We start from the raw sequence: 246,738 nt of genomic DNA on the forward strand, positions 1-246,738 counted from the left end.
ATTTGGTCTAAAAGCATCAAACAGACTTAAAGACCATATAGTGTAAATATGCTTTGGTTTCTACCTCTGCCTTATGGTTTCGAGGCCCAAGCTAAACTTATGACGCTTCTCAGTCTGCACACTGGAGAGCTAGAAGTGCTTTCTAAATAGAAATCATGATTTGTATGTAAACACATGAACTAGAACAGAGGCCTTAGGAAGCAAAAACAACTTTTCTAAGAATCATGAGATCAAAAATGCTAGTTTTAGCATTTTTTCCACTTCCTAGAAAACCAAACAGCCTAAAAGTGCAGTATCACAGACCTTTTTCTGAAGTTCCCCAAATCCCTCTGTCCCCAGATCCTTTACTGCATTTCATTGCTTCAGTTATTTGTTTTGGTACAACAGTCTGCTGGGGCCTGGTTATAAATTAGTGCACTGACAAAGGAGGTGTTAAAAATAAGATTTTTTTTTCAGTATTATTTTTAATACAGATATCTCTGATAAGTTTTTGACATGACAGAGGCCTTTGAGGCACCTTCTGCTTTTTCTAGTAGTCAGTTTAAACTGGATCAACTTCATCACTGACTTTTGTGCAAAAAAAAAAAAAAAGATCTAGTGTTATCTTCTGGTGCAGAAAAGAGAATCCCTAGAAGGAAGGAGAGAAAGAAGCAACACAACAGAGAAAACAGATGGTATTTACTTTAAAATTTTAATTATCTCAGACAAAGGAGTGATTAACAAACAGCTTCAATATTTACCAGCTCCAGATATTAAAACGCCAGAATGCAAGCAGACAGTAACCAAGTCAAGTTTTCACATTATTATGTACCAGACCCAGTAACACTGGGTCTTAAAACAGCTTTTTTTTTTTTTTTTGTACATATAGGCTAAATGAACCTGTACAAATTTGTTCATGCCACAGGAGCAAATATAGCTAGTCAGGTTCAGACTAATTTACATGAAATTAGAGATTAAAGAAGAATATGAATGGAGGGCTTGAATGCTCTTATCTACCATGACCTGCATGGGGCTTCCCCGACAAGCTCCGATGATGCTCATTACCAGAAGGGATACAGCTCTCAAGAATGCCTACAAGGCTAACTCATGTGACTAAAACTGTGACGTCTGCTAAGTGATCTGGGGTCCAAATCTAATTTTCTTCTTTACATTCTCCTGTGGAGCCATTAGCAAATCTCTTACAAAAAGTGCTGGGGGAGCGTGGAGAGAGAGCTCTCCCTTTTCTCCAGTACAGAAGTTACGACAACACACTTCCTTCACAAGGGTACTTGAGACTTAATTAATTGCTTTTCCTACAGCTATTTGAGAGTAGCTGCTTTTCATTTCAAATTAATTCAGGAAGCTACATTTTAAATAGTCCTCAAGCTGGACCCGTCAGGACTTGCCTGTGTCACGGTGGCAGCAGTGACTTCGCTCCCACCCAGAGAGCTGATGCCAGCTGTCCCAGGCCCTGGTACCTGCAAGGCTGTGGCAGGTCAGATCTCATATGAGCTGAAACTCCTCGTGTCGAAACACACTCTTCTCCTGAACGACTGACAGCACTTCCAGAATTATCTTTGGTATCCCAAACAGGTGAAGGAAAGACCCTTCTCTAAAAGATTCTCTACATTGTCAAGTGTATTGGGTGTTTACCTGAAAGAGGTGTTTAATCACAAATTTTAATTTTGCTCAATAAAAGACACATTAGGAAAACAAATGGGAACCTTTCAGCTGTTACTTGCCTGGACTGCAGAGCCCCTCTGCTTCCACAGCTGGACACCCACATAGCCGCCTTGCAGCTGATCTCTCATACCTCTGCTCAACCACAAAGTCTTGTGGAGCTGCTGGTGGGGAAGATATTTACTGATTTTTGACCAACCTCACTCTCTGTTTCCCACATCAGCACAGTTCTCTCTCCTGCTTGCAATAAACAGTTTCCTACGTAAAATATTTCCAGAAGTTTTTGTACAGTTCAGATTACAATTCCTGAAATAATGGGATTTCCAGTTCTTCCTCTGTGTGATGACACCCCACTCTCAAAAACGTCATTATGAAAAAATGTGTTTCCTGACAGCCCACCTACATATTCTTCTACTGGATAGACTTCAGTACACCATGGAAATAATGTGTTTCCTGATCTTGCAGCCCAAGGCAAAAGGCTGTCTAATACCATGAATATTAAAACCACAGAACTGAATCCAAATCACAATGTTTTAGTAAAGATTTTGAAAAATAGTTTTCCTCCAGCATGTTCCACAGCATTTCACATATTAGCAAGTCAGACTTCCTACATAACACCTAACAGAAGATTTAGAAATCTTGTTTTTCTTTATTTTTTGTTTACATAGTTCACATTCTTTTAGCTTATTAACTTACCGTTTTTCAGGCAACTAACTTGCCTTTCCCAAACATGTTTTTCTTTAGATAAGAGATTACTTTTAACAGGAACTACCGTATTCCATTCAAAACTTTGGAGGACTGAAGGGTGTAAGTCCACAAAAAAATCAATTTAAGCTGGTTTAAATAGCATCACAGAATGGATGCTATGTGGATGCAAAGAGTAGCAACCACAGACAGGCTGAGGTTGGAAGGGACCTCTAGAGACCATCTAGTCCAACCCCCTGCTCCAGCAGGGACACCCAGAGCACATGGCACAGGGTGGCATCCAGGCGGGTTTGGGAGATCTCCAGAGAAGGAGACTCCACAGCCTCTCTGGGCAGCCTGTTCCAGGGCTCTGTCACCCTCACAGGAAAGAAGTTCTTCCTCATGTTCAGACAGGATATCCTGTGCTTCAGTTTGTGCCTTTTTGCTTCTCATCCTATCACTGGGCATCACTGAAAAGAGTCAATGACAAGGTAACTTGTTTATAATGAGATCCTAATCTCTGCCATATTTCTTCACATGCTCCTTAATAAAAAATATAGAATTAATAAAGCTTACTTGCAATTGATACAGGTTAGAAAAAGAGCTTTTGCACAGACTAAAGTTATCTTTGTGCATTTAGGTAGCCTATATCAGCTTTCACATAGTACAATGAATTGTTACCTAAATCATGAGAATATGAATAAATAATAAAATAGGAAAAGCAAAGACATTAATCATCCCTGGCAAATGGTTCTTCTGGAGGTATTGCTGCCTTCAAACTTATCTGTGCAGCCATTTGACCAATTGAGTGGAGACTCAGTGTGCCAGAATTTAAAACTTAAGACACAAAAGGTTGTCTTCTAGAGATCAAGCATAAGCTATGGATGCTGTAGGAGTCATGCTTCTTTATACCTGATTGCAAGGTTACTCTCTCTCTCCAAAATAATTTACCACTCTGGACAGTGCTCAGCTCAGGTGCTTTATTACATAACAAAATAATTTATGTGGAAAAATGCTTCTACAGCTCTCCAGTCCAAAGGCCTCTTAAAGCAGGCACAACTGGATCACACTGGTGTCTTGTTAAGCTCCGACTGTCTCCAAGAATGGAGATCTCAGAGTCTTTCTGTGCCAATTTTTTTCTTTCATATATCTAATTAATATTTCCCTTACAGTGACTAGTAACTAGTGACCAATGCCACTTGTCTTCCCTCTGTTCATCTCAGGTTGTATCTTCTCTGTGGCTCAACATTAGGTGCTTGAATACAACCATTAGTTCCCTGTTTAGCTCTTTACTCTACAAGCTAACTAAACTGAGCTTTCTTAGCCTTTTCATGCCTCATGATTACTCAGGCACCATCTGGATTGTACCTGGAGAACATGTACATATAGCACATGGTAACAGGTAACAGAGCACATATTAGTACATTAGCAGAGTAAATAAGTATCTTAACAGAGGTGAAAGAATGATGTTTGCCATTTGCCATTCTGTGATCAGACCACCTGGCCACCTAAGTCCTACTATGGCACATTAGCAGAGAGAACTAGGATAACAGAACATGGCTTCTTACTTATCACGAATATCTATTTAGAAAGATGCCTAGATAGATTCCACCTACCTTTAAAAAGTAGTGCATATATATTATCTTTTTATCTCTGTAAGACCATAGATGGGCAGGAAGCATCGCCTTCCTTTGGATTTAATTAGCAAACAAAAAAAATTGTTTCTTTGCTTTTTGTTTAAAGATACTGGTATTTTCCGTGGTGCATCCTGACCCAACCTGCTTCCATTTTCAGGTGTAAAAAAAAAAAAAAGTCAGGAGAGGCTCAATGCAAGTTCCTCAGGCATATCTGTCAGCTTACTTCAGCAGAGCTGTTTAACTGGAGGCCATTTAACTCTGGCTGGTATTTACATCAAGAAAAGTTGATACACAGAGATGTTACTACAGTGGTCCTTTCTGAGGTCCTTCCTCTATCAATGCCTGCTTTCCAGGCACTTCTTAGCATAGGAGAACCAGCTCTCAAGGGCCAAAGAGATACTAATGGAGAAGTGCTTTTCTCCTATGCTACACACAAGCCAAAATGATGAGGAGCAGACTGTCTTAAGCTATGTGTAACTTCTTAGGCATCCTGACACAGAGAACAGTGAATGGATATTGTGGCAGAAACTGGTGAGCTACTCAGCAAAGCTTTGAGTAGGATCCAATCTTGCCTAGACAGAATAAAAAGTAATATAATCCAGCCTGCCCTTATAGCACAGAAAATAGAGCCAACACGCAGACTCTTGGCATGTCCGCTGTGCTCTGTATACAAAGGAGAGCTTTCCTTCCAAGCAGAAGAACAGTGTTGTGGTGGATACACCAGATAGCACTCAAGTTCCCCTAATGTCTCAGGCTGTCACATGCTTCTCCACCAAGAGCTCTGGATGCAGTTTTGCAAACTCTTTTCAAAGCAGGCACATGCCCGCACACACACACACCAACACCCCTGTTCACATTCCTGCCTCCCTCTGCACTGGTAGTATGGCTTTAACCATTCTCGCTGATGAGATGGAAAATCAGTCTTGGGTTTGGAGGGTATTTTTGTTTTCAGCTACATTTCAGCAAGTAACCAACCCAGACCTGTGAGGAATCAGGAGAGCAAGACTTCCCTTTGTGACAGGAGCTCAGCCAAGCAGGAAGCTTCATCAGAGATGATTGCTGCTGCTACAGTGCTGTCCCTTCCCTTGCTGCAAGTTTCCTCCCTTGGCAAAGGGTCCAGCAAAAGCTAGAGATGGCAGAAGGGAAATGCTGGGAATGCACACATAGGGCAGGAGGCACAGCAGGACTGTGGCAGCCACACCGTGAACAGGCCTGAGGCGTCTAACACTGACTCATTGAAGTAGCTGAGTGCAGGTTACTTAAAATAAAAAACAGAGTTACTGCCTTAGGGTAATGGTTTGCCAGAGTGCTCAGCAGTCTTAAAGACTAGCTCCATAGCAAGAAGCAAACTGTGGGGTAAGGCTTGGAGCTCAGGTCTACATAAGCTGATTTGGCTACCAAAGTCAGTGCCTGTTAAAGCCACATTTCAATTTCCTTTCCAACCAAAAATGACACTGAAATGGCAGAGGCAGTTCCCAACTCTGGACTAAGAAGTCAAGTAGTTGAGATGGGTAATTATTAAATACTTAGGGCAAGATAATTTTTCTGTATGTTAACGAGAGAGTAAAACTAGTAGGATAATGGAAGGGTAGAAGAACTAGATGGTGTACCATCTAGCAGGCAGGCTGCATCCTGGGAAAGCACACAGCCATCAATACCACCATTGTGTAGCTACAGTATTTTAAGTATTGTATTAATTTGTGGCACATTACTATAATTATAGTCTTTTACTCAGTGGTAATACAGTGGTAATACTTGGATAGTTTGTCCTGCAATTAAATATCTTCTCATATTTTCTCATCACAATGAAGAGGGATGATTCAGCGCGGTGTTTACTCAGGGGATGAAGCTAGCCCGAGATGCTCCTGCTTCCCCATTCCTCCTGCCTTGCTGCTGGTCTATCGAGGCCCTCCCGCGCTCCAGGCTGCACTGTGCAACTGCCTGCAGGGCTGTGCCAGGCTTCCCAAGTTCCCTAGGTTAAGCATTAACCACTTTTTCTATTTGAAAGGGTTGATTTGAGACCCAGATGGTTTCAGAAGCGCAGCCTACCCTTGCATGAGGAAGGGTGACGCAGCAGGCAGGAGAGAGCCACGAGGGTTGGAGGGTGGCCACCCCTCTTTGTCGTTGGTGGAAAGGTACCGTGAACTCACATTCTTGTTTGATTAACAAGGCAATGTTTAACCAGAGTCATCCATAGAAAGCATGGTAAGTGTTACTATTTGGGACCATAGAAACTGACTGATCTCCCTATCTGTTTATGAGTCCACGTGTTGCCTTGCTGCTGAGGTGTCTGAGTGCCATGCCACCTGACAAGCTGTGCCTAAGTAAGTTTCACCTCTCCAGAATTAAAGGGTGGGACTCAAGAGCCATTATGTCCCTCAGAAGCCACTCCAGCTGTGCCTAGCAGATATAAAACTGATTCAGCTACTAGGAATGTCTTTTGTGGGGTAATTCCCTAGGTGAGGTGTGGCCACCCACACACTGTGCCTCGTGAGGCACATATACAGTACAGACAATAAATACTAACAAAAAAAAAATCATTTCTTTCTCACCTTTGTCTCAAGAGAGGGGGAAGCATTATCATATGACTGCCTGGTCAACTTAAGAAAAAATAGCTCCCAGTGTTAGGACATGGTACATTTGAACTGCACCAATTTTTGGCAGCTGCTGAAGACACATTATTCTGTTGCACTGCTCCTCTTTCCCCTTCCTCTGTGCATGCTGCTGTTCTTTCACTAATATTGGTGCTTGTCTAACCAGCTTGATCACGCACATCTAAGCTGGCAGAAAATGAGCCCCACCAAAAAATAAGTGAACAATTTTATCCTAGATTGGTTTCCCATATTGACTCACCTCACTCACTTGAAACCTGAAATTTGATCCCAAGTGTTAGGAAGTCATGACAGCAATTCTCCATCTCAAATATCAGAAAATGTCACTATTAGTTTAAATGTATGTAACCCAGCAAGCATTAATTTGATTTATATGATTTTAAGTAGGAGACTTCTGCTTGCCAGCATTCGATTTGACAGTAAGATTTTTAAAAATAACTATGCAACACTGGGCAAATGCTTTGATGCACTGGCACAAAACTTGAGAGGAAAGAAAGGCCTGAAAAGACATCTCATACAGAGGAGTTCGGAGAAACTTACTCAGCAATTTCTGCATCAAGCCTTCACCTTCTTTAAGCATTTTGTACTTCTTTTAAGCAAGTTTCTAGTTCTGGGGAAAGTAAAGAGTGTCAGGGCAAGTGAGATTTCCAGACATTAATTGACTTTATTGTTAAAAATTCATGTCTTACATCCTATCTGAATTTGATTAGCTTTACTTCTAGCCAGTGTATCTTGTTACACTCCTGGTCCCTTGACACTGGTTTCTGCTCTAAGTAGTTATGGGAAACACAGCATTAAAAGAAGCATTTTGCAATAGCGTTATTTTCCCATCACTCCCAGATACTACTTATAAGATGTAAAAAAAGGTTAAAAGTACATTCTGAGGAATTCTCGGACTTGCTTTGGTGGTAGTGAAAGTCATGGTAGTGAAAGTCATGGAGCAAGTCATTTTGAAGCCCTGGGCATATAAAGTCAGTAATGGCAGAAGTAAGTATAGGTTGGCCCAGGGTAAGTCATGCTGGACCCAGCTAGTTGCCTTCTGTGATAAAACAACTGTGGTGAGGAAGGAACGTCATTAACTTGACCAAGGCTTTCAACTCTCCCACAATGTTCTTGTATCCAAACTGGGATGCTATGCCCTGGGCAGGTGGACCACCAGTAGGTAAATACCTGGCTGGGTGGTCTGGCTCAGATGATGGTGGTGAATGGACCGTATCTTCCATGGTGGCTGGTGACAACAGGGCTTCCCCGAGGTACACCCAAGGACTTGTCCTGTTCAACATTTCACCAGCTAGAGCTAGAGCTAGAGCTAGAGGAGGGGATAAGCACACTGCCATTAAGTCACCAAGTTATGGGGACCAGTCAATACAGGGGAGGGCTGAGCTGTTGTCCCAAGGACCCTGGGAAGGTAAAAGCGGCTGACAGGACCCGCCAAGGCATCCAGCATCCACCCGGCCCTGGGACAGTGTGACCAGAGCAAGGACACAAGCACCTGTGCTCAGCCGAGTCACATCGACATGCCAGTGTTTCTGTGTTAAAGATATGTTCAGAGGAGGCTTTTAACTATATTTTGCTCCTGAGTATTGGTTGATGGAGATTTAACCCTGGTGCAATATTAGACCTCTCTACAGCCACCTCATCACAGTTATCGTTACCAATTCCTATGATATTCCATGACACACATTTATAATAATTTTATGATCATTTATAGTGGTGACAATGCTTTCAGAGATGTATCACGCATAATTTAATACAATAAATTGAGATTTCAGATTCACTTATGTGGTTACTTTTCTACCATTTTGACTATTATATTGTCTAGAAGCTGTTTTTTCCTTCCTTAAGACAATGATCCCCCAAAACACTTCCTTGCTGGGCATGTTTCCCAAGGCTAGTCAGGGCCAACTCCTGATCAAAGGTTTTCAATGGGGCTGCTCATAAACTGTAGTGACATCTTGCAGATGTAGAGAGACAAAATAGTGTCTACAAAAACAGTATTCTATTAAAATAGTAATAAGCTTAACATACATATACTAGTGAATAAGTAATCCACGACCTTTCACTAATAATGCTCCCTATTTCAATATTTTTGCATAGTGTCACTTTCCTATATTACGTCCAACCTAAATTGCAAATGGTCGAGGACAGGTTCTTTATGAGTTCATTTAGACGACAGATAAAGTAATACAGAACTAGACACAAAAACAGAGGTGGAGCTTCTTGTCACCAAGTTTCATACAGCTAAGCACTGAGTAGGAGTGGATTTTGGCAGACCAAGGCAAAAAACAAACTGGCTTATCTGTGTTCCGCATTATGATGAATATTCCACACAGCCAAAATGTCATCTCAAGACATGGGATTTCTAGACTGTTTTGCAGATGCAAATATTAGGTGAAAGGTGAATCTACAGCACAAATCACTAGGAGCTGAGTCTGTAACACAAGGTGTGTTGTAATCTTAAAAATACTTTTATCTCCCAAACATATTCAGCTCTCTGAACATCTTGCATAAAATCCTGAGTCTGACTGAGAAAGATATGCTTTGATTACAAGCATGTTTGGATCCAAGACCTGCTGTTTTATCAGGTGCATGTGCACAACCCAGCACAATGGTGTCCCTGTTTGCACTAGATTTTTGAACTACTGTAATACTGTAATATTGTAATATCCAACTGAAAAAAAAAAAGAAAACAAATTGCTTAGTATAAAACTAGACAAAATATATTCAAATACCTATCTAGATATCGAAATATCTATAAGGAAGAGGCAATGGCGTCACTGACTTATTTTTATGGGTGTTTTTTATCTTTGCTTTGTCTGACTTTAGTGTCTTTAATATCCTTTGCAGCTATGGACATAACTACTCATGAAAAAAAAAAGTTAACATAGGCAAGATGATGTAAAAGTGTGGGGGGAACATAACCATCAGAAGCATCACTAAATTGTATTTTGCTTTGTTTCTCTCACTTTAATTAGTGAAAATATAAAGGAAGTATTATTAGGTTTGTTTCTCTGTATATTTATAAATATAAATTTGCTCTTTGCACCTTTGTTTTTCAGGAGTTTTCTTGCATAGTAATTCTCTGTTTGTGTCACTCTGCTCAGCCAGTGGAAGGAGCATTGACTGGATTGCAACCTCAGCTGGATTTCCCAGGCTACCAAGAGGCATTTTAACAGGCTTACCTTAATTTTACACAATCACAGAAATGCCACATTACATAATAAAAGGCATCATTGGCTTCATGGGTATTCTGGCAATTCCAAAACTTCTGGCTGATGTGTTAAGGTGAGACATCCACACTGTGATGTGACATATTGAGGTTGCAGCAGATAGATGTGTCAGTCTTACGCATCCTTACCTGCCCTCCCTGCAGTCCTAATCAAACATGCAACCACGTTGTGAAGATGTACCAGCTGTGTGATGCAAAGCCCTTCTTGCACAGCTTTCTCATTCTTGCCCCGTCACTGTACATTGCAAAACAGGCACTGCATCTTCCTCCAATAATTTGTTAATTGTGTAATTTACTGGGACACCAGTACAAGCACACTCAACATGACACATGAAAATGCCAGGAAGGTGATGACAGAATGGGATTAGTCGGCATATTATGACTGAAGAGCCTTGATAGTTCTGTAATCACAGGTCAGAAAGATGGTGTTTGAATTTTAAACTTAGTCTTTTATAAAGTTGACGTTTCAGGCCTTCTTTAAAAAATAGTGTGAGTCTTTGTAGATTAAGCAGGCCCAGGAAGGCTATATGGGAGGTAGTTGCAGGTAGTTGCAGGTAGTTGCAGGTAGAACTAACCAAAGCTGCTCTTTTGATTTTGGTCAACTGAAAACTGACTCAGCTCCTCCAGTGGCAGGGCAGGACCCTCCCAGAGGAAATGGGCATGCTACTCACAGAGACCTGGAGGCAAGGAATGAAGAGGACATCAAAAGTCACTTGAAAGGCAAGTGACTAGAGCTCCATCTCAGTTTGGTGGCCATCCCCGCCACCAGATGAGGAGCCATGACTAAACGGACACAAGGAGTGGGGACTGAACCGTGTTGCCAGTGCATGCTGGTGAAGCAGAAGCCATTTTTGCTTTTCACTGCAGATGCAATGCAGCAGCACTGGGGACAGCTTTTGCAAGCTATCAAAACCTCCTGACCAGGAATAATGTGTGTTCACTGCAGGAGAAAATCCTGGCAATCTCAGGTGCATTATCTGGATTCCATAGTCCTCTTCCTACCTCTGTTACCCCATGGTAAATATGCTTGGAGGTGTCAATGTACGAAGAAATTTGCTTAAATGCAGTCATTAGCAGAAACCTGACTTAATAACACTTTGCAACGATTACGACATTTCTCATCCGTGATCCTGAAAGTTTAAGTGATGAAACAGCTTACTCAAAGTCAAGTTCCAGGCCAGCGTTAAGGACTGCCATCAGAAGTGACAAAACAGCAGTTAGCAGATAAACGAAACAACTTATATGTTCTTAGCTTGAACAAACAACGTCCTCAGAACTGGTGCTCCTCCAGAGTACATTAGGCAGCGTGCACCACTATAAGCCTGTGTGTGCTATAGTAACACACCTACCAGTAAAATCCATTCCACCTGCTCCTCAAAGCCATCTAGACATTTCGGCATGCTGTGAAGTATTTATAGAATCCATTTCCTCTGGGTTTGTTTTGTTTTTTTAACAATTCAAACCTTTGTCATTAGGTTTTACAGACCAATATACCCTAAAGTCACTAGTGGCCACCGGAGTTTTTGTAAGGATCATAATGTGGGCTGTGTTCCGCTTACAGCATGTACAGTTTCAGTGATACCAGCTTCAGCAAACAGAGGAGAGTAGACTTTCAGTGGTTTCCTGGTGCTTCAATGCCAGTCCAAACAAAGCCTCCCTCTGAGCTCCTTCAGGTGTGGAAACTGAAATCAAACAGATGACTAAGTGAAGTCTGAAGAAAGGTAGTGTGAAAATGCCTGGATACTCACAGATATTTTGAAATATGAGACGTAGCCTCTTAGAATAAAGCACGATACAGCCCAGCTAGTCTCATGGCTCCTCCATGAGCTCCTTCCCAGGCCTTCTGAGGAAGGCAATGACCAGGTGATGTCCTGGCTGGTCTGGGAACAGCTAATGATAGGTGAAGGGCAAAGGGAAGAGGAACAGCCTGTCATTACCTGTCTGTGTGAGGCTTTCTAACCACACGCCGACTTTCACCTCCAGACGTTGTTGGTGCTGAGAAGTGCAGCAGGTACAGCTCTGGCACAGGCTTAAAGCTTGGTGTGGACATCTCCTGAGCTTAGGTGAGCTCTGATCCGCGTGCCAATATTATGTCTAGTGGTAAGGACAGAACTCACCACTGCTACTGCAGGGCTTGGAGACATTTAATTGCAGAGCTTTACTTATTATAGCTCCGTGAAAGTCACATCTTACAAGGGCTTGCTCCTTGATGGCCCTTCCCTAACCAGACATCGTGGTTCCGGAGTGCACTCCAAACAGCCATTAGGATGCTATCAGGTGTATTATATCATAGGCATTGCAAAAGGCTGCAATTATTTTGGATTATAATGTCCAGGAGAGACTATCAAAAGCTCATCATTCTGGAAGCAGTTCAGCAGCCCAGAAGGAGGCTGTCACTGCTGTTGTTGCTTTGTCCTCAGATTCAAAACCCCATCACCTTGAGTGTCCCTGGCATTGTCTGACGAGTCAAGTACTGCTGCAGTTGTTTCTGACAAGCAAATGAAAAGTGTGTCCTGAGTTTCTTCATTTTTTTCCTTCATCTATACAGATATGACAAAAAAATGTCATTTTTTTCCCTCAAAAGAATGCTATTCCCTTGGTCTTAGTCACCAAACACCATCTAATGTGAATAAAAATGTCTTATCGAAAAATGTATATTGAAGTAAGGAGGAGAAAATAGAAAACATAGCCTCAAGGATTACACTGCATCTTTTAACGTTTCCGTAAACTCCAAATGTGTGAGGATGCTTCAGACACTAAAATGGAAGATAGAATTTGTCTATCCCTCATCATGCTAGAAATATTTGTCTGTGACAAGCAAACTGACAAATCAGTGGAAAGCAATGCCACTGCAATTGCAAGGACTAGCTAGAAGCCTAACTGATTTTTCTATCAGACCTCCAAATGGACACAAATTCAAGATCAGGAAATAACTGTGTGAGTCACAGTATATCCTAATACACAAGCAATTTCAAATGGTAGTGTTCCATTTTACAGATAGCTTTATGGCAACTGATATTTTGGCTGGGACATAGTTTAAGATGTGCAGAATTTAAAAAATGCTCCCTTAAAAAGATGGTATTTATTACACTAAGTCCTCGTAAACTACTGTTTTGTTCAGTTTTCTCCCTATGTGGCCCTTCATTTAAACAGGATCAAAAGAGGAGTGCTATGGGAAATTCTTTTTCAAACTTGAATGTTAAGAACACACCTCAAACTGATAAAAAAGGTGACAAGAGTGAATATTCTCTGCTTGAGACACTAAGTCTTGTGCAGCAGCTCCAGCATAGGAATGTGTTGCATCACAAGAGAAAAAAAAATCCTGAAATTAAAGCTCATCTCTTTCCGAAGACCACATATATCCTACCATTTAATAACTTCGTTTTCTAAGCTTTGTAGCACCCCTGCAAGCTCTGAGATAGAGAACCGTACCCATGTCAGCTCCACATTCTTCAAGGGGATGGCCCCACAGGCCATCATGAGAAGACTATAAAGCAATCATGATGGTGCCTGTGCCAGCCGCTTTCACACCACATCTTCATTGCAACAGCCTTAAGAACTGCTTCTTTGCTCTAAGACTGGCACTGATAATAGCACTTTCAGTGTGCACTGAGCAAATACAGAAGGAGAATGAAATTAAATGGAGGCAACCAAGACCAGTGAAGGCAGAGCATAAAAGCATGTATCACTGACAACAGTTAATTAAAAAATAGGATGCATTAAAAGGCTATGAAATAGCAACCAGACTGAAGAGAAAGTATCAGTTTATATGGTGATTTTTGAACCTTGGGAGAAGTATCACCGATGTTTTGTTTAGTGATTCACAGCCAGATTAAACAACAAACTTAAGTTTTTAATCAATAGCCCTCATTATCTGCAAATTTTGAATTTAATTTGCATCTCCCTCACCCTTGAGAACTTCAAATTAGCCGTTCTGCCTGTAGTTTTTCACTGAAAGCACGCCGATGTCTCAGTTAGCCAAAACACAAATATTCTCCAAATTAGTGCCTTGTATGTTTTCACCAAGTTTCTGTAACTACCATAATTGTGGCATGCTATAATACCTTATTGTTCTACCACAGAATGTCTTAGTTCTATTTGTAAAATGAATCATAATAAAATTGCAGTCTTAAGGAAACCATTGAGGAAAAAAAAAGAAATAAAAAGTTTCTTTACCTCTTTAAAGCTCTGGTGTGACTGCAAGAAGCTTTGAGGCTAGCGCATCTTCATAGGATTAGTTACGTTAAATGGGTCTCCTCATCATGCAAATGTCTCAGGATTAGAGTCATCTTCTACTGTCACCCTGATTCCTGTTTTATGTGGTATAAAATGAAGTTTGCAAATGTACTTCAACAAGCATTCTTAGTATTAGGTTGGCAGTGCTCGGTTCCCGTGGCAATAAAATTATATAGGTTTCATTAGCATTGGTTTCTTTTTTACTTCGAAAGCAAGTAAATCGAACTGCAAAGAAAATGCATCAAAACTTCGTGAAAGCACTTCACTCATTGCAGGGAATATAACCCAAGCTAATTCCCCTTTGGAGCCTCCTCTCTCCTGACCGAGGAGATGTTGTCTTAGGCCACTAGGAAGACCCCTCATCTGGGCAGATATGTGGAGACCTGAAACTCTTTCATCTTCCAGGCCCTGCGAGACTCTTCCACATCCCTGCTGCTCTTGTAACTGGAGGCTGTTTACCTAGATGTGTGGCAATGACAGCCCCTAGCGGATCACAGCTACGTGCACAGCAGCTCTGCATAAAACCCCTTCTGCACTGCAGGATTCCTGGTACTTGGATGAATATTCTGTTATAAATTCTGGTGGTGAATGAAGCTCCCTCATGCTTCACGCACTCTAAGTAGATACTACCTGTGTGCTCTGGTTCATCGAGCTGTTTATGTTTTTCAAAAATAGCCTGTAGCTTTTCATTAGCTAACCTTTCCCTATTATTTCTAGACTTACCAAGTACATTTTATGCTTTTCAGGGGAGACAAACTGAAATGAGTACTTCGTTTTATTGTTTTATCATTATTCTGATTCATAAGTAAAAATATTTTGATTTGGCATTTGTTCTCACTTGAGGTGGCACAGCATTGTACCAAGCTTGTACCATTCTTTTTATGAAGAACAAGCTATCTGCTAATACCTCAAAACTCCCTGACATTAAGCAGGAATTTTACTTTGATATAAAGGTTATTATTATCTTTGTCATTAAGGAACTTGGCAATTCTCGTTTTAGATGTTCTGACAAAACGACGTCTTTTAGTGACCAAACGATCAAATGGATGATAATATCACTCTTGATAAAATCTAATCCAAACTACTTATTAAAAACACCAAAATATTATTTTAGGTGCAGACACTGTTGCAAAACAAACGCCCATTTACCAGGCCATAACAAATTTTAAAAAGGAGAATATGATTACTTTTGAGATAAGCTTAATCTGATCAACCCGTATTTCTTCATACTGAGGCATCAATGTAAGAGGTGCATTACATAGCTTTAGCAACTAGAGCAACTGAGGAATGGTTTGATTTTCAAAATCACTGTTCTGTTTTCCAGCTCTACAAAATAATGAAGTTGGCTTCTCAAAACCAAGCACTTACTCAGTAGGGAAGTGACAATATCTCATTGTGTACAAACTGGATCACCAACATGCGTATTTAATTTCAGTCATAATGAACCATTTTTTATGCCTTCATATCAAATGATATAACCCTCACTGGCTAAAATATATGTGGTCCAGAACTAAGTTGGTAAGATCAACCCTCTGCATTGCTGCCTCAACAATCTACACTTGAAAGGAGAATGCCATAAGCATTACGGATAATATATAATGCCACAAATTATCCTAGAATAAATGAGAATAATATGATGCAGACTGTGCAGCATGCCTTTTGTGAAGAACAGACCACTACTTGTTTTCTGTCTACCTTTTAATCTAATTGTAAATAAACATGAAAAGCAGAGAACGCATATGGAAATGCAGGCACCTTTCAGTGATGGCTCCTTTATCATTACACTATGTCTGATCAGATGCTTCTGTCTCTTCTGCTTCTTTAAGTCAAAAACGAAACCAGGGAAAGGAACTAAATTAGATCTTTTCTATCTTCTCTTCCCTCCCCTCCTCTTTCCTCCTGTTTCTTTATCCCCCTTACCCTTTCCTCCCTTCCTCTTTCCTTCCCTTCCTTTCCCTTATATCTTTCCCTGATAGTGCTACTTGGTGTTCACGTTAATGAATTTCTCAGCCTCCTTCATGAGCCAGCCATTTAAGGTGACGCATGCAGTTTTTCAAGTGAAACATGATTGCCAAGTGGGTACCAAAGCTACAACATGTTTGTTTGAGTGGCTGCTGACCTGAGGCATGAAGAACTACCTAATCTGCTCTGCTGTTGTTCCTGTTCTCACCTTAGTCAGGTACTTCCAAAGCCTTTACTACCTGGAGGGACTTCTCCGCAGTGGCCTCTTTTCAATTACCCGTTTCTCTGTAAAAGACAATCAAGACAACTTATAAATTCGCCTCAAACAAAATAAAATGAATTATTAAGAATAAACAAAAATAAATTTAAGTAATTTTAAACAAAATAAATTTGCTTCAGATTATAATTTTCAAAGCCTCCAGAGGCTGCCTGTGATGCCAGAATTCTTGCTTTAACAGTACAGCTTCTACTTCGGCATATTCACAGGCTGACAAACATCTGCAGAATGCCTCTGTTTGGAAACACTATTATAAGGGCTAAATATATCTTCACAGGAAAAAAAAAAAAAAAAGGAAAAAATAGCAGTTTTGTGGTGGTAAAAATAGCGTGTGCTCATTTTTTAAATTAAGTTCTTCACCCAGTGAAGTATTCATGGAACTTTTAAACAAGAGTGAAAAGTATCACTTTATTTTCCACAATGGTATCTATCCTCATATGGGTTCTAGTATTTAGTTTGAAATTGAGCTTTAGCAACCTTCAAAGAGTTCTTGGCTTTCCCAGAATCCTGGGAACATCATACCAATATGCCAAATGCATCTGCTGCAGTATGAGCATGAACATCTGCACCTGGGACGCTCCCTCCATGGATGTCCATGCAAGGTGCAAGGAGGAACGTTTGTTCAATACTGCGGCTTGTGGTGATAAACAGGGAAGGAGGGAGCCATCCCAGCCTGCCAAAAACTGTATTTGGAGCCAAACTGCCAGCTGCAACCTATGTAAAAGCAACCAGGGCTGGGAGGAGAGGAATTCTTGCACCTAGCTGCCATCTTTGCTATCTGTCCAGGGATTAGTCAGTGCCTGAACGCAGGCTGAAATTTAATGCTTAAACTGACTGTTCAGCAAGATGTCAGTCTGCACACTACTGGCACAAGCTAGGCAGCCAAAAACAAATCTGTACCAAGAAGTGCAGAGTTTGTTGTGCAAAATGGCATTTCCTATTTTTGAGCACATGAAAAGCAAGCATTTCTGGATATTAAATTCTATCTCTCATTACTGTTTCTGTTCACCAGAACAGTGAGGTTGGGAAAAGCACAAGTCTAAGGTACCCTTACTTCGAAAGTCAACCATCTCTCTCAGTCGTTTTAACCACCACACCCGGAGTGATTTTATCTCAATACAAAGGGGACCATGGGGTGACATTTGTTTTACATGTGCCACCCCTTGAATGGATCAACTAGTGTAAATGTTTCTTTGATCAACTGTGTAAATGTTCTAAATGTGCAAATTTTTCTCCCACAGATGGTCAGGCCAGCCTGAGTATAAAACCTGAGCAAATAAAAGAATTACACGGGCTTGCGCTGGCTTCCGCTCCCATGTTCCTTACCTGCAACGGAAAACACTCATGAGGGTGCATGCGTTGTAGGGGCTGCCAACAGGGACCACACTGGTACTGCAGTTGATCCATACTCTGCATGGGTACACTACATGCAACTGGTACTGTAATTTCAATATACTGCTGTTATTGCTCAGCTAAACCTAATAATAATGTCAAATAACTCTAAGTGGTATGTCTGTGAAAGGACCTGATCAGAGACCAATGAATTCTTGGCAGTTGTTTTTTCCTCCCATAGAAGATGCTCCTGTTGGATTAAAGGCCAAAGTCACAGGTTTCATTACTTAATATAGTGCTGTATTTATTGCTTTAAAAGTATTCTTATTTCTCCTTTCCAACTATCAAAGATGTTTCCGGGTCTTCTCTCCTGGAACACTGATCACACCTCCCCCTTTTGGAGATCAGCCGTAACGCGCTCCGGACGCCCCGGCGGCGCTGCCCAGAAGGGCAAGGCCGCCGGCCTAAGGCGCACGCAGGACCCGCCGCCAGAGGCGCCTCACGGGGCCCGCGGGGCGGGGCCCGCCGACACGCGCCGCCGCGCACGTAGGCGCCGCCGCCGCAGCGACCGTTGCGGGCCGGGGCGGGGCTTCCCCGCCCGCCGCGCGACCGTTGGGCGCTGCGCGCGCCACGGGGCGGCAGCCAATGGGAAGCCGCGTGGCGCCGCCCGCGCGGGGAGGGGCAGGCGGGAGGGGCGGGCCGCGGCGGCGCAGCTGCCGTTGTGGCGCGCGGGCGGCCTCGCGGCGCCGTGAGGGAGGAGGCCGTTGTGGCAGCGTTCCCGTGTCAGCTGGAGTTACCCGCCGGCTCCTGGCACGGTGCTTCCTCCAGGCTGCGGAAACGCTCTGAGAAACAGCCCAGGCTGTGTATTTCGTCTGCTTTAAAAAAGCAGCGCTCCTAAGAGCTTTTGGAAAACGAAACAGTGTACTCCTACGTAGTGCTGTTCTTATTTTTTTATGTTTTAATGAACATTTCAAGGTACATGGCTCTGCAGAGACAAATGTTGCTCCCGTACCTATTTAAAGTGGAAAGTGTAAACTGTCTCTAGGGGAGGTGGTTATGGTATTTATTGATGTGACACACCTCTGATATGCTAGGAGTGTTTTTATGTGCCTAATAAAGACACCATTCCTACTAGGAGTATTCATTTTGCCACTGACACACTGCTAACTTGTAATGCTGTTCACTTTCCCCTTGCTCTTTAGTGTTAAGGTACAAGACTCTTCTAAAAAGCTGCCCGTTTCTCACCCCACCTTCTCTTGGGTGTAGAGGGGGAGAGCAGGGGGCTGTAGGAGGGGACAGAGTACCTGCAGGCAGGTACACCCCTATGCTAGCAAGGCACCCTCTTTTCCAACTGTTTTTATCTTTTTTTTTTCCTAAACTCGTAAGAGCATCACTTCTTTATGTTTTTTTTTTGTTCCTCCACCCAGACTCTTCCCAAATAAACAAGGAGACCCTGATGGCTTTTTAGGCCTTGGTCCCAGTTCTGTTACGTTTGTAACCAAATTTAGTGTCTTCCTAATTGTTACCCAAGCAATTTCGGCCCCATATGTACTGTGGTATCTGATACTGATAGCTGCAGTACCAGATGCAGCACTTTGAGTCCCGAGAGTCCCTGCTCACCCCATCCTTTCATGCAGTAACACTATGTTTTATTTATATCATATAGTTTCAGACAAAATCTTCTTCCTTTAGCTTTGATTCTCATACTTGTCGTAATTAACCACAAAGAGTGTCTTACCTTATGCATACCAGGGCAGGAATATAACATATTTAGTGCATATTTCCTATCTCTGTCATGGAATAGATCCCATCACAGGGACTTTGTTTAGAGGCCTGCAGTTACAGCAGGGCCTCTTGCTCCCAAGCAGCCTGTATGATCCCCACTTTCTTCTAAAACCAAGACAAATTTTAAAAAATCCCCTCTTTTCACATGAGCCAGTACAAAGATAATGCTGTAGATAAACTGCTGCTGTTAAACTAGAACCTTTTAAATTAATGAGTTCGAGTGTTGTAATTACATTTTAAGACTCTCATAGTTCAGGAACATATGCTTTATATGCTTACATTCACTTAATGTTTAGATTATTTTTTCCATGAAACTAACTGTGACAGTAAGAGAAAATCCCTCCCCGCCCCCCAAAAAACCCCAACTCACTTAGATTTAAATCAACCGCCCATGGTCTGTAATTCATCTGTTACATTCTTCCGAAATAAGAGTATTAAATGAAAGCATTTAGTAGGGAAGCATTATTATAAGGGAAATACCTTCCAGAATGCTAACAGAATTTACAAAGTTATTACTGGTGAATTAGAATTTCTCTTTGATCATTTTTGTATAATGCAGGGAAGGGGGAAATAACCTGTATTTTATTTTTAGACAAAATCTGTGATTTTATACAAATGAAGTCTTAAATACATCACAAAACAAGAAAGATGATGTTTGCAGCTTTTAAGTATCACTCAACAGACTACTTATATGAGGTATGGTTTTATTATCTTTATTAATCTCATTCTACAAGACATGGCAATAAATAAATAAAATTTGGTACACATTACAGATACAGAGAATGGTAATTTCTTTGGATTTACTGTATTTTTTTCTGCAAATAACCTAATTCTTTTAATGACAGAGAAATTATATATTTGCTTTATTACAAAAATGGAGTACGGTTTAGCCAAATCTGAAGAGCATCAATTTTTTTTTTTTGCTTTTCTGTTGAGGAATCATGTTTCATAGCTGGTTTCTTGTTCAGTGGGGAGGACGTTGTGGCTTATAAAGTATAGAAGTCAATTTATAATCTTTTCTGGAAAATGAATCTAATATTCTAGCACCTTTAATATCCAGCAGACCAAGGGTGCCAAACACTTTATTTGCTATAGATGATACAGAGCAGTATCCTCTGTAACACCTTCATAAGGTGTTAGTAATTCAAATTTCATGCAGTTCAGTGCAGATGTTTTTTGACATGTACAAGGAATATCTGGGTTTTACAGATACTGTTTTGTTAAGACATAACAACCCTATGTACTCCTGGTTCCTTTTTTGTCTACCTTTGTGTGGTGTGTTGGTGTAAATTGCTTATCACTGGAGCACGCTACCTTTGCTATTTAAGCTTTTATATATTTAAATTTTCAGCAAGAAAGCATAAGCCAAAGTAATAAACTTGTCCGACACAGTGGTGCTTTGCCCAGAGCAGCTGTTTTTGGTGTAGAAGAGTGAGATACTGAGATGTGAAGCCTTCAGGAGTTCAGTGTGCAAACACATGTGGGAGTGCTCATGCTATGTAGTCGAAAGAGATTCAGCCTGGGACTTGCTGGGTGATAATATGTGGTGATAACCAAGATCCATGGCATCAAACACCTGGTCTGCTTCTCTTCCTTTGGAGGGAATAAATTATTCCCTGTAGCACGCTTGTATAATGTCATAGTATTTTATTGAGTTAAAACAGCAGAAACTTAATCCTGTAGACATTCCATTCTATAATGTATATAATCCAACAGTGCACAAGATAGCATTCAGTGTTTGTGTGAAAAGTTCACAGTAGTTGCATGACATTTGGTCTCCTGGTGTTTCTCTAGTATCTGTGACTAAAAACTAAAGTGCATGGACAAAACATGCAAGAGGCTATAGTGGAAAAAAAACTTGGGGGCTTTTTGAGGAGCAGAGCAGTATTGGCCAGAATGCAGTGGGAAAAGCACAAACACGTAGAAATGTCTGTGCTGAAAGGCTGCTGTGTGTTGGGATAATGTAAGCAGTGCTCTCATATGAGCTGTGCCGGGTCGTGCTCTCTTTCCACCAGAAGGGGTCAATAGATGCGATCATGTAACAAGCAGTAATCTGTCTGCGCAAGCAATAGGCTCCTCCGTAACTACAGCATCTTCTTCCGCCCTTGTTTCTTTTATTTTGCAGACTGACAATATATATAAGTCCTATGGAACTGTACGAAACTGCTCTGTTTAGAAGTTTCGACATAAACTGCAGCAGGTCTTGTGACTGCAGAGTGTGCTGGAAGAGTGTTGCACTGCAGTCCTTACAGCTTGTTTTAATAAGGGCAGGTTATTGCTGACTCTTTTTTTCTGTTTCTTTGATTTCTGAACTTTTTTCACTATCTGTATTTTACTGCAAATAGATTTTGCAAGAATTGCTTCGTAGGCTACTTAGTAGTAAGTCAGTAACAGGTAGCAGCTCTAGATCTAGTTGTCATTTTTAGTTGTAGAGAATCAGTAGGGAAGGAGATCGTATGGGAACCGTCATGCAGAAGTTACATAAGGCTAAAAACATAGCTCCAACAAGTGTTAAACTTGTATCCTAATTTGACGGTGTCAGTTTTTGAAAAAATAAAGCTTAAATATGCAATACAAGGAGCAAAACCTTAAAGACAGTGGGACTGTTTAAACAGGTAGAGCACAAAAAATAAGAATGGAAGTATACCTGTCAAAATTTTATCACATACCTTTTTCTTTGTACAGAGCATTGCAAGGCAGAAGTTTTTAATCTGTAGATTATCCCTTTGCTTTCCACCCTGTTTACATCAAGATGAAAAGTGTCATCTCACTGGACTCTTTGCTGATGATCAGTATAGGAGGCCGTGGACTAGAAGTAGGTTACACAGTCCTATATAGTTTAGATTCACTGTGAATTAAAGGAAAAGCTGATGTTTGGGCATAACATGCTGTATCTGGTAAAAAAAGACAGTATTTCCAATAATAGCAGTAAAGCAGTGTAGGCACTTGCAGATAGTATATGTTCATTACGAAAGCAGAAACAAATGGGTCATTGATATTTATTTATGTATAGCATCACAAATAAGGGTAATTCATTAGTTTATAAAAATCTCTGAAAATATACTGCTGATTTAATCAAATACATTACAGTGTGTGAGAGGTATGCAGTTGTGGAAGGAAAGGAAACAAGCAAAAGGAGATGAAAAGTGATAAAAGATGAGTAAAAGAGCATCTGTTTGGTGGGGAGATGTTTGAAAAATGATGCTGAGATTTTGAGGTACTCAAAAAATAGGGAATTTCCAAATGTAAAGGTCAAAAAAAATTTGCATCTTTCTGATGCCTTTTTAGTTATAGTTGATAATGGAAAATAAAAGCAGTTTTTATTCTGTACGTATAAGCCACAGTTTTGTTAATCTTTGCAATGTTTTTTCAATATATAAAATCTCGTTTTGTTTGATTTTACTTTTGCCTCTGTTTCAGCCTCTGTTATTTCAACACAGAACATGACAGATATTTCTGTACTGGATCTATGGAAGAAAAGTTTGTCTGTGGAGGATTTCCTAGAAAAGTCAGTAATCTTAAATTAAAAACATACACAAGTTCTTTGGTATCATTCAAGTACTTTGTAACTCTTAAGCTAATGATGTGAACAATATAGAAATGTTTTCTGTCAGTTGTAAGAATACATTGCATGAAACTGTATTAGCAAACAGCTTGAAGATGCTTTTTCACTAAAAATAGTACTATATTTTTATGAAGTTCTTTACTTTCTTACTGATTTTTTAAAATTGATTTTGCAATATATGTATGCCCTTAGAGAAGACCCCTGAAATCGCTGCACAATCCTAATAGTACACCACGAGAATATTTTTACTCCTGCCTTCCTTAAAAGAACAGTTACCTCACTAGAGCCTATTTTAGAAGGCTACTTCTAAACCTCTATAAACGTGTCACAGGAAGCTGGAAAAGTCAAATGTGCAAAACAATGATAGGTAGAAATTAAAAAGTAACGAGGGAAATGTATAATATGGCAATATGATATGAATATTGTGTTATCTTTGAAATACAAGTCTGCAACCTTTGTAGTTTGCATAGAACATTAAAATAAATGTTTCCATGAAGCTGGTAAATTATGTGAATTTCTGTTCTCAAGATTTTGTTAGTCTGGAAGAAATGGTGGAATTACATTTACAGTTTTACAGACTAGACTGAAACCTATGCTGTATCTGTAATTTCATTAACCTATTTTAATGAAGCAGAAAACTTGTGGTTGCAGTATTATGCAAGTATGTTTAGGATATGTCAATGCCATTCTTGCTAGTACCATACTGTGGCACTCTTCTATGATTTTCTTGTGATACTGTGTTTAGTTGCATCACTACATACTATTTTTTTTGTATACACTTCCCCTTATTCATGGAACACGAATGATCAGGTTCATGGAACCACATAGTGAATGAGGATATTGTCTAGAACATTATGCCTCTGTTGTAGCAATGGAAAGATGAATTGTTTGTATATGTGGTATGGTATCTTCAAAAAAATGTTGTTTAGGATATAATATAACTGGGAAAAAGGGGTATACATGGCAGGTATCTGGAAGAAAACCTTTTCCCTACAATTAAAAGGACTGATAACTCCCTTAATCTGTGCAACTCTTGGATGCTGAGTTAATGAAGATGAATTAGACTGTGGATAAGTTGTCTTTTATTGCTAGTATGCAACTCATAGGACTTGGTTAAGGAAGTTGATTGCTTCTTAGGGAATTATTTATATTTTTGGCTCTGTCAGAGCCAAGTCATAGAAATAGAGAAGCAGTAAACATTAAACATTATGTAATAAAGCAACAAGTTCGTGTTGTAAATGCTATGGTCTTGTAGATTTGGCATTGCAGTTGTTATCCTTTTGCTCAATTTTGTGCAGAGAAACTTTTTTTCTTGGACAAAAATAATTAAAAAAGACCATAGAGATGTTTCCAAACTTTTCCTGTGGAATAGTGATTATCAAAGTTCTTGGAGTATCTTTTTTTTTCAGTACAGTGGTTTCACTGAGGGGTCAGGGAAGTCAGCTTTATCTTACAGAAAGTATTCTTAGAATAATTTAAATATCAGATTTTTTTCCCTACTTTTTAGGAAACCTATCTCTTGTATAAAGTTCAATATTAATAATGAATTAATAGAAGTTATTCCAAGTTCAAATCCCTCTTCTCAGACTGATTTAGAAGCAGTTTATTTGCAAATGAAAAACATTTATAAAGAAGAATTAACTGAAGACAAATATTTAAAGACTGACTGTGCCATCGAACTTAAAGAACAATGTCAAGGTAAAGTGTATAATTTCCTGTTTTCTCTCTCTTTATGATGTTAGATCGATAACTTGCATAATTTTTAGTACAGTATCCATAGAAGTTGAAGAGATCATTTGGGTGATGGTGTGTTTTGCCATTTCAGTAGCTCTAAGCACTGAAGAGGGATTTAGTCTGTGGAGAAGCCAGGTTTGTCTGAACAGTACAAGATAGTTGCCAGTCAAAAGAAATTTCATGTTGATTAAACACGTGGCAGAATGTGTACAAAAAGAAGTACAATAATTACAGTAGACTCTGTGGGGCATTGATCAAAATGGTCATGACCTTTCTGTTCAGAAGAACAGATCTATCAAAATTAGATTCCTGTGCATGTTCTTTTACCATATAAAGGAGGGAAAGGATTAAGCAGAAAAAAAACAAAGGATTTTGGATTTGTAGCTGGGATAGAGGTAGTTGACATGGTAGTGTTCCTCTATGATTTCTGAAGTGTTCTGATCTGTAGGCCCTAAAGAATAGAATAAATTCTGAAATTCTGATCACAGAAACCAAAATGTTGAGGAAGTGCTTGATTCAACTATACTGAACCTTATTATTCCAGTCTTTTTTTTCTTCTTTTTCTTTTTTAATTAAGGATTTGGCAGGAGGGGTTCTGCATCTAAATGCATTAGTATAGGAAAGTAATTTAATTATTTACTAAGAACTTTGTTCCACGAGCACATAGGGGGAACAGCTGGTTCTTGACACAACATTGTACAAGATAACATTTACTAGAGACATAATATCAATAATGAAAGTAGTTAATGATTGAAAGACACTAATCTTAATTCATCAGAGTGTTTTCTGATGTTTTTCCTAAGGTAGGCCTATGACAGGGTAAGTGTTGTTCAAGGTCTCAATAACTGATTAAAGTTTTATATATAAGGTATCTTTACAAAGAGCATAAGAGGAATTCAGATCGTTTTTCATTTATTAATTTTTACTTTCTTGGAAACAACTTCTAAATTTTCATTCATAAGAGTCTCTGGAAGAAAAAAAATGAGCATGAAATTGATAACATATAAACAAAAGTAGCTAGGAAAGTTAAGAGACTAGATTTTCCTCTTTTAGGAGTGCATTAAGCTGTGCCCTACTTTGTTGACTCGTTTATTGAATTAACAAGTCTGCAAAAACCTATCAGTGTAATTAGCATATTAACTGTAAAAAAGTTGTAGCTTACTCTTGTATTCAAGAAGTAAAAAGTAAAAGTAAAGTAAAAAATAATTAAAGTAAAATTTAAATTTTGATGGAAGATTTATTATAACATTATGAAAAAGTACTGTTTTGAAAGATTTGTGAGTTATTTTGTATCTCCTGGCAGCTCAAAACCAAGTAGGTTTCAGGTAGACTACCAAGTAGGCTAATATAAGTTTAGTAGCCTCCATGAACCTGTGTTTCATTAAACACAGGTACATTGTAGCAACCATATACCTTTGAATTGATAAATATCCTTATGGGGAGCTATTTGTATTATGCTGCATAGAATATCCGAATAGTTTGAGGGCCCGTAAAGGCTGTGTATCGTTTTGTAGCCATTGGGAATGAAAGGAGCATCTTAGGAATGAAGGAGGTATGTGGGAATCAGGAGGCTTCCAAGCTAGGAAAAGAAAGGGGTCCTTCCATACCCTTGCAGTTTAAGTAATGGGTGGCAAGTAACTAATTCAGTGTCATAAGTGGCACTGAAACAAAATGAACATCAACAGCTTCTTTAGGATGATAGCTTGATAATGCAAACAAGGGATTGATAATAAATAAACTATCACTTTTAACAAGTATTACATGTAACAAAAAGGGAAGCAGGCAAGAACCAGAGCTAATTAAAGTAATAGTGGAAATCCAGGCTTAAATGGGAAAACATATGAAGTAAAAGCAATGCTATGTTACTAATATTTAAAGCATTTCAATGACTGTTCAACAATTCTAGTAATGTTTATTATTTTTATATGGTTTCCTAATGTATTTTATTTACTTTCAGATTTATATGTTGGAGATGAACTTGTTTTTGTTGATAATCTTGAAAATTATGGCAAAAAACTCCCTACTTTATATGCCCTTGTGGACAGGCTACAGTTCTTTTTAGTGAAAGATCCACTTGTAGATTCTGAAGGAAAGAATTTAACAGAAGAGACTATTTTCAGGTATATGCAAAATTGCTGTATATTATTTAGTATAAGCAATAGTCTCTGTGTAATACCATTAGCATTTTGAAATCTTTTGTTACATATTAAACAATTGTTTTATTTTTGCAAAGAGTAAAAACTTTAGCTTTTCTTCTTTGGTAAAAGTGAATAGGATGGAGTTTTTATATGCTATTAAAGAAAATTGAATAAATCAATATATTTTTACACTCTGCAACTGTCAAATGTGATCAAGATTTAGTTTAGGAGTGCTGAAAAATGTTTATCTTAAAGAGCCTTCATCAGGTTGACTAATGCCTTGTCAGTAAAATGCTACTAAATTTAACAAGGCCAGGAAATTATCCAAGTTTGTATGTTCCTTCTTCCTCTCCTATCATCTTTCAGTAGAGCCATGCTTTTACCGTGGTGAATTGTAGTCCTTCAGGTTCAAATTTTAATTGTTATTGTTAAATTGATTAAATTTGATTGAAATGTGCGCTTTATGTCAAGGGTTTAAGCAAACTGGTGCATTAAAACAGAAAAAAATATATCCAGAAAGTGTCTAATATTTTGTAATATATTCATCTGTGTATAACTTTTAACAAACTCCAGCTAAATTTTGTGCTGATTTATTCTATGCCTGGATGACCTATGTAATATCCTTTGTACTTGATAGGATTGCATGTCTCTCAAGCAAGGCAAAGCAGAATTTATATATAGTAAATAATCTCTACAGTAGTAGGAATGATGGGGATGGAGAGGATGGGATTTGTTTATGAGTCCTGATCTTGCAGTGCATGCCAGGCATAAGATATATGCACATGGTAGAGTATTTCCACAGCAATGCTGTGAACCACATTCTGCAATAACTTGAACAGTTGGTAGTTACAGGAGAAAAAAACACTAGTATGATCCTCTACGTAAATTGTACAGACTTTTTGCTAATCCTCTTCTCACTGGCAAAGCTACAAGCCTTTTTTAAATGAGGGTGGAACACAGAGACACAGGCAGATTCTTTAATCATCCAAATTTCTACTGAAAATAAATTTGGATGAGAATTCCGTGCCTTGACTTTGAACAATTTATGCTTTACGAGATCAAATATTCATCCAATAAAGTAGTGGTTCCAGAGATTTACAAGGTAAGTCTCCCGGTGAAAAGTGATTCTTTTAATAGTTCAGTAGTGTAATGGCCGTTGGAAACCGAATAGAGTTTCCAGTGGTTTCTGAAAAATCAGACCTGTCCAGCTGCTTGTATCTTAGTTTTCCAGGGCAAGAAATAGCCTGACTCAAAAATTTTACTTGTTGGTATTTAAAAGTTTAACCAGTGAAAATATTTTTCATTTTTAATTTAAGGGGCATACTCTGCCTTGTTTGATGCTGACTGATTTCTGGAAATGGAAAATTCACAAATGTTGAATGATATACATACTATAGATTATAGAAACTTCTTATATAGTTGAAAAAAACAGTCTTAGAAGAAAATACATTTCCTGATGCTTTTGTAGAAAGAGTCTCAATGTGATAGTGGGCTTAAATGTCAGACCAGTTAACAAGTTTAATACTCTTGTATTTTTCAAAGAGGAGTCCCAATCTTATGCCTATACAATTTTCTTGAAAATTTATTTTATTTATTAAGACAGCTTGTTGCAGTATTTCTTGGAATTGTTTTCCTAGGGAAACATGGGCTTAAAAGAAAGAATTTCCCCTATATATAGTTACGAAGATTATTGTTGGGACTTACATCTTACATCATCTTATAGATGATATAATAAAGAGAAGTCACTTGCTTCATTTTACTTCTTTTAAAGGAAATGTTTGACATTCCAAAATGAAATGATGCAAGAGAGTAAAGCAGAATTTCAGGGAATTAAGGAAAACTTCAGTCCGATGTCTTTAAAAGATGAAGAGGTATTACAAAATTGTCTCTTGTCAGTTATATTATTATGATGCACATTTTTTTTAACTGCAAGTCATTTTACTGAATTCTTTTCATACTCTCAAAATATTTGAAGCCTTCCAATTTCTCAGATAAAAAGTCTCTATTACTACACACATATTTAAAATTCCTGGATGTCTGTGTTATGAATTCTCACTTAAGACAGCTGTTTTTGGTGAGATCTGATGTACTGGCATTTTTGTGTAAGTACCATTACACTAACAGTAGGAATAAACCAGAATAAAAAGTCATGATATGTGCAAGAGAAAATGCAAATTCCTGCTACATGTTTTGGCACTTAGGAGGCTAGTCTGGCCACTTTTTGAATATAAGTGTTTTGTGATTTTTTTTCCATTTTTCAGTATTCCACATGAAAATATACATTGAGACACTTTATGTTGCTACAGTGTCAGCAATGTGGAGGAAAAATGGAGCTTAGAAACTTCTAGGATAAATTTTGATCATCAGAAATAGCTTCAGAGTATTTGTGATGGGTCTTTATTCACCATAACCAAAAAATAATCACAGTCATAGTCTCATACCACTGAGGAAATGTATTTTGGTGCCAGTAACAGTGCTGGTAATGGTGCTGTTGCATACCAGATTTTCAGTGAAATGAATGAGGATGTTACTGGATTCCTATCCAGCACTCCTGTCTGAACTTAAGTTCACACCTGCTCTTCTTATTCTACTGGTTCATTTTGAAATATTGTAACATTATTTTATTCTGTTTTTTAGGTGGTTTGTTTTTTTAACTTATCCTGAACTAAGCTTTGTTTGTTCTGTGCACAAGTCATATGACATTGTTATATCCTTTTAGATCCATTCAGAATTAAGCTATTTCAGGATTAAAAAAAAGATAAAATTTTAAGGTAGAATCAGGAGAAACCAAGAATTTACTTATTCATTTTTCAGTATTTGATGTTGCCTGTTGAGTTGGAAGGCTACAGTACGATTGGATCAGAAGTGAAGATTCCATCATACTTGAAACTGAAAGAGTTGTTAAAATTATCTCCAGAAACGATGGGTGATGAAGCTCCATGTGAAGAGTTGATCAAAGAAAGTGAGAGTTGGTTTCCTTATATGCTTAACCTGCTTTTACTCTCTTTGAAGAGACTTAACACAGTGTAGATTCTGTTTCAATTCACGTATAGTTTATGTCATAATATATAGTCTGACAAATAGGAATTTCTGTATATGAAACTACAAATTTTGCTGAACATTGATTTCAGGATATTAGAAATGTCACCTCAAATAGCCAAGAAGTGATCTATTTTTCTATGATGCTATTTGTCTTGGCCAGAGTTATGTTGTATTCTTGAAATCAAATGAGCCATAATTCCTAATGTCTGGTCCTCCATGTAGACAATAATTTCAATAATCAAGTTTAAATAAAATTAATTAATTAAATAGTCAAGTTTTTGTACCTGTGATTAAATTACTTCCAGAGATACACCGAAGAGGCTTATATATAATACAGTCATGCTGTATAAATAATTGTATGTAATGCAAATTGCTTTTAAATGGCTTCCAATGACTTATAATGGCAAAAGCTAAAGCAGATTTCTAGGGAAAAAAAAAAGTTAAAGATTTCCACGGATAAGCAAAGCATTCTGAATTACAGTAGTGATTTATTTAAAGGACTTAGGAAGTTACTAAATGCTATTATGTTACAGATAAGAAATACATCCTTAATGGCACTTATTGGCTATTGAATTGATATGTAAGTCGCTTTCTTTAGAGTTAAAAATTAAAGACATTCTCTTCAGTTTTACTTTTGACAGAAAAGGCACTTCTTTACTCAGGTGGACAGGCCAGTGTTGCTCAAAGAAGCGAGACTGGTACTTTTAAATACATACGTTTGAATTCAGCTTCTGCTAGGACAGCAGTTCTGGGTAATCCAGTCGCATATTAAACATAAGACAAAACTTTAAAAGAATGTTTATATTTGTCTGAGGAGTTCCATATACGTTCGTCTTCTACATTTAGTACCTGCATACCATGTTCCAGTACTAAATAAGCCAAATAAATACACCTCTGCTGCAGAGATCTGGAGATTTTGTATATAGACTTCAACTATTTCTTTTTGTTTTGTTTTTGTCATTTTAATAGAAAAATAAATGCATAGGCAAACTCTTAGTGAAATACCTGGAGACTACCAGCTTGTTCCAGAAGTCACATCACTGCAGTCATACATACTTTCAATAGGTCAGGTAGTGACCCAAAATACTTGTTTTAGCAAGACTATCCTATATTGCTTTTGTTTTCACATCCTGTCAAGGGACAAAACTGTGCACTGCTCTGGTCCTCTGGTAGCCTCTGTGGTATTAGTAGGGTTGCTAAATGCACCTGCAGTTCTTCATAGTGAGGAGTTCACAGAAATCCAGGAAAATTGAGATCCAGTGGAAAAAAAAATCCTGAAAAAACATTCTGGTAGGAAAAATAAATAAATGGCTGATTATAACATATTTTAAAATCTGTTTCCAGATCTCAATGCAGAAATTGCAAAGAAATCAGAAATTTCCAAATACTGTTCCAAACCAGAAGAGATTTATTACAGTAATAGAAGTGCATTGGATTTCTTTGAGTCAGGTAGGAAGACTGGATAAATCCAGTAATATTATTTAAAATAAATTTTTAAATTAGTTGTCCCTCTATCCTGTTTTGTGCCCTGTTTTGGGTATATGTGTGCCACATGTATTTAAGATCAGAGCATTTGCTTTTTGAAATCTACTATTTTGTGCTTATAATATAAAGAAAAATAAATACCATACTCCTTTCAAGAGTTATAAAAGTGAAGCACAGCTTTGCACTTGCTGTGTATTGCTTTTAGCTGCAAATACTGTCCATACTTTTTGTACTTCAATAGCTTTGCTATATATGTATATATATATATTTAATGTAACAGCCTTGCTACTGTTTAATCTAACAACCTTGGAAACAGAAAGTTAAGGCAAATTGATTCAGATTGTGGAAAGAACTCTGTTTAAAGTTAGCTGAGGTCCTATGTAAGCACTTTGAAAAGGAATGATTGAGGGCACAAGAAGTATTTAAGATTTCTCTGCTGGGCCCAGTTACAAACTCCTATAGTTACAGAAGTTCTAGAGTTACAAAATCTGGAGGAAACATTTTTGGTCCAGTATAGCTGTGTGATCAAGAAATAAAATCAAATAGTCACAGAGCTATTTTCCACTGGTGAAAACTGGAAGTGTTGAATTTTGCCTTGTGTGAGTTGAACCCTGCCTCCACGTATGTTCTATATATACACATTTAAGAGCTTGAAAAAATATCAGACAAACATGACATTAGCTTATAATACAACCTTCCAACCTCAACCATTCTGTGATTCTATGATTCTAGGCTAGACAGGTTTGGTGTCTGCTCAGGAAAACTATTTAATCAGTTTTTCAGATTCCAGATAATCTCTTAAGATAATGGATGTTCTCCTCATCCCTTGTGTTTTGTATCCTAAACGCTGGGTGTAGACTCAAAGAGGCAGTAAAATGATGTTCTACTGATATTTTTCAGCTTTAATTCCAAGCAGAAAACACAAGAAACTGACTAGTCTCAGGAGAAGCATATCAGTACATTGACCTGTGCACAGTAGCAAAATTGCAGTGTTAGCTCCCAATGCATGTTCATTTGGCGGTCCTTCTTCCAGAAGTTACTTCCAGAATCCCTGAGATACTCTCTTTTTCCTCCACAACAAGATCCCTCTTTAGCTTGGTTTGCATGTGGTTTTAACTGAGCTGTTTTCCTCTTCAGGCTAATTCCGTAATGCCCCTGATACTGTATTGCAGTGAAAATGGGCTTTTGGTGGAAGCTGTCACACCAGCTCAAAATGTCAGACAAAAAGGCTCAAGTCAAACCCAGAGAAAAAGACAAAGTCAGACTTAGGATCCATCTGGAGGCCATTGCCCGACATGAGTAACTTCATTCTGAACCCAGTGAGCCACCCGAGATGTCTGTCAGCTCATCTAGGGTAGTCTGTGTTCTTCAGTAGTCACCCTGCCCCGGCTCAAGTTGTTTTCAAATGAGTGTGACAACATTAACCTGTGTTACCGCCTTCCTGGCTTGGCTGTACCACTGGATCAGGCAAGGCTCATTCAGCAGGACTGGGGCAGCTTCCATGCCTTTTTTTTTCTTTAAAGGTACTCAGATCTTTAGGATGGAGACTTGCAAACCTTTATTTGCAAGTCTGTTTTTTCAGTGGAATTACCTGTATCAGGTGTTAAATTTAGCAGATATATCTTGTGGTCTTTTCCTGTCTTTAATTTTGCTATCTGTGAGATACAAGGAGTGAAATATATGGCCAAATACACAGAGGAAAATCAGTCACGTAAAAGTGGCATTTTTGACACTCATTTCACATTTTTGATATAAAACATTATTGCTCAAAGAAAAATGACTGCTGTTTTTAAATACGTTTTTGCTGTCCTGAGAGTGATTCCTTGTCCTTTTAAGAGAGAAGTGTTTATTTAGTTTCTCACCACAAAAAAACAGCCTGTGAAGGTGAAATTCAACTACTGATAAATCTTTCTCATTTCTAAGTAAATGGCAGGGAAATTATATTGATTGGAAGGTGATTTCTTGCTTGTATAAACACTTTTCTTTTTCAATGGCTGACAAAGAAATAGCATATTAAAACATGTGCTTTTCATTTATTTAGGAAGAAAGGTATGCAATAAGTGACTTGCATGGGAATTTTTTAACATCCCAGCCTTGTATGTGTGCTGTTTTAAAATAGAATCTTGTAATTAATCTCATCCCCGAAGTTCTAGATGTTCCATGCTACTCACAGAGTAATTGTGCGCTTAAATTTCTGAGGTTTATATTTCTGCGTTTCCCATTCATCTGTATTCGTTATTTTCAGGCCACTGCAAAATTACTTTACATACCACTCTTATCTAAGTAGTTCAATTTGTGTGTGAATGATCTACAACGACCATCAATGATCAACGATTAATACCAAAACCTTATCCATAATATTTGGTGATTTAATCATAATAATTACTTTATATGTGAATAGTTTGTGGCCAGATTCATATTACAGAGTGAGTGAAGAAGTGTGACCTATACATTTTTTTTCCCCAAAGCTGTTGAGAAATCAAAATGTGGAGTACATCACTCTGATTTTTACTGAATAATCAATTAATTGTCCTACAGATAGGTTTTATGTATTAATATAAAGTTTCACAATGTAATACAATTCACAGATATGTACATTTCAATTCAAGTATGTTGAATAACAACACATTTTTTGGCGGGTGGGGGTGGATTTTATGCAATTTCTAGCTGAATATGCTGCGTATCTGAAAGAGGAAATGGAAGTACCTTTAAGCCCTCCTTACAGACAACAAAGATCTCAGTTGAATTTTCTGAATACAGTACTCCAAGAGGAACCTCTTTCTGGTAACAGGTACTGAAAACTTTGTAGAAATAAATGTTATTTTAAAATACTCTTCAATTAGTGCAAACATAACTTTGTTGTATTACTTTGTGGTATTACTTTCTTTTACACAGTTGTATTTACTTTATGTTTTGCCTTAAAGAAAGGGAAGTGTTTTATAGAGAGACTGTACTCTCTATTTTTTTCACAAAAGGCACAATCCATGTCTGTGACTTCTTTGAAAAAGAAACCCAGCCTCGTGTTGTAGGACGGTCTTTCTCCTTGGAGGCTTACTAGCCTGAAAATTTAGTTTCACTGTTGGAGTAGACAATAAGTATTTGGGGAGCAGCAGCACCTACAAAATTTCCAGAAGACAAAGAAGACAATTGTATCTCATCTTGTTTGTGAAACTAGCCTTTCTCCTGTTGCCATAAGCAGGAAGGTTTAAATATCTTTCTGGGAAGGGATAGCAATCTACAGATAATTATCTTTCAATACTGTTCTAATTCATAAGTGATATGTCCAACGTTTGTGATTGTTCCTACACCTGATCACAGTGGTCTTGTTTGAAGACAGCTGAATATGTATATATGCACAGACACGCAAAAAAATCATGAATAGACAAATGATTCAGTGAATGAACAAATGAGAAGTTTAGGGATAAATCGTCTGACTTTACAGAGTAAATTTGTATAAATCAATTTGTTTGGTAATTCAACAGATGATGCTGTTAAACTTCATTCCTCCAAGTCTTGCTTTTAATGTTCTTCTTAGTGTTTTTATTACAGAACCCTTTAGGGAACACTTAGAATGTTTGGTTTGGCAGTCAGAAAAGTACTGGGATGATATGAAATCTCTTTTACTTAAAGGTAAGGTATAGATTTTCTAGTTGTTGTTGAAGACTTCCACGTACGTGGTGCTGATGTAGTAAAAAATAAAATGATGCATTACTGAGCATTTCTAGAGCAGGTGTTAAAAAACAAATTGTATCCAAAAAAAAAGAAACAACCCATGGACAGCATTCTGACAGCATCAGAATGCTCATCACCACTAGTTTTTATTTCATGTTGTTTACCTTTGTTTTACAGTCACTGGATTGAGTAAATGACCTGTTAGGTTGTTCAATTAATTTGTAAATTTGTCCAATAAGGGCTACTGAGTTGCTAATGAAAGTATAACCAGGGGATATATGTACTAGAAACAAGTACTTGGGGGCATTTGTTTTCAAAATGACACTGTCTTCATGTTTTTCAAATGTTAATAATATTTCTCTATATCTCTTTCTTCAGAGTGTCAGACTGTCAAGCTTACCTGTCAGCATCATTCGCTTGCAGAACTGAAAGAACTACTGTCTGCTGATATAGAAATACCAATGCTTAGCTCATTAGAAATGGACTGGTGGCTTCATATAGGATTAAGACCAGTCTCATTAGAGACTTTAGAGCAATTAAGTCTAGGTTCTAGTAGTACAAATATTTTTTTTCCTACAGAAGTAGAAACATTCTCCCCATTTACATCATATCAGCTAGAATGTAAGTATGTTTTGTTTTTTCTTCGCCCAAAGCTTTAGCGATAAAAAGGCAAGGATAAGTGCTTCAATAGCAAATTGCACAGTGATAGTCACATACTTTCTACGAGATAGATATGAAGACTGCTTATTCTTAGGAGCAAAATCTATTATATCGGTGTAAAATAGAAACACTACTGTGTTAAAATCTGCTTTTGGAAAGCTAGAGCAAATTAAAAGGACACAAAATTTGTATTTAACTACATACAAAGTTATCTTTTCTATTGCTATACACATACACAAACATATTCCACAGCCATATGTGTTAACAAAACAGTCTCATAAAAGAAGAGTTCTTAATGAATGGTAATTATATATTTAAATTGCATATTATTTTGATAACTGATCACACATTTTATCTTGATAAAGCCAATGTCCATGTTCTCTTAGCTGGTTAAAGATCAATGGTGAGAATATGCTATGGTGAAGATTATTTGATTATGATGTTATTCAGATTTTTTTTCTGGTTATAGTCTAAAGGAGTTGAAACACTGATACACTTCAAAATTTCTCATGGGCCACAATAGCTACTTACTGCCAACCTTCAAAAGAAAATCCTAAAAGATTGTTTAAACTTTATTACAATAACTGCAGCCTGACTGCATTGCACAAATCATGGCTGTAGAACACTGACAGATTCAGATTTCAGAAATATGGCATACAAGTAGGTGCTGCTCTCAGGGAAGAAAACTGCCACTTAAATGCTATTTCCATATTGCAAAGTGTTTAAATACCTATATACATAGATAATGTGGATATGCAGCAGCAACACAGAAGGCTACAGTTAGAGTTAGGTATATCTTCAGGGGCAGTAATTGCATTCCTCATTTCTTCTCTCTCTCTCTCTTTTTTTTTTTCTCCTTTCTGTTAAGCTTCTGTTAAGCATTTAATCATTGCTGCCCCATTCTTAGGAAGATATCACCAATATATACAAAAGGGATGGTGAAAATCTTTCAAAACGCTAGCGTGGTTCCCCTTTTGCTCAGTGCTGTAAATTTTGACATAGGAATGATCAGCTCAAATGTTCTAAATGCAGGTTCTAACAACGTGGGAAGGCAGAAAGAAGACATTTTTAAAATAATTGCTCTATAGTCAATCTGAAATAGTATATTCCAACCAAGAAAGGATAAGATACATGTTGCAATGCAGAAATTAAATTTTATTTTTTAGGGTGGCTTGAAGAGAATTCCATGGCAAACCTGGAATTGCTTTCTGCTGAAAAACATCAGTTGGACAAAAAAGATAATCTCACCATATTCCCTGAGACTAAAAGCCATCAGTTTTCCCTGCATGGGAGTGCTGCAACTTCTGTCCAAATACACAGTGCAAATGCATCTGTAGAAGAGCTTACTGGAGAAAATATGCAACTGAGTAAGGTAGAAAAGCCTATTTATTTCTTAAATGAAGAAAAGAAGATCCCCAAATCACTTGAATCAGTCAGCTGTAAAGATGTATCTTTTAAGCAAGACAATTCACCCAGGAGGCAAAAGCCATCATCTGTTGCCCTGACTACAACATGGGATGATGATGACTCTGATCTTCTGAGAACCTTTATCATGCTGAGATCTAAAAATACGTTCCCCCAAAGAGAGAAGGAAAATGACATAGATAGTCCTGAAAAGGGTAAGTGAACCAGTTTATTATGGTGTAATCCCAATTCTAATTCTGTTCTGTCACACCAATTAAAGTAGATATTAGTTTATCCTTGGAAAATCGTAGGTGTAAAAATTTCTTGAATGCAATGGTAACATTTTTATGCTCTTTTGTGCGGCCGAATTTTCTGCTAAGGCTCATACCTTTTGGTTCTTAAGGCTCTTTTTCCTTTGGATATTTTCATTAGTGTGCTTGTCTGTTCTAATAAAATGTGCATGTCCTGTTTTTAAAAGCACCTCTAAATAGTACTTTGTTAGTCCAGATCCTTTCTCTTCATATGTTCTGAATCAGATCTCCTGACTTTTCTGGAAAAACAGTAGTTGTCAATTGCTTACTTTACACTCCTGAAGCTGTAGAACCAGCATAGCCTAGGGAGTGAGCAAAGGTTACATTTCTTCTCTAAAAAGAACCGGTTTAGCCTTTTATTGTGGTGAAAACCCCATCAAATAGTAGGGGGGAACAAGTGCTAAAGAAAACCATTTTTTCTGCAAGGCTACTAACACTGATAGCAATGCTTATGAAGTATACCCAGGTTTCTCAGGATGAACATTGCAGGAGTGGAAAATATGGGTGAGGGAAAAGATATTTTAAAAGAACATTCTTCTTTATAGAAGAGTATTTGTTAAAACAAACAGGTATATTCACAGATTCACAGAATTATTGAAGATAGAAAGGGCCTTTGGAGATCTAGTCCAAACCCAATGCTCAGACAGGTTCCCATAGAGTTGCCCAGGATTGTGTCTAGACTGCTTTTAAGCATTCCACGGATGGAGGCTCCACAACCTCTCTGAGTAACCTGTTTAGTTACCCCCAGTAAAGGAGTTTTACCTCGTGTTCAGACTTCTTGTGTTTCAGTTTGTGCCCGTTGTTCCTCGTCCTAGACATCACTGTGTCCTAGACATCACATCAGACATCACTGAGAATGATCTGGCAGTGTCCTCTTTACAGCCTCTCCTCAGATACTTACCCACGTTGATAAGACCTGCCCAGAGTTGTCTTCTCCAGGCCAAGCAGGCCCAGCTCTCGGCTTTTCCTCATACGCGAGATGCTTCACAACCTTAATCACCTTAACAGCTCTTTGCTTGACTCGCTCCAGTAGCACCAAGTCTGTCCTGCACTGGGCAGCTCAAATCTGGACACATCTGGAGCCCAGGGACCTCTGCCGAGCTGCATAGAGGGGACTGACTCTCTGCCTTCCCCTGCTGGCAACGCTCTTCCTCCTGCAGCTCAGGATGTGGTTGGCCTCCTCAAGTCACACTGTTGGCTCATGGTCAGCTTGTTGCTCCCCAAGAACCCCCAGTTCCTGGGTCACCCCCGACATTCTCTATAGATAGAGTTGTACTAAAACAAATGGCGTGTTTTGCACCACATAAGCAGAAATCTTGACAAAAACTTTTATCTGGTTGAGATATTTGGTACATAAAAATGTCAGTAATAATTAGCTTATCTGTTTAACTGTATGTTTATGTAGTCTTATGTAAAAATTATTTTCTGAGTAAAATTCATCTGTTGCTGATGCTCATAGATATGAAAGAAAACTTTCATGGGTTCAGAAATTAACAATCCAGCAAAGAGCAAGATAACTGAAGTCTAATGTCACCATCTAGTGAATTTTGAGCAGAACTACATCTCCTAAAGTTACCAGCGTGTTAGAAGGCAAAGTATCTATGTTACATTTAGAAATGAAAGGCAAGGAGATTTGTGGAGGTTAAAGCAAGTTATATGTAGTACAAAAAGATATATTGTTTACAGGAGACCTCATTATTGCAGATCAGTAATGTCTGGTATATAGAGAACCCATTCAAATGTAAGGCTGCTAGCATAATGATATAGAAATCATGTAAATTATTTAATATTCTTTCAAATAATATTTCTTATTAAGGGTAGTTCTAAAATAGCTAAAGAAATAAAAAAAAAAAAAGCAAGACTGCTTCTAGGGCTGTTCTTTTTAGCTTATTTTTTAAATATAGCTTTCTGTACAATAGTTTAGAAAATGTGAGGGACGAATATTGACCCAATTTTGAACCCTATATAGTTTTTCAAAATCAGGAAGGTTTTTAAACTTAATCTAAAAAAAAAAAAAAGAAATGGCTTTCTATGTTTCTTCTGTCAGTTTGTTTACTGAGGAAACAGGAGTTCATAGCTAAAATTAATCAGTAATGTTTTGGAGCCATCAACACAGCCACAACTCCTCTCAGAAATAAAGAAGTAGAGCTGCCAAAGACATCTTTGTGGAAAGAAGCTGTAGCTCTTGAATGCATATTTTTAAGGAAGAAATGAGAAAGCTGTTGAGATATTAGAGAGTTGCAAAAGATAGCTGTAAGAAGTGATAACAGGCTCTTTGCAATATGCTTTTTCCTTCTGTTATCTTTTCTGCCATTTGCAGCTTCCATGTTGCATGATATCTAACATGTTCTGCCCATACCACAACATATTTTTCTTGGTTTGTTTGATCTTATTACAGTTAACAGCAGCTTGCTTGCTCTTGTGCATGTTTTCTCTATCTGTGTATGAAAACATATGAGCTTTACTGCAGGGTTACACTGCAGAGCCATAGTAACAGCTCAGCAACAGCTGTAAGGGGGCTGACAGCACCTGACTTCTTGGGGAACGTCATCTCTTCATGGTGGCCTTTCCAGAGTATATAGGCACGTGAGGACAGTAAAGAAGATCATGAAAAAAAATGTAACGTGCCACTGAAACAAATTCATTTGAAGTTTTTTTGCATACAGTCATATGTGAAATAATTTCTTATTAATTGAGATGGTCTTGTGATGCTTGTCTGTAAATATTCGCCTGTGATTTAATCATTTAGTGCTGCAGGTTGAAGAAGAGCCTTTGCATGTTCCCAAAGAGGACAGTTCTGTTTCCGAGACTGTAACAGTAGCAAAAACAGAGCAGAAAAATGAAAACAGCATCACAGTCAATATTCAAGCTTCAGGTATACAGTGTATCCAAAAATGTGTCTTAGCTAACATTGCAGTGTAATAGAGTTTTATTTTAAAGCATGTCCACTAATACAAAACAAATACGGAAATTGCAAAGTTTTTGCTTAGTGTTTGTTGGTTTTGACTCAAAACCTGAAAACAGGTGTATATTTTTTGAAACAGATCATATGCAGACTGAAAAGTACTGCCTTTAAGTCATGTCCAAACTAAGACACCAGATATGAAGTCTTTTCAAGCTAATATGTTCCTTCAAATTATTAATCTGCACTTTTTCTCTGACAGTTTTTATGAGGAAATTGGAGATGGAAGTAGAATAACAGTGATTTTGGTAGGAAATGTCTTTTAAAAAGTAACAATCTAATATGACTTTATCCAGAAGGTAACTACACTGTGAACTCTTGCTGTTATACTTTTCAAGGTATTATATCAAGACATGCACTCAGAATAGTTGTGGCTTTGGGCAACAGAAATGGTGGAGAAACACGTGCTTTGGTCTCTCTTCATAGTATTTTATAGCCCTAATGTAAGCACATCCAGTATAAGAGTGTTTTAGGCTTAGAATATTTTGGTTTTGCATGGAATTGCATTCAGATTACCCATTTGCTTAAGGAGATTCTCTGTCACAGATTCAGTAAAAGACATGAACAGTATTTTCATCTGTTTCCAGTTGTGAAATGGATTTATGAAATATAATGGCTGTGAACTTACTTTCAATGGCTGTTTATATGATTTTGGGAACAAGGCTTCTTTAATGCAACTGAAAAAAATCGTTTCAGCTGTCAATACAAAACTAATATTTTGCAAAGATACTATTTAATAGCCTTTAATGTCATAAAACAACCCATGATTTGGAGGTTACATCACAGCCTCGTACATGGAGAAATCTTTATCGAAAACAATTTACAGACAAAACAGTGGCTAGAAATATTTACAGAGTCACTTTTCCTAGTAGAAGAGTAGAGGATTCATGACTGGAAATATGCATTGAAAAGAAAATGCTATATTCATGTAGGAGTGCACAGCATCTGACCTAAATCCAGAAAGTCTGGATGTAGTGATACACATTTTTTTTAAGAATGCTTAAAAATATGAGTTAATTAATTGTTCTTGGGAAATGACTAGGTGAAGTCAGCTAACAGTCAAATTGGACAACTATATAGGTCAGGGGACTGCATTAAAAAAAAAAAAGTATATTTTTTGAAAACGAAGAACCACAAGAACCACAGAGCTCTTGCGCACCCAAGAGCTGATACTGAGGAGTTTCACCTATTTCCATTTCTGCTCATTCAGCATTAAGCAGCCTGGTCTCTTTGTTGTCATGGACTTTAATAGCAAGAAACTCTGTTATGATTTAGAAGGAATTACAAAATAAAATAATTACAAAATAGAAAGTGGTTTGACAGTTGAAAAGCTTGCAACATTTTTTTTCAGTTAGGTTAGAGAAGCCTTGAATGATGTGACGAAGAACTTGGCTTGCCTGGTCTTCCTAAACAAAGACACCAGATAGCAGTGATGTCAGTGAAGGAGAACGGCTGTTGGAGTAAAAGTTGTAGTAGCAAATGCTACAACAAATAGACTAAGAATAAGATTAAACTACAAAACAGGAAAAAAAAAGTTGTAAAGCAAGTAAAAGGATAGCCTTGGTAGGAGGGTAAGAAATCATAACCGTTACAGATGGAGTTGAGTCACTCTGTGGAAAGGATAGAATAACACAGCTGTATGTTTTGAGGAGGGGCTGGATTCTGTGATGCAGGAGGCTACTCGTTTTTCTATTTAAGTTGTAGCTTTCCCAAAGACGGTGTACTCTGTTATAATGTTTTCTTCATTGTGTTATCCAGGAAGCCAGTGCCAAGCATACTGTCTCCTGGAAGCTGCTGCTGCACCCGTTCTAAAAGATTTGTCACATCTGGGCATACTTGCAGCTGTAAATTGGAACTTCATCAACATTAAGTTTGACCACACAAGGTTTTTCTTGAAACAGCAGGAGAAAGTGATAAGTGATCATTTTAAAGAAGGTATGTATGTAGAAAATCTGTATGTTTTTCTTCTGCTGCCCTAGTATGGGTTTACCTGGTTACATGTGGTTCAAGATGACTGAAAAACTAATGATAACCTTTCAGCAGCGTGATATGTACAGATACAGTAATTGATAAGGTCTTTTACTTCCAAAATATTTCAGTCCTTTAGTATTACATTTATTAACAGAAATACTTTATTAAAAGTGTGCTAATTGTAACTCTAAGGAAGTTTTAACTTAAGAAAAGTTGCTCATGCATCGAACAGTGTTTAAATAATACTTTCATGCTAGAATTTAAAACAAAAACCTCTGAATGTGTTTTGTTATTTCTTCCTGTTCAATAGCGATTTTTGTCATATCTGCCTGATGATTGGGAAAATAAATGGAAAATGCTAAGCCTGGGTTAGAAAAAGGAGTTTATTGTTCATTTATCATTCGTTTTTCTTTCCAACTTCTTTTTTCTTCGATCCTGACTTATACAAAACTTATAGAAGAAAATAAGAATTTTCCTTCCAGAAGACTCACAGAAACATAGAGATGAGGAAGACATCTAGCATATCCAGTCCATTCCTAATAAATATTTTTATGATTTTTATAACATTTTTTATAAATGTTTATAAATATAGAAAAGCCAGCAGACTTTTTTTTTTTAAAGTGTTATATGCAGTCTAATTCTGGATGCCTTTTTTTTTTTTCGGCTTTAATTCCCCACCCAATGAACACAGAGAACAATTGCTCACAGCCTAGTTATTATGTATTACAAAACTACTTCTCCTCTGTTGGCCTTTTCTTTTACACTAAGTAACAACAGTTTCTCCAGTCTTTCCTCATAAAACATGTTTTCTTACTGTCTTAGTGCTTGTTTTTTTCTAAATATTCTGTATTCTACATTTGCTTTTTAAAAATATTTATGGCAAAGGGGGACAAGAATTGAACACAATCCTTCAGCTTTGTTGTTGTCACTGATGCAGAACGACAGTCATTCCCTTTGTTTTGGTACATTGTGATGCCAAGTCTTTGTCTGTTCATCTCTGATTCTTCCAAATTTGTACTTAAAAGTTGTGGTGTTTTCCTTCCTTCAGCACTTCACCTGGCTTTTTGAACTAAAAACTGCATTAATCGCAGTACTCTCAAAAGGGCAAGTTTTTTCAGAGAGTATGCAGAATATTCTGTATCCCATAAACTGATGTGCTCAACAATGATCTAAGACATCTTACAAATCTACCTTCTCAAAGGTAGAATCTCCTGATTCTCATCGGGAAACATTAATTGGGAAGGTGAAACTTTCCCAGCAGGACAGCAGGAATGCTCTCAGGGCGGGCTGCATCCAAACCACTCCCTATAAGGACTGTAGGTTTAAAATTTATAGATTAAATTTTAGTGAAAATTTCAATATGAGGTTGTTTTAAAATTGCTTGTTAGTTAGGAAATAATCTGTGATTCTGTTTTTTCAGGATGAGTTCTGAAATATTTGGAAAAATGGTTAGATGAATTATGCTGTCATTGAAAATGTTAGTGATTTGCCATGTTAGGTGAGGAAGTAGTAACATAAACAGCTGAGTTTATAAAAAAAAGGGGGGCCTAAAAAAACAGCCTAAAGGTAATTTGTGTATTTCGATGCATATCTGAAGCTTTCCTTACTGAAATCCATGTGTCAGTGGGGATTTACTGGCAGACCTGTGGGAATTTATCCACTCCTCCAGCAAACGCTGCCTGTCTCTACCCCTTTCCGAATGCCTCCCTGTGTCCTGCCCGCACTGGGTCAGATGGCAAGGAAAAGGTTCTGCCATTTCGTGGTCGCTTCCTATCTTGAATCTGGAAGATTCATAGAAACAGCCTTCTAAGCTTATATCTACTTACTTGTGTAAAAAAAATCTGAAATAGGAAGATCTTTTAAGATGCTTACATACGCATAGCATGATTTTTGAAATTTTATGCAGACCCTATCTTCTGTTATAAAGGTAAAATAGACGAGAAAGAGACCATGCTGTTCAGACATGCTGCTCTGGTGCATCTGTTGGTAACCATTCGAGACCTTCTTTTAACATGTGGCTTAGACACAGCATTAGGTATGTTTTTAAAAGAGAATACTACCCAAAATCCCAATGCTTAGTATGTATTCTGCAGTCATTCCTTCATGTTTGTAAGCTGTGATGGTTTGTCATTAGTAATCCTAAAACATTGATTTCCGTTTTTTACTCCATCTTAGTTGTGAATTCACTGCAGACTGTATGTTGGTAGTGGGTGTGCTCATTTCACTGATTGTATTTTTACTTGGATCTGCCTAAGAAACATCCATGGGAACTTCATCCAAACATACATAATGTGTTTTCTCACTGTCTCTCCAAAAGACAAATTTATGTTGGAATCTTTGTCTGGAAACTGAGAATCATGCAAAAATGAGAGGTCCTCATTGTTTTTACAATCCACCCACTGAGTGGGTAGAACAATTTCTTCCTAAAAATATTCATAGACTGCTTAGTACTTAGAACTAAGGGCATTTTAAGCAAAGTATGAAATATTATTTAACCTGTCCTGGGGATGGATGTTTAAATAGTTACAGGTTAGTTCTCATCTGGCTCACAGAAGCTTGTTTTTGAGGCTTCTGCTGTTATGTTAATCAGATTTTGAATAGGGAATTTTTAGCACCTAATTTTATGCCTGAAATCTGAATATTATACTCTTGAAGTTTGCATAGCTATGTAGTGTAAATTTTCACACAGTTGTATCAGAATAGGTAAGGGTATAAAGTCAGCTCTTAGGAATGCCCTGGGAAAGTTCCATAAGCACAGGCTCCCCCCTGTGTTTATGCGAGCAGGTGAGGCACACTAGGTGGCAGTTCAGAGCACCCAACTGCCTCTGAATTTTTCCTTGAAGGATGATGTTTCTCTAACACTGACTTAAAGTGAAAAATGTCTGTAGTAAACGGAATTGCATGGGACAGGAGCAGACTTTGTATTAATTTAAATATTTCTAGCAATAAAGAGTGGGAAGAAAATGTAAAATGGGTATGAGTAAAAAAAATGCAAAGGAAAATGAAAATGGAAAATGAGTAGAGTTCTTTCTGAGGCTACCTTTAGCAAACTAGCAGAATGACAGGGAGACAAAGGAGCAGTTCCCCCTCCTCATTTATTGATCACGTTTTAGCCAAAACACTCCAACATGGTGTTTCATGACTGCACGGCACCTGTCCATCCAGATCTCAGCAACACCTGGCACAGGAAGCTTTCAACAATTAAAAATTATCTGAGAAAAAAAAAGAACAAAAATTGAGCTAGATACTGAGTAAACCAATACTGACAATCAAATACCCAGGCATTGCTCTCTGCTTATGCAGAAAACACTCAGGGATATCTCTCTGCTCAGGAAATAGTTGTGGTAGAGTGAAGCGACAGCTGAAATAAAGTTTTGGAAAGTGGGGAATATAAATAAAGCTGTAGTTTAGTGTGAGCTTTACAGACTAGTTAAGTGTAAGAGCACAGTTGTGGCATCTGCAGCTCCATAGTGTGGTGTTCCGGGGTTCTGGGTGGAATCGTGCAGCAGATGCTGCAGGAGGCAGAGCAATTTTCTGCAGGACACTTACGAACTTGATTAATAGTAATGTTCTCCCATATTGTTTAGTCATTAAACTTAAGCTTTTCTGTATGAGTTACCATCACATACATTTTAGTGTGAAATATAGATTAGACACAAACCTTGACAAATACCTTTTGTGACTATGATTATTTATGTTTTGTTGCTTTATTAACAGGATATTTGTCCAAGGCAAAGGATATCTATAAAAACATCTTAGAATCCTGTTTGGATAAAATCTGGAGGCAGCTGAAGATTGTACAGTACAGCAGCCAGAAAAAACATGAAACCAATCCCAAAATAACAGAACTTCAGAGTCAAATGCTGAATTACATGCAGAGTAATAGAGAGGAATGCAGTGTTAAGGTTAACAATGAAAACACATTTTCTGACTAAACAAAATGCTGCTAAGCAATAGCAAAAATACCTAAAACAGTTTCTTTCAACAAGGGTTGGTTAATGGAAAACAATCTTATACTTAGCTTTCTAATTCATGCTATCTGTTAAATTTGGATGACATAAAGTTTAGGATCTCTATTAGGAGCAATGCAGATTTGTGTTTCATCAGATCTCCCTTGCTGCAAGAGTGAAATACATGAGGTTTTATCACTGCTCTCATATTATTGTAAGGTTTTTTTTTCTTTTTTTGTCATTAAGTATTCTGTACCACATCACTTTTTGAAACTTATAACTTCGTGTTTGAAGGCCTCAGTGTTCTTCTGGTGCAAAGAATTCCATAGACGAGTCCGGGTTGTGCAGCTGTGCCCACGCACAGTGGCCTGTGTGCACACTGTCACCTGGGCTCCTCTGCTTGACCTCTGCATGAGGGCAGTTTCCTGCCGTTACGGAAAAAGCAAATACCCGAAGAAGGTAGTTACAGAGCTGAAAATAGAGCTGTCAAGGAAATTCAAGTTATCCAGAGATATATTGTTTTTCTGGATATGTGAATATTTTAGTAGATTATTCTGTGCAGCACAAAACACCATTTACATTGTCAGATTGTTTATTATTTTATTTATGGAATATTCATTGCCTAATTAAAAGAGAGGAAATACATGTTTTCTTAAATGTACTGTCTGGAATAGAATTTATACTGTTGAGCACTCAGACAAGTATTTTACAAGTTTTACCACACTTGCTTTGTGTACCTCCCTCTCTGGAGCTGATTAGCTTAGTTTCTGTTAAAAGAGCACCAAGAGTTATGGACACATTTGATGTAATTTTTCTGAGATAAAAAGATAGAGGATCTTACTCTACACCCTTTCTGAAGTTAAAATGAAAATGAAACAACCAAAATAAAATGTTCTTGAGTTTTTGCTGTCAGCCTCTCAGTAACCCCTCCAAGCTGCCTCTAGTATTATTTTCTTCATCTTAAGAGTAACACATTTTGCTTTCTGATGCTAAGGTTTATGCTCTACCATGGGACACAGCACAGCTTTGCCATCTGCTTCTCAGCCCAGTGATAATTTTCTTTTGCTTCTGAACTACCCTAGATCTGATTTTAAAAGCATATAACTCTCCTGAGTTTTGACTAGCTTGCATGTCTTAAAAAAGATTGTACATGGGCACTTATGCCCCTGTCTAATCATATATGTAATATTATTCACAGTTATAAGACTATGCATTATTCACTTACATTCAGAGACAGAATTCAATGACCCAGAATAGGCAGAAGGCATATTCCTGTTTTAATGAGAAGTAGAAGTTGCATTACATAAGCCATTTCCTGTTCAGTCACATCACATCAGCATCGGTTAATGTGATGTGAAATATGATAATCTGGTTATACTTTTTTTAGTCAAAATTTGCATTGATGCAGGTTTATATTGGTAAGTTGCCTTGCAAGCAAGAAGTGGCTAACAGAATAGAATAAACATTTTTGAAATAAGCTTCTGGCTTGTATTTCATTATAATTTGTACTCATGATTATGTGGAGAGAGAATATCACTAAATTAGCACCTAGCTCACAACAGAATATGATTAGTGCAATTTTGAATGGTACATGAAAAAGCAGGTCAGCATTTTAAAATCAGCTGTTAAAAACTACTTTGGAAGGAGCGAATGGTTTGATGGTGTCTTGTTCGTGTACCTCCACATGGAAATAGGTGCCTGCTTTAAGCTTGTCACATAGCAGTGGCTCCTGGTACCCAGGGGTTCTTCTATGAAAGGTCTAGCATTAACATTTACATAAATAGTTTTCTTTTACTTGTAGAGTTAGAAACACCATGTGCCTTCTTAAGCTTCTAATCATGGCATATACCATGAAAAAACACTAAATGGCATAAATGGTTCAAATTTAATCCTGTCTGAAACAGAAGGTTCCTTCTGTGCCATTTGAATGGTTGGACAAGTAAAACTCTTTCTCCATTAGCAATTCTTTTTAAAATATCTGAAGTTTGGTAGATTTTAAATCTTTTCAAGTTTTCCTCTTCAGCAGTATTAAATGAGTCACAGAGATAGGCTGTCACTGTCAGTGCACTCAGTGCAGTTCCATTCACCTCCTCTACAATCTGGAAAATCTTGCCAATTAGCTTAGTAGTACATCTAGTACCTCCCCTCCAGTTCATCACCATCCTGTGGGCTGCCTTTCTGATATCTTAAATTTGTTTGTCTCCATAAGGGCATCAGATTGTCCAAAAATCTCATCCTTTTCCTCTACTGCAGCAGTCATCTTTCTGGTGTGACGTCGATAATGTGGTACAATGGCTTTACAAAACAGTGTTTTACTTTGAATTAAATGTTCGGGTTTCAGGCTTCTTCCAGAACAACTGTGTTCTTGAATTCGGGTACTGATGTTTTTAGAAGTGCCGTTTCTCCAAGTCTTGTAATAATACGCACATAAACTGGAAAATTCTGTTCTTACAAAAAATTCAGAAATTTAGGTTTTTGCTCTCTGCTAAGTTAGTTTCTGTGCAAAGGAGGAGGAACGACATATGCAGGCCTAAAGTACAATTTTTACTTGCCTTCTTTCAGATACTAATCATAACAAGAACGGACTCTGAGAGAGAAAAGGCTGCCCTTATTCACAGTTTATCTGTAGTGGAAGGTAAATGACTTTTTATACATTAAAAAAAATGAGGGAAGTTTTTCATTCTGTGTTTCACAGCACTCCTAGTTATGTATTTTCCACATATGCCATTCCTTTTTTTTCTCTTCATCAGGATTTCTATATCCTTTCCTAACTACATTTTGTCTCCTGGCTCCTCCATTTTTCTTTTTTTCTTTCTCGTCATTTTAGTTTCCCCAGATTAAGAGGTCTTCACTTAGAAGAGAGGTCTTCTCTTCTAAGAGCAATGATAGCTTTTTCAAAGTCAGGATTTGTTTAACAAAACACACAGGAGGTGTGAGGAGTCCATTGCCTAGTTATAATTGCATCAGTCTTCTCAGTCAGTCAGTCAACTCCTTTTTTTTTTCTCTTTTTGTCTTAGTAACACTCATTATTTTCCTTATTTTTCTAGTATGTTTCCTAAGAGCAGTCAAAGGCAAATGCTGAAGTCTTAACTAAGCTCCCTAATATACAACCCTAACTGAGTAGCAGGTGCATATCATGATGCCCTTCAGCCATCTACTGATGACTGTTTGTTAATTTCAAAATAAAATTAAATTTCCTATGCTCTTAAAAGGTAGAAATCCTGTTTTATAATACTTAGTAAAAATTATTATTGTTTTTAAACATTTTGAGACCTGGTTACAAACAGAACAATCCAACTAATCAAACTTTTGAAAACAGGCATTTGTGTTACTTAGATATCCCATTTTAGCTGCATCTTCCAGGCATATTTGTATAATTTTAAATATCCAAGCAGTAAGAAAGAAATTTAAAAGATTGTCTTAATTCAAAAAAAAAAAAAAAAAGAAACACTTTGCACTAGCCTTTGATTTCTCGTTTAAGGTTATTCAGCCATATTACCCGAGTATAAACTAGTTTAGCCTTACTTCTTCCTTGGGCTCCAAAGTGGAAGTTTGCAAATTATTTTACTTGCCAGTGCAATACAAACTGAAATGATGTAGGACTTTTTTAAGACAGAAAATATGATTCATAGAATTTAATATCCTCCGTTGTTCCACATTTATTACTTTTTGCTTTACATTGATATATGCCAGCAGAAGCTCATTTATTTTATCAAGACTTTATTTCTTTTAATGCAGGTTTAAAAGCTGCAGATTTGAATACTGAGAAAAAAGGAGCCTCTTTAGGATGTAAAGATATCATAAGCTAGTAAGTTAAATTCCTAATTTTTGAGGACATAGCCTGGAGCTAACTGTAGTGAAACTGCCGTTCATTTCCATGTGAGTGTTCAGTCTAGCTAAAACACCATTCTGAAAGGTGAGAAGTTTGACCAAACTCGAATAAAATGCTTAGACATAGGACTGGCAGGACTGTTACACTGGTATTAGTCTTAATTGTTTTAGAGAAAGTTTTCAGTGAGGAAAACAAGGTTTTAGTATTATGTCAGGTTATGAAATTGCAGGAAGATTTTAATTAACATTTTAGGTAGGTAATTGGAGTGGGAAGGGATAATGCAAAAAGAAATTACAAATTTTAAATTCAGGAAGAATACCTGCTTTTTTGTAAGTACGCTTTAACAATGACACTTTTTCTAAGTAGATATGCTGATTTTATTCTGCCAATAGTTATTCATAGTTATACATGTACATAATTTTCTTTCTTTCTTGTTATTTTTTTTAAGCCTCAGCAGATATTCTTGTGTTATTGTACATAATCAGCACATTGGAGCAGACTTCCCTTGGACACACTTCTCATTGGTGATGGAATATGATTATTCTGAGAACTCTTGCTGGAAAAATCACTGTAAAAATCTGAATATTACTTACATGACTTTTAAAACCACTCTTCCTGAAACAACACCCGTGGGTAAGCTCTCCCCAGAACGGCTAAGCAAACAGAACTAGTTTATCACTTGAACTGTACAGCAAGATAGGAGTATGTTTTTCATATGAGGTGAGCTCTGTTTTGGCTGGGATGTAACATGAAACTTTGGTGATCTCTTACAAAATATTTTGAGGGCTGTTTATGGTTGATGCAAGTTGTATCCACCCTTCCTGACTACAAGGAAATGTTTCTTTAGATCCAAAGGAATAAAAATTACAGCTTCATCTGAAATGAATACAAAACTGTCTTATTCCTATCAAACATAAAATATAAGCCTTTATATATATGTTTGAATAAGAAGCTGTGTTTTTAAAAGACATATCCATTTTATATCTTTTTATCTTTAAAAAAGCATCTTTATATCTTCAAAAATATATTTTAAAATTTATACATATGAATCAATTACCTTATATATACAAAACAATTTTAGGGGATAACAGTGGTTCAGTTCTTCTGAAGGTGCCAATTCCCTATATATTTCTGACATCTGAGGGACTTGTTAACATGCCAGACATCCTTCAGCTTTTGGAATCCAAGTAAGTAAAACTGATCTATTTGGTTTTATTGACTATTTACTTCAGATTATCCAGGACATGCCTCATCTATTTGCCTGTAAGGTATCTACACTTCAGGGCAATTATAATATTTACATTGTAAGAGTCACTGAGATAGATAGATAATTTTTTTACTGAAGTTGATCACTTAGTTCTGGAAGTTCACACAAATCTTAACCAGAGCAGAAATGCCAATTCATTAATTCTAATGGTTAGCTACCTTTCCCTGAAAATAACTATTTGAACCCAAAACACTTTTACTTCAAGGCTTCTTGTTGATAGTTAGTTGCTTATTTTTAATTCTTCATATATATATTTTAATTAAATATATATATTATATAGTTTTAATGATCCGTGCTCTGCTATAGAAATACAAGATAAAAGAGTTAATTTGCTGAACCTACATAGATTTCAGGAAAAGATAAGTCAAAACCAAAAACAACGTTACATGTTAAATTCAGATTTAGTATTAACTTAATCTTGAATAATCCTTCAGTCTGCCCAAGGGGAAAAAAACGTTTGAAAATTGTTGTACATGTGCATAGCTATGTATGTACATAACATAATTTTCTTGTATTTTGCTTTCTCCACAGTAAAAACCTATTAAAAGTAGCTTTTATCATGAATGAAAAAAAAGAAGAAGAAGAAAAAAAAATATATAGAATGTAGCAGCTTAGTCTTTGAAACTTAGTGTCAGAGATGATGAGAGAATATCAGTCATAGATGGTTGATTTCACCAGGCTGCTGAAAAGACTTACCCATATGGACATTCACTGTATCCTGCAGTCCACAGTGAAATTATTTTGGAGCTGTTTCTAGTTACAACTAAACACATTTAAAAGTTTAATACTCAAATATTGCACATTTAATTTGACATGCATTTGAAGAGAGAGCTATTCAAATTCTCTTTTCAGCTGGCCAGAAATGAAACAGATGTTTTACAGTTCTTCTTCACTAGTCCTCTTAGCACTAGTGAAAGAATTAAATAGGGCAAACAAGAGCTCTGTAGTTTCAGAGGAACTTAGAATTCACTTTTTTATTGATTTCTGAATGCACTGTGTATCAAATTCCTATAAGACTTACTACTGGCAGATTCAGGGCTAGGGCTCTTGTGTTCCCTGGAGGCTGTATGACTGTTCTCTGTTCTCTGCTTGCCTTTCATTAGTCAAAACTCCTCTAAAACCATAAAAAAAAGTTCGTTAAGTGACTTTCTGCTCATACAGCCAATGAAAGCAGGCCATGCTCAGAAAAATTTAGGGCCATGCATATGGCAAGCAGGGAACTTTCACTCACTTTATTTAACCCGTGCTGCACAAATATGAAGAAAAGAGATACAGTTGTAATTGCAAAAGAAGGGGTAACCATTAAGAGATCCTGTTGCTAAAAGCGTTTTAACGTTCAGATAAAACACAATATAACATTAAATGCTCAAAGAGATTTTATGTTAAGGAGATTTTAATTATGACTCCATAAACTGCAACCAAGGTGTGTTTTCTTGATCTATTTGTTTATGGTAGCTTCCATAGTACATCACATTACTTTGTGCACTCGTCAGCTGTGTATCAAGCATTCAGTTCATTTAGCAACTTAATCAAATCCATCTTGTAATATTTCAGTAAATTATTGCTACGTTGATGTTTATTATGTGAATGTGAGTGAACTTGGAGATTTGAGAGAACTCAAGTTAAAATAAACACTGTGTTTAAAAAAAAATTAAGAGTTGCAAGTTACTCATTTGCTATAAGAAAATACATAGTTTTACTTAATTAAGATTAATGACAAGATTTTACTTTTGCAGGTATAACATTACATTTGTTGAAAGAAACTGTAGTCACTCATTATGTCTCTTTGGAAGTCCAGATAAATATGTTGTTTTAACAATAGATGAATGTACTGCTGTCTTTTTGCAGGTACAGAATGAAACTGACATGTCTTAGTTTTCCACTTTCTAATGTTGCTACAAGTCCTGCTAACACATCTGTTGTCCCTCTTAAATACGTGGAATACATGTATTGTGTCATGATGCAAATTGTTTTCAAATTCATTGTTTCTAGAAGTGTGTCTGCATATCAGTGAAGCTACATAGTCTCACTGGTGTACCTGTTTATTTCTCTTGATTCAGAAACTTATCCAGATAGTTTGTTCTGTTAGTTTTATTAAAAAATAACAATTTAAACAATAGTTTTAAATGGTTTATAAAATACAAAAAAGACTATGTCTGATTAAGGTTGCATAATACTTAAATTTTATTATCTGTTGTACAGTGAGAGAGGTGACTTTAGAGATAGCATAACTGATATATCAAGAATAAGATAATTTCTTCTGCAAGCACAATACAGATGAACATTTCCATGTGGTAGCATTTAGCAATGTTGTACTTCCTAATACCAGCAGAACCATAGTTTGATTTCTATAGGTTAAGAAAATGCCCTGGAGGCTTGTAACAATATTTGGCATTGTTAATGTTCTCAAAAATCTTAGGGCACCCTGAAAAGTTTGTAAGCAGTACCTAGAGGGAAGAAAACAGAGGCATGAAGTAGTCAGTCAGTCTTCAAACGGGTTTACAAAATAAGTGGGAATACTGGCTGGTTTCCCTGACTTCCAGATTTGTCTTAATGCCTGTAATGTTTGTTCTCACTTTTGTGTAATACAATGATGCACGTTAAAATGTTGCAATGGCTATGGAAGTAGATTTCTTTAATTTTAATTTTTTGTATTAATTTTATCTTAGAATATAGATGAGCTAAATTATGAGAAATCCTCTGAAAATCTAATATTGAAGCTGATGGCATTATCACTCCAGTATAGCAGCTGCTGGATTGTCTTCTATTCCAGAGAAAGACTGAGTTCAGTGTAAGTAAGTTAAAAGAGACAATTTTGCTATCTTGCTATTTTAAAACAAATTTACCACTAAACAAAGGTGCATAACAAGATAACATGTTTGTTTTGTCTTTTAAGTCCTTTTGTATTGGGCCATATTTTTTTTCTCTGAAGGTTGATTTCATGTTCTTCCTCCCAATGTATCCTTCACTGCTCAGTTGTTCAACCATATTCTAGTTGTCCCTCCACAGATGTTAATGTTGAAGGCATTGTGGTTAGTGTTCTGGATTACCAAAGATGAAGCAGATATTTATTAACATGCATAGCAAATGTTTTTGAATTATTCCATGTTTATATTTGATATTAATAGCCCAATGAAAATATTTTATAGGTACAGTCTCAGGGGACCAGTTGTGCATCACCTTGTCTTAATTTATGCCAGTTTAGTTCAATTTGCACAGAGGTCAGAAGACTTTGAAATAAAGGTAACAGTCTATTTACAGGTCTATTTTAATCTTCACTGTTTATTATTTTCAGAGTGTTTAATCATATGTGCACTCAACTTTAGAAACATGAAGTAGCTCAACTTTGTTAACATTATTTTGTCTATATACATATGTATACACATATTAAAAAAACACACATATAACAAAAAAGTATAATACAGTGCTAGTGAAGTCAGTGAAAAGATTGATTGCCTTTAGTACAAGCTGAATCATATTCGGTAGTAGCTAAACAGTACCAAGAAATTATATTGCTCCTTTAATTTTACAAATGATTGGAGTGTTTGTTAATTCTCCATGTGTCTTACTGTTATATCTTTTCAAATTAATAGTATGCTATTAATTTGGCAGAAGAAAATAAAGCGTCTCTTTACCATAACAACTTTTTAGCCTGTTTTCGTTACATACCATGATAAAATACCTATTTTATTTTTTATTTAGAAATTAAAAAGAATCCAGTGTTTAAATCAATACACATTAAAAATGGAGAAGAGGTTTCATCTGGCTTACAAAGTTGATATCTGTAAATTGTTTTTTTTACCTGACATGACATCTTTCTTTTATACTTTTTTTAATTTATTTGCATATTAAAATTTATTTCAAAATTGTTTTGTTAAATGAAGGTTAGAGTAGTCAAAGCTTTTTCATTCTGTGTACACAACAGTGTAGCAGACCATTCATTTGAAAATTACTTACACCTTCAAATTTTTAAATATCTTAATTTCTTAAAACTTGTTCTATTTTATCCGTTTTGTTAGGAAATTGTGTAATATCCATGAAGTTGATCAAATACAAAGGGCTACAGATGAAAGTAACTTTAACTGCATAAGATTTGCATGAAAAAGGAGTGTCATTTGGAGCCAGACTGCTGGCCAGAGGTTGGATTTCCAACATGGGACGTGTAGGGACCAGCTTTAGTGACTGCATTACTCACTGCTGTGTGCAGGGCCAGCTCTAGGCTTTCCTGTCTATTACCTGCTGTGGCTAATTAAGACATGTGGGGATTTAGTCCTTAGTATAAATGCTTATCAGAAATACTGTGTATCAATCCTAGGTGGTTCTTATGCCAGGGATTGAAGAAGCAGCACTGGTAATTCGTCAAATTGCTGATAATATTTTGATAGCATCTAACATCAGTCCTCATGAGTGGTTGGACAAGTCCTGGCTCTCTGTCTTGCCATCTGAGGTTTGCTTATCGTTCTCTTAAATTATATTGCTTTCTTGCTATTGTGAAGATCGGGGTTCTAGGTGTTTTTGTGGGTTTTTTTATTCTTTTTATTTTTTTCACATTTTCGTGCTTTAAAATGTCAGTATATTATAAACGTAATTTGAACATACATGCGAAATGGTTCAGTCATCCACCAGCTAGCCAATCCAGTCAGCAAAATTAGGTCAGCTTGGGCTCTGCCTGTACTTTCACGGTTAACCAACAGAGAGTTTATCTGCAGGCTAATGCAGAAAATTGTTCACTTCTAGATACTAATGTTGAAAAACTGTCCAAATCATAAAAGTTACTTTCAGCAGCTTCCGTGGGCAGGAAGACAGATTCAGCTGTTGTTAAGGCAGTAGAAATAATTACACACCAAATAGAATAAATTGCTTAATTTCTCATATCACAGCTGATTAGACATTCACAATAAATGGTTTCTTTATTGCAATTTAGGCTTTTTTAAGCATATTTGTGTAAAAGATTTGAACTCTTAAAAGAGCCAAGATCCTTTTTAGCTTTTGCAGAACTCAGAAATTCTTTAAAGCAGGTTTTGGTACTGCCTGTTAGGTGTAGGGTAGTGGGTTATAGTTTTTGACAAGTCAAAAGTTAAGACTATAGGTAAAAACTCAGAACAGTAATTGGTTTTATCAACTTTCTCAGTTTATGTTAAGTAATTATTTTAAATGGAGAATTAACATGAGAATTCAGTAAACCCTGGAATGCACTTGGAAATCGAGGTTACCTCGTTCACCGGTTTCGTTCATAATTTTAGAAATGTCTCTCGGCTCTTCTTCCGTTTTTAACTACTCTGCAAAAGTTACTCTTTTGCAAGAGTGATACTATGTAGAAATCAAACAAACAAAAAGAGGTTAGGTACAAAACACTTATGTAAAGTGCACAAATTCAAAGTGCTACTTCTGTGATACATTGTATGTCCAAGGACTTCAAGAATTGTCTTTCTACAGAGGGAGGGATAGAGTGGTCAAATATGAATCTGACAACATTATTTCTATTTCCAGCCAGAGAAATGCCTGCTTGCTTTTCCATGTATCAACCCTCTAGTGGCCCAGTTTATGTTAAAGACGGGATCTTCACTGAAGAGACTGTTTCATGCAAGCTTTAATCAGCTTCAGGAACTGCTGCCACAGGTTCCAAAAAAAGTTTTAAAGGTTGGCCAAAATTAAGTAGTAAAGCAGCATTTTTGCATTGTTATAACATGGATTTTTATCTGAAACTACATGTCTATTTCTCATACCATTTAAAAAGTGGAGGAAATTATGTAACCGTCATTGCTTTAGCATATCATTATTCACATCCAAACTGATGGGTCTGGTAATTCTCAGCAAAAGTTGTTGGATCACTGCTATGTTCAAGTGAAGATTTAGAACATTCCCTTAACTTGGAAAATATTCTGCCGATGAGCTTCTTCTCCAGACTGCTTAGTATCATGTATGCTATCAGCACACAAGCCTGGCTTTTTGCTTTTTCTCTGATGAAAGAGTAATTCTCTCCAAGACAGTCTACTCTGCAGTTGGAGCTGTGTGCTCTGACTGTTTCACTTGAGCCAAGACTGAGAAAATTATATCATCATTATATTGTGCTAAGTGGGCTAAAAAATGCCAAATTGTTATTAATAGAGAAGCAGGAAAATGTCCCACCTCTCCATTGTCTATAGTTACCACTCACTGTACTTCTCTGTATCCACCACCTCTGTATCCGCCTTGGATGACTTTAGGTGTAGCAAATACTTGTAGTTTAGAAACTGAGCAAAGAAATTGAAAATGTGTACTTATTGACATCCTTCTGCTCTTGACAGCCCTCTAGGAACTTGCTGTATGACATAATCAGTCATATGGCAGCAGAAACTTTTTTTTTTCTAAAAAGCAATCACATTTAGTGAAGCTCGTGATTTTGTATCCTCCATTGCAACCAATAGTACTTGCAATCCTGGACTAGTAAAAGAAAAGGAAGTATATTATGGTATTGATTTTTCTGGGTTTCAAGTGATATACTATGTTTTAGTCTGTTTATAGGTTTAAAACATATGGCTTATTGGCTACTGACTTTTTTTTCTTTTTTTTGTATGTGTCTGTCTTTCCAAAAAGTGAAAATGATACATAGATCTTAGAATCCTGACCCCTGATTTGACTTTCCATATTTTCAAAGCGGGCATGTACACTCCTTAAGCATCTTTCTTTGATTTCAGCATTTTAGTGAAATCACATCTTTGTACAGTCTAAATCGTGCTGCCCCACCAGAATCAGAAGTAAAATGTGCATCATCAGCAAAAAAATGGAGTATTTTCAACATCCTCTATCCAAACTATGATCAGAATTATCAGTCTTCAGATCTGCAGGATAAAGGTACAAGGCAATAATTGGTAGTCCTAGTTACAACCAATGTCTCCTTGGACAGCAGATGAAAGTCAAAGACTACTAGACTATTGTGGGTCTGGTGTCAAGGAGCAGAGGCCAAGAGGTCAAGAGCTCATGGCCAACAGTGTCTTTATTGAGTTACAATCTTATATTTATAACGTCCCAGACAAGTCAGCAAAGCAGTACATGTGTCTTACAAGCGCCTCAGTAGCCAATCCAGACTCGCCCGAGGTTTGCATAACTTGGGGTATCCAGTCATAAAAAAGGTCAGCTTTCCACTGAATCGAAACTTGCTCTTGTGTCTAGTCAGCAAGTCTAGTTTTTTGTTTTTGCCAATTGGCACCTTTTTCCCAGTGTGCGTGCAACATACCATTGGCACAACGCGGGACTGTTTTTCATTCCTGGAGGAAGCCCAGTCCATTCATATTGTTGGTGCGGTTCGGCCGCATTGATGCTGGGTACCGAGAAGGCAAACTTATTACAGTCTTTGGGGCTGAGTGGTATTGTATAAAAACAATCCTTCAGGTCTATTACCTGTATGTGCCATCCAGCTGGAATCATAGCAGGTCATGGTAGTCCTGGCTGCAAAGCTCCCATATCTTCCATGACAGCGTTCACCTTCCTTAAATCGTGCAATAGTCTCCATTTCACGCTTTTCTTTTTTATTGCAAAAATTGGGGTGTTCCAAGGGCTTGTTGATTGCTGCAAATGCCCCTGCACCAGTTGCTCTTGCACCAATGCACGCAAGTGTTGCAGCTTCTCCCCAGGTAAGGGCCACTTGGTCCACCCACATGGGCTTATCTGCTAGCCATGTGAGTGCTGGGGTTAGCTGTGTTCCAGTGACCCCAAGGGAAAATTCACCGTGGCTCCCTATTGACTTAGTGCATCCCGCCCCCACAGGGTAACTGGAATGGGGAGGACATAGGGCGGAAGGGAGGCCCTCCTCCCCTCCGGCCCCTCCAAGGCTACCGTGTGGGTGCTGATCCTAGGGGAAACTGCGCTTCCCACCCCGGTTACTTCTAGCACTGCTGGTCGTGTCGTCCACTCAGGAGGCCGGTTGGATGCTGCAAATTTCGTTAAATCAGCTCCACTATCGATGAGCCCTTGGTGAATCCTTGATTTTCCAAGTTTACGAGCGACATACTGTGGCTGTCCATGTTGGTTGTCTCTTAGTCAGGGCTGAGACCCAAAGTGCAGCTCTGTGGTCATTCTTACTGATTTTTTTAGGTGGTACAGTGGCTAGGACCTGTTCCATGCGGGTTCCTGGTTCACACAGGGTGGGTATAACATGAAAATTTGCTCCTGGAGTTCCCGTTGTTAATGCAGAACCGGCAGGTCTGTCGGAGACCTGCAAGGGTGTGTGGCTGGGACTCGCTGAGTGCAGTGTCATTGCTGTGGTGGTTACTGCAGCCCCAAGGTCGTGCCTTCCGCGTGGTGCGTTACTTGTGCCTTCGTGCGAGCACCCGCCGCGCTCCGCTTCCCGTTTCCCAACCGCTTCCCGTTTTTATATGTTGTCGATCGGCACCGGCTCACGTAGTGGCGCCCCTTTTGGCATTGGGGGCAGGTACCAGGCCCCTGTTTAGGGTCCTTTTGTTTTTCCAGACATTCTCGTTGGAAACCACCCACCTGCCCACAATTAAAGCAAGCCCCAGGGCTGCCACAGGTAGATACCACAGCCAAAGCATCCACCAGGGCCACTATAGGATCTCCCTCATTCTTTAGCTCCTGACAAGCCTTAACCATTTGAGCAGGGGGGTTGGACTAGATGATCTCTGGAGGTCCCCTCCAACCTTAAGCATTCTGTGATTCTGGCTCTGGTCCCCCGATACACTGCTTCAATGCCTGGAGAATGGCTCTACATCTTCTTTTTTGCTTTTTTCTCAGCCAATTGTTCAAAGATTAATTGTCACAGACCCTCCCTCGTTACTTGTCTGTCTACAGCTGTTTTCAGGCAATCCAGAAATTTCAGAAAGGGCTCACGAGGACCCTGCTGTACCTTTGTAGAGGGCTCTATGGCCTTATCGTTTTTATCATCAGGTGCCTTTTCCAAAGCTTCCAAAACGATTTCTCAGGATTGGATCAGGGCTTCTGGCATGATCCACACCTGTCGCTGCGGCTGGGCGAACGCGCCTTCCCCGAAAAGGGCAGCAGCACCTATACCCCGCGCCGTTCCATCTCCCGAGGCTGTCCAGCGCTTCCAACGATGCCATGTCACGAAGGTCCCGCCATACTGGTGACTGCTGTACTGGTGTGAGGATGAGCCTAAATAGCAGTTCAAAATCGTGCAGTACGAACCATCCGTCTTTGGCTGTTCCCCTGATCATGGACTGCACGTGAGGTGCTTTCGCTCCATATTCCGTCACCGCCTTCCTAATTTCCTTTATAACGGCATAATCCAGAGGCATGTCCATGCACACCATTCGGTCCCACACTTGCTGCACAGGCTATCGCTGGTTGTAGCATTGCTGCCAGCTCCCCATCCCCAGCCATCAGCGCCTCCTGACGGATCTTATCCCAGTGGGACGGGTTTTTCTCCTGTGGATACTGGGGCGGTTGTTCTAGGGCAGGTCCTGGCCCACACGTTACTGGCGCCCCTGCTACGGCAGGGGGAGGAGGAGCAGCCGTGGTTCCCACATACTTCTGCAAAGCCTCGTAACAGACCCTCCGGGGCGCATCAGAGACGCCGCAGTCAGATCCCCACGTGTTCCCGTATCCCACATGAGCACCCGAGAGCATCCCACGCGTCCACTTTCAACGCCGTGTTTTCGTTTAAAGCGTTACAATTCTCAATCGCCCATTTTAGAAGCCTCAGTAGGTCTCCCTCATTCACACTCATCTTGTCCCATCTTTTCCAAGATATGCCACATGACCTGCAGCGCTCGTTCCCGTTCCTTAGTTGTGGTGCCCCCCACGATTACTCCCAGCGTCCCGGCTCAGACGTCTTTCTCACCCGAAACGCCCTAGAGCTTCAGTATTCAGCGATCGCTTATCGTGACGGTTCCTTCCCCTCCGTCATTCCGCTGGTGTCAGCCCACTGGTTACAAAATCACCTCATCTCTGCCAGGCCCCTGTTCGGGCGCCATTGTGGGTCCGGTGTCAAGGAACAGGGGCTAAAAGCTCATGGCCAACAGTGTCTTTATTGGGTTACAATCTTGTGTTTATAAGGTCCCAGACAAGTCAGCAAAGCAGTACATGTATCTTACATGTGCCCCAATAGCCAATCCAGACTTGTCTGAGGTTTGCATAACTTGGGATATCCAAACATAAAAAAGGTCAGCTTTCCACTGAATCGAAACTTGCTCTTGTGTCTAGTCAGCAAGTCTAGTTTTTTGTTTTTGCCAATTGGTGCCTTTTGCCCTTTTGTCCTTTCCCTCACAGACTATTTGCTAATCTCTCAGTCTCCAAACAAAATGTTTCAAATTTCTGTCCACCAGGGCCATCTGATGTGAACTCTGAAGCCTCAGTCCCACCACTGAGTCACCATCAGGAGTTTATTGACTCTGACCTGTCAAGTTATATGCAACGGAAGCCAAGTTCCTCAGGTGCAGCTGTGGGGAAGAGGCAGGACTTCTTTGTTGTTCCAAAGGATTACGAAGATCTTGCTCATCCAGATGTTAAGAGTTCTGTTCATGTTCAACAACAGCCCTTCATGCTGTACTGTAGCTCTGACAATTATTCCAAAAATTCTGAAGAGAATTTCTTTTCAACTTCCAGTGAATATGCATCTCCAGAGAGATCTAACAGTTTTCTGGAATTTAGAGATGTGACTTCTAGGAGCGCAGAAATTCTGATTGACAAGACCCCTTGGAATGACCATTCATCCTCTTGTGCGTATGATTCATTTGTCCCTGTTGATCCAGATGAGCTTCAAAGTCTAAGTTTTCAGTCAAGAGCTAGAGAATCTTCAAGAAAAAGAGTAAAAAGTGCCTCATTATTATGGACAGAAGAAACAAATGTGACAGGTGTGTGCAAAGCAAACAGAAATTGCTGAAATTCCATTTGTAACTCTGCCAAAAACTTGAGTAACCTCAATAATGTATTCCAAATTTTGTCTAAGTAGTTGTTAAATCCAGCACAATAGTTGCACTTTTCCTTTACTACTGAACTTATTTGCACATACACTTCTTATGTAAAAGTTCCTTGTTAAAATGCAGAAGCTTAACTTGGGGGGGTAGTCTTATTTTGCTTTATTATTCAGGAGCCAACTGAAAAGTAAGTGTACAAAATATGTGTGCATGCTAGTGCAAAGAACACCTTAATATACTGAAAGCTTTATGAAATCCCAGATTTCAGAAACATATTCAGGGGCAAGCTAGGACTTCTTAAATCCATGCAAGACCCTTCAGGAACTTCTGCAAGCTTCAGGGAAAACTTTTATTAAACCACCAATAGTTAATGCCAGTTTGCCAAGCCAATATTCCATTCAAACATATGAAGTTCTTAGGCCACTGTTAGGACTTTCTGAAAATACCTTTTACCAAGGCTAGTTGGAATTTTGTTCTACTAATTTATTTTGAATAGGAAGGCACATATTTAAAACATTCGATTGTAAAAAGTACTTTAAGAATGTAGATAGCCTTTTTAACTGACTTGAAAATAGGACTAGTTTATGTCACTGATTTAAAAAAAAATCATTGTGACTGAAGATTGAGTGAAGTAGAAATAATCATAAACATCTTTACTGAAATAATGCCTTTAAATGAACTGCAGGCTGATGTACTGATCTTGTGCATGGATCTTGTCCCATTGTATTGTTACAGGATAATATGCATAAAAATGTTCAGTAATAAATATTAGTTAATCTGTGCTCATTTCATTTTATGCCATTTTATCTGCTTTTCATACAAAGCACCCTTATTAAAGCTAAAGTCAGTTACTGCTCTTAGAAACATAGTTAAGCTTGTACACTGGTGATATTTATAGTTTATCATATCTATGTTTTTTCCCATTTTGTTTCCAGATTTGGGAATAGCAGAAGTACCACAGGGCAAAAAAAGGAGATTGACATTTGAAAGAGTCCCTGGCAGAAGTGATGGACAAACACGTCTCAAGTTCTTTTGAATGGAGGAGGGAGTTGCAAACTATAAATGTCTTTTTAAAAGAATGTGAAACATTTAAAGTGAAATGGATAGAATTCAGTTCTTTGTTCATTTTTAAAGAAGAACTGGTGTTGAGGAAGGAAGTTGGCAATTTACTAATTCAGAACTTTTGTGTGTTCTAAAGGTTTTGCTAACAAAGTAAGTTTGTTAGTCTCCCTCAGCCTGGAGAATCTATTGCTTCTGTTTGTCCATGTAAAGTACCTTATCATTCTTCACACAAAAAGTAAAATGTGAATGAAGAGCACAGAGGCTGAAGCCTACCTGGGTATCTGTTTGCTCCCCAAGGGTGCAGACTTCCGAATGTGCAGGTGAGCAAGAGAGGCCAGAGTCTCCAGGCTGCTCAGGAAGTGTCGGAGCCTGTTTTTCACATAAAGCCTGGAGCCTTTGCATTCCTTCCTCCTCTATTCTCAGCTGCACTTCCTTCCTTGTGACAGCTCCCTTGGAAGCCGTGTGATGCTACCGGCCTCTGAACCAGCTTTAGGCATGTTCAGCTTCAGGAAAAAAAAAAAAAAAAAAAAAACAGAAAAAAATACTTGTTTTATGGACAGAATTTAAAAGATATGTTGAAATACAGGTTTTTAAAAGATTTTATTCAAAGTTATGACTGTAGATGTCTTTGCAAGCTGGTAGAGACCATCTGTTAGTGAAGACTATTTGTTGGCATCCCATTTCTCAGCCTCCTACTGTACTTCTGCAGACAGGAAAATGCAAAGGTGTTGTAAAATATAGCAGAGAGAAGTAAGAAACTAAATCCCCATATTACATCAGAAGATTTGGTAACAATCCTGGAAATGGGAGCAGGGGTAGATTGTGACTGCATCCTACTGCAGGAATAGGTGCAACAATAACACAGTCTGCAGAGAAGTGTCAGCTCCAGAGTGTCAGTGTTCATTCAGTGCCCTCTAGCTAAAATTACTCAATTTCCAAACCCGTTATTTTTTCAAGTTCAGTGTTATAAAGAAAATACAGGTGGTGCGGGATGGTTTATGCTTGCAGTAAAAATACTTTCTTGACTGTAGGCTTTCTCAAGGAAAATTGTATATTGATTTTCAAGTGAGAATTCCTAAAAGCTATGGTGACAGCCCTAATTGCAATTTTAACTTTATCACCACATGGTTTGTATGCAGATTGTGTACAGGGTTTTAATGGAATCCTTTTGTGTGTAACCTGGGGGAAAAAAAAAGAAAGAAAAGAGTTATTTTTTTTCTAGAACTGGAGACACACTGTTTTTTCCCCAATTTGCCCAAAATAAGAAAAAGACTTAAATAAAAAATGCAGTCTACTCACTGGTTTTGGCTCATTTTTGTGGTCACTTGACCTAACCATTTTCTCTCTCTCCTGTCTCCCAAATTGCTGGGCTAAGGAATCTGCTCTTTTAAGAGTGCAGTTCTGCAAAAACTCCGTCACAGACAACCACACCGGGGAAATTATAGCTGGCGCTGCCAGCTCTCTATTTGCAACCTCTTTTTATACATACAAAGGTTGAGACCAGTGCTTCGCTTTGAACACTCATGCAAAGCTAGCACAGATAATCCACAGAGCAGCAATGACAGCTTGCTTCAAAAACGGGCAACCTGTGTGTTGCCTGCGCTAGATCAGAGAAGAAAATCCCAGTGCTGTCTGCATGCAGCCTGTAGGTGGGAAAATGTCAGTGAACAGTTAGTTGTTGGCAGCAAAATGAAAAGTAAGGTTAGGGGCTCACAATGATCATTTGGATTTTACTGTGCTTTTGACTCCGGGTCTCACAGCTGCATGCATCTGGACAAATCCATTGCGTGTAAGGATCGCTGCCTTTCTCACCACCTTGATGTGAAGCAAAGTTGGTTTTACACTGTATAAACACTGTGTCCTAAAGCACGTGTAACCATGAAGAATCCCATGGTGCTAGTGCATCCAAAGGATTTCATCCTGAAAGGGAGGCCATCGGTGCTGACTAAACAGTGACCGACTGACTGCTGCTCCTGTGCTCCCCCGACTGGGGGTAAGAGGAGAACATGACTTTGCCTTTTGCACTGCATCTTTTGTTCTGATTTTTTTTTTTTTGGTCTGAGGATGAATTGCTTCTGTCATTAGTAGATATAACAAAGTCTCGGATCAAATTTGCAAATTGCTTAGTGAACAGGCAGGTAGGATTGAAGGTGGAAGTCAGAGCCTTGCTGACTGGTTGTGGGAGCCTTGATGCACAGATTTTTACATTCACTTGTTCTGCTTTATCCTGGGCATCCTGTGATACCTGCAGTTACGAGGCAGTTGACAAAGCCCCCTGCCTTCCCCCAGCAGCCGGCCTTGGCAGACAAGCTCTTCCACGGCCTTCATTAGAGAAAAATAAGGTGTCTTTGTCTGCACTAGCCCAGCCTGCTAGAGACTGCACCTCCTGCAGCAGGGACGACGCAGCAAGGCGATGATCCCCCCCGCAAGCCATCCCAGGCAAGTTAGCGCAAAGCCAGTCTGAGCCCTGTGCATGGGACAGTCGGGAGAAACGCTGTCCTGCTCCCAGGTGTGAGAGCGGGGAGCGGGGGCCGGGGCCCTGCAAGGCCCAGTCCCGAGTTACGCACTCGGCTCCGGGCCTGGGCAGTCCGGACTGTGGGCTGGGCGGCCCTGGGAAGCGGCTGGGAAGGCTCAGGATTCCTGCGCCCTCCCGCAGGCAGCCACTGAGGGAGCCTGCGGCCTCCCCAGCGTGCGGCAGCGGGCGGCTCTTCCCGCACCCCGACCGCGCTGCTGCAGGCGGGAGGTGCCCAATGGCGCCGGGCTGCGCATCTGCCTGGAGGTGGCAGGCAGCAACACCCGCGTTTCCGTAAACCCTGTGACTTAACGGCGCTTCGGGAGCCGAGGCTTCAAGGGAGGACACAGCAGGCGCCTGGGGAGAGGCTCCGTGTCCGTCCATGGCAGCAGGTTGGCGAGGTGCGAAGGGTGGGAGCAGGGAGCCCGGGACACAGCGGTGGTGGCCACGTGCTGTTCACCCCGATGTGCCCGACGTCCCCTCCCAGCCGGCCCCGTGGAGCCCTCCCGCCCGCAGCCGGGCCCCTCTGCACGCGGAGCAAGCGCTTCCTCCGGGCGGCTGCAGCGAGCGCCAAGCGCCGCAAGAAAACACAACCAGCCGGAGGAACTCGAGGAGCTCACCAAGAAAAGGAAGCCAGAAAGGCGCTCAAAGAAATGGGTCTATTTCTGTGCTTGGAGGCACAGCTCGCACTGACAGAACTGCTGCTTTCTTTTCAGTGTCTCCCTGCAGGACAAGGGTGAGGAACATTTGTTAAAGACTGAACTGTCCTTTATTGCCCTGTCTCAGTTAATACTTGGGAACGCTAAACATTTGGATCATATAAGGTGACATTGCAAACTTCTTCCTTACAGTGCCAAGATTTACGTGCTTAGCCTGGTCACTTAGAAAAATCCTAAGTAATTCTAAAATCCATCAGTAATCTTTCCTCTGCCAAAAACCATGAGGGCTCTTCCTCTACCTTATAAAGTGGAACCTAAAAGTTCACTCACAGGTTCGCTGTTTCTTACAATTAAAAAATGAGTTCAAAGACAGTGGGGAAAGGGTATTTATTTCCAAATTTCTAAAAGATTAGTACAAACACAGATAGTAAACAAATTTTAAAAACTATTAAAAACATTAATGTTGTCCTTGTAAAAGTGCTCTATAAAAACAAAACTGAAGGCATATAACAAAGCACATCTTATTTGCAGAACTTTGTGACTTACATGTATTTCAAACCTTGACTTATGCATGCAAATACATTTGTTTTCATGTGGTTTCAGTGTTTGGTCACAGTTTAAACATTTGTCAAGGATTTTCCACCAAGGCAGTAGCTTAATGAATACAAATTAGGACAAGTATTAAACCCATCAGAAGTTTACTAAGAAGTATGCCTTAAGAATCAAGCCGGTGCTACATTTTGTGTCAAGTTTCTACGGTGTGTCATTTGTGTATTTAAAGACACTTGAAAAACAGTGTGGCTGATTCCAAGACTTACCAATTAAAAAAAGAGGAGCTCCATTTGAGAACAATATCTTACTACAAACGGCAATTGCTTTTATGTTTTAATAGCTCGTTTCATGTATGTTTTACTTTGTAAAATATAAATAAGATCGCTTCCCCAAATTTTAAAATTTACACAGGTAGAAAATCTTTCATTCAGGCATAACAACGTACCAAGATAGAAACAAGTAATTTGGTAAAGACCCATGTGCTTTTCTAAAATGTAAACATTTCAAAGAATATTTGTGCAGTTAGTATATGTAGTAACAACAGTGACAATTATCAGAACAATACCAGTTATAGCAAAAACCTTACAAACATTAGTGAGTGACCTAGTAAAGAACTATACACGAAAACAAACAGATAAATTACTAGCTCATTTTAGCCACACAAAACAGGGGCACAGAGAGAGTCTTTTCTTGGAAAGGAAAGGCAGTTGTTACTCATGTCATGCTTGAAGGCAGCTCTCTGATGACTTTCTCTAGAAAAGAAAAAAAAAGGTCCATTAAATGCTGTCTTCCTAAAACAAATTATAGCACAGAAGATCCTTTGCACTGATTCTGACTGAATTACTACCTTTCTGTGTTGGATGTTGGCAACTTTGAGCACGACATTTTTTGTGCACTACCTTTTTAAATTTTATTCTCATCCTTTATGATCCCAAGATAATTAGATTCTTACCTAGATAATTGAACTATTAGCAAAAGATAATAAAATGAAACCTGAGACTCAGCCTTGTATTTACAAAATCATTGTATTAATTAATGAGATACAAACACAGCCTCAAACCTGTGAGCTCTGCAGAGGGGAACATTCTGTAAGTACTTTACTTTCTAGCTTGAATACTTCTTCTTCTGAAGACAATAATTTTCACTTTGACAGCCTGCTGAAAGAAATCTGGTGTTTCTTCCCCTTTCCCAAGAGTTCTTCTACCTTAGTAGCAGAAACTATTTTTGCTTCTTCTATTAAAGAAGAGCAGTGCTCTCTGAATCTCCCACTGCCACGTAAGATTGCCACGCATGGGAAACAAAGATTTTTCACCAAAATCTCTGGTGTTGATCTGGTCCAGGACTACCAGCACACGCGTCCTTCCCTTGTCCCACCAGCGTGGCAGATGGGAGACACAGGAGACAGAAACTTCCACGTGCCGGATAGATCCGTGCTCCACAGGCACCATAGAGAGCAACAGCACTAGGGCCGACAGAGTTTGGGAGTATCCCGTATTTTGGATCTGTGCTGAAAACAGTTATGGAGAACAAAATTACAGGTCATCTCAGCTCCTCTCTGCCTGCAGCACTTCTGGCACTATCTCAGCAGCAGGAACTAAAGAAGCCTAAGGACAGACACAGCCAAAATTATCTGCAACATGATATTGAGGAGAATGTATTTTTAAAACGATTCTTGCCTAGGCTATGAGGTAGTCACCAAAGCACAAGCAAGGGTTACAGCTCCGTTTTACTTCTTCAAACGGGCACGTGGCTGTTCCGCGGCCGGCTGTGCCCAACACACAGCACAGCCAACCACGCACAAAACCCTGGAGCGCCCAGGGCCCACAGCCACGAGGAGCAGTTTGCAGAGCCCGCAGGAACGAGGGACACCCTGCAGTGAAGAACCCGGCACACGGACACCTGGAAGCCGTGTCCTTGCCATTCCTTGGCCTGGCGTTCCAGACCGCGCCGGCACCCGCGGCTGCGTTACCTGCGTTCAGAGCAGAGCGCAGGAGCGGGGCTCTCGGAAGGGGTTGCTCCCGGCGGGCACTCCGACGAGCAGCGCGTCCTTGCAGGCGTTCTGCATGCAGTACTGCTGCAGCTCCGCGGCCGCCTGCGAGACCTGGGCACGGGAAACACGGAGGGACGTCATGGATGCACCATTTCCTCCCGGAGCAAACCACCGAACGGGGCCGGAGCGCCGCCAGGCCGGCGGGGAGCTCCCGCACGGCGACGCAGCGGGCACGGATGCGCGTTCACAAAGCGCCGAGGAGGCAGCTCGGAGCACCGCGCCGCGGAGAACCCCTACGTCCCAACGCAGGACGCGAAAAAGGAGTTTTGTTTCTGCTCTGTTAGGCAACACACGGGGTAACAGTGCAGGAAAGGGGAAGAAAAATAAGGAAAGGGTTTTTTTAATGTCCAAACGGCCACAGTCCTCCAGCAATTAAGTCAGACCTTCAAACCCAGACTGGGGCCCCTACATAAGACAGTGCTGATGAGCTGGAGTGCAGAACAAGCGCAGGGACCTGGGCTCAAGGTAGATCTCCCTGCCCTCCCTGTGCACAGCAGGTCAGAAGAGACAGGAAAAAGCAACGAGAATCCCAGTTTCTCAGACCGGCATCGGGAGCGGCTGTATGGAGCAGCCCCTGGCACGGTCTCCGTGGCATTTTGAGTACAAGGAATTACCAGCAACACTCCTGAGAGCACCAGCTCCCTCGGGCTTCCCCTGCGCCTCACCAGAGAGCTCCCGAATCCCCGTTCTCCCTGCGCAGGGAGGGACGAGGCGAGGGCAGAGCGGGCGCCGGCGCTGCCCGGGCTCTGCGCTGCAGGAGGCCCCTGGGGCTGGCTGCGGAGCCGGCAGCTTCCCGCGTGCGCGGGGGAGCCCGGCCCGCCGGGCGCATCCCTCCTCTGGCCTCCCCACCGCTCCTCTCATCATGGACCCCCGGCTCCTGCTGGAAACGTTCACCCCTGAAACACGCAGGTCTGCAAAGAACCTGCCACGAGGTCTCAGAGAGGAGAGGGGTAGGGAGGCCCTAAGAGAACTGTTTTTCCTGCGTGCAGGGCTGAAAGGAGGACAATGCGCAGCGAGGATCCCTGCTCCGCGATGCACGTGGTCGCTCCCCTTGGACAGGGCCTCTCCCGGCGCTGCGGAGGCCTCTCCCTTGCCTTCCCCTACAGCAATAAACATCCTTGCTTCAGCCTCAGGGTGGAAACGTGGCCTTCCCCTGTCGCCTTGACACGAGGCAGAGGTGGCACTAGCAGGCATGGATCAGACCAGGGCTGCACAGAGGTTTTCCATGGAAAATGAGCCCTGTTCATGCACGGCTCTGTGGTTCCTAGGCGCAGTCGTTACTGCTCCGCAAGGAGCCCAGAGCTGCTAACGCTCCCGGGAAGACGTAAACCTGCTTCCCGGCCCCTGTGCGAGGCTTGTCCACGTGCTTTCCCACAGCGCTGCCCTCTCCTGCGGCTTGGCAGGCCCCAGGGCCCCCGCGCGCCTCGTCACGGGACACGTGCGCTCGGGTCGGCAGCCTCCTGCGCGCAGGGTGCGTGCGGACGCTCCTTCCCTGCTCGGTTTCCTTTTTCTGAAAACACTGCTCCTTTGTACCCGGCAGCTTGGCAGCGTAAAAATAGAAAAATCACCACCGGAGTCTGTGGTATGGGATGTATTTTTAATACTGTTTTCATAATCGGTTTCCTTCTGAAAACACATTGTCTGTACAAGGCAACCAAAATAATATGTCTTTTTTCTTTCCCTCATCTCTGTTAAAACTGATCCAGACGTGCCTTCACCAGCTGAATATTCCTCAGTGGTTTTACATTATAATTCAAGAAGCCAAGGCAACGCTGGCTAAAAGGCATATTTTTAAATAATGCATCATTTCATCTAGGGCTATAAAAAGAAACAAATGGAGCTTCCTCCAGTGGACCTGGAAGGAGGCTGCTGTGCACAATGTTGTGAGAAAGAGAAGACCAAAATCTCATATAATAATAAACACCTGCCCCGAAGAAGCCCAGCTCCACTACGTCTGTCAACCTCTCCAGAAAAAACACCCCCCCGCCAAAAAAAATACAAGATATTCTGCTTCGTAAAAGTAGAAAAACAAAACAATCGTCTCAGAATGAGCAGGAACAAAGGCCCAAACATTCAAACCTTTTCTGTGCTGTCACCTTTTCTGTGTGTCACACAGTCACTAAAAGACTCGCATGTTCCTGCCCTGGATCATTCTGTCATAGATCCCCGTGCGCCACCGCTCTGACAAGGAACCCTCATGGATTTGCCAAATTAATTTCATCACGTAATAGGATGTAATGATATTAATAAGTAGCCAGGACAATGTCCAAAGGCCAGGGTGTTTTCGGCCCCATGCATGGAGGAAGAGGAAGGCACAGGGTGCGGATTAGCTTGACCTCTCCCATCTCGCAGCCTAAGCAGGACTCCGCACGTGGCTGGAAAGAGCCAAGTGATCCCAGCAGTGGTGGAACCACCGAAACACGGAGCCTGGCGGGTCTGCTGGAGCCAGTAAATGAAATGGAAAGAAAGAAAGGAAAGGACAGCACACCGCACACAGCCCCCCAGGAACGGGCAGGCGGCAGGACCGCCTCCACAGACGGTCTTTTCCTGGAAGTCTGCAGTTCAGGCACGCGTAGAGAATCGCCACACACCGCTGAGCATCGCCATGTATTGCCTGGCACCGCCGCGCACGGCCATGCACTGCCGCGCACTGCCATGCATCCCCACGCATCCCCACGCATCCCCACGCATCCCCACGCATCGCCCTGCGCTGGAGCCGCATTATTCATTGCTGGCCCGGTCCAGGACACTGTCCCGGGGTCAGGGCTCCCCGCAGCCTCCGCGCCGAGGAAGACTCCACAGGGAAGCAGCGTCCGCGCAGGAAGAGGCCTCTCTTGGCATCCCCCTTACTTCGCCCCGGACTCCAAATCCCCGCTCGAATCCCGAGGCCTCTCAGGACACGGGCGGTGGGGAGCCGAGCCGAGCCGAGCCGAACGGAGCCGTGTTCTGCTCACCTTGATCCTCTCCACGGCCGCCTCCAGCTTGAGCTGCTCCACGAGGCGCTGCATGGTGCCCAGGCTGCCTCCGGAGGACATCCCGGCGCGGAGGCAGGAGAGCGGGCAGCGGGAAGCAGCGAGGCGGGGAAGGCGGAGCAGGGAAGGAGGAGGCAGGGAGCAGGGAGGGCGGCGCGGGGCAGGGGAGGAGCCGCGCAGCGCTGCCCACAGGCAGAAACGCGCACCACGAGACGGAGACACCCCGGAAAGAGAGAAAACCCCTCTTTTCCGGGGGTTGGGGTGCGCTGGCCTGCTCAAGGCTCAGCGGGAAGGCGCTCCCGCCTGGAGGAAAAGAGAAGGAGAGGCCCCAGCACCCACGTAGGCCCTGGTGGCCCTGGCAAAAGCTCAAGCTGTCTCTGGAAATCCTCGTGGATAAACGGAAAAAGACCGTGATGTGTCTTCTGCGCATGGAGTAAGGGGTGCCTTGAGTGCACACTCACCCCTGACAGCAGGGGTATGCACGGAAACCGACCACCACCATCCTTAGGAAAACGTCGGTAGGAGAGGTGGTGGCGGGAGGCGTTTCTTTTCTGGTATTCCACTATCTTGGCATCCTTTGTTTCACCCAGAAGTGTCATTTCTGTCCTTTGACACCAACCTGTTTACACAAGCAGTTTCCAGCCCCACAGCGTGGTTTGGTTATGGCATGTTCACAGCTCCCTGCAGTGCTACCCCCTGTATTTTTTCTTCCTTAGTGTTGTCTTGTGGACTTTATTTCAAGACAGACTTAAAAAAATATACACAGAAGACAAGCATTAGTTTTAACTAAAACAAGCTGTTCATCTTGAAGCGCTTAAGCAATCTGAGCTAATGAAGTGTCACTGCAGAAAAGCTGCTCTGTAGATTTGTTACTTCTATCTCCATCGTGGAGGCACGACTGCAGCGCAGTAACACAGTAACGCAGCCCTTGAATTTGAGCCCACGTTTGGGTATTTTCAAAGGATTCACACAGGGGGAAAAACAGAAACTCCGGGCTCCCGCTGCAGGGTAGCTCATTCCCACTAACGGCGCACACACCTGCGCCTTCTTTGCGCCTCTGCTCATGGTCAGGCCGTAGCCGGACGAGCGCAGGACGTTGCTGCCGCGCTGCGTCCTTGTGAAGCGGTGGCCCTGGAGGCGGACGGTGTTCTACCTAGGAAAGAGCGGGCAGCGCACGCGGTGCTTTGCCCGGAGAGCAGCTGGTAAGCGGTGCCGCTGCCCCACAGGTACCTCGCACAGCTTCCGCCCCCCCGGGCGCTGCACTGACCTCCAAACATGGAACCAACTAGGTTTATCACCACCCTGCCCAGCAGCAGAGACGGAGGAGCAGATCCAGCCATTCCTTTTGAACTCTGAAGATCCACAACTAACTTAACCGCGTAGCACAACAGCCCTCGAACACTTTAGTATGCATTCACTGTTATTTCAAACAGAAAACTGAGGCAGTGCTGAAAGAACTAGTGAAAGACGAACTAGCAAAAAAGACAAATTCGAGTTCTATATTATAATAAACTTTTATTTACATAAGGCATCAAAATTGCCCTTTTAAAGAAAAGGGTCATTTTCCCTTTACCAATACTTTGGTGAAAAAAATGTCACATTTAATAAACTAATGTTCACTGGTACACTTGTTCTGAACAAGTAGGTACAATCCAAAGTACAAGATTAAAAACAAATATTTAAGCATACTACTTCATTATCACTCTGTAGAACAAAGAATTAAGGCTTGCTTGCATCACAATGATGATCCGTCATGCATCATTTATTCCCACAAAAAAATAAAATTAAAAATTCCAATTGGACCAGGGATAGCTGAAGAGAAAGTTTATAATCCCCAACCTATAGGTATAATCCCCATACTGTAGGTATAATCCCCATACTGAAGTCTACATCAAAAATACAATTTGGCATTTCAGAAATTGAGAAGTAGGGAAAAGAGGAAGGCAGGAAATGTCCCTTGCTTCAGAGCCTTTTGGACATTTCCAAATTCCCAGTGTCCATTTGCAGAATTACTTCATTTTTGAAAAGGAAAACAAGGACTTCCAAGGATTGATCTGAAACAGTTCATGAAAGATGAAAGTTACAGTTCCATTGATCATGAATATGAAATATGTAGGGGAAACTATATCTGAAAAAACAAATTCCACATCACAGATCCACTCTGATATCCCCAAGTGGAATATATACATTGAGCTAAGCCTGTTCAACAGATCTGATTTATAAAAATGGTAAACCTGTATTATTTTTCGGCCTGATTTAATAATTCCTGAGTTTTAGATCACTGCCATGCCTTAGCAGATAAAACTCTGAATAATGTAGTGAAAAAGCTTTGCAAATCAGTTTCCACATTAGTGTACATTCTTGTCAGGTTTCAGTCATCAATAAAAGTTAGTCTTCCAGGTCCTTCATTTCTCATCCATCTCCGATATCTTTTCCATCGTGGATCCATGGCCATCTTCTTTTTTAACTCCTCCTCTTGTTCTTGTTTGTACACCTGACAAGCAGACAAGATTTTCAAATAAGGCTGAAGAAACATTTCAAGTGAACCAACCTGAACGCAGGTGTAAGAGTTGATGGTTCCACTATTTCCAACTTATTGATTTTAAGGAACACTGAATTGCATGACTGTCAGAGCTGGACTAACAAGCAGTGTAAGACTGCCTTCAGCCAAAATGCTGGGACACTTTAAACATTTCTGCTGACAGTAGAACTCATTATTTGAAGACTGTACTGTAAGCACTGACAATTTTTCACTAAAGGTTTATGGTACAGGTTTATAAGTATCAGTATCTTCTGAACTCTTCCTGTAAGGGAATTAAGATTATGCCATGCAAGAAAAACTTTTTTTTTTTTTTTTAATATTAGAGACAGCTTTACCTAATCACCAGTTTTCAAATAGGCGTATGTATTGTAAGAATTATTAGGAAAATAGCAGAAGAAAAACAGAAACCAGTGTTTTATTATAGAATGCTATGCTGTGTCTGTGTACCAAGTTTTTGGTCTTTCCCATCCCAAAAAAGGGTACTGTAAAGCTGAACAGTATGTAGACAGAAAACCGCAATGATCAGAACTACAAGGAAGCTTAGAAACAAATGCATATACACAAAAACAAAAAAGCTTTTCAGCATAGAAAAGACATGAATAAATATAGGATAAATAAGGATACGGTACTGCTCAGGAGAAGCACAGCTAGTGTAAGAAAATAGAATGAACAGAATTCTCCTCCTTTAACACAAAAACTGGACAGTGAATGGATTTTTGAATACTCCAAGTTTTAATGGGTTCACAAAGCAATCACATATGTTTACTAAAGCAAATTCACTAAGACTGTCTATTTCCTAGAAAGACACCATTTCATGTTTAGGAGTACCCAAAGCTGCAGACTGTACTGGATAAGTACTGCTGTGTAGGTGCCAGATCTCTTCCCTGGTCCGTACAGCTTTTTTATATTCAGTGTTCAAAACAACACTAGAAACAGTGTACATCCTAACACTATCCTAATTTCTTCTCGCAACAGAAAATCCATTTTGTTTTAATCTTTTTCAAATGACATCTGCTTTGCCTGGTAACATCACTAAACCTTTGGACTTTTATCTTGTCTTCCAGAAAGCCCACTGTAACTCATGCTTATTTATCTGTTGGCTGATCCCTCACCTACGTTATCCATGTGACTTCTTTCCCTTCAGGTTTCTGAAAGAATCCACCTCACCTCTCCCTGTTTTTCCCCTCTCATCTTTCCTGCTCTTCAACAGCAGAAAAACAGCTCTGCTGCCACCACTGCAGATGCACAGCAGCAAAGTCTCCTCCTTCCCTCAAGGCATCCAATTTCCTATTCACAGCTTCTTTTCCAGAAGCCGCCCATCCATACAGCCTAGAGAGGAGCTTCACTGCTCTCAGGAACAATAAAAGCACTTTGTCAATTTACCAACCCCAGGCATCCCAGATCACTCTCAAATGCAAATTTCATAGTGTGGATAATATTCTTTTAATGTCTCACAGGAAACTTAAAAAAAAGCCCTTACAGCTTGGCTACCAAGTGGGTACCTTCCACAAAGTGGCAGTTGTGTCTTATCATATTCTACATATATAAAATCTTTGCTTGAATAAACACAAAGCACAGCAAGAACAACGCCTGAATCACTCACTAAAAGCAAAGCGCAAATAGCAAGTTGGGAAAGAATGGTTGAGGAGACGGAAACTGGAGTTTCAGATGATCTGGGTAAATTTCAATGAGAATTATTACTGCTTGGAGGATCTACGTTCTGCACCTTAGCATACTCTTCATCATACCCCAATGTCACAAGAGATTCTTTTATAAGATTCAATTTTGAATCAACAGATATCCTGGAAATTAAGTATGGATGATCTCTGACCAAGCAAATCCTCCCTGCAGCCACTTTGAGAAGACTAGATAACTAACATCACTTCTTACCACAGCTACTCACCTCATAGTTCTCTCGTATCCACAGCTGCCGCTCAAGGAAGGTCTCTTTTTGATGATCTTCTAGGCTGTCAAACTGAGACTGTGACATTTTCATGTATCTCCGTATGATATAGAGCTTCTCTTCCTTACCATATTCCTGCCCTTTAATAGTGAAACAATAAATCCACCAACAGTACCAAACTAGGTATTTGCACAAATAAAAAGGAGCAAGAAGGATTTGAAACAGAAGGATATCATATATCTTGGGCTTCTGGTAACCGCCTTTTATATCTATTTTATTTTTGATAATGTCTTTGATGATTTCTTCCTCTTCTTCACGGATTTCTTCCTTAGATCGCCTGTTTTTGCCTTTCTCTTTAGTCCTGTTGAGTAAACCTTGTTGCCTGGCAATCTCAGTAGCTTGTATGCGATATTTTGGCACTGTCGCTAGGTAGTTGATAGCTTCATTATAACTACTCCACCAGCTGAAGAACTGTAGTATAAGAACAGCAAAAATAAAACATTTTGTACATACGCATACTTTATTCCTATCAGAAGTTTAGGCAGAAAAGCAAAAACAAACAAGACATGCTCTGTTATATACCTTTAGCCACTGATCGTATTATTAGAAGAGTAAGAAAAGAAGGTAGTAGTTAGCACTTCTGCAGTATCACACAAACTAGTTAGAGTTATTTCTCCTAACTTGGTAAGGTTACCTAAGGTAAGTAGGAAATAGCCATATAGAGCAAATAGCAATGGATAGTGATTAAAGTAAGGAAGAGGTGAAAGATGCTGTTCAACCATTTCCTAACGAACAAAAACAGTTTATCTCCTATTACTCTAAATAAGGCTTATACTAGACTATGCCAGACACTCCCTAAGTCCCTTTAGATTTATTTATAAATTAGCCAGGTGATAAAAGCTCTCACACTTTGATCCAGAAGTGGCAAGATTTGTTTTCGTATTCGTATTTTTTACTTCCCAATAACCTATGTTTACTTACCAAAAATGCCTCTGTACCACAGAATAATACATTTGTTTCTACAGCTCTTAAATATGATCTTTTGTTTTGTATAAGGAAACTGTTAAATACTATGTTTAATGGGTACTAAAGAAAATATCTATATAGTTTCTTCCACCTAATAATTGTCAGTAAGATCACCAGTGTTATCAGAATACAAATTGCTTTCTCGAGCTTGTAAATATCGTCTTCAGAATGAACTTCATTGAACCAAATTCAGTCATTCTCCCTGTGGTTTTTAAAATAAACTACAATGCAAGATAAACATTTTAAAAAACCACAATCCCAACATTCAGCTGTATGATCACCATCTAGCTGTGAATGTAGTATCAAATTAGTCTTTGTTTTTTTATTTTTTAAAAAGTCATGCAGTTAAAAAAACTAAATCACGCTAATTTGGGACTTTAGTCTTGATTATGCTGAGGCACAGGCTGTTCACAACCTGTCACTCAGAACTAAACCATTTCTTCAGGAGTGCAGGAGTTTTCTGTTTGAAACACTCTAGCACCAAAGAAACTGGTTACACAGCCTGTGCCTTTGTCCAAAGTCAGGCAAGATCTTCTTGGTACATCCTGACTTCAGGTTTGTTATGGATACCACAGAAAAGTTTACCACAGCAGACAGAGAACAGTCCTACTGTTTACAACCCGGCAGGTTATGAGATTGGTGCATACTTCTCTTCAGCTCAGAACCTCACCGAGCAGCACAACATATGGGGAAGAGTTTTACCTGAAACACGGAGATGGCACACACTGTAACCAGGATCACTATTCTGACATCCACTTTTGGTGCCAGCCTTCTGCTGTAGTAGTGATAATAGTGCCTGTAATATTCCTCAGGATGATCCAGCATATAATCATAATCTTTACGTGTTTCTTCATCCTGCAAAGACAGAGATGAAAAAAAAACACACAATGATTCAGATTCATATTTTCACTGAGTCACATCCATGTTTTACACCTCATTAATAACCAAGCTGTTATGAAGTCTGCAACAGCTTGATTTAAACAATTACATCAAAAGCATGCAATAATACAGTTTTCAAGTCCCTTATCAACGTGATCTTAGTTGACACGCTCTGAGCAGAGGATTGGAGTAGAGACCTACAGAGCTGCCTTCCAATCCAAATTATTCTAAGATTCTGTGACATACAGAGGAAATTCTTTGGACCTTCCCTTGTTTTCTGGCACCCTACATTAACTAACTCCAACACTCATCCACCCAAAAAAAAATGACAGATGACTTAACTACATATGTGTACACTGCATAAAGATATTTAATAATGAAATAAAGCAGGAAACTGAAATTCAAAATAAGCACTTTTAGCATCAGAATTGGAATTCCAAATGGATTCTCTTAGAAAAAAAAAATCAGATGAACACTATTGAAATCCTGTTTTTTCAAATCTTTTAGAATTGGAATCCAGAGCTTACAGGGCTCTGGAATCTGCCCAATGGAAGGCTATTTCAAAACTTCATTGTTCTCCTTTTCTTGACGTTCTTTTTTTAATTAAGAAATGAGAAATGCAGTTTTATCAGCCATGATTATATCCTGTTTCTAGTCCAAAAGAAGGTTGTTTTTTCTTCTCTTCAGCCTTAACACACTTGAAGGTTTGTTTCTTCCACTCCTTAGCTGTGCCTTTGCCAAGCCACATGTATTTTGCCATGATAAGCTTTCTTTACAGATCCCTTAATCCACTTAATTCACTTACTATTTAAAGGTAAATCTCTGAAAAACTCTGGTCAATTTATTTTAAATACATATTTTTTAAAGCATCTTCTCCCAAACTCTTGAATTGGCTACTGAAAAATGTTCTTTTTTCCTCTACCTACCTCACTGCTTGTAAAGGACAAGCTGGCTAAGCTCACATAAAGAAAGGAAAAAAATATTTGGTACAATCTGTTGCAAATGCACAAATGTTAATACAAAAGATCTGATTTTTGCCCCCTACACAGGGACAAGAAGCCAGTGAGATTCTCACAGTGTGAATTAAACAAGTCAGGGAGAATCCTGATTTTTAGACTGAGTCTGTTGAAGTACATGTCAAATCTAGATGGAGCAGATGAGAAGCTGCCACAGAAGAGGTAGAGGAAATCATACACCTCTCAACATTTTCCCAAACACCAGTTTTCTTGTGGCAACATACTGGCTCCCAACTTTGCTACCCACTATTACATGTAAATGCTTGCAAATTTAAGAGGTACAGTTTAAAATCTGATAAAAAAGGGGGGGGGGATACAAATAGACTCCAGTATAGTACACCAAGAGCAGCAGTATTTTACTATTTGCAGACCATTTTCCTATTTCTGAGCTATTTGCCAGGTCGAGCCCTCTGGCCCAGGTGCACTGCTTCAACGCCCTTTGGAAAGGGAGCAGGAGCACGTGAGGGCGGCAGGAGCGCATGCGAGTAAGAGACAGGCAGCAAGGAGAGCCCGCGAGGGCTTGCGGGGCTCTCAGCGGTGCCACCGGAGGAAGCAGGAGACGGCGAGGGGCTCCCCACCCGGAGACACTCCTTATTTCCTGTTGCTTCCCTTGGCACCTTCCTGTCCCTGTTCCCTGTGGGCAGCAACCAAGGGGCAGCGCCCGCTCGGGCGCTCCGCCGGGCCGCCCTGGGGGAGAGAGCCGCACACGGCGCAGGCCTAGGGCGGCCGCCGGGCGGGCCGGCCTCGCTCCCCGCGCTGTCTCTTACCGGCCGGGGCGGCGCTCCCGCTCTCTCACCTTGAGCGTCTCGTAGGCGGTGGCGATGAGCAGGAACTTCTCGTGCGCCGCCTCCGGAGGGTCGCCGCCGCCGCCCGCCGCCGCCTCGCCGCGGTAGCGGTCCGGGTGGTACTGGCGGGCGAGCTGCCGGTAGGCGCGGGCGATCTCGGCCTTGCTCGCCTCGCGGCTCACACCCAGCACGTCGTAGCACACGCGCCGCCCGCAGTACAGGCCCTCCGTCAGAGCCCGCGCCGGCCGCGGCAGCAGCGACAGGCACAACCACAGCACCCACCGGCCGCCATCGCCGCGGCCACCCCGCAGCAGCGCCGCCATCTCCCCGCGGCGCGACAACGGCGGCGGCGCCAAGAGGGAGGACGTGGCCCGGCCGGCGGGAAGGGCGCGCGGGCGGGACCCGCGGCAGTGGCGGCTACGGGGCGGAGCGGCCGTTACGGGGCGGGGCCTGGGGGGGGTGGTCGTTACGGGGCGGGGCCGCCGTTACGGGGCGGGGCCCGGGGGCAGGGGCCGTTACGGGGCGGGACCTCGGGGGAGGGGCCGTTACGGGGCGGGGCCCTGAGGGACGTGGGGGTGCGTGCGTTGGAGGTGGGGGGAAGCCGTGTGGCCGTTTCCATTTGTGTGAGGATTTGTGTGGGGATGATGGACCCCATCCTACCTTCCGCAAAGGGTTCCCCGCTCTGGGCAAGCGTTCGTTTTCGTATCAGCAGAGGTGCTCCTCCCTGGCCCTATATTGGAGACGTTTGTAAAAATCACCGCAGGGTGTTGCTGAGTAGCGCTGGTGAGAGGTTAGATGTGGTATAACAGAGTTCTCATATGAGATGCCGAGTGACTCGGCACACCATTGACTGCTCCGATTAAAATGACATTCGTTGTTTTTACAGTGTTTGAGATATGCACTTCTACCCCACAGAGAGAAAACTCAGTCTGTACTAAACACCCTTTCAGAGGGCTTGATGGAGGTATAGAAGCAAAAAGCAAGTGGAAGTACTCTGATACACTTGAATACATCCGATGAGCATCCTCCAGCAAACACACACTCATGGATGTGTGTCTACAGCGTGAAGCAGCTTCTGCACAGTCTTGAATGCAAAGCTAGTCCTAGCACACATTAATAAATAATTGCACACAATCAGGAGGACAATGTCCAGGAGGACATGTGGAAAGGTCACCCGAGCACTTTTACGTGTTAAAACTGATTTACCATTTCAGTTTTACTAATTACAGTTATAAACTCGATATCATATCTCAAAATGCATTTACCTCCACTGTATGTTGGATTCTTGGCCACTGATGTGGATTATAAATCATTTAGCTATCACTAATGATCAGAAGATCAATAGCGAATGCACTTTAGATCACTAGAGAAAATAGTGGGGTTTTGGTTGTTGTTGTTATTGTGTCTGTTGTCACCTTCTCATTCTTCTTCTCTCTTCTTCTTATTCTTTAGTTTTCCCTTGTTCTTTCTTCCAAAGATGAATCTTTTGAAATATACCCTGAACACACACTTAATTGCAGCCCAGTCTTGTTCAGGTTCCACTATCCTTTTTCTGTTGGATCAGTGTGATGTCAGCCTGTAAAGCAATACTTTATGGAGTCTATCTTTTTGTTAAGAAGGGTGAGACAATGTGCTGGGAACCCTTCTTAAGCTGCTGTCCTGTGATATAGGAACCAGATGCCATCGATGATGAAACACAGGAAAGAGTCCTAACACAAGGATTTGGCATCACAGCTGCTGCGTTAGGGTTGCCTTGTTAGATACTTGTTACGCAAAGATTTGCTTTGAAATGAGGACTGCATCTCTGTTTCAGGATAACTGGCAGAATACTATCACGATACTGGACCTTCTCCAAGAAAACTAGATTTATGCTTGATGCTAGAAATGACCAACCACAAAAATGTTCTTTTTATCAAAAGATTCATGCTGTTCTTCTGGTAGAACTGAGTATGTTTATTATACTTTAGGTCTCCTTGCATTGATAGGTGTTCTTTCCCAACACTAAGCATCATTTCCTTGACAGATGGGGAAATCCAAAATCTACTTTCTTAAATATTTCATCTCCTTTCAGCTTGTTATTGTACTGCTTCTCAGCACTGGAAATTAAGATTTACTTCTTCTGCTCTTGGACTTGGTATCTAAAGCAAATTAATTAATTGGCAGCTTTGTCATTCAGTTTTTCATATTGATAAGAAATCTAGCTTTTTTGTATTCGCTTCTGCAAAAAGGAAGCTGTTCTGGAGTTGTTTTTAGAGTTCACTGACCATAAACCAGAGCTCATGAGCACTGCAGCCATTACTGATAGCATCTGCAGGTGATAGGTCTGCTGGCTGTGCATATTCACAGCAGCCCCCCATGTGTAGGGGGATCATTTACGTTTTATTCCCCAGTGACAGTACAGGCTTACACTAACTCATAGAGAAGAACTTGCAGTTCCTACTACCGGAGGAGATCATGTCAGAAACTAATCGCAGAAAGACCAATTAATAAACAATACAGTTGGCGCCAAAAGATTTACAGTCTATGTGATTCCCAGTCAATTGGGAAACATCTGAGGATCTGAAGTCAGCATTAAAGCAATGCCAAATAGGCAGCATGTGTTCTGCTGTAAATCATACTCCCAAAGTATCTTCTTTTAGAGCCTTGTCAATACATTCTTTAATGTGATTACACTTGGTACTTATCAGCTCCAAAGAAAAATGGTGTGTCTTGGTTACATCCTTTCTCCTTCAGTCTTAGTCGTCATATATCAGCATCCCCAATCTTTAAGCCATTTAAAGTGCTTTAGAATACCAGTTTATTTCTTGGGAGTATATAATACCTCAGCAATAATGCCTTATACTAAAAGAAGTCAGGACGGGGAGGTGTATATTCCTAAACATTTGTTTATCTTAACACATAGCTACCTCAGAAGCAGACAGATGCCTGAGAAGGTACTGGTGGCCATCCCCAGCAGCCAACCTTGATGTCAGCAGCATCTCCGTGGTCTCCAGCTGAAGTTTGCATAGAAAGTCAGGGAGCGGTGGCCGAGGAAGCTGCAGCTGCAGCAGCGGGTGGCAGGCAGTGGGGCTCACTGAGGATAGAGCTGGGCAGGCTGCAGGAAGGACGGCATCTTGCACACACGTTCCATACTATGTAGGTCAAATGATGGCTTTGGCTCCCGCATCCAGGAGGTCGTCAGTTCCTGAGGAGGTCTCGGATTATAGCCAAGCCTCAGTAGTGATTAATTTCATTTCCTGAGTGATCTATAAAAAGAAGGTTTCTGATAAGAAATCTATAGTTTCCCATGCTCCTTTATTGTAAGTGTTGCAAAGTAGCTGAGCTATTGAATGAAGGATGTTTCATTCTCACCTGACCTCCTAGATGCCGCGCCAACCTGCTTGAGGTACCCTGCTGGCATTAGTTCAGTACGGAGGATTGTTCACAACTTTGAATCACACACTACCAGTAGATGCATAGTGGGAGTTTAAGGTTCACATGGCCTCACAATTTTTGCTTCAGTTTGTACCACTGATGCACCATATGAGTTGTTCTTTAAGGAACCTGTTCCAACTTGTTACTAAGTCATTGTTCTGAGGTTGGTAGGGTAAGGAGAAAGTCCACTTCATGCTTGAGAGAGAATTATTTGCATGCATTTGCTCCTAATATTCGCTTTCCCAAACATCTCAATTCCCTATCTGATCATTTTGCTTTGCCCAATTTCATATCCATTAACTAGCGCCAGCCCAAACAGCATAAGAATTGCTCTCTGTGATCTGTGCACCATTTCCTAGAGACAGCACCAGATCAGGAGCTTAGCTAGCTTGGCAGAACCTGACATTTGCTCAGTCACTGTGCGTGTCCTGGCAACGGATATAGCATCAGCTGTTCCTTCCCATTTGCCCTGTGTTTTGCAAGCACTTCCTGCCTGATGGGCGTTCAATTCACAGGCGTCTTCGATAGGAAAGAATCATGAGTCTGTGTGTTCAACGGGTGTTCCGATACACTTTGCAACTTCATAACATCATTAATTACATTCATAACATTCATAACATCTGTAATTAAGCCATCCATGGTTGCATGATGATAGATATTATAAGGTCCCCTTTTGTGCAGTAGCCTTACATACTATCCCAAAGGGTAGTGGCCTGCTAGGATGCATGAGCTTAAGAATAAGTATGGGCACATGCAGTTTCCAAATCCCTCCTTAGGCAAAGGGTTCAGTACCTGCTAGTCCTTCATAAGCTGCTCACAGCACATTTTCCAAGATTGGGTACTTGTGCTGAACAAGCTGCCATGATTTGGAGCCAAAAGGAACAGGGCGTCTCTTGGGCCTGTGAATAATTTATTACCATAGGCCCACCAATACCCCTTTTCTCCACTTATGTATGAGAGGTTGGATTTAGACACACTCACATTTTCCTTTACAAACTCCATATGCTCTTCATGTCGTGAGGCCCATTCTTGAATTTTATTTTTTTGTCAGTATGTAATAGAGTAGTTGGGTTATTATACTTCATCCCAGAATATGCACCCTTGAAAATCCTCAAGTCCTTAGCAATCCCCCCTTATTCTCAGGGATGATAACAGTTGGATTTCTTGTAGCAATTCAGCCCAAGCTCTTTTCCTCCCACTTGTCCCTCTGACTCCAAGAAGATGCCTTCCCAACCGAGTCCTTCCTTCTTTCTTTCCAGTATGTCTTTCCCAAAGATGTGCTGCAGCAGTGTCCATGGCCTGCTTCACGGATTCTGTAGGGTGGCCACTCTTTAGGATGTCACCTGTACACTGTACAACACTGACCTCTTGTGGTAGTTTTCATGTTTCTAGTTCTTCAGCCTCAGAATCATAGTACCACAGAATCATTATGTTTGGAAAAGACCTTCAAGATCCAATGATAAGCCCTTTACCACCCTGCTTTCTAAACCACGTCCCTAAGGACCTCATCCACATGTTTCTTGAACACTGCCAGGCAATGGGACTCCACCACTTCCCTGGGCAGCCTGTTCCAGGGCTTCACTGCTCTCTCTGTGTAGAAATTCTTCCTGACGTTTGACCTGAACCTCCCACAACTTGAGGCCATTTCCTCTTGTCCTATTGGTAGTTATTCTGGAGAAGAGATTGACCCCTGCCTCTCTACAACCTCCTTTCACGTAGCTGTAGAGAGCGATACTGTCTCTCTTGAGCCTCTTCTTCTCCAGCCTAAATAACCCCGGCTCCCTCAGCCGCTCCTCATGAGGTCTCTGCTCCAGCCCCTTCCCCAGCTTCACTGCCCTTTTTTGGACACGCTCCAGCACATCAATGTCTTTCTTGTAGTGAGGGGCCCAAAACTGAACACAGTGTTCAAGGTGCGGCCTCATCAGTGCTGAGTACAGGGGTATGGTCACTTCCCTGGTCCCGCTCTCTACACTGTTGCTGGTACCAGCCAAGGAGCTGCTGCCCTTCCTGGCCACCTGGGCCGCTACTGGCTCAAGTTCAGCCAGCTGTTGACCAGCACCCCCAGATCCTTTTCTGCCATGCAGCTCTCCAGCCGCTCTGCTCCCAAGCCTGTAGCACTGCATGGGATTGTTGTGACTGAAGTGCAGGACCCAGCACTTGGCCTTATTGAACCTCATATGCACACGGTGGCTTCAGCCCATCAATCCAGCCTGTCCAGATCCCTCTGTAGAGACTTCCTACTCTCAGGCAGATCAATTCTTCCTCCCAGGTTGGTGTCATCTGCAAACTTGCTGAGGGTGCTCTCAACCCCCTCATCCAGACCATTGATAAAGATATTAAAGAAAAACATGTCCTGGGGAACACTGCTTGTGACCGGTCACCAGCTGAATTTAACTCCATTCACCACCACTCTCTGGGCCCAGCCAGCCAGCCAGTTCTTCAGCCAGAGAAGAGGCCACCTGTCTAAGCCACGAGCTGCCAGCTTCTGCAGGAGAAGGCAGTGGGAGACTGGGTCAAAGGTCTTATTGAAGTCTGGGGAGACATGTCCATAGCCTTTCCCTCATCCACTAGGCGGGTCTCCTGGTCGTAGAAGGAGACCAGGAGTGAGGCAGGACTTGCTTTGCATGAGCCCATGTTGGCTGGGCCTGATTCCCTGGCTGTCGCACACATGTTGTGTGATTGCCCTCAAGATGATCTGCTCCATAACTTTCCCTGATATCGAGGTCAGGGTGACAGGCCTGTATCTCCCAGATCCTCCATCCAACCCTTCTTGTAGATGGACATCACACTGGGAAGTCTCCAGTTGTCTGGCACCTCCCCTCCTGACCAGGACCGAGGATAGATGATGGAGAGCAGCTTGGTGAGTGCTTCTGCCAGCTCCCTCAGAGGTGTGGTGTGTTCAAATGGAGTAACAGGTCACTGGCTGTTTCCTCCTGGATTATGTGGTGTTTATTCCGCACTTTATAGGTGCCTTCCAGCTCCAGGGGTCAAGTACCTTGACATAACTGATCTGAGGGTTAAAGACTGAGGTAAAGAAAGCATTAAGTACCTCAGTCTTTCCCTCATTGGTGACAACGTTCCCTGATGCATCCAGTAAAGTATGGAGATTCTCCTTGGTCTGCTTGGCCTTGCTCTTCTTGCTAATGTGTTTGTAGAAACAAGTTTTTTTGTCTTTTACAGTAGTGGCCAGATTGAGTCCCATACGAGCTTTCACTTTTCTAAATTCCTCCCTACATACCCTAGTGATGTCCTATTGAATGAGCAATGGTTAGGGTATGTTTAAAAACTTGTAGTAGGCGAGTAAATGCATATTGAAGTCCCTGACGGGGAAAGCAAATTTCTAACTGCCTCTATATGGGGTCATTAAAAAAAATCAATATATTTCATAGCCACAGTCACCCATGTGAAAGCATGTTTGTTAAGAGGATTGCCTGTGAATTTCTGCAATAAGCAGTTTGTTGATGGCATTCAGGGATCTATAACTCACTTGCCATTAGGTTTCTTCACAGGCCACACAAGAGTACTGTAAAGGGAATGAGACTTGAAAATGAATCGCCCTTTTTTTTTTTTTTTTTTCCCAAGCTGTTTTATCAGTTTGGGAGGACAGGACAGGTGGCCCCAGAAGACCAGCAACAAGACAAGGAGTGATGGTGACAAAATGAAACACAGGCAGTTCCATCTCCATGTGAGGAAGAACTTCTTTCCTGTGAGGGTGACAGAGCCCTGGAACAGGCTGCCCAGAGAGGCTGTGGAGTCTCCTTCTCTGGAGATCTTCCAAACCCACCTGGATGCCACCCTGTGCCCCGTGCTCTGGGTGTCCCTGCTGGAGCAGGGGGTTGGACTAGGTGATCTCCAGAGGTCCCTGCCAACCTCAATCACTCTGTGGTTATGTGAGCTCTCACCATGGAACACAAACTCTCTTGCTGCATGGCAGGAGAGCAGCCAGATGAAAAGATCTCCTGGATGAGGCTGTGTCTCTGCTGAGTAAATCGTGGTGCCAGCAGGTGGTGTCCCTGCTTCCCATTTTTCCCAAATACAGACCTTTCAATACACCCAAATGTCAGATAGTGCAGGACTTCAGAGCTAGGCCAGGTAAACTCTCAGTCTATTAGAAAGAATTAGGGAGTTGGTAGTGACTTGTCCACTGATGCCTACAACAGAAACTGCTGAGCGGAGGCTGCTCCTCTTTGGTGTCCTTATTTGGCACTGAAATGCAGCTCCTGTGTCAATGAGGAATGATGTAAAGTAGCAGTCATTAGCGGTGATCATCTTGAAACCTGAATCCCTACGAGTGGGAATGGCAGCCACTGAACCAACCTCCAATCTTTGTTTTCACAGCCTACGTTCAGAATCAGGTATCTCCCTGAGCCCAGCTGCCTCGTACTCTCTGTCCTGCTAGTCAGTACTTTATTAAATTTTTCTGTGTCTCCCCTATCCCTGACCCAGGTCCCAGGGGATTATCAGGAGGCGGTAATGGCAGAAACCCTGCCAATTCCCAGTTACCCAACTCGCAGCGTGCCCCTCACCTAAGCGCATTTTCCCTAGCTCCTCACATTCAGCAGGGCCAGGGCGGGCTCCCCACGTTCCCTGTTTTGCCTTTCCACTTTGCACAGAGACAGGCTGGATCTTTTCCACTAAATTTCCTTTAGCCGACGTTCTCCACTGGTTGCCACCCAAGCAACCAGCCGCTGTTCGTGCCGATCTGACCACCCCAGCCTGCGAGTTAATGGTCATTTCAGCAGTGGTCGCGAATCCCTTTATTCCGCAGCGTTGCGCTCCTGGCGGGAGCTACCAGGTGGCGACTTTGGCAGAAGGGCGAGCGCAGGGGACACGCGGCGCCGCCGCCGCCAGCGCGCAGAGGGCCCCGCCGGGCAGCGCGGGGCCCGGGCCGGGCCGCGGCGCCGCGCGGGCGGGCGCGCAGGGGGCAGGGCCGCGGCGGGAGCGGCGCCGCGCTCCGACACGCTGCTCCGCGCCGCCGCCGCGCCGAGCTCCCCGCGCGCGCCATGGAGGTCAGCATGGACTCGGGTCAGTGCTCCCGCCGCGGCACCGGCACCGGCAGCGGGGCGGAGGCGCCGCGCGGCTCCCGCGGACACGCGGCGGCAGGAGGCGGCAGCGCGGCCCGGGCCCGCTCCGCGGCCCCCCGGCGCCGGCCGCGCGGTGCGGCGCAGCGCAGCGCAGGGCAGCGCGGCGCGGCGCGGCGGGGGCGGGCGCGGGGCTCCCGCGGCGGCTTCTCCTCCCGCCGCCGCCTCCCTGCCCAGCCGCCAACATGGCTGCGGCCGCGCAGGACGAGCTCAGTGAGTGGCGGCCGCGACGCGCGAGGCGAGGCGGCCGCGCGGGCCGAGCCGCGCCGGGCCGGGCCGGGCCGCGACACCCAGCGCCTTCATGGCGGGGTCGGGAGCCGCGGGCCTGGGCGCTGCGCCCTCGGCCCGGGGAAAGCCGGGGCCGCTGGGGGGGCGTGTGGCACCGCGGAGACCTTTTGTGTACTCGTTCATCTGCCCATGCCGCCCCTCCCGCGCTGCCCCTGCGGAGCGGGCGTTGGGCTGATGCGGCGCCTGCCCCCGCCGCCGTTGGGCAGCGGGCGCCGTGGTGCGGCCCGCCGCGCCGGGCGCAGCGGAAGGCCGGGGCGCGCCGCGCGGGCCGGGGGCGCCGCCTTTGTCGCGGGCCGCGGGGAAACGGCCTGTCCGCGCGGAGCGAGAAGGATCCTCGAGTTACGCCGATCCTTCAGCCCGAGCGCCCACATCCCAGGCTATTTATTGCGCTGGCGAGCGGGATCGCGTGCGGGCCGCGCACCTGCTGCGGCCCGGGGACCCCGCGCGGCCCTGGTGCGGTGCCGGCACGTCCCCTCCGTGGGAATGGCCCGTGCGGGAGCTCCTCTGCGGAACCAGCGCTGCGGCGCCAGCCCGGGCTGCTCTGAGACGAGGAATGGCCCGAGGGTCAGGGGCCTGTTAATTATTAAATAATTGTGTTCTGGTTAGGTGTCCCCTGCATCCCTACACGCCGTAAAGAACCGTATTCCATGGGAGTTTTTATTCATTCATTTTTTTTTTCTCTCTTTCTAAAGGGAGGGGAAGTGCCATAGTCTTGGGTAATAATTAGAGCTAATGCAAAAAAAAAAAAAAAAAGGAATTGCTAGGGTAGATGAGTGCATAACTGAACCACCTGCTTGTAGACCTGCTGTCATGTGTTTGATACACGTTAAGTAATCAAACTGCATCATATTCAAAAGAAACACGATCCTCTTTAGGCTTATCAGGTTTACTGGAGTAACAATTATTATTACTATTTCTATTATTTTAATTGGAAAACTACTTTTCCCTGTTCACGTATACATTACTCCGGGAAACATTGATCTGTAGCTCCAGTCAAAAAAACAAGCTTTTTACTGCGTGTGTAAACTTCTTATGAGGATGCTTAGCATTTAGAGGACAAATGATTTGGAAGCAGTGTAGAAATGAACATACAGCAGCTTAGAAGTGAATGCCAGTTCAGCAAATTGGCCCTAAAGCTATAAGAGTTTGGATGCAAGAGAATGGAAAGTAATCTTCAGTTTGTGTAGTCAGCCATTTGATTGGAGAGCCTAAATCTGACACCCTGTACTGTGAAAATCTTGGATTTATGCATACTGCTCAAACTGCCATATTTTCTATAAAAGGGAAGAGTAGATAGAAGGAAGAATAGGATGAAAAAACAAAAGAGTACTTCTCTGCTATCGACCTTCCCCCTTGGATCTTGTAAAACAACCTGGTGATTAGGTTACATCTATAAATGCTGCATTAAGTGATTTGCCTAAAGGCACATGATGAATGACTAGCAGAACCAGGGATAGTACCAGCAAATCTCGACTGCCTGCCTGCTGCTATAATCATTCTAGTTATAGAGTCTTACAGTGTTTGAATGAGAATTTAACTTCTATTTTAGTAGTAGGCCAGATTTTTTTCTTAACTATCCTAACCAGACTAGTGCAGGAACAATTCTTTAACTCTGGGGGGACTGAAAGCTTTATTTCAGTGCTTGCTTTGGCGAATCTGTCTCAAACTATTTTGTCGTCCCGGCAGTGAGGTTGAAGCATTCCCCTACCCAGTGCTCTCTATTCAGTGTAGGGTCTACTTGAAGGGTTTTGTGTGTGGTTTTGTTTTGTTTTGTTTTATGAAGGAAGCTTCTAGACATACTTCAGTGTAGCAGTCAACCCTGCTGCGTTTTTCAGACAAATACAGTTTAGTTTCCAGGGAAAGTGAAACTAGTGCTCTCTACAGGCACTGAATTTTGCTGTCCTGCTCTCTGTTCTGCTGAGTTCCCAGGACACTCTGCTGACAGAATTACAAAATGCAGTTAGCATAACACCTCCCAGCCTCACAGCTCCTTGAGTCTGCTTGCATTAAAGGAATGGTGAATTTTATCCGTGATAGACAGTTATACAAATAGGCATTGCCCAGAGGTCAGCACATATTTTACTCCAAAAAAAGAAAAAAAGAAAAAGGGAAGTGGGTGGGTAAACTCCCTTGCTAAAGAATGGAAAACACTAAGATATTTATTTATCTACTTCTTTCTGCATCTTTTTCTCTGTTGTTCTCTCTGGCAAACTACCATAAAGCCGAGGTGGAAGAAGGGGCATGTAATGAGCAGGCTGAACTTTTGACGTTGGCGTGCAGGACTGTGGGATCAGTCTGAAGTATGAGACTTAGAGATAAATCTGACCCACGACAGGGCTTGGAAGTTAGAAGCAGTGCAAAAACGCACAAGTTAGCCCTGCTTTTAAGGTGATTTTACTGTAAAATTTGCATACTCTACATTTTGAAATTTGTTGTTCTTTCCATTTTTGCAAGAGGACTCGTCTTAAGTACTGAAACTGAAAACGATTCCTGTAATTTTGAACAAAGACTGGAAAGAACCAGAAGTGACACATACGTTTTCCCACAAGTAGGTAACTGCATTGCCATGGTAACTTGAGGATTTCTAATTCCAAAGACACCCAGTCTGTAGACACTGGTGCTGGAAACAGTGATAAAAAGATGTATCCTGTTTTCTTACTGTTTTAGTTTACATATGGCAAAATGAAAGGTCTCCTCATGTATATAATACATATTTTTAAATTTTCTGTATCTATATTCATCCTTTTGAAAACACGTTTTCCAAAAAAAGACAGTGAAATCAACTCGCCTTTCTCTTGCGTCAGGAACAGTGTACAGCACTAGGGAAAAAGCTGTGATGGTACCAAAGTACATGAATACCTGTTCAAAATTTTGCATGAACTTAACCATAAGGGTATTTAAAATTATTCTATTCTTATATTCAGGCAGTTCATTTCTTGGTATTTATTTAATACTTAGTATATATTGATATCCGTAAGTGGTGTAGTTATCATGTTTCTAAGACTATTTCTGTTAAACCAATTATGTATTTTTAGTGCAGTGGGAGTGTTTTCCTTAGGACTGTGGTTGCATTTACCTCATAACCATATTCTGGGTGATGTATTGATCATATTTCTTTAAATAAGTTGCAGCTGATTTCATGCTTGATAAATATAAAATTTGCAATAGTGTCCCCCCCGTAATGAATTCAGTGATGATCTGAATGACAGTATTGAATTTTTCTTATTAAGATTATTCCTTCTAAAATAGGCCTGCAGAGCAAAAGGGTCTCCACTGTTGGCTAGCAAAGATGAAGTCTGAGAGGTGCAAGGACTTTTCTGTTTCTGAAGGAAATACACTTACTGACAAGCTGGGATGAGCTTGCGTAATAGTAATTTCAGATTCTAAGGTTTGTTCAATGTGCGATTGTGTCTTTTTGGGGCAAAGCAAGTTAGGTCTCTTTAATTATTTTTATTCTGTTAGAACCTATGGCCCTATACAACCCTGTTTGGGTACAGACTCTAAAATTAGAGAAGGTTTTGACTTCATTCTTCAAAAGTTGTAAGGTGTGTGTTGTAGGAATGCGAGATGGATCAGGAGCAAATCCTTGCTTGTGTTTGGTGCCTGTTTCAAGCGTGCGGTGACCTGCTCGCTTGTGCAGGCTGGAGCAGGGGGGTAAAGCTTGTGGGAAGAACTAAAGCACAGAGAGAAAAGGAGTTTCCTCAATAGTGAGTCCTGATCCTCTCTCCTGGACCAGAATGTATGACCCTCTAATATTTAGGGTTTATGCTGTCCAATAATGAATGCTCTGAGCTTGAGGGGTAGTCTTAATCATGAATGAAGTAAAAATCGGTTGCTGTGCTACACCAGTGAAGTTTATAGTCCTGCAGTCACATTCCCTTTCTCTGTTTTCCTCTCTGGCGGCTATGGATACAGCTGGCATCAGCAGCATGGGCAAGTGGCTTGGCATTGATCCGGCAGATTCCTGACCAAGTTTTTCTCTGCAGCCAGGCGACTAGTCTCCCTGGATTTCATGACAAGTCCTCTCACGCTTGCGTTTGAGAGAAGGATGCCTGATTGTGGTATTAGGAGTAACAGGCCAGGTGCAAGTGTGACGAGTACCAAACATGCTTCGCAGCCACAGTGAACAAGGGAGTAGCTTTTTCTCTTTTTTTTTTTTCTCCCAGTCTGTTGTTATGCCAGTGCTGGTTGCTGCCTGTAACAACAGAAAGCTGGAGGAAGCTGGGAAGTAAGTAGATTCTTGCAATGTAATATATTTTTGCGTTTCCTATGGACAGAGATGTAGAGGTTTCTGCGCCTTTCGGAATGGGCATCTTATCCAGAGTCTGTAATAAGTGGTTTTGGAAGTAGTTTCACTTTGCTTTGGAAGTGTATTTCCCTCTGTTCAAGTATGATTAGTTGCCTAGTGAGGGAACATGTCCTTGGGAAAATCCCTCAGCAAATTGCTTTGAGGATGATGGAACTGCAGCAAACTGATGGTGTTCCAGGTCCAATGAGGTGTCCCAGGAAGGATCCTAACGGTCACCCTGGAGGTGCTGGAGAAAGGAAGTGAAATATGACACAAAAAGGCAGGAGAAGAGAGAAGGGGCTTTTGGGGAGTTAAAAAGAAAATATCATGATATGAGGTAAATACCTCAAAGTTGTTGAGCAGTTCACAGCACAATTTTCTATAAAATCTGTCTGAAAAAAGAGAATGACTAGCAAATTATTTTGCATTATAGGTGCTGCATAGCTTTGGCTTGTAATATCTCTTACAGTAAAACTTCATAGTCCTCTGTCTTTACAAGAGTCTGTCATATTTGTTCATCAGAAAATAAAATAATGGAAGGATTTCAATCTGCTTGGACTGAAGCCAGTAGAGAAGGGATGATGCTGTGAGGACACTTAGTACAGGAATAGTGCAGATTAAAAAAAATAGGACAGTAAAGGCTTCCGAAGCTACATATTGGGAAGCTTTATAGCTAGAGCTATGTTTAAATTTGAACATCCTTTTTATCCACGGAAGTCTGACTGGTAATGCCCAGACCGATATGCCCAGCTGCACCTTCTCTGTTTAACTCTGCCCTAACTTTCCTTTTCTGCCTCCAGGGTTCTTCACAGCCTTCCCAGTGACTCCCCTCTCTCCAAAAGGAGAAAAGTCTCAGGTCTCCCTGGATCTCAGCTTGCAGCACATCACTCTCGATGGGTCTCCGGGGAGAGCTCTCCCCCTCACGGGGTGTCTCTGGACCTGCAGGACCTGCAGGAGCACAGTGCTCCCTGCCTCCTGCTGCGATGCGGAGGAGAGAGGCCTTTCCTGCGTTGTTAGGAGCTCTGTCCGCAGCCCAGCTGCTGGGAGCGCTGCCGTGTCCGCGGGGTTTTGCTCTGCCTCCAGCTCCGCTGACAGGACAGCTGCATTCTTGTGCCTAAAATAGTCACTATTCCATTCTTTAGCATGAAGACAGATGGTCCACAGTCGTTGCGCTTAGGCTGCTGGTAGAAGATTTTGACCTTATCTGTTTCCGTGAAATGATCGCTTGCTAGCTTATTTAGAAGACAGTTTATTTTTTCCCCTCTGTTCTTTCTCTCTTTAACTCCTAAAAATTGCAACTTCTACATCTTTGTTGACGTTCTTTTTTTTTTTTTTTTTCTCTTTTCTTTTTTTTCCTGAGTTTGGGGAGAAGACCTGCTGGTGGGAGGAAGATGGATAAATTCATTACCGCTCTCCCACAGCTTCATAGAGCAATAATAGCAACTTTGTCTTTTAAGCTACAGCCACACATCCTGTGTTTCACAATTGCTGTCTCTTTCTTGCTGATGATAATGATGTCTTTTAAAAACAAGAATAACAAGTCGGAAAAAATAATTAATTGATTCAGTCAAGATTTTTACAGCTTCATAAAAATATTTCTGGGAGAATTACGCAGCTTAACAAAAAGCCAGTCAGAAAAACAAGTAAGCCTACGTCAAAATGTCCTGTGAAAACATGGCCAGTATCTAGGAGTGATTTTTGTCATGCTCCATCAATAGAAAATTTACTTTACAACAATAGTCTCAGGCTTTTGTAACTTGTTTCTTGCTGTCAGGTGCACAGCCTGTTTATTTTTCAGGTGCACAGCCTACTTAATTGTATGCAGCTACTGTGGTCCTTCTTGCCCCAAGTTTATAGGTAGTGCTTTGTCTGGGCCCTTTCCATGATATTGGGTGTTCTCTTGGGCCTATTGCACATGCTTAATGTTTTGGCTCTTTTTACACAGTGTATACAACAATGGGGTCCTGCTGCGTGACTGGAACCCTAGAAGTAGCAAGAAGAATAAGAATAATTTTTGCCTCCTAACTTTCTAGTCTAGTAAACTAGACTTGCTGTGGTATGAAATCAGACCATTACATCAGATATGACCACTAAAAACTAGCAACCTCACACATTTGCAGTCAGAGCAGAAAGAGCACAGAATAACTAGATATGTTTGATGGTATTCTGGCTTTTAGTTGTAACCTGGCATGGAGTACTGTCAAGGAAATCCCGCTTGCTTCCGTCTTTGATTGGATGGTCTGTACATGATTTGTGTAGTCTTGTTCTGGAAGCCATTGGGCTGGTTTCTGCCATCAACAGTTTCTCAGTGAGTGTTAAAAATAGAAGATGGATCTGTGCTGAGTTGTTTACAGACCCATTAAGGGGTGTTTAGAGAAAGTTGTTTCCTTGCTGCTGTAATTTGGAGATTCAATGCTTTTCTTCTTTTTTTTTAAAAACTGCAGATCAACTTGAACGTGTGTTCTTGCGCCTTGGCCATGCAGAGACAGATGAGCAGTTGCAGAACATTATTTCCAAATTCCTTCCCCCTGTTCTCCTCAAGTTGTCCAGCACACAGGAAGGAGTTCGCAAAAAGGTAAGGGTGCAGTTTGCCAGAGTGGTAAGTTGTTGTGATGAGGAAGAAGTAAATGGCCTAGCTGTTACTGCTCTTTGGTGTTCTCCGTGAGGAGTTGTATTCTTTGGGGAAACAGCATGAGTTTAACAGACAGGTGCCATCAAAACTGCCAAGAGTTAAAGAAAACGTGAGTTGCTGTCCATATCAGCAAGGTCTTTTGCAGATGTGTGGAGATTACAGCTGTTTCAACTTGAAGCCAGCTGAGTGTCTCAGGTTAGCCTGAGGCCAAGATTTTTGGCACAGGGAGAGCACTAATCAAGCTATAACTGTCTGGCTTCTAAGTTTGGTCTGTTTTGCATTCCACCTGAACCACAGCACATCTGGAGCAAGCTTGCGTGTGCCTGCAAATACCAGGAAGGTGTAGGCATTAATGTCATTTACTTGCCTCGCTACGGAAATAGGAGCGAGGACCTAGCGGTTTTGAAGACAGAATTTGGTAGGTGTCTGGAGGAATTCTGTGATGTAACTGCCTTCAGTAGCAGGAATTCCTTTTACTAGGAGTTATTTTTTTTTTCCAGACCAAAAGCTTACAAAAAAGTATTGTGGAATAGCAGTTATGTGATTGTATGAAAGGATCAATAAGGCAGATATGACCTGATTTGGATTTTTAAAGAGGAACATCTGCTTATGTTTACTGATTTGCAAGGAATATGTTACCAGGAGAGACCCATGAGGCAGTGGAAGATAAGAGATCTGACCGAGTCTAGAGCAATTGGGTAATAAAGTAGAGGGTGAACTCCTTGCAACCCTTCATCAGAAAGCTGTCACCAGCTGCCTGGTGACAGACTTGGAAAAATCACAAAAATCTTTTTGTTTTTTTAGGCTCCCCTTCACCTTAGGGAAATGACTGTGGTGTCATTGGCTCTTTCAGTAGATTATCAGAACTGGCATATAACTAAAACATAGTTATTCCAAGAATTCTGCAGCAAAAACATGGTCCCGAAAGTGGTGCAGAAGAGTCTCTACATGTGGAACTTTTTCACTCTGCTGAGAAAAGCGTTTTTTTTCCCTCAGAAAAAAGTTCTTCTGACTACATGCTTGTCATCTGCACTTGAAAGTGTGAGGAAGGGCAACCACTAGCAAGTGAAATTCCTTGTGTTTGTGTATGGTATTTTTTCATTAGTAAACTGGAATGTGTTGGCTGTTTCTCTGGGACGTTGTGAGGTTCAGGAAAGGGAGAAAATTATGCCACTGTGAAAAGGAAATTCTTAGAGGCCTCTCAAAAACACACATCAGTCTGCTGGTGAATTGTAATTCTTGTGTTAGAAAGAAAAACAAAATAAAACTTGTTTTTTCCTGTTCTTCCTGCTTTATATTTAAACTGTAGATTATCATTACAACATGATGGTAGTACATAAGCACTTAGAACACTTTTCTGTGGTTTCTGTTGCCTGTCAAATCCATTGTAATCAGGGAAATTACCCAGAATTGTGCTCTTGACATATCAGTGAAGGGGAGTTGACTCGCTTAGTAATCTGTTTTCAGAATAAACTCAAAACTGAACCAAAAGCCTATTTAGTTGTTGTGCTTTGTATGTGTGTGTAGCTTTTATTGTTATTGTTGTTATTTTTACACAGGCAATGAAATGATTTAAATTAGCAGTAAAACAGATGAGATGAAAAAGTGACTTTTTGACTTCTGATAAGCATCTGTTAAGATTGCCTAACAAGGTTGTATCTTCAAGATAAATCTGTTCAAGATACACATTGCTTTTTCCTGTAGCTTTTATCAAAGCTCAGCTTTTTAGTCTTATGCTATTATTTTGCCTGTAAATAGGTGAGAGGAAAAAAAAAACCTCAAGAAAAAAAAGCATTGTTTTTTAAAATGCTAATGACTTTGAAACAAAAATATATAGCTGTCCTTTGCTAACTTTAGCCAGTGGACAAAAAAGAATGTCCCTATTTCTTCTACTCCAGCCTCAAGATCATCTGAAGTCAGTAGAAATAAGTCAGAAGCTTAATGATTTTTTTTTAAAGAAGCACACAAACCCGTAGAAAAAGATGAAGCAGATGAAATAGAATGGAAGGAGAAGGACAAACTCTATTAATCCAAGCACTAACTATAAGTAATGTGACGTAGCATGGCTTGCAGTTGTTATAATGCATTTATTATAGTGATAAAGAAAAAAATCCATGTGCCGACACAGTTGCAGTTGAAAACTTATGCCACTGTAATTGCAGGGTGTGACTGTTAATAGTACAATATGAGCAAAAAATAACATCTCTGCATTGCCACCTATTGTATGAGGAAACACTAAGCAAGCCGGGACTGCTTAGCCTCGAGAAGACTGGGAGGGGAACTTACCAACATGTACAAGTACAAGGATGAGGCCAAACTCTTCTTGGTGGTGGCCAGTGACAGGACAAGGGATAATGGGTACAGATTGAAACACAGGCAGTTCCACCTCCATGTGAGGAAGAACTTCCTGACAGTGAGGATGACAGAGCACTGGAACAGGCTGCCCAGAGAGGCTGTGGAGTCTCCTTCTCTGGAGATCTTCAAAACCCGCCTGGATGCCACCCTGTGCCACGTGCTCTGGATGTCCCTGCTGGAGCAGGGAGTTGGACTGGATGATCTCCAGAAGTCCAATCTCAACCACCCTGTGATTCAGGGTGATTCAACAGCCAATACGCCGTTGAAGTACAAATGAAAAAGTTTTAGCACTTACTTTCACCCAGCTGCAGGAGTGCAGTGCACTTTGTTTAGTATACCAAACACCTTACCTACGTAGTAATTTAACTCTGAATCCTCATACTGACTTTTTTTCCCAAGCTTGTGCTGTTAGAGTGGAAAGAAGAACAACAAAACTTCATATTCTTGTTGCTGCTTCAACATATAACTGTATTAATATTATCCCTTCCCTCAATTTTGTGACACACAAGGCAATATTACTGCCTTATTCAGTATTTTGAGCTCATTGTCTTTGGAAGTTTTTTCAGGTCTGGGATGTGTAGATAAGCTTGCAACACCTTTATCTTCTTAATCAATTTGCTCTGAGAGTTAATCCGTTTTCAGTCTACAGTTTGGCAGTTGAGTAAATTCAGCACTTGGATTTCCCTTACCAAATTGGTTATCTCCGTCATGGGACCGAAATAAACAATCCAGTGTAAACTCTTCTGATCCCGGTGTGCTTGAAGTAATGTTGTTGCATTGACAATACAACAGCATTTCCTGCAGATCAGATGCCATCCCTCTTATTGCAGTCTGTATGAAGCTGGCAAAAAAGCCAGCTCTGATGAGCTCCACAAAATGCAGACATGTGCCTGAGCAGGTCATGTTCCTTTCTGTCTTGTTCAGTACTAAGTTATCAGCTTTCATATACTTGTTTAAGACATTCCTTATGAGTAGTTTTTCCATTACTTTCTAATACAGACACAAGAGAAAGCAGACAGTAGCAATGCAAAATTCCTAAGCCTGGCTCAACCTTGAGGGTTTTCAAGGAGTTACGTGGAATGAACTGGTTGTTCTCAATAATCAGCGTTTCCTGCAACTCTGTTGGTGAAAGCTATTGATGACGGAATGAGTTTGGGGGGATTTAATGTGTGTGCCTGCAGTGACTTGAGGCATGCCAGAGTGGCTCTGAGATTACACGATAAATAATTGCTGCCATTGTCTTAGAGGTGGAGGCACTCTCCATTTGTGTTTAGTAGTCCCATGTAATGTGCTGGGAATGTGTTGAGCCCAAATTAAATAAAATTAATATTGGTTCTTTCAAGTTGGCTCTTTTCTTCGTCTCAGGTTATGGAGTTGCTGGTTCATCTGAACAAGCGCATCAAAAGTCGTCCAAAAATCCAACTTCCGGTAGAGACTCTACTTGTGCAATATCAAGATCCTTCTGCAGTGTCTTTTGTCACTGTAAGTATCTGTTCCTCCAAGGCAAGTTGCTGATTTACTTGTAACAAGTGGATTATTTTTCAAGTCTCCTATATTAAGCTGTCAGTTTTCCTTAGAAGCAATGTTACTGTAATAAGGTTGATGCTTTACGTGATTTTTTTTAAAATGAATTTTATAGTCTGTTGTTGCTGAAACTTATTTCAGAAAGCTGCCATACCACTGATTGTTCAAATTACTGATAATTACTCTTTTCATTTTCATCTTTTATAAATACATGGATTGTAATTGCTTTTAATGCAGAGATCCTATTGTGCAGGCAACTACAGAGAATCAGTCTTTAGCCTGCTATGTGCAGGATCTTAAGTTAGAAAAAAACTGCATTACTCTGAATTCATAAAAAAGTAAGCTTTTTTTTTGTATTTCTAGGGTCAGGGTCTCTGTTGAGCAGAAAATAGAGAAAAAAAAAAACTTCTAGAGAGGAAAATTGAGTGATGGCTTCATTCAGTACAGTTTAAAAAGTAAAAGCTTAAAAATAGTTTTTGTGAAACTAATGAAACCATTATTATTTTGACTATGACATGTCTATTGCAATTCACTGTTGTGAAAAAGGCAATAAATTCAGAAGGAAATTTTCTGTCTTTGTTGTTTGGATATCAAGTCATATATAGCTTTAGTGGAAAATATCACCTCTTAGAAGGAAAAATCTTTGCATGGTTAAACTGTAGTCATATAGAATTAAACTCAGATTGCTTTTCAGCAAGCAAGCTTGTCCAGAGTTTTCCTTTTGTAAATGGCCAGAGGTTTGTAACCTGCATGTGTTCTGTGCAATTGTAAAAGGAAACAAGAACATGGGATTTGCTTTATGTGAAGCTGTTGATTGGTGCTTTTTAGTGAAAGTGAATATGAGAAACGAGAGGTTTTTTTATGATTGTTTTCCAGCCTCTTTTGGGCAGGTTTTGCTGAAACTTCTCCCCTTTGAAAGCTACAGATTCTAAGTGAACCTTAGAATTAAGGAGTTGGGTCTTCCAAAACACAAGTTGTTTCCAACACCAGTTCAGTAGCACAACATAAGAGTTTAAAGAATAGCTGTTTCCTTTGTGCTGTTACAGTACTGTTGTTTTCCTACCCCTTTAGAATTTTACCATAATTTATGTTAAGATGGGATACCCTCGCTTGCCTGTGGAGAAACAATGTGAATTGGCTCCAACTCTGCTCACTGCAATGGAAGGGAAACCTCAACCTCAGCAAGATAGGTATAACTATTTATTCATGGTAAATTGTTCGTATCATTTTAGCAAAACAAGATTTTTCTTCATGATTGAAGCTTGATTGCTTAGGATGTTTCTGATTTGCACAATTCAGATGAGTTTGACCAGTACAATGAAGTACTGTAATAATGTAATAATGTAATAACATATATCCACTGCATCCAACTTTTCATATATTAAGAGGTCTGTGATAGGATGAATATACCTGTCTATATTCCACATCTGCATCAAATCATGCATTTGGGTTTCCAGCTTAGGGCCTGACCTTCAGAAGATATGTCCTGCCTAGCAACAGGAACAGCTATAAATGTCCCATATAGATCACTCTAAATTGTGAAAAACCCCAAATTGTGAAAACCCCAAATTTCTGTTGACTTCACACAGTGTAGTGGAGGGGAAAAAAAAAAAAAGGCAAGACAGAGGTTTGAAAATGCTGTGTGCCAATCACTTCTACAAACTGCATTATTAATTATGTGCTGCTCTTCATTTATACTAAGTCTGGTTTCCATCGTATTGGCAATGGAAAGAGATGTCAAAATTATACCTTTCTTCATTTCATAGCACTGTGTCAGTATAAAGATACTTTAAAATAACCTTACTGAAAGGTTCTGTCTTCTCTGGAGTCATGATTTTGCCCTGGCTCAGAAGCAAGTAAATGGATTAAAAGGTCTTTGGGAAATCTGTATTGGTGTATAATACATTTGTCTGTGTGTGCTGTTCAGTGAACTTAGGCAACATGGATCACCTTCTGCTCTGGACAGACTCCTGTCAAAAACGTAGGCATGAGACAGTCCTAGACTGTGCTTTGTAAAGCTGACTTTGTAGTGTGCTTAAAAAACATTCAGAGTGTGGACACAGCAGTGTCCTTATCTCATGAAACTTGTGTGTTCTTGTGATCACATGTGGGCACATACTTAAACATTTTATTTTTAGTGCAGATCCTATGTTATCTCCTGCCTTGCAGTATTAAGTGTGTTAGGTGGCAAATAGAGGCCACTGGGTTATGAATCTATGTGGGTTTTATTATGAATTTTTTCTGTTTTGAGGACCAGATATGTTCTTAAATGTTTCTGTCTTTAATGTTATGACAAAACATTTCTTTTTAAAAAATGGTCGCAGTAAATACAATTGTTTTTCAGCCTAATGCATCTTCTAATACCAACCCTTTTTCACATGAAATATCCTGCTGAACCACTGAAAACAGCAGCTTCCCCATTTAATCTTGCTGAAAAACCAAAGACTGTACAGCTGCTTTTGGACTTTATGTTGGATGTCCTTCTTATGCCTTATGGGTAAGTGAGAGTAAGTAGCAGTCTTACATGTTCTCATGTGTGAAGAACATTGCAGCTGCACTTAGGTGTTAAACTGTTCTGAAGATGATGTCCTTTGACATCAGAAGGAAACTGTGAGATATATAGTAATTAACTTATAAAATAACTTACATATAGCTTATAACTAAACTTATAAAATAAGATAATCGAATTGTATGCTCATGTTCCTGTAGTTGGCTTTTGACGCTTAGTCTTCCATGGTCATAAGCAAGTGTAATCTTTCCAAAATAGAACTCTCAGTGACAAGGTTGGTCTTGCAATGAGAAAATTTTAATTGTAATGGTTTGTTTTGGTGTGAACACGGATTCTGAGATCAACAATTATTGGAGAGCAACTTGAATTCCTAAACAGTGCTTTCTCAAAAGCCACTTTCCATTTTTTGTATATATGACTGTATTTATATTACCTAGGGAATTTTTGCTTTCAAGTAGGAAAGTAGAAAGCAGGAAAGTAGAAGTTGGAATAGGACACTTTTTTTTTTCTGACATTTCCTTGAATCCAATAGGATTTCTTTTAGACACCTAACTCTAGCTTACCTGAGTGGATTAACTCCCCCAAAATAACTTCTAAGATAGTGAGTATCTGATGTATCTCTTGGACTGTGTAGCTCTGCCACAGGCTGTGTTCCTGTCAGACTTTTCAGGGGCAACTCCCTTACCCTTTGGGTGAGTAGCCTGCTGCAGCTTACAGATTAAAATGGACAAGCTGCTCACACAGCTCACAGGCTGCAGTGTGCCCCAAGTTTATGCTTTAATTTCACCTCCACACTCATGTAGCCATAGCTTCAGGGGATAAGCCCACTGGCTCTTCAGTGAGACCTTAGTTCTCCAGCTGCTTTTGTACCCTGCAGAGCATGACGACTGATTTTTGAGTACTTAGTCAATAAAAAAGGTAGGGACTGAGTGACAGTGTTTTTTTTCTGGTTACATTTTCCTTCCAGAAGGTGCTCAGACTGTGTCTGCGATTGGCCTCTGGCTCTGGATGCCTGTCTCTTTAAGTCCTGGGCCCTGGAGTCAAATGGTTTGCAGCTGCTTACAACTAATTTATGCCTGGTAGAATTTGCTTAGTCATTACCTGCATGTGAGTTAGTCTCATTGGCCTGCAGGTGGTAAAACAACGGAAAATTTAACTGTAGGGCTTAAAGCTGAGAATCACACCCAGGTCTTCAAAGTTTTGACTACTTCAGAAATTTCTCTTTGAGATTTGAGATGAACTTTTATGAAGATGTGCATTTATCTTCATAACAAAGCACTTAAATAAGTGCTGAGACGTGCTTGCTTTCTTTTTCTTGCTATTATCTGTTCTAGCAGAACAGATTATCACATTTTAGAGCAAAATAATTCTTGCTTTGCTCTAGTTTTAGTGTCTTTGTGTGTTTGCCCAAACTCAGGGAGGGTGACATTTTCCAGGGTATATACATGTGCACCAGGTGGTTGGACGAGCCCACCTCCAAAAAGACTCAAGTGTGTGAACTTAATCTCTGTGGGTTTTGCCTTCCTTCCTTGCTCAGCACTAAAACAGTGAGCTATTTTTAGGACATTTTATGTATGTATTTTTCATATGAAGGATTGTTTACTGGTGTTTCACCCTGTTGCATATACTTCATTATTTCCCTTGCTAGCTTTCAGTCTTTGAAAGAAATCATGCAAAGTTTGCTAGAGCTTTGAATATAAATTTGTTAAATCTTGTATTTCTTGGGTAATGACTTCTAATATAGCAGATAATTCTTGATGGTTCATTACGCACTAGCTCTTTTCAGAAATGCCATTGAGCCCTTCCCTTTCTAAGTAAAAATTTATTTCCAAACACTGGCAATAAAATCTCTATGACTCTTGCAGTATATACTAGGATAATTGATTGTCAAATCCCAGGTGAGTAAAATTCGTGTCAGGCCATGGGATTAATTAAGGAAGAATATTTGAAGATGGAGAGGTTGATTTTTTTCCTCTCTACCAGCATCTAATTCAGCTGCTGGTGTGGATTGGTAAAGTCTTTAATGAAGCTCCTTTTCTGTCTTTTATAGGTATGTGTTGAATGAATCTCAGTCTCGACAAAACATGCCCTCACCACAGGGCTCTTCATCCAGTAGTAACATGGCAGGTCCTGGAATCCCTCAACCTCCTCCAGGGATGAGCTTTTATGCAGCTAAAAGGGTAATTGGTGATAGCCCGTGGACACCAGAACAGCTTGAGCAGGTACTTGGTAGCCACAGATCCTTATCCTCAGTGCAGTGGGGTTGTGGCAAAGCTAGCTACACACAGGGAAGGGCAAAAGGAAAATAGGTAACGGTTTCTGATAAAGTGTTGAAAGAATCCAATAGGAAACTTTCACCCAATGAATTAGGAAGTTCAAAATAATGAGATGGAAGCTGAAGGTGCCTTCTTCAGTTTGCCAGTAGTTTTTCAAAGCTGATTATGGAGCACGCACAACTACAGTCTACTGCCATGTTTTCTTCTTGAAGGTTATAAGGTTGCAAAACTACCCTGTGTTGACAAAATTAGCATTTTTTAGAAGAATCACAAAATGGCTGAGGTTGGAAGGGACCTCTGGAGATCGTCTAAGTGCTCAAGCAAAGTCACGTAGAGCAAGTTGCCCAGGTCCTTGTCCAGGCAGCTTTTGAAAATCTCCAAGGGTTGAGACACCAGAACTTCTGGGGGCAGCCTATTCAATCACTCGCGCAGTAAACAAAATTTTCCCTAGATTCAGATGGAACTTCTTGTGTTTCAGTTTGTGCCTGTTGCCTCTTTTCCTGACACTGGGCCCTACTGAAGAGGGTCTGGCCCCATCTTCTTTACATCCTCTATTTCAGTTACGTATACACATTAATCCTTAAGTCTTCTCCGGGAAGAACCGTCCCTCTCTGTCTTTCCTCATAAGAGAGATACTCCAGTCCTTTAATCATCTCAGCACCTTTGCTGAAAGGCAAGGTCACTCTCATGTCAATATGATAATGTTCAACAGCAGGTGATTACTTTGACAGGAAGCAAGAGGAGAGTACTGCTAAAAGGTGGAAAGCACGTGGCCTTTGATGTAGCAAGCAAAAGTCAGCCTTTCAGACAGTTGAACTGCTTTGTTTATTGTAACAAATGATTACTTGAAAGTAATATTGCCTTTATTTTTCACAATGCTCAACAGTGTAAGCTGGGGATCGTGAAATTCATTGAAGCTGAGCAGGTGCCAGAGCTCGAAGCTGTTATACATCTGGTTGTAGCCTCCAGTGACACAAGACACAGCGTTGCCACTGCAGCGGACCTTGAATTGAAAAGCAAACAAAGGTATGGGCCTGGGTATTCAGAGAAGATGCTGCTAGTGTTTCCAGCAATTAACTGAAGATAATGTAGTGCTCCAGAAGGGTGCTCTGGGAGGAAGGAGGCTATGGACCCCTGAATGGCTATGGAGCTGTCACTGTGTGTATATTTACACAGAATTGGAATGGGCTAGGGAGCAGTCTTGCAGCTGGGAAAATCACTCAGCTCTGGAGCTTAGGGTTGAGCTGTCTGATTTCAGTCATCTTTGGTATTGCTTTTGTGCTATTTCCTTACTCCTTGGTTTCCACATTGTCCTCTGTAGATTACTGGTAGTCTACAAGGCCTTAGTGAGTGACCAATGTCGACACAGCCATGTGGTCTTCCATGCAAAAGTGCATTTTCATTTAACTTGATAAGGAAGTAAAGAGGGTGAAATAGTGAAGGTTGACACTGGACCACAGTCTAGCTGATGGCTGTCTGCAGTAGTAAAGCTCCTGGCTTTTCTGCAGCCCACCTTTCATACCCCGAGGCACGAGGCCAGGATTGCTCTTGGTACTGTTTGCAGAGGCACTGACCATGTGAGGTTCATTGGCCCATGTCAGAGATTCGGAATGGGATAGGCCTGCCTTTGGAATGTGCCTTTGAAATGTGTGGGTGGCTTCTGTATTTTTGGAAGTGCGGGAGTAGTGAATTTTGAATCAAACATGTCATAATGCTACGTGAAACTTCCACTCAAGTCAATTCATGCACTTCAGTCATGGCAGGGAAACAATTTTACTAAGTGATGTCAGTGTAGTTAATGAAGTCAGTCTGCCCTTTGCTCCTTGTCTCTTTCCCTTTGTGGTGATATTTTGTCATGCTTGTTCAAAATGCAGTTAAATATGCTCGCTTATTTGGAGATCTGTGGCTTTAATGAAAGAAAGAGGCTTATCTGATTTCTTCCTTTCCTGCTGAAACATGAGTGCTTATTTTTTTGATTTTCATTTTGTGTGTGTGTGTGCGTGTGTGTTCTGATATTCGGGAGAAAGTCTCAGGTCCAGATTCAAACTCCATCAGATCTGGAGGAACGCTGTTCTGATTTGCTAGGTGAGAGGGTCTCCATGTGAATCGGAGCTGAATCGGTTTTCTCCTTTAAATGGGCTTCTGCTGGAAGACTCAGAGTAGTGGTTACCATGTGGGCTGACAGGTCTTTCTGAGAGAAAATGAGTCAGAGAAAATCAGTCCTGTACTGAAATGTGGAGAGGTTTGTTAACAAGTGGCTGCACAGACCATCACAGTTTGTGTATCTTATTTCAGTGGAAGAGAAGGGATCTTGTAGGTTCCTCATGAATTATTTAGAATCATGTTACCAAAATTCATGGAAGTGATTTGTAAACACTTTTGATCCTTTACTTGGTGATTACCTATTACCTGGATATGGAAAGAGTGATTAGAGTTCAAACTAGAAAGAATAAAAGTTTGGGTAACTGTGAATATGCAAAATACTGTAAAATATATGTATATTGAAAAGTAATTTAGCGTAAAGATAATAACAAGTTGATTTTTCTTTCCTTTTAGTTTAATTGACTGGAATAATCCTGCTATCATCAACAAAATGTTTAAAGTGTATCTTGGGGATATACCACTGAAAACCAAAGAGGTAAGAGTTTCCTTCAGAGTTGCAAACCTGCTTAATAAGAAAAGGCTTTATGTTAACATAATTTATTTTCTGGTGAAAATATATAGGCACTTAAATTTGTCACTTCCCTTGAACTCAGCTTTTACTGAACATTTTTGCTGCTGAATAACTTTTTTATGTCTCAGTACACTCTAATTTGCTGTAGATAGTTTAGCTAGTTTATAAGTACTTACATCCCACGATGACGAAGCTACTTCAACTCTGTTTCTGACAGGGAACTGTTCCGAAGCCAGAAATGAAACGAGAATCAGTGAGCACTCGAGTTAAATTGAAGATCGTTCCTCATCTTCTGCGATCTAGACAAGCTGCAGAAACGTTCCCAGCTAATATTCAGGTAGTGCTTATGTCCAAAGCTGCTCATCCCAGTGACTGATAATACACTTCCCCCAGTTCTTAGGAGAGGAATTGGAATTTAGTCATCTATGCTGGAACTAGAAGGAGGGGAGTCAAAAAGCTCTGAAAATGAGGCAAGCTGCTCTCTGATCTATGCTTTTTTCCTTCTGTCCAGGTGGTCTATGATGGACTCTTCGGTGCAAACACCAATACAAAACTGAGAAGTTTATCCTTGCAGTTTGTGCATCATATTTGTGTCATGTAAGTGAGAATGAGTACAATGTTTTTAACTTATATGCTTGCAAGTTGTCCTATTTGCTAAACGTAAACTTGAAGGCAGAGAAAGCTAAAACTCTGCAACTGTTTTTCTTGAAAATTCCTGAAAATAATCTAGGAGTTTTTTGTGTACATGTTCTCACTGTAGCAAAGTTTCAGCAAACAGAAAAAAAAAAAAAAAACAGTGATCAAAAACATTTTTAAGAGGTGCAAAAGATAGCCTAATATTTTCTTTATTGGTGTCTTTAATTTCAGTTGTCCAGAAAGCAAAATAAAGCCGTTAGGCCCAATGCTTTTAAATGGACTTACAAAGCTGATCAATGAATACAAGGAGGTAAGCTGAAAGGATTCTTATGTCTTTAATTATTTCTAAAATGCAATCAAAAGACAAAGATCTTGGATAAATTTCTGTAGTTGTTTGAAATGGTTATTGAAGGACAACCCTTCATGTGAAGTTTTTAGAAGAGGGAAGACTTTTTTTTTTTTTTTGAAAGGGTGCAGTAGAAAAACTATGTATATTTGTCTGACAGCTCTGTATGTATAGGTGCTTAGACAGCATTTGCAAAGTCTCAGGACATAACAATATGGTTAATTTAAAGAGTGAGGCCACAGAACATCCAACTGCTGTAACTGATCGCTAAGCAAAGAGCCCTCAGCCCCAGACGTGAAGCCCGCTGTGCCAAGCAGCTGTGTAGGCCTGTTTGTAGCTCCTTCCTCCTTTTTATTCAGTGAGCATATTGGTAGGTGGAAGTGTGTTACCAAATGCAACTGCAGCCTGGCCAAAAGAATATTTGGTATTACCAGTGCCACTGTAGAAAGCAAATTCCCCAAGATGCTTTCTTACATATCCTACCAAGGGCTGATTTTTGCAAACGTCCTCATATCCAGCTTTGATCCCCTTCCCAGCTCATTAGAGTCATTGTATGTGACCTCTGGCCTGAGCTGCTGTTCGAAGGTGTGGGGCTACCCTGCAATTGCAAAGGGCATGTTCAGGGGGAGCAAACACTTGTGTATTTTTTCTGCCTTGATCATATCTAGGCTACTCTGCACAGGCAGCTTTGTTGTGAAATGCTGCTGATAAGGGTCTGTGGAAGGTTTTTGTTTCTTTGCTACTGTTTCACATATGTGCTAAGTATTTTTAGTTGTTGAAAGAAAAAAAAAAACAATTATCTGAAACCAGATCTACTTTTTTTTTTTTTTTTTCCTCCCATTTGTAATTTCCTGTTTTGCTTGGAAAAAATATGATCTTTCTGTTCCTATGTGATTCCTATATTCTTGAAGGTGACCATTTTATTTTCCAGGTTGTTTTGTTCATGGAAGTCTGAGAGCTCTGGAGATGGAGTTTGAAGTGAATGTTTAGCTGTAAAGAATGGATGTACCTTTATGTATTTTGCTTTTTGCTGACTTAGTTTTTTGTTTTGTCATTCAAGGATTCCAAACTGCTGTCAATGGCATATTCCGCTGTTGGAAAACTTTCCAGGTAACTGAAGTGTTTATGTAATGGGATGTCAAATAGTTTTTCCAGACTAATCTGTTAATTTGTCAGCAGCGAGCCCTATGCCACAAAACAATTTTGCAACTGAATGTACACTGCAAAGAAGAGCATTCTGCTTCTGACATTTCCATAATGGAAAACAGTGTTGGCTGGTGGTTTTGCTTACGGGGATTAATGGTATCTGATGAATTATGCATAGAACTTTAGAAATGTCTTCATTTCCTGGATTGCCAGAAACATAAGTTTGAGGAATGTACAGCAGAGCCTAGATTGCATGAAGATAGGCAAGTGGCATGTATGCCAGTGACCTAAACTACTGTCCATAGAATATCTTGATTTCTGAACTATTTTGAGGGATGCTCTGTCCAGCGGTGTAAGCAGATAAGGGAGAGCAAAATCTGACTGTTAAAGTGTAGGTCAAGGGAAAGGCCAATGAAATGTAGAACATTCTAAGTAAAAAAAATAATTTCTCACGGAAGAAATGGTCTTGTTTCAGCCGAATGCCTCAGCTCTTTACCAAGGATATAGCACTGGTGCAGCAGTTTTTTGAAGCTTTATGCAAGGTAGGTGCTGATATTGCTTTGGGAAGAGTTTAGTACTTTGTGCTGTTTTTTTCCTTCCTCAGTGTAAAATTCCTGTTTTTGTATTGCAGGAAGAGGCCGATACTAGGCTTGCCATTCAGGAGGCCTTGTCTATGATGGTTAGAGCGTATAGCAACTTGGAAGGAGCCCAGCGTACTCTGATGGAAGCCCTTGTGGCTTCTTACCTAATAAAGGTATTTTCATTGCCAACAAAATTAAGTAGTTTTAAAAAAGCTTTACTGCTTGGTGTTTTCCTGTTTTCTGACACTGTTGTGTGTTTTTTGGAATTGACTTCTCTTTTCTTATTGAATGTATCTTTATATCTTTCTTGGGGGCCTCTGTATGCTGAGTGGTACAGTGGCTGGAATTGTAGAATCATAGAATCATTATGGTTGGAAATAATTATAACTTTACAGTTTTTTACTTCTGATTTATTTCCCCAAAAAAATACACCTTCTGCAAGTACACTGCGTGTCTCATAGCTCCTCCTAAGACAACATGATGGAGGAGTAACTACTTCTGGTGAAAAGCTTTGTGAAACCAGGAGTTTAGTGGAAAGAATCATTCACTACCAATCAGGAGTTCACTATAATATATGATTTGTACCATTGTAAGGCACCTGAAGACCTCCCTGGACCTTAGCCTTGAGATGCAGAAGAACAAATTTCACTGATTTTCTTACTTATATTTTTCTTTTGTATAAGAATTTCCCAGGAGTCTGGGCCTGGGTTTTTTTCAGAATCAGTGGCTTTTTTTATGTGCATGTTTATGTGGGCATCCACCCAAGGTGACTGCAGAGAGGTATCTACTTCTAGTGATTCACCAGTGACCAGTAAGTGATATTTCATACTGGTGACTTTTTTGCCTGTGTACTCTGTTGAGCTACATCTTAAAGCAGTTCCATTTTAAGACTTTCTGAACTCTGCAGAGAATGACTTTGAAGTATGTATATACATGAATGAACATTTAATTTTCCACATCTATTTATGTGAGAATCTAGCTGTTTTTTTTCCCCTTTCCTGCTTCAGTCACAGTGCTACTGGAAAAGAATAGAGCTGGAATGGCAAGTTACACGGTGTGCATGCCCATCATTAAAGTGTTCATTTAAACTCAACATAGATATTTGTGTCTTCTCTCTTTCAGCCTGAAGTTCAAGTACGTCAAGTGGCTGTGAAATTTGCTAGCACAGTATTCCCCTCAGATCATATCCCTTCCAGATACTTACTGCTCTTAGCTGCTGGAGACCCGTAAGTGTTGGGGGCGGGGGGGGTTCTTTGTTTGTTTGAATGATTTGCATACAAATATTTGATTACAATACATTTAAAAATCAGGTATGGCGCTTTGGAAATGCGGCTTTGTATAGTGGCATTCTTGACAGTCCAGTGGAGTAGTATTGCTACACTTTATAGCAGTCTTTGGCTTGGATTTCTTTAGTGGGTTTTTTTTCTTGTTTCAGGTGAACTGCTATTAGTAAAGCAGTGTGTGCTAGTGATCAATTGCAGAGTGAAATACGTTGACTTAAGTAACCTTTACAAGGGCTAGCAAGGGCTGGGTTTTTTTCTGGTAAATTGTGGCAGTCTGTTTTTAACTCTTATTCGCCAAGAGTGAGGACCATATTCATGTGAAATCATCCTCTGCTGAGAAGGAGGTGATTTATTAAATCACAGTAATAATTTCATTTGCAATTGTCTATCCCTACCATTCAAGTATTCTTTTTATCAACCTACCTTATGTGCTTGACTTTTGATCTGTGTGGCTGTTGTATAGCCTAGGAAGGATAAACAGGTCAGTTGCAACAAACCTTTATAATTGCAGTGCATCTGCAATGAGTGAGTTCCTGTAGACTGTTCTGCAGAGTTCACTCATCACCAGCTTGCTTCTTCTATTTTTTGAAAACCCTTTTTTTCCATTTTTTCTTCTTTTATAAAAAAACACTTCCTATTAAATATCGTTTTCTTTTCTGAGCTGCGCAAGATACCTCATTAGTAGTAAATGCCGTTTGTTCTGTGAAAATAATGTCTGTTTCTCCTCTCTTTTTTGTAAAAGGCGGGAAGAGGTACATGGGGAGGCTCAGAGGGTCCTGAGAACATTTCCTGGTAAAAACGAGAAGGAGAGTGCTGGGAAGCAAATGCCTTCCTTCCCTGAAATGGTCCATTACATCCAGGATAAGGTACAGTACCTCTGTCCCAGTGAGTAGCATGGTTGGTGCTCAGGCCTGTAATTAAGGGCTTCCTGTCCAGTTCTCCTCCCTCTCATCCTAAAGAAACAATATTAGCTAAAGTCAAAGGGAAGACGACATATAATATTAAAAGAATCCGCTGCCAGGATTAGCACTCATAGTTATTTTCTTCTGGCAATAATCCCAAGGGATCTAAGTGTTAAATAAATCCGTGGCTCCAAGGCACTATTTTGCACCGGCGCCGTTTGTGTAGATGTGTGGAGGTGACAATACAGTCTTCAGTGCTGACAGTCCTGTCTGTTTCACAAACACAGTTTAGTCACAGCAAGTTCTTAAAGGCATAAGTAGCTTGTTTCCTTGAGAGATCATTGAGAAATAATATTATGTACAAAGCAGTAGAAAGATGGAAGATGGGAAAGGAGTTAATGGAACAAATGGCAAAGTCTGCTTTGCAAGGTCAAAGACTTTAGTTATTAATCTTTATTGCATCTGTGTAAATAAGGACCATGCAGTGACCTTTTGAGGGTCTAGCAGTGTGCTTGAAGAGGAGAGTAGGAGCAGGCCATCTCCAGAGGTCACTTCCAATCCCATTTTGAGTGGGATTCCACCTGTGCATGAAATGCCAAAAGCTGTACGCATCTGTTCCTTCACTGTTTGCACTGCTTCCCTGGAAAGGTGCTAAAATCCAATGGGTGTTACACACATCCAGGGGCTGTAAATTAAAAGCTTGTATAAGCTGTTGAGCTATAAACAAGCCCTGAAAGATCACTGTCAGTACCCTTTTTTTTTCTTTCCTCCGTCTGGTAATCTCCTTTTTAAAAAGAAATAATGGATATGCTGGACTGAGGCTCGTTTGCGTTTGTGAGCAATCTTTGGTGTCTGAACTCCTCACAAAAATATCTCATCTATAAATGATACACTTCACTTGTGTTATGCTTTACTACTGTTTCAAGTATTTGAACCTTTACAAAAAAAACAACTTTTGTCCAAAGTATTGCTTACTCAGGTAGGTGCGGAAAAAATAGAGAAACCAGAATTCAGAATTTTAAGTAATGCTAATGAATGGATGACCCTTCTCCATTCGTTTTTTAGAATTCTCTTTAACTTTTGTAGTCTTCCTGTCAGCTCAGTCTAATTTATTACTGAGGAAAACAAGATGTCCTCAATACCATAGGTATTAAAAAAAAAGAATGCTTTTAAAATCTTCCTTCCATGTCCTTAAGATACGTAAACAAATAAACCTGAAGATTTTTTTGGTTAGCCATCTTGAAATGTTAATTTTCACATGTGTGTAATGAATTATCTGGAAGCATTAGAGATTTTTTTAGCAGTTTTTATGTATTGCTTTGTACAACAGGCCAAGATGGAAAATGCCTTTCTCTTCCTCTACAAGGCATGATATGTGAAAGAGTAAGACCTAGTTTGCTGCATATAAAATGGAACCAGCTTGCTGATGCAGAAATAAGTTTTATGGTGGTGTTTTTCAGCCTTCGGTAACGGTTCTGGATATCAGTGAGTTTCAGGCTCAGCAAAGAATGCAAAGACATTCAGCGGTCCAAGGACTACGTAACTGCAGCGCGTGTCAGAGCTAGCTCCCCTGCAGCACGGCCAGGCTGCCAGGCGGGGGGTCTCCGGTGTCGCTGCGTGTTGGGTGCCGCACCGCGCGCGCAGCCCGGGAGCTGCTCCCCAGCCTGGCTGCTGGGCTGCTGCCCACGGGACTCGGGCGCTGCTGCCGCTAGTCCTGGGTGCTCAGCAGCCTCCCCTGCCAGCTGCCGCCGCTGGTGGGAGTTTTGGAGGTGTTTTATTCTTCAATTCAGAAAAAAACCCCACATTTTTAGGTGGGGGAAAGGGGGACAGTGTTCTTCCTACAACCCCGTTGCATTTCCCTTTCATGAACTTGGAATTTACATTTTCCAGCTCTAATATGGGGGAAAAATGGGTGGATCTACAGTGCGCTTGAGGTCTTCTTATCAAGTACCTAGTGCCTTTTTATTATATAACTGTTGTTTTTCTTTCATGGGATTAGTGGAGAAAAAACATCCAACTGCATCAGCAAAATTTGGTGAGCTTTTTAGTAGTATCTGTGCTCTTCATATGCCTGAATATTCCACTCTTAATCTACTTTGTTATTTAGGCCTCTCAGCGAATGAAAACTCCAGCTAAATATATGACTGGAACTGCAGCCTTGCCTTTCAATCCTGCAACATTTGGAGAGGTAATTGTCAGTATTTCACTTCCTTGGTTAAACACACCATTATTTGTTTAGAGAGTAGTAAAGGCGGCTAATGAAGAGTTACTGTAAGTCACCCTACCTTCTAAAATTTCCCTTATAAACAGATGTTGGAAGGAACTCTGCTCATTTTGTTTGTCTGTCCTTGAATGGGTCTGAACAGGATTTTCACAGTATTTGGGGCGTATGTTCCTAAGAGAGCTGCTTTCTGAAGTGTATCCAACACAATAGCTTCTCAGAGGGAAGAGCTGGCAATCCTGTGTAGTTTCCTGCCATGCTCTCCTTGAGGCTGCTCTCCTCCTAGCAGGTTTCCTGGCTTCATTGGACCTTAGACACAGATTCAGATATGATGTAAGATCTGTGTTAGTAATGCTTTGGGTGAGGTCTGCCAAATTGGTGTAAAGTACAGGCTGAACTACCTGAAAGAAAGTTGCATCAGCTTATGCTAAACCAAAGATGGGTTCATGATTTAACCTCTTGAGTATCTTGTAGGCAGTGTGCTTGCACAGGTATATTGCAGAAACTGTTCCTGAGGTTTGTTACACAGCGTATATAACCCTATTTCATTGCTGCCTACTCTCTCTAAATTCGGTCAAAGAAGGAACTGTCTTATTTTCGTTATGTACAGCATGTTCCTTGTTCTTTTATTCTGACTCTTCCATGATATTACAGGTGCTTGTGCACTCATGAGAATCCTCTGTTTTTACCTCTTCCTCTTAGATAGTCCTGTACCTACGGATGTGTCTTGCTCACAGTGCTGGTGTGGTGCCAGCTTCACAGAGCTTGGCAGAAATGCAGGATCATGCTCCAGCCATCGGGCGTTACATAAGAAACCTCATGTCTGGTGACCACATATCCTTCTCTTCCTCCTCCTCCTCAAAAACTGGAGAAACCAACCCTGTACAGATATATGTTAGCCTTCTTCAGCAGCTGTTATCTGGAGTTGGAGGTGAGAAGCTAGGTGCCACAGCATATTTAAGAAAGAAAGAGTCGTTCATTAGAAATAAGCTGTTGGACAGAGTACTTTGTGATTACTGAAGCCAAATTCGATATTGCAACGTAAATACATCCTTTTCAGTTTACAGTACTCCCTTCTGTACTCTGTATTTCTATACTCTTGTGCTTCCCTTCTGTATTCCATAGGCTGGAGAAAGTAGCACAGTACACTTGTACCGTTGGTTGAGCTAGTGCTTTAAAATTGTCGAGTTATTGACTGTATTTTAGTAACCTCCTGACCTATGAGTGCTTCCTCATTTTGATCACAGCTTATGTGATACAAGTGTAGTTTTAAAGTACAGATACCTTTAGAACAAATTGCTACCAGAATGTTTGGTTCTGTTAATTTGTCTAGTGTCTCTAAGAACTATTAAATCCTACTGTTCCATATTATTTTGTATCTCTACTAAATTGAAAATGGGTACTTTAAAATGCCTGGTATTAGTTCTTTTTATCGCTGATTTTTACCTTGTGTAAGTACTGTTTTTGAGGTAACTTTATTTTTAATGTCTCTTCAGGTTTGCCCGTAATGTATTGTCTCCTGGAAGTTGTTTCTGTGTATCCAGAAAAACTAGCCACCAGATTTATAGATAAAATGGATTGGATAAAGGTATGTTGAAAATTTTTGCTTGTTTTCTGAGAGTGGAAGAGACTTGGCGTTAGCAAAATCTTGTGTTTTCTCAAGGTGGAATGAAGGTTTTTTTTCATTTTCTTTTTTTTTAAGCATACAGCATGCGCTTTATTTGAAATCTAGTTTCTACTTGCAGTCAACAACTTATGAGATGTTATATGAAAAATACTAGGGAAAAGGGGAGTTTTTTGGTTTGTTAATATTCTTAATTTTGTACTCTGAACTACACATTCTGGGCAGCCTATCTCACTGATCCCCTTGGAACAAGCACTAAGTGTTGTCCTTGATCCAACAGCAGCAGCAAAAAAAAAAAAAAAAAAAAAAAAACAGTGAATTGTCTTAAAGTGGGGATGTTCCACTTGGGAGATGAAAATGAATTACTTCCCGGACAAAGAGAAGAGTTAGATCACTAATTATTTTAGAGCACTTTCTGTGCATTTATTTTCACTTTCCTTGAATGAAAATGAGATAAACTGGAGTTCACTGGGGGATAGTCCAAAAAGAATACATCATTCTTTGATTTCTTTTTTCAGGCAGACACTTCCTTTTTTATGGTTCTCTTTAAGCATCCAGAATTTGCTAACGTCTTAAGACATTGCAGTACCTTTATTTTGAAAATAAGATCTGCCAAGAAAAAGATAACAAAGCCAGAAAAGTATCAGAATGGGATTGAATACATTCTCTTAGTGTTGTCTGTACCGATTCACAGGACTTAACACATCTATTCAGATGTGTGTATTAGGTTTCAAAAGAGAGGTCTTAAAACACTTTTTAAATTGTTTTAAAGTAAGGAGTTTTTCTTTCTTTCTTTTTCTTTTCTGTTCTGCTCATGACCTGCAGAAAAACTTTCTTTTTCTTTGGCGTGGTAACCATCTGCTAAATTATACTTACAGGGATGGTAACTGATACTACTTAGTTCCAAAAATACTGTCATAAATCAAGCCTTGTGTGATTTTTACTTGGCCAAGTGGTAGTAATGAAGGAACAGGTCTAATAGCTTGTCAGAAGTCACCTACATAATCTGATGCAAGTTTTGAGTTGAAATTGGAGTTCTGTTTTCAAGAACTTGACAGATCACATTACTTTCATTACTTTCTTCTTTTTGTTTCTTTTGTTTCTTTGGCCCCTTTCCTTCCTTTCCCTTCCCTTCCCAAATATGTTGTATTATACATGAAATTAATGTCAGAAATAAGGTTGTATATGAAAAAATTGGCCTGAGGCTTCCTAAATTAAACTTTTTAACACCCTCATTGTTAGAAGGTTCTATATGTGAAGTGGTTGAGAACTGATTCCTCACCACGTTTTTTGTATCATTACTGAATTAAATTTGTTTACTCTCTCCATTTCTTTTCCCTTTGATTGAAAGAATATTGAAGCCTCTTTTAATACAGGAATGCAATTATTCACAGTTTTGTAGATTTTTTTTTTTGATTTTAACTCAGTTTCGATGTGAAACATGAAAGTTCTTCTCTGTAGACAAAACTCAGTAAAGTCAGAGTATAACTCAAGCAGTGAATAGACTTCTTGGGAGCAGTAATAATGTTCCTCCAAAAATCCATCATCCCTTGTAGTAGGTGCTTTGCTGAACTGAGTGCTTAATTTGCTACTTACTGATGATTCTCCTTCAAAGAAAGGTTTCAGAGATAAGTAATATTTATGCGGTTGCATGACAGTTGTGCTTGTGTGTGGGAGCGCTGTATGAACAGACTGTTTAACAAACTGATTGCCTGTTTCTTGCTTCTTTTCAAAAACTTCCACAGAGCCTGATGAACACAAACAAAGAAGAAATGCGTGAGCTTGCAGCCTTGTTTTATTCTGTAGTGTTGTCTACAATGTCTGGAGATGAGCTTAGGGCCTCTGTGGAGCAGCTGATCAAGCTGACAAAAGACAATCATGTAATTACCTTTCTCTGTTTCCTCTTACGTTTTGTTTTTTTGTTTTAAAGTGTAATTTGACTAATAGAAAATCTAATTCTTGCCGATGTCCAGGATATATTAGCCTATTATGTAAAATTCAGTACCTGTTTTCTGGTTGGATGGTGGGAAGGGATTATTGCTGTAGGTGGCTGGAACAGGTCTTTAAGTAAAAACAGCTTCAGAGATAAATTTAAGGTTAGTAAGGGTTTTTTTGAAGACGGTGGTCATAAGCATGTCCATCACGTGTTCGCCAGCTTTAGTCGGCTGAATATTCTCTGTCTCATTGATTGATACAGGGTCTTGTTACTTACTTCAGAGTCCGTATTCATGAGCAATTAAGGTACCAACAGAACTAAGAAAATGTTTAATCTGTTGCATATGCTCTAGGCCAGCCCATAGCACCCTTGTGGCTTCCCGTTGTGGGGGTCTTTGCTAGGGGAGAGCAGCCTTCCTTCCACCCCCACAACAAGGGGTCAGGATCCCTTCCCCTCCTGTAATTGTAAGGGTGTGAGGTAGGTTTCCCTTCTCTCCTTCTGGAGCTCTTTGCCCCCATCATAATTTTATCTCTGGGTTTTGCCACTACTAGAATTGGGAGGAGCTCAGGAAAACTCATAAAGACTCCCCTCTTGAAAAGAAATTTGGCATATTTCTTTCCTGATACGTCTTGAATTCTGAAGGTTAGGGAAAGTAATAGCGTTTTCAAACTGCATGCTTCCCCGTCAGATGCACTGATGCAGCTTTTTACAGGACCAGGGTGTAAAAATAGATCACCCAACTAATCTGAGATTAATCCCCTATCCTTTTTTTTAAAAAAAATATATACATATTCAGGTTGCATTTCAGTCTCCTTGTCTTCTGCACTAAATCCTTTTACTAGATCCCTTTTGTGGGAGAAGGTGCCGTTGTTAAATATACTCAGTGTTATAAGAGCATTGGAGAAATTAATATTCTTGATGTTGAACTGCGATAATGAGGTTTCACAGACCATGACCTACTGAACTGTGTGGACATGTTGCTTACAGTGTTAATAGGTCAACTATTTTTGTGCTCTGAATAACACAAACCTTAAATAATTCTGCTTCAGCACAGCTTTTTGTTCAAGAATAGGTTTTGTCCTCTTAATCTGCCTATCTCCAGGCTTTTAAGTGAAATTTATACCTTGTTATATATATTTAGATGAGATTTAATGTATTTTATTTTGTGTATTTTGTTTAATGTTAGTAGCCACCAAGAGAAAGGCTTTATGAATGTGAGTTCTTGTGATCAGTTTTTAATGTGTCTTCCTAAATCTCTGAAGAAAAAAGTTTAAACTCCTAAAGAACTCTATCTACCAGAAAGTGCTAGCAGTACAAAACCATCTCTTGCTGCATTGTAAGCCAGAACTCAGCACTCTGTGTGGTGCCTTAGCAGCTGGCTTCTCTATATGTGCTCTTAAATCAAGGCTCTTTGCATAGCGTTACTTACTTTGAAAATGAGTTTTTTCTGCACTGTTGGTGTTGTCTGTAGAGCCCGGAGGTCCAACATGGCTCCTTGTTGGCTTTGGGATTTACAATAGGAAGGTACTTGGCCAAAAGGAAATTCCGAACAATGGAGCTCCACGACATAGAGCCACCAAACACTGCAGTCATACCGGAACAAGAGCAGCTCATAAAGTCGACGACAGAAACCATAGGTAACGTCCCACCTGAGGCTTTGCTGCATGTGACAGTCGTTTTCCGGTCACCCTGGCTGAGGACGCTTCCATGGTAGTCAGTCCATAGATATTTAATCTTGAATTCACTTGTCTAATAGAATTCCGTCTAAAAATGTACTCTGATCAAAAGTATGAGTTCGTGTCATCTCAACAAGAATTAGATTTTAGGTCACAGGCCAGCAAGGCACATACAGGTGTGGTGCCACTGCCTAGACTCATCTCAGTGACTCCTGTCGGTTTGATTTTGTTCTAGCATAACGCTTCCTACCCGCTGCAGCGAGCATGAGTACTTACCTTCTTGCTTGGGGAAAATGCAAGTGCCTGCCTGTCTGTCTGCTGCTAAGTAGTAACACAAAATCCAGGTCACCCTGTTTGCTTTTCCCTCTAGGTTCTTTTTTGGACAGCACCTCGCCCTTCATTGTGGTGGCTGCTTGCACAGCTCTGGGGGAGATTGGCAGGAATGGCCCCTTGCCAATTCCCAGTGAAGGCGCAGGGTTTACAAAGCTGCAACTTGTTGAAAGCTTACTGGCCCGAATCCCTTCCAGCAAGGAAACAAACAAGGCAAGCTTCTGTAAAATTGTTGTGATTCTTTTTGCTTTCTGAAATACGCCATCTATAATTTCATGTGTTAACATGCCAACCATGGTTGTTTTTTAAAGTAACTCTTACTGAACCTAGTTGGAATGATCATCAGCTTTAGTGAGTCAGAACGGGGAAAGAGCTTTCAGAATATCTAGTGTTTTCTATCCCTTGATAGTGTGTATTTTGTATCTTCATAAGAAGGAGTTCACAGGATGAAAATTATCAAAGGTCATAATTTGAATTAAAAAAAAAATAGGAAGATGTTCCTTTATAGGAGAGCTAACTAGCCTAGAGAATAATTCTCAAAGGTAGCAAGACTTTTTTTTTCTCCATTTCTGGAAAAGTTGTGTTTTAGAACAGAGGTGTGGTGATTGATCTGATAAGTACCTGGGATGTCTAACCTCTGATACATTAAGTGAAAAGTGGGAATGGGTTTAAAGTATACTCCCATCGCCTAGACTTGCAGGATAATTATGTGATTAATGTGTATGTTTGTTTTGTTTACATTTAAGATGAAGGAACGAGCAATACAAACATTAGGTTACTTTCCAGTGGGAGATGGAGATTTTCCCCACCAGAAGCTACTGTTGCAAGGTTTGATGGATTCTGTAGAGGTGAGGCACCAGTAACATATTATTCCTTGCACTGAGGTGTATGTTCCCATTTGGATGCCTTTTAAGTACTCTGGGGGAAAATTTGCAAGAGGACATGGAGCTGTCTTTTTTTTAACAGTACATCTGTTTTTTTAGGGCTGACCTAACAGCAGAGGTAGGTTTGTGGTTTGTAAAGTCTGGATATCATAAAAAAAAAAAAATTAAAAACTTGCCTCTTGAGGTCTCTGTCCCAGTCTCTGACATGAATGTCTTCCATTTAGAAGGACTGTACATATGTATGTGCAAAATTTTAAGAACTTCTAGAAGTGCTTGGACCTTCAAAAATACCCTAAAAGTAGATAATTGAACTTTTTTTCTCTCATTAGAATGACATCCGCTGATGTACTTCACTTGAATTACGAGCTTTGTTTCTTCGTAGGAAGCTTAACTTTGTCAGTCTGCACGCACCAGTGTTTGTACTGCACTTTGTTCATAATACTGAAGGGCATTTTCACATACTGTAGCATGCAAGAAAGCAAAATTAAGTAGTCTGGAAACTTTTGTTTTTAGTATTCTTAATTTACAGCTTGGTTTTACCTTTCTTCCTTAACCACACTGGCATAGGATTCAGTGTTGTAGAAGCAGTTAGTGAGTATCAGACACACTGGCTTTGCTGAATCATCGAGTCTAGTGTGATCAAACAAGCAAAAACAGTAAGAACATTGTGTACACATCTACAAAATGATGTTTCTGACTACCCTGATTTTTTTTGTCTCCTGGAGCTGTTAAAGGGCATTAGAGCTTCCTTTATAAAATATGTACCTGGAAAACAAAACCAGAAAGAAACAAACAAAAAATCTCTTAGGCTGCAGGCAGCTACAGGCTTACTTCTTCAAATGCCTGAGCATTTTCTGCTTCCACGGAAGCAATTTAGAAGGTGCTCAGCAGATGTGAAAACCAGTTAACATGGTTAGAGACTCATCGTAAGTAATGAAAAAAGTGGCAGACATCTGCATATTCTATTCCCTCTGTTCTGAGGGCCTTTGGTAATAGTGCAAAGAGAACAGAAACAATGCAGAAAAACTGCTTTATCTTATATGGAAAACAAATTAGTTCTTCTCTTAGCAGTGATCAACTCTAAATGAAACTGTAGGAGGATGTTATGCTACTGTTTAGGAGCACAAGGTCATAGTAATTGTGTTAGTAATTGGCAGTTTTGTTACCACTTTAACTTTTGTTTGTCTTACTTGATACTGTCTCTCCAGATCCTTTTGTTCACTAAATTGAACTTGCAGAGATTAGCAATACTTTGTAGGAGCCATGTTGTGAAAAGAGGTGTGGAGGTTTTAGCTTTCATCGGGTATTTTTAAGGGTTGGACAGTGGGCCTTTTTCTGTTGATCTCAGTGGGCTGATGCTGGTTTCAGAAACTCAGCACAGATATGGTTTTCAAACTGGTGCTGAGAAATGAGGTAGAAGGAAGAGACTGAAGTCTTGTAAGGCACCAGAAGTCTGTATAGTCCATCGATCAGTGAAGTTCTTTTGTGGTTGTTCTTCAGGCCAAACAAATAGAACTGCAGTTCACCATTGGTGAAGCTATTACCAGTGCTGCTGTAGGAACCAGCTCAGTGGCTGCACGTGATGCATGGACAGTCACAGAAGAGGAATATATCCCTCCCCCAGGTAGGTCTTTCTAACACAGAAGGCTGAAATGAGGAACATAAATCTCACTGTTTTGTCGCAGCACTGGGCCACATTCTTCATGGTGGAAGTAAGAGACCTTTTTTGGTCTGCATTTTCGTAATGCAGTTCTTTGTGTTTTGCAGTGCTGTATTATATATGCATTCTTTTACCTCTTCAGGTCCATCTAGTTGAAGGGTAGAATGTTTTTCACTTGCTATTTAAGCAGCTTCTTGATGAAATCTCATTGCCATGCGACAGCACTTGTTTCTTTTTTTGTTGTAGTTTCCCATGCTGAGTTAGCTTCAGATTTAATGCTTAAAACCCTTTTTAAAATAATGTTTTGAAGCCTGAACTAGAGAAGAGAGATGTAAGGTTGAACTTCAGGTCTTTTTCCAGCAACTTAGATCACTGTGTTAAAATGACATTTGTGTTAAGTTCAGTGGTCTGCACCTCTGCCTGGCCTGTTTAGAGTCTGAAATTCTGGCTCAATTAAAATATAAGCATGACAAAACGCTGGCTTCAAAACAGATGTAAATATCAGCTTCAATAGGACAAGCAGAGGCTTAGCATTTTATTTGAGAATGGTCTTGGATTTAAGTTCCCACTTGCTTCAGAAATTTTGAGTTTTCCTAGCAGCTAACTGAAGTCCAGTGAATCTTATACAGTCTGAGTGACACCCCTTCCCAGCCCCGTGTTCTGAAACACTTTAGTGAAAGGTTAGGAGGCCTTTGTTCAGAGGAACTGTTTTCCTTTTTTCCAAGGACAAAAACTTTTCCAGTGACTCCCGTGAAAGCTTTCTCTGAATCAACAGAGTTGAAGATGTCACCTGAGTACTCATGTATTGCTAGGTCTCCATTGGTTTTACACATTACATTGAATTTAAAAATGAATGTGGCTGATGGTTAAAACTCCTCCCCCCCCCCCGCTTTTTTTCATATAGATTTGAAAGTGAATGATGTGGTTCCGTGGGTTCTAGACCTTATTTTGAACAAGCACATTATCAGCCCCAACCCACATGTTAGGCAGGCATCCTGCATCTGGCTTCTGTCAATGGTGAAGAAGCTGAGCACACACAAAGCAATTAAGGTAAGAAATATGCCTCTTTCCAACCATTTTCTTCACATCCCTGATTTTGATGCTTACTTCCTTTAGGTACCTTGCTTTCCCTTCACTTCAGTGGGTTTCCCAGTACTGCTACAGCCTTTACTGAGGTCTTTTTCAGACAGGGCTTGTCTTATGTTACGAGGGGAGCATATTTTGTTGGTAGATGGACAGGGCCATTTGCCATCTTTGTAAACATCTGACTTGCATTCAGGTCAGTCTGGTGTTGGTATAAATAGCTGCTATAAGGTTAAGTGCTAGTACATATTCCCTTGCAAAGAAGAATTTTGTGTCTATATATTTTTAAGGATTTCTTTTTGCAAAATGTTAAAAGGAGATGGAGGGCTCTTCTACCCAGTGCTTCTTATACTTGTGTTTTTGGTGTGCTTTGATGAAGACCTTATAGTTAGTGCTTGTCTGTGATAAAAGAATCATTATGTTTGTGTAAACAATGTATGTTGCAGGAGGTGGCAAAATCCTCTGATGTGGGGATGGAGGAAAGGTGTCCTCAACCAGAGGGCTGCCAGGTCTGGCTACAGGCCAGACTTACAGTCTGTCTATTACTGACATTTATTAGACAACAAAAATGAAACATGTGATCTGTAGATGGCCTGGGAGCTGTAGAAGCTGGGCAAGTGATTGTGTCGTTTTATAAGCTGCAGTCAGGCTTCTGCTTGCCTCTCTGAAAGCAGAGTAGTTCCTATTTTAGCTGTAGCTCAGGCAGTTTGTATGATAAAATAACCTCTGTTTATCTGTTAGAGACCTGCCTTGAGACAAGCCAGATGAAAGATGCAAAAGCTGAAATAAAAATAATGTCCTTTTTCTCATCTTTCAGTCTCATCTCAAGGATATTCAGGGTGCATTTGTTTCAATTCTGTCAGATAGTGATGGTAAGTAGTATTTTATCTTAGGAGTTTTTTCTTTTTGTAGTTTGTTTATTAATTTGTTTATTACTGCCTAAATGTTCCTCACCTTTACTCTGTAAAATCTCTTGCAGAACTTAGTCAAGATGTTGCTTCAAAAGGTCTTGGACTAGTATATGAGCTAGGAAGTGAACAGGATCAGCAAGAGTTAGTCACCACACTCGTTGATAACCTTATGACTGGGAAAAGGTATGGTGAGCTCAGAACTCAGTGAAATAGTGCTTTGGTGTGTATGTCTGATGGGGGCTTTTCATTTGGAGTTCAGCAAAGCTTTTAGGTAACGATTCATACCCGTTTCAAGCAGTCCAAATCGGTTTTGGTTTGGACGGATTCCCTGCCTGCTGCACTGTGTGATTGCAGAGGTCAGTGGCCTCCTGCAGCGACTCTGCACAGGTGCATGTTGCAGAACAGGGGATTTGCCTTGTGTCTGAAGTGCATGCATCTTTTGCTGAGGAAGTATTAATGGTCACTTGTCGGTTTCAGTGCCACAGATGCTGGTCTTAAAAGACTGCTGGCTATTAATCATGTTGGATCGGTGCTGGAAATCCTATTCCTACGGCCTATTCCTGTCTAATCCAGTGTGGGTGTAACCACAGTGAATGGCAAAAATGAGGCTAGGAGTGTGGGGAACTCTAGTGGCTGAGAAAGAGAGTAATGGATTTTTTTTTTTAATTAGTTAAAAGTAGGGGTGTGCTCTCTCTGTGTAGATCTATTCTCTGTGATGTAACTTTTATCTGGGCTGACATGAAAAGCTCTCCTTCAGTGTTTTGGCTTGTACTTTCTCACTGTATAGCAAAGCCCTCACTTTCTGCAGTTTTTCCTTAATAACTCACATAGTGAGGGTTAATAAGAGTCCTTGCAGTGTGTACAGATTTGCACACCTGTATGTTTGGAACCTAAAGAAGAGGGAATTACTGAGTTAATAAAGCAAAGCAAATTCACTTGTTTCATAGTGTGCAGTCCGTTAAAGGACAGGGTTTGGCAAGGCTAATACTGTCTCTCTTTTACCACCAGAGCTAAACATGAGATGACTGGAGAAACCGTGGTGTTTCAGGGTGGCCTAAGCAAAACTCCAGATGGGTAAGTTTACTCTCAGTCTCAATGGCAAGACGCATCATCTGTGCTAGAACCATATTCCCTTTGATTTAGATATATTCCCTGAATTTTTCATTCCTGCTTGTTTTCTAAGTTACCTTAACTATTTTTTTGTAGCATAGATAAAATGTTTCTCTGTTTACTTTAGGCTGTGATTTGAATATAGCTGTAGATATTATAGCATTTCTTAGCTAAAAATGATACTGATTTTCCCTCTGTTTTCCAAAGTCAAGGTCTTTCTACTTACAAGGAGCTTTGTTCACTGGCTAGTGACCTTAATCAGCCAGATCTGGTGTACAAATTCATGAATCTGGCCAACCATCATGCCATGTGGAATTCTCGGAAGGTAATTTGCTCCTTTTATCTCTCTTTTGTGCCCTCTGAAAACAAAAGCAGCATTTCTCTAACTCTACCTTTGTGGCTTAGGTAGAACTGCCTCTGGAGGTTTTTCTGTGCTGGCACTCTGGTGTCTGATCTAATGCAAGTTCACCAGTCTAAGAAGATACTTCAAAATTACTTGAAATTCTTACAACAAAACAATTATATCACGCTCTTCAAATCATCCTACATTCCAGCTGTGGTCCTTTTCTGTTACTTCTGGTCCTTTCTGTTACTTCTGTTACTTTCTGTTTAGAAGCCACGTGCCGGTCTGTTCAGACAGTGAGTTAGGATTTTCAAAACGGAGTGACTTTTCAGGTGCAAGAGAAAATGTGCTTTGTTGTGTAAGAAAGCACAACACAAACTAACCAAGAGCAAGTGCTTAGAAACCCAGTTCCCAACAGATCAGTTTAACCACTGTTGTCCAAAAAATGTCCTTTCTTAACATAAAACTCAAGTCGATATTTTAAAGCTGCTGTAGCATTTCTCAATTCCAAAAAAAAACCTTTTGGACCTAATTTCTGCAAAAATGTAGCATAATATATTTTAAAATTTATCTTTGCCTGCAGGGCTCTAACTAAGGGCATGTTCTTTTCACTAGCTTTACCTAAGCTTGGAAGAATTTGTTTTGTTCCTGGGAGCAGACAGGGCACCTTTCATGCCCTTACAGCCTACCTGGATCTTTTGCATGAGCCTTCTGTAGTGAAGCATACGTGCTGCCTTCCTGAGATTTTCAATCTCTAGCAATGTCTTTTATTGGAAAAAAAAAAGTGCCATCTCCAATATCCAAAGTCTGACAAGTCAGACTTCTCTTTCCCTGCACTCCAATCTCTAACTTTTGTCCGAAGTCTGACAAGTCAGACTCCCTTTCCTGGCACTCCAGTAGCCACAGGTGTGCAGCCAGATCCCTCATAACACGGCAGAATTTCACAAGCCTGGATGAGTCGGTAAAGTCCGCTCAGCAGCTCTGGGTTGAGCTTCGTCCTTTCAATGACTTGCACAGTTGTTCAGTTTGGAAGGGATATCCAGAGGTCTGGGGACAACCCTTCACACAAAGCAGGGCCAGCTGGAGCAGGCTGCACTGTTACATTTTCTGCAGTCCCTCAATCCTCAGAGCAGTGGTCATCATTGGAAATAAGGGCAGAGTCTTGTCTTTCAGTCTTAATTTTCTAGGCTGTGACTGAGAAAGTATGACCTGTCTTGTGAATCCCAAAGTGGGACTTGAGTGGCACTGTTGATGCTGCCAGTCAGGTGATGTGAATGAAGCTTCTGGAGGCACAGTACTGCTGCCACTGAACAGTTCCTCCTTGGATTATCTTGCCAGTGCCCATGTTATCCCCTGGTCCAGTATCCATTCTACTGTATTAGAATTGACACTGGGGCCCCGTTTTAAAAGAAAAACAGCATGAATGAGTATTTGGATTTAAAGCAACCGTGAACACTTGCAAAATGATAATTCCCAGAATTTACAGAATGTGCAGTTAGGATGGAGTCACTTCATTTCTAAGTTTCTAAACTATTCCTGAAGTGTTCCTGAAGTTCTTCGAAATGCAGTCGATTTGGAGGGAAGCAGCTCCTGCTGTCATCAGTCTTTCAAAGAAGAAAATTATTTTTGGAATAACCTGTTCAAATCTTTCTAAGTTTTAATTCTTTACTACTGCTTTTGCCAAAATAATCAAACAGGGCATCTTGAAATAAGAGACGTACTGTATTGGGGAGTTAATGTTCTTCCCTGTGTGATATTATATATGAAATAACTGTGATACTGTGGTGCTGATGAGGGTTAATTCTGGTATTCTTTAACTCTTTAGGTCCCTTTTATCTTGGTTATCTAAACTGCCAGCTTTGCTACAGACTATAGTGTTGCCTGGACCAGTACCTGAGTGAGCAGGTTGTTTCAGTAAGTTCTTTTGTCATCATTTCAGGGAGCAGCTTTTGGTTTCAACGTGATAGCCACCAAGGCAGGAGAACAGCTGGCTCCCTTTCTGCCCCAGCTTCTTCCACGTCTCTACCGTTACCAGTTTGACCCCAACCTTGGCATTCGACAGGCAATGACCAGCATTTGGAACGCCTTAGTCACGGACAAGTCAATGGTGAGCAGACACCAGGCCTTGCCACGGTGTAAAATAGTGGGCTTGCTGCTCACCTCATCGCATGGAGATTGTCGTGGGATGGGAGTGCCTGCTTTTTTAGTGAAAGTAAGGGCTTTGTAAAAGGGAATGAGGTGGTGTCCTATGAAGCAAGAGATATTGGAATCCATGGATAAGGCAAAAGATATTCAGAGACTTTGTGTTGTCTCTTCTGTGAAGTAGGATATTCCAGAGCTTTTGTGTGTAGTTGATGCTCAGGGCTAAGATTGAGCTGAAAGCGCAGTCTTCTGCATGTGTGATATTGGTTATAAATTCCTTGGAAGTTCTTACAGCTGAAGATGCCATTTCCGAAGCAGGGGCATCTAAATGTGGCTTCTCAGGTTTAGGTGGAAAGCTCATGGGAAGAAGCTGTTCCATCAGTTCAAGGACAGTTTCAATGATAGTTTCAGGAATGGGTTTTTTTCAGGACTTTCTCTTCCTCTCGGTCTGAGAAATCTAGAATTGGATTTGTGAAAGTTTTTTCTAGCAAGGCCCAGCTCATTAAATCATTGATTCTACATCAAGAGCAACTGCTTTTCTTGTGAGATACAAATGTTTTCCTGCCATTTCTGAAGCGTTCTGTTGGAAAAGAACCAAAAGGACCATGGTCTTTTGCTGTAGTCTCTCCAATAACCTCAGCCTTGGAGCAGTGGAGAGAAAGGCATTTCAAGAATAAGCTTGTTCAGGGTCAGCTTGTTGTCAGAAAGCAGCCTATATTGTCCTTGTTTCTTGTTGTTTTTTTGATTTTTTTTTTCTTTTTTTTTTTTTTCCGGAGAGCAGGTCTGGATATGTGGTGCATGCCTGTTTTATGATTATTCCCTTTTCTCATAATAGGTTGATAAGTACATGAAGGAAATTCTTGAAGACTTGATCAGTAACCTAACCAGCAACCTGTGGAGAATCAGGGAATCCAGGTATTTGCTTGGAAAAGTAACAGATTTTTCTTCATACTGTCATCTCTTTTATTCATCATAGACCTGTTTAACGAGAAAGCTGGGGGGAGGGTGACACATGTCCTTTCATCAGAACAGAACCCAGTCCTTCAGTCTACACTTGAGGTGTGATACAGCCCTAAAGCAATTTGCTTCATGGATTTTATTTTAACTGCACGTAACTTGAGCGTAATACTCAACAACATTCTCTGAAGGAGAAGTTTTCGGGTCACGAAGTTCTTGGCTATCCTTGCATCTGAAGAAGTGCTAACATTGTGTTAGAATTGGTAATGTGGCTCTATATATACTTGGCAGTAGAATGCCATTCAGCATATCATTGTTAATTTTTTGTTCATATTTGTTTATTGTTATGCTGTTTTAAAAATATTAGTTCTAATCTTGTTTGCAGATATTAGGCCACTATGCTTTTCTTTCTTATCCTGTGCTTTATAGTAAATAAATCTGAAACAACGCTACAACTGTAATGCTTGCACTAGCTAGAATTTTGATTACAGTGGCCTTTCTTACCCACTGTCTTTTGTTTTAATTTCATCTGTCTGGCTGAATGTTTTCTTTTCTCTCTGATGAAAGACATTCTTTTAACAGTTGTTTCATGGTTTGGAGAAAATGAAGATTGTACAAACATCTTTTTTTTTAAAGCATATACTTAATATATAAGTATATATATTTGTATATACCCACATACCAAATAAAAACACCATATAATGAAAATAAAATTTTCTTGTTTGCAGTTGTCTAGCACTGAATGATTTACTAAGAGGAAGACCTTTGGATGACATTATAGACAAACTTCCAGAGATCTGGGAAATCCTATTCAGAGTGCAAGATGACATTAAGGTAATTAAAGTGATAATGAAATAGTAATTGGCAGCAGAAAGTACGGTCATCAGACTGAAGTATTTGAAAAGAGTTTAGAAAATGGTCACTGAAAAGAGATTCTCTGAGAAGCCAAAGTGAAGCCAATTGGAGTTTTGGTTTATAAGCAGTCAAAAAGCTCAGACCACTCACAGTTAGCATTTATCTGCCCTTTATGTGCTGGTTTTCGTTCTTGGCATGCTTGTTCTCACATGTTCAGCACTTTTTCCTGGGTATGAAAGATTTCTTAAGTATATGCCTAACACTAAGGACAGAAGTATTTGTTTTGAATTGCTTGTGTTATTAAATGCATTGCAGGTACCGAGTCAGAGTCCTTGGCTCCTTTCAGGTTTGAGCCATGTTGTCCCTGGGATCAGACTTCCTGGCTCCAGCTTAAGCAGGGCTGAGCTGTTATCCAAAGCACACCTGCTTCCATGCGGGTAAATTCAGTGTGCTCAGAAATGTTCCTGGGCACTGGAGCCAGCTGGAACAGAGTGACCTGGCACTGTGCTAGTGAACTGCATTGGCCCCCATGACAGAGCTGCTGCTTGCAGACTGCCTGTAGAGAACGGTCCCTGGAACTGTCTAATTCCTGAGGTTTACTTGGAAAACGTTCAAGAGAATCTGCTTGGGACAGGCCCAGGGCAGCCTAAGAAGTTAGCAGTCTAGGGGATTGTGTACTAGGAATATTGCTAGACATTGCTCTAATTGATCAGCACATCTCAGATAAAGTCAGAGCCTGGTGTCTGGATGGTGGTGTTGTCACGTGCCACTGGGCCTGCACAGATTTTGCTGTTTACTTTTAGTCTTTCCCTCTAGTCCTAGATATGTAGTTGAGTAAAGTATCACGAGGCAAAAGGCATTTTACTGAAGCAGTAAACTATACACAAAGCATCATATCCACAAAGGATTATATATTTCCTTTCATAGTAGAAAGTTCTTGGGGTGGGGAGACCCACCTAATAGCAGTACAAGAGAGACAAGTGTGAATAGAAACACAAGCAGCCCAGTGGTGTCAGGCAGCACTTCTAATGAATTTAGCATTGAACACCGGGTAATAAGTGGACCAAAGGCAAAACTTCTTTAGATGTTACTATATATAAGCCGTGAATATCGTCTTGTTGTTACTACTATTTTAGTTGTCTACAAATAAGAACTGTTGCACATAAGATTTTAAAATGCTAACAAGAGATACTGACTTTTTTTCTAGGAGTCAGTGCGAAAAGCAGCAGAACTAGCACTGAAAACTTTAAGTAAGGTAAAAATCTATTTTCAGAATGTGTGCATGGAGAGATGTGTGTCAGTGGTGTCAGGTAATTATTCACTTCCATCTCTGCATGAGTGATATTTCTGTTGTCTTAAAGAGATCTTTGGTACAGAGTGCAGAGACAAGCAGAACAGTCCACTAGAAAGCATTCATAATAATTGTGTTCCTGTACACTTCTGTATTTTTGCTGATAATGTTGGACTTCAGGTGCTTGAGGTGAATATTGTGTATCGCTTGAGGCGATACAATGCTCCGTGTAACCCCTAGAGGGAGATACTGATTTCTTGATGTCCCTTTATGGATCCTTGATGGCTTTATATTGTTTTCATTTGGTGTTGAGATTTAAGGAAGCTATGTAAATGGAACAACATGGAGTTCATAGAATCATAGAATGGTTGAGGTTGGAAGGGACCTCTAGAGATCCATCTAATCCAACCCCCCTGCACACACAGGGTCACCTAGAGCACGTGGCACAGGACTGCATCCAAGTGGGTTTTGAAGATCTCCAGAGAAGGAGACTCTGATCTCTGCTCTGAAACTCTAATCCAGCCAGGACTTTTGTCTCTGATGCTGGTGCCTTCACAATATTTTTGGTGTATAATACACACATTGCTTTATGTTTTGTTTGGTATTCCTCTGGAAAAAAAAATGTTAGTGGAAACAGAAACACTTCTGAAGTACTGTTTGGAATCACAGCTTTGGCAATGCATGAAATGAACTACCTGCATGAAATGCATAAAATGAATGACCTACATGAAATGTCAGTTGCAGAAGTGGTGATCCAGTAGCTGTGAATTGTTCTAGTAGTTATTGTGACTTTTTTTTTTCTGTCTGGCAGAGAAGGTGCTTTAATGTAATCTGAGAGGGGGTTTGGGACGTGCATGCAGTACTGATTCTCATCTGTTGCCAGGTCTGTGTGAAAATGTGTGATCCGTCCAAAGGAGCAGCAGGTCAGAAGACTGTAGCTGTCTTGCTCCCTTGCCTCCTGGACAAAGGAATAGTAAGCACAGTCACTGAAGTCCGGTCTCTCAGGTTGGTTTTGCTTCCTGTAAATGTGCTGGTGGTGAGGGCACAGCTTATTCATTTGAATCACAGAATATGCTTTGTAGTTTATGTCAGAAGTTGCTCTGCAAAACAGCCTTCTCGCTGTTCTCTCCCTTTTCTTACTGAGCTCAAACAGCAGTGCTGAGCACCCCAGCTATCCCCCTGGAACGTCCTGTTTACACAAGTGTAAGCAGCGCTTTTGGCTTCCTAAAGCTGATAAACTGATCTGCAAGGAGGTTTCTATGCTTGAGACTTTCCTTCATTTTGTAAATGGAAAATCCCAGGAGACCCATGTGTTGTTTCACATCTGATTCTGAGTGATGACACTTTACGTCCCAGAGGCAGCTGCATTTGGTCGTACAGTTCAAACAGGTTTTGTGTCATGTAACGGGTGAGGTTCCCTCATAAGGGTCTTCATGTACTTGCCTCTTTGTAACCTTGTTTATAGCTTCCTCTGCTTGAAGGACAAAATACTCCAGGTCTGAATCTTGAAGTGTAGCTGGCCTTTGATAAATAACTTTCTCTTATTGAAAATGATGGTCATGTTCAGAAATTTTAAAAAGCTCCGCCAAAATTAGAGTGTGTATTTCTTGAATTGTTTCATTCCTTTCAGAGGTTTTGGAACACTGTAAAAATTCGGCCTATGAGATGCAGCTGGTCTGAAACTGAACAGTGATACTTGAACAGATTGTTGTAGTTTGTTCTTTCTTGGTTAGAGACTTATTTTTGGAATGACTTTGCCTGAAACTTCTTTAAAACATGATGTTATTTCTTTCTGCATATGTCTCTTTGGCCTTTCCCTCTGATATACTCAGGCCAAACTAAGCAATCTCTGTGCCAAGAATAGTGTTCATGATGGCTCAGAGGTCTGGGTATGATCTTGCTTAAGCAGAAGAATGCTCAGTGATTTTTGTTTGCAGGTAGATCTGTACTGGTGTGATTGGCATCTGGATTTTTTTTTCTGTTAGTATATTGAATTGAAACAAACAAACAAAATCCAGCTGGGTTCGTAGGCTTTGTCGTGACCATTTCTTTGTTCTCTTTCTAGCATTAACACTCTTGTGAAGATCAGTAAAAGTGCTGGATCTATGCTGAAACCTCATGCACCAAAACTTATCCCAGCCCTGCTGGAGTCTTTGAGTGTGCTGGAGCCTCAAGTTCTCAATTACTTAAGTCTTTGTGCAACAGATCAGGAGAAAGTAAGTGCAATTATTATGGGAGAATGTCTGCAGAGGAGACACACAAGGATTTAGCTTCATATATTAATGTAGCAAATAGCAAATTTGGCTCAAAGGTGTAATAAGATATGTCTAATGAGTCACTGAAGTTGCCAAAAAGTTTACGTTTTAGAATTCTGTAAAAAATAAGATTCAAACATTGGAATACGGTTGGATGATTTTTTTTTAGGGAGGATGAGGAATTTTTTCAATACATTACTCAAGCACGTATTTCAAAGAGCAATCTCAAGTAAGAACTGTTGCTAAATGTCACTTCAGCTCCCTGTACAACTGTACAAGAAATGAAGAGTGGGTCTCTAGTAATAATCATTTGTACTGCACTTGTGCTATCAAATTTTGCTCTATTTTTTGGGGAGTTTAACTGCAGGACTTTTTGTTGCATAAATTGAAAGGTGTGCATTAGCCATATGGGCTGAAGCAGGGCGTTCTCAGCACTGCACCCGTTAACACCTAAAAGCATATTTATTAGTTCCTGTCTGCTGGGAAAGTGTTCAAAATCCTACTACTAAGAAGTGAGTTGAGCTAATTCGGTTGTGTGGGGGAAAGGGGCAGCAGAAAGAAGCAGGTGGATATAGCAGAGTAAACCTTTCTCTTTTTTTTTTTTTTCCTTTAATTTTCCTGATAGCAAGAATGTCCGTTTCAGCTCCTGTGTTCCAGCTAGAACATCTGTCTTTCCCTAGAAGGGAAACATCCATAGTCTACAGGTCTTCTCATGTCTGAAATGGGTCCTGGTTTGAGCTTATGAGAAAATGAGTTGTAACTGATGTCAGTATTTCTACTGGTTTGAAGTTGACTTTGCTTTTGGTTTTGATCTTTTTCTTCTTTTACTTTTGATCTTTTTCTTCTTTTACTTAGACTGCAATGGATAATGCCAGACTCAGTGCTGTAAAATCATCTCCCATGATGGAAACAATTAACATGGTAAGTAATTCATTCAGGAGGGTTCTTGTTTACTCTTTTTGGTGAGGTAACAGGAATCAAGGTAAGGCCTTAACCAAATTCCTCTTAGATTCTGTTTTATTTTCTCATCTGTCAAGTTTAAAAACTGGATTTTCCCACCCTGTCCCCATGTGAGGGACAAGCTGTGTCCTTCACATCAGGTGTAAATGACTGTGGCTCCATCTGGAGTCAGAGAAGTTATTTCTCCACCCCAGAACCTGCTTCTTTGAAGAAGAGGGCAGCTTTCAAGTGCTCCAAGGATAACTCTGCTGGTTCTGGGTTATGCTAGCTGCTGTTTCTCCTCATCTTTGGCTCTGTTACTCCACAAAAAAATCAAATAAATAATAATAAAGTAATTGCTGTTAGAACTCATGCTGTCCAGACCTTGGTTCTGGTGCTTCGGACTTGCTCCCTGAGCTTTGCCAATGTTTTACATGGTGGAAACATTTTGAGAAAACCCGTGTGTTACTGAAAACCCTGTCAGCAGCAAGTACTTGTCATTGCAGTTAGCTACAGTGAGAGAGTTGCTGATACCCAGTGTGCTGCAAGGCAGAGCTCACTGCCAAATGCTAGAGTCTGCCCCTTCCCGGGGAGAATAATCCCCCTGATTTTGCACTCAGAAGCAGGCATGGTGTGCCAGCACCTGAGCTGTTTCAGGTGAAGCTCTGCTGACAGAGCTGTTCTTTTTTACCTGGACTTACAGATAAGTAGCAGCAGACCCTTCCTTAGCTAGCAGCATTTGTAGCTGCTAGCACTGCCAGAGGGGGCTGCATTTTGGTGTCAGATGGAGTGTCCTCTAAAAATAGTCTGTAAAGCACATAGGGATGAATGATTCCATGTGAAAATCTCACCAACTTGCTGCAGGCTGGAGCAGCTGCTGCTGCCCCTTGTGCTGGCTGTGCATTTCCTGTTGCAGCCGTGGGGGACGTTTGTGCTGCCCTTCCATCACTGCTTGGGCTTTCCCATCAGAGGGGAGAGATCCCACAGCTCCCTAGAGGAGCATAAAGATGTCCTGGTTCTGAAGCACCCTTCTCTCTATTCCTGTATATCTGAAACAGGAGTAATTACAACCTTTGATGGGTTATAATCAATTATCCCTTTCTCCCTTTACCTTATCAATGCAGAAGGATGTGGCAGAACTGACTTCTGAGGGTTAGCTCAGGGGTCACCTTCAGCTGATGTGTGCCCTGTGGCTCTGTTTGAGGATGGATCTCCTCTGGCAGGCAGTGCTACACAGAGGGCTGATAACCTGAGGCTTTTTGTTTACTGTGTGTTACTTTCACTTTTGTAGACACATCCGTTCCAGCAGTGCAAATAGTCTTTTCAGCAGGATCCTCTTAGCATAGACGTGGGACAACCTGCATGTGGTGTCAGCTACCTTATGGTCCCCTTCTCACAGCACAGAATTGTAGCAAAACGGCAACATGCAGAAGCTGAGGTAGCCCACAGGTAGAAGCAGATCGGCATATATGTTTCAACTTTATTTTTTTTTCCTATTCTTTGGCTTTTTGTAGAGCTTGCAGTACCTGGACGTGTCCATCCTGGGCGAGCTGATTCCTCGGCTCTGCGAACTGATCAAAAGTGGAGTAGGCCTTGGCACAAAGGTATGCCTGTGATTTAAATGGACTGCTTGGAAATGGAAAAGGAAAAACAAGGACGCACTGAGTTCAATGTTCTTTTTGCATTCTCTTCTGAAGTAACAGTTTAGCTCATTCAGACTTCAGTTGTCTTAGGTCTGAGTCTCAGTTCATCTGCATCACTTGCTTTTTTTACCCTGTGCCACTGGCACCTCCTTGTGGCTGCCTGTCTGATAGATTCTGAGGGAGCGGAATTCAGTATTTTTCCTTGATAGCTCTGAATCTCCCAGGGCCATCCATCCTGAACATAGTCCTGGTACATTGTTACTTCCCATATGCAATTCTTGTAATTCATTTGATGTAAACTGTTCAGCTGCTTCTAACAGACTCCCTTTGCATCTGAGCAGAGGTTGAGTGGTTCTAGAGAGTGTCGCACAAGCTGCGAGTATTACGAGATGCTGTTTTGCTTTTTTCCTATATTTGTTTTCCCCTTTAATCTTCCAGGGAGGCTGTGCCAGTGTAATTGTATCATTAACCACACAGTGTCCACAGGATTTAACACCTTATTCAGGTAAGACTTATTTCTAGTGTAAGGTTTTAAAATTGATTTTGTGTCTCTTTTGTAGACAGTTTCTTCCCTGTTGGCTCCCCATTGCCATCCTAATGATCTTTGTGTATGTTACTTGCCTCAAATTGCTGTTTGGGTCTCCTTTGTGCATGTTTTGGAGGTAGTTCCTTGGGATTTTAAATGTCTCCATCAAAACTGAAGGAGCAGAGGAAAAAGCTGAGGGAATTTCTTAGTTTTCATACACACAGTCTTTGGTCTTTGCTGCGACAGACTAGCAGTGCCTGTGTTAGTAACAGGACTGTAATAAGCACATGTTCTTCAACTTGTGCAACCCAACATAAGTAGAGATTGCATTGACCACTGACCTGGTGCACAGCACCTTTTCAACTGCTTTGTTAAAATGCCTTTATTAAAAAGCTTTCTTTAAAAAAAAAAAAAAGAATTTTGCTTTCTCTTGACTTTAGTGGAGCTGTTCGTTACCAAGCAGGAAGTCCTTTGCTCTGGCAGCCTTTGTTTGTGAACTTGGACTTCTATTGACAATCACTAGAATCTCAGTTTTCTTTTTGTAGAGATCTCCTTTCTGTTGTGAAATCCTGCTGAATCCAGCAGAAATGCACCCGAACACACTGAGCAGCTGTGGGTGCCCACGAGGGGAGCGTCGCTGCCTGAGGTGCAGGGCCTGGGGCTCTGCTGCAGTGTGCTCATACTGAGCATAAGACCAAACAGACCCCATAAAGATGAAAAAAAGAGCATGCATAAATCCATCAGTCTGTTAAAATGCAGGCCAATAAATTTCTGGTTATGGCAATAAACAGTCATTCAGACAAATGAAGTCTGGGTTCCCTTTTCCAACAGGCAAACTCATGAGTGCTTTACTCAGTGGCTTGACCGATCGTAACAGTGTGATACAGAAATCCTTTGCCTTTGCTATGGGGCATCTAGTCCGGGTGAGTTGGCGTTTGAAATGGCTTTAATTATTCTAAAATTTTTAATGTCTTATTTTTAATGTGTTTGAGTGATATGAGCCTCTTCCCTTTTACAGACGTCCCGGGACAGTAGCACTGAGAAGTTGCTGCACAAACTCAGCAGTTGGTACATGGAAAAGGAAGGTACATGGATTTACATATTTGTTGTAGCACATGGTGCAGAAAAGTGTTAATGAAAGAGTTAATAGCAGAAACTGGTAAAGAAATGTTCCTATATGGCAGTGTTCAGTTTTGCTAGCTGGAGAGCTCCCATGCATCATTATGCAATGCTGTTCTCCTGTGCTTCCAGAGAGCCTGACCAAGCTGCGAGAAGGAAGTGCTGCTTCCCAGTCACCACACAGTGTGATTGTTTTGTTTCTTTAGAGCCAGTTTACAGGACAGGCTGTGCTTTAACTGTGCACGCCATGGGACGCTACAGCCCCGACGTGGTGAAGAACCATGCCAAACACATCCTGCCGCTGGCTTTTCTTGGCATGCACGAGGTCTCCGGCGAAGAGAAAGGCGAGAAAGAGGATTCTGCTCTGTGGACTGAAGTTTGGCAGGAAAACGTGCCTGGTAAGTTGCTGTGAGAGAGGCAAACACTCTATGTGGAACATGAAGTATGAAATAACATATTTTCTGCAAATTCACCTTGAAAGTACGGTTTTCTTGGCACGAGATTTCAGAATCCTCTTTACATTTTCTTCTGTACTAAAGACTTCCTGTGTGAGATTGGGCAAGTTATTTGGCCTCTCTAGTTATTTAAAGTAGAGCTGCTGATTGCACAGCCCAACAAAATCACAATGAGGATAGGTACTTTAAGACTGAGAGATGCTCAATATCATTGTAATACTGCGCGCATCGTGCTGCAAGTAGCCAGACAAGCCTTGTTGTCAGTCTTAAGAGTGCAGCATGCTCTGAAGCTATAGAGGGCTTTAACTTCTCCCTAGAGCTGATGATCTAATCACCTCCAGTGGTCCCTGTGGTTTTAACTGCAAGGTGAATCTACCCTGTAAAGGCTGATTTGCCATGTTATCTGTCTGAAGAGGAAAGTGTGGATGCATAGTGAAATGACTTTGCTAGCTCCTTCTCCGACCTGATTTTGGATCTGGATAACAGATTGCTTTCATACACCAGATTGCTTTGCTGGTATGGGAAAAAAATACTTCCAGAAGAGATTTCCCAGTGATCTGCTCTAAAAAGCTAGTTTATTGCAGTATGTTATTTTATCCAGGTGCTTTTGAAGCACCTGGAAACAGAACCTATCTTCATTCAGCCTTGAAGGATTTCTTTTGTCCCTTTGCCTGAAGAACGACCTGCTGATACTTTTAATCTGCTTCAGAAAAAGTAAATCATAACTGTTATAGATACTTCCCCCCCACTTTTTTCTTTTTTTAGGATCAAGGTTTTGAGAGGGGAAGGAGGGAGTAGTTTATTGTTGTTTGTTTGTTTGTTTGTGGCAAGATTGCATTTTCTCTCTGTTTGCCATGCAGGTACTCAGGGTGGTATCAGGCTCTACATGCAGGAGTTGATAGTCATTACACAGAAAGCGTTGCAGTCCCAGTCGTGGAAGATGAAGGCTCAGGGAGCTGCTGCCATGGCGTCAATTGCCAAGCAGACGGGTTCTCTGGTGCCCCCACACCTGGGAATAGTGCTGTCCGCGTTGCTGCAGGGCCTGCCCGGGAGAACGTGGGCTGGAAAGGTAAGAAAATACTGAAAAAGAGCTGGCCGCTAAAGCACTGGTGTGAGCACCAGCATTCAGTCCCTGAGGCAGGGGATGGAGCATTCCGAGCTGCAGAGGAGAGTGGGTGGGAAGCTTAGCTTAGCAGCCTGGCTTTTAGCCTGTATTTAATGGAAAGGGGTAGCGTAAGCGTAGGGTGGAGTTCAGAGTGCTGGGAGAGCTGGAGTCTCATTTGGGCTGGTTCCTCTGTGCCATATTCGTAGAATCATAGAACCCTTGAGGTTGGAAGGGACTTCCAGAGATCGTCTAGTCCAACCCCCTGCACACACAGGGTCACCTAGAGCACGTGGCACAGGGTGGCATCCAAGCGGGTTTTGAAGGTCTCCAGAGAAGGAGACTCCACAGCCTCTCTGGGCAGCCTGTTCCAGTGCTCTGTCATCCTCACAGGAAAGAAATTTTTCCTTAAGTTCCTGTGGAACTTTTGGTGCTTCAGTTTGTGGCCATTTCCTCTAGTTCTGTCAGTAGCCCCCACTGAAAAGAGGCCAGCACCATCCTCCTCACTGCCTCCCTTGAGGTACTTATAGACACTGATGTTCCAGGCCCCTGATCATCCTTGTGGCCCTGCGCTGGACTCTCTCCAGCAGCTCCACATCCCTCTTGTACTGTGGGGCCCAGACCTGGCCTTGGAGGGGGCTAACTTTGTCTCAGAGACGCTGCACAGCCCCTTTCACCTCCCAGTCAGTGTAGGTGAAAAGTCAAGTCTCTGACAGAAAAAAAGGAGGATGAGTATCAACCGGTCCAGAGTGGAAGGAGGAAAATATTGCTTCTCTTGTCTGGTGTCATGGGCATATTTCCCCACAGGCTTAAGCAGCACAGTGCAGACATTACTACTGTGGAGTAGCACTAGGCCATTTGGTGAGGGAAAAATTTTCAATGTTTTAATAACTTACTGTTTTATTGATTGCAGGAGGAGCTGCTAAAGGCTATTGCCAGCGTTGTCTCAACCTGCAAGTAAGTGCCTTGAAAAACAAACTTCCTTCAGGTTCTGAGATCCCAAAAAGGAGGTTCTTTTCACAGGGCAGTTGCCTTGCTGGTGCTAGCAAAGAGGCAAGAGGTAGTATAAAGTTGTGAGCACTGCCCTTATCTCTCATGAGGAAGTGAGCAGTCCCTCTCTGCTTATCTAGTCCGTGAGAGTCACTGGTGAGAACTAGTGAAGTAGCAGAATATGCTGTGGAGCATTGGTGGCATTAGGGCAAGGAGGAGGATGAAGGGCCAGGGTTGCCAAGAAGAGAGAGGAGAGCAAGTAGAAGATGGGTGAGGTGGGAGAGTGTGCTGGAAGCATATGAGGAGGAACAGGAAACAAAAGTGGAGGAGAACAGACATAGTGAAAGAGCAGCAGCATGGTGCAGGTTTATTTACGGCTGATGGTAGGCTGCCCTATGCCTGAGTATGGGAGCTCCTTGCTATCTGTGGGAAAAGCTATGTTTGGGAAGGGCCTAATGGGGATCTGAAAGTCTGCGTGCTCCTTGTGTCTCAGTGCAGAGCTGCAGGTGCCTGTCCTGGGTCAGCCCAGCGTTGGCGAGGTTGCCCAGGCGGTGCTGAAGGAGTGTCGGAAGGAGACCCTGCAGTACAAGCTGGTGGCGCTGCGCTGCGCCGGCGAGGTGCTGCAGGCGACAAAGCAGGACCGCTTCCAGGAGGTGGCAGACATCGTCTTCCCCATGATAAAGAAGGTGACAGCTCCGTTTTTTGGGTCTTGGCTCTTTCAAAACACAGCACCCAGGTGCTGACAAACCAGATGTTGCTGTTCGAGGCACACTTTTAGTTTTCTACATGTCTGCCCAGAAGGAGCAGCTGATGGGAAAAATACCAAAAAAATACTCATCCAAGTCCTGATGGGGAGTTGAGGGCTGGGAGGGTTGTAGCTGCTGCCTAACTGCTACCTAAACTCTGAATTAGCCCGAGTGCTCTCTAAGCAGAGTCGGTTCTGTGGTGCCCAGCATTACGCCAGTGCTGTGTTTGAGTCTTGCCTACTCTAGATGCAGGGAGACCTGCAGGAGGCTGTATAGTTAGCCTGCCCCATTGAGTATCTGCAGTGCTCTGCAGATGAGACCCTCACAACGCAGGGAGCTGTTTGAATGTGAGGATGGAGAGCCTGGTGAGCTCCTCTTAGGTTGCCAGCAGTGTCAGAGCTGCCAAGGTGCCCTGCGTGGTTGAGTACCAGGTACAAGACCAGTGCACACAAACTGCAAGGGAAGGCTAAGCCGAGCGGCTTGGCTGGCGTGCCCTCACCCCTCTGTCATACACCCTTCACAGAATGCTGCTGAGAGCACGGGCATGGCTTCACCAAAGCAGGACGAAGAAGATGAGGACATGAGGGAGAGGGAGATGCAGATGGAGTCGCTGATCTGTGCCTTCGAGTGCCTGGGTAAAGCCTGGCCCCGGAGCCCGGAAACGCAGCGTAAGTCAGCAGAAAGACCTCTCTGTCTGGCCCTAAAAATAAAAGCAGAGTGGAGGGAAGCCTCAAGATCATATGGAAGGGTGGGGAGGAACTGCAGGATTTCACTTCCTGCAGCTTCCAAGATCCTTTCAGGTCTTCAGTGAAAAAGCTACTCCAAAAACTATCCTACAGAGTAGCCATCCCTGGATAATCTCCTTACCCTTCACTTCCTGGAACTGTTCTGAGTTTGTGGGAACAAGAAACTTCTAGGGCATCATGCTCTAATGCAGGGTGTCTGATGTGGCATGTTAACCAAAAATGCCTGGTTTTGCCAATTACAGTTACTTTGCATCAAAGCTGGAAGGTACAAGGTGAAGGAACTACATAGATGTCCTGGGGTTTTCAGCCTGTGTGGCTGAAAATGAGGGGACATCACGGTGCTTTTAGTTAACATGACAAAAGGCCTGTGTAAATATTCATATTCTAAAGTTTGTTAGTGAGAGTGTTGTCCTGCCTAGATGTGTGCAGGCTTTTAGGGTCACTTGGTACAGGATGTAGCTTGATGTCACTTGGAGTGCATTACAGGGAGCAGGGAATGTTTCTCTCTGCTTTTCGCCTTTGTAACATGATGACATCCTTATTTCTCTGCAGGTTGCTATCGACAGGAGTTCTGCAGGTTGATGTGTGAGCGTCTGAAGCTCAGTACATGGAAGGTGCAGCTTGGGGTGCTCCAGGCCATGAATGCCTTCTTTAAAGGGTAATTTTCCTAACCATCCTCTGGCTTGATGTTGTTTCTTTTCCTTGACACTTCAAGCTGTTCTATGAAGTTGTGGCAAAGGTGGCTCTTGTCTCAGAGACAGCTGAGCAGATGTACAGAAGGGAGTCCACAGGGTGTCTGACAGCGTTTTTGCATTTGGCAGGTTAATGCTGTTCGAAGAGGAGCACTCAGACCACGGGGCTTTGTCAGGAATATTGTTGGAAACCTGCTCATCTATCACCTATTCTTTAGGTAAATGGACTTTTCTCAGTTTGTGGTTGATGATGAGTTATTTATTAAAACCATCTTCCTCTGAAGGCTGGCATGCAGGCAAAGGGAAGGATAAATGTAGCGTGTCAGAGATAATACCTCACCCATCTTTGCATCACACAGTGATTATTTTGATTTGGCAGTTGCTCTTCAGGACCAGTAGTGTACAGGGTGCCCTGCCCCAAAAAGTTTTTTTTTTTTTTTGATGAGAGGGAACTTCAGAGGGAAGGGAAGAGAAGGAAAATATTGCTGCATAGGTGCCTGTCAAGAATATAAATCTGAAACTCATTGTTCGTTTGTTTTTTTGTTGTTGTTTTGCTTTTCCCCTGTAGAAAATTAATCCCATCTAACCAAACTGTTAGTGATGTAATGAAATAATAGTTTTCTGCTCCCTAAGTTCAGGCTTCTTGGGCACATTGCTTTGAAAATACCCCAGAACTGTTCAGGCAGCCAAAGCAGGTTGCTCCAGGACTCTGAGCCCCTTGGTGCTCTCCCTGAGGAAAGCACATGTGGGTGCTAACGTGCTCCCTATGCAGTGTTAACAGTCCTGGGGGCTGCTTGTTGCTCAGGCAGTTTCCCAGCTTTATCTTACGGCTGTGGCAGTGCCCAAAATCTCCTCACACGCCCCTAAGAGGTGTGTGCCATACAGCCAGACCCAGAGGGGCAGGACACACGGGATAGATGGGTTTCTTTTAACCATAAAGACTGCAATGGAATGAGGTATTTACAAGATTGTAGGTCTGCAGGCCAAAACTTTTGAACACTTTAGCCTGGTGCTTGATTTGTCTAGGGTTTATATACCCTCACTTAACACTGCTTATTGATACCTAGGTGGTCTATAGCCATTACAGTTCATTAAAAGCCAAGTCCTAGGCACAGAATCTGTTTGTGATCGCGCTGCAGTTGGGCCAACTCTTTCTCCTTCAGCATGAGGAACAGTAGCGCCGCGGAGCCCTGCCCAGGGCTTTATGTTCCTGCCAGCCCATAGCTGCTCGCTCTCTGCCACCCACTGGTGGGGAGCCCTGCAGCACAGAGGAGCTCTCTGAGCTGTGGAGCAAAAGCTCCCCGAGACCACAGTGCTTTCTGCTTCTTGTGCAGTTAGTGTGCGTTTGCCTCTGAACGTGTTATTTTTTTTTTTCCCGTAGAAAACAAAAGCTACACATCCATAAGAACAGAAGCTTTGTCCGTGATACAGCTGCTCTGCACCAAGTTGAATGGTAAGGATCTTCACATCGTTCTGTGTGGGAAAGTCAGTGTTTGAGAAAGGCGGCGCATGGCCTGGGGACCTGGAGAGGGGCATGTCTGCCTTTTGACAGAACTAGGTAGCTGAGCAGCGTGCAGGTAGCTGTGGAAGGTGCCTGGGACGCTCTGCGACTGGGCCCTGAGGAAACATGGAGAGGGCTTGAAGCAGCGGTGGGTGAGGTGAAGGTCCAAAGTGTCATCTCCAGAGAGAGCAGGACAAGTTGGACAGGCTGTTTACAACTAACTGCTTTGTTTTGTGCAGAGGAGAGGTTCTTGCCCTCCCCATGCTGAACCGCCTCACTGTCACCTTGGAGTTTCAGCCGTGGCACAATTTGCCTGAGAGACGCAATGTGTTCAGGTCCTCTGTTCCCTGGCAGATGCGTGCTGCTGTGGATGTGCTCTGCATGTTTACTCTGTCCTAGCAGAAACTGTTTTCCATCCCTCTTGCATAACATGAAGTCAGAAACATGTTCTCGCATGTCCCACGCTTAGGGAATAAAGTTCAGCCTGGTTTGGGTGGGCTCAGCTCCCTGTGCAGGAGATCATGTGTGTTTTCCCAGCTGAGGTTGCTCTTTGGTAGCCTTCTCCTTGAGGAGTTGATGAGAAGCAGTCCCTTCAGCCTGTCCAAGCATTAAGAAAATGTTTTGGACTTTTTTTTTTTTTTTGGCATTCTGGTGTTCAAGTCCAGTGTCTGTCTCTCTTTATTTACACAGAAGCTAAGCAGTGGGGAAGCCTGGCACCAGAAAGCAGAGACCGCCTCATTTGTTCCTTATCTGCAATGGCATCCGATAGCAGACCCGAGCTGCGGGAGAAGGCCTCTGCGTTGAAGAAAACACTTGAAAATCTTGACTAAATTGTAAACGCAAACTATAAAGTGCCATGTAAAACAAACAGAAAAAAAAAGTGCAGTGGTCTGAAAGCTGAGTGAGAAAATGAAGATTACTCTGTAGCATGCATTGGTTCTGGCCAAAATAAAAAATGCCTTAAATTCTCTTCCCCATTAATGTTATTTTTACTCTTTTTAAGCTACCCATCCAGTTATTGTTGTATCAGTAAATACCTCTAATGATCTGCCCCAGAATGCTTGCAAGTGTGCAGCACGAAGTAGCGTTCAGGGCAAGATGCATATTTTCTTTTCTTTAAATAGGCAAGAGAATGTTGCTCAGATCCCCCTTGTCCCTCAAGGAAGTCGCTGGAAACCCACCAGCGCTGGGAGCCAGAAGCACGTTTGACTTTCCACCTTGTCGTGCGTGCCTGTATCTCGGTGTCCCAACGCCGGCGCTCCCGGCCCCGGGACGGGACCGGCCGTGGTTACGGAGCCCCTTGGGCTGCCCCTGCTCCCGCGCGGGGCCGGATGGCGCCAGGCGGCCGCGCGGCGCCTGCGGGGACGGTCCTGCTCCACGGATGCACGGAGGCACTTTACGGAGCCGCGTGGGGCCCCGGCAGAACACTGCTCTTCTCGAAGTTGTTTTGCATGGACACTCCTCAGCTGCAGGAAGTAAAAATGAAAATGAAAAGCAGTCTTTTCTAGAGATGTTTTTGAAGAGTGTTCGGAGTTTGCAATGATACATTTTTTTGATAGTAGTAATCTTTCTTTCTTCTTCATGTTTGTAACCCTGTTCTTGCTTTGGAAACCTGTAGTGACTTAGACTTGTCAGTGTCTGTAACGAACTGAATCATCTGTCATTTCACAGCAGCTGGATTCATGCTGGTTCACAGCAAATACTTTTAAATTTTGCACTTAGGAAGAAGGAACATGCCTGCATTAACTTGGAGTAAAATTTCTGTGTGGTGAGATGGCCAGGCTGCCTGTGCGCTGTTCCCCTCCTCGGACTAAGGACGTGGCCACTGTAACAACAGGCTTCTAGTGGTGGGAAGTTACCCTGTACCCTGACCTGACCCACACGAGAGCGGCGTTTTTGGAGGTGAACGCTTTGCCGATGGTGAAATGAAATACTCAATGTATTGTTGGCAATGTTGGCAATATTACGTCCATGACTTTCAGAGAGAAAAGTCTGTTTCTTTGCTTATGGTCCCCAGCTGCTCCAGCTGGACCTGCCGGACAGGATGTATCGGAGATTCCTGGGAATCCGAGGCAGCGTTCCCCCCGCTGTGCCCGTCCGGAGCCGTGTCCGCGGCACCCGCCTTTCCCTGCCATGCCATTTCCCATTCGGTATTTTCTAGTACTGTAACTGTATTTAGCTGTCTGATTTTTACCCATGGAAGGGAGGAATGTAATCAGTGCGCACCTGGTAAGGAAACTTCAGCAAAAATGGGCAGATCTGTCCCACTGTGGCGCTTCTGTAGCAGAAACCTCAGCATCAAATGCTAGATAAAACAATCTTGTACTGGAGGTGATCAGTGAGTAACTCCCTGGTGCTGAGAGCTGGTGCTATAATGTTTTGATTTACACCTTGTTGCAGGGAGCTGTTTTTTGTTTACATGCAGTTTGAACTGTTAAGCACAGTTGTAAATTTTAAAATCTTATTGGGGAAAAAAAAAACACTTTATGATGTCTTCAAAATCTTGCTCATCATGACATGTAGTGTCATGAGTGCTCAGTTTTTATTAGATCAGTATTACCAGCGATGCTTTGCTGTAGCGGTTTCCGTCTGACTCGTTTTTTCTGTTTTTGGTTTTTTTGGAGGTTTTTTTTTGGTATTGGTCAGCATTACAGTTACAGAAAAGCAAGACTCTCCAAGTCTCTGGTAATTTGATTTTTCACTGTGGACTGTAGTATTGAGACGCAATGCCTAATATGGTCAAATGACTATGAATAGAGTAACTCTAATAGTGGTCAATAGCAACTTGTATTTCACTAATGGGGATTTAAACTATATCAAAGAGCATATTCGAGGAAATCTAAAACCAGCTGAATTAACAACTCTGGCTGAGATTGTTAAGGTGGTTAGAGGTGGTATAAAAGGTTTCTCTGTGAATCACAAAGCAATATGTTTTTCCGTGATTACAGGATAGATTCAGAGACCCTCTCTGAAGGATGTGCCTATACACAAAACCTACCTGCACAAGAGTTAATTCAGCCAGAGGTCAGATTTCCACTCCTGCTCATTTGTAAACTTGACAGGATTAAAAAATAAAATAAAAAAAATTGTGGCCTTCCTAGAGTTTTTCCTCTAAAAGTGATTGCACTATGTAAAACACACTGTACTACTTTGCCCAGTGTGGGCATTTCCTGTGCTGCTGCGATGCTGCTTTGTGCACCCGGAGCGAGGTGTGCGGTTCGATGTTAGCACTCCTTCTACCCTACAAGCTGCTGCTTAAGTGGATGTATATTGAGAAACGTTTTCTAATGTTGCAAGAGCTCCATCAAATTCACTGCATTCTGTACTTGGCTGTTGAAGTATGTAAATGGATTGATTGAAAGAAAACCCTCCTGCTTACCAAAAAGGTAAAAACTAAATAAAGTTGCATGACCTGTTCTTGGAAGTAACTGGTAATTTTTTTCTCCCTGTGACCATTTTAAGTTGAACACAAACCTCTGTATTGTGCTTTTAGCTGATGTGTTTGTGTTTTCCAAACACGCAAAGCCAGATTTCTGCCTTTCATTCGAAAGGCATCCAAGCAAAGCCTTTTGCCTTGGTAGTGGGATAACTTGCAAGCAGCAGGTGGGAGCTTTTTCACTTAGTATAAGCCCTGGTGAGGCCACATCTGGAGTATTGTGTCCAGTTCTGGACTCCACAGTACAAGAGAGATGTGGAGCTGCTGGAGAGAGTCCAGCGCAGGGCCACAAGGATGATCAGGGGCCTGGAACATCTGCCCTACGAGGAGAGGCTGAGGGAGCTGGGCCTGTTCAGCCTGGAGAAGAGAAGGCTGAGAGGGGACCTGATCAGTGTCTATAAGTACCTCAAACTGAAGCATCAACATTTCCACAGGAACTTAAGGAAAAATTTCTTGCCTATGAGGGTGACAGAGCACTGGAACAGGCTGCCCAGAGAGGTTGTGGAGTCTCCTTCTCTGGAGATCTTCCAAACCCGCTTGGACGCAGTCCTGTGCCACGTGCTCTAGGTGACCCTGCGTGTGCAGGGGGGTTGGACTAGGTGACCTCTAGAGGTCCCTTCCAACCTTAAGCATTCTGTGATTCTATGATTCTGGCAGGTTAACTTTTATTTCAACTAACTCATTTCTCACACTTCCAAGGAATAGGTTTCTGTAGAGTACAGACTTAACGCCCATGGGCACGTTTGACTGGTTTAGTGTGTGAGGGAACTCCCATTTCTGCTGGAGAAACATGCAGCAACAGCTGGGTGAACCATTCCAGAAATAGGACAATTTAGGATATATCAACCTTGCCTGAAAGAAATAGGAGCAAATGATGCTCCTTTGCTGCAGTGGGGACAACAGTGATTGTTGCTCTTGAGGTCGCAGATGTGAGATTTCAATTAACTATAGGATGTTTTTCCTGGGCTAAAGCCAGACAGCTTGAGGTAACATTGACCAACCACCTTTGAAGTATCACTTGGACACACTGCTTAAATAGAAGCAGCTCCAATAAGGAGCCCAATTTCTAAACTCCAGCTATGAAAGTCAGGGCCTTAGCAAAGCTGCAGTAGTCCCAGGCAGAAAGTAGTGACAGAATCACAGAATGGTTGAGGTTGGAAGGGAGCTCTAGAGATCACCTAATCCAAGTCCCCTGCTCCAGCAGGGACACCCAGAGGAAGTGGCACAGGGTGGCATCCAGGCGGGTTTGGAAGATCTCCAGAGAAGGAGACTCCACAGCCTCTCTGGGCAGCCTGTTCCAGGGCTCTGTCACCCTCACAGGCAATAAATTTTTCCTTAAGTTCCTGTGGGACTTTTGGTGTTTCAGTTTGTGGCTATTTTCTTTTGCCCTATCAGTGGCTACCACTGAAAAGAGGCTGGTCCCATCCTCTCACTGCCTCCCTTGAGATACTTATAGACACTGATCAGGTCCCCTCTCAGCCTTCTCTTCTCCAGGCTGAACAGGCCCAGCTCCCTCAGCCTCTCCTCATACGATAGATGTTCCAGTCCCTTAATCATCTTTGTCACTCTGTGCTGGACTCTCTCCAGCAGCTCCACATCCCTCTTGTACTGTGGAGCCCAGAACTGGACACAGTACTGCAGATGTGGCCTCACCAGGGCTGAGTAGAGGGGCAGGATCCCCTCCCTCAACCTGCTGGCAACGCTCCTCCTGATGCTGCCAGGATCCCATTGGCCTTCTTGGCCACGAGGGCACACTGCTGCCTCATGGTCAACTTGTCATCCAACCTGCATTCGAAACAGGCAGAAACAAATTTGTGTGGAACGCTATCAAAGTTAATGCATCTCTGGAAATAAATTGAGATTTGAATCACACTGATACATGTTTTTCCCTCTAGGGAAAAACAGAGGATGGGGCTCTGGAGAACCTTGATGCCACCTTCTTGATACAAATGATAGAGGAACAAGCAAGGTGAGATGCTCTGCTGGACCTTGTGCTTATGAAAGAGGGGTCAGTTGGAGATGTGAAGGGTGGGGGCAACCACGGTTACAGTGACCATGAGAGGGTGGATCCTGCCAAGAGGGATTAGGGCAGGATCACAGCACTGAACTTGAGGAGGGCAGATTTTGGCCTCCTCAGAGACCTGCTCAGAAATATCCAATAAAATAGGACTCTAGGTGGAAATGGGGACCAAGAAAGATAGCTGGAGGCCAAGGCTCATTTAGAGTTTAATCTGGTCAGGAATGTCAAGGACTGCAGAGAGGGCTTCCTCACACATACCTGTAACAAAACAAAGGCCAGGGCTGCTGTAGGCACACTGCTGGATGGTTACAAAGGACAGAGCTGGCAGATGCTGGATGTATTCTTGGCCTCTGTGTGTCCTGGTAAGAGAAGCCCTCAGTCAGCTCAAGCCCAGGCTATCACAACTTTCCCAGATGGGAGGAGTTAAATTTTACAAACCAGATCACATGCCCTGATGAGACACCCTTGCACATCCTGAAGGAAATGGATAATATTATTGCAAGGCCACTCTTAAACATCCTTGAAAAGTCATGGTGAGCCCTTCATGACAGGATGCCTGGCTGGGAGGATGAGGAAGGAGCAGTGCATGGTGTCTCCCTTGGGGTTCAGTGGATTTCGACCCTGTCTCCCCTCCTGTCCTTAGCGCGGAGCTCAGGCAGGGTGAGGCCCATGAGCAGGCAGCGAGTGTGACCAAGAGGCAGGGGAAGAGCAGAGGGCAGTGCGCAGTGGCACAGTCTGGTTGAAGGCCTGTGGCTTTCCGTGGCCCCCGAGCATCAGAACTGCCTCTAAGCCCAGTCGCGAGGGGCTGCAGCCAGAGTGCTGGGCCCCTTCACCGCAGGAGAGGATGGAGCTACTAGAGCAAGGCCAGCAAAGGGCCATGGAGCTGCTGAGAGGACTGGAGCGTTTCTGAGCTGAGGGAGGGCTGAGAGAGCAGGGCCTGTTCAGCAGAGAGGGGTGCGTTTAAACACCTGGGAGGAGAATTAAAGATGTGGGTGTGAGCCTGGAGCCAGGGACAGGCTGAGAGGCCACAGGCTGACTGGAACATAGGAACCCTGAGCGTGAGGAAACAGCGTTTTTACTGTGAGCACTGGAGCCAGGGCCCAGGACACCTCCTCCATCCTCAGCAAGGCTGGAAATCCCTTTGGACACTGTCCTTTACCCTCTGAGCTGGACAACGCTGCTTGGGCCGGGGGGCTGGGTAAGACATTATGAACCACCCTCACGACAGCAAAAGGGCTCGGCTTAAAGCTGAATTTTCTCATTTGGGGGTTAAATTGCCTAAGTGAGGAGGAAAAAATAGGTGTTTTGTACAAGATGGATTTTTTTTTCCTGCAGTCTGAAAAATGAAAGAAGGTGACACAAAGATTGGGTGGTTGCCCACTTATTTAAGTCTAGACTCACTAGCTTTGCTTCAAGCAAGTCACCATAGAAATCCAGCTGCAATGACTCTACTCCTACCTTTCGTGTTCCTTGCAAAAGGAAGAAAAATAGAAATGAAGAAAAAAATAAAAAGTTAGCATTTTCCCCAAATGTTTGCATTCTCTGTGAACTGTGTAACACAGAGTTCAGAGAATGTACAGAAATAATGAGAATTTAAGAAATAGAAGTTCAGGATTGAGAAAAAATATTCACTTCTCATTAGATGCTTGCAGACAAAGTACATAATGATTTCTGTAACTTGAATTTATTAAAAATACATTTATGCAGCAACTTACAAAATAATTGTGTGATTAATATCTTGCTTAAAGAAGTTACCACAGTTAAAACTATTAAGCTGTCACCTTTTTCTTGTGAATTGACAAGAAAAATGCAGTACTTTTAGACTTTGCAAGAAGGTTTCTAAACTCCATAAAGGCTATAGTTATTGCTGTTCCTCTTACAAAGCAAGTTGCTGCTAATATGCATTTGTTTGGAAACGCTTAAAAAATAAAATTGCGTCAGGTAAAAGTGGTCAGTTCCACTAACATTAAAAGCAGGTAAAAAGATAAGAGGTATAGATGTGATAAAATCCAACTAATAACAATTTAAAACGTAACATTAACAGTGAAATTCACCTTTCTGGGCTTCCTCATGACATTACCAAGTTAATCGTCAGGCATCTCCCATCCTTGAATCTTCTCTTTCCGTATCACCTTTTTGCCTTTTCTTCTTGTTGCCGTCTTTTTTGCTGCTTTGAGACTGCTCGTATCTTGTGACAGTGGAAACACCATCCACAAACTTGGTCTTGTACAGGACATTTGCATTGTTAAACATCCCATCCTTCAAGGACACCACGATAAACTACAAACAAAGAAATAAAACCTTAATGGGATGAACACTGCAATTTGAATAAGGATATTTAGCAATTGAAAAGTCTCATAAAGCGATTCCTGTTCCTGTATTTGGCTATTATTGTGGTGATAATTCTTCAATATACTGAACATAAATGAACCACAACAGAATGAGCTATTGGGTTAATATCTGCTATTGCTCTCCTTCCTTGATACACCAGCCATTGGAAAATAGTGTCATCAGTTTTATGCAAAGAATGCAGGATCTTCCAAAGTCCCAAAATATCACTTAAATGATTTCATAGTACTGGTAACAAGCATTCCTATGGCCAAATAGAGGTAAGCATACTTCTCAAGCTTATTTCAACAGGGCCCAAAACAAAATAGTTGAATTCAATTCAAAGATTTTTAGCATTAGTATTTAAAAAAAAATCATAATAATGCAATGCCTCAATCATTACCTGGGAGTGTCTGAAGTGATTTTGCAGCATCTGCCCGATGTTCTGGGTATGAGAGAGATCAAGGGCTGCATCCACTTCATCCAGGATGTAAATTGGGGCAGGTTTGAAAAGAAGCATGGCTAAGATCAAAGACAAAGCCACCAGTGACCTAGCACAGAGAAAAAGAAAATTGTGTTTTACCCTTCATTATTCTCTAATGAAAATAATTGTTTGATTGAAAATCTCTCAAAAACAGTTTCACACTGTGAGTCCTAGAGAGACAGAATGACAGCTCCTAACAAAATCCAGTTTTAAAATGGGACATGGGAAATAGGATAAAAATACTTTTTTATCTTTTCTCAGAAGAAAATGTTACTTAGATTATGGTATTTATGATTATGCTTTCACTTCGCCAATTTTCAATTGTGAGATTTACAGTACTGTTTCTAAAACTTACAATTCTTGAAACATTCAGGATCTTTATTCTCTAGAAGATCCTTTACCTAATATTTCACCTCTGTCTAACTTCTATTTTTACTTTTAAACTTGTCAGATTTTTCTTAGAAGCCGCTGTACTCTGGTGAAAAGAGCATATGGCCTATGTAACAGCTGAAATCTGTCCTGATGGTACTAAAGCAAAAACAGGGAAGAAAGTTTTGTCACCATACTATTTCTGAATTCAGTTTTTGAACTTGCCTGCACAGATATTTGAGACTACAACCCAGAAATGGGAGAATTTAGCATCAACATTAACTCCCTATTCCCTAGAGTTAATGCAATAAATATTCATTTTTGTCACTTCTCTGTGCAGTATTTTTTCTGCTATTATATGCTACGCAGTACAATATCCTAAGTCACATTCCGTTTGTTTCTGAATGTCTCTCATAGGCATGTATATTAATAGATTTAACTTGAACTAAATTAGTAATATTTGAGTATTAAATCAGATTAGAAAAGTAAAAAATTACTATTTTTACCTGGAAGGAGATAGTCCCTGATTTGACCAATCTCCTTCCAAGTAAAGAGATTCATTTTTGCTTTGGGCTTATCACATACATAGCTGCAATGAAAAACAAACAGACAAACGGAAACAGTAACAACAACAACAAACAGAGAGTACAAACCTTTGGCCTCCACTAAGTTCTGATAAATTATCTTTCCATACGTTTCCTAAGGCCACTCTGAATTCCAGACCTTCTAAGATATTCTGAGAGTTACTTGCTGCCAGCAGAACCTTGCCTCCTGGTAGTAATGTTGAGAAAATGGACTCTAAGTCTTTGTTCACCTGTAAGTCAGAGGATCACAGATATTTGTAATGACTTTAAAATCAGGACCTGCTGCGTGCTCCCAGTGGGAGCTGCAATAGTAAGACACATTATGCTGTAGCTTTCTTGCCCAATTTAATTCTTATGTGATAATTAGCACATGTTGGACAGAGAACATGTTAGCATATGGAATCTTTTTTTCCTCTATATTGAAAAGAGATGCAAGATACAGGGAAGTATGTAGGACACTTTAGACAGCATTTGAGAAGGATCAAATGTAAAGAAAAAAAACATTTTGTCTTTCAACCATGAAAATGGCTTTGTCCTATCTCAGATTTATTAACTAGTAAATTGGTATTTATCTCAATTGAAAGAACTATTAAAAGTATAAGCTCCGTGTAAGAAGCACACATGGGCATCCTTCCCCCACTTTCTCCCCTCAGGAGTGCTTGAATAATGGCCAGTTAGTTGATATGATAAAGTTTTGCAAACCCAGTTAGCAAATCCATAGGGCAAGAAATGCACCTGAGGAAGTTCTTATTTCATCACGTATTAATGTTTTAAATATAATTCAAAGACTTAGACTGAACAAGATTTTGCAGTCATTAGGTGAGACTGTCTTAATGGTATCTCGAATACTAGCAGTAATAATTAAAACTGATACTTAATGTGTGAGCAATTTAAGTTATTTGACTAGAAATTCTCCTTAATAAATCTTCTCAAAACCCAAGAGCTTTGAATTGCTTCAAAGCGATTACTTTTGAATGGCTTATTCAATTGCTTTGAATTGCTGAGTCAGGAGCTGTAGCCCAGGCCCACAGTTGTTTGGAACTGCTATGTAGTCAGAGACCAAAAGGATTTTTAATTCTGGACAGAGATTTAAGTACACAGAAGCACACAAAGAAGTCGGAGAAAACAGCATTCTGAGATCAGTCTGTGTGCGAGGCAACGATTTCAGCATGCAAGTAGCCTAACTCTACTTCTACTGGCAAGGAGTGGAAAAAAAGATAAGCTTAATTTTGCACATCTTTTTTTATAGGTCTCAGACCCAGTTCATTCCTTAGTCTCAGAATAGGAAAACACGGAAGAAAAAGCAGGGTTTCTGTCATTTAGATACTAGGGAATGGAGACTAGTTCAGGAATAAGACATAAGGATATTTTCATAGAAATGTTCAAAACTTACTAGTCTATACTAATAGTAAACTAAGGAACTTGATGTCAAGATAAATGCATGTTAAAATGTGAAAAGTGGATTTTGAAGGGCATACCTTCTGCCAAGCAATGTGCAAAGCTTCATTTTTCTTCTGGTCAAGCTCTTGAATAGTTGCAAGAATTTTAGACTTGTCATTCTCTACAATTCTTTTTTTCTTCCTTAAATCATTGTACTGGCACAATGAGAATTATTTTAGTATATTTGGTGCAAATTTCATTAAAATTAAAGACAATTAAACTCTACGTATGAAATAGCTACTATTCACAAAACTGAAATCACAAGCATACGCTTAACTGTAGGCAGGATTCAGGTTTAGGATATTATTTGTATTTTTTCAACAATTAGCAGTGAGGAAAACTAACATTACTTTATGAAAACTGCATTTCTTTTCCAGTCTACTTGTAATTTTGTAAGCAAACAAGAAAAATGGACAAATTACAGTCTTGAAGAAGTTGTAAGATTAAAAAGTCAATTGACAGGTTTCACACAGTCCTGAAATAACTTCAGGATATAGATGAAAGGTTGCAGAACAAAAAAATGATCATTATGTAATTCTGAAATACTAATGGATACTTTAAAACTTGCTTATTGCTACTGTTGCCAGCTTAGAATAAATAGACTGATGTAGGGGAATGAATAAAATTAGACATTTTTATGTCCAAAGTGAAGAAAGAGTATGCCTAACCTAGATTACTAATGCACAAATAGTTCAATCATGTAGAATTAAAGTATCGAGGCTTCTACAAAAGACGTCCGGTTATGACATGAAATTTTACTATTAGTTTTGCCTGCATTCAGCAACAGAATATATTGAGAATAGTGCTAAACCGCACTCTGAAACCTCTAAGGTTGAACCTCTAAGGTTAAAGTGCAGAACATTTACCCTCTCTTCTGCCTCAGAAAGCATATTCATGGCTCTCATGTTCACATTTCGTCCCAGCTTCTCTTTCTTCTCCCGCAATTTCTGCAGCTTCTGACCAGCTTCTTCTGGATTGTTGTTTTTGAAGTCGTAGGCTGTTTGTGGCTGACCAAAGAGCGCCTTCTCTGAAGCTATCCATTCATATTCCTTCAACATTTGGGCCACCTGCAAATATACAAGTAGCAAACATACTGAGGTTGTATTTTTTTAAAAGAGTTAGCAAATTAACATCCTAACATCATTCTACACCTTTTATTTATCCCAACACATCATTAGTGGGTATGTCTACAAGGCTTCACATGATTTGCAAGATTGCAGAAGAATCAATCATTTAGAGGAGCTTCCACATATACTTGTCACTTACTGCTTGGAATTCTTGTTTTTCTGTATTTGGAAAAGATATTGCTATTGACTTTTTATATTAGCTTTTTTAAAAGCAGTATCTGGTTGGTCCAAAAGATTAGAGTTTTCTTTTCACTTACTGTGTTTCCACTCTGGTCTGTTTTCTGCAAGTCTATACTCATACGCTCTTTTAGACAACAGAGATCAGCTCCTAAAAATTCCACTGCTTTTTGCTTAAAAATTTCATATAAAGATCTACCAACCAATATTACAATGCATATTATAAAAGAAAAGCTACTGCTTCCTTTGCCTGCAGTGAGAGAAAGGAGCACTTTTTCTTACCAGATGCAAGGAAAAGCACATTTTTGAAATACCTTAGCAGCAGCTTCAGTGGCTTCTTGCTTGTGTTTGCTAATGTTGTGTTCTAACTCCTTAACCTTCAGCTGCAATTCTTTGCTCTGTTCTCTGTATGTTGCCATCTCTTCATACTTGTCTTTTATCTCTTGATCCTGTACAGCAATGGTTTCCTTCTGCTTGGCCAGCTCCTTCTGGGCTTTCTCTACAGACTCCTGGAAAAGAAATGGGAATGCCATGGATTAGACCTCCTTTTTTAAAAAAACTGCTGTTAGATACTTGCTAAGAAAAAGAATGACAGGGAAAAAACCCACAAATCATAATAAAGCCAAAAAATAACTACTTAGACCAAACTTAAAATGTGTGTTGGGGGGAAAAAATATCCAAATAAAATCCAAACAAAATGCACCCTATAATTCAGGTTTTTAGGGATGTTACCTCAAATCACATCAAACCTGAAAATGAAACACATTCACTTTACCTTGTTCTTGGACAGCTCAGCTGCCATAGCATTAACCTGTTCCTGGAAGGACTTGATAGCTTCATCTGTAGCCTCCATCTGTTGTTTATAGGAGCAATGTTCTCGTTTTAACTCTTCAAGTTCCAGAACTAATGCATCAACTTCCTAAACAGTTGTGTTCAAAAGCACAAAAGGTTATATTTAAATGGAAACAGTAATTTACAGTTCAATGTAATAAATGCTGTTCTTCAGCACTGGAATTATCTCACAAAAGAAGAATCAGCAATTTCTTCATGTAAGTAACTACACATTAATGTTTTCTGAAACTGATGTACAAGAATTTCAGGAGAATCAAATTTTTGCAGCCCTTTTCTGCTTACTGCAAAAGCTTTTTGCATTGTGAAGTTGCTAACACAGGTTTTACCTGCTGCTTTTCTTTCATTCTTGCGCTTGAAGCATCTGCTTTTTTCTTTATGTCATCTAGTTTCTGCTGGGCATCCTTTAGTTCTTTTTCCCGCTCTGCTCCTGCATTTTTCATTTTGTCCTCCAATACCTTGTATTTTCCTTTTGCTATTTTTTGACTCTCTTTAGTTTTCAGTAAAGTTTCTTCACACTGCTCTGATTCAAGAAGTACAGTACTTAAATTGGACATTGTTCTCATTCTTAGGATTACATACTTAATTGCAGCTAAAATCATCTTATTTCTCTACTAGGAAAAAAAAGCTTGCTAATTATTTCAGTCAGCTATTTTAATGATTGCTCTTTTAAGATGGTATATTAGTGCTATCAATTAGTGGTAAGGTTGCAAACAGAAAAAAAGCCACACCCCGCCAAAGGGAAAAAAAAAAAAAGAGAGAGAAAGAAACACAGGGGCAAGTTTATGCCAAATAACACAGTCAAAATTTATCACTCAAATGGCTACCACATAAGTCACATGTCATCCTTAATATGTCAGCTTTATGCCTTCTTTTTTTCCTTTGAGTGTTTAATTACTGTTGCAGTTCCTTCCTTTTAGGTTTTTCTCTAGCTATATAAACAACGTTTTGCCAAGCTTTCTTATCAAACCACTTATATTGCAAACTAAGGATATATAAAACCAATGATTCTTGGGAAGATGAGGGGAACAGGAGGGAGACCAAAAACTAAACCAAAACAAAAAAATCAACAGCAGCAAAACCAGTCATATTTCAAATAAAATCCTTTATCACAGAATCACAGAACTACAGAATGGTTGAGGTTGGAAGGGACCTCTAGAGATCACCGAGTTCAACGCCCCTGCTCCAGCAGGGACACCCAAGGCACGTGGCACAGGGTGGCATCCAGGCGGGTTTGGAAGATCTCCAGAGAAGGAGACTCCACAGCCTCTCTGGGCAGCCTGTTCCAGGGCTCTGTCACCCTCACAGTAAAGTTTTTCCTCATATGGAGATGGGACTTCCTGTGTTTCAACCTGTACCCATTACCCCTTGTCCTGTCACTGGCCACCATCGAGAAGAGTTTGGCCCCATCCTCCCTACATTCTTCCCTCAGGTACTTGTACATGCTGATCAGATCCTCTCTCAGACTTCTCTTCTATAGGCTGAACAGGCCCAGATCACTTCTAGTCTTTCCTCATAAGATACATACTCCAGTCCCTTAATCATCTTTGTGGCTCTCCACTGCACCCTCTCTAGAAGCTCAATGTCCTTCTTGTACTGTGGGGTCCAGACCTGCACACAATACTCCAGGTGTGGCCTCACCAGAGCTGAGCAGAGGGGCAGGATCACCTCCCTCAACCTGCTGGCAACGCTCCTCCTGATGCTGCCAGGATCCCACTGGCCTTCTTGGCCATGAGGGCACACTGCTGCCTCCTGGTTAACTTGGTGTCAACCAGGACTCCCAGATCCCTCTCTGTAGAGCTGCTTTCCAGCAGGTCAACCCCTAATCTGTCCTGGTGCCTGGGGTTATTCCTCCCCATGTGCAGGACCCTGCACTTGTCCTTGTTGAATCTCATGAGGTTCCTCTCTGCCCAACTCACTTTTTTATATAAAAATCTTAATGCAACACCATTTTTCTAGTTATTATAAAGCATATAAAATTCCAAATAAGTGTACAAACTATATGGCAAGAGAATGACCTTTGCTTTCAGAATTTTATCTCTCCATACGCTAATTAATTACAATTTTTACTTATTACATATTCCAAGCTATTTTAAGCTAATATTTTCAAAGCTAAAAATATACGCTTTCCAAAGCAAGTACTTTGCTATGGAAACATCTGGATTTTCATAGCAATATCCATCTTATTTTCAGCAACTATTTTTCAATTAAAAAATCAGAACAGATTTGTCTCACCAATGGTTTTCCTCAGGGCATTCAGTTCTTCCTCTTGTTTGTGGTAAGCACTCTGCTGAAGCTTGGCTTGCAGTAGTTCTGCTTCTTCACACTTCATCTCCCACTGCTGCTTCAGTTGTCGGTACCTTTGGAGAGAGCAAGTGATAAATTCTACTTTCATGAAGGGTTCCCAGCACTTTGGTCTCTATGTTGAAACACAAAAATATAGAAGAATTTACATTCCCAGTCTAAGATACAGTGAGATACAGTGCTGCAGTGGACAAGTGACAGCGCTGAAAACTTGGTGTTTTCTGGTCCAAAACTACCTACTTATGAAATTCATAAGGGCTATAAAACAAATAAGCCCACACAGATAAGATAACTACATGATGTGCTTCCTTTAGTGGCCATCATGAAGTATAGGTATGTGCAATTCAGTACAGTACATGTAGGTATGTACAATTAAAATTACTATATATGCAGACCCAAAAGATACATAAGAACAAACGCAACAGATAAATGGGAGTCTGGCACCAACCACCAGGATGGAAGATTTTAGTCAGAAATGCTAAACGAAAATTACAATTGAGTAAAACTAGCTCTTTCCTTTTGGCCGTATTTCTCAAAAGTGATCAAGATGACAGATTAAAAACAAAAAAAAAAGAAATGATTTGAAAAATGAATCCACGAATAAATATTGTACAGAAAACACAACCTTTTTATCCTTTTTATGGTATTTTATAGAACTAACCAAATATAGGCAATTATCCATCTGCTAAGGGTATCTACAGTAATTGATTAAAGCTGAAATCAGAGTACCTGAGAACAACTATACTTAAAATAATGTAATTTAAATATTTTCAATAGCATCTGCCAGAAATTCTCCTCTAGCAGTTTTGTTGTTTCTTGGAAGAAGTTTGAGCTATCAGAATCTGTAACAAAATATGACCGAAGAAGATCTATTCTTTGGTGTATTTAATGTGAACTTTGGAAACCTTGAACATATTTCAAATAGATGATATCACATGCTAAAATTGTTTTTGTTTAAACTATTATTGTTGTACAAACAAAGTCAAGCATGTTTGTTGGTTTCTTCTGTTTTTCCTGTAAATTGTTTCCAACAGTTTCTGTTGGACAGAAAACAGTTCATCTGTTCTGCACACAAACTTCTCAAGAGGCCTTATACTCTCTAAAAGTCTTAAAATTACAATCATATAAAAAAAAACAGGTATTTACGTAAGGTAGCACTTACTTTTCAGCAACATTCTTTAAATTTATCAGCTCATTTTCTACAGTTTTAAGTTCAAATTCCTTTTCTCTGAGTTCTTTCTGAACTTCTTTAATTTCTTGAACTTTAGACAATATTGGTGCAGCCCCTGAGCTTGAACCTGTAAATGAAGAAAAAAGCAAATCCAAGCTAGTAGAAATCAGACTAGTGAATTCAGCACCAGCAAATAATGAAATCTAAATCATACTGGTGAGGCAGGCTGCAGATGCGTGTTAGTTACAAAAGAAAACAATAAAACAGGAGAGAAAACAAACAAACAATACACACATACCCAAACAGGAAAGATTTACAATGATTGTCAGTTGTGATAGAGCACATTTTATCATGAAAGTTAAAGTCCCCAAACCCTACATACTAAAAATACATTTATGTATTTTTTAAAAAAGTATGAAAATATATATAAAAATACATACATTCATGTAAAATACATCAAATTTTCACACTTTGATTTACCTCATTAACAAGTGCTTGAATTTGAAGTATTTCCTCTCAACTCTTTTTAAGAAAACTCTGTAGTCAAGTAAGTATTTAAGTATTTTAAATCAAAACTTCTTTATGCAAACAGCTTGCCATTAATGTTCCTTTCCTATTCTAATTATATTCTAATTTCAGTTTAAAGAGATACAGACCATGTCTTTGCTCAAATAAAGCATTTAGAGAGCAGCTCTGCAGAGACGGGCCTGGGTGTCATGGTGGACGACAAGTTGACCATGAGGCAGCAGTGTGCCCTCGTGGCCAAGAAGGCCAATGGAATCCTGGGCTGCATTAAGAAGAGCATCTCCAGCAAGTCGAGGGAGGTGATCCTGCCCCTCTACTCAGCCCTGGTGAGGCCGCATCTGGAGTATTGTGTCCAGTTCTGGGCCCCACAGCACAAGAGGGATGTGGAGCTGCTGGAGAGAGTCCAGCGCAGGGCTACGAGGATGATCAGGGGCCTGGAACATCTGCCCTATGAGGAGAGGCTGAGGGCGCTGGGCCTGTTCAGCCTGGAGAAGAGAAGGCTGAGAGGGGACCTGATCAGTGTCTATAAGTACCTCAAGAGAGGCAGTGAGGAGGATGGTGCTGGCCTCTTTTCACTGGTGGCCACTGACAGAATTAGAGGAAATGGCCACAAACGGAAGCATCAAAAGTTCCACAGGAACTTAAGAAAAAATTTGTCTACAGTGAGGGTGGCAGAGCCCTGGAACAGGCTGCCCAGAGAGGTTGTGGAGTTTCCTTCTCCAGAGAGCTTCCAAACCCGCTTGGACACAGTCCTGTGCCACGTGCTCTAGGTGACCCTGAGTGTGCAGGTGGTTTGGACTAGATGACCTCTAGAGGTCCCTTCCAACCTTAAGCATTCTATGATTGTATGATCATTTTTATACTAAAAAAAAAATCAAACAAAAAAATGTGCAGAGCAGGAAGCAAACCAACACAAACACAGTGTTATCATATGAACAAAAACAGTAGTTGCCTCCACTTAGAGTGCCCTGGGGGTCAAAAGTTTCTCCATCAAGCGTAACACTTTTTATCATTATTCTTTTGTCAAAGGTCACTCTCTTGGCGTTATTCATGCTGTCACAGACAAATGTTGTTCCGAACACATATTCCATGGCCTTCTGCAGTTCAGGTTCATACTCAATAAGACAAAGAGCCAAATGCAAGTTATCATTGCCAACCTAGGAATTGACAGAAATGACGTTAGTATGCCAAATATTGTAAGCTTTTCAAATTCCATTTCTGGCATCTTTTGATAAAGATGCCTACTAGGAACATTGCTATTGCAACAAAATCTTATTAAAAATAGAATAATAATTCAATATCATGAATTCTGATGTAAACGAGCAATTTCAAAATTACAAAGGAAGCAATTGAATCAGGATGCCCTCAGGCCCCAAATAAATGTTTATAAATGTAAAATTACCAAGACTGGGTTTTTAGCTCTAAAGAAAAACAAATAAATAAAGATGTCAAGCAAAATAAAGCTTTTATTTACATACCAAATTTTTAGCCAGTTGGATAGTTTTTTGTGCAATACACCTGGCTGAAATTCTGTTTAGTGGAATGACAGTGTATCGCCTCTTTAGTCCACCATTTTCCAAAAGTTTTTTACCAGTAGCCTAGAGTAAAAAACATTATACAGCGTGCATGACTATATAATTCACTTTAAAAAAATTAAAGATTAATTAAAATTAGATTTATAAACTCAAAAATATGGAATTGTAATAGGAATAATACAAGTTTACTGTTGTTAACAACTGTGCTTGATCCTATTGATCTAACATCTTCATTCACCCAAGGTACTCTTGAGTAATCAGTTATAAAACATAGTATTTCTAACATGAATCACATGTTAGAATATTTGCACTTTCATATTAAATTAATAAGCATACCTCTGTGTCCACAACAATGTTATAGAGTTTTCCTCCAGCCACCACTTCTAGGGCTTTTGCTGTGGATATGTCTTTCACAATGATAAGGGATGCAACAAGGCCTTTCACAAGGGTTCGATCCCAGTATTTTTCTGGATCCCTTAAAATATAATTAATTATATCAGAGGTACGGTTTTCTTCATTATTTCTTTTTTAAAAAGTGTTATTAAAAATCATACAACTTATTATAGCTCTGTAAGAGACTTAAATTCTGTGACAAAAGAAAAAAGTTAAACTATGTAATTCAGAGCATTTTCTTCAACCAGTCATAATAAACCAGCAAAACTACATGTATGTGCAAATTCTACCCATTTTAAAAATAAAGTACATAACTTTGACTGGCAAAGAAAGATACAGTGTTGAGTTCCACAGGGTGAATCTATTCATAATCACTAGGGAGGACTTTCTGAAACATAGTGGTTATGTATTGCAGTAAAGGCTTAAACAGTAGTCTTATTTTTGTTCGTTTGATTGTTTAAAAAATAAAATAAAATCCTGAACTTTAAAGCAGAGCTATAGTTTGCAAATTCCAACTTACAATTTTTTTTCAGTTCAAGTGACTTTGATAAAGCTGCAATTCAAAATTTTCCTTGCTGGTCATTAATTCAGCTAACATTTTCTGACCTTTAGTCTTCCCCTCCTACACTTGCCTCAGTTAAGATGATCACTATGCACAGACAAAAGAAGAAAACCAACAGCTACCAAAGCAACGGAATCATCCTAAATCACACAATCCATGCATAAATTGTCCTAAGAAGCACTTTTAATCTGTTTTAGGATGACCCAGAGACCTTACCTGTATTCAAAATTTAGACTGGGGAACCTTGTCATTAAGCTTTCATATAATTCTCTCAGCCGAGTGATATCACGAGTCAATTCCTTCTTTTTTGCTGAGAGTGTTTCTTCTTTCATGTCTGAGTTGAATAAAACAGTTCACTGAGTATCCAGAGCACAGATACAATGCAGATTAAAAAGTGGTACACTACACTGATAAACTACATGTATACAGAAGATACTTAATTGAAAGTACTTAAATTATTTTTAAAATTTCAGTTTATTAACACCAACACATTATGAAACACACAGAAAAGAAAGTCTCATATGCTTCTCAGGGTTATTTCAGATATCAGGCATCGTGCTTCTGAGCAGGATAACTTCAGCTTCCACAAAAAAAACATTAGACCAAATGAGAATTAAACCTTTACTAGGAGTTTTAAGAGCAGAGAGGAAAGAGAAATCTAACATTCTATCTTTCTTCTAATTTTAAACTCAAACATTAGAGGCTTTGATTTCTGTGGAAGGTAAGAGATCTGTAGTGCTTTTATTAAATAAATTTCTCAAGGCATGAAAGCAGCATACATGCTCTTATATATCCTTTAATATTCCTACCCAGATTCCCCCTAAATTAGGCACCTAAGGTCTGTACAAACCTTCATAGTTCAGCCTCTTCATTTCATTTTCAAGATTTTCTTTCATTTTTCTTACAGTTTCAAATGCTTCTCGATCTTTCTTGTAGCCCTCATCCATCTTTTTCACTTCAGCTTGTTTTGTCTTTAATTCTTTTTGTGTATATTTCAACTTCATTTCAGCCTACCACAGAATCAGAACAAAGAAATGAAAGTTTTTCAAACAATCTGGTGGATGCATATTTTAGATGCTTGCACTAATTTGCTGCTTACACAGTTTGAGAAACCTTGCACTGGTTGAAGAAGTGTGAAAAAAAACAATATGAGCTACAATGTTTGTTTATCGGACCAATATAATATCAATAAAGAGGAAGAAACAGCATGAACAAGTGAGACACAGCTGCTGTCCTTATTTTTCCAAGATAATATTTTTTGTTGGGTTGTTTTTCTTTAAATGAGACAGAGAAGCTTTACTTTTAACTTTGAAAATTTAAAGTCATCAGTGAAAACTACTACAGTAACTTTTAGAAAATATAAATGGTGTCTGTTTTGATTGTGTGAATAGCACATAATTTAACTGAGTATAAAACAGGTCCTTCTGAATTCTGTTCAGTCTCAGGCAACTTTATTCTGATTCTTTTAGTTTTGCTGTAGAAATAACTTAATGTGGATGCACATCTTGGGTTGTTATATGGGTTTCTCCTTATCCACTACTGTCAGTGATGCAAGTAACATGAACCCTTAATTCTCTCTCAAATCCTAATTTCTTTTTTTTTTTCTTACAGCAATACTGTATGGATTTTTCTATCTTATGAGGATTTTCACAACCTGTTTTAGAAGTCACTTTAATGCACATGTCAACCTACATAAATTTCAGAGAAACAGAAAGGGTATCTGAGAAAGGCAGAGCTTTGATTCTTACCTGTTTGGCTTCTGTTACCAATTTGCTGATTTCATTTTTGCACATGATCATTTGTTCAGCGAGAGTAGCTTCTTCACCATCACCATTGCTGGACAGGCCCGCAGACACAGCATTAAAATGTTTTTGTGCTACAGCTAAATCAACTGCATCTTTTTCACTTGCTTCCTGTAAAGCACTTAGTCCTTCCTGCATTTTCTTTAGTTCTTTCTCCTTTGATATTAATGCTTTAGAATCCTTTTTAAAAATGGAGGGACAAAAATTTTAAAAAAGAGGTCAACTTCAGTCCCTTGATATTAAATCTACATTGTTTAGAAGTGGAGCTATGAATGACTTTGTCCAGAGAGATTTCTATAACACTGTCAAACTGTGGTTTTTACAGTCTGTCTTTGCATATTTCAAACATGTACTTGCGCTTGACGACTTGTGACAAGATTAGGAATATATAAAGTGATGACAACTGCCCCAGAACTAGCAAAAATAGCATTTTCTTCCTAATATCTATCAAGAAAAAAGCATTAAAGCTCTTGCATTAAAAGCATAAACTTCAAGCATCTGAAGCCTGGAGTTTTTCCTTCAATGTAAAGATCACCACATTTCCAGAGTGCAAAATATTTAAAGTGTTGCCAGGATCTTTCCTGGGTTTAAAAGAAAATTGGCAACAGCCAACAGTTCTACTTTCTACCCACACTCTGCTTCTGTTTGCAATGGGAACACACCACTTGCACCATACACAAATCAAGTAGTGCCATCAGCATTTGTTTCTGCTTTCCTGATACCAATCTTGCTGATCAACTTTGAAAATATAAGAACTCTTTTTTACACCCTTGCATCTGAAGAACATATCTTCTGTTTAAAAAAACTATATACAAAGGTCTTACCTCCTCCATGCTTTTTAACAGTTCTTCACGTTTATTTTCTTCACTTTTTAAGTTTTGCTTCTTGAGATCAAGACCACTTTGTGCTCTAGTAGCAACTCTCTGAACTTCTGAAAGGGCATGTTCTAATGAACGAAGAGTACCTCCAAATTCCTTCAATCAAACAAAAGAAATTGGTTCAGCTATGTTTAAACAGATGAAGATGAACATTTGATGAGCCTCGGCAGGCAGCAGATTCCAAGGCAATCCAGTCAAAAACACTTTTTCCACAGCCAAAAATCTAAACTAGCCTGAAGCCATTTAGGCAGCACATTATCAGTTATCACTGAACACTGTCCTTGTACAAAAACCACATTTAGGCATTTGAAAGCTCCTCAGATATCTGGTATCCAAACAATTCTTATGCCCCAAAACTGGAGATCAGTATTGATTTCCACTCACTTTACCTAACTCACTAATCTCACTTTATATATTTTTTAAGACACCAACAAAATGGGGAAAATCAATCTGGCAAAGTTCATTACCAAATGTACAGAGGAAAGAAGAGGAAAAGAATTGTTTCTATTAATTATAGGCATTGGAAATAAAACATTTCAATCAAAAATGAAACTGTTAAATGGATGTTTGTAGGCAATGGCTAATATATAATAAAAAGATAATTCATTTTTTTCTAGATGTGAATTTTTATCTCTCATACAACTCTTGAAATTAACACACTTACATAATTGCATGCCTGCTTTCCCACATACCTCGTCCCTTTTCTTCTCAAGTTCTGCTATTTCTTCATTAAGTTGTCTCACTTTAGTTTCACTCTCTGCTATTGATTTCTGAACCTTTTCTACACTAGCTGTCATGTCCTTTGATGCATCAGAGGAGCGCGCCTTTGTCTCTTCAGCCAGAACAAACTCATAAGCAACATACAGTCGGCTTAAGTGCTCTATTGCTCGTGTTACTTTTTGGTACTCTAGATAGGATGATCGTTCCTGAAAAGAAGACATGATGATTAAGGTAAAAATAATAATAAATATTACCTGGGACCATTATAGAAAGTTTCTTAGTGGTTCTACCGCCTTTATTGTTTGTTACAAAGTATTTCTAATACCATTATTTGTTACATGAATGGCAATAAGAACGGTCTGTTTTCATGTTTCGCAGTATGTACACAGGAAGATGGGAAAGATTCTCCATGTTCAAAAATATATTTTTAGTATTGTACCTCATGGGCCTGCTTAGGAAGATCTTGGATAAAACAATGACCATAAATTGACTATAAAGTGAAAATATAACCTTTAGACATTTTTAAAGAACAGAGACACCATTTATTTACTATTTTGATGTAGTATTGTTTGTTTTCTTGCTTCTCCTGCATTTTCTTCCAGAATTCCTTTCAAAACCTGAATGTCATGTCTTCAGTGTTTGGTCAGGAAATAAAGGGTTTTTAGAGCACTGAAGAACTTTATAAAACTTGAGAACACGTTATTTTTTAGCCACATACATTGGTTTTTAGTCCTACACACTAGTTCAAACAATTAAACCTATTTTTTTCAGTATTCTAAGGCCTCTGCCCACTCTTCTAATCTTTATTACCTCTTTCAGCTTCTGTAAAGTTGGAGTGATCTCCTCCTCTAAGACCTGAAACAGAAGACAGAACACATTTACTTACAGATTTTTGCAGTTCTTAAACCTTTAAGTATCTAGTTGCAGATGCAGAAAAAAAAAGTATTCTATAAATTAAAAGCATGCTAGACTAGTTATTTTATTATCTTTCAGAACCAAAAAATAAGGTACACTTTCAACATACAGTACCCTTTGAATTTCTTTCAGTTTGGCTTCCTTTTTCTCTATGGTTTTCTGAGCGTTTATTTTCTTGCATTCGTACATTCTAGTGCCAGCAGCTTCTTCAATCATAGCTAAAATCTAAAATAAAACAATGTGACAGAAATGTGATTTTTTTCATTATCAAGTAAAATATGATAAGCACAAAACTAAGCTGAACAACTTATGCCTCACAACTTTTCCAAGATACTGATTATTGTCATTCGAATTAAACCAGTAGAACTTGAGGAAAAAAACTCCCACAAAATTCTTACCTCTGCTGGTTTCATATTCAGCACTTTGGTAATTCGTCCCTGGTGAAAAGAGATGAAACAAGAATGGTGTTGGCGAACCATGCTATAGTATAAAATACACTGATGCATTACATTTCAAGCTTAAACACTTATTTATTGCCAGGATTTGCTTCTAGTTTTGCTTCTATTCCTTTTTTTTTTTTTTTTTGGAAGTTCAAACAAATATAAGTCACATTCCTTAAGCTATAAGGATAGTTTCAAGCTTATCAGCTGAAGTATTCCAAATTCCTATTTATATCTAATAAAGCAATATTGTGCTTACCAACTTGCCAATCTTAAGTAAATCCTTAAACACAGACTGTCTTACTGGAGACTTGGTTGCATGTTACTATGGTGAAGTAGGAAACTGTAACAATGTTATTAGAAACAGTAAATCCTGTTCTGTTTTAATTCCTTGTCCCTCTGCTGATGCTTATGAGAGTCTTTTCACCTGGCCAGCTTTGTTCATGGCAACTTAAAAAAAAGTTATCAACTTTGTACACAACATTGTCTAACTTGAAATGAAAAAATACTTCGTCTTCTAACGCAATAGTAAGAGCAACATGTAGCTTGAAAATAGCCAAAAAAAAAAATTGCAATTGGCATCAAAAGATGGGTTAATAAAAAAAATAATTCATTTAGATGCTAATGAGTTCTCCATGTTCTCCACTAATAGCCTCTCCATGTTACCGGAGAGTAGCGAAAACGTTGCCTGCCTTAGGTGTGAGCAGGTGGACAACCTGCTCAGCCTGGTGGTGAAGATAAAGGAGGAGATAGAAAGGCTGAGGGCCATCAGGGAATGTGAAAGAGAAATAGACTGGTGGAGCTGCGTTCTGCAGTCTTCCCAGAAAAGCCACTTAGAGAACCCCCGAATTGGGTCTGTAAATCCAGTACCCTCTTGCCATAGGGCAGGGGGGCAGAAATAACTGTATCAAGGGACGAACAACAACGGAAACAGGTCTCTATTGAAAGTGGCAGGAGAACCCTTCCACAGCCCACTGTGACCACATCCAACAGGTACGAGGCCCTGGAACTTGGGGATCAGATAGATGAGGTCATGAACCAAGGCCCATTTAGGGGGCTGTCTACAGAGAGGCAGTCAGGTCCATGCCCTGAGCCTGCTCTCCCTAAGGATAAAAGAGCACCCGGAAGAAGCGGCGGATGATCGTCACGGGTGACTCCCTGCTGCAGGGCACGGAGGCACCAATATTCAGATTGGACCCCTTATCAGAAAGGTCTGCTACTTGCCAGGGGCCCGAATAAAGGATGTTACAGAGAGGCTCCCAAGGCTTGTCCAGGAGTCTGACTATTACCCCCTAGTACTGTTTCATGTGGGCACTAATGATGCCATGGGGAAACTGAGGGATATCAAGCAAGATTTCAGAGCCCTAGGGATGGCTGTCAAAGGTATGGAGCCCAGGTTATGTTCTCTTCTATCCCAGCAAAGAGTGGAATGGATTCAAGGAGGGGAAGGCAGGTATAGCAGATTAACAACTGGCTGCGCCGCTGGGCTTGGCAACAGGGTTTTGGCTTCTATGACCATGGGAATCTGTTTGATGAGCACCAGCTAGTGGGGAATGATGGGAACCACCTCAGCAACAAGGGCACGTGTCTCTCTGCCAAAAGGCTGGCCAACCTGGTTAGGAGGGCTTTAAACTACACGAGAAGGGGGAAGGGGAATGTCACACAGACAGGGCAATCAGTATCACATAGCCAAGGTCAGATGGCATCCAGCGGGAGTATGGTAGTGGGGACGTGAGGATAGGATGTGATTATAGAGGGTCCTCTTTCACCCCTCCTGGGAAACCTGCAAGCTCCGTTACTTCCCTGAATTGCCTGTACACCAATGCACGAAGCATGGGGAACAAGCAGGACAAACTGGAGATCTGTGTGCAGTCCCAGCGTCATGATCTCATTGGAATCACAAAGACATGGTGGGATAGCTGACACGACTGGAGCGCTGCCATGGAAGGCTACGTGCTCTTTAGGAAGGACAGGCTGGGAAGGCGAGGTGGTGGAGTTGCTCTTTATGTGAGAGAGCAACTGGAATGCATGGAGCTCAACCTGGGAGTGGAGGATGAGCGACTTGAGAGCTTGTGGGTAAGGATTAGAGGGCAGGCTAATGTGGGAGACACTGTGGTGGGTGTCTGCTACAGGCCACCTGACCAGGATGAGGACGTTGATGAGGCCTTCTATAGACAGCTGGATGTTGCCTCACGGTCACAGGCCCTGCTTCTCATGGGGGACTTCAACTACTCTGACATCAACTGGAAGGACAACACAGCCAGGCACAAACAGTCCTGGAGGCTCCTGCAGAGTGTTGATAACTTTTTGATGCAGGCTGTGGAGGAGCCAATGAGGAGAGGTGGCCTACTGGACCTCATACTAACAGATAGAGAGGGACTTGTTGGAGATGTGAAGGTGGGGTGTAGCCTCAGCTGCAGTGACCATGAGTTGGTGGAATTCAGGATCCAACAAGGAAGAGGCAGGGCTGTAAGTAGCCTTGCAACCATGGACTTCAGGAGGGCCAACTTTAGCCTCTTCAGAGACCTCCTTGGAAGATCCAGAGCTAGAGCTCTAGAAGGAAGGGGGGCCCAAGAGAGCTGGTTAGTTTTCAAGCAGCTCTTCCTCCACGCCCAGCAACAGTGCATCCCTGTGTGTAAGAAGTCAGGCAGAGAGGGCAGGAGACCCGTGTGGATGAGCCGGGAGCTTGTGGCAATGCTCAAGCAGAAGGTGGTATGCACAATGTGGAAAAAAGGACAGGGGCCATGGGAGAAATGCAGGATTGTTGTCAGGGAATGCAGAGATGCGACAAGGAAAGCGAAGGCACGTTTGGAACGCAATCTGGCAAGGGATGTTAAAAATAACAAGAAAAACTTCTTCAAATATATGAACAGCAAAAGGAAGATCAGGGAAAATGTGGGTCTGCTGGTGAACAGGGTGGGTACTCTGGTTCTGAATAACACAGAAAAAGCAGAGGTGCTGAACGCCGCCTTTGCTTTGGTGTTTACCAAGGGCAGCCCTTTAGAGCCCCAGGCCCTAGGGACAAGAGAAGAAGCCCAAGGAGAGGAAGACTTGCCCTGGGTAGAGGAAGATTGGGTCAGAGAACACCCAAGGAAACTCAATACCCACAAATCCATGGGCCCTGATGGGATGCACCCCAGAGGGCTGCGTGAGCAGGCGGATGTCATAACTAAGCTTCTCTCCATCATCTTCAAAAGGTCCTGGAGAACGGGTGAAGTGCTGGAGGACTGGAAGAAGGCCAATGTCACACCAGTCTTCAAAAAAGGCAAGAAGGAGGACCCAGGCAACTACAGCCCAGTGAGCCTCACCTCCATCCCTGGAAAAGTGATGGAACGGCTCATACTGGCCCTTGTCTCCAGGCACATGGAGGACAAGAAGGTGCTCAGGAATAGTCAGCATGGATTCATCAAGGGGAAATCATGCTTGACTAACCTGATAGCCTTCTATGATGGAATGAAGGGCTGGATAGATGAGGGGAGAGCGGTGGATGTTGTCTATCTCGACTTCACCAAGGCTTTTGACACCGTCCCTCACAACATCCTCCTGGGCAAGCTCCAGGAGTGTGGGATAGATAAGTGCACAGTGAGGTGGATTAGGAATTGGCTGGATGGCAGGGCCCAGAGAGTGGTGATCAGCGGTGCAGAGTCTAGTTGGAGGCCTGTAGCTAGCGGTGACCCCCAGGGTCAGTCCTCAGGCCAGTCCTGTTCAATTTATTCATCAATGACCTGGATGAAGGCACAGAGTGCTCCCTCAGCAAGTTTGCTGATGATACCAAACTGGGAGGAGTAGCCGATACCCCAGAGGGCTGCGCTGCCGTCCAGAGGGACCTGGACAGACTGGACAACTGGGCGGTGAAAAACCTCATGCAATTCAACAAGGCCAAGTGCAAGTTCCCGCACCTGGGGCGGAATAACCCCAGACACCAGTACAGGCTGGGGACCGACCTTCTGGAGAGCAGCTCTGCAGAGAGGGACCTGGGTGTCATGGTGGATAAGTTGACCATGAGGCAGCAGTGTGCCCTCGTGGCCAAGAAGGTCAATGGGATCCTGGGGTGCATTAAGAAGAGCGTCTCCAGCAGGTCGAGGGAGGTGATCCTGCCCCTCTACTCAGCCCTGGTGAGGCCGCATCTGGAGTATTGTGTCCAGTTCTGGGCCCCACAGTACAAGAGGGATGTGGAGCTGCTGGAGAGAGTCCAGCGCAGGGCTACAAGGATGATCAGGGGCCTGGAACATCTGCCCTATGAGGAGAGGCTGAGGGAGCTGGGCCTGTTCAGCCTGGAGAAGAGAAGGCTGAGAGGGGACCTGATCAGTGTCTACAAGTACCTCAAGGGAGGCAGTGAGGAGGATGGTGCTGGCCTCTTTTCACTGGTGGCTACCGACAGAACTAGAGGTAATGGCCACAAACTGAAGCATCAAAAGTTCCATAGGAACTTAAGGAAAAATTTCTTTCCTGTGAGGGTGACAGAGCCCTGGAACAGGCTGCCCAGAGAGGTTGTGGAGTCTCCTTCTCTGGAGATCTTCAAAACCCGCTTGGACGCAGTCCTGTGCCACGTGCTCTAGGTGACCCTGCATGTGCAGGGGGGTTGGACTAGGTGACCTCTAGAGGTCCCTTCCAACATTAAGCATTCTATGATACTAATGCAGACATGTACTTTCATAAAAGCTCACTATAAAAACAAATCTGAAGAGGAGTAAAGGGAGAGCTGAAAATTGCATTTTATAGCCAAACCAGTTCAGTTGTACTACAAATGTTAACTACTGATAAAGATCTGTTATTTTTACAGGAATATGAAATGATCTGTTCTTCCACTCCTTCTCATCCCTCAAGTTTTGCATTATTTCTATTCTTTGGATATTTTAGAAAGATGTGCACAATACCTGCATTATAAGAAAGTGGGGGTTATTGACATTGAGTCCGACAGAGCAGAAGAGATCCTGCACACGAGCGTTGGAAGCATTTACACCGTTTAAAAGATATTTAGTTCTACCTCCAACGACCACCTGGACAGAAGAAAAGAAACAAAGGATTCCAAAATTGCTTGATATTGTGGCAACAAATTACAAGAACCAAAAGTTCAACAAATTCTATTTATGTATATAACATATATATGAGTATACCTGACAAGGGAACAGATTCTATTAAACCAAAGAGATAATTTAAACATGTAACATAAAAGAGAGAGAAACTAGCCACTGAGGTGGTCATTTTTATTTTTGACAAAAAAAAAAAAAAAAAAAAAGAATCATGAGATGTCACAACTTTTTATGTAATCTTAATAGTTTCTCTGATCTTAGGAAATAAGTTTAACCCACTGTTCACAAATTACAGGATGAAAAAAATGGAAACAGAAGATAAAAATTAAATAGAAAATAACTTTCTTCAGGAATGTTGTTCCACTGTAACTATGCTTCTTTGCAAATGCAAGGAAAAATATTGATATAATGCATTTCAAAATCGGAATAATTACTAAGGATCCAGTGTACTGGATCCATTTCAGTAGTTTCTTACTAACTTCACTAGAAGCATTTCTTTAACTGCAAAAAATAAACCACCTCAGGTACTTAAACCATCTTTTTCTTGAAGGCCACTCTATTGTAAATTTTAGAAATACATGCAGATTTCTGAACAAAGAGAAACTCACCTGCCTAGAGACAGTAATTTCCTTGTGAGCTTCAAACCCCAGTGGACTTCGTGTCTTGTCGGAATTATCAAAGGTGATACAAACAGTTGCTTTGGTGATGCCAGCTTGCCCATTTTTATAAACTAGATCTTGCAGGTTGGCAGCTCGCACCTAAATATATGAACAGATCTGTGCATTTTTTCTGAAACACAGTCTCTGCATATCTTCAATGGGCATACTACAGCACTGTATTATATTGACAAAATTTTTATTTCAAACAATATAAGAGCAATCAGCACTGAAAAATATCAGCTTTTAGCTTTGAAAACCTGAATGAATAAACCAAACTCTTCCAGAAGAGATTATTCAAGGGAAAAACAAACTAAAAAGCCACTGATAGAAGAAATACAAACCCACCACCGCCTCCTTACCTGAGACAGGTTGGAGATGCCCAGGAGGAAACAGATGGAGTCCAAGATGTTGGACTTGCCACTGCCATTCAAGCCAGTAATGGCATTGAATAATGGATCAAAACCATTAATTTCTGTCCTCTGAGCATAGGATTTAAACCCTTCAATAACTATTGATTTTATGTGCATCTTCCCAGGATCCTAAAGGACCAGACCACCTGGGTATTTCAAAAGAAAAAAACAAATCAGCCTGCCAAAATAAATATGTAAACAATACTAAAATAAATAAGTAAATAAATTACGCACCTGAGCAAAAAGTGTGCCTAGAAATGACATGTAGTTTTCTGCATGTGAATGCTCCCTCCTTCCCCACCCCCCCCCACCTTTAGAAGGATGTACTCCTGTACATCCTTTCAGGATGCATCCCGATAACACACTGTACGTTAAAATGTTTGAGCAACAACATGTTACTCAGTTTTCACCATATTATTTGCACGGAAGGCCCTGGCATGAGAATTTTCTCGCAAACTAACTAGGCGTTATTGCGCCAGCCAGCAGGGAGAGGGGACAGGAGCCAACGGCAAGGGACTTCTCAAAAGGGGCAGCGCTGAGTTCTCCGCACGGAGAACTGTAGGCCAGAAATAAACAGATTTAATAATAAGAAGAAGAAAGTCGAGAACGCGCCTCGTTTCTGAAGCTCTGCGCGCGCAGCCCCATCGCCATTGCCGCCCCCACGCCCGGGCCCTGCTCCGCTTTTCTGGCCGGGCTTCCCCGCCGCCCTCGCCGGCGCTGGGGCGGCCGGAGCCCCGCGCGGCCGCCGGCCTCACCTAGCGCGATGCTCTCAACGGCTCCAACTGCTCCTAACTGCTCCTGGCGCTTGAATTTTGGCGCCGAACAAACGGATAGCCCCCTTCGCGGCTGCCCCGCGCGCTGCCTGTCTGGAGCGGCGCGCTCGCCCAGCCTCCCACCCCCGGCGGTAAAGCAGAGAGCGGATCCCGCGCGAACCCTGACGGGGGAACGGGCGCCTCCCAACGCGCCGGTGGCGGCGGTCACGGGCGGCGCGGACAGGCTTTGTAGCGGGGCGGGCGCCGCGCGGAAGGCCCCGCCAGGCGGAGGGGCGGGGCGGGGCTGGCGACCGTTAGGCGCCTGAGGCGGCGGCCATGGCGGCTCCGCCCCCGTCCCCGCCGCTCGCGGGCGGCGCTGCCTGGAGCGCGGGGGAGAGCCCGGAGGAGCGGGGCCGTCCCGTGGCGCCGAGACGAGCCTGTTTGTTCTAAGGCGGTGTCTTTGCATGGGCAGCTTTAGGTACGGCGTCTTCCCACCTCTTTTATCCCTTACATTCCGCCTGTTTGCGCCTGAGAAAAGCTGTCAGCGGCGCTCGTGACGCCGTCCTGGCCGTGGCGACGGCGGCAGGAATGTGCAACACGAAGAAGCGCGCTGCTCTGGACGCGCTTAACGGGGAAAATAGAAGAGTTAGCTTACCTAAATCCTTAGGGATTTTTTTTTTTTTTTTTTACTCACAATAGGGAGAATTTGAGACTTTTAGGTAGATTCCTAAAATCACGATGGACACAAAGCAAACTCGCAATTTACAGAGATAGGGAATTCGGGAGCTAAAGTCAAAAGGCCCTCCCCTCTTCAAGGGAAACTTACCAAGGACATGGAAGGCTGACAGCTGACTTACCAGCGGCTGTGAAAAGGCAAAACCGAGCAAGTACTGCTGTGTTAAAGCGGAGTGTGGATTTCTGGTACTCGAATCTTCAGAATTGCAGTACAGTGGGTGTTTTTTAGTGTAAGTAAAGGAAGGTATCAGTAACTCACATGTGCAATATAGGGTTCGTGCAGGAGCAGTTGCTGTGGTGTGAGAGTATTGAAAAAAAAGACAAAGTTTTAAAAGTTCAGGTCTGATCCTCTCAGAGGAAAGAAAAAAAAAGAAGGAAATGCCAGTGTAACTAATTTGTTGTGATTTACAGATGTGCTTTCCTTTAAGGAGAACGGAGCCTATTCAAAACAAACACACAAAAAGCAAAAAAAGCCCTCACCACCATCACCAAAAGCAAACACCTTTGAACACCTTTGAAGACGTGTTTCATTTAAAAAACAGTAGGTGTTGAAAGCTGCACTACTCAAAGCAGATAAATACTTAGACCACTGAATGCATCTTTTTTTTTCTGTGTTGACTAGGTTATGCTGTATGCTTAGGTCAATATTTTGGCAGAGGATGTTGTGAATCATACTGTCAGCTCAGCTTGAGTGTTACTGTTGAGATCAAGAGAGCTATTGGGATTGTACTAAATTGCCTGTTTCAAAGGCAAAGGTAATTTTATTAAATATTCCTTTCATTTTCCTGAATATTCAATATGTACATGATAGGTCATTTTCTTTGCATACACACTGTACCATCGGAAATATTTCTGATGCAGCTTGGTTATTATGGCTATAAGGCATTAATGTGATAGCATTTCTTCTGCTAGGACTGCAAGTAGGAAGCTGCTGGGAAAAAAAAACACTTTTGGAGTGTGGGGAAGAATGGCACCTTTTAATTGTGCAGTCGTTATTAAATAGCACTTTTATTTGGTTATTTTGGAACCATGCATAGTCTGGGCAAAAGCCATTTCCAATGTGCAGCAAATGGGCTTGCGCATTTGATGCCTGAGGCTGGGTACCTGCCTGATTAGTCGCTGTGAGAAGTGCATCCTTGGCACTGCAGGTGGCACCTGGTTGTGCTTCCAAGGGCGGAAATTATTGCTGATGAAATGGCTGTCTCCTTGCCTGGCTGAGGAGTCAGCACCTTTGTGATTCTGCCTCCTGTCTTAGTCTATCAGGCTTTCTACAGCCTGAATTAAGAAAACAGGAATGAAGAGTCATTTCTGAGATAAGAGACTTTCTTCTGTGAAGTTAACGAATATGCATGCTATGTATTTGCTTATTACATGCTGTGTGTGCATGGCGAGGAGTTCCTACTTTTGTCATGTGGCTACATGACGACTTTCTGACCTGAAAACCAGTAAAGTGGTTCCAGTGTACATGTTGGGTTTCAGCAATCTAGAAGTCTACTTATATGTTTAATCAAGGCACACTTTTAGATTGCAACTCCGGCAAAGTGTGAGTGGGAATTTCACGATGCCGAAGGGTAGGGAAATATCTGATTTTAATGAATCCGGTAAATGGGCATCTGATCTGAGTGACCTGATCTGATCTCAGTGAGATCACAGAGAAATGGAAAATGATAAGGATTTACTAGATGTTTGAATAAGTTAAATTTAATTCATATTCTTTCATAAGTTTCACTTACACTTTAATCCACATACTCAAAAGCAGCAAGATGTGTATACCAAAGCGGGAAGGTGACCTGGGACCCAAAGAGAGCTGCAGGGGAGGCCAGGGCGGGATCCTTGGCAAGCATGTGCAGTTACTGTTTAAAGTTGTGTTAGGTGCACCAGTGAATCCCATGCTGCTCCTACATCAGTAAACTACTTTCAGAATTGTATGATTTCATGTGCGTGAACCAAACTGATCTTCTGTTGGGCAGGGCTGCTGGTGCTACAGGGCTCTGACATTTCATTAGTGGACTCATGACTTTCTGAAATGTTCTTGTGGGATTTCCCTTCCTTTCTGCTCTTTCTCTTCACTGCTCCTCTCCTCCAAAGCCTTGAAAGAAGGAAAGTATGTGTCAAGTGGCTTCTCCTGGTAGTGGCATGGTTTCCCATTTCCCTCTGGCCTGGCTGGCTGTCTTTTAATTGTGCCTGAAGTGGCGGTCTCTGTGTTTCGAGGTGGGTGCCTTGTTTTCCATCATCTTTGCCTTCTCTTCCTTTTTTTTTTCTGCCTTTCCCAGTAGTTATCTGCTCTGATCGTCTGAATTGTCAGAGGACCAAAAAGGTAGTAATTCTAGCCCGTTTGGATCTGACTTCTGTTTTCGCCTGGAAACTGGTAGCTAAAGTCATGGAAAATGTTCTGGGTCCTACTCACAGAGTGGGGTTGAGAGATGTTGTGCATCTTCTGGTGTTTGCCTGGTGGGTGTACTTGGGGTGGTTTCTTGATGGCATTGCCCAGGTTTTTCTCCCCCTTTTCTTTCTCATCCACCCCCCTTGATTTCTTCTCACTCCTTTTTTTTCCCCCTCCTTTTTTTTTCTCCCCCTCCTTTTTCTCTCCCTCCTTTTTTTCTTCCAGCCCTTCTCTTCCCCGCCCTTGCTTTTTCCCTTCCTCCCCCCTTGCTTTTTCCCTTCCTCCCCCCTTGCTTTTTCCCTTCCCCCGCCTTGCTTTTTCCCTTCCTCCCCCCTTGCTTTTTCCCTTCCCCCGCCTTGCTTTTTCCCTTCCCCCGCCTTGCTTTTTCCCTTCCCCGCCCCTTGCTTTTTCCCTTCCCCCCTCCTTGCTTTTCCCCTTCCCCCCCCTTACTTTTTCCCTTCTGCCCCATTGCTTTTTCCCTTCCCCTCCCCTTGCTTTTTCCCTTCCCCCACCTTGCCTTTTTTCTCCCCCCCTTGCCTTTTTTCTCCCCCCCGCCACCTTTTCCCATATGCTGGAAGTGTCAGGGCCAAAACAGACAGAGCTTAGATGAGGCAGAGTTTTGTCATCTGTTAGCATCCCTAGAGAACTACTGAATGCACACAGATGTGGAGGGTTGCCTGCTTCTGCATGTTGCTTTTTTGCTTCATACGTAGTTGAGGGTGGAGGAGGGCAGGAAGAGAGAAAGATTTCATGTGGGAAAGTATGGAGATGTTATTGGCAATTGAGCCATATTCTAGAAGGTTGGTGGCTGGGAAAATTTCCACTTGTTGCTGCCTGGGCATTTGTAAAACATCAGGAGATATCGATCCACCAATAAAGAATGTGATGTTATGACAAGAAAGTCTATCTAGTTCACAAATTTGTATTAAACAGGCTGTGGCTGAAACCTAAGCAAACCTGTTTCTTAGTGTATATTCTGTCCCATCTCTGTCCTCTTACATATGCTATGCTTTCATTTCCAGTGGTCCCAATCTGAGATAAAAGGCTTTTACCTTAGCCTATGAACTGTTGTATGCAAATACCACTCCTGCCTTCAAGAAGGACGAGAAGGAGAATCCAAAATACTACAGGTCAGTCAGCCCCACTCACTTTGACCACATTTGGTGATGGAGCAACTAATCCTGGAAACTATTTTTAACAGTATGAAAGACAAGCAGGTGACTGGAAGTAGTCATCATGAATTTATGAAGCAGAAATCATGCTTAACTATTCTAATTGCCGTCTATGACCAAATGCCTGTTTTGGTGAAGGAGAACTATAAGCCATGAATATCAACTTCAGCAAGGCTTTCAACACTCTCTCTCATAACATCATTGTAGACAAACTGATGAAAAATGGATTAGATAAGTGGACAGTGAAGTGAACTGAAAACTGTCTGACCAGGCTCAAAGGGTTATGATCAGCATCCAGTTGGAGGCCAGACATTAGTGGTGTATCCTCCGGATTGATACTGAGACCAGCAGCCTTAAACATCATTACGGAACTCGATAGAGGGACCAAGTGCACCCCTAGCAATTTTCAGATGATGCAAAACTGGCAGGAGTGGTTGATGCACTAGAGGGCTATGCTGCCCTTCAGAGAGACCTGGACAGGCTGGAAAGATGGACAGAGGCAAGTGGAGGGTCCCACACCCAGACAGGAACAACCCCAGGCATAAGTGCAGGCTGCTGGCTGAACTGCTGGAAAGCAACTTTGCAGAGACCTGGAGGTCCTGGGGGACCACTACTTGGCCATGAGCCAGGAATGTACCCTTGTAGCAGAGGAGGCTATCCTTGTCCTGGGCTGCACAAGGAAGAGCACTGACAGTAGATGGAGAGGGCTGAACCTCCCCTTCTACGTGGCCATGGTGAGGCCACATCAGGAGTGCTGTGTCCAGGCTCCTCGGTGCAAGACAGACAGGGACAGAAGTCTGCCAAGATGGTATTCCAGGTGGGCTCAGGATTCGGCAGTTATCATCCAGAACAAGGTGACTACATCGAGCATTTATTCAGGTGAAAGCACATAAAAGAAGCAAAGTATGATATCTGCCGGTGGGATACTGGACCCAAACATCCTCTCAAGCTGGCAGATCAGAGAGAGATGACGGGCTCCCGCGGAGACAGCGTGGCCCTCAGAGTTTGGAGTTTCCCCTCTCCTCTGCTCTCTCTTCATTGTCCTCCCTATACCCAGTGCATCCTGGCACACAGGGTCAGTTCGACCCGGGAGGTAGCCCGGGGGGTGGACGAACTGCACCTCCAGTTGCACAACTCTCCCCTTGGGTGCTCAGGCATGCACCAGTCGGGGGTCGCAGCCCTCAATACGAGGGTCCTGCCTTCCTCCTCTTCTTCCTCATTTCTGGGTGTTTGGGCTCCAAAGCTAGTTTGGAGGACATCTGACGTTAAGTTGGCTGCAAGCCCGGCCGAGCGGCCGGCTTCAACAGGTTTCCAGAGGGGGCTGCCTGTGAAACAGGCTGAGCAGCTGCATCCCTGCCCCTTATCGCTCAGCCTAGGCAGGCAAACATCTTCTTTCTCAAGGTATGGCCTCTGCTTCCCACAGGAGATTTTTATGCATCTACAGATCATAGAAATTTCCACCTCCTACACAGATGGTTAAGGGAGTTGGAGCATCTCTGCTATGAGGAAAGGCTTGGACTGTTCAAAATAGAGAAGAGAAAGCTCAGGAGGTGGGGGCAGGTCGATACATCAATATGTATAAATATCTGATGAGAGGGTGTAAAGAAAACAGAACCCGACCTCTTTTCAGTGGTATCTGATGAAAGGAGTGAATGAACAAGAGACATGGACACAAAGTGAAATGTAGGAAATTGCATGAGAATTGTTTTTTTTTTTTTACTGTGAGAGTAATCAGACACTGTAACCAGAGCGGTCACACAATCTCCAACTTTGGAGATACTCAGCACCCAACAGGACATGGTTCTGGGCAACCTGCTGTAGGTTACCCTGCTTGAGCAGGGTGTTTGGACTAGGCAATCTCCAGAGGTCCCTTCCAACCTTGTTCATTCTGTGATTCTGCAAGGTTGTAGAAAACAAGGGTGACCATGGACACAATGATTTTGTTTTCTTTTGGTCAAATTTAAGCAACATAAAAGAATACTTTTATTCCTCTGAGATATTATTATTATTATTGTTTTTGAACAGCGTTATCCTACATCTTAGTCCCCCACAGCTGTTTTTTTTTTGTGCCTGTCTGACAGATTAGTCAACTGTGTAACTCTGTAATGGCAATGTCTATTACAGACTTCAAGTTTGTGTCAGACAAGGTATCTTTTGGGTCTTAGGTTATGCAAAATTTCTCTCTTCTTGAGTCTCTTTTCTTCCTGACATAGGCCAGTCAAGTTGATAATTGGTTGAAGTTGCCTGCTTTCTCTTTTGTTATAGTATTGTGTCAAAGTGTCAGAGAATAAATGGTAGCCAGATGTGGAGAGGAAAATGCTTGTGTACAGATACAAGTATTCTTCCATGTTTCAAAAGAAGCACTGAGGAAAGAGTCCTGTCACAGTGTTCCTTTCTTCAGAATAGAGATTTGAAGGAATGTGAAAGCCAGGTGACCTCTCTAAGTCAGTTTTGAGACTTTCAGTCTGATCACTGTTACAGTGTGACAATAGGAGTGACTTCTTTTTTTAGGTTTTTTACAGGTAACGCTTTGTAATTGAATGATGGCCTACATTAGCACACTTTTACACCTTGATGTTCTGTGAGAAGACACCTTCAATTAAAGCCAATGATCTCAAGTGAGAACCTATGAAAAATATGAATCAGACTTAAGAACACTTGAAGTATGCCATTTGGATTCATAATTTTAACTTGACCTAGTATTGTATTAGACTTTTGAGGTATTTTGATTCCAAAAGTTACGAAAACGTTACCTCATAGTGGCCATAAGCTGTGCAGAATGAGTAACTGTGTGTTTACCTTACTTATTTAATCTCTTGTTCCAGGAGGACCTAAACTCTTTCCAGCCTTTAATGTGTGTGCCACCTTTTCAATTGGGTAGGAAAGCCGAAGGATCTGTATTCTGTAGATGTAAACGCTGGGCTGAAGGTTAAGGGTTTGACTACCTTGTAATCAGGATTTCATTCTGAATGTGTTATCTAAGGGGATCTAACTCTCAAGCTATGTTTCACACATTAAATATAAAGGAAAGAAAGCTCGGAAGACCACACCTTGCCAGACATTGGTGTGATTTACCAATCTTCATGGTTTGGGAGGCAGGGACTGTATCTCACTGGGAGAATGGTTTGTCTTTTGTGACATCTGGGAGACCCAGGACATCATTTTGCATAGATGCATTTATTTGTATTCACTGCAGAATATTAAATTACTGCGCTGAGCTATTTTGTATGTGCTGAGTGTGAAGGCCTTCTGATCTTTGTTGTAACATGCTGTCTGCAGGCCAGAGCTATACATAGCAAATAGTAGTTTAACAGGTTCTGATCACTATTCTGTACTTTTACAGGCTCCATATTAAATTTTTTAGCTTGTCATGAGCCCACCTTTTCTTTCCTTCTGTCTCTTTATCTTTCCATTTATCTATCTCTCAGTCACCTAATGTGGATATGTTGCAGTGATAATGAGTTAGTCTGACATGCCAATCTCTGATATATCTCCAGTATGAACTGTAGGTTGGAGCAGTTCTGTCTTACGGGAAGAGAATTTGATAGCTTATATCACAAAGAGGAACTAATTTGGAGAAGAAGCTGTGCTCTAGTTGTGCTGTTGAATGAATATATGTAGTATTCCAGAAATTCAGTAGGTGGCCTCAGAGGAACTGCAGACACTTTTGCAAAGTACGTTTGCAACTTTCCCTTTGGATATGCGGAGCTGAATAACACAACAGGTCAGAGTGCTGTCTTTGCTTTACTCTACCCTGCAAGAGGCTGACGTGCTTAATCCTTATACATGTAAGTAATGGGCAACAGAAATGAGGAAAGGAGCAGTCAGCTAGCAGGAGTAATAAACCCTGAAGCTTCATGTCAGATATCAGTCTGAGACTTTTTTTTTTTTTCATAAAACAAAATTACTTGCTCAGTATTGTCCAAGGCTTAGGCTTTAAATTAAATGGCGACTTTTTAGATATCTAAGCTTGGTGGATCTTTTTTTTTCTTTTTAATAGGATTTTCATCGGCTGTTGTAAAATCAAGGAAATAAAATATTTCTCTCTGTGTTGTACTAATAGACTTGTCCTTGCAAATGCAGGAAAGCAAAGCTGTTGAGAACTTGTGCTGCAGGATGTATCAACAATTTTGTTAAGAGTTTTGCAATTACTGATACTGGAGTGTGTGCTGGGATTGCGTCTGTTTTTAAATAAGAGGAAGCTGAAAAAGTGCCCTGAAAAGGAATTTGAGAATGCCCTACAGTTACCAGGAAAGCATGGTTGGTGCTTCAAGAATTTTTGGTTTGGTTTGTCACCTGCAGGTGGCCTCCAGTGCTCTGGCTTCCTCTTTATCCATGGACTGCCAAGTTATTTTTCTCTTGTCAGGTACATAGTTCTTCAGATTCTCATTTTCTGCATGATTTCTGAGGAGGACTGTTAACCTATATCTGCATGTTTCTTGGTTTTGCAGACTTAGTGCACAGTGGAATCTCTGTTGGAATTACTGAACTGCAACTGTGCTCTGTGGCACACTTTTTTTTTTTATCATGCAATCACTTCCATGTCTCACTTCTAACCTTCAACCCACTTCCAGGGCTTGAAAGTTTTGCATGAAGAAGTGAATTTGCAGCTTCATTGTTCTGCAGTGCAATGTCACGCTTGCTCAGGTATTTACAGTGTAGTGTCTGCCAGTAATAGATGGGAAGGGGTTTGCATTTTCTTCCTTTTTTTTTTTTATTTTAATCACAGAAAAAAAATTGTTTTGTGACAAAGCATTGCTACAGCTAACCCAGAGAGTAGGAAGGGATACTTTTTGCTAAGACTTTGAGGCACTTTCAGTAGGAGGCCTTGTTCACTCTCAGACAGTTGGTTATGTATGGGGAATTCCATTGTAGACTCTGGGTCATAGTCTCTATAGCCAAATCATGGTAAGGATATTTTTGTTTTTTAAGGATTTGGAAAGGCTTGAAGGCTGTTGCCTGGCAGGAGCCTTTGAAATGCCACAGAACACTTTGTGGTTTGAATCTGTAAAAGGGGGCTGTATCAGGTGATCCTTTCCTGAAAAACTTAGTTTTTGAGGTGCTTGGCATTTTTTCCTCAGCATCAGTCTACAGATGAATAATTTCTGAGACAAATATTCTATTTGGTATTATAAGCATACCTTGTTTTCTCTTATGTAGCTAATAGCATAGTTGGTCCTTTCTCAGAGTGGAAGTAAAAGGAAACAAATATTACAGTAATATCTGCAAAATCATTGTGACTAGCAGCAAGATGAACTGTTAGCCTAATCCCAACTTTGCACTGAAGTTATTTATTACTGACAGCCGTCTAAGGCGTTTTTGTCCTCGAGGCTAGATTTGGGCAAGCCCAGGCTAGGAAGCATTCCCACAATATGCAGCTGTGGTTCTCGGCATTGTTTAAGGAAGATTGATGGTTTTACTGTGGCTGTGTATTCTGATTTGACTTGCATTTTTCCTAAGAGCTTTACTACTCTTCTACTTTAATTTGAAGATTTTCAGATTTAGTTCAGATATCACCATCTTTTCTTCATCTCCCAGTCAAATTCTCTCAAGCTTCTGAAATTTGAGTTTGCTCTGTTCTGGTTCTTCTGGCTTTCCTCTCCAACTTCTAGCATCTTCTATGGGATCCCCTTCCCGTCTTTTCCATATTTTCTTCTTCACTTTTTGTGTTATGAGCCTCCTTCCCCATTCTGATCTTGGGGACTGAGTTGTGACTGTCCATCCAAAGCTACTTTGCTTGCAGTTACGTTAAAGTTTTGTGTGACTCACAGTGTGAGAGCACAAGCTGGATGTTTGCTTTATGGGTCTCCAATTAGTACACAGACTGGAGATTCCTCCAGTCATTATTTCTTTCCCATAAAAAAATGTGTCTGGTTTAATGGGAAAGCTTATAGAGAATAATCTAAAACATTCCCTTTTGAGAGCTTGGATGACGAGACCAGAGGAGAAGGTGGGGTTTGTGGGTTGTAGGTTTGAAAAATAGCAGAAATAATATTGTCTTGAACTTCAGTTTCTGTGAAAGCTTCAATGATTCCTTTGGAAGAATTCCATACATGGAATGTCATCACCTTTTTTTTTTTTTTTGGAGGGGGGGGAGCTGGAGGAGGAGGAGGAGAGGGCAGGGAGAGTGGTTTACAAAAAATGAATTATTTTCAAGAGTTCTTTTATCAGTCTCATTGACTGCCCTTTCTGTGTTTTTTAAATCACAGCTGCCTTTTTGATCTAATAGTTAACATGGTCTGTAAAGCATGTACAGAAAATAAATAGATGTATTATCTAAACCCACTGAGTTTTAACAAGGAAGTACTTTCACACAGTGGGCTGTGCTTAGAGTAGAGCAAGTGCTTTTCACGTGTTTGTTAGTCTAAAAGTCTTTTAGCACATCTCCAACAAACATTGCATCATTGCCCTTTACCCTTCACAGTACCTTAACATGTGTAAACAACTTCCTTCTCAGCAGTTCTTATCGATTCCTAGCTAAATGTACAAGTAATCTCTCATTGCTAACCTGGAAATTGAATTGTAAATCTGCTTCTCAAGTATATATCTGTGGTGGGGTTTGGGGTTTTTTTCTACTTCTCTCTCCATTTTTTTTCCTTTCCCTCTTCCCAGGCTGCAGCATAGCTTCTCAGCTTTGAAATGATTATGGTAATGAGATTTCAGTACAAGGTCCGAGGAGCGAACGTAAAATTTGTCTTGCTCCCAGTTTTGGTGGCCTAAAATAATTTTTAAAAATGGTTCAGTGAAATTAATCTTGTTGTTTGTAAAAGTTCCATTGAAATGCTTGTTTGAAAATGCTGTCCTGAAAGATGTATGTAACACCAAAAGTATGGAAATTCGTAAAGCAGTTACAAGGTCTGGACATGGAAGGATGTGAAAGAACAGTAGAAGAAAATATTGAGGAATATTGATGGCAATTAAATTTGCAGGTTGTCAAAATGACAACAGATCTTTGTGCAGCTTCTCAGAGTACTCAGATAAGGAAAACAAACAGCAGCCTAAAATTGTATCTTGACAAAATTGAAGTTTCAAGTTATTGAGAAAAAATTGTGGGAGGCTAAGGGGTAGGGTTAGTGCTTTGCAGCACAGTGGTTAAGAGGCAAAAAAAAAAGCTGCGAACAAGTATTAATGAGTCACAGAGGCGGTAAAGGGTGAGGAAACAAAGCGCTTCTGAATCACTATTAGCTTCCAAACAGTACAAAAGGCACATCCAGAATCAACGTGTGGCTGACAACGAAGGGATTTCGTGGAGAGTCTGAACTAGTGTCCCTTGGTCCTCCCATATTCCTGACCAGACCGCCTGGGTACGTGAGTGCTGGACAGTGCACTAGGACAAGCAGATCTTAGTGCTTGTGAGTATGTGTGTGTAAGAGAGTAATTGAAGTCTGTTCTGTTTTGAATTGAACTCACCTTTTCCTCCTGCCAGGTCTTTTACTAAGTTTGCTAGGTTGTTACAGTGTCACAGTGGTATTTGCTATTTGAAAGTACAGATAAGGACTGCTAATATGAAAGCAAATGCAGCTATGGATGGAAAAAAAATCGAACAAATGGCACTCCCCTGACCTTTTCTGCCTTTCTTCTTCTTCTTCTTTTTTTTTTTTTTTTAATCTATTTGCAGGTCAAACTGCAATTGCTGCAGTTAAGCCCATAACCTTTGTTCTAGTGATTTTTATGTGTGCAATGGAGTGTGCTGGGTTTGGCTATTCACTTATACCAAATGGTTCAGCAATGCATTTTAAAACATGCAATGCTTTTGCAGTGAGTTTGATGATACTGCCTTTCAGGGTGAAAGACATGCATGTCCTGCTGTACATGGCTTCTTTGGTGGAAGTTTCTAAAGTTGTCAGCTTGCACAGATTTGTGTAGTATACACAACATTTTATAAAAATAAGGGAAGATTCCCAATTTATTGCAGATTGCTACTGAGTGCTAACAGTTTTCTGGGTCAGGTCTGTTCTGTTTGGTGAATCTAAATAATGCGGAGCTTGCCCTGTTCTTCCTAGTGCTGGATTGTGTGCTTTTAAAGTTTTGTTTACTTTTTCAGGTCTCTGTTCCTTAATTAGTGCTGCTGCCTTGAGATGTTTATAGTTAGACATGCTAATATGAACTGGTCTCTTCATTCTTTTCACCCTTAATGTCTATGTGGTACTTTTTCACAAGAAAAAAAAAATAAAACAGAAGGCAGTGAAATCCTTGGACAAAGTTTTCTGCTGCACTACATGCCCTTTAGCAGTGCAGTGAGGCAAGATGCCAAAACCTGCCAGCATTTTTTAAGGTGCCTCTGGAATTTGCAGAGATCGGGGCAGGGAGACATAACAACATTAATCTTAATCCTTTGGTGCAGGTACTGGTAACATTAAAAATGTGTGACCACACACATGGATACAGATGTTATTTGAGAATATGCAGTCATTTGACTATGCAAATCTCATGACAGTTTTCTTTCACAGCAATGGCATACATGCATACATATGGATCATTTACCTTGTTAAATGATGGTGGATTGAGCAGTGAGTTTTTACTCATCATTTTTTAATTAAGTATTTCTTTTGCCGTGGTAGAACTCCAAGTGTTTTAGGACCAGACTGGTGAGATACAATCTGAAGAATTCCTATTCTGGGAGGAAGTTTCAATCTCTAGACCGCAGTATTTTTTTGGATTCTAGGACTCTGCGTTTTGCCTATTTTATTTAGCATATTCTATTTAGCCTCTCAAACTTAATAGATAATGAGTTAGTTGTTAAAGCGATCTTAAATTTTAATGTCAGAAGGTTGATTCTTTTGGGGAGTGCCCTGCATGAGATTATTGAAAGCTTAAGCTTGTGCACAATAAGTGGCCTTGAAGGCAGTGCTGCTTTTGCTGATAAAAGCAGGGTTTTTTTTCCTAAAAACGTGTGTGATTTATGCCCGTCCTCTCTCTCAGTCAGTCACAGAAGCTCATTGACTGCTCTTGTCAACAGAATACAGGAGTTTTCCACCTGCCCTTTTTTAAGTATAAACTTTATTTTATTTTTGCTTGTTTACATGTTTATTTAGAAGAATGAAAGTTCTAGGCTAAAACAAATGCAAGTCACGTTTTAAGGAAAATGCTGGTGCTTTCATGGCTTCAAGTGTGGAGTTTGGCAATTGGAGATACTTTTTCTTTCAAAGCATGAGGAGTCACTGCAAAACTTAGAATTTAAGAAAGAGATTTTTCTTAGCTTTTTATTTCAGGCTTGCATTTGGGTTTAAGCTTTGAAAAATTTAGATTCATTGGTCATCTCATGTGGCCACAGCAAAACTGTGAGTTTAATTGCCTTTTTTATTTTTTTTTTCTATTTTTTCCTCTCTCTCGCTCCTCTGATTGGTGTGCTTATACTAGCAGGAGATCTTCCCTCTTCAATTTCTTTGTAATTTAGCACTAGCTTCTGTTGGGGCTTTCTCGCTTACTATGCCAGGGATTATTGTGCAGCAGGCAGAGAGGTCTGGCATTTGCAAGAAGCCCTGGATTGCTTAGTAGTAATATTGCTTCAGACATTTGCTTGATCAGTGGATATTTCTATGACATTTCCAAGCAGAAACCTTCCTGTGTGACAAGAGGTAATCAGGATGCTTGAACTCTTTTTGTCCCTGAAGTCCAAACAAGTTCTTGTTAGCAACTTAATGCCTTTTAACAACTCTTTGTCAGGTACCCTTTGAATAGGTTGTTTGTTGTGCAGGATGGCGACTGCCAGGGCTTGGGTTCTGAAGAAGCATTTTGAAGGTTTCCCCAAACCCAGCGACTTTGACCTGAAAAAGATAGAGCTGCCCAAACTAAAGGATGGAGGTAAGTAGAATTTATTTTTATATAAACATATATATATATATATATATATTCTGTAGGTAGTATGTTTCTTGAGCTTGAACTTTTGGAATTGATTGACATATGTTATGGCAACCCCCGTGCCTTGGCAAAGCTGGACAGTTACTGAAGAACATGCATACAGATGGACTTGGTGGGTTTTGAGAAATGCTGCCTTCTGGTAGTCTCACTGAAACTGATGATGGAGCTTTTGCCAACTTCAGGAAGTGACAGTGGCATACCTTTCAAACACCCACCCTGCCTAACTGAATGTGGTGCATCCTGGCAAAGCTTTAGTTTATTGGAGAAAATTACTGAGGAGGTGTACTCTGAAAACCAACCTCAATAAAGAGCCAGAATTTGTTTAGTTTAGAAAGAGAAATGAATTGTGGCACACAAAAATGAGTTGTAAAATTCATTAGGAAAACCCAAACATGCTTACGTGCTTTCTGTGTGAAAAGTTGTCATAGGCTCGTTTGTTTGTTTATTTTTTGTTTTCTTTTGTTTGCAAATATCCTGGGAGAAAGATGGATGGGAGTGCTTGGATTGTAAATGGAGATTTTTAGATTGATAAGGAAAGTACTGAGCATCGTCATAGTTTTGCAGAGTGGCTGGGATGGGAGCAGGAGGCAGAATTTTGTGCCTGCAGCTATTTAAGAACACAAAGCCATTCATTCCTTGCCATTTTAATCCTTGCAGCAAGAAGGGACAGAACTTCAGAAAAGAGTAAAGCATTTAAGGGAAATGATCTTCCTTATTATCTTATATGCCTTGATTTTTCGTAGAATCGTTATCGTTGGAACAGACCTTCAAGATCGAGTCCAACCATAACCCCATCCCCACCATGCCTGCTATACCATGCCCCAAAGTGCCTCATCTAAACGTTTCCCATCCTGCTCATTCTGGGCAATGGGAAAAGATTTATGTCTAAATATACTTCTAACTTTTATCAGCTAGACCACTGCAGCACAGACAATAAAAAATATTATTAGGCGTGGGACTGAATGTTAAAACTTCTGTGTGAATGGAACTTTAAATTAACATATGTTTAACAACATACTTCAGAAGTGGCATAGGAGACAACAAAGAGGATGAATCTAAGCTACCTAGAAAATGTGTGGGTTTTTTGTTTGTTTGTTTGTTTTTTGGGTTTTTTTTTTTGTTGCTGTTCGTTTCTTCTCTAAGAGAGGAAAGTGATGTTTGTTAATCTGTCCCATAATAATTACTGTCTCTTAGCACTCTCTGGTGGTTGAATCCTGACAAGGCATTTTATATTTGGGTCACAAAAAAACTTAGTTTTTGCTTAGGGGTCTAACCTGCTGAGCATTCTACGTAGAGAAGAGGTAAGTAAAAAAAGTAGTCAAATGTAGAAAATAAGCTAGTCTTCTAAAAAGACACTTTTTATGCTCACAGATAGCACAGTGTTTATCCAAACAAAGCCAATGAATGTAGTAGATGTTTATAGTAGTTTATCCATGAAGGTTGGTGGAATATGGGACTTGTGAGCTACAAGAATTCCTGTAGCTGTTGTTAAGACCAATTTGTGAAACCTATGCTTTACAGTACTGTTGATACATATGAATTTGTTCTGTCTTTTGTTGCAGAGATCCTTCTGGAATCAGAGTTTCTCAGTGTTGATCCTTACATGAGGTATAACTTTTTCTTCTTTTGTTGTTAACTAGGTTAACTTTTTTGAGCTCCCAGTTAAACGGTAAAAAGTCATGCAGTGGAAGCATCCTCCACTGCTAGAATACTGGGTGCTTTTGTTGGCTTTGAGTGTTGTGTGTAAATTGTGATGCTCCCTGTATGGAGCCGTGCCAGCTTGCCTTCTGCTTTCTTTTGAGCATGACTGTTTATGTACTGTTTGTGGGTAAGCCAGTAGCTACTACTCTGCAGCATACCTGAAACATCATTGTAGTTGCTTACAGTAATCCCTCTCTCTACTGTGTTACAGACCTTACAGTAAAAGGGACATGAAGGAAGGAGACATAATGATAGGTACACAAGTTGCCAGGTAAGGTCTTCAGTAATTTTTGTCTCGCATTCTCACCTTGTTATCCACCATCCAGCAGACTCCAAATTATAAGGAAATGTACTGAGAGATTTGAAGTCTTGTATTACCTTTTCTTGACATAAATCTACATACTGTTGCAACTGTGTTCTTTGTCTATAATAGGTTGACCAGTGTTTATTCTTTGTGAATCTCTTTTCCCTTCTTGGAGAGCATTCATACCTCCTATACCACTCATATATTATTCATATAGATAATATGTTTAGAGGAGATTTTTACAAGAAGTGTGAAAGGCCAATAGTTATTTTACCTAACATGAGGTGTCAACTTCATATTTTCAAGTGAAGCACTCTCTTGCTCATATTTCTGCCCAAGAACATCTGTGGCCTTTGACTCCTGCGTTTTTTGGCAGAAAGGCTTGTTGAAGGGTGAGAGGCCGGGGAGACTAAATTAAAAGCCAGATCTGCTGAACAGAAGCCCAGCTGCTTTCAGTGTTTCAAGGCTGTTTGCCTACTCTTTTCTGAAGTGGTAAGGAAGTTGAATTTTCATTTTGTCATACAGATAGTATGAAGTATGAACCTTTCTCCATTATTAGGTACTGTTTCCTAAGGTGTCTTAGGGAGAGATTTGTTGTCCCGGGATATCGTATCTTCAGGATATTCAACTTTTGAATGAGGTTCAGATTTGTTCAAAAGGGAACTGTTCATTCTAGCCTGTCTGTGGCTCAGCTTCTTGCTTTTCCACACTTTTAACCCAGCTTCCTCTTCCCCAGAAGCCTCATCTGAATTCATAAGAGATTGGTGCTAGTCAAAATTGTTGATATTTGCATAAGAACATAAAATATGATTTGCCAGGCTAGGACTTTATCTAGGCTAGTCTTGTCCAGGGATATTCTTCCAGGGATAAGAGACAGTAGTCATTTCAGAAAAGTCTCTGGAAGCCATCAGCATCATGAAATGCATGCCCTGGCATGAAGTATTCCTTTCGTCCTGCGTTACAGAGCATGAAGCAAGATCTGCTAGCATTTCTTTTCCAGAGCAGTAGGGATCTGTCTCAAACAAGTTTTCAAGTTTTTCTTTTTTTTTTTTCCTCCCCTCTTATTTTAAACAGGGTTATAGAAAGCAAGAATCCTGCATTTGTCATGGGATCCTTTGTGGTAGCTAATGCTGGTTGGAGAAGTCATTTCATCTCCAGTGGGAAAGATCTTCGTGCTTTTCCTTCTGCCTGGCCTGAATCTCTCCCCAGATCTCTAGCTCTCGGGACAGCCGGCATGCCTGGGTGAGTACTGAGGTCCAAAGGAAGCTGTACTCTGAAATTTTCACTGTTCAGGTTGTTTCTGCATGTTTGTATGGCCTTTTGCCCTGTCCTCACAGTTTAGAGGAGCTGAAGTTTGGCCCAATCTGTAGGTCAGAGGAAAGAATGATACTTTTTTTTTTTTTTTTTTTTGATGTCATGGTATCTCTCCTTGAGGAGGTGTTGTGGGGGTGGAGAAGAGCTCCAGCAGGAGCTGGAAAGAACCCAGTTCGATCTGAATTAACTTTTAACAGAAAAACTCGTATTTAACTGGCATTTGGACTAGGCTGCTTTTCCTTTTCAGCCTCTACTTTTATCACTGTATTTCTAAAGCTATTCAAAATTGGAAAGACATGACTGTTTCAGTTTGCAAGAAAAGAGCAATCTTTAAATTCTACTGTAGCAGTCAAACAGCTCCTTGGGAATCAATAAAAGCAAATTTTGTTCTCTTGGTCATCTTTCTGTACTCCTTCCCTATTTCTTTTCAAATTGTATGTGAAATACTGCTTCATGAATCCTTTTGACACAGAAGGCTTTCAAAATATTGTGTATTTTATGTGACACAGAACTTAACATTTCAGTCTGAAATGAGGCAAGACAGATCTTGCCATACAGCTTTTAAACAATTTCACCAGTTGGGAAGTTTTAAGCCTGAAATGAGAAGTCTTGGAAAATTTAAACCTGTTCACTTTTGGGATTCTCGGCTGACTGATCAGGCTGCTTCAGGAAGCCTATAGAGTCTTATGTCTTTTAATGTCAATATGATCAGCAGAGCGAAGCCACAGTGGTTCCTTGAGACTACTGTTTACTGGTAGCCATACCTGTGCACGGTCCTCAGGAGCTGTAGCCCCATGTTCAGCAAGGGCTTGTGCAAGTTTTCTTCTTCTAGAAGCCTGGCTTTGTGATGACCATTTTGATCCCTCTGTTGATGTGATAGGAACTAGCTGGCAACTGATACATGTCTAGTCTGGATTTGTTCTCTTCCAGCTTATAATTAGATTGTCAAATTATAAAGTGAATCTGTGTATACCTCATTTTGACTACTGAGCACAAGGAAACCTGTCTCCTACTAAAGTAGACTTCTCCCTCAGCACCCTGTTTCCCATTCTTACACACAAGTAGTGTATCTTGTTTTTCTGAACTTCCTGGAGACTTTAAGCATAACTGGATTTGCTCACAAGCTAATTTGAGATGCTGTTTGGTTGAATCATTGTTCAAATTAACTAGTTTTTCATAAAGAATGGGGAAAAATAAACTTTGTTCTGGTCGCAATGTTTGTTTAATGTGGCAAAGTTGCACCTTCATGTCTAGTGTCCTTTATACCTCACAAAACATCCTTTCTTTTTCTCCCCAGACTTACTGCGTATTTTGGTCTGTTTGAAGTCTGCAAGATAAAGCCAGGAGACACAGTGCTGGTCAATGCTGCAGCTGGAGCTGTGGGCTCTGTGGTGGGACAACTTGCTAAAATTGGAGTGAGTGGCTTAAAAGTACTCATACTTAAGCCATAGAGGACTGATCTGGAAGAGGAATAAGGCCATGAATTATAAGGAGACTTATAAGGAGGGAGGGCAAAAACCTCTGAAGGTGTATCTGCAGCTGAGACAGGAAAAACTGCTGAAGATGTAGAAGAGCTAATTTTGAATTTCCTAGAGCTCAGGAACTGACATGTTCATGACAGCCTGAGTTTCAGGGTAAGCCCTGTGCTCCTTGTAGGTGTCAGCCTGTGTTCTCAGGGGATTTAGAAATATTTCTGTTTCTTTCCTTTCAGGGTTGCAAAGTGGTTGGCTGTGCTGGCTCAGATGAAAAGGTTGCTTATCTGAAAAAAATTGGCTTTGATGAAGCCTTCAATTACAAGACCGTTACATCTTTGGAGGAAGCACTGCATAAAGCCTCTCCTGATGGCTACGACTGTTTCTTTGATAACGTGAGTTCAGAGGCAGGGATGGGCCAAGAACAGACCATTGTCCTTCCTCAGATTGTAGCAGAAACTCATTGAAATTTACAACCTTTATGAAACAATCTCCTCAAGAGCTTGTTGCTTCTCAGTTCCTTTCCAAAACTTAACTTGTGAACTAATAGAAAGGACAAACATTAAAAGAGAAGCCTGGATTGTTGCTGGTGGGTTGTTTTCTTTTGTTTGTTTGTTTTTGTTTGTTTGTTTGTTTGTTTTGGTAAATGGAGGAAAAATGCTCTAAAAAGTCTATGTGATTTTTGAGAGGGGAGGGAAGGAGAAGACATTTAACCAAGGCTTGGCAGAGGCCTGCAGTTCATTTTTGGACCCACCTTGGATCACAGACAATTCTCTGCTGTTTTTAGAAGTAGAGTGAGAGTGAGTGACCCTGCAGTGCAACTAGTTTGGGTACCCATATCTATGTAGTCACCTGGACTGTGCAAAACCAACTTGAAAAAATGCTAGACCTTTGTATTGGGTATTTCTGACCTCTCCCAGGCACAATTAGAGTTAAGAAGAGCTGTGGACTGTTCTTGATAATCTGTTTGAAAATAGCTGCACTGTTTTAGACACTAAGAGACTTTGGTGTCAGGAGGAAGACAGACTGTGTTGGTGATGAAGCCAGAGAACAAGCACTGTTTTTCCTCTGCCTCTCCTCTGCCTCTCCTCTCCCCCTTTCTATTTTTTTATTATATATATAAAAAAAAAAACTTCCTAGTACTGGTGTACCTGGTGTGTGTACAGGGTACCTACATGGGGATATTAGCCAAGGCACTTGCACTGGCCTACATGTCAACAGGGCAAACGAATGAGAGTTAAAATGACAAGCAGCAGATATGTATCAGAACTCCCTGAGTTACTACACGATGTAAGGGGCAGCCATCGTTACTCCTTTGCCTTGTCTTTCTGCCAGCAGTTTGACCACTCACCAAAGAATGACAGTGCTGTGTTTTTGTGTGAAACAGCATGTATCCTAGGTTTTTCTGGGAATCCTTGTGAATGAATTATGTCAGGGCAAGCACTTGTCACTGTGGCCAGAGGTCTTGCTTGCTTTTTTGCTGTGTTCCAACCTTAATGTCATGTGCTATTAATGTTTTAAGCAGCTTTTAACACCCATTCTGTTCCCTCTCACTTGAAAATTTTGTGCAGAAGTGCCCCAGCAGTAATTTTTTTCACAACTTTTTCTCAGTTGAAAGCTGTACACTTCTGAGTACAGCACATCCTGTGAGCATCTTCTTCAGTGGGAACATTTGGAAGAAAAAAATATTAAGCAGAAGAAAATCAAAAGCTTGTCTCACAGTTGTGCAAATAAGCAGAAGTGCAGGCTTGTGTCAGGACAAAGCAGAGGTGAGCTGGGATGCTCTTCTTAAAGAAAGGGATCTCTCTAAGGGTAAATCCTACCCAATATATCAAAAACAAGTATCATGGAAACAGATTGGAGTTAAAATTCATTCCCTGTTATTATAACACTTTCTTCAAAAGATACTGATGTAGAATTCTCATAGACTTTGAACCAGGGTAACGCAAAGACTTTGGAGTGGTGGAGGTTAGCATTTTTTTCCATTTTAACCTGTTCTCCTTGATGCAGCAACTTCAGGGTGACAAGCTATGGTAGTCAATACCAAAAACTGAATTTTATCTAATACTGCATTTATTCTGATTTCTTGTAGGTGGGTGGAGAATTTGCCAGTGTAGCCATTCACCAGATGAAGAAGTATGGAAGGATTGCGGTCTGTGGAGCTATCTCTTTGTACAATGACTTAGTGCCTCAGACAGGTGTGGGGCTACTTTCGTGTACCTAAGCTTAGTTACTGTTCAGTGAGAGTAGAGGCATGATGGGAGACTCTTTTGAGTTTTTAAATGGTTGATTCAGTGTGCCATTTGAGTGTGTATGTATGTTTAGAGAGCTGAAGGTGATCCTGGAACAGCTGGTGTCCCTATGAATACATAGGTTCACCCTCCTTTGTACACACTCGTAACAGGTGGTGAGCATCAGCTGATAAGAAATGAAGGAAAAACTAAATTACTTCATGTAGGATTCCCCGGGGAACCAAGTAAGATACAGACGAATAAAAAAAGGCAGATGTGGTAGAGTGATGACATTTGCACAGTACCTGCTTTTAGATGAGAGAATGCAGTATCTGTCAGCTTTTTTTAAACAATGTGGCTTAGTTTTAGTTATCTGTTCCATTTCATGAGTGCCAAGAACTTGGCTACTGGTGAAATTGGTGGGAAATATGGCTGAGATGCATATTTGTTTTCAGTAGCATGCCATTTTCCGAATTTGTCTTCTGGAGAAAAAAAGATAAAGATCACTGTAAAAAACGGATGAGCTTTGACAGTGAGAAGACTATCACATGTTGGGAACTGCTTTTTTAGGTACCTAAGAGATATTTAAAATCCCTGTTTAGGATTTAGAAAAAATATGAGAATTTGGCAACTTTCAAAGAGTAAGAACAGGCTGTCAAACAATCTGGCAAAACAATACTTTCAGGATGAAGCTGAAGTATTTCAGCCAAAATTGAGGCCACTTTACTCCTGACTTACCCTGTTTCACAAGTGTGGGGCCTTTAGGCTCAGCTTTAGGGATACAGTCTTTCTTTTCCTGGGTGACTGTCCAGGAATCCTCATTATTTAGTCCTAGATATTCTGTTTGGAAAGGACAGAAGTTGCTTCTAGCTGGAACAAAGTTATGAACTTTTCTATACTAGCTAGAAGCTTCTCATTATGCATAAAGTCCAGTTTTAAATAGAACTCTTTCTAAAGGTAGTTTGTTGGTTCGTTTTCCTTGCAGGACCTTATGTTCAGTATCCCATGATCTTCAAAGAGCTTCAAATGGAAGGGTTTCTTGTTTCCCGCTGGATTAACCGCTGGGGGGAAGGTCAGCAGGCACTCCTAAAATGGATCCTGGAGGTAAGAAAGAAAGTGGTGGTTTCCTGTAATACAGCAGGTGTACTCCCACCAGGGCTTCCTTTTTGTAAGGAGTTCCTTATCTTAACTGGTGAGGTGAGTTTACGGTGAGATCTTCTTTTTTCCACTTGTCCTTGAGCATTTTGAAGACACTCAAACCATACTGAACATGCTGTGTACATGATACTAGCCGTTGGTCATCACTTAGATATACCAGAGAATGTGTGCAGGCTTTTGAAAAAGGATCCTTCCAGTTTAATTCAAAACACTTTCCTAACAATTAGAGTAATTTCTCTTTGTCCTTCACCCTGCTTTCAATTGTAATATAAGCAAGTATTTCTATTATACTGTTGTGCTGGAATTACTGCGAATAATCAGTTCCTTGATGGAATTGGGAGCCAAGCTTTGTAGGGAGTTACAAGAGAATTTCTCTAATTTTATTTCTCTGAAGGCCAAGTTTAACATGTGGTCTGTAGCTGTGGGAAGCTTATGGGAGTGAACACTAAAGGCTAAAATATTCTAGGTTTTATAAATTGAGGTTTTGGGGACACTCAGCTTCTGATCACTTAGATTTTCAGTTCCATGCTTAATTATAGATAGAGGTGAGCCTGTCTTACCTTTTCATTTATTAGACTGAGTTGCACTAAATCGATCATGGTATGTTTCTGTGGCAATGACTTTTGCTCTGTTGTGACTCCAGTGGAGTATGTTGGTACAAAAGCAGATCCTGTCATGGAATAAGCCATATGCACATCTAGTTCTGCAAAGCTACTCTGGTGTGTACCAGTTAGCATTTGTTTCAGCCAGAACATACAAGCTGGAGAGAATCTGGTAGCGATTTGGTCTCAAAAAGACAGTAAAAGTAGACTGCTGATGAAAAGCTGATAAAATGAGTACTCAGCCATTTGTTCTCCTCCTTTGCACAGGGAAAAATTAAGTGCCATGAAAAAATCACTGATGGATTTGACAACATGCCAGCAGCTTTCATTGGAATGTTAAAAGGAGAAAATCTTGGAAAAGCCGTTGTAAAGGTCTGAAGGTCACACATAGCCAGTTCCTGAAATATTGCCACAGGAGGGTGCGATTCTACCTAAGTGCTTTTGCCTTATTATTCAAAAGGCACATTTCTGTCTCTTTGCTGGATGTTTGGTGATTATAATCTTTTAAAATATTTTTTCTAATAAGTAGGTGTATGCAAATGGTTTAGCTTTTGAAGAACTTGAGAATTGATCCCCAAACCTATATACAAAGTCTAGAAACTATTAAACTTCTTATTCTGGCTTAGAAAACCATAATTAAGTTTAAGTGAAATTTCACCAAAATTGATTTGAAACAAATTTAAGTTGACTTGTAGAAAGGAAATGACACTTTGCCTGTTAATGACACATTTGATTACTGATGTCTATTATTTTGTCTGGAACTTTGCAATAGAGGATTTCATTTTGTGATCACTAGCAGGGAGCAAAGAGCAACAACAGGCAGAGACTTCCATTTGCTGAGTTGAGATGATTTGATTTCATGAGGAAACAGATTTCTCAGCTAATAAGAGTTGAGATTATGGAAATGCTAAACAATAAGCAATAAATCTATTAACTCACACTTTGCTTGTGTTACAGTCTTCCTCTTATGACACTTCGCTATTTTGTTTTGTGGAGCTATTGTGTTTTTCTGTCACTTTTTTTCTTCCCAGTCCTAGCTGGATTAACATTCATAATGGATACAGTCTTGGAAAACAGGGAGATTACTTAGGAATTTTGTGTTTTGTGGAGGGAGGGAAGCATTGTTCTCCATCTTCCCCATAAGCTTCCTCTAAGGAAGCTCAACTGGTGCTACATGAGACTGATTTGACCCAAAGAGGAACTGAGCTGAGCTCAAACACTGTGTAAATGCCCAAAAGGGAACAGAGATGGGCCCTGCCTAGCGTGTAAGGACTGACTGAGATAAAAAATGGCGAGGGCATATGAAGGACCCTTTGGTACAAAGATAATAGTTCACACATGTATCCCGTAGACATCAGGGGAGTTTCTTCTTCTCCAGACCCCTTACAATACCAGGGAGTGGTATTAAAACTAAACACTCTATCTCATCAGCAGTGTGCATGCCATTGTGCATGCCTACTGCATCTTTTCTCAACGGGATATGGCAGAGCAGAAGAAAAGGTTACATAGAAAAGTTTATTGCTTCTCTGAAGCAATAATTAAGAAACTGAATAGCCTGACTCAGCTGGAGGGAGGGATGACCTTCAGGAACTCTTTGATCTCTGGAGTTCTACGGGTGCATCTGCTGCAGTCATTCCCCATTATCCCAGATGTTCTGAATTCTAGAGGCCAGAGGCTGCCATAGGGATGCCTAGAAGCTTGAACCTTCCTTTCAGGTTCGTGCAGTCAGTCACTGCCACCTTGTGGAGATTTGCATCTGTCACAGCTGTCTTTGCTAGCTGCAGGTGCAGATGGATCTTCTCACCTTGCACCAGCTACCCTGTGTTTTCGAGGTACCAACTCTGCTTTTCCTCTCCAGAGAAGGAAAAATGCATTGCAGATGTGTGTACATTTATATTTCCACAACAGTTAAGTTCCTCAGATGCTTCTAGTAAGGCTTTACCAAATCTGGAGGCCTTTGACCAGCTGTGCCTCTTAGCTCCAGGCTGTAAGAAACCTCTGCTGTAAATAATGGTAGTGAAATGCAGTTTACTCTGAACTCAGCTTCCGACCAGCTACCAAGGCTGTGCGACGACAGCCTAGCAGCTGCACCAAAAGTAGCTCCTGCTCAGACTTGTCCTGCATGCTGCCAAGGTTTCTGTAGTTGGTCTCCATCACAGGAACCCTGCATAACCCCAGGTTGTAGCAGCTGGGGTGGATTTAGTGTGCAGCTGCTCCAGAAGAAGAGCAGAGAGATTCCAGGCCCAGGCCAAGCCTGTCAGTTTCTTCATTCCCTCCTCCCTCTCTTCACTAGAAGAGACTTCCTGTACTAGGACTTCATCAATACAGAGCCGTTTTCCAAGCAGGGCATGTTCAGCCTTGCGCCACCTCAGGCCTGTCCAATGCACAGCGCTGGGGCAAACGCCACGTGTGTCCTGGAGCCCACGTCAGCAATAGCCCTGACGGGGCCTTGCAGAGGGGAGCACAGAGGCAGCCAGCTGCACATGCCTCAGGACTGCTGCTCCTACACGTGTGTGGAGGAACAAGCCAGACTTGGGAAGGTTTTCCAGGCGTAGGTGAAACGGGGTCTTTTCCCATGTTACACCTACCCTTCCTTTGGTCTCCAGATCTTTCCGTCACTGCTCCAGGGACTTAAATCATCAAACCTGTTTTATTCCGTTGTCTTACAGCAGTGATGCCACATGGGTGAGCCTGAGTTATCTTGCAACACCAGGTCTTGCGCAGGCAATGACATCTTGGAAAAACCTCTGGAAGGCAGGCGAGTACACACCACCTCATTGCACACCAAGGCTTAACTGCACCACATCAGCCCTGACAGCTCCATTACCCTTCTTTGGGTTCCCACCAACTGGACACATCTCCCTCCTCCTCTTCTGCAGGACCTGAAACCCCACAAAATTCATCACCCCCTCTCCATCCCTCTGAGTATTAGGAGAGTTTCCCCTTCCCATCATGAAAGGGCCGTGCCCAGGGCACCCGGCACCTCTCACCACGTGGTCACCATTGGCTGTCACATGGAAAGGAAGGGCCATCTGAGACAAATTCACAGGTCGAGGGAACACAGCCCTCCATCCACCTCCCTGGGGGGATGAAAGTTGTCTGCAGTAGAACTTAGGGTAACAGAGACGTTGCTCTGGTTGCAACAAACATAGGGAGTCTCTGGGGAAATCAGGCTGATTCCTTGAGGTCTCATACTGCTTAGAGGCCTAGGCGAGTTGTTAGTGCTACACCTCAGGGGTTTTCTAAGTAGATGAAAAGGCTAAGGGACAAAAACACTGGCTGAGAATGTGTTGAGAAGGGCATTATGAGGTTGGATACCAGACAAAATTATGAACACCAAATATGGTGATTAGAATTCTATTAATTCTAATCCAGTCTTAAAATCATTACAAATATATATATATATATTTAGCAGAATCACAAGTGGGTGTGTGCAATAGCCAAGCCTAACCCTTCACATCAAAACTTTGCGAATACACTGAGTGCCACAAGAAAACGCTTGGAAGGGGCATGTGGATGTCTAGGAGAATCCTCTCCCCACTGTTGTGTTAGGGCACTTCCAGAACGTGCAGGGAGTGAGGCCAAGGAGTGTCACTATTTCACTTGCGTCTAATGTCGTACTCTCATCTTGACCCCTCACTGCAACTGCCCTGGCTCAGCCCTCCATTTTGCAAGAGTCCTCTCATTAAGCCTCAGTTACAACACACAGCTGGTATAATTCCTGTGCTCATAGAAGTGCTCCTCTATGCTTGCACCATTGGCAGTCCTCTGTCGTATAGACAGCTGTGTAGCAGGCCTGCAGAGGAGACACTTCTTGCTGTACCGGTTTGGCAGCAAGACAGACATCCCAGCCATTTCACATCCAGGAGAATTACCTGAGGGGAAGATAATTTCTTCATGAAAACTTTACTCCCAGAAAGAACACTTCAGCATGTTGTTTTTTTACACCACGTACACCAAGTTTCTTCCATTCAGGTCACTTGACCATCCTTCACTTCCCTTGTGAAGAGATCTTGCCAGATAACTGTCTCAGGGTAGATCAGTTCTTGCGAACAAGTCATATTTGGTTCTCACCAGAGATCAGAGTTCTGTGCAAGAGATATCTTACCTACATTTTTTTTTTGTGGCATGATAATGCTGATCTCAATGTTCTGAGTGGAAAAAAAAAGACATTTAGCAAACAAAAATGCACCCCTGAGCAGTCCAGACTATCATCCATATGTCTGAGCAGACACCATCAGAATTTACAGTTACATTTAGTACAAAACACTTACTTATTCTTTAGATCTAGAAGGCCAGCCCGTGTCTTGGAATAGGTTACCTTCTCGGCAGGTAACAGCTGCTAAAGGGCTGAAAAAATCATTGTAATTGTGAAAGTTTGTTGCTCTTCAATGAACAGGAGACATTGCACAAATTCATGCAAACTGTGTCATAACTACATATTTTGAAGGGAATAAGCTTTTCAGTCTAGTCCCTTAAGAAAGTTCACTTGATACAGTTGGGTGGGTATGAAGCCTCCAAGCTCTATGCTCCCCTCAAGGAGAAAATCTTAAACAGAACACCTGCTTTCACACAAAGTAAAGCATTTTGGGCAGAGTGTGCTCAAAGGTGGAGGATTCCTACATGGAAAAAAGAAACAAACAAAAACAAACAAAAAAACAACCCTATAGACTTGCTGTGCTTCTCTTAAACACTTCTTCACGCTCCAGTTTCAACATAAATTACTATGACCTTTCCCCACCCTTTCCCATTTCTATTTCAGTTTGCAGTTGCTTGCCTGGTTCTTTCAGAGCTGTTGCAAAGTTGACCTCTTGAGAGAGTATTATGTGAAACTCTCAATATTACAAGCAATATTTCTATCCTTAATTTTGCTTCTCCTCCAGCTGTATTAAGCCAGATCAGAATCCTGCCTCAACAGACAGAAGTATTTAGGCTGCAATGACATGCATCTTAGTGGCCTCAAATACTAACCTAATGCACCATGATTTAAGTTTCTGCTTCTTACTGAAGCTATATTTTAGGAGGTTGTACTGAACTTAGTCCAAGTCTCTCCCAATCTCTTCTTCAGAACTTTAATCTGGCATTCCCTGCTCCTAAGTAGAGGCAAAAAGGGAGATGATTTTGAGAGAGAACACTTGTTTTCAGATACTGCAATGAAAAGGGCATGTTCTTGCTCCAGCATTACTTGCTCCAACATTACTTCCTCCCCAGAAATTTTTCTAGAACTGCATTTGGTTTGGTGGCTGCCTGCTGACCTGTGTGAGCCACCTTTAATACAGAGTTGCACTTGGGGTAGCCATATAGCCAGAGCTGAACAGGAAGTGTTTTGCATGTCCTTTTCACTGCAGAAGGAAAATCCCCCCATCTGAGGGGATGACAACTGTTGACAGCTGAGGGTGCAGCCAGCACTTCAGATTACTCAAACAAGATTTTTTTGAAGTCTCCTATTCATGCAGAGAGCCGTTAAAGACTCCTGGCTCTCTTGTGGACCAGGAAACTCATGCATGTTTGTGCTGTGAGTAAGCCTGAGTCACACGCTGCTCCATACCACAAGGCACAGCAGCTCACCATGGCCCACAACATCTGCAGATACAGCAGGAAGTCTCCCTTCGTCTGTGCTGGCCTGAAGAGCACAGCTCACCCTTGGCTGGAGACAACACCCAAGAGAGCATTGGAAACTGAGGAAATAGTTGCTGAGCAGTATGCAGATGTAAGCAGGTCAGTGCTCATTTATACAGCTTGATGAAGGCATGGAGGACTAGAGAGCCCAGTTTAAAGTATCTAGTATAACCTAACAAAGCAGCATTGTTTAGTGTAATTTAAGAGGACAAAAGACAGCAGAAATCAGAATCATAGAATCATAGAATGGTTGAGGTTGGAAGGGACCTCTAGAGGTCATCTAGTCCAACCGCCCTGCACACACAGGGTCACCTAGAGCACATGGCACAGGACTGCGTCCAAGCGGGTTTGGAAGATCTCCAGAGAAGGAGACTCCACAACCTCTCTGGGCAGCCTGTTCCAGGGCTCTGTCATCCTCACAGTCAAGAAATTTTTCCTTAAGTTCCTGTGGAACTTTTGGTGTTTTCAGTTTGTGGCCATTTCCTCTAGTTCTGTCGGTAGCCACCACTGAAAAGAGGCCAGCACCATCCTCCTCACTCCCTCCCTTGAGGTACTTCTAGACACTGATTAGATCCCCTCTCAGCCTTCTCTTCCCCAGGCTGAACAGGCCCAGCTCCCTCAGCCTCTCCTCATAGGGCAGATGTTCCAGGCCCCTGATCATCCTTGTAGCCCTGCGCTGGACTCTCTCCAGCAGCTCCACATCCCTCTTGTACTGTGGAGCCCAGAACTGGACACAATACTCCAGATGTGGCCTCACCAGGGCTGAGTAGAGGGGCAGGATCACCTCCCTCGACCTGCTAGAGATGCTCTTCTTAATGCACCCCAGGATCCCATTGGCCTTCTTGGCCACGAGGGCACACTGCTGCCTCATGGTCAACTTATCATCCACCATGACACCCAGGTCTTTCTCCGCAGAGCTGCTCTCCAGAAGGTCGGTCCCCAGCCTGTACTGGTGTCTGGGGTTATTCCTCCCCAGGTGCAGAACCTTACACTTGGCCTTGTTGAATTGCATGAGGTTTTTCACCGCCCAGTTGTCCAGTCTGTCCAGGTCCCTCTGGATGGCAGTGCAGCCCTCTGGGGTATCAGCTACTCCTCCCAGTTTGGTATCATCAGCAAACTTGCTGAGGGAGCACTCTGTGCCTTCATCCAGGTCATTGATGAATAAATTGAACAGGACTGGACCAAGGACTGACCCCTGGGGGACCCCGCTAGCTACAGGCCTCCAACTAGACTCTGCACTGCTGATCACCACTCTCTGGGCCCTGCCATCCAGCCAGTTCCTAATCCACCTCACTGTGCACTCATCTATCCCACACTCCTGGAGCTTGCCCAGGAGGATGTTGTGAGGGACGGTGTCAAAAGCCTTGGTGAAGTCGAGATAGACGACATCCACCGCTCTCCCCTCATCTATCCAGCCCTTCATTCCATCATAGAAGGCTATCAGGTTAGTCAAGCAAGATTTCCCCTTGGTGAATCCATGCTGACTACTCCTGAGCACCTTCTTGTCCTCCATGTGCCTGGAGACAACGGCCAGTATGAGCCATTCCATCACTTTTCCAGGGATGGAGGTAAGGCTCACTGGCCTGTAGTTACCTGGGTCCTCCTTCTTGCCTTTTTTGAAGACTGGTGTGACATTGGCTTTCCTCCAGTCCTCCAGCACTTCCCCCGGTCTCCAGGACCTTTTGAAGATGATGGAGAGCAGCTTAGTTACAACATCTGCCAGCTCCCGCAGCACTCTGGGGTGCATCCCATCAGGGCCCATGGATTTGTGGGTATTGAGTTTCCTTGGGTGCTCTCTGACCCAATCTTCCTCTACCCAGGGCAAGTCTTCCTCTCCCCGGGCTTCTTCTCTTGTCCCTAGGGCCTGGGGCTCTAAAGGGCTGCCCTTGGTAAACACCAAAGCAAAGGCGGCGTTCAGCACCTCTGCTTTTTCTGTGTTATTCAGAACCAGAGTACCCACCCTGTTCACCAGCAGACCCACATTTTCCCTGATCTTCCTTTTGCTGTTAATGTATTTGAAGAAGTTTTTCTTGTTATTTTTAACATCCCTTGCCAGCTTGCCTTCCAGACGTGCCTTCGCTTTCCTTGTCGCATCTCTGCATTCCCTGACAACATTCCTGCATTTCTCCCATGGCCCCTGTCCTTTTTTCCACATTGTGCATACCACCTTCTGCTTGAGCATTGCCACAAGCTCCCGGCTCATCCACACGGGTCTCCTGCCCCCTCTGCCTGACTTCTTACACACAGGGATGCACTGTTGCTGGGCGTGGAGGAAGTGCTGCTTGAAAACTAACCAGCTCTCTTGGGCCCCCCTTCCTTCTAGAGCTCTAGCTCTGGATCTTCCAAGGAGGTCTCTGAAGAGGCTAAAGTTGGCCCTCCTGAAGTCCATGGTTGCAAGGCTACTTACAGCCCTGCCTCCTCCTTGTTGGATCCTGAATTCCACCAACTCATGGTCACTGCAGCTGAGGCTACCCCCCACCTTCACATCTCCAACAAGTCCCTCTCTATCTGTTAGTATGAGGTCCAGTAGCCCACCTCTCCTCATTGGCTCCTCCACAGCCTGCATCAAAAAGTTATCAACACTCTGCAGGAACCTCCAGGACTGTTTGTGCCTGGCTGTGTTGTCCTTCCAGTTGATTAATAAATCTTTATTAAGTCTTATTAAAGAAGTCTTGGGTTTAACACACCAACAGTTTCACCTTTTCAATTTCACCTTGTAGTTTATGGCCCAAGGAACAAAGCAGCCCATCTTCAACACTAGGCAGATCTTGTTACTAAGAGCCAGAATGTACAAAAACAACAAGGCAGAATTGGAAAAGCAGAAGCTCCAAGTCCTCCTTTATGCTTTCAAGTGTTAATGTGAGTCTTAGTCTCAAGCCAAGCTTAACAGCAGACTAAAAGTAGTAATAAAACTTTTATGGCTATCACAGCCTTTTCTACAACTCTAAGCTCACCTTTTTTCTGCATTGTTGCCCTCCAGACTATAGATTGATGCCCCTGAGTAGAGTGACAGAAGACTTCTCCTAAAACAGTTACTGCAGTCCTGTGTGACAGTCTTCCATTCCTAACAATATCTCAGTTATGGATCAGACTGCATTTGACACAAGAACCATTGTGTATCCAGACAGCCCTACTTAACCAAGTAACAACTATGTGTATTAGTAATAATAGAAACTTCAGTAACACCAAGGACTTGCTCACAAGTTCATTTAAACACTAGGCAGTATCCAAAAGTGAAGAATTTACACTTTATTGTACTCATTTACATAGATCATGAGGACAGTTTCCATGACTCATTCTAGATAGCTTGGTTAGATTTTCAGTAGAAAAGTTACAAGTTATAATTTAGCTGAAGCAGTCATGATCCCAAGTCTCCATAGTTTGGAGATTAGACTAGATGTTTAATGGTCTCTTCCAGCTTCTCTTTATTGGCCCCAGAGAACTCCTGCACCTGAAAAGAGAGTTTGATTTTTACAAAGTGTTTACACAGCAAGACAAAGGCAACAGCTATGACTCCAAAAACACTCTGTGCTTGTCTTCTACCTACAAGAGCAGGGACAACTACACTACAGACTGAAATCCATTGCTTGATATACATGTATCCAGAGATTGCTCAAAACTAGGTGCTACATGGGAAGTTGAAGCAGCTTCATATATTATCACACCTCAATTCCAATTGCATTATCTTTGCTGGAAGCAGACTTTTCCCAAGAATATTATCATAGTTAATTTACCACTCATTTTTGGCCCTGTACTGGTTTGAGCTACAGCTCATACAACATTTGAGATCCACTTCTAAGGCAACTGCCTTGAGCAACAATACTCACATCCAGGCAAGTCTTAATTTTACTTCAGAAAAGCCTATGTAAAGGTTTACAGAGTTCAGTTGGCAAATTAAAAAGCCTCTGACATTTATTTCAGCAGTGAGCCTTGACTCCAGGTAGACACTCAGTGCTGCGTACAAGCAGCCAACACCAGGGTAAGTGCACCTCTGCATGGGGCAGGCACAGGAGGTGTTCAGAACTTTGAGACAGACAAGACCTGCACTCCAGACTGCAGTGTCTACTCATTTGGGTAGGATTCCAGACATTAAATCTGTGTTTGAACAGGAAATGCTCCAGGAGTCCTGAAGTACTAACAGCAGACTGCCAGTCAGACAACAGCAGGCTTGACCCAAGTGGCTTCCCTAGTGATACATGGTGAGGCTCTGCCCATAAGGCAGAGCTGTGACACCAATTCATGTCACTAGCTCTGCCTAAAGCAGTTTGTCTTGACAACCAACTCAAGCTGATCCATGCTGTATTTCCTACAGTATTAAAATGAACACAACTGCTTTTAGCAGTGCCCTAATGCCCAGACATACTGCCAAGACAATGCAGGTCAAGTGGCCTAAACCTCCCAGTCCCCAAGTGTTCAACCACAACCTTGCTCCAGAGGAATTATTTTCCTCTCCTCCTCCCCCACCAAGAAAAGCAGAGCCTACCTTCTTCCCATTCTTGTAGAACTGGAATGTGGGCATGCACTTGACATCACAGTGTGCAGCAACATCCTGGAAGACACAGCAGACAATACTCAGTTGAGAAGTTTTGATGGGTGTTAAATTTATATCCCTCTAGTTCCCTTTCAGTTAAGGGATAGCATAGCAAAGCCATTATTGCTGTTAGACAAAGACAGAAGATCATCTTTGTTCAGTGAAATTCTTACTGCATCTTTCTGAAAGAAGTCTGCAGGACTACTCTTTCAGCATCTAATTCTTACAATAACCAAAATACAGCCTACAAAAAAGTAAGCTGTGACTGGAACAGCACAGACCTCTGCATCAAGACTTCCCTATTTATAAGGCTCAAGTCCTATAGCAACTCTTGTCTTTCGACTCAAAGTTGCTCAGCTACCTACCAGCTGCTGAAATTGCTATATAGCAGCCATCTTACTCCACTTAAATCAAGACATCAAAGGGAGAAACAAGGCCAAGTGCAGTAGAGACCAGTCTGAAATCATTAGACTATTTCCTAATCCAGTAGTTCCAGGGAAGATTGCATCAAGACAACTTAAGGCCTCAGAGACCAGCACTTCCTCCTAGAGTTCAAAGCAGCAGCGTCCCCAAGTTACCCAACACATGCCACGGGGATCAGTGCGCAGATAACACAGGACAGCTTCTTCCACAGACTGTCTGGGTGTCCACTAAATATTCATTATTTTTCCATTAAAGATAAGCCTATATCTCTTAAGGGACAGTCTCTCATTATGTTTTAGGCTCTGCAAGGGTAAATTTGAAAGAACTTTAAGATCCCCAGTGACAATGAAAGAGTACCCTCTGTAACAACCACCACAGGACCATACCTGAGCATCATCCACATCAATTTCGATGAATATAACATCAGCAAACTTCTCACACAAACTCTAGAATGAAGAAAAAATGCAAATTGTAGTTGCAGTGCTGCAGCAAAACCTTTTCTTAAAGGCATATATAGAAAGCATAAGGCTTGCTCATTCCCATGGTAAGGGGGCTTGTTACCTTAGGCAAAGCAGAGGTTGTCACACATTAAGTGTTCCCACTGACAGAAAAAACTCAAATACACTGAAACTAGACACCTTTCACTTGTGTATCTTCAGTGGAAGACAGACACTACAGCACAACTCCCATAATTTTCTAGGAGATAGCATTGTTACTGAATGACAGCCACTTCATGCACAATGATAAACACTGTTCTAACACTGTGTCCCCTGTTCTTCATGCAATACAACTGTCCACTCAGCCTCTAAAGGCCTGTAATGCACCATAAGCATAAGAGAAGAAATGAAACTCTCATCTGAATTCAAACTCTGCCCTTTTGACTGAGCCTATTATACTCAGAAAGTATAACTTTCAGTATTTCTTTCAGATAATTTAGTCACAATCCTATATGGCAAAAGTAAGTCTCCACATTGTTGTCAAGCAGCACAAATATTTAAACATACTTTAACCCACTTGTCAAGAAAAAAACAGATCTGTAAAGACTACTTACATGGAAGAAGGGCTTGATCATTTTGCAAGGTCCACACCATGTGGCAGAGAAATCAACAACCACAAGCTTCCCACCAGCAGACTGTAGTTCTGCCTCAAATTCTGACTGCAGATAAAAAAAGAATTGAACACATTAAGGATTTTTTTTTCATTTCCAAAAGGATTTAGATTAATCCCATGGCTAGCTTACTCTCAACCTTCCCACACTAGCCATTCTTGTAGTTCTTAAACACCCCACTTATGTGACAATATAAGTCTCAGTAAACCACTTCATTGCAAGTTGCCTTCATCATTACTGGCAGTCAGAGTCTCTTTTTAGCTATCAGTCAGGAAGTCTACAATGTTCAAGTACTCTGCCTCACTGAACTGTAGCAACATGAGATCAATCAGAAGTTCATCAAGCCTTTGATCCCTCATGATGCTGCTCTCACCAGATCATTATATTTAACATTCAGTTTTCACGTTATCTTAAAAAAAATCCAGTTAAGAACAAGCTTTTCTCTGCAGAATTTGAAAGCATTGAAAGCAATTTGTTCTCTATCCCAGATTGATGCCATAGCAGTATAAAAGCCATGTTTTGTATGGCTTACTGTGGTATGTTTTCTGAAGCAGCATCCTCTTATGAAAGAGATTTTACTTATTCTGCCCACTGAATTTGAATGTAACTTCAGTAGACAAAGCTATGCTATACAGGCCATGTAGCATAGACAAGTATTTTGCGTCTCCCTATCCATCACTACATTTAGAGCTCCACATTAGCTCATCATGCTGTTAGTCATATGAGTCGTATCTGGACACCATTCTGATTTAGAGCTCCTTACACCTCATTAGTCATGTTTTTCAGTCAAAATGGAGGTTTCAGCAGAGATGAAGACTAAAACCAATAAACAGTTGCACACTAGCAGAATGCAATTAAGTATCTCAGGCAACAGAAAATGCTCAGTAGCTACTTCCTGACAGTTTCTTTTCCACAGAAAGTACAAGCCACTCCAATACACTGCTGTGAGGAGAAAGTTAAGCAGTAAGCTCCAGGAGAGCTGCTGACAAACTCCATTTCAGGTCACACACAGACAAGAGAACCTCCTGAACCTCACACTGAAGCATGAGTTCTCTATTAATAATGTTCTGCTGAAAACTACAAGGTTTCTGCCACACCTGAAGAGCAGTAAATTTGCTGTGCAGGAGTTAACCAGTGCCAGCTTCTGTAATGGGCCAGATAACACGGAGCTGGAGCCTAGTAAGCTCTTCTCTTGAACGAGGATGTCTGGGCCAGGAGCCTGTACAGTGCAGACAGCCACACACAGGTTTAATGCACTAAGGGTCCTCAGTCAGCACCTGAAGTGCTTATGGATGAAATTACTGCAACTTGCTGTAACTGTAAATAGTGCTACACTTTGTTCCTATGGATACATTTTTTCCCCTATCCATATGTAACTCTATATATGGCAAGTTCTTCAAACTTTACATCTTAGATACTTAGTTTGCTATAAGAGCAGTAGCTAACACTCCACATGACCTACTCTCCAGCTACAAGACCAGGGAAGGGAAAGTCTTCCCTTCAGTCTCACCATATCCCCCCACAGATGCACTAACCTATTATGCATTCCTGTATCCCTGGGATTAGAAGAGATTGCCAATAAAATTCAAGATTCTAGGACTCAGCAACCCCTGCTGCTCCCTGCAACCCCTCCAACACATCTCAAGTCTGACTCTGTCCCACCATCAAGCCCTACAGGTAGATTGCAGCACAGCCTCTCATGCCTCTGCCCCTGGTGCTGCTTCCTACATCTATCCCTTTCTCCTTATTCCAGGAATCTCCCACCAAACTGCACAGAAACACTATCCAACAAGAGAAACTCATCCCTCTTGTGCATAGGTGCTGTGCACACACATCACAGGTTGCTACTGCACAGGACAAAGGAAGAGTGGAGGCCTCAACAACAACTGGTTATCACTGGCCATGCAGCACCGGCTGCTGCCTCCATCGATTTCTGCCAGGGGCTGCCCTGTGAGCTACCTCCACTATCAGCTCAAATTGATGGGGTGGGACAGAGGAGAGGAGCAGGGTCCAAAGGCTTGACATTGCCAGAGACACCAAACTTGAGCAACTGCCAGCACATCTCCCCAAGAGATTAATATTTCTGGAGAGGGGAAGCCCAAGTTGGCAGACAAGCTATTTGGTCTCCCTGGTTTACCACAAAATGATGGAATCAAGTGGGCGAAGAGACTAGTTTTCATACAGAAAACAAATCATCGTAGATACTAGCGAGCTGCACTGCACAAACCCATTTGGTCACACAGGCAGGAGAAGCCGCATGGCTCTACTACTGCCATTCTCCTCGAGATGATAATCTCTGCACAGCACTTTAACACCTAAGGACAAGCCTCAGTCAGCACAGGCAGGCACTTCTTTTGCATGTCCCCCACTCCAGCATAACAACAGGTCCTGCTCTCAGCCAGTGCGTGCAGAGCAGACCTCAGTGTTTGCCAGCCAGCTAGGAGCAGAAAGACAGCAAAAACCTTTAGTGCAGGTACAGATGCCCAGCACCATGTAATGCCTTAAAATGGAGGCTACTGACCAAAAAAAGCAGTGCAAGAAGTCTCTACAACAGACACGCAGGTCAGCTTTAGTCAGCCACCTTGCCTGCAAATGTGATTTCCAGCACATATCAAGCTGCCCTTGAACTTAGATTAACTCTGTCAATCACAAGCTGAGTACTAACATGCTAATACATATTTTTGGCTTAGAAATAGGGAACTAGCAAAAAGAGACTGAATGCTCAGCTGATTGCACTGACAGCACAGACTACTACTAACAGTCATCTAGATCCAAAGCTGCAAGTCTGCAGGATCTCTTTCACCTCAAACAGGAGTCAGGGCAAAGAGAAAAACTTCAGATTTGACTTCTGGACTCCTGCAGCTTAATAATTTATATATCACTTTAACTTCAGCTGCCAAAGGCGTAACTCAATCATACGAGCACTTCTGAGTCACCAGCTACAGGCTCAGGAAGCAATCTCTAGAAGTGCTGCTCCTCCTGCCCGCTAGTGGAAATGTGAGATGGCCTGGAGAAGCACTAAGTGAAACCAGCCATCCAGAAGCCAGCCAGTTTATGAAAGCATCTGGGAGGAAACAGGTCACATTTATCTGGCCATCATGCCCACCCTCCTTTAAAGGAGGCAGCTCATAGAAGCTTGGCTTTAAGTGAGAGATGACAGTTTTTTCCTCTTTGTAAACAAGCACGATACAAAGCTTTATACAGATTTAAAGAACAGCAGAACAAACCCAGAAACCCCAGTTGCACACGAACATGGACAGCTGATGTTAAAGACCACTTTCTGTCTACGCAGATGTGTCCTGACTGCATGATCAGCACAGTGGGACAGGGTAAGGTGCTACCTACTGCAGAGCCCTGGTACATGCAGTACACTCCTAGCAGGCAGGATAGAGGCCACCCACTCCCAAGGCCAGGCCATGCTGCACACCTCCTCCAGAGCCAGGTTTATCCATTAATCATTAAAACAATTCCCTTCTGTATGAAAACCCTCCCTCCCCACTGCAGGCATTAACCCCTCCTGCCCACCTGCACGCAGGGCAGGGGCACAGGCGGTGCTGCGCTTCGGGCCAAGCTCATGGCACCCCAACCGCGGACACGAGGCGATGGTAGCTGCGGCAAACGGGCTCCCACCGGGACTAGTGTGTCAGGAGGCGGCTGCCGCAGGGGCCCCCGAGCGGGAGCCATGGCTCTTCCTACAGCACAGGCATTCCCGGGAAGCGCTCGGCTTCGGAGCGCACTGAGCCTGGAACCAGAGGCCTCTGCCACCACCACAAGCTGCAGCTTCAGATTTCAAGCTCAAAGAAGCAAAATGGAGCCCGAGACGCGGGCCCGCTGCGTTTGGGCGTCCCCACAGCCGCACCAACACACCTTCCTTACCCCGGCCGTGCCCGCGCAGAATAGCTCACACTATCGCACGGCCAGCGACGTGTCCTTGGGGCGAGCACCGCGCAGAGACAGCCGCAGCGCCGCGAGGCGAACGCGTTTTATTTGTTTATTGCTTTTTAACGCCAGCAGCTCCCGTTACCTCGGCACTGAGGCGGCGCCCCGCACGCCGAGGCGGCAGCGGCGCCGCAGCGCCCATGTCCGTGTCCCCCCACCCCACATGGCGGCCGGCGGGGCTCGCACTAGCCCGGCGGCCACACGCGCACCCCTCCACGGCGGGGAGGCCACGAGCCGCCTCCTCACCCTCCTCGGCACCGGGGGAAGGTGAAGGGCCGCACCCCCGCCGCCCGGAGGGACTCACCAGGCTGCCCACGGTCTTCACCATGGCGGCTGCGGAGAAGGTCTCCGAGGGCCTCGTCGCCGCGCACGCGCCGCTGCTCCAACACGACCAGGCGCCGCCGCGGCCCCGCGCCCGCGCTTAAGTACCCGCCCGCCGCCATCCTCCCCGCCCCGGCGTGACGTCACGGCGCGGCCGTTGGCGCGGCCGTTGGCGCGGCCGTTGAGGCGCGCGCGGAGACCGGGAGGGGGTCGGGGGGGAGGGGGCAGCGCCCGCTTGCGCGGCCTGTGGGGAGGGCGGGCCGCGCCATGGCGCCCGCGCCCCGCTACGCAGCTAGGGAAAAAAAAAGAGAAACACCCGCAACCTCCCACAACCCCAAACCCTGTGACTTCGGGAAAAAGTGCTGTGTAACGATGAGCAGGAAGTGTTTGCGGAGGCGCCCTCTGTGCGTACGCGGAGCCGCGCGGCTTTCCTCCTGCTCCTCCTCCCCCTTTGCAGAGCCTCATGTTGCTCTGAGGCGTTGTGGTGTAGTGCCCTTTACTGGAACTGAAAGGGCTGGGGCGGGCCATTATTTATATACTATATATATATTTGTTTAGTTATATGAATTTACGTAAATTTATATAAGATTGTTTATAAAGAGCTGAGATTTTTCAAAAGTTACAAGGCAGGGAAACATCAGATGGGAAAAATCAGTCCTTTTTTTTTTTCTTTTCCTTTTTTCTTTTTCTGGCCGGCACCAAAACTCTGAGTACCAAAATGAGGAATATCAGTTCGTTTCGGATCGAGGCTTTCCACAGCCCAAAGGCATTTGCTTACATAAGCTGTGCTTTACTCCCAGCACAGATACCAAAATTAATACCAGGCATCTCCTGTAGCTCCTTTCTTGGGAACGGTCTGCTAGGCTCAGGGATAGTCCACAAAGGAGTAAATAATTTCAACTTTAGCAACAAATGGACTTGGCCATGAAGATGTTTTTTGTTTACATTTTTTCTTATCTTGTGCTTTAGGAGGATCTTCACTCTACTACATACTGAAGTAGAGAGAGTTTGCCTGGGGAGGAGTACTGTTTGTGTTTCCTTGTTACGAGAATATCTTCTAAGGTCTGATGATAGTCCCTCAGGTTTTTAAGACAGCTTCTAGAAAGCTATGGGATTTATTGGATTTTATGGGATTTATGTTGGGTATTTCCTAAGGTGGAAGTTCTTATTGGGAACAATATCTTTTAAGTTGTGAGTTTATTTAACGAGTGGTTTATTACAGCGGTACAAACACAACCACTTCTTGGTTGTGTTTTCCAACCTTTCTGTGCCACTGCTTGGTCCTTTTCCCTGCTTTTTGGGCCAGCTGTTGCTGGTGTGCACCACTGCAGATGCCTGCTTGGCCTGGCCCTTTCAGACATGACTTTGCCTGCCCGTGTGCAGCACTTGTGAGGCTGTCCCTTCACTTTTCCCTGTGCTCCTTTGCAAGAAGTGCAGCTGTAAAGGCCGGTTCGCAGGGTGGCAGGCAAGAAGGGAATTCCCTGTCAGCCAAGAGCAATGTGCTTTAAAACCTGTTTCCAGGTGGGATAGAGCAAAGCAGGAACCCTGATTGCCTTCAAAACTCACTCCCAAAAAACCTGGGCACAACAAAACTTCGCAGAGCCGGTGCAGAAATAAGGCAGAAAAGGGCAGCAAATCTCTCTTCCCAGTAAGAAATTCCTTAGCGCTGCTTTCTGCAGACAAGCTCACGTGGAGAAGTGCAGTGAGAACCATGCCGCTCTGAGGGGAGAGGGGTTTCACAGAATCACAGAATGGTTCAGGTTGTGGGCACCTCTAGAGATCACCTAGTCCAACCCCCTGCTCCAGCAGGGACACCCAGAGCACGGGGCACAGGGTGGCATCCAGGTGGTTTTGGAAGATCTCCAGAGAAGGAGACTCCACAGCCTCTCTGGGCAGCCTGTTCCAGGGCTCTGTCACCCTCACAGTCAGGAAGTTCTTCCTCACATGGAGGTGGAACTGCCTGTGTTTCAGTTTGTCCCCATTACCCCTTGTCCTATCACTGGCCACCACCGAGAAGAGTTTGGCTCCATCCTCCCTACATTCTCCCCTCAGGTACTTGAACATGTTGATCAAATCTCCTCTCAGTGTTCTCTAGGCTAAACAGGTCCAGCTTGCTTGGTCTTTCCTCGTAAGATAGATGCTCCAGCCCCTTAATCATCTTTGTTGCTCCACCAGCAGTCACCATCTATTGCCACTGGGCTTAAGTCTGTAAAGCCTATATAAAATAAGTGGAATGTGGTATAATCTCCGTGAACTGCATCTGATAGAGCAGTGTGGGTTAGTATCGTGACAATGCATAAAAATGTGATATGGAGGAATGTGGATTCTCTTGCTGGGGGAAAAAATCAGAAAAACACACCCTGTGATGATTATTTTTATTATTTTAAACTGTAAAATAAATAATCATCACAGGGTGTGCTTTCTCTGATTCTTTTCCCCACACACGCCAATGATGACTCCACTTTCATGCCATCCTCCCACCACTTTCCTCATGCATTGAATTCAATGTGCTGTTTCCCCCTAACTAACACCGAGAAGGAAACATAGCCATTAAAACACTCAAGTCCACTGTGGACAAATTTTGTCATTTGCAGATAGCTATTTCGCTGCTCATATAAGATTGCTAACTGATAGAAAGCTCCCACAGGGAGCTGTGCATGCAGAAGAGAAGCAGGAAGCTTTTTTAAAGACACATCCTTGATCTTCAGGAACATCATTTTGGTAGCTCCTTAAAGTCATCAAATGTGCCTTTAAAAAGGACACAGTAAAAATGCCACTAAACTTCAAAACTTGGTCCTTAGAAGGTTCCATTTGCAAAAACTTCTGAAACGTTGGTTAACGTTCATGACACTTCCGCATTACAGAAATGAATTACTGCACTCGTGTTGTGTGGAAAGACTGGGAGAAAAAGTTGACGTATCTAAATTTAGGAATCCTCAAGTGAATTAATCACCTTCGCTTAGAAGCAGCCAAATAAATAGGGATGTGTTTTTGGAGAACCTCATGACCCTCAAACCAAGGTGGGATTTCAGTAGAAGTTGATCTTTTTCGGTCATCTGACTTTATAGCTGCCATAAGAGAAGTCTACTCTCTCTCTTTTTTTTTTTTTTTTTAGGATCTGCTTGCGTTCATTTTTCTCATTTATTAGAGGAGAATAATATTCACCAGAGTTGCAAGAGGCTCAGTGAGGCCGGGATTGAACCTTCTGGAGTTTTCTGCATGCATACAGGCCAGACAGACATTGTGAACTATAACTGCATATGAAAATCATAATAAATTAACTCCATTCAGTGTTCACACCTCCATGAAATAGCACAATGGCATAGAGAGACACTCTGCCCAAGGTACAGATGCCAGAAACAGATGAGATCTGGTGAAATGTGCTGAGGGCCAAGGCATCTTCCTTCCTGCTGTGAGAGAAGGCCCTAGCAGGAACAGGCAGCAGTGCAGAGGTTTAGCAGCTCAGCTGCCAGCAGTAGAAGTTGGCAAACTGATTATTTGGGTAGGGTTTAAATCATGGCATCTGTTTGAATCAGTGCTCCAGGGTTGGGAATGGTTGGTATTCCAAGTGTGACAGTCTTGAAATGTGCTCAGGTGCTGCTGGTACTGCCTGTCCTCTAAGAAGTAGCCTTCTGGCTAAACTTGTTAATCTGGCAGGTAGAGGCAGAGGTAGGCAAACTTGTCAGGCTTTGGAGATGTGAATTGGTGCTCTCCTTTTTTCTCTGAATCTTTTTTTTTTTTTTTTTTTTTTGCGCTTAGTGACCTGGTTGATGTTCTTGGCAGGTTCAAGCACCATCTTGAGCTCAGATTGATATAGGGCTGAAGAGTCTGCAACCAGGTATGCTCCCTGTAGCATTGCAGAGTGCTCCTGAACAGAGCGCCATCCCTTGCAGGCTTCAGAATGTGCGGTGGTCCCTCATGCCTCATTTCTTCATAATCCTGTGACAGAGGGTGAGGAACACCCCTACTGAACGGGAGAAGAGGAGAAGGTGCGCACCCAGATCCAGCAGCTTGTGTAAACTTCTCGCAGTTGCATCCAGTTTCTACGTCCATGTCTTGGAGAAACTTCTGTCTTCCCAAAATACTAACGTATCACATGACTGCTCAAACATGTCATGAAGTAGAGGGACGATTGTGGGGTGAATATTACCATAGCAAGCCGCAGATGAACAGGCATATTCAGCATTAAGCGATGGTGCAGACAGTTGCAGAAATGAGGAAGCTTCTATAGGGCATAACTACAAGAACAGCCACATCCGATTTTATCTTTGTAAAGCCAGATTATATGCTATTGCCTGATAATGAAAATTAGGACTGTTCCATCTGACATTTCAACAAAGCAGCAGCCTTTAATTGCAATTTCTCTTTGCTTCTGGCTTGCTCTTGTGGAAGATTCTGTGGGCCTATTAAAGGCCGTTATTAATACTTAATAATTAGATAGGTGTTCTGGATGTTGTGCCAGCATAAGTCACAAGGTAAACGCACTTCTTGCCCCCAGAATCATGTATTAGCAATGAATGTACCCAGACATGATCCCTTTGGAACATTTGGCATAGTGTTTCTAGTGGTACCTGCTGAAAAGTTGAGAACTGAAGATAAAAAAGAGGAGGAGAAGAATCTCAGCCATAGTTTATATCCCGTTACCAAAGTCTTGTTACGGAATTTCGGTTAACCAAGAACTTCCTCCTGAGGGCCAGCATGTTACCACCTTCCCACTTGTTATTGCTCCATTTTAGTAAGTACATTGGAGAAGAGAGTCTCAAAATGTTCCAGAGATGATGAGGCTGGTGCTTTACAATGTGGCTCATTTTGGCCAGACATTAAAAGGAAGCTGCTCTTTCGTTTTCAGCTGTGCTCAGGAATCTCCAGAAATTGGGTGGGTGACAGCATAACGTTTGCAAACACGAAAACACTTGTCTGTGCCCTCCTCTGTCAAGTGTCCTCAGATCTCAGCCTGAATGTGGCTGTTGAAGTGCCAAGTTTTATTTAACTACTATGGTGTCTGCTTGAGCTTTTCACTCTATGCTCGCAGGCTCTCTGCATTCCCAGGGAAGACTGAGGCTCAGAGCTGGCACAACTACGTGCTTTGTAAGAGAGCCAGCATCTGCTGAATCTGTGCTTCATGTCCTGCCCTACAAAATGGGAGAGGGGACTCGGGAAGGTAAATACCTCACAATATCACAATGCTCATCCCAGAAGGCAGCAGTTGCCAATGAAATGCCAAGCAAATGGGAGGATAACTGAAATCAGACTTGAGCACTGCCCTGCTCTCAGTGCAACCTGGTGCTGAGGGGTTTGCTTCGTGTTGCCAGCTTGGTCCTTGGAGCGATCAGGCTTGAAGCTCCACACTCGTAATCTGTTTGCCGTGGAGGAAGAAAATAAGTTTGAGGCCCGGTGAAGTCATGAAGCTGGGCAATTATGTTCTCTCTTTGCTCTGGGTGTCTGCAGAGCTGTACATAAGGGTTTTATTCAGATTTCTTTTCTGGAAAGCAGACAATGAGAGGTTTTTTCCTTTCTTGAGAAGTTCAGATTTTCAGTTTTGTATCCGGAAACTAATAGGAAATGTTTTTACCTGATTATAGTTTCAAATAAGTGCAGACATGTCAGCACATGTTGTTTGTGGTGCATATGTGGAGATGTCTGAGAAAGAAAGTCATGTGTGATCCTCCAGGAAGAAGTCTCATTTCCAGCAAGTGCCTATGTTGTGTGTATGGAGCAAGAAAGCAGACTGGCGTAGTTGAGGCTTCCGCCGAACGAGCCCTTCTGATTCAGAATTTGGCTCTTGGGCCAAAATAACAAAAATGTGGAAATAACAATATCTGCTTGTAGTCGTGTAGGTGGTTTCCTGGTTATCAAAGAGTTCTCAGGAAATTACATCCCTGAATTGGTGTTACTCAGGTACACTAACGCAATCTGCCGAGTCCTGTGTGTTTTATCTCTCCTTCATACAAATTCTGTGAATGAATTGCACTAGGTTCAGGGACAGTCCAGTGATAATCTCCTTGGTATATTGTAAATGAAGTAATTCTCACTTCTATGCTAAAAGCATTGCAAAATCATTCCTGGTCACCTTTGTAAAGCAATGCAGAGAAGCTTCAAGCTGTAATTATGCTTAACTATTTTTAAATCTCAGTTAACTGGCAGAAAAAAAGAATATATGCACATTGGAGGCAGGCTTATTTGGTTTCACTAGGAGTTTCCTCTCACTACTGCCATTCACATGTCCTGGTATCAAGCCCAAGTCTTTTTGCAGGTGAACTCTTACTTTCTAGTGCCTTTTGGCAGCCTGCTGAGACAGAATGCTCTATGCTATTTGCAGGAAGCAGCATGTGAGAAGTAGTCTGTGGAAGATGGAGGTTCAGTTCGTATTTTTGCTTTGCCTCATATTCAAATTACAAACTGGTCAGAGTGGAAGACTTTGCTTTTGTGTATCCACCTCTTTTAGAACAACCCTTTTGCTTTATTCCTCTTTTCAAGCTTCTTTTGTTCTTTTTTTCTTCATTCTTAACTTCTCCCACGTTTAGATCCTTCTCCGCATCATGCTCTGTTACTGTTTGGCTGGAAATATGTGCAACTATACCACTTCCCTCTAGTTCAGAATCTGCTTAACCCAGAATCTGCTCCCTCTACCTGCATGACTGGAAGGATGAGAGTATTTCCTTTGCGTAAGTTACAGTGCCATCCAAAAACTTGGACTCTCAGCAGTGACATATGTGCCAGGACTGATTTAATTATGCTTGATGTTCTTATGATGAGGGAAGAACAATTGTCTTAAGCCCTAACCAGGACCACATGTGGGTTCACGTGCCGTCCTTCTGGAACTGCTCATTTCCTAGGACACTCCAGAGACTAATTAGGCCCCTGTGGCCCTAAGTGAGGGCTGGTACAATGCTCTACATGGCAGATGGCAGCCTTAAACAAGCAAACAAACAAACACCCCAGAGCAGATGCTTAGCATTGTGTCATCTCCCTAGCTGGTGGGACCTCCTCTGCTCCTAGTTTGGTGCTTCAGCTGGGACCCTCCAGCTGGCTGCAGTGGGGAGGAGAAACAGTGAGAAGTCGAGTGGCAAGCTGTCTTTGAACCTGCTTTCTGGGATGTCTCAGGGCTTCTCCCTGGCTTTAGCTGGAGGGGAAGGCAGGCCAAATAGAAGGCAGCCCAGCCCTCCAGCAAGGTGAGCCTCAGAGCATTATGCATCATCTCAGTGTTATTTTCTCTTCTTGCATCCTGCTGTCCCTGTGCCAGTGGGGATGCAGGGACTTCCAAAATTCAGGTGTATGTTTGCTTCCTTCTATAGCTCACAAAACATGAGCCTCTCACTTCCTCATGAAGTAATGAGGTTGCTCCAGCACCTTTGACAAAGTAAAATCTGGTTCGAGTTGTGTGAGGACATGGAGCTAAGTCTAAGAGTTATTGTCTATGATTTCATAGAGACTCACAAACAGAAATATAATCCTCATTGAAGTGAGATATGTACAAGCTCCGGTGCCCAAAAATACACGAGCAATTGCATTCGTATGTCTGAGTAGGTGATCATTAAAAGTCTGTGTTTACACTGCACCACCAGCTGACAGTTTCCAAGGCAAATGTGCTTTTAGGTATGCAAAATATGCAGTGTCCAAGTGCAGAAGTCTCACATGACCAATTTTAGACTGAAGAAATGGGTGAGAAGATGGTCACCACATCCTGGAAGAAATAGTCTCCTTGAAAGTATCTGTAATATAGCATTTGAAAACCAAGGTATCCAAAATTGGTAGCCAGATCAAAACAAGTTGAGGGCTCGCCTTCTGCCCTAAAGCAGACAGGAGGAAACAGCACCAGTTGATGCCTCACAAGACACCTGGTTCCAGTGATTCATGCCATGTAGGAGGGCCTGAGGAACAGTAACAATAAGAAACTCGGATTGCAAAGGCGCTGCTCTAGATTGCCTTATTGGTGATTGGCCATTGCAACCCATGGCTGAATCTGGGCAGAAGACATGTTGTGCAGAGCTCATAAATGGTGTCGCATCCACACTTGAGTGTGCTGTGAAGATGCCTCATACCCCCCAGATTTTTTTCCAGTATGAGTCTCCTCTTCTTCACATAAATGCTACTTTACAGGACTGGGGATAAACTAGAGTTTGTGCAAAGAAGCAAGGAACTTCTGCCTTTTGTTTTCTACAGTTCAGAATGAACCATACACCTAACAAGATATTCATAATAGGAAAGATTTGAAGTGGAAGAACAGAGAGCATTTTGCCACTGATTTGCCAGTTGAACTCTATTTATGGGAGCAGTAGCTGAAAGAATACGCTGAGGCTGCCATCAAGAGACATGTTGTGCCTTGCCACTGACCTAATGGAGAAGGAGAGGCTTCCCCAAGGACCATAAGCAAATTTCAAACGAGAACTGATTTTGCTGCAAGGGCCAAGCTCCCTCAGGATAAGCCTTTCCCCATCCCAAACTGCTGTATCTTCCCTAGTAGACAATTCTGGACATTTTTTTCATTTTCTGGAAATGCCTCTGCACTCTTAGAAAAGTGAACACCATTGCAGTCAGTGCTATCATAGCAGCTCACTCATCTGCTGAACGTCAAAGGACCTGATACAGATAAATGGCAGAAAGGCAGTGTTTTACTTTCATATCCTGTGCTGCATATTTATCCTTGATAATGTGCACTGTCATGGCACAGAGGATATATGAGACAGCCTAGCTCTAGAAGAGGCTTCAAAACAAATCACCGAATGATCTACATACGTGGTTAAAGTTTGACAGCTTCGTGGCTACTGAATAAGAACCAAACAATTCCAGTTTATTGTCGTGCAATTTTCTTGTCCTGTAACACCTGAATGATTTCTGAGAACTTCCTGAAAACTATGAGATTGATTAATATGTTACTGGCACCATTGTTTTAATCTGAGATACTTATATATAGCCGATAAGAAAATTATTATTATACAAGGCAGAAGAACTAAACCACCACCTTTGTTCAAGTACCCCTCTGCGAGGTTAGGAATCCTTCCAAGTTTTATGTTAGTGCCTGGTTTTAATGCATTTAGGATTTCTGTAGAAGTGGATGGGTGGCAGATGTCCGGTAAGTTCAAGTTTTAACTTAGGTTTTGAATTTGGACACCTGCTTTCTGAGAAAACGTTAATTCATTTTGTCCGTGACTGAGTAGTGGACCTGCTGTGCACCAAGTGTAAAGAAAAATAAGGCATCCTATGCTCTAAAAAGCATATTCATGGCCTGGTGAAATTCTATAAAGCTCTGTCTGAATCATGATGTTTTTTGGATTTGTAGATTCTTTTCAGATTTGACCCAAATTTGAGTTGCAAACTTGAGTCTAAGCAAGATTAGCAGGGTTCCTTCACCAGCAATAGCATAACATAGCTTCAGTTTGGCAGTGCACTCACAAAAAAGAGTGAACACCTTTATTTCTAGGTTTAAATTTCTTAGCATCCTATGTGTATGTTATTTATTTTCTAATATAATCCCACTTCCAGCTTTTTTTTTCCCAGTAGTTAGCACAGAAACCTAGCAGTACAGAAGCTGATAGAAATGCAAAGTTCGTTCTCCTTGCTCTTTTTTTTTTTTAAAAAAAGGAACAAAAAAGAAAAAGGCAAAAAAAAAAACCCCTGCAGACAGGAAGTAATGCAAATTGATGATGCAATAGAAAGGAAATTGGGTGTCAGTGACATAGTCCCATGCTCTAATTTCAATGTTTATGATATGAGCTGCAATATCAGAGGAACTTTAGAGTCCAGGTACTAAATTGGTCTTGAAAGGCACACTAATATTTCTGAATCCTTCAAGCTCTGGACTAGATCTTTACATGTTTGAATTCTTAAACAGTTTTAGAAGATTCTCATTGCTCTCATAAAAAAAAAAAAAGAGGAGAGTAAGAAGTACTTAATTTCTGTCCTGTTTCCAAGCTGACAATCTGACTTTATTCTTGTCAAATAGCAGAACACAGTATGGAGACCACATGTACACACTATATTCTTAAACAGGCGAACAAAAAGGAAGATGTGAAGAAGATGGGTCTGGGGATCCACCTAGACCTTTGTGTTACATATATGTATATATGTATGTATATATATATATAAAAAGGCAGAGCAAGACCTTTATGTAGTTTCTCCAGCGGTCATCCCAAAGAATTTTTAGACAAGCCTGTCTTGTCCATGGTATAGGGTGGAGCTATGCTTCTAAGTACAGACTTCTGGATCTGCTGTTTCATGCTATTTGAGATACAGGACTAAGAATGGGATCTGCCGCAGAGTAAGGTTGATTTGACTCCAAATTTCAGATTTTGTAGGAAGACAAAACTGAGAAGAAAAGTCTTCAGGTAAATGTGCTGCTGTTAGATACCGTGCTGCCATTGGTATGTAAAATTGCCAACACAGTGCAGAGAGGAAACTCAAGAAGAAACAACAGGTGAGACCAATTTGCTTGTTAGTGCTGAAAACGAGGCTTACTTATACCAAGCCTCCTGTTGGGAACTGGCACTGAGTGAAAATTTCAGACCTGTCTCTATGGAGAGACCTCTGCCAAGGAAATCCCTCCTCCCAGTGACAGTAAGGGGACTGTGAGCGGCAGCAAGCAGCTGGAGAAGAGGGGGGCTGCCGAGTATCCCCTTTCTGTGGAAAACTTGTCATTAATCTTCAAGCATTAATCTTTTGATTTCACTGGTGTCCTGGGACATTAGAAGATCAACTAGGAGCTTCTTTTGTCTTGGCCCTGGTTGAATGAATACTCTCTGAAGACAGAAAGCCTTTCTAAAAGTGCACCACTCCTCAAGTTAAATTCTGAGGAGGATGTGTCTTTTTATTCTTTTTCTTTCTTTTTCTTTTTTTTCTTTTTTTTTCTTTTCCTCTTTTTTTTTTTCATGGTAGCTCACTTCTGTCAGCACTGGAGTAAATGGCCCAGTTTTCCTCTGCAGCCTCTGGCAGCATGCTTGTTATTATCGCTGAAGCAAATTGTTCCTTTTTTTTTTTTTTTAAATAGTAGGAGAGGGAGGAAAGGAGAGGAATGGGACCTGTGGGACCTTGGTGCCTGTGTCAGTAGAAGGCCTGGCCCCATTTCTAGCTGCTGACAGTTTCGCAGCTTTGCTTCTGGCAGAAGCCAGGCCCGCAGTCACACAGTGGGAGGAACTGAGCTCCACCGGCAGCAGCAGGAGGAAAAGCCTAGGGCAGCGCCGCAGAGGGTAGAACCAGATCTGCTGCATTCCTGCTGTGCTCGTCCCTGCAGACCCCCCTCGCATGCAGGGAGTAGTTCCACACAAATTCCACACCATTCCATGCTCTGCTCACACAGTGGAGCATGCGGAGGGTTTATTGGTCTGGAGCTTCCTGTGCTGTTTTTCACAAGAGAACAGTCTTTTTTTTTTTTTTTTTTTTTTTCCCCTCTCTCTCCTTTTCAGCAGCCCCGGGCAGTATGAATGCTTTACAAGGTCTATTTGCAAACAAATAAAAGAGGAGGAGAGCCAGGCTGCCTGAGCTCTCTCCGACTGGTGGTTCATTTGGTGTGCATGCACTGCATGTACTCGTATTTACAGAATGAGGTTCCCCAAGGGTTGTGTGCCCTGGCCCGGTTCTGCTGGGTGCGATGGTGTGTACAAGATAAACTGCAAGACCAGTGATCAGAGTAGCCCAAACAGAAGATCAAGACTGAGGGCTCTGACCTATTATATATACAGTGTAAAAAGTGACTCTTAAAATTCCCGTATCAGTAAGCATCTGGGAATATTGCTACTGTCCGATGATCTTTGTATCAATCCTGCTCATTAAAGGGCAGCTAGTGAGTGCGGAAAACAAGGCTGATGCTTCCAAAAGGAGATTTGGCCTTAATTTCATTGACTGATTCCTAGCCTTGTGTTTTTATGAATGGAGTAGGAGGCAAAGGCACTCTGATTTTTTTTTTAATCCTGGCTGGCTCACTTTATTTTGGCTGCCACATGGAATGAAAATTAGCTGATGCACATTGCCCTTGGCTGAAAGGTGCCAAGCACTCTCTAGCACATGGTCAGGGTCCTCTGCTTGTTGCAGTCCTGATGAGACACAACACAAAACCATCCAAAACACTATAAAAACAGCTCAATCCCCTGCTCTTTTTACATGAATTTTGACCCCAAAGCCTTCTAAGGCCTTAACATGGTACCTCCAACCTTCAGAAGAAAAACTATTTGTGGTCCTCTCCAAAGAGAGATAAAAAAAAAAATCTTATGTGGATGCATTTGTCTGCTTTGTTATGGAATTAAAAACTACGCAGCCATGAGGGGGACGTCTCCAGCTTATGCACAAGCCCTGATGGGCCCCTGCGATTCTGGCTCACATCCGTATGGATTAGCTTTCCCGGTCACCCAGGGCCTGGCTTTCTGTGACCAACAGGTTGACTCGCTAGCAGGAGAGCTCCAGCTGGACGTGGTTCTGTCCAGAGCTCCAGATGCAGGGAGGTCATGGAGTAGCAGCTGCTGCTCTGTGCATCGGGCAACGCTCATGGAAGTGCGTTCTCCTGCTCCTGCACCTTCGTGGTATTTTCTTGGAGACAACCATCAGAGAAAGTGGCTGCCTCCCAGGCATCCTTTTGAAATCACTTGTATTGCAAGAATCTCTCAATGAAGAAAGCAAGTCCTGCCTTAAAAGTGTTGCATGAGCGAGGCAGCAGGAGTGCCGAAGGGGAGCTGTACATGAAAACGCTGTTGCAGAATGAAACCCACTTTCCTCCAATACCTTTGAGCCCTTTAGTATATACAGCAGATACCAAGATAAAATCCTCAGTGCACATAAGGTTATTTCTTGGGAAAATGTCTTGCAAAACGCCATTGTGCTTTGTGCTTGGGGAATTTAATTAGCATTAGAGTGAATGGAGGAGTTCAGGCTCCAACTAAGTACTCACTAAACACAGGGATTATGAAAGATCACCAAGAAACATATGAAGAGAGCACAGCACATCTCCTGCCAATATGAGATGTGTTCACTTGTAATTTTCTACAGTCTGGTTCCTCATGCTTCCTAACAACTTTGCTCTTTTCATAATTTCATCTGGCTGTTTTACTTGTTTGGCAGAGATAGAGATTTGTCAGCTCTGAGAAGCAACCTCTCTAGGTAGGCAACTGCCCTGGTAGAAACCGAGGTTGAAATTTTAACATCAATGAAATGTCAGGGCTTTATGACAAGCCAACACAAGGGATTCCCAGGTAAATCTACATTAATTTCCTGGCAGCTGGCCAGAAATCCTCTTCCATTTTTAATAACCAAAAGTTACGGCCTTTATTTCCTTTGTATATATGGTGCTCAGCTGTCCTTATCACCTATTCTGATATCCTTATTACTGACTTAGACAGAACTGTATCATGCTTCAAAAACTAAGGATCTGAAAATGAAAGGGTGTGTTCTATATCTGTTATGTTGATATTGCTTGTTTAATTGATGTTTGCGTTGTTACTAGTAGAAAAAGCAGTGGAGATGGACAAAAATGTTACAAGTGCATATCTGAAAACCCTTTATTGTGGAGCGGAAATGACAGATCATACCTAGTAGTACCTAACTTGCATGTAATTCACAGTAGTGTTAAACATAGTAATATTAAACACAGTAATGTTAAACTTCAATGAATGCCAGAATATACTTCCAACAAAGCAGAACCTGTGGATGTTTGAGGGTGTTTTGTGCTGTGTTCACATCATAATAAACCTGAACTTCAGCTTTCACAAGAATCAAGAGCAGGAGCAATTTGATTTCTGCTCCATTTTGTTCCAAGGATCAGTCACTGGAGAACAGACAGTCGCTTTAGGAAGGGAAAAATCCCCCAGGGAGTCCTTTATTCACCTCTCTGAAATGCACTCTATGCTGCTGCTTGCTGAATATCAAATGTAGAAGTTAAGTTTGTGTTACCCGGTTCCCATACCCCGTGTAGTCAATGGGACTGCTTTAAACTGAATGAGATGGTGATGTTTTAAATCGGTGCAGTCTGAGGAGGGGGCTTATTATTATTTTTTTTTAACCTTGAGATGTAATTTTGTGGATCATTATATGTAAAGGTGACTCAGCCTCTGTTTTCCATCACTTACCACTGCCAAATTGACTTCAAATTACAGAACATCATGTTGCCCATTCCTCTTGGAGTAAATAGAATAAATGTGCTTGCTGCAATAACAGTAATAAGCCTGGCACTTGCCAGCATTATGTCTGCAGAACGGAAGCTGTGCTGCTCTCTCCATGAACTGTGTTTTCAATAGTCAGTGTCATAGGCAGAGAAGATCTGCAGGATCCTGTTGAATAGAGTGCATGGACAGGCTGTTCCACTGCAGTTAACTGTGGTGCTTCTAAACCAATGGCTTCTCATAAGGCAATTTTCTTGATCTGCTTTTGGCTAAGAGGTGAACTCTATTCCAGGAGAACCGGGGTTGCTTGCTTAGACATAGCGTGTGTTGTGCTTGCTCAGGCAGAGGATCATTTGGGCTCCCTGGTGCTGCCAGTGCACTGATTTCCTTCGTGAGCAGTACACTCAAATCCGTACAAAAGCTTAGCTTGCTTTGTGCCAGGAGAAATGTTCTGGGTAAGAGAGGAAGGTCTTGGAGCACATCCCCTAGAGTTTGTGGAATTTCACAGTCCGCTCCTGACTCAGCCACTGCATTTTGCCACGTGTTTGCCGAAGCCCTGAACAGCCCTTGCTGGGCCTGGGTTCTCGGAGTGATGTCGGGTTTGCTCTGGGGCTGGAGGGCTGCCCGTGAGCAAGACCCGCGCTGTGCTGCACGACGGGCCCGGGGCAGCTCCGAGCTGGGGCAGCAGCGGTGGCTCTGGCACCAGCCTTGTGCCATGGCCGCGGTGTCCCTGCTGCGGGACGGTAACGTGGCGCATCGCCCTTCCCTGCCCGCGCTCCGATGTGCTCCACACGCCGGGGCCGCTGCCTCATTGCAGCGAGGGAGGGTCCTCGTCCTGCCTCGTTTACAGGACTGGGCAATGCCCACGGCCCTCTCAGTGCTGTGCAGCACAGCGAGGAAAGGCATTTTCCTCTTCACCTTCCTCTTCTCCTGCTTTAAATACCCCACAGGAGCCCCAAGCTCTTGCACTACCTGACTGGCAGCAAAGCAGCAGCAGCAGCAGCAGCAGCAGCAGCAGCATGGAAGTCCTGCGTTTCCTGAGTCCCCATATCTCCCAAGAGATCAAGGTTTCCCAGGAAATGGAGCTCCCTCCAGGTGATCCCTCCACTTACCTATTGCTAACTGCATTTATGTAACTCCACCTCTGTAGGGTGTTGTAGTATCACGCGTCCCGAGCTCTCCCTCTTAAGCTGATGGGCAAAAGGGGCAGTGTGTATTTTCTGAGAATGTTTATGCTTTCTCTCCACGTCTCTCCTGTTACCCAAATGCTAAAATCCTGTTTACTTCCTCTGCTTTATCACAAGCACAATTTCAAGTCTAGCCACCCACAGGGATTTGGTTCATCAAGATATTTCCAATTTTGCCATTACTTAGAATGCTGAGAGCCATCATTTTGCTTTGAAGCAGGGCTGGGAAAGTATCCATTAGTGCCACTCTTGGCTGGCTGAACTGATGCTTGTTTTACTGTTTCATGTCTTTATTGCAGGTCGTTTTTAACCTCAGAGAGCTGGGGCTTCACTTTGTTTCATCCCAAGCAGTAAGAGTGGTGTCTGGCTAATGCCCAGCAGCTGATGGATGGACTTTGCCTCCCCATGAACTGCAGGCAGCAACGGGGAACTTTTCCACAGCCTCAGTGCAGATGTGAGGAGGGCGAAGACGGGAATGGGCCGGTCACGTTTCGCTTGGGCTCGCATCTCGCATTGCGAAGCACAAAGCAAAGGGCTCAGGTGCAAAGCGACCCCTGTCACGTCTTGTAAAAGACTATTCAGGCTGTGTTTGATACTGAAGAGATGTTACCAGAGACCGATGCCTTGCGGACATTCATCAAATATCTATTAGCAGTAACCTGACTAATGTCTCCTCATTCAGCAACTGGCCTTTACTGAGAAGGGAAAAGGGCTAAATTTTAGGCCTCTCTAGGAGATAAATATCAGGATGAACAAAGCAGCTGTGAAGCTAGAGCATTATCCTTAACCTCAAAGTGTTCCTTTTATTAATATTATTATTACTATTGTTGTTGTTATTATTATTACTTTATTTTGCATTTGTATCAAAGTAGCAGAGATGTGGCTTGGACCCTTGAAGGTTACCTCTCTTGCTGTTCCCCAGACCATTTCTCTTGTGTTTTCCATACATAGTTTACATTTCCTCACATTGTGCTGGAAAAGGCTTTTAGGGAGACTTCATGTATGTGGTAGAAAGGTTGTTCTGAAACATTTTTTGCTGAATTTGGAGTCAGCGGCCTTCACATTGACTCAGAAATGAGCATCCCTGTGAGGAAGAAGGGATGTTAAAATTTGTTGTAGTTATTGAATTAAAAGGTGGCTGGCAAGCACACACAAAATAAGCAAAGTACTGGCTCTAGAAGGAAATGAGCAGTATTTAATTAGGAAAACCCAAATCCTCCCACGTCCTTTGTGTGCTTGAACACACAAGCCTGTGATCCCCGCCGGTGCCGACACAGCCCTGGTGCAACGCCGCCGCCGTTGCTTTCCTTCGCACGAGCCCCGGTGCACGGAGCGCTGTCCCCTGCGGAACGAGGCGCTGCCGACGGCCCCCACGCTGCTCCCGTATCCTGCACGTAAAGACATGCCTGTTGCCATGGCGACCAGCGCCCTGCAAAGACGGGGAGGAGGGAGGCGAACCACAAAGCCGGGAGAATGGAACGAAACGCACTGTGAGAAAGAAAAAGACGCGGATGGCGTAAGGGTGCTTCATTAACATTTGCTTTGGGAAATCTGCGCGGCTCCTTCGGGTGTTCTGGGTGGACGCAAAGTCGTCCTGCCTGCTAGCCAGGATGCCCAGGTGCACGTTCCTGGGGAGAGCCTGGGCCGGTGCCGATCCTGGTGCCACTTACCGCTCTGCAAAGCTCCACGTGGGCTCCCGGCGAGGCCAGGGTTTTCCAGCCGTGTGTAGGCCACGGATTCATGCCCCTTGCTGGGAGCATAGAGTAGGAATATAGAGAGCTTGAGTAGCAGGGCTGAAAGAAACGTGATGCTCTACTGCCGGTTTTGAGGCGAGGGAAAAATCCTGGTCTTAAGAGTTTTCTGCTCCTCATTAGAGCTTGGAGTAAGGTGGCCCATGGATGGCCATAGAGACCTGCAGGGTCTGACTCCGTGTCACCAACACCAGGGCTTCGCTGCGCAGGGGCCCCGAGGCACCGCGCTGCCTTCGGACCTGTGTGACAGCTACGGACGGTCCTTGAATGAACAGGCCACAGCACAAAACCCCTGTCAGGGGCTGTTTGCACCGTGACGGCCACACCATGACCCGCTACCCCTTTTGATGCCGCTGACCCAAGCATTTGCCTAATTCAGTGTCTTCACTGATGAGTCGTTGGCAACTGGCTCTATTTGCAAGTCCAGTTCTGGTTTTACTTGGCGGGAGCCTAGTCCTAGAATAATGTCCCAGTGCTGAAGAAGGTCCCGCAATATGAAATCTCCTGTGCTCCTGGGCTTTGCAAAATCCCAAGTGGCAGGAGTCTGATCTCACCCCGCTTGTATACCAGCTCAGCTCCTTTGTTATCAATGCAGTAGCATTCCTTCGTTATCTGCCGCTAAGCGAGCTTAGGAGGAGAGCTTGTGCAAATCCACAGAAACTGTGTGCAGCACACACCCAGCGAACACATACCCTGGGTATTCCCAGACTCCAGGGGCTTGACACTCAGCAAAAATACACAATATTTTGCTCATTTAAGCAATTCGCTGTCAGCGGAATTAAGAGATAGACAAAGTCTGTGATTTTATCAGATGACTCAAAAGTAGGAGTGTTTATTCCTTTCAAGCACCTTTGCATCATCCTGACTCAGCAAAACTCAGTCTGAGTTTAGTTTTGAGCCCTTACTGACCTGCTCCACCCTCCACTAAATAAGAAGTCAGTTTTGTAATGCTCCCCCTGCTGTAATTAAATGTGCAACTGCTTTATAATGCTTTTACTTGTGAGATTTTTTTATTTTTTAAACAGTCACGGCTGCCCATCATTTATCTACAGAAAGCATCTCTAATCAGCAGCGAGATATTTCTGCTTCCTTTATAGTTACCTAGATCGCACTGCTTCCTCTCTTCCCCTCATGTGTAAATTATAAATCATTCAGACCTTTTTTTATGTCATGCTCCACCCAGCACATTGTCCCGGGTCTGGGTCTGTGGAGTGAGATGTGGTGGCAGGAGAGAAGCTTGTGTCAGCCACAGGGGTGCAGGGAAAAGGGGCTGCTCTTTATTTCCCTCGCTCTGGCTTAGATCTCTTTGACTTCACTGAAATCTCTCCAGGGTCACACACCAAGAAGCCAACCTCGTGCATCTGTGTGCTTAAAGGTTCTGCTTTGACTTTTGATGCGTAACCATCCCCCTTTTGTGCATTTGGATCTAGGGAGGGAGATGCCTCTGCAGAAAAACCCCGGCCTTGGTCTTCCCGTCATGGTCCCTGCTGGGCTTGGAGGTGGGGATTTACTGCTGCCAAGGGCAGAGCAGGATCCTGTTTTTCTTCTGCAGGCTTTAAGGATGTCCGTGCTGCTCATAGGCACATCCACAGCGTATTCCATGCCCGATCCCCTTGCTGCAGCCCTCGCTGCAACACTCCCCTTGCTGCAACACTCTCAGACGGCTCTCAGACTGCAGGATACGGTCTGCGCTCGTCTGCTGGGAGCTCTATTGGAGCCAGATGTGCTCAGGATCTGGCAGGCAAAAATCACAGTTTCTTGGATGGGCCTCTCCAGAATTTCTGTAACAGCGGAAGGGCTGGCGCAGGGCGCCCGGGCTGTTGGCATCGTCCTGCCTAGGTCACACGGAGTCATTTGCACAGCAGCAAGATGCTGTACGCTGGGCAACCCCAGTCAAACCTGAGGTGTGGGGCCACCAGTCCTCACAGTGTTCATTTCTGGTGGCACACGGGCATATGGACAGATTAATCCCTCGGTGGGGGAGCTTTGGGCCCCTCTGACTTTTTGCACCCTGTTTGATTGCTTAAATGTATGCATACACACACATAAATATATATGTATATGTAGAAGGAATGTGCGTCCCATGGGCAAGGGGGCTCCGAACTCTAACGAGGGGCAGCCCCTCGTGCCCCACGCTTTTTCTTAAGGTGGAAAATAACTGTCAGACAAATTTACATGAGAAAAGATGTAGACCTAAACACGCGGCTGACTGGGGAAAGGATCATAGAATCATAGAATCGTAGAATGGTTGAGGTTGGAAGGGACCTCTAGAGATCATCTAGTCCAACCCCCCTGCACACGCAGGGTCACCTAGAGCACGTGGCACAGGACTGCATCCAAGCGGGTTTTGAAGATCTCCAGAGAAGGAGACTCCACAACCTCTCTGGGCAGCCTGTTCCAGTGCTCTGTCACCCTCACAGGAAAGAAATTTTTCCTTAAGTTCCTGTGGAAATTTTGGTGTTTCAGTTTGTGGCCATTTCCTCTAGTTCTGTTAGTGGCCACCACTGAAAAGAGGCCAGCACCATCCTCCTCACTGCCTCCCTTGAGGTACTTGTAGACACTGATCAGGTCCCCTCTCAGCCTTCTCTTCTCCAGGCTGAACAGGCCCAGCTCCCTCAGCCTCTCCTCGTAGGGCAGATGTTCCAGGCCCCTGATCATCCTTCTGCCCTGCTCTGGACTCTCTCCAGCAGCTCCACATCCCTCTTGTCCTGTGGGGCCCAGAACTGGACACAATACTCCAGATGTGGCCTCACCAGGGCTGAGTAGAGGGGCAGGATCACCTCTCTTGACTTGCTGGAGATGCTCTTCTTAATGCAGCCCAGGATCCCATTGGCCTTCTTGGCCACGAGGGCACACTGCTGCCTCATGGTCAACTTGTCATCCACCATGACACCCAGGTCCCTCTCTGCAGAGCTGAATGGATGGGAAGAAACTTATAGATTCCAAAATATCCTTTAACTCCACATCAGTGTAGGAAGGCTTCTTCATAAAGTAATTGATTTTGAGTAAGAAAGGAAAAAGACAGCATGTACAAACTAAGTTCTGTATGCATCAAATGAAAAGCTGGGATTGCTAAGTGTGCATGCAAAGATGATGCTAGGAAGATGATGCTTGTTGATTAAAGTTACTAAATGCATGAACAAAATCTGTGATGAGCAGGATATGCATAAAAACTAATATTTAAAGGTTGTGTCTTTCAGTAATGGTGGTGATATGAATGGAAGAGACCATAAGAATGGGAAAATTGTTAACTGGCTCAGAAAATATGGAGATGCTTAGTCAGTACTCTATTACACCTGGAAAGAGATATAGAGTATGCAGTATATATATTCTTTAGCAAGAAAATAATTCCTTTGCCATCAGGCACTAGGGATACTCAGCAGGGAAATACTGGAGGCAAGTGGAGAGCTGGTGCACTGCTGCATCTGCTAGAAACCTGTTTCTGGCTTATCCATCTCTGGGACCTCCTGGGGGTGCTGGAAAGCAGGAAGAGCTGTAAGAAGGATTTGAGATGTGCAGTAGCTCCAGATGTAGCAGTGTAAGAACAGTGGTTCCAGGCTGCACAAGGGACTGCACTTGGGGGATGGAGGCAGAGGAGCGGCCTCTCGGTAACAGAAATGTCCATGGATTCCTGGAACTGCTACAGCAATCATAGGGCAGCTGTAGAAATAATCCTCTAATTACTTAACCGGATTAGCTATGACTGGTTCAGCAGTTAATCCAGTAAAAGGCTACATACCTCGTGTGTTTCTTATAACTGTGAATCGCGGTGTTCCCAAGGCGGTGGTGCCTGCGCTGGGCGGTCTGCACGGCGGCTCTGCAGGCAGCGAGCCCGCAGGTGGCTGCCCAGCTGCAGTGCCGGCACCGAGAGCCGGGCACTGACAGCTCCAAAAACAGAAAAGCAGGAAAAGTCCGTCCCCGCGCCGCGGCGATGGCAGCGGCCGCTCTCCCGGCGCTAGGGCTGCCCCTGGGGACCCAGGGCTGCAGACAACCTGCGCCTGGAGCCAGAGGAAAGAGCTGCTTCCCGTGTAGAAATGAGCCCCGTCCTCTGCGCGTGGATTTTTTGACAGGCAGTATGCCCCTTCGCAGGAGCACCTCAGCAGCTGATGATACCTGAGGTCTATTTTCTTTTTCTTTTTAAATTCAACTTGTTTTCTCTGTGAAAGTGCTTCCCACGTGCTAAAGGCAGAAGACTAGCCCTTTTCATTGCCTCTGGATTGGCAGTCCCTGCCCAGTGGATTCAGGATCATGGAGATCTCCCGCAGAGCAGGACGGGGCCTGGTCTGGCTTTGCTAGTCGCCCTCCGCCGCCTCCTCGGGGATGGGACAGGGTGAAGGTTAAATACACTGCAGGCATTTCACATGGAAGCTGCCATGGCCCTTACCGAGACTCGGAGGGAAGCAAGGCCAGCCACCCATGCTGGGAGGAAGGAAAGTGCTATGGGTTATGAAAATCAATAAGCAAATTCAACTGTTTGCATGGTGTTACAGAATCAGAGCATGGTGGGGCTGAGCAAGCAGGGTGCTGGGCAAAGAGAGCTTGCAGCTGAAAGAAAAGGTGAAACTCAGCATTTAAGATAAATTTCAGCACTCCCTTCTCCTGCATTCTGGGGGAGAAGCTGTCAAAGGTCAACCCAGACGGCGAATAGTTCTCATCTCTCTTCTCTTATCTACATTTGCCTGCTGCTCTTGCTGCTTTGCTACCAAGAGCAAAAAAAAAAGTCAAATCCCTTTCTAGTGTTTCATCAGCACCTCACTTTGTCCTGCCTTTAAAGATAACTGCTGTCACGAAAAGGGGTATGAAGCCCATATTTCCACCATCACTGTGTTTTGCTGTAATAGCTTGGATAGACCTGGCTAGTACAATAGCACATCTTTATCCCTAAATGCCAAACGCCTTGGTAAACCTGGGTCACCTTAATCTATTGGTGGCCTTTCAGCAAATGACCTTGTGAATATCTGAGACTATTATATAGATGAATGGGCTCTGGACAAGTGCATTTGCTTCTGACCTGTGTGTTCCTGGGTGTGGGAAGACTTGCAGCTTTATTTTTAATAGCTGAAGAAACTTGCTTTCTTCCTTCCCTGTTTTTAAAAGGGGAAGCTTTAGCCCCCCGCAAAAAACCCCACGAGGAGGGAGATGCGCAGCCTGGCTCCACTGCTGGTAGGAAAAGTGTCGCTGTGGCCCCTCTCCATGTGGCTTGTGACAGCACCTGCCAGCAAGAAGTAAAAACACGTTGGCTGGAGTAAGGAAGAGAGGAATTAATTTAATGTTTTTAAATCAGCAGGGAGTTTTACAGCAGTTGCAGGCGTGACAGCGGTGACAGCGACAGCAGGGACAGCAGGGCAGCAATTTCTCTGCTTCTAGAAGGTCAATTTGAGGCATTAAGAGAAATCTCTTTCCTGGGCAGCCGAGGAGCTTTGGAAAAAGACTTTTTTTACTTTTGGATAAACAGCTTCTCTTTAAGGGAGCCGGAAATTGCTGTCAGCACTAAAAATGAGGGGCAATTCTGGTTCCCTGGCAAACTAAATGATATTAAGGGAAAAAAAAAAAACGACATTAAAGGAAAAAAATATTAAGGGAAAAAAAAAACTATTATTTCACAGGCCATATACAAAGCTTCTCTTTCCCTCTGCCTAGAGAAGGGCTGGCTACATGTAGCAGTGGTGTTAGCCTGTAAAATGGCAATTATGGAGAATGTCTTTCCTGTCCTTCCCAGAGCAGCATCCTGTGCGTTTTGATGGTACCGTGTATTTGAGCTGCTTTAACATGTCCTGTGAGTAGCAGAACAATCTGCTGGCCTTGCCTTTTGCATCCTGTCCTGGGCTGTTGCAAGTATTTTGCAGAGTATTTCTAGGCAATGCAGTGGCAACACCTTCTTCTCAGATAGTTTGGCTGTGCAGTGGACGTGGCCTGACCCTGCTTGTGTTGGTAGTTTTGTGAGCAGATTTGCTAAAAGCCACCACGTTTGCAAATTGTCTAAGGGAAAGGTATTTGCACTATCCTCTTGCAACAGGCGCTGCGAATTAGAGCCTCTTCTTAAAACGTGGTTTGTCAGGAGAGTGAGACTGAGGCCTCCATGTCCCAGCATCCTGCCCTTACAGTCTTGTCAAGGTAAGAAAGATGAAGGACGAGACACTGACATGGAAGAAGTCAACCAGCTGAGCTACCCCCGATAACTATGTGTGCAGGGACTGTTCTGTCAGGTGGGAGCAGACACAGGGAAATGTGGGGAAGATGCAACTATAACTGAAGTTTACAGTATGCACCTATATCCAGAGAGATTTCTCAAGCTTTCTGTAGCAAAAATATAAACAGGCAAGCAGCATTACTCTTTTGAGTTTATTTCATCATCAAGTGGCTTGAGGTGGACACAAAAGTTTATCTTGTGCTTCCTGTGATATTTAGCGGATTGTGCTAATGCCAAGAAGAGACAAGTTTGTTGAAACTCATTAGCAGTGCAGTTTCCAATAATTATACAGGTCATCACTTGGACTAAAACAGGGATAAAATGCTCACCATCACTTTTTTAGACAAAATGTATCCTGGAACTGCGGCACTACAGACTCCTAGGTGGCTTAGAGAGCTCCTTGGAAATGGCATTAGTAGAGAGGAAAAGCACATCCGTTGTTGGTGCTCTCATGGGTAAGCTTTCTTTCTTTCTTTCTTTCTTTCTTTCTTTCTTTCTTTCTTTCTTTCTTTCTTTCTTTCTTTCTTTCTTTCTTTCTTTCTTTCTTTCTTTCTTTCTTTCTTTCTTTCTTTCTTTCTTTCTTTCCTTCTTTCCTTCTTTCCTTCTTTCCTTCTTTCCTTCTTTCCTTCTTTCCTTCTTTCTTTCTTTCTTTCTTTCTTTCTTTCTTTCTTTCTTTCTTTCTTTCTTTCTTTCTTTCTTTCTTTCTTTCTTTCTTTCTTTCTTTCCTTCTTTCCTTCTTTCCTTCTTTCCTTCTTTCTTTCTTTCTTTCTTTCTTTCTTTCTTTCTTTCTTTCTTTCTTTCTTTCTTTCTTTCTTTCTTTCTTTCTTTCTTTCTTTCTTTCTTTCTTTCTTTCTTTCTTTCTTTCTTTCTCTCTCTCTCTCTCTCTCTCTCTCTCTCTCTCTTTCTCTCTCTCTTTCTCTCTTTCTCTCTCTCTTTCTCTCTTTCTTAATTTTGTAAGTGATACATGGTTTCAGCCTCGCAGTGCAAGCAGGTGGCTTGCTAACGCAGGAAGGGCCAGTCTTGCTAGTGCCCTGTTGGCCTTGGTCGTCGCCCTCAGGAGAGGCTGCCGTGTTGACCTGGGACAACAGTGTCAAGGAGCAACATCTCAGCTGGGAAAGAGGAGCAGTGGGATGCTGACAAATTGCCATGGCCTGATAAGCTCCTCTCTGGACACAGTACAAACTGGCTTCTTCAGTTTCAGACTCTCTGTAATTGTCTTGGAAAAGTTGTAGAGGGTGGATGACGTAGTGAAAGGCTTGAGAAATGCAATCACGGCACTTGCCCAGCAATCAAGGTACACTGGCTGAGAGCAGACCATACTAAACCGTCTCGCTTTCCTCCTGTGAGAAGGCAAGAGGTGCTGCTGGGGTGGAAGGAGCAGCGCGCGCGGCGCTGTGTGACCTGGCCTGGCTTCGGACACCGTCCCCGCCAGGGTCTCCAGGGAGCCCTTCAAACGGCGTGACTAGAAGGTGGGTGCAGATTCTGCCAGGCTGTATGCGGTGTCAGTGGTTCACGGTCGCGCTGAGGAGGTGCTGCAGGCAAGGTCTGGAAAGTTCTGTTTTGTCTTTGTGCTCTTCCTCAGCGTGGTTCCGCCTGGTATTTTTATAATGACCTGGCTGCTGGGCAGTGGCATGTGCTTCCCACCTGGGCACATGACGTGGAGCTGGGAGGCATGGCCTGGAGGGCAGGAGCAGGATTCAAAATGATCCCAGCAAACTGGAAAAGTGGCTTGGAAAATAAAAGGGGTCACACCAAAAAAAAAAAAGAAAAGAAAAGAAAAGAAAAGAAAAGAAAAGAAAAGAAAAGAAAAGAAAAGAAAAGAAAAGAAAAGAAAAGAAAAGAAAAGAAAAGAAAAGAAAAGAAAAGAGAAAAGAAAAAGGACAAGCACAAGCACGTGTTTGTGCATTTTGTGCCTCCCTGCATAATGTCTCAGAAATTTCTTTCCCCTCTGATGGTTGCCAGCCTATTTCTGCAGTTAAAAAAAAAAGAAAAAAATCTCTTTCATTCACACAGGTTATAAAAAAAAAAGATATTTTGTACTTCTTCAGAGAAGGATTGTTAACATCTGTGGTGAGCTGTAAGATGAATGTTGAGTGTGAGCAAGCAGTGCCGTATTTTAGCAAAAGGAAGTAAATGACCCTCCTAAAGCGCAGCCCAGCCCTGGTGAGAGACCCTTGTCCTTCCTCTGTGCTCCTCGTGGGCAGAGCACCCGTGGCAGCAGGCTGGGGACACCCGAGCTGGGGACGGGCTGGGACCAGCTGGGGACACGCGGAGGAGGGAGCGGAGCTCACACCGGTGCTGCCTCGGCCGTGGAGGGAGGGCTCCGTGAAGCCCGTGCAGGGCCCGGTGCCTCCTGCATCCCAGGTGGTCAGAGCGTGGAGCAGCCTCTGCGACCTGCCCACGCTGGGCAGGAGGGCCCTCGGGTCCACACCAGGACACGGGGTGGCGTCCACCGCCGCTCAGCACGCTGTGGGTCTGGCTGATGCCATCAGGACCATCCCGTCTGCAGGGTGGTCCTCTCCTGCCGCCGGCAATGTCAAGGGCCCGAGCAGGGAGGTGGCTTGGGGTGCCACAGGCTTTCCCTGCACTGGATGCACCCGAGGAGCAGGGAGGAGCAGAGGCCCCTTTAAATGTTAAAAACCTCTGGGGTGATGGAGAAAAAAATACAAGGTGGGAGTAAACGTGCTTTTAAGTATAAATGTTTTCCACTAAGGCCTGGACTAGCTGCCACAACCAGGGCTTGGGAGATGTGGGCAGAGAGAGCAGAGGCGCCCGAAGCTGGAGCTGGGAGGAGCGGATTCCGCTTCGCTGTGGGTCTGTCCACAGGCGAGGGCGAGGAGGGCACCGGGGAGCAGGATGGTGCCCCGGCCCGGGGGGCGCCTGCGGGCACCTTCCTGCAGAGCCCCACAGCACTGAGGCTGCTCCCAGGAGACCTCATCTCTGCTATGGCCACCAGGAAGGAAAGCAGGGTTGGAAGAAAAGGGGGACACTTGGGGAAGGCAGGGGGACAGGAGAGGCTGAAGTCAGGCAGCTGGCTCCATGCTTTGGACACCTAAAATTTATCCAGGCTTATTTATCCAGGTTTAAAAGGGAATCCAATAGGCAAAAATGCCCGCTACCTGAATTTCCAGTGAAGTGATGCAGAGTTTTATGGCTATGGGAAATGGTAACACCTAGAAATCCTCTCTCACCCTGGCTGCTGTTTCAGGCTGGGGCCCCTGTGAGGCCGTGCGCGTCCAGCCCCACAGCCCATGTGGAGGCAGAGCAAATATGCTACATCTGACCTCCATCCTTCCAGACAGACCGGAACATGAGCATCACCAAACAGACTTCTGAGGGAAGTTGTCTTCCTTCAAAGCTTTATTTACTTATTTATTTATTTTTCTTTCTTTTTTCCTCTTTCCCCCAGAAGGTGTCCTCCTCGGTGGCGGACACTCGGGTGTACCACTTCCCGTCTGGTTGCATCAGTCTGACAAACTGGTCTGGCAGACACTGTTGCCGACACAGGGACTAACTAGCAGAAGGGAACCTGAAATGTCCCCAGAATCTTTGCCAGGGCCGAGCAACCTAGGAAACACCAGAGGGGATCCTGCAGCAGGATATGCTTTGCAGTATCCTGGCAGTGGGGAACATGTGGGACTTTGGATGGCATCTTCACAGCACCCCCTTTCTGGGAGCCTCTGCAGCTCCTGGGGGTAAGGGGAGGGCATCCTCACCCCATCAGTCTCAAGGTCTCAAGGTCTCAACGGAAGTCTTCCTTCCCTGTCTAGTGGTGGGATCTTGCTATTGGATTTTAACGGTTGCAATAAATGCTCTTGGAGCTGCCACTGAGGCAGTGGGTAATGACGACCGGTGCAGTTGATTCTCGGTCCTCCAGCTGCTCATCCCACCCTGTGGCACCATGAGGAGTCTCGGGCAGGCAGCAGTGCCGCTGGGAAGTCCCACATCCAGCCGGGCTGCATGTCCCTATCCCGAACCTCTGGCTGGGCTCATGACTCACTGCCTGTGCCCTGGTTTCCGCAGGCCCTGCAGAGAACATCTCCACCTGGAAGGGCGCTATGGAAATCCACCACATGCGGCTGAGGCCTGCAGGCCGGCCAAGCTGCAGGCCCTGTGGTGGGCACGCGGTGCTGCGCGCTCCATGCGCACTCCGTACGCGCGGAGCCCCGGAGCTCGGCCCCGCACCGAGGGACGGCAGCGACGCGGAGCGGAGAGCGCCTCTACGCCCGCGCGTGAGCACGGGAGAGCCTTGGAAACAGCCCCCGGGCTGCGGATTCGCAGCCTGTGTCAGTCCCCAGCAGCAATGATGGTTATTCTGCATCACGGAGCATCAGCCAGGAGGAGATTTCCTTATTCCCCGTCATGGAGGTTTTCTGAAGTAAGTGACACCCATGCCTGAATTTCTGGGGTGTTGGACAATGTGGAAAATCCAGTCGCTGTCTTTGTAGGCCTTTGGCTGGCTATTCATCTGCGCTATTATTTCCTGTTCTAGCCCACTAATGCCTCACAAAGATAGATCCTTATCTTCAATTTGATGTGGAGTTCATTAAACTCCAGGGAAAGGCTGCCGCCTAAGTCTGAGCACCTGATCCCTGGGAATATTTGCATCTTATTTTGGATCTAAATGAAGCAGTCATGAGAGGAGGACTGAGGGAAACCCCCAAGCTTGGGCACTTCTCACATGCAAGGAGCACTTGAGCCTCCTTGGGTCAGGCTGGGAGCTGGGGCAGGAGCATTATGTAAAGCTGCGCCTTCACTTTCGCTCTTTGGCTTTTATCTTTGTCACCCTTGAGCCCAGCGATGTATTTCCTTAGAAATGTATGTGGAGGCACATGGCTCCTGCCTGTAATCATCTGTCTAAATGCATGATGCTTCCTGAAGTGTCGGTGCTGGTGTAACCTGAGTCATGTACCCCCAGGCAAACTGTCTGCGTTCCTATTATGCATTGCTTTTACAACATATTTTCATTATTACATGAAGAAACTCAAGAAATACCGGTAGCGTCTTGACAGTGGAGACCGAAGAAGCCTGGAGCGAGCCCTGCTGACCATACTGTTCAAAGCTTTTATCATATTTTAACACGTCTAGTTTTACCCTGTGCGGAAAATCTCGCTGTCAAGAACTGAATGTCCAAAAGGAGACAGAGGAGTCCTAAAACTTTATTCGAATAAAGGGAGAGTCCACCGGGCATATCCCTGTGGGGTCTCTCTAATTGCTGGGGGACGCAGCCCCCCTTTTATCCTAATTTCCCGACCGAGGGACGCCCTCTCCTTTTCCCCATTGGCCAAGGTACTCAGAAGTTACAGCCTTCCCGGCCCGCCTACACCGAACTCCGGCCTCCCGCCATCTCTTCTCACCTGAGCTCACCAACTCCTTTGTCCCCCTTGCTGAAGAATGTGGGGCAATTGCCCTATTTCCCTCCTTTGTAAAGGCCCCCATCTCCTTGCAGATGGCTGTTTTTGTCCCACTCGCTCATGCCTCCACTCAGTCTCCCCTCCCTTTGTCCTGCTCTTCAGCCAAACTGTGGAGAAACCCCCTCATGGATGAATACAGAAACTTGAGCATTCCGCTCAACCCCAACCAAATTGATCATGTCCTGGATTTTCTCTGAGGGATGCTAGCCCACACATCCCTTGGAAAACACACAGGATAGCACTGTGTGATATCTTGGAAAATCTGCTCTTCTTATTTTAAGACCTACTTTTTTTATATCCCTCTGGAGCTCCGCTCAGTGACTCCTCTTTTGAGAGTGCTAGACATTTTGCTTCTTTGCAACCGCTTGTCCACAGCTTGTGATGGCCACTGGGGGTAATCCAGGAGTTCCCTGTGCTTGGAGAGCACTTAGTTTGCAAAATCACACTCTGGATAGATGGGAAATGCCAGCATTGAGGTTCGCAGTAGCACCTGGCTTTCTCGGCTGTGCCTGTGTGCCGTGCAGTCCTTGATGGCGTGACCATGTCCTGCTTTCCCCTGCAGAACTCATGGCTGTATTTATCTTTCCTTATACACCCGCCACTTCAAGGCTCCGCAGGTTTACCCCTCTAGACACTTCTGATGCCATTTGGAGATCACCTTGCCGTAAGTTTCCTATTCCATATACCAGCACACACACAGGAATGAAAGGAACATTATCTCAGTCTGGTCAAGGAGAGCCCAAAGCCTTGCTGGAAGCAAAACATATGAACCTAAAACCACACAGGCTTCTACAGTACCGCAGCTGCATTGCAAACTGTTCTTCATTTTGCTCTCCCCCTCGCACCTAGGACTCTGCCAATGTTACCTCTTCCGAGCAGGAAGCCCACATGCCATTCGGGCCAGCATAGCCTGGACACCAGCAGGGCTTCACACTTCCCATCCTCCCTCCCTCTTTTCTTTTTTTCGTTCTTTTTTATTTATTTTTCTCAGGAAGTAGTGGCTTGTCATTTGTAACTTTAATTTCAGGTCATTTCCCCCCTAATGCGGTTAGCCATCCTTCATGCAATTTGTTCCCATGGGTGCTTGCAGCACCTCCCTGTTTATTAATGCTGGGATTAATTAATGAGCTGTTCACCCCTTATCCTAGGTCATTACCCAAGCTATTTAGTAAGATCAAGCCAGACATCTGGCCCTGTAATACCTGACTGGCCACCCGAGGTATTTGCCAACCTCCTGCACTCAGTTGGAAGCAGATTGCCCAGTGCCTGGCACTCGGTGGCCCTCCGGGGCTGCTTGCCCGGCAGGCACCACTTCTGTGCATTAGATTCCCTAATGGCTGAGGCTGCAGCCTGGGAAAATGAAGCTTAAGCTTGTTTTTTAACCGCAGAGATGCTCTAAGTACCCCTAATGGCTCGGTGACACAAGAGAGGTCGTGTCAAGAGGAAGCAGCTGTGAAGTGCCGGCAATCAGGAGTGCTCAGCTGCCCAGGCTGCACTTAACGGTACCATCATTCCCACCTGGACATCGCTGCTCTTCCGAGAACTGCTACCGGCGGGACTCCCTGCCGGCTGCTTTCGCTGCTCCGTTGTTTGGAGAGCAGGATGCCCCTGTCCTGGCAGTGGCAGGAGGCACCACGGGCGCTACGAGCAGACAAGCAGGGCACCACGCTCCTTGCTGATAACAGCTGATGAGCAGGTGTATTTTCCCCAAAGTGCAGAAGCTGCTGATTCCTGGGCAAAAGTCTAAGGAGCACGGGGCGGGCTCATCAGTCCTTCAGCTGCTCTTGTTCGGGGCACCCTCTCCTGCTCCTCTGCTTTGGCTGCTCTTGGCTGGATGTTTCTCCCTCTTCCAAGGTGCTCTCCCTTTGAATGGGAGATACACGGGGCAGGACCCACTCATGGCTCTGGAGCAGAGCAGATCAGACCTGCCCAGCACCATCTGCATGTGAGGAAGAGCCTCTTTCCTGTGAGGGTGACAGAGCCCTGGCACAGGCTGCCCAGAGAGGCTGTGGAGTCTCCTTCTCTGGAGATCTTCAAAACCCGCCTGGATGCCACCCTGTGCCACGTGCTCTGGGTGTCCCTGCTGGAGCAGGGGGGGTTGGACTAGGTGATCTCCAGAGGTCCCTCCCAGCCTCAACCACTCTGTGATTCTGTGTGATTCTGTGATTCCCCACCCATGGATTGCACGCTGGGAATAACTGGTGTTATCCAAGGCTGCTGGGAGGAAGCACGGTGTGAGCAGTTCAGGAGACACAGACATAGGACTGTAAGGCAAGATGTCTGAGTGTCAGTCCTCACCAAGCTGCTGGCCTGGGCAACGGGGAAAAACACTGCCCCACTACTCCATCCCTCTGGTTCCGTGGGAACATGGGAAGCTACCTCCCTCATCTCCTGCCGGAGCTCTGTGTCATGCTGCCACTCTTTCCTCCTGTGCAGCTCTTGCAGTTTTTGTCCCTTGCCAAGTGCCCAGCTCTGTATTAGATGGTGTGGGTCAGGGGTGACTCATGTTGCCACAGCCCCTGAGCTCCTGAAGACAAAGAGGAGAGCCGAGTTTGCAACGTGCTCTGCTCCGCCGCTCTTGCTAACAAAGCGCAGTGCGAGGAGGAGGAGGAGTGACTGCAAAGACGTTAGACTGGGGAGATTAGAGTTAGCCTTGGTACACAGGAAGAGTAACGAGATCTGGGTATGACACGTAAGTACAATCTGCTCTAAGGGTACTGTGTCCTCTCCACCCCCACGGTCTGTGGCAGGTTCAGGTCACAGAGTTGTTTCCTTTCTGCCAACTTTAATCCAGTCGCCAAGGACACAATCTCACAATCAGGCCTACAGCTGAGAAATGACCTTCTACTTCCCACGTGAAAATGTTCCTTCTCCGAAAGCTTTCATGTTCCTCTGGGGGTTCTGTAGGAGGGCTGCCGTTAGTAATGGTGGCAATAATGCCTAATTCCCATCTGTCTGCTTTCATCTGTAGCATTTTGATGCAGAAGGAAGGGCTCATCTTTTCTGCAGAGAGGTGAGACCTGCACTGATGTGCTTGTCACCACACTGGCAGGGAGAAAATCAGTGGTCCTGCCCACTACGGTGTGTCCCATAGGGTCTCTCCGCATGACCAGGGTGCTTGGTTCCTCATGAGCAAGGCCTAGCAGGACAGGCCAAGCTCCACCAGGGAGCAGGTGAAAAGCACCAGCATTTATAGCGCTTTGAGCTCAGCTGGGGATGCGGGCAAGCACGCACGACCTGCGTTATCGGCAGGGAATGGGAACGTGTCCGTTTGGAAAGCTGGGCTAATGGAAATCCAGCCAGGTCCTGGGAGAGGAGCTTGTGGTAAATTGGATGGAGAGGTAACAAGTGCTCTGCTTCATGTGCATGAGCAAATAAATGGAGAGGAATAAATCAATAATGCTCCCGTATGTTCCCTTCTCTGTAGTGCCTTCCTCTCACTGCTGGAAACACGTGGTCAGGCCATGCTCTCCAGAAACCTTCTGCAGTGCAGTAAAAACACCCAGAGACCTGTCTGAGATGCACGCTGCTCCTGCCAGAGCAACAGAAGAGCTCCCTGCTCAGACTGGCCTTGGGGGAAAAAAGGTGACTTTACGTTAATACCTGGTGGCACACACTAAGCCTGTCTGGGGGCAGCGAGATCTGAGGTGACATCGGCTCCTTTCCTACTGTGTTTCTACTACTGAGCAGGAAGACACTGGTGTCAGCAGAGCCACCCTCCAGCAGTTTATCTTCTTCAATTTTTATGGCAAAGAGGCTTGGTTCAAGGAAAAAAAGCCTGATTTGACCACACTTTGTTTAAAAAAAAAAAACAGTACTCTGTATTTCTACAGCACGCACAAAATCAGATTCCATGCGCCATGGCAGCTCGAGTGCTCCCTCTCAGGATTATCTTTAGCATAGAGGGGATTATTGCTGGCTGCATCCATGTTTGCATCCTTTTTTAATCACATGCACATCAAATGTCAGGGCTTTGCTGACAGCACTGGGAAAGGCTTTGAAGCTCAGCCAGCCTCTCCAGTTTTAAAAATTCCACTGTTAGTGCAGAATAAAACACGCAGAATAAACAAGCCAGATCTCCATCTGGCACTGAGCAAAGCTGGCTTAAACGCATCTGCAATAAATTTGGTCCTCAGAGGTTTTAATATACACCTCATCAGCAGAGGGGATTTGAAAAATTATATACCAACAGCATTTTTACCTATCCCGGGGTAATCGAGCACATCCTTTTAAGGCGACTGTTAATTATTTTATCTTTTTTCTTGACTGGAGCCCTGCTTCTCTAGTACCCGTATTTACCCCCAGCAGGTCAGAAAGGGTAGGCAGAGACAAGAATTTTTTTTTGTTGGCTTTCAGAAAAGAAGTGCTGCTTCTATGCGTACTAAACAGGGTGCAACTTTATTTACAGTGTAAAGTGCATC

The 246,738-nt window shown here is 42.3% G+C and overlaps 7 protein-coding genes across 11 annotated transcripts; 3 read left to right on the plus strand and 4 right to left on the minus strand.

Annotated features, from left to right (window-relative positions):
* Positions 1 to 20,049: 20,049 nt before the first annotated feature.
* On the plus strand, positions 20,050 to 63,313 carry SHOC1 (shortage in chiasmata 1). The gene is made up of 30 exons (XM_088533665.1): positions 20,050 to 20,109; positions 22,099 to 22,228; positions 22,834 to 22,921; positions 24,486 to 24,676; positions 26,670 to 26,832; positions 28,622 to 28,721; positions 29,665 to 29,812; positions 31,237 to 31,341; positions 34,045 to 34,168; positions 34,913 to 35,007; positions 35,428 to 35,670; positions 36,876 to 37,328; positions 40,174 to 40,299; positions 42,145 to 42,321; positions 44,285 to 44,392; positions 46,075 to 46,262; positions 48,870 to 48,942; positions 50,046 to 50,115; positions 50,588 to 50,772; positions 51,221 to 51,326; positions 53,143 to 53,254; positions 54,076 to 54,197; positions 54,556 to 54,649; positions 55,722 to 55,853; positions 56,897 to 57,046; positions 58,084 to 58,240; positions 58,664 to 58,667; positions 59,905 to 59,915; positions 61,687 to 62,214; positions 63,213 to 63,313. Exons 1-30 carry the CDS (start codon positions 20,062 to 20,064, stop codon positions 63,311 to 63,313), a joined length of 4,332 nt encoding a protein of 1,443 aa, XP_088389791.1. The 5' UTR covers positions 20,050 to 20,061.
* A 3,567-nt stretch (positions 63,314 to 66,880) lies between these two features.
* Positions 66,881 to 72,149, minus strand: GNG10 (G protein subunit gamma 10). 2 transcript variants are annotated; one of them, XM_088533675.1, is made up of 3 exons: positions 72,067 to 72,149; positions 69,032 to 69,163; positions 66,881 to 67,801 (listed from the first exon to the last, which is right to left on the minus strand). In XM_088533675.1, the coding sequence occupies exons 1-2, from the start codon at positions 72,145 to 72,147 to the stop codon at positions 69,038 to 69,040; spliced, it is 207 nt and encodes a 68-aa protein (XP_088389801.1). In that variant the 5' UTR covers positions 72,148 to 72,149; the 3' UTR covers positions 66,881 to 67,801; positions 69,032 to 69,037. The 2 variants fall into 2 exon arrangements, with proteins under 2 accessions (XP_088389801.1, XP_088389800.1); XM_088533674.1 differs by having other exon boundaries at positions 66,881 to 67,814.
* Positions 72,150 to 73,735: 1,586 nt separating this feature from the next.
* DNAJC25 (DnaJ heat shock protein family (Hsp40) member C25) lies at positions 73,736 to 80,581 on the minus strand. Its single transcript, XM_088533673.1, has 4 exons — positions 80,247 to 80,581; positions 78,258 to 78,410; positions 76,530 to 77,000; positions 73,736 to 74,578 (listed from the first exon to the last, which is right to left on the minus strand). The coding sequence occupies exons 1-4, from the start codon at positions 80,556 to 80,558 to the stop codon at positions 74,456 to 74,458; spliced, it is 1,059 nt and encodes a 352-aa protein (XP_088389799.1). The 5' UTR covers positions 80,559 to 80,581; the 3' UTR covers positions 73,736 to 74,455.
* An 8,073-nt stretch (positions 80,582 to 88,654) lies between these two features.
* Positions 88,655 to 144,877, plus strand: ECPAS (Ecm29 proteasome adaptor and scaffold). 2 transcript variants are annotated; one of them, XM_088533672.1, is made up of 49 exons: positions 88,655 to 88,674; positions 95,751 to 95,881; positions 99,659 to 99,775; positions 100,889 to 101,007; positions 102,162 to 102,314; positions 104,377 to 104,548; positions 105,489 to 105,628; positions 107,159 to 107,240; positions 107,494 to 107,613; positions 107,788 to 107,873; positions 108,144 to 108,222; positions 109,319 to 109,368; positions 109,880 to 109,946; positions 110,036 to 110,158; positions 111,108 to 111,211; positions 112,011 to 112,134; positions 114,278 to 114,358; positions 115,094 to 115,322; positions 115,888 to 115,979; positions 117,761 to 117,895; positions 119,423 to 119,588; positions 119,998 to 120,170; positions 120,704 to 120,805; positions 122,342 to 122,465; positions 123,406 to 123,551; positions 124,402 to 124,456; positions 124,564 to 124,678; positions 125,504 to 125,569; positions 125,813 to 125,930; positions 127,888 to 128,055; positions 128,926 to 129,005; positions 129,776 to 129,881; positions 131,110 to 131,157; positions 132,077 to 132,198; positions 133,259 to 133,409; positions 134,304 to 134,369; positions 135,902 to 135,991; positions 136,469 to 136,535; positions 137,388 to 137,479; positions 137,575 to 137,641; positions 137,882 to 138,073; positions 138,991 to 139,199; positions 140,146 to 140,189; positions 140,716 to 140,908; positions 141,492 to 141,636; positions 142,267 to 142,372; positions 142,536 to 142,624; positions 143,788 to 143,859; positions 144,598 to 144,877. In XM_088533672.1, exons 1-49 carry the CDS (start codon positions 88,665 to 88,667, stop codon positions 144,735 to 144,737), a joined length of 5,526 nt encoding a protein of 1,841 aa, XP_088389798.1. In that variant the 5' UTR covers positions 88,655 to 88,664; the 3' UTR covers positions 144,738 to 144,877. The 2 variants fall into 2 exon arrangements, with proteins under 2 accessions (XP_088389798.1, XP_088389797.1); XM_088533671.1 differs by lacking the exon at positions 88,655 to 88,674 and adding an exon at positions 88,916 to 88,943.
* Positions 144,878 to 151,454: 6,577 nt separating this feature from the next.
* Positions 151,455 to 174,185, minus strand: SMC2 (structural maintenance of chromosomes 2). The gene is made up of 24 exons (XM_088533662.1): positions 174,018 to 174,185; positions 173,608 to 173,757; positions 172,844 to 172,966; positions 167,925 to 167,963; positions 167,641 to 167,751; positions 167,422 to 167,466; positions 166,584 to 166,817; positions 165,838 to 165,987; positions 164,960 to 165,193; positions 164,062 to 164,221; positions 163,428 to 163,545; positions 162,593 to 162,731; positions 162,200 to 162,319; positions 161,674 to 161,878; positions 160,188 to 160,323; positions 158,957 to 159,081; positions 157,051 to 157,244; positions 156,648 to 156,791; positions 156,187 to 156,381; positions 155,435 to 155,635; positions 154,607 to 154,723; positions 153,198 to 153,358; positions 152,095 to 152,242; positions 151,455 to 151,643 (listed from the first exon to the last, which is right to left on the minus strand). The coding sequence occupies exons 1-24, from the start codon at positions 174,183 to 174,185 to the stop codon at positions 151,455 to 151,457; spliced, it is 3,606 nt and encodes a 1,201-aa protein (XP_088389788.1).
* Positions 174,186 to 175,248: 1,063 nt separating this feature from the next.
* On the plus strand, positions 175,249 to 198,245 carry PTGR1 (prostaglandin reductase 1). 3 transcript variants are annotated; one of them, XM_088533668.1, is made up of 10 exons: positions 175,249 to 175,298; positions 188,808 to 188,914; positions 190,534 to 190,579; positions 190,884 to 190,943; positions 192,051 to 192,218; positions 193,588 to 193,705; positions 194,002 to 194,157; positions 195,855 to 195,960; positions 196,979 to 197,097; positions 198,021 to 198,245. In XM_088533668.1, the coding sequence occupies exons 1-10, from the start codon at positions 175,285 to 175,287 to the stop codon at positions 198,129 to 198,131; spliced, it is 1,005 nt and encodes a 334-aa protein (XP_088389794.1). In that variant the 5' UTR covers positions 175,249 to 175,284; the 3' UTR covers positions 198,132 to 198,245. The 3 variants fall into 3 exon arrangements, with proteins under 3 accessions (XP_088389794.1, XP_088389795.1, XP_088389793.1); XM_088533669.1 differs by lacking the exon at positions 175,249 to 175,298 and adding an exon at positions 182,880 to 182,898; XM_088533667.1 differs by lacking the exon at positions 175,249 to 175,298 and adding an exon at positions 187,993 to 188,101.
* An 8,361-nt stretch (positions 198,246 to 206,606) lies between these two features.
* Positions 206,607 to 213,749, minus strand: LOC104564863 (thioredoxin). Its single transcript, XM_088533666.1, has 5 exons — positions 213,678 to 213,749; positions 209,378 to 209,482; positions 208,713 to 208,772; positions 207,856 to 207,921; positions 206,607 to 206,823 (listed from the first exon to the last, which is right to left on the minus strand). Exons 1-5 carry the CDS (start codon positions 213,699 to 213,701, stop codon positions 206,761 to 206,763), a joined length of 318 nt encoding a protein of 105 aa, XP_088389792.1. The 5' UTR covers positions 213,702 to 213,749; the 3' UTR covers positions 206,607 to 206,760.
* Positions 213,750 to 246,738: the final 32,989 nt, after the last annotated feature.

This window comes from Tinamus guttatus, unplaced genomic scaffold (genome assembly GCF_059628265.1).
Source record: "Tinamus guttatus ecotype Peru unplaced genomic scaffold, ASM5962826v1 Tinamus_guttatus_pri_ptg000513l, whole genome shotgun sequence".
Taxonomy (NCBI): domain Eukaryota; kingdom Metazoa; phylum Chordata; class Aves; order Tinamiformes; family Tinamidae; genus Tinamus; species Tinamus guttatus.

Excerpts from the sequence above, each read along its gene's own strand:
- DNAJC25 (XM_088533673.1), bottom strand. The coding sequence starts at position 80,558 with ATGGCGGCGCTGCTGCGGGGTGGCCGCGGCGATGGCGGCCGGTGGGTG. Across the intron at positions 78,411-80,246 it reads CCGCCTACGAGACGCTCAAG|GATGAAGAAACACGTAAAGA; the intron begins GTGAGAGAGCGG and ends CTGTCTTTGCAG. Across the intron at positions 77,001-78,257 it reads GTGCCATCTCCGTGTTTCAG|TTCTTCAGCTGGTGGAGTAG; the intron begins GTAAAACTCTTC and ends CTTATACTACAG.
- PTGR1 (XM_088533667.1), top strand. The coding sequence starts at position 188,013 with ATGCCCGTCCTCTCTCTCAGTCAGTCACAGAAGCTCATTGACTGCTCT. Across the intron at positions 188,102-188,807 it reads TTCCACCTGCCCTTTTTTAA|GATGGCGACTGCCAGGGCTT; the intron begins GTATAAACTTTA and ends TTTGTTGTGCAG. Across the intron at positions 195,961-196,978 it reads TGACTTAGTGCCTCAGACAG|GACCTTATGTTCAGTATCCC; the intron begins GTGTGGGGCTAC and ends TTTTCCTTGCAG.
- SMC2 (XM_088533662.1), bottom strand. The coding sequence starts at position 174,185 with ATGCACATAAAATCAATAGTTATTGAAGGGTTTAAATCCTATGCTCAG. Across the intron at positions 155,636-156,186 it reads CCACTGAAGCTGCTGCTAAG|GTGGCCCAAATGTTGAAGGA; the intron begins GTATTTCAAAAA and ends GTATATTTGCAG. Across the intron at positions 154,724-155,434 it reads TTTCTGAGGCAGAAGAGAGG|TACAATGATTTAAGGAAGAA; the intron begins GTAAATGTTCTG and ends TCATTGTGCCAG.
- SHOC1 (XM_088533665.1), top strand. The coding sequence starts at position 20,062 with ATGATGTTTGCAGCTTTTAAGTATCACTCAACAGACTACTTATATGAG. Across the intron at positions 22,229-22,833 it reads TAGGAGGCCGTGGACTAGAA|CCTCTGTTATTTCAACACAG; the intron begins GTAGGTTACACA and ends CCTCTGTTTCAG. Across the intron at positions 48,943-50,045 it reads CAGTTTATCTGTAGTGGAAG|GTTTAAAAGCTGCAGATTTG; the intron begins GTAAATGACTTT and ends CTTTTAATGCAG.
- GNG10 (XM_088533675.1), bottom strand. The coding sequence starts at position 72,147 with ATGTCCTCCGGAGGCAGCCTGGGCACCATGCAGCGCCTCGTGGAGCAG. Across the intron at positions 69,164-72,066 it reads CGGCCGTGGAGAGGATCAAG|GTCTCGCAGGCGGCCGCGGA; the intron begins GTGAGCAGAACA and ends TCCCGTGCCCAG.
- LOC104564863 (XM_088533666.1), bottom strand. The coding sequence starts at position 213,701 with ATGGTGAAGACCGTGGGCAGCCTG. Across the intron at positions 208,773-209,377 it reads TGATCAAGCCCTTCTTCCAT|AGTTTGTGTGAGAAGTTTGC; the intron begins GTAAGTAGTCTT and ends TCTTCATTCTAG. Across the intron at positions 207,922-208,712 it reads TTGATGTGGATGATGCTCAG|GATGTTGCTGCACACTGTGA; the intron begins GTATGGTCCTGT and ends TGTGTCTTCCAG.
- ECPAS (XM_088533671.1), top strand. The coding sequence starts at position 88,916 with ATGGCTGCGGCCGCGCAGGACGAGCTCA. Across the intron at positions 108,223-109,318 it reads TGATCAATGAATACAAGGAG|GATTCCAAACTGCTGTCAAT; the intron begins GTAAGCTGAAAG and ends TTGTCATTCAAG. Across the intron at positions 140,909-141,491 it reads TCTTCCCCATGATAAAGAAG|AATGCTGCTGAGAGCACGGG; the intron begins GTGACAGCTCCG and ends CACCCTTCACAG.